Here is a 262,237-nt window from a genome sequence, read left to right as displayed (position 1 = left end):
TTAATGACCGTTCACTGTTTACCACTTGCACAGCACTCCAGCTCTAAGAGCTGTGTCGTTTCAACAAAACGGCTGCATGAAAAACCCTCATAACTCAGAGCCTCTCTGCCTCTGTCTTTTAACCCAAGCTTTAATCAACCTTTATGACATCCTTTTGTCTCTTTATGGTCTATATATTTCTCAACCAATCCAAACATTATGTTCCCAATGGAGCAGACTATTAAGGCTGCAAGAGCCAGAACAGTTTGGGTCACTGACCTGCACTAAAACAGATTTGAGATATTATACTAAACCTTTTATTATTATGCCTTTGTGCAATGGCTTTGAGAAAGATCACCTTGAGATTAGCATGCAGATCTTTGTTCAAACTGGAATGAGTTTGTTCTATGAAAGATGTTATAAGACTTTATTACATTTACTAAATGTCTTTTGAGCTAATAATTGCTCCATTTTGGCTATTACAAATGACCATGAATTGAAGCTAATATTTCAAATATTTCAAAAGTCTCATAAAAAAAATCTACAGGTATACTGTGTTATACATTTCGTAAGGTTCAATTTAGTCAGTCTACTCTCATAGACCAGAGAGTGAAAAATTCTATGCCATAGACCGTGAAAGATTGAACTCACTTATAGGTATCCGTTCTGCAACAGCTCACTCAATAAGCTGATATTGCGTTTATCAGCTGTAGACAAACCTGACCAACAGTGACATCTTGTGGACGAGAGTTTACGTTTCTTCAGAGACACTATCAAAATAAAATGTAAAAGAACACATTTAAATTTAAACCGCCTCGTGTATGGTATGCAAATAATGTCACAGCGTATACGTGCATAACAACCAAAGTGCAAATTCTACATTGTTGTTTTTGATTGACAACCAGCCGGAATGTTAGGTTTTAAGAATGAAAATGAGGCAACAACAACAACAACAACCATGAAAAACCCGCTGTATAAATATGAGCGCCTACTTCCGGTGCACTGATGCGTTGCAGCTGCGGCACAGCACCGCCCCTGTCCAGTGAGGCTCCAGCTGTTCGCACCGCTGTCCTGGCTGTGTGTCCCCCGCTGTTCTTTTTAATGTCGCAGACACAATGACAGGCATCGCCGCCGCTTCATTCTTTTCCAACAATTGCAGATTTGGGGCCTGCGGGCTTAACTTCGACTCTTTGACAGAGCTCATCGTGCACATCGAAGACAACCACATCGGTGAGTGCTCTTACATCGCAGCCGTAGTTTGAAGCTAGCTAATGTGGCTAACATGGCAAGCTCTTACTTCCTGCGTCCTGACAACTGCCCTGTTGCTAGGCGTGGTGATCAAGTTGATGTTAAGGTTATGACAAGTGTTCTGCTTTGCTCTGTAGACTATGCATTACTTTACGAGCGGAGATGCGCAAAAAATCTCGATAACCTGTGTGTTTTTGTTTTTTTTTGTTTTTTTGGAGCGCCTTAAATTTGGCAAATGCTTCGCGGGCGCCACCAGAGTGTGCATGAGACCCACACGTGCCAGTCCAACCTGCTATCACAACTTATTATTAGCCTCCCAAAATACAAATAAATCCCTATTGTAACAGGAAAACAAATAATCATGCTACATAGGCCTATATGCCTTATAAACCACCTCATGAATAATTTTCAATTAGGCCACTTGGACTAGTCTAACATGTATTATTTAGACCTATCCAAATTAAATAGTGTTCAAACTGGGTGCCAGGACAAACCTAAAATTCAAAGCATGCAGAAGTCTGCCTTTTAAAAAAATCACAGGCTACAGCAGCCCATATGTTTTGTTCATTTGAGCCTCTAATAATTATGTAGGCTGCCAATCCGCGGCCCCACCGCTCTGTCTTTCTGTGTGGATTTCGCATGTTGGCCGTTTCCCCCGGTGTCCCCTAAAAACATGTACAGGAGGCCAGGATGAATGATGTGTGTGAGTGAATGGTCAGAAAGGCCGTTGGCGCAGATGTGCAGCAGGGGTTGTAACCAAAACAGTGGTATGCGCCGATGACTCCCAGTGCATGAGCGATGAAGTCGCGCTTCTGTCAGTCTATCCCATGGGAAACTACGTAGCTTATCACTACCATATGTGGAGTGAATGAAGTACAAATCCCCTAACCTGTGTGAAGCGCTTTGGGTGACTTGTGTCATGTCAAAAGCGCTATACAAATATTCCATTCAATTCTTGATTGACTTCTGGACTACAGCCTACAAGAATGTAAACTCATTGCTCCCGCCTTTTGCTGTCTTTTCCCACTCAAAAAGTGTGAAATCTGTTCTGTGCCATGCTGCTTGTTAAGCACATTCTCCTTATAATTAGACGCCAGAAAACACAGTCACGGATTTGTTTTGTTCTTCCTTCTGCAGAGTACAACTGTGATCAACAGGTGGCACTGCTGTGCAGGATATTTGGTATAGGCCTTGCTGTTTAAAACTCTTCTGATGGCACATTACTGTAACCTTGCGCTGAGATCTGAATTGTCAGTCCCACGCAAATTCAATTTCATTTGCATTGTAATATTAATGTCTTTTACCGGAATCATTCAACAACCCCCTAAAGAAGCTTTTTGAGAGGGTTTTAATAATTGTTAGCTAATATCAACAATATATTGTACTCACACAATTGTACTTTACAAATCATGTACAGTTTTTGAATTACATAAAATTTTAATTTATTAATTAGTATACAAATATAGAGTAACTAAACTGAATGAGTACTTTAGTTGAGCGTAGCAGTGTTTAACTAACTAACTCTCACACACTGTCTCCTGAGCTACTGCAGAGGCAAACAGTGACTGTGTTGTTCAGGTTCTTTGTGTGTGCACAGCACTACTGGACCTGGCGTTATGATGGCTGAGTGTCCTGGTTTAGTAACAAGGAGCTTCTTGTGGCCTGTTCTCAGAGGAGACTCATTTAGAAAGTAACCCCCCAAATCTTCCGGAAGTAATAAATTTAAGAAGCAGTTACTACTTCCCTAATCTGTGCACCTGGTGGGCCTAATTACGTTTCACCATCCAGACACCATGTTCCTTTGGGGACACTGGTGGACTTCACAATTAAGATGAGAATAAGAGGATAAGGATTTCACTGCAAAAATTACAAAGTGTATTGATCTCCAAGTTGAAGTAAAATAAATGGCAGGTGTTCTATTGTGCCCCATTCCACCTGGTGGTATGTTCCTTAACCAAGCATATTTCTAGTGGACACTTTTGAACCCCTCTGTAACGTCTCAGTAACCGGTGAAGGCAGCTTACACACGGCGCCTAACTCCATTTCATTTCCTCCTCAGAGGTCAGATCATTATGAATTACCTGTGCCACCACTCCTGGTAATGGCCCCTGCTGCTCACAGCCGCCATAAACATGTCACCATAATGCTCTGCTCTAGCCTCTGCACATGGAGGAGTGGCTGAACACAGAGCCAGACAGCCGAACATAAGGCGATGCTGTGAGGGTCGTGGAGGGCTTTAGCAGAGGGCAGCAGCAGGCGTTACTTCCCCTCTGTCCCAGGAAGGCCTGTTGTGCTTCTCTCCTGCAGGTTGTCACTGGGGCCCTGGCCGCCCCAACCATAACATGTTGTTGCATCACCTTTTTCAAAACACATACTGAATGATTTTGGAAACGCATTTATTTGTGATTTCTCTGACAAATGTGCGATATTTGTTCAATTCGAGATCAGGTTAAATCTTTACTCTTGTCCAGGAGCAATAGCAGAGATAAGACTGAAATATGTTGGTCTAAGACTCACTTTGCATTTAACACACAAACGTGATGGTTTAAAGCAGTGGTTTTGTGGCACGTGTACTACTTGTGGTCCTTGGGCTTCTTCAGGTGGTAATTAGATTAAAAAATGTCTTCACTATTAAATTTGCTGAGGTCGTCTCACAGTTGGGACCAGTTTCTCTGTTTGTTTTACGGTTTTAGTTGGCCACCGAGGGGGACCACCTGTGAAGCCTGATTAGAAAGGTTCCATGTCTGCTCCCAGTCCCGGCTGAGGTGTGTGTGATTTACTGTGTGTTTGAACAGATTGATCCACTGCTGTTTGAATGCTCCGTGAACAGGCCACCATTCCCCCGCTGCAGCCTCATTAGATCTGGACGCATTTCTTCATACAAACACATACCAAAGCACTCCGCTCTGAGTAGACTCCTACCACCTCTGGCTTTTGGATGCAGGGACTGGCCATCATGTTTTTTCCACTTAGTTTCAGTCGTTTTTGGCTGAAGAGTAGAGAATGGTGTGCTCTGTTTGGTGTGGATAAATCTACTGTTAATGAAACACTTGCCTTGAAAGAAACCATGTGAGTCAAAAGCGTCACAGCTTGACGTGTGCCTGAAGCCTACCTGCAGTGCCATAAAACACACAGGCACAGGGCTGCTCAGGCTTAAGCTGTGAGCCTTTTTCACACTGGGGCTAAAAGCAGTCCTGTTGTGTCAGAATAATCTACATATGATGACTCAGGTTGCACACTTAATCATCAAAATGTACGTGATATTGTGTTATTTAGCTAATGCAATGACTCTAACTCTTGTCTAAAGTGGCTCCTAGTCTGAGACTGGCACTGTCAACTAAATATGTATATTAAAACATAATACAAATTTAATTGGAGTCAGAACTCTTTTTCTTGGTAAATTTCTGTAATTTGTGCATTCTGTATTGCAAAGTAGATGGATTTCATGTCAGCATTACAGTGAAAGGTTCATAATAATTACTCCGAAAATTAGCATTGCTGTAATAGCTTGCAGAACAGCCTGGAGATTACTGTGGAGCAGCATCTCTTTTGTAAGTCGACATCAAATCCACTCGCTAATGGCTCCAAGTGTAAGTACATGCCCTTTATAATGAATAAAAGTGGATGGAAACTTGCTTTTACCACACGGGGGTCGCAGTTTCACAGCCGTGCAGGGGCAGACAGTTAGCCTCAGCCGGTAGTCTCTGCTTTTATGAGGCATCTCTGCTTCCTCCCACATGAACCAGGCTGAGTGCAGTGTTTGAAGGCAGGCCCACCTCTCCTCGGGCTCTGGATGTTGGCTATTGTTGCACATTTCGCACCGCTGAGTGAGATAAACGTCTGTGTCTCAGTAGGAGGCTGCACAGTGTGTGTCTAATGTGGTCACATGTGCAGCGGTCCATTAACGAATGCCTGTGTAGAAATGACAGCGTTTGTGCAATATCAGAACAAGCATAAAATACGTGTGGAATTCCCTTAGGCTAGTGGTATAATTGCACAGTCCATATAATAGACAGAGACAAATGTTTTTGTTGACTCTTTACAGTGGTGTTTGGTATAGTAGTCACTTTATTTAGAGTTCTTCATAGACACCATCACGGACCTGGCCCTGTTCAAGGCCCATTTATTCTTTAACCTCTTAATTTTCTCTAGTTACCCAAATTTAAAAGCTTACAGCCTCTAAGCCAGTGCAACGCCTCATTTGAAAGCTAAGACCTACAAAACTCATCTCAATGGATCATTTTCCTTGCATTGTTGCTGCGTTTTCGTCACTTTTTTGTTACGTTTTCATCAAACATTTTTCATCACTTTTCTGTTGCTCTTGTGGTCTTTTTGTTGCATTTTCGTCACATTTGTGCAAAATTTTAACAACTTTTTTGTAACATTTTTGTCACTTTTCTGTTGCTCTTTTGTGGCTTTTTTCCTGCTGCTGTTTTTTTGTGGCTTTTTTCCTGCTGCTGTTTTTTTGTGGCTTTTTTCTTGCATTTTCGTCACATCTTTTTGTCACATTTTCACCACTTTTTTGTCATGTTTTTAGTCGCTCTTTGTTGCATTTTCATCCTTGTTTTCATCTCATTTTTGTTGCTATTTTGACACTTTTTTTTTCAAGAGGCTTTTAGATTAAGTTAAAAGGTTAAGTGTATTCTATTTTGTGCCCCTACATGGGCCTCATCTTGATTTTCGAAATAAATATGATTTTGTTGACTTGGTTCGTGAAGATAGATCTTTTTAATTTAGTCTTTTTCTGTCTCTGCTTTCTTCACAGACACAGACCCTCGCCTTTTGGAAAAGCAGGAGCAGCAACAGCCAACATATGTGGCTCTCAGTTATATTAACAAGTAGGTTAACGACGCAGACCCTTGCACACTTGATCACCCCTGCTGATAACAAATGAATACTTTTGTAAATCTTTTGTCACTGGGAGTGTGCTTTGACTTTAGTTTTCGTTAGTTGATAAATTTCATGGCCATTGGTTCAGCCCAGCGCACTTTATATGGTGCTTGAATACAGTGGCTTCAGAAGCTGTCAGTGCACACGGCGCTACTGTCTCTTTGCCTTCTCCTACACTTCCTTGATGTGGCTCTTCTGTAATTTGTTAATTCCACTTTGTTTTTATTTTATGACGCACATTTACTTTACTGTCCTCCATAAACCAGGCGTCTGAAATGAGCTGAGCCTCTCTATTCCTTTTCAGATTCACGACAGAAGCGGCGCGGCGAGAGCACGACGCCCTGAAGAAGAAGGTGCAGCCAAAGTTGTCCCTGAGCAACAACATGTCCCGAAGCACTCCACCGCGGCACACCAGCGGGAACCTCACGCCCCCGGTCACCCCTCCCATCACCCCCTCCTCATCCTTCCGCAGCAGTACACCCACAGGTGCGATCAAAGAAACTGGAATTAAACAAATTGTTAACATTACATGACATTTTTAATTTAATCTTCAATGATATGTGTAAAAAATCAGAACAGTCAAAATATATACTTTACATTTTAGTCTTTGATAAACCAATAAATTGAATGACATACCCATTTGCAGTAACACTTTGACACTCCTCTGTCAGTGTTTTTTTGTGTGTTTTTGTTTTATTTGTCAGTACATAATAACAATGTAAAGACTGATCAATTCCCAACCTATTTACTGTATTTACTTTAACCTGACTGTAATGTAATGAGAACGTATTGTCTAAATTTACAGGCAGTGAATGTGAAGAAGAGGAGGCGGAGTTCGAGGAGTCAGACAGCGACGAGTCTTGGACCACAGAGAGCGCCATCAGCTCAGAATCCATCCTCAGCTCCATGTGCATGAACGGAGGGGACGAAAAGCCCTTCGCCTGTCCTGTCCCGGGCTGCAAAAAGAGATACAAGGTATTTCTAATACATACAAGGATTACATTTCATCTTACTGTTTTAGTTATGGAGATATTCTACATGGCTCATTCAACAATAGTTCTCAAAAATGATATTCATAAGGTGGTACTGTTATTGCCTTTCGCCTGTCCTGTTCCGAGCTGCAAAATTATTTTCACAGTACTGTAGTTCTAATAAACATTTAGACACATCACAGGTGCACTCTAATGTTTTGCTACAAATATTTAACTTATTCAAATATATGCTATTTGGTAATGTCATACAAAAAGCCATATCCTTGTCCAGGACTAGCCTGGCCTCCTTTGTTTATTCTAAACTGTGTTTATTCTAAACTGGAATATATATATAGATCAAATATAAAGGTTTGGCCGGCCAGGCTAGTCCTGTCCTGGGCTGTGATTTAAAGACACATGGTTGCCTCAGTAGCTTTTAAGATACACTCATGTACACATTGTGATGTATTGCTACATGTAGATTTGTTGTAGTAGAATCTTTCAGATCGCTTCAACTGGATTGAGTTGAGTGAGTTGAGGATGTTACACCTCTAATCTCAGGGCTTCATCTACTGCACTGAACATAATGGTTCAGTTTCTTGTTTTATATCTAAATACATAATCCACATATCTGAACAATAAGTGGGAGTGTTAGCAGGGAAAGAGGCCAGGAGGAGGACTCTTCCTCCATGTACAAACTATGGGGAGAGACCAGGGCACCCATGGCCGGGTTGTGAATTTTCCTCTGAAAAAGTGGTATTGAGATAAATCTCATGTAGTTGGCAAGACATTAGTATAGTTCTTCAAATATAGTTCCCACGAAAGATACTTAACATAGATGTGATAAGCAACAGAAAAAAACCTTTTGTATTACATGTCAACATAAATGCAAACCGTGCACTTGAGTCAAGCCGTGTTTTACAGGATTTTCCATCCACATCTTTCACATCTGGACTGTCTGGTCGGGATAAATTATGTGCAGCCAGAGAAAATTACATTGCTGACGTGAATGACAGAGTTATGGGCGACAACTTAGTCAAAGTGTAAGGAAGTGGCAAAAAGCGTCTGTCAAGGCCCAAGTATATAAAAGACCTAATGTGTTTTTTCAAAGTCAAAATAAAAATTCCCTCATAATTTACTGTGAGTGAGCTTGTCTCTCCTCAGACCTGACTTGGAATTTTTGCTTAAAGTCGATTATCGCCAGCTTGTCTCAATGGAGTTGTTGCTTGCTTTCCTTTTTTACAACAGGCAGCTACACGAGTTTTACATACTTTAGCTCCCCTTACAAATACTTTATTTTTTGTATAACCCACTGTAAACATGATATTGTTGATGTCTAGTGTCGAGTATTTTTTATTTGGTTTTGCTGGCTTGTTTTGAGTTTTACAAAAGTTGTGTGCATGTTTTTTTCTTTTAGAATGTTAACGGGATCAAGTATCATGCCAAGAACGGCCACCGGGCCCAGATAAGGGTGCGTAAACCCTTTAAGTGTCGGTGTGGGAAGAGCTACAAAACGTCTCAGGGTCTGCGCCACCACACCATCAACTTCCACCCCCCGGTCTCCACGGACCTCATCCGCAAAGTCTCCCAGTAATAAACCTTAAGCACTTTTCAAAACAATCACCACCAGCACCTGCGCTTTGTTACTGTTCCACTTGATTATTTTTTGTATTATGACACTATTTTTGACTGCATGTCATCAAAGTTTTGTATTTTAATTTTTATTATTGTTCAAAGCTTGGAGTGTTAATGGTTTTGTATGTTGCACATTTTTAAGTGTATTAGTGACAAATTAGGTATTATGGAAATGATTTGAAATATCGGTTACTGAACATTGTTCTATGGGTTTGTGCGTTGCCCGGTTCAAGTAGATGCTTCAGGTAATCACAGCGACGCTCTTGTAGAGGGCGGAGCACATAGAGATCAACTCGTGAATCAAAATCGCACTCCTCTGTTTTACTTACAAGTGTTTTATTAACAGCAAAAAAGCAAAATCTCAGGTTATATTGGCGAGTATTTCAGCACTATGGTCCTGACCAGGTTTTCTACTACCTGAGTTTTTGTATTTAACTCTGTTTTGAGAACCGTTTCTGTTCATTGTTCTTACTGTTTACCTCTGTATGCCTTTCCCTTGGCATTTTTACTGCATTTAAGCACTTTTTAAAGGACTATTAAACATGCACAGTGTCCTACTGTGCCAGGTTAAAAACTATTTTCAGAAACAAAACGCCTCAGTACTGTTGTACATGCAGTAGCCTTGACATGTGGGTCATACCTTTTTCATGGCATCATTCTGATGGTAACTAGAGTGTTTTGGATGTGCCCTTATTTTTTATGCAAAGGTCTGTTTCTGTTACTTAATTCAATAGCAGTGTGAGAATCACACCTTCTTTGTGCCATATAAAATCATAGGAAACCTCATCTTTTCTACAGTGTTATAAACGTTGAAACAAAATGGTAGTTGCAATGGCCAATGAAAAGCATTAAATTGTTAGCGTTTCATCTTGTGACGGTATTGTGCTGCCAGTATAAAGTTAAACATTAACTTTTTTTTTATAGTGAATGTAATGTTAAGTGCATTCTGTTTCTGAAACTGTTTGTGAAAGTTGTACATGTGTATTTCCAAAAAGCTGCTTTATGAAAACTTGTCACATTGAAAATACATGTTTTTTCTGACACACACGAAGCCTGAAACTTGTCTCAACAGATCCAAAGACTTTATTGTAGATTATATTAGATACATGAACTCACTTAGCAAAGAAATTAAATAAGTTAAGAAGATAAAATGAACAAGGGCAGAAATAACTGAAGCGTTGTTTGCATGCACTGTACGCAGATGTTCTGATGGTCAGAGGTTTGACACAAAAACCCACTTACATCAAAATCAAAACAAGGAAACCTAACATACTGAACACATACAATCGAGGCTTTCACAATATCATTGGCTTAAATCTTTTCTAAAATAGATGATCTAATGATACACTGTATATTAATGCAAGTTAAAATGATCAGAATCACCTTATTATATCTCCCTGACTGCAGACTGTGTACCAAGGCTTTTTCTCAGAAGGATGAACAAATTACAGTGATGTTACAAGAGAAGCTTTGATTGGAAATGTCTGGTAAACACATCTCTCTTTCCCTGATATGTTCCCTTAGTCCTAATTGTGAGCACTGAGTCAACCAAGTCAGTAATCTATACGTACAACAGTCGTTCACCCCCGTAACCTTTTAAAATGTCCTTAGTAACCCTGCTGATGCACACTAGATTATAATATTTTAGTCTCTCAAAATTATTACCATGTGAAAGTTAGCTTAATTCTCAACCGCTGATCCTCACACCCTGTCATGCAGACAATTGTGTAGAATGAGTTATTTATCTGGTAAAGCGACAGGACAGCACTGGTTTTTTGTTTCTAATCAAAGTTAAGAGGATGGCTATCGAAGTGGGTGAGCACGTGGTTCTCGAAAACCTTCTGATCACAGTCCAGCGGGAACTGCTCGCTGCACATGGGGCAGATTTTCCAGTGGCTCTCGACGTGCTCCTCAAACTTGCTCTGGTCGTAGTTGGGCGGGAAGATCACCTCACAGAGTGGACATCTTTTCATGTCCATGCTGCAAAGACGACACAGAAGAGAACAAGTGTTACCGTATTTTCCGGACTATACGCCTTTTTTTCATAGTGTGGCTGGGGGTGTGACTTATACTCATGTGCGACTTGTATATCAAAATATATAATTTCACATGTTATTTTCACACTGACAGCTGCTAGAGGGCGCTCTAGCCTTGTGTACCAGTATCTGCTACTCCTGTACCAACGAAGATCTAAAGAACGGTAATCTAGCAGCAGAAAGAAAGTTTGGAGTGAGCGAGGAACTTGTGAGGGACTGGCGAAAAGCGGAGGTTACTCTTACCGCAAAAAAGAAAACAAAAAAAGCTAATCGCCGGTTAAAAGCTCGATGGCCACACCTAGGAACGAGTTCGCAAATGAGAGCTTGAACAACATGCTGCCGGGAGAGGCTTGTCAACTGTGCAGTTATGCCTCCATGCCCAGGTAGTTGCCATGGCTGGTGCGACTTATTTATGTTTTTCTTCTTCATTATGCATTTTTTCGCTGGTGCGACTTAAAGTAGAAAATATACGTAGGGATCAAGCAAATTACTGTGGACATGATTCACTCCATTTCTAATAGTGTGACGTTTGGTGTTTTTTTTTAACTATGGAACTCGTACAACCGACCCCCCGTACTCCATATCATCTGTATTACAATATATACTGCGCCATAGGTTTTGGATGCTGTTATACCCCCTACTATAAGTGCTGAAGTGACAATGTAGGCAAAGCAGGAGCACGGCACACAAAAAAAAAAATAGCATCTGTCTTCGCGATGTGGGTGGTCGGCTCCCTGAGTAGAGCTGAACCAGAACAAACACTTTACACATGTTACAATGCGCAGGTTTAGGCACTGTGGGGTGCTGCAAAACTAGATGGCATTTATGAGGGCTTTGGGTGTGCAGGGGCGTTACCTGGAATCAAAGCAGAAGGCAGTTTGTCCGTCGATTGTAAACGGGCTGGGTGTTTCTGTTGCTGCGGGCGGTTCATTGGTATTACCCTAAAAATAAAGAGTCATTTTGATAAACAGCCAGATTTTGAGAGAGAAAAAAAAACACTTGAGGTTTACATTGTTGTTGTTGTTTTGCTTTTCTGCTGAATCGTCAGGTCCCTCCGGGCGGCTATGGTTGCGTGTTGGCTGGATACACACCACGTTGCTGTCCCAGGAGGGTGGTCCCACTGGGGGCAGTCTGAGAAGCTGGTCATCTGAGAACTCCTCATCCGCTTCATCTGCAGTGAGAGATTACAGGAAGAAGGTCATGCGAAGTCGGGCAAAATAAAGCATGCTTCTGAGAAAAGACGCGTGCCTTTAGTGTCGGGGATTGAATAAGGGTTCCCAAAGTGCAGCTTACTGGGGCTCTGAGAAACCAGTAGGGGCGTGGGGGCATCTTGGGTGTAGGGAACGGGGTACTGCATGAATAAAGGCACACCGGACTGGATGTTTTCCACATTGGCTTTTTCACCAGCCGCCTGATCCCCTTTCTTGCCGCTGCTGCTTTTCTCCTAGAAAAGTCAATAAGATACACATACTGACACTTATATCCAAACACACAGCAATCCCTATATCTACAACCTATTATTTGCTATACATAAATAATAGGTTGTAGAAAATGAGCAGCAGTGCAACTATTTTCACCCACACAACCTAGAAGTCCCGATACTGCTTTTGCACACAGTTTAATTAACGCCAAAAGGGCTCATTTTCAAAGAGAGTGGGGTGTTTTAGTGATGTTAACTGCAGACGCCAATTTAATTTGCAGTCTGAACCTCAAATTGGGTCATTCTGCTGCTCTTAGCTGTACCAGCATTGCCTCCAAGCAACATTTTCGGTCACAAAAAAAACCTTAATGTGGTTCGAAGTAATGTAATGGAAAATAAGAACTCATTTACTTTGCCTCTTCAGTTAAAGGGGTATTAAACAAGCTGGAGTGGTGGATGCATAATGGCACTGGATTGCAGTGGATTTTTTTTTTTGTGTGTGTGGATGAAGTCTATAAAATCAGAAAATGAAAGCTGTCACTAACCCCTTCCAGCTTATCCTTTCCTCTCACAACAAGCGCCAGGGTATCTTTCAGTTCCTTCAGCTCACGTCCCTTTTCTGCGACCTGGCTCTGGAAGAGATAAGATCGTGAAGTTTCATCTCATCCTGAAAAAGCATTTTGGCTGAACAATTGTGATTTTCTTTTTTTTGATCAAGGTGTGTTTATTGAGGTTTTATGTTTACACCCTACCCCCCACCCACAGCCAGCCAGACCCAATACAAAATGTGCAATAATAAACAATGCAGTAATAGATCATGCACATTACACAGTGATATCCCCTGCATCCAAATCCCCAAACCGAGCAAGGAAAGGTCTCCAGATGTCATAAAATTTTTGGACAGAACCCTTTGTTGTGTATCTAATCTTTTCTAGTTGTATATAGAACATGACATCCCTAACCCAGTGTCCATATACAGGTGGATGTGCATCCTTCCAATTCAATAAAATTCTTCTACGCGCCAACAGTGCACCAAAGGCTATCAAGCCGAGTTGTGCCTTTGTCACACGGGCATCCATAGTCACTCCAAATAGTGCAACAAATGGACAGGGTTTCAGGGTAAAACCACACGTTTTGGAAAAAATATCAAATATGTGTTCCCAAAAGCTATGTAATTGAACAATTGTGATTTATTTAACCTCTTAACCCCCCACCTGATCCGAGCACATTTTCTCCAGCTTGGCTTTACCCAAATGTAAGAGATTCTTGGAAAAAGTGTTAAAATAACTATGAAAACGCAACAAAAAAGCGTCAAAAGACATGCCGGCACAGCGACACAAATGTGACAAAAAAGTGGTGAAAACTTGACAAAAAAAGTGACAAAAATTAGACAAAAACCCTGACAAAAAAGTGAAAGGAAAGGAAAAAAAAAAGATGAAAAAGCAACAAAAAGTGGCGAAAATTCTACAAAAAAGTGACAAAAATTAAACTAAAGTTTGGCAAAAACTCGACAAAAACGCAAAGTTATGATCCGTTTTGTAGGTCTTAGCTTTCAAATGAGGCATTACACTGTTGCTCTCCAGTCGAGAAGCTTTATGATTTCAGCAAAACCAAACTGGAGCCAAGATGGGGGTAAGAGGTGAAAAAAAAATATCCCAAATCAAAGTTATAGATTATTGTGTGCATTTTTAGAGCACTGGTATTTGAGAAAAGACTGCAACGTAAACTTGTAGGGGCTGACTACAGGATTAGCAGGTTTATAAATAAGAAACCCTCATGGTGACTGGATATTTTACTGTCTCCTGCAACCCTAGCTGCATGCAAACATTGGTTGGTTGGTTTTGGGTAAATGCACTACAATACGTTCTTCAAGCAGTTTTAATTTCTACCAGACACAAAGCAAATATACTCCTGACCCGAGCCAAGCACAGCATTAGCCAAGCAACTGGAGACAATGCCTGAGAGCCAAGCCATACTTATGTCCGGAGTCTGACATAAACAGCAGTAAAATGTCATCCCCAGATAGTCCTGCCTATAAACAACAGAGGGACTGTGCTCCGGGGGAAGAGATAGCATCAAAATGCAGGATCTCAGGGCTCGACAGTCTAAAGGCCTGCTCTGCTTTACCCCGACAGAAGAGCTTTGCTGGAAATGCTCACCTTGTAGCGGTCCTCCTCTGACGCCAACTGCAACTTCATGTTTTCATTGATCTTCACTTGCTCCTTGAATTTCACTTCCATCTTAGAAAGCTCGTCGGCAAACATGCAGCTTCTCTCCTTCTCCTCCTGCAAAAATAAAATGATAAGTCGGGGAAATATAGGCCGTTCAATCACTTTCAATCCAAAATCAAATGTGCAGAACAGTTACCATCAACATTTGTTTGCATTTCCTGTACTTGTCGTTCCTATCAGACGCCTCTCTGCTTATGCCCTTGAGTTTCTCTTGGATAATGGCTTCCAGCATCGGATCAGCTGAACCTGGGCTTCCTGTGAACACAAAAGGGATAACAAATAAATAAATAAATAAATATCAAAATAAACCTGCAACTCTAAAAAAAAAAAGTGTATAACAATACTGGCCAGTACCTGGAACAGATGTGTCCGGGCTCACAGTAGGTGGGATTGTAGACGCTTCTTGTGCTGAGCTTTTCCTCGGCTCCTATGAATTCAACAAGGGCAACAAGAGTGACATAATGTTCCGAATAGATACATGAATCTGTGTTGTTTTATTTGCAAGTACACACCCCTTGCTGCTCTGAAAGCCGGAGCACTTGTTTTTGCAGTCGCTGGCACTCCTTGTACTTCTCCTTGTAGTGTTCGGCGGCCATGTGCAAACGCAGCTTCAGGTCCTCCACCTCTCTCTGCAGCTCCGCCACAACAGCTGGATCTGCTGTGTCATCTTCAGCTTTGGCTTGCTGCAACAAAACAAAACATCCAGGTTGTGAAATTGCACGTCTTAATATCATTTTAGTTTTCTCTTTGTCGTATTGTATATTTATTTCCATTTCCCACATCAGGACACGCAGCTTAACGGTTATTCTTACTACCTCCAGCTTCATCTCCGCTTTGAGTTGCTCCACCAGACGCTCCAGGCAGACACATTTAGCCAGTGCCTCAGTCTTGGCCTGACGGAGAGTGTCCACCTCCACCTTCAAGTGGTACACTTCAGACATGGTGCGGTCCCGGGCACTCGACGCATCTCTTAACTCAGCGGCCAGCAACGTGGACTGCTGCTGATTGGCCAAAAGCTGGTCTTCTTTCTGCCGCAGTTGCTCCTTTAAGGCTTTCATGTCACTCTATAAGAAGAAGAAAAAACTCAGAGCTCGAAGATGACGCCAAAAGATTTAAGAAAAACATCAGTAGATTGAGATTCAGAAAACTCTCTATATTATTTCTACTTAGCAATATGATGCCAAAACCTAAAAAAAATGTGTGCCAATTATTTTTTAAATACATAAAAAAAATTACACTGTTATTCAGCAATTTGGCTTCAATTATAATAGTCCAGTTCACGATGTAATTTCGACAGATTTTTGTGGACAAACTGAACATTTTTTTAAAACACAGATATGTAATAATCATTAAAAAAGGTGCGAAAATAACATTTATATGGGGAGTAAAAAACATAGTTCGGCGGAAGTTTAAAAAATTTGGTTCCAATCAAAAAAAGTCAATGAAACCCTTGTCATATGTTTCATGGAGTTACCATAGGGATGACCAGAACTCCCCATTTACTCTAACGGAAAAACTGTATAATTGCACAATTTTACCAAATGACAAAGGGCAAATGGAAACATTGTTTTTTCTAATTGCTTTGACCACAGGGTTTCCAGAAATATATAGTTTTCATACTCTCCACAAAACTCCCACAACAGTGGAAATTTAAACATAGTGAACCGGACTATAAAGATTTGCAGCCCATAAAACAGTAAGGTAAACCTCTTTATATGCTGAGTATCGATAATTGTTAGGAATCAAACGTTAACATCATGTGGAAATAAATAGAGGGGAAAGAAAACTTCCTCATCCTTCATCATACCAGAGGTGGAACTTTGGCCAAAATCTCTCTGTACTGTTTCTCCTTGTCAGCCAGGACCGCCTGAAGCCGCCCCACTTCCTCTTTGAACTGGGCAATGGTGTTTTCCTTGTTCACATCCACCGACTTCAACATCTGTAGTTCTGCACTCAGTTTAGTGTTCTCCAGCTCCCGATTTTTTAAGTGAATCTATTTCACACAAACACTTACTCAAAGATCCAGAAAAAGGATACACATGATATCAAGGAAGAAAAAGCTAATTCTATACACAATAAATAAATGTGCTGTACCTTGTAGAGCTCCTTCTCGTCCTTTTCATTCTTGAGATGAGACTCCAGCCCATCCTTCTCTGTTGTAAGTTTCTTAACTCTGTCCCTAAGACTAATAGCACATGGTGGTTGGTGATAATCACAGAGGGCAATAATATTTAGGCAACTTTTGTTCTTCTCATATAAACACACCTGTCCAGCTCAGTTTCCTTTTGTAAGCCCTTTTGTGTGACACCGATCAGATCCTCCTCCAGCTGGATTACTCTGGATGTGGCTTCCTCGAGTCGTCTTTTCACTTCCTCCTTCTCTTCCTGCAAGGCCTGCGAAGAATTCTGGATGTCCTTCGGGGTAAAAAATAACACAAATCAAAAAAAGCATTTGAGACACATTTAAATGTGTTTTTTAATGCTGGCTGAATTAGATTTGTTACAAAGTAAAGATAATTATGGCTTTAATTGTGCAATAACAATGTAAATTATAGCTGGTATAAATATGGTTTGATTTTAATTATTGCAACAGGAATAAATTCCCGTTTATAGTCACCAGGGGGTGCTAAAATACTATTATCATTAATATGCATCATCTTGAAGCAAAATATATATATTTTGTGTGAACATGGCTGAACCAATGCAAGTACCTGGCTCTCTCGTTTGAGCTGGGCAAAGCTCTGTTTCTCCTGCTCACACTCTTTCAGCAAAGCATCTTTTTCAGCCTCCAGCTGCTCCTTCTGTGTCTGCAGGAGAGTCATGTTTTTGACCAGCTCGTCTTTTTCTCTCTGCACTTCCTCCATCTTTTGCTGCAAATACAAATGTATAGACTTAAGCATTTAACTGTTAAATGCAATGCTGTTATAGTACACAAAAAGAGAACTCACAACAAATATGAAACAAAACATATTAATAAAAAATAATAACAGTTACTTATGAACAACTGTTTAATAATCAATATGACTAATGTTTACCTCCAGGAATCCAGCTTTAGTGGTGACCACCAGGATGTCGGAGTTGCACTCATCCTCCACCGTGAGCAGCTCTTCTTCTGTGGGGCTGCTGGCGCGGAACTGGAAGGGTGTGCTGGCCCCTCGGATCTCCCCTTTGTGCGTCACGTAACAAAACTGGTAAAACTCACCGTCGTCGTTGGGCACATAATATCCTGGATGGTCAAATAAGCAACACTTTAGTTCGATTTGAAAAAAAAAAGGTAAGAGGAGATCATTCTGAAATTGCATAAGAACGTTTAGAAATGGTTTAATGCAGCAAAAACAGAAAACTACTACTTTTATTACGGTACAAATTACAAATAGTTAATAGAAAATCTAAGATGTTATTAACTTGTTTGGTCATTTCAGTGTATGAGAATATATAAAAAATATATTATACAAGCTCAAAATGCTATTAACACCAACATAAAAACGACTGGGAAAGATTCTCGTTTGAATTCATCCCCAGTGCAGTATAAAAACTTTAACAAGCCTCGGAGTGATCCTCTGACATGCGGTTATTAAAAGGTGTCAAAGTTATATAAAACTACGGTATGATTTTACCCTGAAAGACCACTGTTCTGTTAACTGCGGTGCCTTCCACATAGCTCTCCGGCAGAGGAGACCACAAGAATGTGTAATAGTCCCTCGCTGTGCTCCAGCCGACCTGTGAGACAGATTTAACCACATCAGTGTACGATATATAACAATGGAGGATGAATAAGACCTTCATATGACAATACTTCCAGAACTCATTACTATAAATAGACACATGTTTGATTTACCAAGCCTTCATTTTACTGAACATAAGTGACTTTTGCCAATAATTTATGATCTTCAGTTCCTGTGGTTCTTGAACACGTCTCATTGAGGAAATGGAGCTACAACTCATGTTTTACAGGAAGAGTAGAATAGGTGAAAATTTTACACATAGGCAAAAACCAAAATATAATTATATGTATTTTATGTGTTGTTAACTGACGGTCGATGAAGGGGGAGCACAGAAAATACATCTATAACTTGGGCCTGGCGCCATAAAACTGTCAAACTAAATCAAAGTCAAGTAGTGCAGCCTGGCTTTCAGTGCGCACACACAGGCATACACATGTATCCACAACACACCCCTTCAAAGCAGCCTGTTCACAGACATCTGCTGCTAAAACTATCCGGTTTGGATGCGATTTGCACTGCTAAAATCACAGACAAAATCAGATTATGAACTTAAGATCTTCAACTAATTGAGGAGTAGCAAACAATAACCTGTAAATATTTTAAATAAAGTTTTAACAGGAAGCTAAATGTCACGCCTGCTACTGAGTCACATTGTTACTCAAGTATCCACAAAGCACAATTACTTCTGACATTTTTATTTAGGAATTACATCTTAGAGGAGATATAAGGTAAAGAAATCAGTATCAAAGTGTAGAGACAACCAATTGCTACCTTTGAAATCTCCGCTCCAAAGTCATTAAGAACAGGAAGCCGTTAAAGCGAGCACCTAGTTAGGAAGTGTCATTAGAGAGCGCTCGCCTTCACCAGTTCACTCGTTAAAGGCACCGAGTGTGTGAGGAGCGGCAGGAAAAGGAGAGGAGTTCCTTCACTTTAAAAAAAAAACTCTCTGAGGCCTGTGTGTTTGACAGAGTGGAATCTGTTGTCTTGTTGCGAACTGACCACAACAAGTTCCCCTAAATGCACCCACTCAGTCTGCCAAAAAACAGAGCAGTCAACTTTATCAACTGAATAACGGAAAACAAGATAAACTTATTCCACAGTGACGGAAAGAAAATTTGTGAATAACACAATTGAGTATTTGTGTCAGACTTGAAGAGATGAAGAATACAGTAAAATCACAATTAATTTAAGACTCATAATGATAGACATATAGACATAAAGGCCTTCATATCTGAACTGAATGTAATCTATAATCCAAAAACATGGAAACCTGGGTATAAATTGTTTATTTGGCCATTGCCCAAAAGAACACACTTTTTTTTTTTTTAATTCAATGCACTTTTCCCCCTTTTCAAAAAAATTAAACTCATGCAACATTTTACTGTTATTACTTGATGATGTGACCTTTGATTTGAATAAACAAATCACTGGAAACTAAAAGAGCCATTTGTTGTACTTCATAGTATCTATAACGAAGTAACAAAGAGGGCCTTGTAATCAAATCCAACCTCTCGGCTCATGTAACTTTTCGATAACTGCACCAGTGTTTTTACTTGGTTTTGAACATACGACACATTGAATAAATACACTAAACATGAATGAGCAACATAATTTTAACAGCATTGCCTTTGCCTTCTTTTACTAACATTTGTTCAGCTTGGCACTACAGCATCGATCTGTCAGCGGTGGGAGGCGTGTTTACATAAATCATGATTCAGCAGTCAGACAGCGCTTATCTACGCTCAAGACACTTAAATTGAAAGAAATATGTCTGTGGTGCCAACTCATGCTAACCTTAAGGCTAAAACAGAGAGTTGTGTCGTTGCAACAATGAGCTGTGTCTCCTCTACAGTTCCAACAGCCTCGGGACAATATCAGATCCACACTCAGCTGCCTGACATGACCTCCAAGATGCTACGTGCATAGTCTAAAATGATGCATTGCTTAGTTAGGCCTGAGGTATGTTTTTAATAAATAAATCTCTGATTAATTTATTAAAAATTTTGATTTTACTGTTACAACGAGGGAAACGGCAACTACAGCTGTAGATTATATTTGCATTTTGATTAAATAATAGTAATTTAATATTTGCTTTGGTCAATAATTCAAACAATAGCAGGGCACATCTCTAAAACTTGGCCTTGCGACATGGTATGGCATGGTTTGTTTTTTATTTAGACGGGGACAGTGCACAATTTAACGGTGACCAAAAAGGACGATGCATCACAAGACTGATTCTAAATGTAGACGAGTATGTGAGTGACCATGGATCTATACATTTTGACGTCATCATTGACATACATTTATTTAAATAAGATTGAACCATGATCATTATCATTCAAAATCAAACACTAACATTTTCCACATATGCTTTTTCCCGGTGAAGGGACGCTCCCTCATCGAGCCGCTACTGACCAAGTATTTTTAGTTAAATGTGCAACTGTTTTAAATATAGTACATGCAATAATCTGTTGGCAGTGTGCTCCACTGACCCATTGAAGGCTTTACTGATAAAGTCAGTAAAGCTCCCAGCAAACAATCAATAGTTTTGAGTGTCAGGGATTCAGGAACCTCAAATGGAAAGAAAAAGCTGAGTAACTACTGACCCACACCAGGACATTTCTTTTTTCAGTCTGACCTCAGTTTTTTTTATCCTGAGGAATTATAACTTGAAAGTCATTTCTACTGTCTAGTCACCTTATTCCGGTAGTTCGTGTGGGAGCTGCCATGAATTGAGCTTCTCTCCTAGTTTAGTTTACTAGAGGGACTGAAGAAGTCAAGATAGGCCGTGTTTAGGCCGTGCAGAGAAACAGTGAAGTGTTGACTTGTTGGTGCAAATGAACATTAAACATTTTACACAAATCAATCTGCTAAACATCAGATTTTAGTGGCGAACATTTCCCCTCATTCTGCTGAGTGAACAGGCTTTGCGCACTATGGGACGAGTCAATACAATAGAGGCGCCGATCGGTGGCAAAAAGAGGCGAAAGTGGACGGGGCGGAATAAGGTGAATAGAGTTTGGAACGGAATGTTATGAATTCACTGTAAGCACAGCCATGTTTGTGGATACTAACAAACATTTTCCATAGACTAACATTTACTAAAAACAATATAAAACTGGAGAAAAAAGCCGTGGAGTCACTACTGGTAATACATCTACACTGTAGTGTCTGTTTAATGTGAACAATACCTACAGTATTTAAGCTTTTAAAATCTCTATAAATTTGAAGTCTATTGAGGGCAAGATTTTACCTAATTTCATAGCCCGAGGCCATAGCATCTATCCATGCCACAGTGTGCAATAATATCCTTTCAATTCCTTATTGAGATGCCACAGATACAAAACATCCTACACTTCCCATTAATGTGGATTAGATGGACTAAAAATGTTCTTCTTTTATCATAATGAAAATGAGACATTTACCTTGAAAATGCCAACCCAGTCCTTTGGGTGTGGCTTGATGAACTGTGTGAGGGTATAGTGACACTCCAGTGCTGCGTGGGGCAGATAACTCTTCCCCACATTCTGGAAGATCACATGGGCGAAGTTTGAGGTGTCCATATTGGTGCCAATTAAAGGTCTGTCCGAGAACAGTGCCATGAATCAGTCACCAGCAACTACAACAGGACAGAATCAGAAATAATTCAGGATATTTAATTTATGAACAGGGGACATGTAAAGTGATCATTCTCTGACTGAACTACAACAAAACAATGTCTGCTCATAACACATTTAAAACATAGAAAACAATTCAGCTGTATGCATGCACTGACATTTAAAGAAAGAATTAGAGCTAAACTTAAGCTGTCAGTGAGTACCCTCAAGGGGCGGCGGTCATCGACTAAAGTTAAGCAGCTGATGTCATTGTTTAGTGACTACAGCGAGGTGAGGCCTAAAGTGATAAGTGTTGTAGCTACACTAGCACGCTGCTAACAATGCCCACCTTCTTTACAACACTGTAACCTGCAAGGTCATCAGAGAGATACCTGACTGATCTAAACAAAGATCACACACATACACATACAATAATGTAGCTTGACCTCTTGTCTTTAATAAGGCAGAGAAGTCCGAACAACCAAAGCTAATCTAATCTAATGGCAAGGTTAGCCACCAGCGTAGTTAGCCAAGCATTGTGTCTCCAAAATATACGTCAAAGCAGCAAAATGTCCTAAACTAAAGAGGTAAGTAATAAACAGACATAAAAACAAGTTTAAACATACCAAGATATCATGTTAAGGTGCCGTCGTTATCCAAATGTGTGATAGAACAATTGTTGACGCAGTTCAGTGCTTTCCCCGTATCCTCTTCCTGTAATAATAACAACAATGCGTCACTTCCGGCCAGGGGGGGAAGGTCTCGGGAATCCCACTCGGTTACTTTTGATTTTGATCTTCATTCCGCAGATCTGATGCAATGTAGCCACAAGTCCTCCCCAAAAGCTTTGTGAAAATATACGTGTGTTAAAAATGTGATCGAAATCCATAACAGGTATCGATAAAAACCTCGTGCGCACCAGTTTCAGTTCAAGGGCACATTTTAATGCGTTGATGTTCTGCTTTAACCTCTTAACCCCCACCTTAACCGAGTGCATCTTCTCTAGTTCAGCTTTACTCACAGCATATAGGCTTGAGTAACGTCTCATTTGAAAGCTAAGACCTACAAAACTAGTCTATATAGATCTTTTTCCTCGCCTTGTTACCGTGTTGTAGTCACATTTTTGGGTCACTTTTATGATGTTCTTTTTTGTGTTTTTTGTTGCGTTTCGTCACACGTTTTGGCACATTTTTGTTGTATTTTCAACCTTATATTGTCTCATTTTCGCCACTATTTTGACCTTTTTGTCCAATAAGCTTCTAGATTTGGGTAAAGCCAAACTGTAGAAAATGTGCTCGGTTCAGGTCAGGGTTAAGAGGTTAATAGGTGTTTAGGACGTGTTTTTTATGTTTCAATTTATACATTGTTATTACACACAGAAGTCACAGGTTTAATTCGTCTACTAGCCAACTCGATGATTGTATCTATACTATAGCTATATACTGACATTAAAAAAAATGTTGGAAGACAGACTTTTCTACAGTCTATGAGACAGACCCATGGCTCCTGTACTGTATCTGTCTTTGTTCCAGAATATTTCTCATGATATTTCTGTACAGTACCACGGCAGCACCACCCCTCACTCTCATTTGCGGGACTGGAAGGCAGTGCGCCGTGAGCTTGAGCGCCTGATTGGATGAAACGACTGTCAGTTACGCACGTGGTTGTACAGCGTCACGCGTAAGGTCAAGAGAAAAGAAGCATGGCCGCTGTGCTGAGAGGGTCTCGGTATTTGGTCGGAGGCTGCTGCAAACATGCAACATTTGCACTTGGTAAGAAGATAAAAGTAGCACTGTATCACGAAGAGTAGCCTTATGTGTATTGTGAGAGGGCTATGTGAGTCATGGTTCACTGAGAGAAACTTGAGTTGCTGGTGTACGGTTTGAAGAGAAGAAGTTAGGGTTGATATTTATATATTAACTCTAATACAGTTTATTTGCTCCAGTTGAATAGTGTGCAAATTGTCTTATAATAGAATAGAATAGTCATAAATATTCATAAGCTACAGTAGCTGGTTATGTTATGGTTACACTTAGAAAATACATAAGGATCCATTGGGGACGTTCTTTGTTTAATTATAGAGGAATCTACCATTGTTATCTCCTAAAATGATATTGCAAATGAGAGTTACTCCCAAAATTGTCATATGTTTAATGTTTTCATAGTCGTTTGTTAGTTGTGGTACCAGTATTGTAAAGGGTGTGTAATGTTTCTTTGTTTTCTGTTGTGCTTTGTTTGTTCAGTATCTACCAGGTCTATGGCCTCCAAGACACAAGTAGGCTTTATTGGTCTGGGAAATATGGGAAATCCCATGGCTAAGAATTTGTTGAAGCATGGGTTCCCAATCATTGCCACAGATGTGTTTCCAGAGTCTTGCAAAGAAGTGCAAGAGCTGGGTGCACAGGTTATATACAATTTAATTAACATCATTCTTCACGCTGAATGTCATAATTCTCCCTTAATTAATCGGATTTGTTTTTCTCAGATTGTGGATAATCCTGCTGAAGTAGCGGACAAGGCTGACCGTATTATCACAATGCTCCCTTCAAGTCCAAACGTTATAGATGTGTACACTGGCCCCAATGGCATTCTTAAGTACATATATATATTCTTGTCCTTTTCAATTCTTAAGTTATAATCTGTAATGAAATATATTATGTAATAACCCTGCTGTATTTTATGCAGAAAGGTGAAAAAGGGCTCGTTACTCATAGACTCCAGCACCATTGATCCATCTGTTTCAAAAGAAATGGCTGCAGCAGCAGAAAAGATGGGGGCTGTCTTTATGGATGCACCGGTCTCAGGAGGTACTTTTGAACTGCCTTTACACTGCAATTGGTGATAGATAAATTAGTGTATTTTAGTCAAGCACATAACATAAAGGATCGTTTTGCAGGTTGAGCTCAAATGCAAGAGCTGTGTTTTGTCTTTGCACAGACCTTGTTCTATCCATTGATTTATTTATTTATTTATTTTTCCCTTCATGTTGAATAACCCCCTCTGCACTTCACCTGACACATATTTGCTACATGACTAAGTCACTTTAAATCTTGGCATGGACAGTTTAACAGAATGTTGTGCATTATCAGTTTACTGTTTAATCCTGGGAAGTTAATGCTGAACTTAGTATATACCAGACTTCAGAAACAGGGGAAAATAAAATCATTGTAACATCTTATTGTTTTCCTTCAAAATAAATGTTAACGTATAATTTATATCAATAGTGTACTTCAGGTTACTGCTGGCATGTTTTTATTTTCTTCTACCACTTTCCATGTAGGGGGAAAGCACTTTTACAATCTGAATAACAAATGCCAATGTGAATAGAATTTACCCATAATACATAATACGTAGGACAATATAATAAAACACAATAAGATGACTAAACTAGATAACAAGTCACTGGACAAATTGTAACAATAATAACAATAATAAATAACAATAACAACAATGATAATAACAAATCAGTTTTATTCATTATTCATTCACTCCATACTTGATGGTGGTAAGCTACTATTGTAGCCACGACTGCCCTGGGGTAGACTGTCGGAAATGAGGTTGCCAGTCTGTGCCACCAGCCTTCCAACCACCACCAACCACTCACTCACTACATTTGTTTTCGTTTCCTTGTGTTCCCAAACGGTCTCCCATCCAAGTACCGACCAGGCCCTTCCCTGCTTAGCTTCCAAGGTCTGACGGATTTATCCTGAACAATCCCAATTTTTGAAGTGCTGTTCTGTACATTCCAACAAATCATTTATCAGTGCAAAGATTGCTCCGCTGATGGCTGAGCATCAATCACCACATTTCTAATCACTCTAATCCAATCCTTGTTTGAAAGGACAGTACATTGTCAAATAATAACAATGTTCTAAACTAAATATTACACTTTTCATAAAAGCTATAATTATCTGATTTGCGCAATGCAGTTGATGCAGGGATAGTGGTTTAGTGGTTTAGGCCAATGGTTTCAACCTTTTTTATCTTGTGGACCCCCTGAACTCTTCATTGGTACGCTGCGTACCCGCACCTCAAGGGTGTTGCCAATTATTTAGAACGGTTCTGTTAGAGGGTGACATTAAATCGCTATTTATCATATTGGGTCAAGCTGTAAAGTTGTACTATCTCTGTCATAGCCTTGACTGTGGTGCTCAGGCGCCCACTCGCCTGCGTATCAGTATGACGCTCTGAGAGGGTATTTATCCCTCTTCTGTGGAAGCATAGACAGATTTGAATGGTAGGACTAGTGCAACGTCTTGAGTTCATGTCCGGGTCCCATACTGATGGTAAATAAACTTCTCCTGTATAAGACATCCAGACTGCTGGCTATTCATCTAACCTCTCGAACACCATTGTTAATTCTCTAACAGGTTCAATTAAAATGACTCTTTATTAGTAAAAAAAAGAGCTGAAATTCAAACTCCTATACTGTATTAGTTTAGGACTGGAGAGGTCAAGATAAAATCAGTTACTACATGAATACAAAGCTGTTTTTAGGCCACACACACAAACAGTGCAGTGTTGACTTGTTGATCTACTAAACATCACATTTTCCCTTGTTCTCCGCTTATTGAATGGACTTGGTGCACTATTGGTAGAGTTAATGCAATGAAGTGCCAATCCTGGCAAAAGTGGCAGAATAAGGTGAATAGTGCTGGAATTTGTTTTTTTGTCAGTAGGTGGAGTAGAGAACCCTGCTCTTCTCTGCCTCCCCTCACCTGGCTTTCCCATCTCACCCACGCCCCTCACTCCTCGGAACTCACTGCCCTTGTGATGCGTTCATAGAGGGAAGGGAATTATCATTAATCTTGTGTGCACCAAACATTATCAGCAGAATAAAAAAGATATGTTGCAAAGGTAACATTTTGAAACTTCTATTTATTTGCTAATCTGCAACTTTCATGTAAGTCTGTGTGTTTTGGCATTGAGAACATTAATGTTCCATTTAGAGCTACATTTACAGTGTAGAGCTTTTATTTCCCGCAACCCTTGAATGGTTCATCCTTTTAAAAAAAAGACCTGACCAGTATCCCTATCGATTTTGGATTGTTAAACAAACAAAATGGACACTTCTCAAGGGTTTCGGCTGCATCAGAGCAGGTCTGTCAGATGTTTGTAAGTTCACAATCTTTTGTAAACTTCTGTCATAATGCTAAAGCTGTGTTAGCTGCTAACTGTTGCTGCAAACATTTGCGATCCCTGCACATGTATGCGTTGACATGGGGCAGGGGCAGGTGAGGGGTGTGTTATGGGGTGCACTGTGAAGCGGGGGAGCTCGTCTTTGCTTCAGCGGGACAGCATTAACTTGCTGTTTCGAAGGTGGTGCATCTTGCAATGCAATGTGAGAATGCAACCATTCCAGGTCGGCAAATGGAATAGCTGAGGGCAGCTTTAAATAGCCTTTCCATTCAAAATATGTTCTAATAATACTACCTAATAATAATATATTATAATATATATTAATCCTCCTTTTTAATCTGAGATAATTCCAAGTACCCCTGGTTGGGAAACACTGGTTTAGGCTGCAGAATATGCCAGACACTTTGTTGTCCTCAGCAATGTGAGGTGGACTCCTGCCTCCACTTACCGTCCTCCCTGCTGTTCACCCATTTTCCCTGTTGCTAGTTTGTTTGTTTGTTTGTTTGTTTGTCAATGCCATTGGCTTAAAACATACAGATTTGAGCAAACCAACCTTTACTCTTCCCCCAAAAACAGGTAAACTTTATTGTTTAAAGTATGCACTGTTTCATCTCTGGTGTGTCACTTCATTTCATTGTAACACATTGGGTCTTGTGGATATGGAAATTTCCTAATTACAGTTCTTTTCTTTTTTTAATCACTCCCAATCCTGGTGCTTAGTCATAACTCACACGATTCCAGGAAATGCTACACTGATTTGGCAGTACTCGAGACTACATGGCAATTATTATTTTCTTTTATGCTACAGCTTAATCTAAGGCACATTTAAATCTTAAATTCAACATGCATACTTTTGTACATCATTTAAAATCTTAGGTATTTTGTCGTACTTTGTTTTTGAGCTTGCGGACCTTTTTGTGTAATTATCAATGGTCTAAATAACTTTGACAGTATACAGAGTTTTACTCATTCTGATTTCCTACTTGTTTTCTGTGTGGGATTATAATTAACATACATTTCCAGGTGTGGGAGCTGCCAGTTCAGGGAAGTTGACTTTTATGGTAGGAGGAGCTGAAGAAGAATTTACTGCCGCCAAGGAGTTACTCAGCTGCATGGGAGCTAATGTGGTGTACTGTGGTCAGGTTGGAACTGGACAGGTATGAGCGAATGATTGAGATTGACATATGCAGATCATATGCCTGCTCATGCAGAATTAGTAGGCGACTAATCCTTATTAGTTTAATGACTACAACTAAATTTAATTTTTTTTATGCACCCTCCAAGTTAAATTTCCAGATTTTTTCTGATCAACCTGATATTTAAATTTAAAAGCTATTTTTCATACATTCATACATTGTCCTTGAGCCATTTTGATTAAATAATGGCACTCTTTGTAATAAAACCTGTGTTAGAATCTTTCGATAGACCAGCATTACTCAAATAGTTCTTATTTTTTCAACCCTATATTAATGCACAAATGATTACACTTCATAGGCAGCCAAAATCTGTAACAACATGCTCTTGGCCATTGGAATGATTGGAACATCAGAAACCATGAATCTGGGCATCAGGTAATAAAAATGAAACGATAATGATAAACTAATGTTTTTTCATCAATTTTAATTTTCATTTGTCTCCACTTTTCTTCAGACTTGGTCTTGAGCCCAAACTTTTGGCAAAGATTCTCAACATGAGTTCAGGCCGCTGCTGGTCGAGTGACACATACAACCCTGTTCCAGGAGTCATGGAGGGCGTCCCATCTGGAAACAACTACCAGGGCGGTTTTGGAACTCAGCTCATGGCTAAGGTCTGGAGGAGCAAATGTGTACAATACATAAATTATGATAACATTTTCTGCAACAATGTCAACTTTTGTTTCAACTTCATTTTTGTAGAAGGGTCATAACAAATTCTCATTAACAACATTAGAAAGTCCCTTTTTTTTATGCACATCCCAATTTGACTCAAGTTTATTGTTATAATTTTTAAAGTAATGTTTTTACTGACTTCAAATTAGACTAAAGCTAAATTAAAGCTAGTTCATGATCGCACAGTGGTTTTCTGAGGAATAGCTGTGCAGTAGCAGAGCTCCAATGATTGTGTCGACACAACAGTGGATCTAAATGACTAAAGCCTCCTGTTCAAGTGTGGCTGCAAAAAAGGGTCTGAAGACTGTGCAATCTCTTCTCAAAGTATCGCCACAGCAGAAGCTGCTACAAGCCCATTTATTAAACTAACGCTAACTCTAACCCAGGCAAGAAACAAAGAATGGATATGGAAGGCTGTTTTTTTTCAGAGATGGCTCGGAGAAGCTGTAAGATCAACGGACTGTTTACAATGAGAACTAAAATGGCTAAATTGGGAGCTGCTCTGTGTCAGGCGATGTAGCACTGAGTGCTAAGCAATCGAGACTGACCTAAGCAGAAAGCCGTGTCTCAGGCGTGGGGGATAAGCTAATTTGCATGGAGACATTTTCAAAAGACAAGTTTGAGTTTGAACGTTGTCTCTAGCGCCTGAAGCCTTGCCCCGGACCAGACCAGCCCCCCCACATTGCTTCTGCCTACCAGAGTAATGTAGAAATCTCTCAGACGGTTTTGCTGGCTGCTTAAACGAGCAAGGGCATTAAACTGGAAGGTTTTTTGTTTCTCTTTGAAGGGATGACGGCACGAAGTAAAGCATACCCTGGCACATCCCGCGCTCTCCGGTTTACATGGATGGGGCAACAGAAGAGCTTTGACTCTTCCAAATTTTAGACTATTGCTTGGCTGCCCAATTTTGTGCATCACAGCTATAGTTTTACTCAAAAGCAGATGCAGTAAGAAAGGCCTCAATAAAACGGCAACATTTACAAAATAAACCATTACGGTAATGGTAATTAAAAGAAGCTTAATTATTAGTAAATTCACCACTTGATGACAATCCCAGCATCCCATAAGACATAGCAGATGGTTTTCTACAAAACTGAGTGAGAAAGCGCATAAAGGGCTATTTTCACACTAATAATAAATGTTCATATACAAATGCAACATTTTCAAATATTTGCAAATCAGAAGTTATATTAACAAATGCTTAAAGAGTTTGTCCACATAAACCTAATGAATGTTTACTTATTCACTCTAGATATAACAATGCAAAGTTTGAATTTCTTTTACCATTTTTTTACCATTTACCATTTTATAGCAAATGTTCAATCAAAACAAAGTGGGAATCAAGTATGTCTAACATTCACACAGACGAAGTTTGTATCTACCAAGCAATAATTCAGTATTTTCCACTGAACATACTTCTTACAGATTAAGCAGATTTGTCAATATGATATATTTTAGATGAGTTTGTAATCCCACTGGACCCATGTCGTCGTCGTAACCTTTTGGTCATGGATTCTGATTTGGCTACTTTAAAACGAACATCACAAAAAACTGCTGGCGGCAATGGTAGCCAGGAAGTGCATCCTCATAAACTGAAAGAGTGCAACAGCCCAGTTAAAAGCCATTTACTAATGAACTTATCTCATCTTACTGCACACCTGAAAAGTTACACCCAATTAGACGTAAACGGTGAACTCTGTATTTGAACATTTTGATTTAAGCGGACTTGACCCCTGACTAAAATTCTCATTTAATTTATTATATATCTGTTGTGGTTTTAACCTTGTTTCTTATGGAGAGGGGCTTTCTTTCCTTTTGTTCATAGTTTTGTTTTCACAATATGATAAAATGATTTTAAAAAAAATAATAATAATTTAAAGCACTAAAAACCTCTAAACGTCCGATGAAAGTATGAAGGACCCCCGTGTCCTTTAAACTAAAGGCCAAAGGAACACGTCAAGTGTTTTGTTCATGTGGAAAAGTCCAAGAAGCGGTTTGAGTCCATATGTTGTACTGAAATGTAAAATTGATTTAATTAATTTTAGGTTTAGTGGAGTAAATTTATAAGGAATTGTATTCACTACTTTAATTGAAGCTATAAACAATGATTTGACTAAATCTTCACTGAGACTAAACAACATTTTTGTCAGAAGACCAGACTTAACCAAAACTGTCAACATTTGCTCTGATCCCAATCCAGTAAAGTGGCTTCAGAACATTTCCACACTTGCTTTAATTGCTTTTATTCTGATTCTATGATCACATAAGGATGGAACTTTTAAATACAACTTTAAAACATTTTGGAAACGTATGAAAAATAACATTTTATAATAAGGTTACATCAAATCTTGTTTAAACCTTAGTCTTGAGTTGATTTTAAGTGAAGTTATACAAAGGAATAAAAAAAAAGTCTTGAATGTGTCATGATCAGTTACTTATCGAGTTCATTGCCTTAATGTTCAATTAGGAACTCACGATAATTCATCATGAAGTGATGATGAATTAATGCACACATTTTTCAGGAATTATGCAGTTATTCTTGTACCCTTAAAGTCCTACCAATAGTTTTAATATTAAACATAATTTTAAAAATGTACATCATATATGCACAGATAAGTTATTTGAACTTCTTCCTATTTCTTTTAAGCATAATAGTTGTTTTGTTTTCTTTCTTCTGTAAGAAAGTTTGAAAAACTTTTCTGCTCAAATGACATGAATGAATGAAAATAAATAACATGAAATAGAGAAACACAGATGTGTAAATGTATGCTCATACCTACACACGCATACATTTTATTGTGACATTCACATTGTGTACAGCCATTGCAGACCGGTCTGTGGTAAATTACATTAATTACAATGACAGGCACCGCCTCGTCACAAGTGAGTGTAAATTCTTTTAAGATAAAAAAAAAAGTATCAAGTATCATACTTCAAAATGATAACATAGGAATAATAGAGGGTCTGAAAGTAACACTTTTGTGCAGCTGATGTATTTTTCCACAAAGCTCATTATTACAGCTTACACTACATGTGGTGTGTGGTTTTGTAATATTTTCTGGGGTTTTCTCCTTCAGGATCTTGGGCTAGCTCAGAACACAGCCACCAACACACGGACTCCCGTGCCCCTCGGCTCGCTGGCTCATCAGATCTACCGTATGATGTGCGCTCGTGGCTACGCCAGTAAAGACTTCTCCTCAGTGTTTCAGTTCCTGCGAGAGGAAGAGGGCCAGTAAAGGGATCTGCACCGTCCAAACCCGACCAGGCCTGGGGCACGTGTGGGCTGGCTGCCTTTGGCCCAAGAACTTTAGTTTCAAACTTGAACGTGAAAAGATAAAGCAGTGCTGTTCATCTGTACATGAGAGCGCTCTGCTTTTGAAAGTCATGTGGTGGAAAAACCTTATAAATGCTACACTCCTATGTAGAAAATGCAAGACATCTGTACGGTATTTGGAGATTCACAACAAAAAATGCAAATGAGTGTGCTCTGAGAGGGTTTTTTGTTTGTTTTTTGTATGAAGTGGGTTATGTTTGGTTCAAAACTGTCTCATATTTATCAGGTCTTTTTTCTTTTGGGATTATTTCTGATTAAACTTCATCTTTTTCCCGGAATGTTACTTTGAGATAAAAGTGCATATTCATATGTTTGGAAATAAATACAAACAAATAGTGTCTTAAGATGACATAGTCTGGTTATTTGCTTTGTCCATCTGGCGACTGATATGATGCGCCTGAATGTCCATTATTTACCCACTTTTTAATCTAGCACTCCTGAATCTGTACACATGTGCTTATGAAGTTTCTTCAGACGTATTTGATTTTGTTCAGTCTCTCACTGCCTCAGATTAGACGAAGCAGCATGTTTCTGATCAAGTTTGCCAAGAGGCACTGAGGGGCCAAGGTGCCACAGGTCATGCGATCACAAGACAAAGTCATAAAAAGTCCATTAAGCACTGTAGTCTGAGAGTTCCGCTGTCATCTGTCTGATGCTTCTGCATACACAGTCGCGCTTTGGTGTCCGGCCTCCAGAGGACTGCCGAGAGACGCAGCGCAACAATTGTTTACTGCAAATTGTAACGGTATAAATTGTAATGGTACTTTTAAATTGAGCATAGACCTCAGGAAGAAGAGTGTTTACTTTGGTGAAGACTAATGGGGATCCATAAATAAACAGACCTAATCGGCCCTTATGCCATTATAAAATTATTTATTGCGAAATGTCCATTTGTAGAGCTATGGGCTCTTTTTTTTTTATTAGTTTATCCAAAATATACCAAGTGATCAATTACAACGCCAAGGATCCGTGCGTCCTTCATGTCTGAGTGCGTAGCGTTAAAACTTTGACAAATTGAGAGAGCGACAAACAACTGAGAAGAATGGCAGACCTCGCTGTTATTATGATTACGAACTATTTGATCTCGTGACGGAAAAGGGGAAAAACTTGCCACGCTTGGTGCTGATTGTGTGAGCAACGCGTTCTGCTGCAAGCCACGAATTTGGGCAATAAAGATTTACTGCCCCAAAAGGTGGGAAAACTCCATTAAAATAAGGAGCTGTTCAAATATAGAGTGTTTCCACCTCACGATGAATACAAATGGAATCTCGGGTTAGCGGTGTCTTGCCAGGCTTTTTTTTTCCCCTTTTCGTTTTATTTTACGTTTGTGCAGTGAATAGTTTTAACATGAATTCTTAAAAATGCGCACATTTCAAATATGAGCCACATTTGCCCCACTCACACAACTTTTACAAGATTATAAATGGCCAGATGATTTACATGATTGATTCTGGAACATGTCTGAACGAGCAAAGCAACATGATGACATCTTCCGTGTAGCTATGTTCACCAGCTCTTTTCCGTGATTCTCTCCCTGCGGTGACGAGCTTCTCTGTCCAGATAACTGCTACTGCCCTTGACCTTGGCCTTCAGCCCTGGCTGCTGTATGGGACACACGGTTGTCGAGCCGATGTGCACAAAGATTGTCTGAATTTGTTCGAAGCAAATTGTATGGATGCCTTGGTCTCGGGTGTGGGCTATTTTTTTAATTCCTTACAGACTACAATGTAGGGCCTACTATTTAAAAAATACATGTTTGTGAACACCTCTATTGTCTCCGTAAATACATATATATTTAGGGGAAAGCACATTTACAATACAAGAAAACAGTATTAACGTCTGTTTCCAAATGCGCAATTACGCATGAGTAGACTATAGTATACTGTACTGGTACAAGACGCCTAGCACATTTTCAGCCGGTCTATATGTCACAAAAAAGCACAAAAAATACTGTACATTTAAATATATGCCTATACAGCCAGGCCATGAATAAATAAATCCGTAGGCCTATTAGCCTACTTTGAAAACACATGTTGGCATGTAATGAAACAGGAAGCAGAATAATAGTCAAAATAATAGAACATGTCATAACAAAAAAGGCTACTCTTTTTTTTTTTTTTTCATATCTAAAAGATATGACCTACAGGGCATTTTATCATGGATGTACACTAGGCCTATTTTCTGTCTAGACCTTTATCGTCTCTTTTGCATATCACGTGCCTGGCCTTGGCCAATAACCTCGCGATCTCTCCACTCTCAGGCGTGCTGCTATCGACACTCTGTCCGAGCCCCTGTCTGCGCTCATTCGGGAGATTTTGAAAAAGAGTTGCTTAGGGCATGCTATGACCGCATCTGTGCTGCTGCATTCACACTGGATTGACCCGGTGATGTTCCTCTACGACAGTGCTCTGGATGACAGAAGCAAAAATATGGAAAGTTTCGCCGGGGGCAACTTTGCTGCAAGTCAATGCAGGAATCTATTAGCGCATCCAACCTCCTTGGCTCCGAGCACCACTTACACGAGTGATGTGCCAGTGTCTGGCATGGGTGAGCCCGGAAAGCAGTGCAGTCCCTGCTCAGCTACCCAGAGTTCGACCAACGCCTCTTTGCCATATGGATACTTTGGCAGCAGTTACTATCCGTGTCGAATGTCCCACGGTAGCGTCAAGACGCAGACCGCAACATATACTGACAAATATGTGGACTCGCCGTTATCTGGAGATGACTTCTCAACTCGGGCAAAAGAGTTCTTCTATCAGGGCTACTCCTCGACCCCTTACCAACCCAGCTACCTGGATGTGCCGGTGGTGCCTGCGCTCAGTGCGCCCTCAGAGTCCAGACACGAGCCTCTGCTGCCAATGGAGCCTTACCAGCCTTGGGCCATCACCAACAGTTGGAGTGGTCAGGTTTACAGCGCCAAGGAGCAGCCTCAGGCGAACACATTGTGGAAGCCCACCCTACAAGGTAAGCATTTTTAGGTTTGTATTGAACTTGAAATATTCAAAAATGTAGTGTGTAGTGTAGTAATATGACATATCCTAGGTAGCATAATGCCTTTATAATAATAATAATAATAATAATAATAATAATAATAATAATAATAATAATAATAATAATAATAATAATAATAATAATAATAATAATAATAATAATAACTTAAATGACTTCAATCATAAATCATAAATCATAAATCACTCATCATGAATAAAAATGTCCAAACCTTTGACAGTTTTGTTCATTCGCAGACAGTGTTTCTGGAGGGGACAGTTCTCTGCGTCGCGGGAGGAAGAAACGTGTGCCATACACCAAGGTGCAACTCAAAGAACTTGAAAGGGAATATGCCACCAATAAATTCATCACCAAGGATAAACGAAGACGGATATCTGCCCAGACAAACCTGACAGAGAGACAGGTGACGATATGGTTTCAAAACAGGCGTGTAAAGGAGAAGAAAGTCGTCAATAAGTTCAAGACCCCTGGTTAGCAAATGCTTGGATCTTTTATATTAAAAAAAAATACTTGACTTATTTATTCAAAGGATAGGCCTACTTAACGCCGTTGCGGTTCCGTTTGACCCGTTTCCTTCCTGCTTTAATTGGAACCAGTCTGTGCGGCCTGTTGACACGGGACGGAAATGGGCTGCAACAGTTTGACCAAAGGCCATTCTGCGAGGGATGCTTGTTCTCATTATATAGGACTGAGCAAACTATTAGAGTGAAACCTGGACGCCCAAGACCCCCAAAGCGGAGCCGGTTTACAACCCTTCTTCCCGTGCCCTAAAAGAGGCACTACATGGCGTTGGGCATCTGTGCATAAACATTTCGGACGTTTTTTATTTGGCGATGCACAGACAGCACAGGCGCAATTCAGAACGGACTACTATTTATTCTGCGTCATATTCCCCAAACATTGAAACATAAGATGCCAGTTGCATAGACTATAATGGATATTATAGTTGGCCTTTTATTATGTGTAATCTTAATAACATCTTTGATATGAACTTGTTATTCACTGCCACCATGTGTTCCTGTTGGGGGGAGAACGTGTGAAAATGGTTAAACATGTAACTACATGGCATTTTATCTTGACCTACATTTTTTCTGGATCTGAAATAACATTTTTGTTGTGTTTCTTTTGTTTTAATAAATGCTTTGAGACACTACTGTTTTGTTTCTTAATATGTATCACGTTTTCATGGATAAACGATGTCACTAATTTGTGTTTTGTAGAGCGTTTATTGCTTTTAGGCCTTGGGCCTTTGGACGTTACGCACAGCAGTGTTTCTGTGAAGATATATGTCGCCATCTGGTGGGAGTTCTGTATCAGTACAAGTTCAGATACGGAGTGTAGCCTGTTTTTATGCAGGTCTTAAGAATTCAGCCCAAGAGACCCTTTGTTCAATTTAAAGTAAAAATATAAACATCTCCGTATCTCCACTATGCATGAAAGGTGATAGTTTTCATTGTTGCAATTGATTTTAATTGTGCAGTTCATTGTGGCTTAGTGAATATAGTGCGCCCCCAAACAATATATGTTTCTGCACCCTTTGAAACCAGCCCAATGGCAACATGCTCCACTTAGACACTAGGCCAAACTAAATGTTGAGTAGGTCTAAGGATGTTTGATTCCAAAGGGACAATAAACTCGATAACCAAAGGCCCTGCACTGACGCAAGTTGCGTATATAGCCTACTGCACAGGCCTACTGCGCGCCAAACCTGCGCAGGCGTTTCTGCTGAAACAGAATACTTCCAAAGACCCCCCATGTGGAGCCAGACTCCACCTCTGAACCCTCCTCCAATTTCTTAACCTTGACGTTTAATGCATTCAGTGCTATTTGACTGTTTTTTCTTTGTTCGTTGAAAACCAGAAACTACAAAAATAGTATACGAGACAGAAATTAGGGCAATGTAAGACTGGACTGAACACAGAATAAGGAAGGATTGTAAATATGCGCGTCGGCTTTTTAGGCCAGAAAAAACACTTACCTTTCTCAAAACATTGAATCATTCATAAAACTTTTATTGACTAGGCTTAAATGTCGTTCACTTTTTAATATTTCTGCCGCAGTTTACATTAATATTATGAACCTGTGTTACGTTGTGTTTTAGGTCATGTAATTTAATCATGAAGACACGGGTAAAGCAAGAAACAAACAAACAAACAAGGCTAAATCAAATATATTTAATCATGATTTATTTCTTTATTATGATGGCAGAACGATGTGTGTTTGCGATTTATTTATTAAATTATTTTAATTGTTTTGTTTTACTCTGGCACACAAATTATACTTTTTAGAGACTTAAATAAATTGCATGCGTTGCTGACTGTTTTGGAAACATTAAGGCTAGTTACCAATAGAAAAGTTTAGATTTATTTCCCGTTTTATTTTATTTTTACTAAATGCCACACGCTGACGCACGAGCGCAACGTGATAAACAATTTAAGAAAAGAGAAACAAATATATAATTTTTAACTGGAATTATTTTAGGTTTTTGTTTTTTTATTATTCATTTTATTACCATTATTTTATATGAATCGTAATGGCTAACTTTAAACACATTGATTAGATTCGTGCCTCCATCGGCTGCCATGAAGAAACAGAAAAGCGTTGGATCCAAAGATGTTAGTGCCGGTTCTCGCATGAAGCCGAGGAAACATTTATCATTATAAACTGCAGCTGCCTGTTAACACTATACGTATATGTGTCGTTACTGCAAAGTTATGTCATTACGCACGTCTCATTCCCGAATTAGGCCTAAGCCACCATCCTCACACAGCAAGAAGATCTAGAGATAGAGACAGCCTATATAACACAGATTTGAACTTTGCTGTATGGCGGGTATATTGTGCTCACACATTGATGCTAAACCTTTATTATAAATATAGTCCTAATGTAAGAGAGAGAGCACGGCCCCTTAATGCACGGCCGATGATAAATAAAGGCCACGGGTGAAGTACAACCCACATTACAGCACATACGCCTTCGATCAGCCTATTTGAAGCCAGAGAGCTGCGATTAAGCGGCACAGACCGTTGCCCCCAAAAGAAATCAGAGTAAACGATGGCGCAACCTTGCTTATGTTGGCCTATGTTTGTGCTAATTGACACATTTTCAACAATCGCAGACATAGATATAGGCCTCTAGGTAAAACTTTGACCCTTTGGCCATGACTTTCTAACAACGCTCTTCCAAAGTTGCACTGAGTAGCCTAAATGATCGCCATCGGTAAGAAATAGCAACTGAGTTTTCTTCTTTTGGGTACATGTCTCAGTTGTGAGGTGGTTTTAACGGCGAAAAAGTCGATGAAGCCGTTTTTTGCTTAGTGAAAAACTGTACGCAGTAATTGATGAGGAGTGTGCTGAAAGTCCTCCTCGGTGTTTTCCCTCTCGTGCAGCCAGAGCACTACTAAACTCATTGACTCATGTGTACACATTGAGGCGTATATGCTTGCTGTCACTTGTGCCAGTGGTCACATGGCTCTGGCCCTCAGGACTGGATAGAGATGGATTCCCACGTCAGCTATGTCTAAGGACTTGACTTCAGCGCTCTGCCTCAAAGTGACTGGGGCGCAGTGCAACGCAGAGGAGGAACTATGAGAGGATTATTATTGTTATTGTTATTATTATTATTATGATCATCGAGACGCCCCACTATGGATTTTGACGAGCGTATTTCTGGCTCAAACATGTATCTTCCAAGTTGCACTTACTACGAGTTTTCGGGGCTTCCTCACTACTTGAGCCAGGGTCAGTCATCCTGTCCAGTCTCTTATTCGTACCCGTCCACTCCGCTGCCACAGGTCCCGTCTGTGCGAGATGTTGCGTTCAGGGACTATGGAATTGACGCGTCCAGCAAGTGGCACCACAGCAGGGGAGGTCTGTCCCACTGTTTCGCAGAGGACACAGTGCACAGGGACGGCTGGACAAACTCTATGCCACGCGCAGCTGAGATCTTGGTTAAAAACGGCTCCGCTGTCAACTCCAACCCCACGCCCGGATTTTACGCAAGTGTGGGGAGGAACGGGGTCTTGCCACAGGCTTTCGACCAGTTCTTTGAGACGGCGTACGGGCAGGACAACACAAACACACCGCACAGCACACCGGGCGCCACAGCATCAGCACATGGAAACACAGACAGAGACGAGCAGCGAGCAAAAGCCACGAGCCCCGTTGTTGCCCCGGGGTCGGAGACTTCAGCGGACAGTCCGCGCTCTGTATCCGGTCTCAGCGACGACAAACAAAGCAAAAGTAGCGGTCAGTATTATCCACTCACTCAAACAGGCAAAGAAATGTGCGCTTTCGCTCTTAAAGCTTTTATATGCTGTTTTATAAGCGCGGGGTTTATGGAGGCCGCGCACATTTTCCCTGCTACAAAAACTAGGCTAAACGGCAAGATCACGTGCTTGGGAATGAAATTGGCCGTGAAGACTTAAACATTCACATTTTTCCTACATAGTTCTCATCTCTCCCTCTAGCTTGTTATTTGTTTACAAGCTGTATGAACGCCATTGTGCTCAGTAGTTGATTATATTTTAATCAAACAAATGTTAATGTGTGTGTCTCGATTTGGAATCACTATATCAATGTAGCTTTGTTTTACACTAATACCAGTTGTTTTTATATAGCCTGTGTGTTTTGACTAAAGCCAGTGGGGGGCTCTGAGCTCAGATGCAAAAGTCTGCCTCGAACATAAGACAAATATTTACAGATTGTATTGGCAGGGATTTGGTACAACAACAAATTCGCGTGAAGGACTTTCTCTCACACAAGAACAGCGACTCCTTATGCCAGAATGAAATCCAAAACGCACAAGCAGACACACAATACTCCAGCCTTTACCACGTCCAAATCACCCCCTAAAATCCCTTTTATGGGGATTTATACAATTTCACAACTTCCGACATATAACGCTTTAAAGCAACATGCCCCAACGTCCACATGTTTACAAACAGCCATATGCGCAGGCCTCCGAACCAGGGGGAGGACTTGAACTCCAGAGTCAACACAGCGGAAATAAAAGCTTGTATCTGCGAGTCATTTTTGAGCAATTACATTTAAAATATATTTATATATCATAATAACGATGACAGTGCTGTGTGTTGTTTAGGTGGCCACAAGACGCGCAAAAAGAGATGCCCTTATTCCAAGTATCAGATCAGGGAACTGGAGAGGGAGTTTTTCTTCAGTGTTTACATCAACAAGGAAAAGCGCATGCAGCTTTCGAGAATGCTCAACCTGACGGACCGCCAGGTGAAGATCTGGTTCCAGAACCGGAGGATGAAAGAGAAGAAGCTCAACAGAGACCGGTTACAGTATTACACCACGAACCCGCTGCTTTGAGAACGACTATGGGACGCGGGCTGACAGTAAATGTTATTATTATTATTATTATTATTATTATTATTATTATTATTATTATTATTATTATTATTATTATTATTATTGTTATTATTATTATTATTATTATTATTATTATTATTATTATTATTATTATTATTATTATTATTATTATTATTATTATTATTATTATTATTATTATTATCGTTGTTGCCCGCAATATTTGCAGGACTTTTTTCCAGTATAAACTTGTTGTTGGTGTTCTTTCCCCGTGTGATTCTTTTTCCTCTTGCAATGTCATTAAAATTATTATATTGTTGATTCATTGAACTGGTGTGTTTTCCTTTTTTAACTTGTGTTTTTTGCCAGTGGATCCCGACAGAAACGCAAGTTCGTAAGCTTGGCTAAATTACGCGCGTCTCAGCGGAATTACTACAATAGTTTCATGATTGTTAAAAAATAAAATAACTTATGGACACCGTAAATTAAGCTTTATGCTTTTGTCACAAAGCGTATCAAATTCACTATATGCAGAGTAATGATACTTTCTATAGCATACACGTGGAAATGTGAGGAGAGTATCATTTGACAACAAAAGCGTTCAGTTTTATTATGATTAAGGGTGGCCTAAAATAGCCGTGTGACTCATGCACTGATGGAACATTGTTTAATTGCCACTTTACACTTAAATAACCTTACTCCATTCTGGCTGGAACGGGTCAGTTTTTAGCAAGATTCGATACGTCAAGCTGCAAGTGGAAGTCCAGCAAACAATGCCATCATTAGCTGCTATCTGGTCCCCAAAACACAACTTGAATGGGTCTATTTTGTCCCTTGTCCTGTGCATCCTGTCCAGTGTGAAAACCCAAAGAATTCCGCTTTGATTGCCGCACATCCTCCCAGTTGCTCCAGTAACCTGGCCATAAAACGCGAATTCGTCTGGAGCATTTGGAGAGCGGTGCAATAAAGCGTCTGGGACCAAGGTTATTAACTGTGACCAAGAGGCTACAAAACAACGACTGCGAAGGATTCAAAACCTATACTTTTTCGGCCTCATCTACTACAGCAGCCTGCACCACCATCCGATTGGAATATATGCGTCGAGTTATCAGTGAAAGGCCGTGGGGATGTGTCCACTTGATGGCGCCAATCGGATCAATGTCATTACCGTGAATTGAAAAATAAAAGGAGGTTTACGTCTCAAAGTCTGTCGACGCTCAGGATTCCGCTGCTTTCAAGGTACGGATAAACTCACGTGGGATTTTTTAACAACATTGTGTTTTTACAATGTGCCCCTAACTCCACATCAACATATTAAATGCCAGAGTTTAATGGCTTGACATAAATGAGTTCGTGACAAACATGAAGTAAAAATGTGCAAGTGGGATGTACTTCAATGATAAAAACATGAATCATGCACCCTGGGAATATATTCCGAATTTTCATGTGTAGCTTTGTGGTTATTATTATTATTATTATTATTATTATTATTATTATTATTATTATTATTATTATTATTATTATTATTATTATTATTATTATTATTATTATTATTATTATTATTAATTAGCTGTTTTGTTTGTGCCTGGGACATTTGGGCCTGATTTGAAAAAGATGGAACAATAACGCACGAAAATGTTAGACGTATTTACGCACGTGAAAAGACATAGTTTTACAATTTTTGCTTCGACTAAATATTTATTTGAAAATGGTCTAAATGTGCAAGACATTAGAAATATGTTTATGATACATCATGGCAAAATATTTCAATAATAATGGTGTAGAAGGTAACTAAATATGCTGGTTGATAATTGGAATTCGATCTCTGATTCTGCTGTGCACAAAGGTGTATATTACGCCTTATTTCTTTGAGCCCTATGTGTGCACTATTCAGAAGTGAGTGACAAGTAAAAACACCCAGGGGTTGGTTTATTTCTCCCTGACAAATTTCGCTTTTGTGGGGAAGTGGTTTCTGGAGATGACAAATGTAAATAGATATACAACACATTTTCATTAAACACTTCAGATACAATTTACATAAACACACAAGTTCTTTATGTTTCAATGGGTCACGCGGCCCAAATGATTGACCTGATTCAGGCTAGCGTGTGTACAAATTCACTGCTGTCTGTGAGAGATTATACTACTATCAGGATGGAGTAAAGGATGGAGAAACTAGTCACAAAAGCGCAAGAATTTACGCACAAACGTCGGGGCGCATGTATAACAATAGTTCTATATTTTAGTTTGTGCTTAGGACTAAGTTACAAAAAACAAATGTCCAGAAACGGACCGACTGCAGAATCCTGCTCGGATAGTGTAGTGCCCAAAGTACAACAGCGTTTATTTTCAGAGTATATTTAAAATAAAATAAAAATATTAAGAGCTGTTGCAGAACCCTTTGGGTATTTGATGCACCTATTCGCTACTCAGAGGCACCTCAAGAACCCTCTGTTTTAACAGTGCCGTAAAAGTGCTCATAAAACTATGCATTGGACATAATTGCTGGGGACAGCTTTCAACAACTGACTTGTCAAACATGGCTTGTTTTTAAACTTACAGTGGCAGTGCTGGCTCACGCGTCCACATTCTATGAAAGATTTTACTATTTTACCATTTTACACAATCTCTCTCTTACACTCCCCCAGCACACAGGCACAGTTTGGGCTTCCTTTACTTAGCCTAAAACGTAGACTAATCTATGACAAAGAGGAGTGGGTGGAGCCACCAGTCGCCTAGTGTTTTAATTGGCTGCACGCTACAGTGAGAAGCGTGAGTATCAGTAATTATTCAGCAATGTTTTGCACAAGAAATGTCAGCCAGGAAGGGTTTTCTTCACCCGTCGTCAAATTATCCCACTACGACGATGACATGCCCCAACAACCAGACTGCAAACCCCTTTTTTGTAGATTCTTTAATCAACGCGAGAAGCGAGTCTGGCACCTATTACCAAAGTAACGGTGTGTATCTACCCCCGGCGGCGGAGTACTCGTATGGACTGTCCGGAGCTGGCTCCTGTTTCCCGGGGATTACAAAGCGCAACGACCCGAGCGCACACATCCCCGCGTCTGCGCCATACGTTCAGGGGATGGAAACGTGGCTGGAGCAATCTCGGTCGTGCCGAGTGGAGCAGCAGCAGCCCCACAGCGTGCCGCACATGACCCCGTGTTCATTCTCAGCGAGCATTAAAGAAGAGAGCGCGTACTGCCTTTATGAGCCTGATAAATGTCCCAAAGCAGCGACGGTAGATGACATCTCCTATTCAGGAGGCAGTACCGTGCCAGTGCCCGGCTACTTCCGCCTGTCTCAGACACCGTACACGTCCTCCAGAATATACCACGATGCACAGTCTGAACTCAACCACTGCAGCCCGGAAAGAGTCGCCCGTTTGGAGGCGCAGAGCGTCTCACAGCACGCTGCGCCCGCAGAGCGCGCGGGAGAAGGGAGCCACGAGGAGGCGACTTGCGTTCCGGAGAGAGATGAGGACAGCCGCCCGTCATCAGATGTATCATCCTCCCCAGAGCCCACTGAGAACACCACCGAGAGCCCAAGAAAACCCTCGAAAGGTGAACAGAAATTGGCGTGCAAGGACTAATGTGAAACTCTAAATGCTGAGACAGGCTTTGTGCCTTTAAGACGACATAGTACTATATATATATATCTGCAATGGCAGAAATTTCTCAAATTATAGACCCTTTGATAAAGTTAATATTATGGTAGGTTTTTTTGTTTTGCATTTTTATGGACTAGTTCCACGAACCTAATTCTACAAAGTTATGTTAAGTTTTTTTTTTTTTATTGTTTTAATGGATTTTCAATCCACGTTTGAATTCAGATTTTGTAAATTCTGTTTTATTTGAGTGGCCCGTTTGTCTTTTGTTTGACAGCAGTTGTTTCTATTGAAAGACAGGCCTTATTATTGTTTCAACACGCCGCGCAGTGGTTATGTCTTAATACTGACAAAGCAGTTGGCTGCAGCCGCATGCGTAACGGACAAAAGTCTGTATTTAATTTAGCTTGAAGTTGTTGAGTGTTTGGAAAGTGAAGGAAACAATTTGAAGGTTGCGCAGAGGTCAATAGGCTATTTTGTTCTATTTTATTTGATTTTATTATTGCTCATGTTTACTTAAGTTAAAATTAGACTGTAAATATGATATTAAATAAGTTATATTAAATAGACTGCATTATTATATTATCTGGGTCAATGCGATGTCCGGTTTAGACAAGGTCTCTTCTGAACTCCTGAACTAATACATATTATTGTTTGCACCTGTTGTCTTAAATATCGCCTGACATATAATGTTTTATTACAGAAGATGGTAAAACTGAGAGCACAGCGAACTGGCTCACAGCAAAGAGTGGCCGCAAGAAGCGCTGCCCCTACACTAAGCATCAGACCCTGGAGCTGGAGAAGGAGTTCCTCTTCAACATGTACTTGACTAGAGAGCGTCGTTTGGAGATCAGCCGCAGCGTGCACCTCACTGACAGGCAAGTCAAAATCTGGTTCCAAAACAGAAGAATGAAACTGAAAAAAATGAGCCGCGAGAACAGAATCCGAGAGCTGTCCAATAACTTCAGCTTCTCGTGAGACGTGTGTACGTCCCGACAAATGTGAATATGGACCGTAATGCTAACTTATTGATTGTTGCTCTTTTGAAACTGTTCATTTCGTTTCTCTAGTGGTGTATTTATAAAAGACGTAAATGTGTTTTTAAGAATGTGACCACAGCTGCTTAGACTTGTTGTACATATGTATATTCTATAAACTGCATGTTGAACTTCGAGTTACTGTTACATTTAAGTACATGTTGGCCTTCTTCATGTGACAGCTTTTATGCAGCCTATTTTGGAGAGCCAGAGATATTTGTTGATCATTTGCACAATTCTGATTGTTGAACAAATAATAATAAAAATAAAATCACTGCTATTGCACGCGTCATAATTCTTTTTTCAGCAGGTTATTTCTTCTTCAGCGGTTCATCAAAAAGTGGACACACACGTTTTATTTAGTTTACAAAAGTGTCTAATGCGCTTGTCTCAATACACTGTGTGTTATTCATTTAATCCATTCATACTTTCAGTATACCTGGCAAATATATATTTTTCTTAAACGCACATGTGAATAGAATTTGCATTTTTTTTAAAAAACCTCTTACACGTGCATGACCGATCATCCGCCGGTGGAATTGGCATATCCATAAAATCCTTTTATTTCGTTCAGTGGCCACAGGAGCGTTGCAAGGAAGAAGAGCGGGCTGTTGAGTGGTTTAGGTAGTCTCATGTTGTTGGGCTAAATAATCTCACCCACAACATGAAACTGCCTTGATTGCCTCAGTTAAACTCGACGCAAAGCTAAAGATGGTCCCCGTTCAATTAAGTAATAAAGTAATAAAATGGCCCTAAGACGTGAGTAAGACGTCCGTGCGTAAAACGGGCTATTAATTAACATTAGCAGAGCATGAATTGAATTTTAGCTTTGGATGATTTAGACTGAATTCCAAAAGATTCAAGCCGTTTCTGTGCCAGTGTAATGTGCGTGGACAGAAGTGCTGAAATGCGGCAAAAGCGCAGACAAGGCCTCGGTTATGATCATTGCAGCTTGCCAGTTGTGTCGCTGCAGGAAATGCCGGATGTGTCTGTCTTGCGCCAAAAGAAAGGACACAATGGCTTAGCTTTATTGCAGATATTTAGCTTTGGACAGCCAGGTTGTAACCCGAAGAAAAACAACCCAATTGCCCGTGATAAAACGCATGGTTATATTGCACCCAAATAACTTGAGTCCACTTTCCGTTTTCTACGCGCCCTCAAAAGCATGACCGCCTGTCCACAGATGCACTTAGAACTGACTCATGGACAAATGTTTGATAACTCTGTGTAACTTTTGCAATTTCGAAATAGTTGCCTTACCCCCAGAGCGTATTGCGCATGTAATAAGAAGAGGAAAACTTGTTTTTATGTGCTTATAAAATGTGTTTATTAAGTCAGCTAAATAAAGAACAATAGTTATAGACTCATATATTATTGCCTGTCTAATACTTGAGCAAACAAATCAAATTTTATTTAACATAAACATAAGACATTTCTGACAGAAAATCATAACGTTTATAGCTTATAAAAAGAAACATTCCAGTGCAAATGCGCGGGGATTTGCTATTAAAATACGGTGGTGAAAATGGTGGCCATTTAGCTGAGCACCAGGCTGATTTATTATTTATTGTTCTGTCCCACGGTCACGTGTTTGGGGCGCCCTATCCAATGTTGGGCAAGGTTCAACTTATTGGACGCATTGAGCTGCAGCTGGCGCAGCAAAGCAGCATGCATTCTGTGTGATTCCTTCTTAGAAATTTTATGCTTTTGCGGATTTTTTTCCCCCCCTTGCCTGCTTGGTTTGGAAATGGCGACTCTGGGAACTGGATTTTATGTGGACACACAGGAAGACATGGCACCAAGGTATCCGTCAACCGCATCAGGGGTGGAGCAGCCACTGATGAGCGGAGAATATGGCGGATCCGAGTCTTGTCTTCTACCAAACAAAACGTCTCTTTTTACCGGCACTTGGAATCCGAGTGCGCCCACGTATATCCACCATGCGTACAGCACCAGCGGCGACAGCGGGGCAATAGATAGCGATGGAATGTACCCTCGTTCCTGGACTCTTGAGCCTCTGCCTTCGTCCCTGTGTTTAACGGGATTACCGCCGACTGCCGCGCATTACGAGATCAAGCCTGAGCCGCTCATTGCCAGTGCCGAGTGTACTCCACTGGAAACTCATGCACCGCTGTTGTCTGACATTGAGAGAGCGGCGACACTCACAGAGATACCGTCGTGTGAGAGTGAGAGCCCCCCAGCAGAGGAGAATAAGAACGTAGACCCCAGTAAGTGTTAATGATAGGGATATGTGGGATATTATGGAAAGGGAGCGCAGGAAGGAGGGGCAGGAGTGCATGGTTGATTGTGGGTATTTTACAGTTTTACGCAGAGGATGAAGGGTAGATGTTTGTGATTCAAAACCAAGCAGTTGATCCTAAACATCTGCGCACACAGACAATTACGCATGCTAGTTTGGATGCAGAATAAGGCCTGTTTTATAAACCAATCTTATTGCTGTTCACACACGAAAGATGGTGTATAGGTTATTTCATGGCATCACCTTTGCCATTTAGATTCAATTATTTCCAACTAAGCAAGAAGTAGGTTTTACACAGGGCAGGGTCTGTTAATACTGTCTCACTTGTGCTTTTGACGTCCCTTTGTTTCTATAGATAACCCATCGTCCAACTGGCTCCACGCAAAGCCCACAAGGAAAAAACGTTGCCCTTACACTAAACACCAAATCCTCGAACTTGAAAAGGAATTTCTGTTTAATATGTACCTGCCTCGGGACCGTAGATATGAAGTGGCCAGGGTGCTGAATTTGACCGAAAGGCAGGTGAAAATCTGGTTTCAGAACCGCCGGATGAAGATGAAGAAGGACAACAAAGAGCGGCGGAGAGACAGTTAATGTTGCAGGATTACTGTAAAGGGAACATGTGGTAAAGGGGGTTAAATACTTGCAGTGTTAGATATTGTTGTTCAGTTTAAATTGGAGCCACACTGGATGGCCTGTTATGTACTCAGTGTTTGTGAGAGGCAGTGTCTCGTCTGAATGTACACGTCTACTTGTCATTTTTTGTCGTTTGCATGAACTCAAGACTACCTGAAATCTTGAATGTCACCCAGCTACCTATTGACTTTATTAATTTATTATTATTGTTGTTGTTGTTATTGTTGTTGACGACGATATTGTACAAATTGTATATTTCAAAATGGGTTCATAATGCACACTTCAATACCTCGAAAAAATAAATAAAAGTAGGTTCTTTAGAAATATGACAAAGGTCAAAATGATCTCACCATTCAATATTTCGTTGGTAACACAAACATGAATGATCCATTTCATATGATTGAGCATAGGGCTTCCATCATCATGCGTAAAGAGTGCGTAAAGGATGCGTAATGTCGGTCGCACTCCTGGCTTTTCTAGCAATTCTATTTCAATCCACAAATTTAAAATATGTCTTTAAAAGAAATCAGGCAAAAGAAAGTTGGACATAGTGGGTATGAGTTCAGGGTTGAACTATTTACTTTTATGACACAGATAACGAATAGGAAATCAAATCTCTTTGTTTTTTGTTTGTTTTGCTTTTTTTAATTCTGTCCAAAGAGAGGATACAATTTTTGATATTGTGAACATAGTCACACCATTTATTCAGAGCATATATTAATGGAGACTCTTTATTTTTACTTTAACGTGCGTGTGATATCTTCTAAAGGGAGTGGCCCAGTGTTGAAAAGCACTGCACCTCTGAAACAAAGACCGGCCTAAATATTAATGTGACAATATGCTACGTTTGTGTAATTATGGTCTTTCGCAGAGATGATTTAGACTTTAACAGACCGACAGACTAGTAGCTGTGGGCTTGCAGTAGTTTTAATTGGCCTTTCTTTTCTTTTTTTTTTTAAATTAACGACCAACAAAACAAACATTTCCATTATTCCATATACAATACGGAAGGATTAAGGCTGAAGATAATACGCAAGTGTCTGCTGCTCTCTGCAACTGTAGGAGCCGGGCAAAGGCTCAACAAGCTTACGGAATATGAGTTCATTACAACGCTTCAACAGAGAAGCCAAAGCGCATTATAGGCCACAGCATTCAACCTACACCACACAGTCGTGAACACAAAAATAGTGAGACACGGTGTGGGTTGGGGGTGGTGTGGGAGAACTGCCAATGCGGCTGTTTTACAAACGTCTAATTACTTTACAACCGTCTAGACCAAGAAACATCCATTTTCTTTGTTGTAGCCAGAGGAGCTCGCGGGCACTTCCTTCAAAAGAAACCTTTTTAATGGAAAAGTAAATGGATATAGGCGATATTTCAAAAAAGGCAAACTTCTTAATGTATATAGCCTAAGGTAGTGCTGACATTGAGTGCATAGCTTGCCTGCAGGATGTCACGAAAGTAGCAATATACTTTGGGATCCGTATTGCGCTAATAAGCAAAGACGGTCAGCAGGGGGCACCAGTGTTTCATCTTAAGGTCTACTGGATATTGGCGCATTCACGGCCATTACGAACCCTCCCCCCATTTAAGACACTGCACAAATCCAGTTTATGTTATAAAATGAAACAATCAGGAGTTCAACTGTTTTCTGTTCAACAGTTTTCACAGTTACCGAGCGTTTTACGCACACATGTGTTCCCACAGTGCCAAAAACATGGGGCAGCGTCTGAATTATATATTTGTCGGAGCTCACTCTTAACAATTAATGATTAAACTTCAAATAGCATGTGACTGTCTGAGTTGTTTTAGTGCTTGAAGTGATAGTGACTCTGATTTTGTTCTCATCATCGTCTTAATAGTCTATTGTCAGTGGCTCAGGTAAAACCGTCGTTAAGTGGTCAAAGTACTTTATTTCATTACTCGAGCTAAAGTACAGAGACTTGTCAAACATTAATCTAATGAAAGTAGCCAAAAAGTTTCTCTGTCAACTTATTACTTGAGTGAAAGTACTGATAAGCATTTGCAGCGGAAAAGACGTAGCTATTCAAAGTAATAGTCTAATTAAGGATAATAACTTTGCGCTTTCTTCACCGTTTCTCTCGTTGTGGCATTTGATAGCCGAGTATATTTGCCCAGCGCCACCTACTGATCATATTATTAGGCGTTTAAATGAATAAATTACATAGACAAATCTACAGTTTACTTTGGAGCCTTTTTTTTTCTTAGAAATTTAGAGAAGAGTTGTATAAAGTAGCCAACAATCCGTCTTTCAAATGTAGTGATGTAAAAGTATCAAGTTCTCATAATACTCAAGTAAAGTGTATCCTCAGAAACTCTCACTTAAGTACAGCCCTAAGTAAATTTACTTTGTTGCTGACCACCTCAGCTTATAAGGGGTTGACAGTTCGCTCCAAGTCCCACTGTTATATAGTGTCCTTGTGCAAGACACTTCAATAGAACTATAGGCCTATATGAATGTGGTGTGGGAATGGTGCTCAGACACATGTTGCCAGGAATGTTTCCATCATTCAGTCCCTGGGTAGCTTCGATTAATACTTATTTCTGCTTACTTACTTACTTACTTACTTACTTACTTATTTACTTACTTACTTACTTACTTACTTACTTATTTACTTACTTACTTACTTATTTACTTACTTACTTACTTACTTATTTACTTACTTACTTACTTACTTACTTACTTACTTACTTACTTACTCACTTACTTACTTGCTTACTTACTTACTTACTTACTTACTTACTTACTTACTTACTTACTTACTTACTTACTTACTCACTTACTTACTTACTTACTTACTTACTTACTTACTTACTTACTTAGGCCATGCCACTTTGCTCTATTTGGTGCATGGGCCTCAAACAAGTTCCTTCCTTCTCTTTCTTCTCCATGAGACCAAGTTTGGAACAATGTACAAAGCTGTGATTAACGGCTTCCTGTATTGCTTTCAGAAGCTTGTCATGCTTGTAAAGTGCAATATAGGGGAAACCGGGGCTGTTTGTCACACGGGTTGGTTGTCACGTTGCCACGTTGCTTTTTATGGCCACTCTAGGGGGCGCTGTGACTTGAAATGGTGTTGTTGTTGTTGTTGTTGTTGATGTTGTTTACCATCCTGATTCTCTGGCTGAAATATGCTTCCAATCACTTGAAAAAAACAATGAGATGAGGTGATGATTTGTCTTTTTAAAGGTATCTGACCATTATTTAAATGATGTTTACATATACATATATATAGCCTATAGCCTATTTCATAGCATGCAGGTGATTAGTGTATGGAAAAATCTAATATCTAGCATAAAGCTACAGACAATAGCTTTGAATTTCATTTATTATTATTGATCTTTAAAGCAAAAGCCTTGTTAGAGCAGTTCAACCTTCTTGTCTGGTGGTTATTTGGGGCTGGTTGTCTCAGGTGGGTTAAAGTTTGGTTGTCACATAAATGGAGGACAAAATGTATTGCTGTGTCTTTGTTTTTATGATAATAACAGCGTTTGTTCAGCACACATCACTCATATGTTTCATTGTAGGGTATTATACAAAAAGAATGAGTTCAAATTAATGCATTTTAAATCTCATTTTGTCTTTTTAGTTCGCAAGAACTTTTAATGCTGTCGCCAGATCAAATGCACTCTGTTTAAGATGGAGATTCACAGAAGAATCACAGGTGATTAAGTGATGATACATATTCATTAAAGGCACACTGCGTAACATTTTGTATTATACTGTTGCCATCAGTACAAAACATGCTTCATGCTACAACTGCAATGGGTAATCAAAGAATAGATCTGGATGAGGACCTAACCTGTTTAAATCTAAAATCCTACTGACTTTAGTCACATCTCCATGGAGACGAGCAGGAGACGTACCCACTCCCTGTAAAGTTACTGTCATGTCTTATGAGAGCTGAGCCGCTCACAGGCATATGTTTGTATTTTTATGAGGTATTTTTCAATGATGAAAATATCTGTCATAAAATAAAGGCTAATTTTTCAGTTTTATTTATTGGGCAAAATTCTACGTGGTGTAGCTTTAAGCTACTAAGAGTGGCTTTATCCACCCTTTCTCAATACTGTGGTCAATACCATCAATAATGTAAGAGTTTTTTTTTCCGATTCTTTGTAATAAGAAGATTTGGCCCTTTTTTTTTTTTATTACATTAGAAAAAGAAAAAGCTTTTTAAACCTCACTGTTTGTAACTCTAGTCCTCTGACTGTCTGAACTTGAGATATCATTTCAGCCAGACCTACTTTCTGGCTTGTTCCGGTCCCCTCCCGCCTCTCAGCTGCCCACATGCATCCAATTATCTGAGCTTTTCCAAAACTACACTGTAGCTGCTCAATCCATAAACGACACAATTGATGCGCACGCTATTCCTCTGTGTTGACACAAACGTATCCTCAACCTCTCTGCGCGCGCATGGGAAAACAGAAAGTTGGTAGAACATTGTTTGTCAAGACCTTTGGTGCCCTTCATCATTCAAGCTTCATGACAGTGAGAGGTCACAGCTGAACTTTAGGCAGGAAAGTCACGAGCACATGTGGTCCATAACCTCCTAAACGACCAATTTCATCACGAAGCTCTTCCTCTTTGTGGCTTTAATGTGCTCAAATATTCAGGCCATTACAGCCTTGTGTAGTGTGCCTGGACAGTGTCCGCGTGGTCAATTATAATCCCATTGGTTTGTTTATCACTCAGTCGAGGCGCATTCATCGGGGCCAAATCAGGTGAGTGTTCAGGGCATTATTTACGCACAATACGCACAAATCAACGCTTACACGACGCGTTGATTTGTGACTCCTGTAGTATATGTCACATCCTGTCATGGATCCTGGAGGCTCATAAATAAAACTGTAATGTGCAATTCTATTCCAACACGTGCTCACACAAAAGCTTCCACGAGAGGAGCGTTTTAAAAGCAGCGTTATACTGTTTTTTTTTTCTTTCTCTGTTTTTTTTTTTTGCCTAGGCGATGCAAAAGAGGTCAAATTATGTAAAAAGTAAATAAAATAAAATTAATAATAATAATAATAATAATAGCAAGTTTAAAAAATATATTTGTGACAAGAAAATGTGTTACATTGTCAGTGTACAAAGCCATAACATTTTCCAAAACAAAGATAGGCCTGTATAGTTTAATCGAGGATTTTTCTGGATCCACCCTCTTAAATCACACGTATAGAAGACCGTCACCCGAGAGCCTTGGCCTGCGGTGTATTCCAGTCTTCCAGATGTCTCTCCTGGTCCCACAACAGACGGGAAACGTGCAGCTCTTGTTCCCAGTTCATCCACTGGTCCTGCCTTCGATGAAACTCCCTCCAGACAAAATCACAGACAAAAACACAAAACCAAGCAAACAAAAAAGCAACAACGACAACAACATAAATAACTGTAACACTGTCCATAAAGATACGGTTTCCTTTGATGTTGTAAAATACTGTTTTATGGGCCTAATTTGAACTAACATTTTCATTTTCCGTGGTCACTCGGTCAATGAGCTACACTTAGATACACTTTGATGAATATGGTTGATGATCTGACAATTAATGATGGAGAAAGGCGCATATATTATAAAAGCCTGCCATGTTATTGAAAAATACACTGCATAATGTTCAATAAAACATCAGCCATTAGTGCAGGGTATTTTTTCTCTCCAGACAAAGACGATCCTTTGCAGCGCTGTGGGAAAAGGAGAGCGAAGGTAGCGGAGAATAGCTCCGCGCTGAATGCCAACACCCACTCACCTCAGCAAACAATTGATCCAATTTAAGAGCTACTTTCCACTAAAAGCAAGTAGACTTTTCTCTTCTTTCTGTTTCACTCTTTCGTGATAATCCTCTCTTAGAACGAATATTTTCCTTTTGGACACATTTAAGCAGCAAAACTGGTGCGTAAAAGCATTCCCCCCATTTTATATATTATTATTATGCTAAATCTTAATCTACAATCTAAAGGCACGATCTAAAAAAGCACAAAAAGAGCAGTGCTGCCGCTTCCAGCCACATGGATCTAAAGGAAGAGGTAAACGCTTCAAATGTGTTCTTAGGGCAGAGAGCTGTCAGAGCGCTGGGCGAGAAAGATTGATCACGCGCACAGGCGACTGAGGCGGCTCTTTGTTTAGAGCAGGGGCAATAAACAGCATCACTTCAGCATCTCGAGGCAAATCCTACGGGCTCACTACATTAAAGGACAGCATGGATGCGCAATAGACACTTAAATGATGCTTGAACTCCAATACTCTTGTTATTTGTCACTTCTGTCGCTATATCCCTTTTTGAATCAAAATATGATCAACCTATCTCATTATTAATCTTTATCGACGGAAGTAAGTTGGTTATCGACGTAATTAGTCTGTGGAGAGCATCAGCTAAAGGTATGAGGGAAATAATGTATGTATTTAGCATATTTCTGCAAGTAAACAAAACAACAACAAGTTATCTTCTAAAGCCACCCTTTCAACAATTATCCCTTTCCACGTCCGATGTCTGTGGTGTTTTGGATATTAATGAGTGTGTGTTGGCCAAGCAATGGTGAGCAAACCGGCCCGAAATGTAAATAAAGCGAACCCCTGCCTACGGAATGAGGCGTTACCTCTCCGAGTTTCTCGATCAATCACAGGGGACAGTGGCTTCTTTTGATAAAAAGGCCAAATTGTCATTGGGCAGGCGCAATCATGTGACAAGCAGCAAGATCTAATTCCAAGCATGGCCTTGTGTATGCTCTGCGTAATGGCACAGAGCTCTCCTTATTCGACTATATCCACATTAGCAGTTTATAGCCTGTCTGCTGCTATCTGCTTTTGTGTAACTTAAAACGACATCAGGAAGGCGATGAATTACGAATTTGGGCGCGAGAGTGGTTTTATCAACAGTCAGCCATCACTCGCTGAATGCCTGACATGTCTCACTAACCCTGTCTGTGATGCATTTCAAAATTCAACAGTCAAGAGCGCGCCGCTTTCACACTCAGCACTGGTTCCTTTTGAGCACAGCATCCCAAGTCTGAACGCAGCGGAGCGTCCACGCCACGGCACCCGCTCCAAACAAAACGGGAAAGGCTACGTGAGTGCCCGTCAGGCTGCGTATCCGCCACAGGAATACCCGTGGATGAAAGAGAAGAAAAGCACCAAGAAGAAGCAGGCGTCTGCGGAGTCGTCACCACTCTATTTCTCACCCCAAGGCAAGCCATGATTAATAACCTTTGAAATAAAGCCTGCTCTTTGTCTCACACGGGCCTGTCCCTCACTACGCGCGGCCTGAATCATTACACTATTTATATTTTCCATTTAGCCTTCATATTACAGAAAGTCTTAATCTCATCAAGCAGCACCTTGTTGAGATGCAGCATAAAAGTGGTAATGGCTGACAGTAATGGAGAGTGATAGATTAGTACACGGGCCAGCAGCTGCATGTTCATTAATCTTCCGCCTGCGTCCTGTCCACGCAGACCCATCATATTCTGCCGCGAGACCATAAATCTGCGTCTGAGCCTGGCTGCACAGGTTTCACCCCCAGCCGGATGGTGTTTCTCACTTTCCTCTGAGGTTTGTTTGTGGCAATCTAATGGTTTATTAAGTGTTGTGTTTTGTACTTGTAGGTTCGCCAGAGGCGGAGGATGTGGGAGTTGAAGCGGCATCTCGGAGGCTGAGGACCGCATACACCAACACACAGCTGCTGGAACTGGAGAAGGAGTTCCACTTTAATAGATATCTTTGTAGACCGCGGCGCGTGGAGATAGCGGCATCACTGGATTTAACCGAGAAACAAGTGAAGGTTTGGTTTCAAAACAGGCGCATGAAGCACAAGAAACAGACGCACAGCAAAGAGAACTGCGACAGCGACGGGAAATACACGGGCGAGGACGACGAGGAGGACGACGACTTGGAGCTGACTGAAGATGGCGACGCTCAGTACTTTCAGACTCCCGCAAACACACCAGACCAGGGCGCACACAGCGGTGAGAGCCTTTGTCAGACTGTAGCGCTGCAGAACAGCAATGACAAACATGCGAAACATTTTCCAAACGCGGCGCCCGCTGTTCCCGTGCGCGCAGCCACAATAGGCCCGAACAATGCGCATTCCCCGGCGGAGCCTTCTGTGCAGGATTTCGCCGTTTTCTCACCGAGTTTGTCAGATTCTTTACAAAGTCCAATGACTTTTTCAAGCGACATGTTTGACATCTTCTCTGAAACTCTTACAACTATTGACTTTTGACAGTTCGCATGCATTAAAAATGGGATATTAGGCTATTAGAGAACTCAGACATGAGGTAAGTTTATACTGAGAGTGTATGAACTGTCAAAATTATATTTCTATGTATTTTAAATATTATTACTATATTTTATAATTAAACTTTATTTTGTTGAACTTAAGTGTCTCACAGTCATTTCAGACCATTTTATAAATTGAGATTTTTTCTTCTCTTAAGTCTTGTATTAATATTGATTTTCAGTGTTGTTTTGTTTCTTGTTTCTTGGTTTCGCTGGAGCAATAGAAAATAGTTCAGTTAAAATGTTTGCCATGAGCAGCTTGGTAAAGTCAGGCCAAAGCTATATGACTTTTCTTTGCTCTCTAATTAAATTTTATTGCCTATAAAACTCACAGCACTGAGGCTTCTTGTTTATAGCCTGATGCGCGCGACGTAATGCAATCTTAGGGGATAAACTATCCCCGCGCCACAGTTACTTTCCGATATTATTCAAATTGGGTCGTTGAAAGGCAATGCTTTAAATTTGTTCAACATATTACATTATTATTTTTGCAATTTTACTCAAATTAGTGAAAGTTTTTGCAACGTTCGCTTTGTCTTCACTGGTCAACACAATAGGAGACAAGCGCCGCGGTCCCAAAAGGCGCGCGCCCTTACGTAGGCCTATAGATTTGTTTAGGCGTCAATAGATTAAGGAACGTGATCTTTGAAATATCCTCGACATCAATTAATAGCGAACTCACCGCACAGCGTGCTTTCAGGATTTAGTGCCATCCTCGGAGTTATGCGCTTGAGCCAGAGCAATATCAATCACAGTGGGAGAGCGAGAGGAATATTAGAACGTAGAAAATGAAGATAAAATACAATAACGTACAGATTGAAAGGGGAGTCTTGGACGTTATTAAACTTGTGACACATAGGCTGAGTCTTTTTGTCAATATGCCCACATGCTTTAAAAGTGATTAAAATAAACATATAGGGAATTATAAGTGTAGGAGTGATGCGGCTCCAGTTCAGTCCTTGTGAGTATAGAGGCACTCGCGCGCTTAGGCTCCCAGAGGTCAAAGATCGCGCTGGCTCTCCCCTGTTCTCCAAAACGGGGAGGAACCAGCGCTGGGTCAGAAGAGGGTCAGGTTTTGAATAACCAGAGAGAGTCATAAAGAATTTGGATGGAGTTTTATGGCTCATCATTTGAAAAAAAGTAAAAATTATTGTTCTTTTAATAATAAGGGCAAACTCTTTTATTAACAATCGTGGTATTTATAGTATGCGCGTGGTTGTAGCTTTAGTCAGTTGAAGGATCTATAGGATACTTTCACATTTTTATGTGTGTGTGGGGGTTTTTGGGGGTTAGATGGGAAGACAGATTGAACCCTAATGTCCGAGAATACAAAACACCAGGATGCAAAAAATAATGATAAAAAGATAAATGAGCATATGCGCGGAGCTGAAGAATCAGTCTGATGGAGCTATAATGTCTGGATATATTAGCAGGTGGGGAACAAATGTGTTGCGCCTCTGAGAAACAGACACACTGAATTCGCACGACCCAAAACATGCACGAATGAACCATAAAAAGACTGACTGATAAAAAATGAGCCCTTAAACCAACAGCCTCATCCTGAGATTGTGTGGAGTTTCTGCCTGCAGAGCTGAGCCACTTCTGACACATCCCTGCAAAACAATAGGCTCTAGTTCAAAGGATCCGCTCCTTTAGCCCAGGCCATGGTGGCTGTCCACGAGATGACTGATGAAAATGACTGACGCCTTTGTCAACAATATGTCAGCAGGGAGATTTGTTTGAGCTTAGGTTACCTCAGAGCACTGTACACTCCATGATGTATTGTGCAAAGGTTTTAGCCAGTGCTTTAAGCGTAATAATAACTCCAACTGCTATGGATAATAATAATAATAATAATATGAAATAAGCAGTGCCTTTGCAGAGTATGTGTTCCGTGTTTGTTGAGGTTTATTTTCTTTTAATTCAATGCTTCCTTTCCTTACTGAAACATTTTAAGAGTTCATCTGCAAAAAAACAACATATGCTTGTAAATTTCGCAGTGTTTTTCATTACCAGTGCCATAACAATATAAAGTCACTTGTTTTTAATCAAATCCACACACTTCAGTTTCACAAGCCTACCAAATATTCAAAAACAATTAAAACAAATCTCTAAAAGTTTTGAACATTTTGCGCATTTCAGGGAACTAAACTAAAGTAAAAAAAAAAAAAAAAAAAAGGATTTAAGAGCTTATCCAAATGCTCAGTAATTATACCCGTGACGTTCCTTACAAAACATTTCAGCCTCTTATTTACGCGCGGCCATAAACTGTAACTTCTAATGTTATTGTAAGCACTTCAGCTTTGTCCATTAAGTCGGTCAAAGTCAACCAAGGAAATATGATCAAAGAATCAATCTTAAATATGATCCCGACATTATGCGCGAAATTTATTGGACCCGCCGCTCTATTAAAACATCACGAAGTTGCCCTGCCCCCGTTATGAATAGTACATCAAAACACTGGCCAATAAACGTCAACATTTACAGTTGTTTCCACAGCGGCGCGCGGGGTCATTTGATAAATAATTAGCCGCTTAACTTCCTACTTCCGTGTCGTGTTGAAGTTCCCCCTTTCTCAGTGTGCGCCACTGAACTGATTCACTTTGGTCGGGCATCTTCTGCGACAATGAGGGCGATCCCAGAGGAGATATCTGCGCTTTTATCAGGTAACGAGCGAGGATAAAGTTTACGCAAAGCGAGGGCGAGCTGGAGATGCTTTTGAAGGCGCTTTGAGACGGTTTCACCAAAGAGGAAGTGTGGACTTGGTTGATGCGACTCTCTCTGGACTGGTAGCCAATGATTAACAGAGACTTGATCGTGTGTCTTTTGTCTTTATATTAGACAAGAATTGCAATGTAAGAGCACGTGTGTGTTTTATTATGTGGTTTTAGATCTCGACGCTTTCCTGTGTGATGGATTGAAAGGGGAGAGTCTGAGCAAGAAGGTGAAAGAAAAACGAGAAGTGTTTATAAAAAGGATAAAGGAAGTCAAACTGTGGTATGGACATATTTTTAACCAGTGTGAACACAAGTTAAAGCACATCTTACATTTATTTTTTTTCCTTTTAGCTATTCGCATGATTTCAAAGACAGAAGTAAGTCATTTAAAAACCTACTTCATAAGAATATTCTGCCTGTACATGGTCATTTCACACAGTGTCTGTTGCAGCTGAGGAGGAGCAGGAAGAAGAGGATGATGTGGACAGCAACAATGATGGCGGGTCCCTGCAGTCCGAGCGCACAGACAAGGATGAGGAGACAAGTGAAGGTACACACACCCAAATGAGCATCTCAGTCATTTATCTCACTTTAACCTCTTACCAAGCGCTTTTTCTCCGGTTCAGCTTTACCCAAATCCATAAAGTTACAGCCTGTAGGCCAGTATAACACCTAATTTGAAAGCCAAGACCAACTAAACTCATCTAAATGGATCTTTTTCCTCGGTTTTGTTGCCGCATTGTCACTTTTTTCCCATCGCTTTTTTTTTTTTGTAAATTTTTTTGCCACATTTTCATTAGAGTTGAAACAAGTAAAAATAGTCGATTTTTAGTAAACACAGACTCATATAGAGCAAAAATGACATGAATATTGTGTAGTTTTTCTGAAAACCTACTTTGTTATTAAAGTTCTGTAGTCTTTTGTGCTTTGAAAACTAAATATCTGTCTGTGTCTCGTCCAATCAGAAGCAGAATTATCGCCAAGAGCAACAAACAAATATTCACTTTAAGTTCACTCCATCATGTCCTCAAGCGATGCCACTTTAGCGTCATTTGAGAATTTTATTTTTTTAAGTACAATTTTCATACACCATTTACAGACAAGCGATTAATCAATTAGTCGTGAAAATAATCAGTAGATTAATAGATTACAAAATTATCGTTTTGCCCTAATGTTCATTGCTTTTTGTCACTTTTCAGTTGCTCTTGTTTGGCTTTTTTGTAGCGTTTCTTTCACACATTTTGGTCACGATTTCGTCTCCTTTTTGTTGCTGTTTTGACGCATGTTCAGGTTCACCCATCAATGACAAAGTTATTACTAAAGTGAATGTGCGCAGCAGTTGCATAACAAATGTTCTCAAAACCACATAATCCCTGAAGACACGCTGGTTGAAAATCCCTCATAGGACATGTGCATGTTTCATCCTTCAGGCTTGACATGGATTTACTGCTCTATTGGCAAAAGCATAAAAGAAAAGTACAGAATTCTCAGCCTTTTTGTCACAAATGAAGACACAATGTGCAGAATTCACTACAAATATGTCTTTAAATCAACTATGTACATTATACACCTCCTAAATTACAAGCAGTCTAATATTGACTTGTTAACTGAAAATAAAAGTGACATGTCATACACGCACATCTCGCTCCCTGCAGAAAGTGACTTTGAGTGGCACAATGAGGGAGACATTCCAGTTGTATCTTGGCAACATACTTTGGAAGCAATTTAAGGGCGCAGCCGCGGTTTGCACCTCCTCTTTTTAGGGCAGCCTTTTGACAGCACGAACATGCTTTATTGCTCTGGGCCCTGTTTGTGGACCCCAAATGACTGCCAAGGCTGCAGTCCTGAGAAAACACACACATTTCTAACTGTACAGTAGCACTAATCCTGTACAATGTCCCCCCGCCGTGAAAGCTGTCATATTTTGTGTTTGGCTTTAATAAATGGGGTTTCAGAAATCCTTATGTTGTTTAGGATTTAAGATGTGGGGTTTATGGCCGGTAAGCAGCTGTCACTTTTATGGCCGTGCTTTCACACAAACAACTTTGACACAGCAGTTGGACATTTGCATTGAAGTTGCACGGTGCGAGGGGTAAAACACAAGGATCCGATTGCACAGCGTTTTAGGACTGCCGTTTTATCGATTACCCTTCAAACACCTTACATGTTATTGTTTCTACAGCCCCATCAGCAGGTGTGTGGTGTATTGGGCGATACAAATGCAGTTATTTATATAATGTGGCTGTATTTTGACACGAATGAACATTAACTAAAGTAATTTGGTGCCAAGAAACCCCTCCAGTCTTTGAGGTTTGTATTATTCACATATTTAATCCAACTTAATCCAACCTTAGTCCAGGGAATTGTGTCTTGATTAGGTCTTAAACATGCTCTGGCCAAAAAAAGGCCAAAAAAAAAGGGGTGAATACTGTAATATTTTGCTGCCTTTGGCTTTGGTTATGGCACGCACTTTCTGTAGCGTTGTTTTGATTAGCTTCTGCAATATCATAGCATTTATTTCCATCCAGCTTTGCTTTGTATTGATGATGGGAGAGTAGGACCACAGCACAAGTCTTTCTCCTGCACTGAGAGATTCTCAGTGGGGTAAAGGTGTCCAATCCTCCCTGAACCACTTCCACAATTTGAGCATGATGAACCTTGGCATTGTCATCTCATGCCTGTGCCATCAGGGAAGTAAGCGTAATGCTGCTCTCATGCGTTGGCCACATACTGTGTTTCGTGCTTTTGTGATGATCCGATGCTGTAAGCCCTTTGGAATTTGGAACTACTGTCTCCTATAGTAAATCAAATGTTTGTCTAAACAGGATAAGCGTGACAGCTGTTATGTTTTCCAGGTGTGCAGCAGGCTCCCCCTGTGGCAGCTCAAGACCTGACATCAGTCTTCAAGTCTGGATATCTTGAGAAACGTAGAAAAGGTCCGTCTTCCTATTGTTTCTTTAAGGAAAGTGTCTTAAGCCATTACTTTACTATTTGTCTTCATAGATCACAGTTTCTTTGGGACAGAGTGGCAGAAAAGATGGTGTGCTCTGAACCAGAACACGTTATACTATTATGGCAGTGATAAAGGTAACTTCACTATATTTTTCTACAAGAACATGAGAAAAGTTTGACACTTGAGCGACAATGACATTGCAAATGTTTATGTTTCGATTAAACAGACAAGCAGCAGAAGGGTGAATTCAACATCGATGGGTACACTGTCAAGATGAACAGCACTTTACGCAAAGACTCAAAGAAAGATTGTTGTTTTGAAATTTCGGCACCAGACAAGCGAGACTATCAGGCATGTGTCTGAAATATTGCTCTTACAAACTTAAACTCTACAAACCGTCTGTGTAGTCATTAATATATGCATGTCAATGGTTGTACTTGACATATATTAATGTCTACTTAAGGAGTCCACTGCTCCCATGTGGAACATTTTACTGTGCATAAATCTAGTATTATTTGTTTATGTTAATTGATACATGTATAACAGAAATGAACTGACTACTTTTCTTTACACCATCACAGTTCTGTGCGTCATCAGTGAAAGAGGCCGGGGACTGGGTCAAATGGATTAACTTTGTTTTGAAAGGTTTGGCCTGTACCTGTTTAATTCCTACAGTTTTAATTATGTCATTCAAGATATTTAAATGTTCTGATTGTGTATTGGTTTTAGACATGACTGGAATCATCCCAGAGGATGAGGATGATGAGGATGAACAGGATGACCTGGATGGCTTTTACGATGATGTTGGGCAGACAGCAGACAATGATGCTCCAGAACCCATTGACGATGACATCTATGAAGAGCTGCCAGGTTTGACTCATTTATGAATGTTGAAGTTAATTTAACTTTTATTTATGTATTTATGTGAATAACTGATTTATCAGGGACGATACAGTAAACAGATTCCAGCTAATGCAATGCATTAAGAGCTTTTCCTGGTTGGACCTTTCTACACAAGTCACAATAGTAAAATATAGTAATACATTTATATAAAACATTTTCAATCATACACATATAGTACAACACAGTAAACCACTTTATTGTCAATTTTAACCCCTTTAAAGCACAGAAAGAGAATCAAAATGAACAGTGCAATTTGAAATACTATAGGCTCCTGTATGAACACAATAGATGGAAGTCGAGGGGTTGGACTCTTTCATCGAAACTCTGCGGATTCTGCCCCAAACGTCTTCAGCATCACAAATGACATGTATTTATTATATTTTTTGTTTTGTCTTTTCAGAAGAGGATGAACCGAGTCCAGTAAAACCCCCTCCTGTAAAGCCTCCTCCTGTAAAGACTCCATCAGTAAAGACTCCTTCAGTAAAGCCTTTTTCAGTAAAGCCTCCTCCAAAGGTTGAGCCAGTCACCAAGCCCTCTCCTCCAGCTCCAGGTAATAACCAAAGTCATCTTAAGATATTATTAAACTCAGTTTGTGTCACAAAAGGTAAACTTACTTCCATCACAGTGGTCTCTACAACGCTCCAGGATCAATTGTTTCTAAGCTTTTCTCTGCTGACGGACTAATGGGCAAAGCTAACTAGCGCCACTTTAACAGTATTTACAGCCAAGTTTGAGTGAAAAAAATGTATCTCCATTGTGTAATTGGATGAACAATATCCCTCTCTCCCTTTGTCTTTTCTGTCAGCGTAGTATTTACTCTCACGGACAATTAATGAGCAAAAAAAAACGCAACATGCTGCGACACCTGCAGTGGCGCTTATGGCCTCTAGGGGCATGAGTTTCTTAGTTCTGCTTTATATAGTTCTATCTTGTCTTTGTTCATGAACCATATCATTACTAGCTATGCATTTGTTAAAATAAAAAAGATAGCTGTGCATCCATACCGTACATAAGGACCATTATCAAGTACCAGTTCTAGTCCTGAAATATGGAACTCTCCCTCTTCCAATGGCTTGTGTTTTACAAAGTACATTTCAATGATCTTTTTTCATGATATTCCACTGATGATGACATCTTATTATTGATACTCACCACAGGCATTGTTTTATCAAACTGTAGTAATTAGAAAAACTGTGTGTTCTTCATGTTTAAGTTTCCTTGGCTGGTCCTTGTAATGAGCATATTTTGAAATTGTTTTTTTTTTTTTAATCAACAACTTTCGCTATTCCGTATTAGTTTTGAAATCGTTGTATGTTTAACCAGATTCTTTTTTAATGAAAGCAACATGCATCACTGTATTGGCAAAATCAACTATTGCTGTTTATTGCAGTGAAATAAAACAGATCTTTTTTCTCTCTTTATAGCAGTCGATAAGAGCACAGACTACAAGAGTTTCTACCAGGCCTTATGGGACTGCATTGGAGACCACCCAGATGAGCTGTCCTTCAAACGTGGAGAGGCCGTCTACATCCTCAGCAAGGTATACACGAGTTCTGGCTTCTACGCCTAATAGGGGCATTGTTCCTTTATTAAAAGTGGGTTGTTGCTGAACGCTGTGCCTGAAACCGCTCTGTTGCCTCAGCACATTGCCTGAGTCAGACATGTTGTTCTATAGAGACCACCTAAAGAGAGTTCATTCTAGAGCTGCGAGGACCTGCCTGTGTGTGCAGCTTTACCGGCAGTGTGTGGCCCGGTGCCAGGAGCCCAGGGCTGGTCTCCGGCTCAGACCGGACTAGGTTTCTTCTGTCTGGACCTGCGGTGATGGGGATTAGTTGTGTCACGACGGAAACAGTTTTAATGTTGTTGGCGGAGGCTGTTCACTGGCACCAGCGCCCCCCCAGCCTTTCCATCTGGGCTCTCTCTGCTCAGTGCTGCTGCTGCCATATCAGCAGCAGCACTGAGCACTGACTGGGTAGAGCAGTCAAAGAAGGGTAGCGTTACTTTAAAATAATTGTCGTCCTTTTAGGTAGTTGAAGTGTAGAAGTGAAGTAATTACTAAACAAAGGGCAAAAAATGACTGATGCAAATACGACATGAGCATCGAGTAACTTGGTGTAAAAGCCCAAAGCTTTAGTTACAAATCCAACTGGCAAAACAATCAAACAACTGTTTTTATACTGAAATGACAATAATGATAATGAATGATATGTAGGGCAGGGCGATATGGCCTTAAATCTATATCACAATTATTAAAAAAAGAAATATCACAATATTATTTGATGATATAATTGAGAATGATTTTAATGAATTTGCAAATATGATCTACTCAAGCAGTTTACATCCTTTTTTTGCTTTTATTTTTTAAGCATCTGTCCCCGAGTTGTACAGTCAGTGTTTATGCTGCTCTGATGGACCTGAGCCTAACATAAATTATATCGTGTCCACAACGATATAAATAATTACAACGATATCAAAAAATTATATTGCAATAACGATATGCGATACGATATGTGTACAATTCATCTACTAGTTACTTCAATATCTCTCTCCTGCATCAGTGGTTCTAACTGGACAAAAAGTGACTATTGGTGGATTGGTAGCCTTTGACAGAGGTGGTCAATAACACATTTAGTTCACTTAAAGGTGCATTATGTAAGTTTTTTTTTCTGGGAAAAAAGTTGATATTTGTGTGTATTTGACCTTGTTGTGACCCAGAGGCTGTATGAGTGGTTAGTATGGCAGGTTTACTTTTGATCACAGTGGTCTCTACAACGCTCCAGGATCAATTGTTTTGTAGGTTTTCTGGTGAAAAGGTCCGTCAGCAGCGAAAACCTTCCAAACAATTGATCCTGGAGCGTTGTAGAGACCACTGTGATGGAACGTAAAGGCGCCATACGAACCACTCATACAGCCTCTGGGTCACTACAAGGTCAAATGCACACAAATATCAACTTTTTTTGTACACATAAAAAGTTGCATAATGCGCCTTTTAAGTATAGTACTTAAGTAGAGTTTTTGAAGATCTGTACTTTTTAATGTAATTAATTTGTGTTGTGAACTTTTACTTCACTACATTTGAAAAATAAATTCAGCATAATACTTTCTACTCCACTACAGTAGGTGGCGCTGTGCAGATGCCCCTGTCCCTATCTAGTTCATTCAGGTGCTACTTTTGTGTTTTTGAAGCTGCAAAGTTATTTGTCACACCACTTCTTTAAACTAATTTGTACTTCCTACTTTGAATACTTAACCTCTTAACCCCCGCCTGAAACACATTTTCTCCAGTTCAGCTTTTCCCATTTGAAAGACCTCCAAAACTCATCGAAGCTTCTTCCTCATTATGACTGTCAAGTTCTTGTCCTTTTTGGTTGTGTTTTCATCACGTTTTTGTTGCTCTTTTGACATGGCTTGATCACAGTTATATTACACACACAAAAATAAACGTAATTCGGCCAAAATGTGCCCAAAAAAAAACAAAAAAACCTGGAAGAAGCTTCGATGAGTTTTGTAGGCCTTAGCTTTCAAATGAGATGTTACTCTGACCTATAGTCTGTAAGCTCTCAGGTTGAGAAGCTTTTAGATTTGGATGAAACTGGAGAAGATGTGCTCGGTTAATGTGGGGGTTTATTGTTTATGTAATTTTTTTTTTTTTTAAAGAGGAAGCCACTAAATGAAAATGTGAGTCTTGGTCCAAATTCATTCATAACTTTATCTTAACTATTATTTGCAGCATCCCAGTTCTTCACAGGAATGAGGCACATTTCACAATTTCACAAGAAAAAGCTACAACACTAGCCTGCAAGGTCATTAAATTGATACAAATGTACGCAATGTTTTTCCCACTAATGTCAGAGTTTACAATATATTATAGGACAAAACAATTTACAGGTATAATGCCTTTAATAGTCTTACTGAGCAACTTAGATTTTTTTGCAGAAATATCGACCATTATCTGTATTTTTTTACTCATGTATAGAAATAAGTATTTGACCACAGGCCTTTGCCAAAAATGAGAATTGATAGTGTTTTATTATCAGTCGTATAATTAATGAACCGACAGAACTGTGTGAGTATCATGACATACTTTATAAGTTTATAAGTCTATACAAGTCATCAAGAGTAGCAGTTTGTCATGACTGTGTGGTGGGCTGGGGAAAGTCTTGTATGTCTCCTCCTCTTAGACAGTGAGCTCTTCCAAGAAAACCCAAGCTTAGTCCAGCACCTTGTCCAGAAACCAGGAGCAGGTATCGAGCTTCTGCCTGTTTCCAAAAGGTCGGACAATACAGACCAATACTTATATTAATTGCTCTCGCATACTTTGTGACTGTTGCATTGTGTAACATTATTTCCTAATTCAAGATTTATGGACGACTTTTTCTTTTTTTCATTCAAGTCTGCCATCTAGTGGCGCTTTTTGATACATTACAAACAAGCAGTTGGGTTGAGGGCCTTAAAAACTTGACACTTATATTTAGTATTTTTATATAAATTGACTCTTGGAATATTACTATGGAGGAATGAAAATGTTTGGATTGGATCTAAATTAACAGATAACGTGGCACGATGAGAGATTTTATTAGTAATTTGAGAAAAGCAAGAAAACACAGCTTTATTATTTTTATTGTTTCTTTGTTTCTTTGTTAATTCAAATGGATATATTTAGTTCTTTCTTTTTTGTATTTAATTTAATTTTTCCTTTTTATTCCTATGTTTTCAGGTTATGTATCGCTTACAAATTCCGACTCTAAATGCAGTATAATATATGAATATCTTTGTTTCCTTTCACAGTTTTGAGGTAAACCAAGGCAATTTGATCAGTTGATTTTATAGCAGTGATGGGGGAGCTGCGTGTACGGAGTAGTGTTTCTGTGCTCGTTTCCCAAATGCCTGTTTATTGCTCCCTGTCTTTGTGAAGAGCACCAAGACTCAAGTTGCCTTTTCACTCAGACGTGGAGTGCCATTAGATGAAACCTTGGTGTTGGGGGTTGTGGCCCGCTGCAAGGGCAATGACCATAAAACCTGTCTGGACTGTAGCGGCCAGCTGCAGCTAAAGGCACAGACAACTTCCTCCCCCATCCTCTTTCTCTCTCCTCAGGCCCTCCCCCATTCCTCAGCCCAGAAATAGCAGTGTCGCAGCCCAGAGACCCCCCAGACAGGCCCGGAGTGTGACAGGAGGCAGTGCAGCAGCAGCAGCACCCTCTCTGCTCAAGTCGCAGCACATAAAACAAATTGAAGGATGTATGATCATTAACCCATTACCTTAGCCAAATGGGCTGGACATAAACACTGTCCAAATATGATCCAGTGGAGCTCTCGGGGCCAAAGTCTTTATCACATTAAAGCGTCAAACTCAGGCTAATGTAACCATGTCTAAGCTCAGCGTGTTTATGTTTATGAGTTGCTTGGTCTGTCACTTGTCTATTTGAGATTCACTAAACACTACCCACAGTTTTTAAATACCACCTGCACAAAGGCATCTTCAGCCCTTGTTAGAGTCTGAAATATTATGTGATATTCAGTCTAGTCTCTCTCTGGTGTCAGTGAAACATGGTCTTTGTTATGATGTTATTGTAATCTGGCTGTGCCCTGTATAACCGTGTGATGGCTCAGAGCCACATGTCTCTCCTGGGAGCCACAGATGTGATGTCTCTGTACGTGAGTTTGGACATGAGCGTGGAGGAGCGGTTCCTCTTCTTCTGCGGCTGCAGAATGTGATCTCTGTCGTGATTCACGTCTGAAAGGACTTTGATGTGAAAGAGGGGACTCTCTGATTTCAGGTTTCTGGTCACCCTCAGCTCCTCTTATCTCTGCACGCTGACAGCCATTTGGAGCTATAACTTGTCAGGCTGTGACAGATTTATGTGAGATGTGCTCTTTGCACACAGGGTTTTGTCTCGAGTGGTGAGTGTGCATTTTAGAAAGGGACACTAAGCAAGTAGACATCTCTGAAAAGGAAATTACAAAGTGAAACACGTGTGCTTCATCTTTATCACTATAAGTTGTGAAATAAGGAGTGGTAGTGTTATTTTAATCTTAAATGTAACAGTTTGACTGTTTATGTTACAGGAATACCACAGCTTTGGTTGGTGGGTTGGAGAGAAGAATGGAGCCATTGGCATTGTCCCCAAGGAATACCTGATGGAGTTATATGCACTTTAAGCACATGTCTTGTAAGTCCTTGTGTGGCAAAAAAGGTACAAACAACAAAGTATATACTCTTATTATAGTACAGAAAAAATCTGTTTAACACGCTGGTAGAATTGCACATCAGAAGGATATTTGTTTAATGTATATGCACTGAGGTATTACTGTAATTGCTAACCTATTGAGCATTCGACAAACTGCAATTTATATTTTATTTATTTGCTTCACATGCCACAAGGTGGCAATAGAGTTACTTCTGTGGACAAAGCTGATTCCATGAATTTGTGAAATAATGCCACTGTTTTGTAAAAGATGTAGTAAAATAAATAAAAATATGTTAATGTCTGATGTCTGTAATATGGTTTCCTGTCTGGTCTTTTGTTGGCTTGAAGGCATCACAGAAGACTGTGCTGTTATGGCACCTGTGAGGTTTGTGGGCAGGAGATGGGAGAGTGGCAGATGGTTGGGCTGCGCCTGGAGCCTCAGTGAAGAGCAGAGGTGCACTAATAAGACAGGAGCACACACACAACTGAGCATGAGCTTATGGTCCTCAGAGGAGCTGTTTGACAGCAGCCAAGGTACAGTTCTCTGTCAGGCGGCATATACTGTAGACATAACTGTACAGGCCCCATAGGGTCGGCTATGTTGTTTCTGCTAAACTTAAAAATCTGTAACAGAAGACAATGGTTTGTTTTCAAGGTTTTTTCAAGGTTGTAAGAAAATGAGACTAAAACTGCCTTCATTAAGTAATAACTCATCATACCTTTGTCTCTCAATTTTTGCTCACTCCTGTCTTTCTGTTTTGTTCCTCTTGAGTGATGAGCAAGTCCTCCGTCCTTTGGGTGACATTCAAACCCCACATAAATCTTGTTTTTTACGGTGCTCTGCAGATATAAAGCCTGTCTCTTAATTGAAGATGTAATGAATTACCATAATTAGTTATTGAATATAGTACATTGGTACAGAGAAGTAAATCTTTTTCTTATTTTTTTTTTACCACAGTGAAACTAAGCAATTCTAAGTTGAACAAATGACATTATTGTGAAAGTTGACTCTTATCACACTTGATTATTCAACACGAACATGAGTTCACCCAAAATGACACGGGTGCAGAGTGAAACCCCGGTAAAATGGTTGTATATTGTTGCAGGCCCAGGAGCATGGCTAAATATTGCAGCTAATTTTTTATGTGCCAATAAAGGATTTCCTTAATGGATGTCAACTACGGCCCCATCCCCATTAGATTTGGACAGCCGTATCCCCTGAATATACAAGTCCTTTTACTGCAATTTAACATCAAGATATAATGTTTCATAGATAAATGTCAACGTGCTATTAATCCTCAAAGCACTAAATTACACTAATGATACCAGAATATCACTAATTAACACTTGCAATCATCAGGACACATTTTGCCGCCAAAATGTATAGATTGAGCTGCGGTGAATGAATAAATAAAGGGGTGATCGATGGAGAATTCCTATCTTTAAACATTTTAGTCCCAGATAGTGCTGTACAATTAATTACAGTTGGATAAAAACATTTCTGAGTGGTTGCAATTTGCAAATCGCAGGACGCTCATTATTTTCTATATCCTGTATCTATCGAGTCTGATGTGTAAAACCTCTTGTGTTAGTTTTGCAGTTGATTTTTCAGTCTTCTCTTGGATGTGTTTAAAACTGACTTGAAATTAGATTTTTTCCCTAGTCACAGATTTATACACATATGTATTATTTGTCTGCATGAGATAATACTATATACTATTTGATAAAGCTTGATCAAACCATGATATATGAAATCCTTCCTATACTACACATAGAGTGCTGCAGCAGCATAGAGACGCCCTGTCAAGAATAACATCCTCTTATTTATGTGAGATCTTCTGGCATTTTGCAGGAAATGTATTGCCTTGCCACTGGCCCCTGTCAGCGTTCCATTAAAGCCTTTCTTCTGCTCAAAATCTTTAAATCTGAAATGGACATTTTTCAAATGCAAGTCACTCTTAATTGAGGTCAGTCTCCGCTCACATAACTCACAGCGGCTGACAAATTAAGCTTTCCTCACTTGGCTTGGTGACATTGCCGAGATGTGGCCGATTTAAAGTTAAAGCTAACAGAGATCCTGACACGGTGCACCGCAAATTCATATTTAAGATGTGACGCCGAGCAGCTTTCAATTTGTTCAGTGGTTTTTCAATATGTAATTTGTATTAGTATGAGCTGCAGACTAGGGTTAGCGACAGGACAGTAAATATAGGTTCAGACAGGGCATTTACAACGTGCCACACCCACCACTCCCATGCTGCGATGTTGCCGTGGATACACTACTGCCTTATTATGCAGGACAATGTTTGTGATTGTGTAGCATTCATCTTACCAAAATGTAACTGTAATGACAGGTCCAACAATGTTCCCTGATGACAAACACACATGGAATTATGTTTTATTACATTCATACATGTTTGAGTAATCTACTCATTTCACCTCTGAAATTGCCTCTACCTGCTGTTTTTCTCAGCAGCTTCTTTTTTCTGTGTCAGCTCCAGGATTTGTGAGAGCTCAGAAATCAGAGCTTCATTACCTTTAACAACTAAGCCTAGATCTTAAAAAATGTTTTTAAAAGCTCGAATAAAGAAACAGACACCTATTTGTCAGGCATAGCGTTATGGCCTCCTGCCAATACTGTAGCCCAAAGTGTTATAAACATTACACGTCTGTTGGATTGGAACACATGGCAGCCGCTGCTCTCCGCACACATCACCTGTTGCCTGTAACTCACTTTTCCTTTCATGGACTACACGCCCACGGACACTGACTGAGGTGCAAACTAACACCTCAGTTGAAATAATGCTCTTGTCATCACAATTTTCCCCCAAGCTTAACATGCACAAATTCTCCAACTGTCCTATTTTTCTCCTAACAGCGAGACTTTAAAGACAAAATGGTCACCCTTCTACACACCCCCACACACCACAGGTGCATGATGTAGTGAACAGATAATCCGTCACCCAAATCACCCGTCAGTAGTCATTATCATGTTTCTGCTTACGTATTTCAACATGCATGTTTGTTAGTCGACTTTCAGCCCTGCCTAAGCCTCTCATACTCTCACTTTGATTGAGCCATTCCCACTGCAGATCCAGCTTGTCATCTCTGTTGCTCACTATTCGCTCCGCCGCTCCACACGCCGCTCCTCTTGCGCTGTCCTGCACTGGCTGTCATGTTCACCAGAGCTATGTGCTGACATGCCACTCGGGATAAATCAGGCTTATCAAAGTGACAGGTGTTTGTCCACCTGCTATAAACATCTCCCACACCTTCCCTTGGCACAGGCCCTCTCTCAGATTATTTACAAGTGTTCGGCCTCCATACTTCGACTCTGTTTACTCTCCAGCACTGGCTCTAATATCAGCTCAATTGCTTGATTTATTCATCTAGTTAGTGGTGTAAATAATGATCACAAGATTGTATATTTGTCAAAGAGTCTATGAGCCTGACCAGTGCTTTAACAACCTCAGCTGCCATTGCCATGCTAACCTTTCTATTCCTCTTTCTCTTTGGCCCCTCATAATGTTGTAGATTCCAGTTATGCTGACCCTAAATGCTACATGGAGGCCTTCTCAATGTCAGCTCTTTTTATAGCATCTTATTTCTGTAAAATAAGCCCTGGCGGAGGAAGTAAAAGTATGTGGCTTGAATTACCAAGACTTGCAAAGCTGTGAATATGGACAGCAGCTTGCTGCCATCGCTGCCATTTAGTGTCAGCTTTGATATGTCCAAGCAGAGGTCTTGTCAAGCTAATCTGAGCTTATTTAATGGCCAGTGAACAGGCGGAGGGCTCATCAATACAGACTGAACGGTCACACGGTCAACAGAATAACATGACCAAATCATCGCTGCAATAATGTCTTAATAAGTCCAGTGCAGCTATGTCATCTACCCAGGAAGAGTTTGTAGTTATAATTTCTCATGTGTTATTGCTTTCTGAGTTGGCAGAGATTGAGTTGTTTTCAAACCCTCATAAAATATTTATTTCAAATGAGTTGGCAGACATGCCCCATAATGAGAACTGGAGGCAAACTATAAAATCAAAATCAATTCACTAATACTTTAATAATCCCTGTATGGATTTGTTCTCTGCATTTGACCCATCGTCATTGCTGCTGCTGGGGCAGCCTGTAAGCAGCAGTGGGTGCCCGGGGACCCATGCCAGGCTAATGGTGAGAAACACTTGACTGGAGGATTAACCTATTGTACATGTTTTTAGTAGTCGGGGAAACCGGAGTACCCGGAAAGAAACCTACGCAGACACAGGGAGAACATCCACACAGAAAGGCCCCGTCCAGGGACCCTCTAGCTGTAAAGCACGAGTGCTAACTGCTGTGCCACCGGGCGGCTGCAGTTATCATTACAGTGTATCAACTGGACACCACGTCAGTGTTCACGTGTGTACATTTTGCCAGAGCCTTTACAACCACACTTACTGACATGGGCTGCCATAAATGATAATGATATGAATTTAAGGTATTCATTACAGAAACAGTAGGTGGAATCTTTTGAGTAATTTGTAGCTCTATCCAGATTTTGAAGATGGATGGCATCTACAGAAGACAATGAAAGCAGACCACGGGATCTACTGCAGACTAAGGAGAATTTAGGCTCATCATAAAAGATTTCTTCTCGCCCCTTATTTCACTTAGACATTTTTATGTTTTTTTTATTTTCTACCTCATTGCGTCTGTGAGCTTCCAGCTGATTTACACACGCTGGCAGCCAAGCACACAGGCCTCAGGAGACGCTGCCCTCTACCCCTCTCCATTTCCTCATGGTCCCTTGGCTGGGCCGTCTTCTCTCCGCCACCTCTGGGTGTCTCTGGGTGTCTCTGCACCCATCTACCTCTGACCACAGCACCCCCTTTGTTCCCATTCCTCATCTCTAACAAGACATTACTCTGAGTGTTCACACATGATCTGGTAACACTCTCAGGGGTTGCTCTCTTGTGCTAAAGCATGAATCCACACAATACATTTGAGAATTTTATGTTACAATTTCAGATGGAGGGCAGGGGCCTATAAAACTTTATAGAGCAGAGGTTCTCAAACTGTGGTACGTGTACCACTGGTGGTACTTCGGCTTCTTCAGATGAAATAGGGTCATTTTAGACTTCATTTTAAATAGAAATCTTTTCATTTATGCTCTAGTGATTCATTTAGCTTTAATTGTATTCATGAGTTATGTATTTTTGCCCCATTAGCCTCCACGAAGTCTTCCTGAGGCCAATAGAACTGTTTAAAACATATATGCAATTGATCAAATCATCATATTAACACATTAATTATATCAACACATATAACAGTCACAAATGCAGCCTTAAAGTACAGGATTAATTAGTTTTCAGTTAAGTATACTTCTTCACCGTAATATACAACTGACCGAAAAGGTATAGGCTGAAGTTTATGCTTATATTGCCTTCTCTATAATAAATTCCTTCACACCTGTTTTACATTTTTTGTTAGTTCATCTGTCTGTTGAACATTTGCTTTGCGCTTAGGTCCAGTTTTTATTATTTCAGATGAAAATCTAAATAAAACCCCTCATACAATTAAATTAACAACTGCATCACCTGAGCTGACCTGACGTGTGGCATATTGGTGACAAGATTCACTGAAAACCAATCCAGCCACAAATGATTTGAAATCAAATAGCGCATGAACAGAGAATGCTCATTTTCAAAATGTCCTTCACCTTCACTGGTATGAAAAGAGTAACGGAGGACTGACAGCTCTATTCTGGGTGATTTGTAATTTTTTCAGATGTTTCTGTACGGCACTGGACCGAATACTCCTGGACTGGACAACCTTTGTCATGACAGAAGGTGCAGGGGTCAATTTGATCAGCCCTAGAGCTGACTATCCAAGTTTAGTTTGAGCTAGCTGCTCTACCTGGGATGTGTCAATAAATAAATGAGGTTACAAAACTTAAGTTTAAGTCAAAACAAATAGCAATAAATGAATGTTACTCAAACTTCACCATCATTTCATTTGGCTTCTCTTGTCATCCTGGTTCCATGCAGTGACATAATCTGCATACACTATTTCATGTATTATGATTGATTGATTCATTATAATTCACAAACCCCACACATATTAAACAGCATCGTTTTTATCAGGGATTGGGTCCACAAACCAAGCATTTGACTATTGTGCCTTAAAGTGGTATTATGCTAAACTGACATTTAACCATGTTACAATGTTGTTCTCTAATAAAAAAAACATGGCCAGAGCTGTGTTTCAACCCACTTCTTGCTAAACTTAATCCTCTCATCGTAAAGTGAAAACACTTAAAGCTTCACTATAGCCACTCGCACGGAGCAGTGCATGTGTTTTTTCTCAATTGAAACAGCTGCGCAGCAAAGGGAAGCAAGGGCTTATTTGTACATCGCATGAATGAAACAACATTTTGTTTCTGCTTTTTTAGATCAATATTGCAGTTTCAAAGTGCCAGATGGTGATAAAGACATCTTTGACATATTTTGAAATACAGGATAAACATAATACCCTCCAATCAACTGAAACTGTAGGATTTTTTAAATTATTTTTTTGTCTCACTATGAAGACATTGAACTTTGTGTCAGTTTTATTTGATGTGGATAGATATTTTCATAAACTTTGTTCAAACAATTTGATTGTTTAGAGGCAAATTCTACCATAGAATTCTGCATGTTCTTCTACTCCAAGATAAAGGCTGTTTGTTAGTCCTTTAATAAAACAGGTCTCAATTTGCCACTACTTCTGAACATTAGAAGTCTGTGATTCTCCTCTGGTTTCCTTCCCTCCGGCTGCATGTTCTAGCTGCTCTGAGATGAGCACATTTATGATTCCTCGAGATGGGGAAGCTGTTTCTTGCTTTGGTACAATGATCATGCCTGTTCGGCGATAATTGCTACACCCATTCGCCAAGAGGTGACAGCTTGCAGGTATCTCCAAGCAGAACCACGAAAGGAGAAGCTACCGAGGGCTGCTGAATTTGGTGAATGATTGATGGCTCTGGACGCATCTCATTTCCATGTCCTGTTAAAAAAGAAAAATGCTACAGCCTTGACTGGATGGCTTGAAAAGTGTTTCCTCCGTGCACTTTGACAGGTTGCAAAGTGGTGAAAGACCAGGCGCACAAGGACAGATGCGGCTCTTGGAATCCCGTTCTGGCTCATGGGTTGAGGAATTTTTGTGGCGTCTGTAAATCACTGCCACAGAATGAAAGAGACCTTGAAAACCTGAAGATCTAAGGCCTGTGTCATGAGTATTTCAATTATCACTGGGTTTTCACTTTTCATTGGCCTGTGAACACTTAAAGGGCCCATATTATGAACTCACTTTTTTTTTTCTAGCTTTCACCCATGTTTTATTGTCATTTCTTCCTTTATACTAATGCATGTTTGAGACAGTCAGCTCAAAACACATTCCCCTATATGCGGGCAGGAATTGTTTTTAGCTTGATTTAACCTGCATCTGTTCCCTCTGTGTCCGAAATTAGAGCTGATTAATTTTCCCATGTACTTTATTTTAACTTTGAAACCATAAAGTATCAAATAAGCGAGTGTTCAAATCGAGGACCTCCTTCATGACAACATGTGGTGTGTTTTTACATAATGTTATTAATATGTTCAGTATCAAAGATGCTGTGACAAAAATTTAATATCTAAAGTACCACTAGATGCTCTTAATGGATTCAGCATAATGAGCCACTGAAGCAAGCTGTGATTTATTTATTAAATGTAGTGCTATTCGATGCAAATCAGTGATATGTCCAGACTGTGAATAGAAGAGAACACTTTGGTGGGATTACATGAAAAAAGGAAAAGTAACATTTTAGAGTGACACGTTGAACCCATGATGACGATACAGACAGAAGGTGCAGCCTATGTCTGAGCGTAAAGAGGAAGAGGAGCAATTATTTTAATATTTACCATTGAAATAATAGCAAATACACGGCAACAATTAGTATCTCAAAATCTGTCCGTGGGGTAAGATTTTTTTGCACTTAAATTAAGATATAAGATCTCATCGCGCTCAAAATTAGATTTTTAAAAATGGAGGAATTCTTGTTCATTTAACCTCTTATCCCCCACCTGAACCGAGCACATTTTCTCCAGTTTGGCTTTACTCAAATCTAAAAGCTTCAAACAAAAAAATTAGCGACAAAAGGAGGATAAAAAATCGAAAACAAAACAAAAGCGCAACTAAAAAGTAACACGAGTGTCAAAAAACTACAAAAAGCAACAAAAACATGACAAAAAAACCCAACAAAAAAGCAACAAAAAAGCCAATGAAAAAGCAAAAAAAAAATCACAAAATGCCAAAAGGTGACAAAAACTTGACGAAAAAGCAATGAAGAAAATCAATGAAAAAGCTAGAAAAACGTCACAAAAATGCAATGCTCTGATCAGTTTTATAGGTCTTAGCTTTCAAATGAGACGTTACACTGTTGTTTTCCAGTCAAGAAGTTTTTACATTTGGGTAAAGCTGAAAATGCAGTCAGTTAAAAGGTTAAGTGAAAAGAAAGGGAACCATGAATAGACTCCTTGATATTAGTTACTGAAATCAAGGCCAAAGTGACTGTGACTATTGAACCGTGAAATGTGAAATCCCAGATATGAACTAAGGTTTTGTTTCAGGCATCTTACAAAAGGGAAACTTTCAATGCCTCTGTTCTTTGCATGTGTAAAGTCAAAGTTTCGTTCCTGCTAAGTTCAAAATGGTCTGTGAAATGAATCCATGATTAGGGTCACCATTCCTTCAACACTGACAAACGATGGATTCAAAAGTGTCGATGTTGTCACGGCAGCGGAGCTTGTCAGCCGAGGTTAGGGCGACTCAAGGTTAACCACCACTGGACCACAGACACAGGCTGTTAAAACATGTCAGTATTTGGTGGGCAAAAGCTAAATGATACATCAAGGCCTGAAAAAGCAAAGCAATCCATTTTAAAGTGTGGCAAAACATGCAGGAGCCCAGGCACTTTCGGAAGGCCTGAAGAAAAGTGAGAGTGAAGTCAGGCAAAGCAGCGGATGTTATATATCATGAACATCGCAGACTAAATGCTAAAGAGACTTTCATCTCTGGAGGCATTAACAGCTGTATAAAATATGGTTGTCTTCAAAAGCAAACATGTGCAGCAGTGCCAGTGCATACATGTGTGAAGGAGAGAGTCATTTGCCTCAGACAGTTAAGCGCCAACAAAGAACTCTGATTCATTTGCATACTTAGATGTGCTTAAAAGCCCATATACACCCACTCATCCATTTCTCTGGGCTCTCCCTTCTGTCCAGAGTGCTCTGAGCGAGTCTGAGGTGACGTCACCTGTCTGTTCTGTGCTATTGTCTGCACCGTGTGAATCTGTAATGAGGATCTCGGGCACTCCACGGCAGGAATAATCTCATTAACTGCACGGATATGTCAGGTGGCTGTCACTATGTTTAGTGGCCATTACCTTTGCATAAGCGTGCTGCTGCTCACTGTGGGAGCACCAGTATTCTGCATACCCACAGAACAATGGACAAAATCTTGAAGAAGTCCACAGCCGGAGACAGTTTGAAAAGGTGTGCTGTCAGTGCAGCCGGCATTTAGCACAGAGGGGAGCAGTGTAGCCTGTCTACCTGCATGACCCCTATGACAGGAGCGGGTCCATAGAGGATCCCACAGGACGTCCCAGCACACAACTGACAGAGGGTGTCTGCAGAGAGCCTATTATGTCACCCTGCTAAGCACTGCAGCAGCCAGTGGATGACAAGCTCCGAACATTCACCCGGATAGAAAAATCACAGAGAACGACATGAACCATCACATACAGTCATCCTTTAGTATCTTGTGAGTTTGCCTTCCATGTAGGTCTTTATTCTATTTGTTTATATGCAAGCAATATACATGAACGAATAGACAAAGGATGCAACAACACTGCCATCTTTAGGCAACACAGCGCTACAACGCTGCTGCTACTGAACAGGTTTCTTTACCCTTTGTTTATCAGCTTAAAAAGGAACATATTATAAAAATGACATCACTTCAGCAACTGATTAGTATACAAAATGTGTTGGTGCAGACACTGGAAAATAGACTGCATACAATTAACACTGATGCCACAATAAAATAAAAGCTTCAAAGCAAATGTTTATAATACATTTTAATTGAGACACTGAATAAACTAACAAATGGTACAAAGAATTAGAAAATCAATCACAGTCATTATACATCAATTATACGTCAATATATCATTATACAATTACTTGTGCATTAACACTGAAGAAGCTGGACAGGATTTGGTCAAAAGTGCAGAAATGAGTAACAGCCCTAATTCTCAGTTTATTTGGGGAGTCTTCATGCAGTTTGACTTAGTTCACAGTATCCTCTTTCTCCAGACCAGGATATTGAAGTAATACTGTTGAGCGGGACGTATTTAGCAGCAATGGTTCACTCTCCACACTCTCCGAGCTGGAGGATTAGACAAAGACAGTTCTAACACAGATAATGCAGGTGAAGACAATGTACTTTTTTAAGTAGTTTTGTGACATCCTGTTTTTTGTTTTTGTACTTGAGTAATATTTTGAAAGTGGCAACATTTTATTTGTGTGAAATGTGAGTAAATGTCCTTATTTGGTCACATTCTATAGTGTTTGTAGTTGTTACCTGTCTGAATCACAGTCACAGGATGAGCTCATGTCTTTGTGCAGGTCTTCGTTGGAGTGGAAGCGTCTGAGGCCACAGCCCTGCACGGCCTGAGCCACAGAGTACCGGGTCCTCCCTGCAGCGCAGGCCTCCATTTTGGCCACACTCAGCTGGGACTGGAGAAAGAGATGCAGGCAGCTGTCCGACAGTATTAACGGGCTCTGAAGGATCCTGCAAATCAGACACAACAACCAAAAGGAATCAGTTATGATAAGTTTCTTACATTTAGTATCAGTATTTCTCAGAGAAATTTCTGCCTTCCCTATTTTCATTTATACTTGATAATGTCTTTTCTATTTACTTTAATATCAACCCGTTTTCATGGTCTCACAGAAGCCCAACTTCAATACTAAATTGGAAATCAGACAGCTTTGGAAAAAATAGGACACCTTAAAAAGGTCTTTCAGAATTCAGTTTTCATCTCTAAATGTTTGGGTTATGAGATAAAGGTTTTTCTTTGCTTTCATTCACTGGTTTTCTCAGTGTCTGTGCACTAATGGACCATCATATCGACCCTGCTTCTGACATCTATTTGAGAAGAAAAATGCAGGAGAAAACATTTTTCTCAGCGACGCGTTGGGCAAAACAAGTCAAAGTGCAGCATTGATTCTTGAGCTCATACTCACAGCTCCAAAAACCTCTGTAGCCCCTTCATTCGCTCAGTGATCTGTCGTGCATTGTTTAGGCTGAAGAATGGATTCTTTGGAGGCAACGCTGGAAGATTTATCCTGCAAAACATATATTTAATTTTAGTGAAATATTCAAAACAAAGGTGAAAGCTTTATAAAAAGTAACATGACTCACATGAGCAGAGAATTTGCCTCCAGCTTTTGCCTAAGCCATACAAACTCGCTGTATCTCCGCCTGACACTGGAGATCTTCTTTGTAAAGCAGACACTGTCAGTCTGAGAGAAGGGAAACGTTTAATGTATAAACACAGAACATAACACAAGGATTTGTAATGTTGAATACTCACATGGAGAGAGATTTCATAGTCGATGTAGGCATGCCAAAAGTCATTTTTCTGTATTCGTGGGTCGCGCACCCAGACACTGATTGTTTGCTGCATGGAGAAGACAGACACACAGACACAAACTATTATTCCACAAAAATGTCAAAAAGGAAGCTTTAGTGGGTGGAAAGAGGAAGCGCTTCAGCTAGGCAGGCAAAAAATCAGGAACAGAAACTCCCACTAAAAATCCATTCTTACAAGTTTTACACAGTTTAGTGACGCAGTGGTTCTAAACATTATAATAAGCCACTAATAAAAAATGTCCAAATGGTCTCACTTGTTTAGTGGTAGAGTCTTCTGTCATATTCCAAAAATGTCAGATTATGGTGATGGCAGCAGTTCATTTTTTATGTTTTTATGCTTTATGTCCAGGAACAAAGGTTTCAGAATCACACGTCTGGCGCTCCTCCCCTCACAGGCTGCAGTGAAAAACTTCCAACTCATAAACAACAAACATGGCACGTGAGCTTGAGCCAACTAGTTCCCATTAACATCTACCATGACATTTACGGTTGTTTAAATTATGTTAAAACCAGCAATAAGTGTCAGCTTAGCAATATATTACAACAAACCGGGGCTGCACGATATGACAAAAACTTGGGATATTAGAGAACTGTCTTGAATACTACAATAACAAACCTGCAATATTTTACTAGAGATTTTCAGCATAGAACATACAATTGTAATGAGCTGAAAAATGTAAAAATGAATAAATAGGAAAAATGCATAGTAAATTTTTTTTAAATGACTAGATCAGAACCAAAATGAGACTACAATGGTAAAACATAAATTAACAAAAACATGACCAAAATGTAATCGTTTGGCTCCTAATGGCTTCTAATGGCTTCTTGCGATATGTTTAGTCTATCATTAGGATCCCCATTAGCTGTGCTTTACAGCCAGCTAGTCTTCCTGGGGTCCTTGTTAAAAGCATACATGTACAAAATATTGCCAATATGACAGATAACAGACATATAAATACAATACAAGTACAATGCAAACTTGACATCATTCTGCATCCTCAAAGATAATCAACACCAATGAACTTCTTCAGTTGTTCTTTAAAAACAGATTTGTGGTCGATTTGAACCAGGTTTAGTGGCAAGACGTTCCATCCCTTCATAGACAAAAGTGCTTTTGAGATATTTGCTTTGGGAATTAAAAACCGCCCTTCACACATGTATGTCTAGTGGTATAGCCATGTGACTCTCTTTTCTTATTGACTACATAAAAACATAGGATTATTGAGTTTTAATATTTTCCAATTAGAGAATAACAGTGAAGCTAAGGCTTGATCTTTCACTTTCAGCCAGCCCAGATCGGAGTGCATAGTTTTTACACTGGTTCTATCGGAGCAGTTCAGCGCCATACGGGCAGCTTTTTTCTGCATCAGTTGCAGTCTTTCTAGATCTTTACTTTTAGTGTTGGCCCATAAAATCTCACAACAGTCCGGTTGAGAAATGATTAAAGTTCTTGCAACAAGCCATATGCACTGGCAGAAATTGACGGCATCTTCTTACTGCTGCTAAAAAAAATTACTTTCCCCTAACAATCATTTGGAGGTACATTGAGCGATCCAACAATAAACCAAATTGTATTAAAAAAATAAACACAAAGCAGTAGATGCACAAAGGATTTTATTCACAAACATTCACAGATCGTTGGTCAACAGTAGTAGGTTACAGTGAAATCAGTAGCAGGTTTAATTCCTGGTGAAATCCGAGGTGAGGGTCCCATAACATGACGGGAGAGGCTAAAACAGGTATTCACGTTTACCTGAAGCTACAGGAAGACAATGCCCTGTAAATCCAACAGGCGTTCGGTAAAGTGCTTTAATTTACAATCCGTTAACCTTCATGTGACTCATCAAATTTATGTTTAATGCCGAAGGGGCATCCACACAGCCAATTATCTTTTACAATCTTGCCGTTAATTGTACAATATTTGGTAAATAGCTGCAGATTGAAAGTAGGGATTTTCTGCTGAGTAACGCTTTTAAAAATTACACATTAACCACAAAGGTCACACGGTAACATTGACTGAGAGACAGTAAAAACTAAGGTTGTTAATGGGCACAAGTTTAAACAACAGTGAAAAGATTACAGTGACTGGAGGCACAGCAGTTTGATCAGTCGGACTACTCACTACACAACAAACACAACAACTCCTCACTGCAGCATTCTCCCCACTAAACACTACTCGAGGGTAAATGCTTCTGAACAAAACAACACAGACCACAGTGATTGTGTCTCAAAAAGTAACGACACAAACCCTAAGCTGCTACAGGTTAATCTGCCGCGAATACGCCACTCTACGCAAAGGTTAGTTTTGGTCTCCATCACAGTCCCTTCAAAGGTACAAAACGACCTCTAGCACCATGGGATACATAGCACCATCTACTTTATTTAATATCTATGACCCGGGAGAGTCTCTCACGCGCCTATGATCTCAGCTGAAGGGGGGGTGGGGGGGTCGTCTGATGAAGGGGAAACTAAGATTTGGGTTTGCCCCACAATGGCCGCTTTACTGTTCGTCCTCGCTGCTGTGCCACGTCAACTTCTGCTCGTAGAAGTCGATGACCACCTGGGGGCAGCGGACGCTCACCTCGCGCGCTGGGAGCAGGGCCACATCCTCAGAGTTTTTCCTGCAGAAAAAAAGGATAGAAACTCTTACTACTACAGTTATAATGACTAATACCTTGTACTGTTAGTCAACTTTACAAAAAATAATCTTCTCAAAGCACTACACTGACTCACTCCATACTTGGTGGTAAATTACAGATGTATACCCACAGCTGCCCTGCTAGAAGAGAGGCCGCTAATCTGCATAATCGGCAAATTCAGCCGCCATCATTAAAGGCACACTGCATAACATTTTGCCCTATACTGTACAAAACATGCTCCTAATGACCAGCTCAACACAGAAAATGCTATTTCTGCAGTGGGTGATCAAAGAATGGTCTGGATGAGGGGATGAGGACCTAAGCTGAATCTCAAATTCTAGTTCCCTTAATCAACATCTCCATGGCAACGAGCTGGAGACGTACCCACTCCCTGTAAATTTACCGTCATGTCTTAGGAGAGCTGAGCCGCTCACTGCAGAGGCTCATGTTTGTTTGTACTTTTATGAGATTGAAAAAAACTTTCAATGATGAAAATGTCCTAAACCAACCACACACTCACACACCTTATTTACACAGGAACAAGGGTGTGAGGTGTATTACTATTATTTTAACTGCTCGAAGAATATTAAAAACCTAAATTTAGGATTTTTATCCTCTTAACCCCACCTGAACCGAGCACATTTTCTCCAGTTTGGCTTTACCTAAATCTAAAAGCTTCTTGAGAAAAAAGTGTCAAAATAGCAACAAAAATGAGACGATAACAAGGATGAAAATGCAAGTAAAGGGCGTAAAAAACATGACGAAAAAGTGAACAAATATGTTACGAAAATGCAACAAAAAACCCGGAAAAGAGCAACTGAAAAGTGATTTTAAAAAAAGTGACAAAAAGCCATGAATATAGGCAAAAATGTGACTACAACCCAACAAAAAAGCGATGGGGAAATCTTTTTAAAAACTGAAGACAACACAAGGAAAAAGATGCATTTAGATGAGTTTTGTAGGTCTTCGCTTTCAAATGAGGCTGGTCTATAAGCTGTGACCTTATGGATTTGAATTGGAGAAAATGCACTCGTTTTAAGGGATTTAAGGATATCAAGGGTTTGCACAATAATGTATTACAGACTTAAGATAACATTATTCATTCATGGTGGATATGCTATTAGTGTTACTATATTGTATCCTCCTTTGTTCTTTTGTCTGTTTTCCTATTGTGTATTAATTTAGCAAGAAAACCCATAGTCTAGTAAGTGACGTGTTATTTGAATTGCATTTTAATCAGGTCCAATGAGGCGCATGGACACGAGTAAAGTAACACTAAAGGTCATGGCTCCTCGATATAACATCAGCAGTTATTTATGCTCACAGAAATAAGGAAGCTGTGTAGTTACCATTTGACTAAAAACATGAGTTCTCCTCTTCGGTCTGTAGAGCCGATGATGCATTCGGGCTCCTGATACAAGACGAGGGGAGACTTTGTGTCTGACAGCTCAGCATCCGGCTGGAGGACACTGCTGTCAGTCTGCAGCGGCGACTGTAGAGCGTCCTGCAACAGTGGCAAGGACGAAAGGACACACATTTCAGAACAGCAATTCAGCAGACAGATGCCACCGCTTGGCCAGATCACAATAGGATTTTGATTTCTGACAACAGAAAATGGTCTGTCTTAATGTAATGGAGGGCTTGTTTTAACAGTTTGTTCTTTCAGCCAGCTCCAGCCTCAACAAATTAGCACAAAGGCTGACTTGCCACACCATACTCCGTTTTATTATTGTTTAGTTGTCTGCTGTGTATCTTTTGGTGACTGTTTATTATGTTATTACATATTTTCTTTCATGGTGCAGAATGGCAACTGTGTTTATGGCAGCCTGTGGGGGGAGATTCCCTTTTTGGGGACAATAAAGATCTAGCTAAGTGCCACCAACATTTAAGATTCAAATAACATGTCGGCTTGTAAAACGGGAAATACTCGACATTTGAAGTAATTTACAATGAATTATGGGGAGTTTCATAATAAACCACACATGGATTTTCCAACTTCATGAAATGTAGTTACAATTTCCGTCTCTTGCTCCATCATTTCTTCTTTGGGCATGATTTCACACTGCTCCGCTTCTATGTCCTCACACATATGGGCGTTTTTGATGTTGAAATCTTCAATAAGTTCAGCGCAGTCCAGGTTGTCCTCAGGCTCCCACGTGTTGTCCGCACTGTGAGAGCAAATACATAGTTAGTTTTGTATTAATGTGTTTCTTCCAACACTGACTTACTCTGTGAAGCCTTTCCACTTCAGAAAGTACTCTACTCTTCCGTTGGAGATCCGGCGGCGTATTATTTTCTCTACGGCAAACTCCTGGACAACAGACGAGTCCTCAGTCTTCCTCTGTTTGGCAGTCTGCTTTTTTCGCATCTGAAAAAGGTAAACATAATAATAAAAATAATAATTGGCAACACTTTATTTTACACTACCGTTGATACATTGCATCTGCCAAATTGAGTGCACTTGTACCTAAGGGTTACATACATGCTGGATATTTTGTATTTGTAGTTTGGAGGTACATAAAGCAATAAAACGTAAGACCCTAACTAACCCCTACATTACACACACGTCTTATTACATGATATACCTCCAAACTACAAATCCATCGTGTATGTAACCCTTAAAAGTTATCACACATTGTTACATTGCACATTGTACTCAATTAAGTTAAGGTAAAATGCATCAAAACTATTCCAAAAGCAGAAAACTAATTTGTGGCGGCAATATCATCGGACATGTGTTTTATCTCGTTGCAATAAATCTATTTAGTATCAACATTGTCTTTCAGGTCCCGTGGTATTGTCAACACGAAGACTGTTGTCCTTCAGTACAGTGACTTCGCTCCACCTGCTGTTCCTCAAAACGCACGAAACTGCACCGGTATCAAACGCAACACGTTATATAGACATCCCCATACGTGAATATAGCGCGTACTTGCCCAAGGAATGGGCACAGAGAGGTAGCAAAAACGCGGATGGATGACTGCTGGCTGACTGAACACGCCACAACAACACAAGCACGTACGCTTTTTATTCTCGGTGGACAGCGGCTGCTCGGCTCGTCTCGATCTGTTCTTTTTTGTGGAAGCTGCCGGTCGCAGGAAAACTACACACAAACAATGCGCCCGTGTCCGTCTGCTGCTTTGGCGAGAGAGACCGCGCTACTGCGTTGTGTTTACATGAGCCAGACAACTTTTCATGAATGAGTTAAAATTAAAGATGGCCGTGTTGGATGCTCGGAGGAAGTGGTTGCCAAGGGAAAAGGTCATGCCAGGAAAACCGAGCAGAGACGACGCGGGGACGAGTCAAGGCGCCGGGGCGACCAATGGGCGCGCAGTCCGCGTGGCTGTCCTGTGAAGTGGTCTGGAGCTGCTCTGCCACCCATGGGCGTCAGGTGGACATGACAGGGACTAGGGAGCTCTGGCTATTAAAATGACATTGTAGGTAGACTTACTATATATTCTGCATTCACGTAAACATTGACAACACATTTGGCTTTATATCTGTTATGTGAATAGGCTACATGTTTAAGAAACATATGTATCTAATCTAAGTGTAGCTATTTAGTTACTTCACACTTCATACAGTAGGGCTTTTGCCTATAGCAGTTCTATTCCTTAAGGTTTAATTAAGGGAAATAAATGCTACAGCCTTGTGACGGTGACCTCGGCAAGTACCATGATTTTATTAACTGATAGACTAAAGATATGCCAATAAACTTCAACTAAATATAAATCTCTAAAGTAGAAAATATTATTTATCGTGGTCATATTTAGGAGCACAGACAGAGCATGTTTGTGTAATAGTATTGACGTTCATTGATGGTTGTGCCTGTGCGCGCTCGGGATTTCATGTGGGGGCATTAGAGCGAGTGGATGTGTTCACGTTCGTGTCCTGAACAACACTGAGCACAGCAGAATAAACGTGCCTCCGGGACTTTGATTGACATCTTGTTTCTATCCAATGAGAGCAGCCCTGGCCTTGTTTAACCAAAAGAGGCAGGGCTAATGCCCCCCTTCGCTTTACAGGATTCACCCACTCTCTGCAACTACATTATTACGTTCATCCACTAGATGGCGATGTCCCTCCATAGTATGGTTGAGTCAGGTGAGTATGGTTCAGCAGGTGAGGCCTTTTGAAAGTCTAAAATATATACGGTTTATATTCGTTTGATTCAGATTATGTATATCTCATCATGTTGTGGATAGTTTTAACAATGACTTGGATTTATTTTGTGCTTCACAAATTTGTAAGCTTCGCATGACAGTGGGGCATTATTCATTCACTCCTTCCTAAACTATAGCCACAACTGCCCTAGGGCTGAACGTGGCTCCCAATCTGCACCAAGGGCCCCTCCCAAGACTATTCTGTCACGCACTCATTCACGCTATTCATACAGGCAAGGTGGGTGTTTGGGAGTCTTCAGGGACACAGTGACAGTGAGGACTGGTCAGAACTATAGGATCAAGTCAAATAATTGTTCTTTTTACATTTACAAACTAGTATAGACTGAAACATGTAGCTACATGATAACCTGGACCTATTTACTAAACAAACCTGGTCAAAACTACTGAAAACATGATAAACATTGTGCATTCTAGTGCATTCTGTCGTTTTCCCTTTTGTGCTGTGTCTACAATAGTGTCTGGTGCCTATTATATGTAATTCTGTTTCATCTTCAAGGCCGTCGGAGTTACATAACACTGACTGGGCTTGAACTCTGTGTTAATTTCTTCTAACAGAAAACAACAGAGGCTTCTCTGGAGACCTGATTAAAAGCTTTATAAATAAAAGTGTGTACGATATCAGAGTGAGAGTGGTTGCTATTTCTCTCATCTCTTGTAGAGGTGCCTAATGATCTTTAAGACTTGCATGTGCAGATTGCAGTTTTTGTAGCCTATTTAGAGCTCACCAGAGGAAGAAATGTGCACACGCTGAAGCAGTTTTCTTTGCAGGCCATGACAACAATGGGGTGCGTTTGTACATGGTTAATTATTCATGCTATTTTGAAGCAGTAAGCAAACTGCTAAACCACAGTTCCCATTGGTTACACTTTTTGTACTCATAAAAAGATGCCTCTATAGATACAGTTAAGGAATTTTGCCCCTGTAGGGAAATTTGTCATTTGCATTTAACCCATGCCCGGCCACTGCCTCAGGGCAACTTGTCAGAAGCAGTGGGCAAACGCATCGCAGCGTCCAGTGATGCTAGGTCTTGAGTCAGGATCTTGCTGGAAGATAAACCTACTGTATGTTTTAAGGGAATGGGGGAAACATAAGAGGATATTGAATTTTGATCAAATTGTGATTACATTTATGGTCAATCTTAATGATCAGCAGGTTTTTTTTCAGCCGACCTGTGGCAGCTGTTTGGAGTTTATGGAATAAAGAGTCATCTAGGTGTTTATGGCAATGAATGGAAAGCAAAGCATCTTTTGTTTAAGAAGTACCTTGAAAAATATGTTTTTCATGAACAATGTTAGTAAAAGTCTAATTCCTTCAGTTCTACATATTTGAAAATCAAGGTTTATCAGTCTAGGGGGATGCCATATCGCAGAAAGGTTTCATAATCAAACTCGTGCTTTTCTTGGAATAGTGCTGTAGCCAGACATTAGACATTAAAGCCTGCTCTCAGTCACTACTCTTACCAGAGTTTGAGCTGAACATGTGTTAGTTATCTGCCATCTACAACCTGCCCATGACCCTTGACTCCTTTCTGTCAGACCTCTTGGGGCTTTAGGGCCGGTTGCCATAGAAACCATGCACCTAATAGAGTTGAGCTGTCGCTGCTGGCGCAGCAACGACATTAATGCACGAAGCAGGGACCTGTCTGAATTTACTGCTCGGCTGAACACATCATTTTGGCTTGTTAACAAAACCTCTATAAGCTTCACCAATGAAGTGCAAGACTTCGCATGATGAATATTAAGAAACAGTTAATGAATGACTTCTATTTAGTAAACCTATCTGCCTCACAGCCTGCAGTGGTGTGGTTTTATTTGGATGTTATTTACATCTGATGCACTTCCTGATGCTAGTCCATTTACAAACCTGTACATGTAGTGCACAGCTTTAGACTCAATGTGATTGCATTAAAAATGCACATAAGGTTTCATGTTTGTTTTGTTTGATGGGATAATGCATAGTTTTACACCAGTGAATTGGCAAGTTTCTGAAACCTGGAGTGTTTGCCTCTGCTTGTGTCACTTTAGTAAAGAAGTTAAATAATAAACATTACAGAAAAATAAACAAGATGTTTATCAAAATCTTCAATCTAAAATGTTTTGGTGTCGTTTTCACCTTTGCATTAACACTGATAGTGAGGCATAAATATCATGTTGTATACGACAATTACACTTCAACTTTTTTATGCTCTTGATCCTGACGTTCAACTAGACATCATAAAGTCCATCGTACTGTCGTCATGCTGCCATTTTTAACGGCCTTTCTGTCTCCCTCTCTCTCTCTCTTTCCACCTGAAAAGGTCCCTCTTATACAAATGGGGGCTGTGTCGGAGCAGGAACAGGTCCAGATGGAGGCAGCCTGCTGTGAGGAGCAGTGGATAGGGTGACTAGTGTTTTTTGTGTGGCTTAAACCAACCCTGACCAGACTCCTTTTCACACCTGGGGGCCCCTCGGCACTTGGCGTCAAGTCTCCAGTTACACCATGTTGTTTTTCTTATCCAGTAATAATCTGTCAAAGGAAGGCTTAATAAAGGCTGATATTGATGACTGTGGTGGAAATTTCATTACACGTTTACAACAGTTTGATTAAGTGCATATGGATAACAAGTACAAATCCAGCGGTGCAGTTTTTGAGTTATGGCCGGAGGAGCTTGTCACCGGCTCAGTCACCTCTGCAGCAGCCCACAGCAACTTAATCCAATACATACTTGGGTTTCATTTTCATCATTTTACACTTTACACTAACGACATAAATAAATCTCCTAAAGCACCTTTCTGTAGCATTACAACCTGGACAGATGTGTAGAATCTGGAGCCACGGCCTCCTTTAGGACAGTGAACACTGTGTGTGTCGTTGATATAATTTGAGCTCATAAGAACAACACAAAGCAATATTCTTCATTAAGTGTTATCAGCAAGAAACTGACTAAAATAATAACAAGGTAGTAATGGTACGCTAGCATGGTTAATTCTTTCAACTATCATACATTTAATATTTGGAGTTGTTGTGTTGCAGCATTTGGAGGAAAGGAAAACAGGAACAACCTCGAAGGCACTAACCTTGTATCATTATTATTATTGTGAGTCTTAAAATCCACTGGTGGTTCGGAAAAATCATGTACTGCCTTGAGTGGGCTGGTTAGTTATAATAAAAATAAAAATATACATTTATAATTTATAATTAACAACACAGCAACAATTAAATAAACACACAAGATATACATTCATTAAAAACATATATTCAATGAACCATTTAAACAGGAGCTTTACCAGACTGATATGCTAATGCTATTTGCACTGTAATATTAATCTGCGTTTGCATTTTGCCATGTCACTGGATTATTACACAAAGTTTTAGTTAGAGACTTCATTAGGCCTGATATTAGTTTCAATCAGGCTGAACTCAAACTGAACTCTTCCTTTCCCTAAACATAATGTCCTCTTCTGTGCTCAGACATATATTTTAATTAGTGTTAAAGCAGTACTAAGTAACTCATACCCCTTGAGGCCATTAGCGCCACTGCAGGTGTCATAGCATGCTACGTTTTTTATTCATTAATTGTCCGTGAGAGTAAATACTACGCTCACAGAAAAGACAAAGGGAGAGAGGGATACATCCAAATACACTTGGCTGTAAAACTTGGCTGTAAAAACTGTTTAAGTGGCGCTAGCCCACAGCTTTGCCCGTTAGCCTTTTAGCTTCTTCTTTGTGATTCTATAAGTGTGTATTGCGCCTCTGACCCGTAGGCAGCGAAGTTGCAATTGTGGTTTTCTGGCTAGAGACACCAGGGGGAGATGAAAGACCCCCCAATCATCGAATTAACATTTGTATTGCCCCCAGAGGGACTACGGAAAGGATTTATTAAGGTAAACAAGTTACTTAGTACCACTTTAACTATTGCTTTTTCTCCAAGTGTTTGAGAGTGACACCATTTTAATAAACACGGAAATTTACCAAGCGTTTGCTGATGTGAAAAATGGGTAGTACGTACAAAAGTAGATCAGCAGCAGATAATTGTTTATTTTTTACTCACGCAGCATTCTCTCATTTATATAGCAGATGTGGGCCCTTATACTGTGATACAGACCATTTCAATTGGCATATAAGAGCATATTTTATTTTTCAGTCTGCACTTGCTATTCTCCTGTTGATGACCCCATATATATGTGCTCTGCATGTGGTAGATTTCTTCAGTTTAGTTTTTTCGAGCAACATCAAGAAATGCAATGCAAGTGTAAGCATACAAATCAACAACAACAGATCAAAAGACCAAACAAAGAACTTCTTTCTCCTCCTTATTCTTTTGGGGCCCTATACTTCTATTGACAATTAAGTTAGGTGAACTGATATTCAAAAATCAGGCAGCCGCCGTAGTTCAAAGATAAATGATTACTTTCCAAGTACAAAGACATGGACAAGGACTCTATAACTGGACTAACAGGACGTGACTAACAGTGTAAATGGAAACCTAACTAACCCAAATAAGAAAAATAAGAAAAAATCATCCTGAGAACATCTACTACAGACAGAGAACCATTGAAATACACTATATTACATTGTCAGTAACCTCAAACGTGTCTTGTTGTTTTCCAAACTCTGAGACTCTTCTGCTGTGGATATCCGTTTGGCTGGATCTGGTAACAACATGAGTGGCAGCTGAATGGCACCAGTGACAAGCAGCTCACATTCCCACAGGGTCAAATGTGGCTTTAAGTGAAATGGATTAAAGATTGTGTTTGAACCTTAAAGACCCAACATTCCCTTTTCATTCTTTTAGAGTGTGAATGTTTGGTTTCGGGAGAGGGCCTTTTGACGATTCAAATTCTTTGACATTGATTTGGCATGTGGACCATTGAGCCCATGGTTGTCGCTTAAGACTTTGAGTTAAACATGGTGAAACGTGTCGCATCGGCTGGCGTTTTTGATGGACCGCTCTTTCCGGAAGCAAGCACAAAATGACAGCGAGGAGGTCGTGTTATCTTGTGGTCCAAACACTTGTCTCGCACTCCCTTTTCAGTGTCCTTCTTTAGAAAGGGGTTCCCTTTCACTGCTGTTAACGTCACTCAATCAACGCCTTGTTAGACGTTTGAATTAGGAAGTTCTCTTTAATTCTGCAACCCTATGGTGAATGTTTGGATTTTAGGACTATTTAGGATCCCATTTATGAAGATACCACATGCATATTTTCTTACGCAGGAAAAAAAAAATCCCACATCTGTCGTGACTGTGCAGCTGCTGACTGTCTGCTCGTATCATATATGGCTCTCTCGACCTCGAAATCCAGTCTGTTGACCTTTCACTCCTGCTCTGTCTCACAGCTGCACGCGCTTTGAACTCTCGATGCTCTCCCCCAGCCAATCAGCACACAGCCCTCAATCCCCACCACTGCACTCTGGGCTCCTCCAAGTGCTCCATCAAAATCTATACACGCTGCATGTTCTCTGTATGTCCTGGAAACCTCTCCCGTCCAAAGCTCCTCTGATCTTGACCCATTTGAAGGCGCGTGAGCCAGGCGGGGCAGGCTCTGAGCATATTGAGGCACTAAGCAGTTCTCGAGTTGCATCTGGAAAAGAGCAGCGATAAACAGGTTCTGACAGTGGCTCGCCTGCAACCACAAAGCAAAAGAACAAAGCTTGTATTTTATTTTAACGGGCAGGCTGACTCACTTTCAGTCAAGTTCTGATATAAACAAATAACATAAAATGCAGTTTATTTGGACAATGTGTACCATTATAGTTAAGATCCACTTACAAGCACCAAAGGCCTAGTATTATGCAAGAAAGATAGATGTTAATGATCCAAAAGTCATTGGTTCCATTCCAGCACATCATTGTGTCAAGGGCTTGACGATATGGACGTTTGGGGTCCGATGCCGATATGAAGGGTACCCTTCATGGCTGATAGTGCTTAATTTGTAAATAAGTATTTTCAGGAACACTTTTGGTCTGATGTGATGGATTGGGGGAACAGGCCAAAACATTTGCCGGAACACTCTCATAAAACACCCTTATATCAGATACATTTTTTGCTGGATCCTCCTAAATATTTCCCGGATCCTTTACCCTGAAAACTGAAAATTGGGGGAATGCGTTGTTTGAAAGCCAAGGAAGTTTTCACTTTCGGTTACAGAGAAATTGGCCGATAAAAGGCAGATAAAAGGCAGATAAAAGGCAGATATCGGATATATCGAGATATCAAAAATACCCAAATATCAGCCCAATACATCGGCCGGCCGATATCGATCACAATTTGTCAATTTCATCAGGGTTTTTACAAGCAGAATCAAGTCAAATTTATTCTATTACCAATTTTAATGCCCTACCTCAATGCCACGTGGAAGAAAATTATCACATATCTAAATTCTTGAGATTTGCAAGCATCTCCTCAAACGGAGGAAAAAGAATCTGGGGGACTTATCCATCTTGCCTCCATTGTCTATGTACGTACACTAGTATTTGTGTTAATGAGTAAGTTGTTCGCACCACATGTCTGACCTTCAAAGCATCACCAAGACTTCAGTCAAGATCAAATCAGGACGAAACAGGGTCTAAACTAGACCTGACGAAGTTCCGGGACTTTTAATTTTATCTTCAGAGTGCCTCGGCTCTTTGCCCACTCTACACACTTTTTGTCAGGGCCTGTTGCTTTTTTGTCAATTATGTTTAAACTGGTGGCAGTGACAGTGAAGTGAGTTGTCTAGAAATTCAGTATCAACGTGGAAAGAAACTCTGCTGCTTTCCAACACCAATGCAATGTTTTACCTGAACCAGAAAGGACCATTTTGTCTGCACTATTTAAGGTACTGGAGGCTCTTAAATGTGTCTATCTTTGACAGACAGTTACTTGTGTGGGAAATGTAGAGGGAAACGCAGAGGTAATTTCCACCATGACTTGTTTTGTGTTAATACTCATTGAAACCTGACAAAATGTAACAGCCTAGTTACACTCTCCAGGCTCCAAAATGTCACTCCGGTTTGACTCTGACCAGGAGCCGATCTGGAAACCGTTACTCTGTCAGCAGAGATTGTTTGCAGCTGAGGAGGGAGATGGGACCAGGGTGAAAGGCAAGGGGAGGGCACAGGCACAGGGGTGGGGGAAACCGCTCGGAGAAATCCCCAAGTTTGGGCTGATGCACAGGAAGCAGCCTCTCACCACCACAGGAAATGAAGAGCAAAGCTTGAGTTTCCCCTGCGCGGCTCAGATGGGCCTTGTTAGAGCCGAGACACGAGGGCTCCAGCTTTTGTTAACACACACCGCGACGAGAAGCTCTTCTGAAGGCCCTTAAGTGGAGAGCCTAAAGAGTCTAAAGAGGGACTGTAAAATGGAGACAAAAATATCCACACTTTGATTATACCTTTCTTGAATACACTTACCCAAAAACTCCAGCTGAATGGAGAGATTTATTTATGTTTTTTTTGTGTGAATATCTTTGACTGAATGGATCTCCATAGCTTTTATTTGATGAAGTAAATCACTCAAATTTGCCTAAAGTGTCAGCCACCCCTGTCAGACTCCCAGCATGCATTGAGAGGTCTTGAGTTTCTCAGACCTCCGCGCGCCCCTCCCCCCTGCGCGCTCTGGTGGGGAGCTGAGTCACTGGTCAAGATTTGAAAGAAGCCTAATTTATGTGCCAGACCGGAAGACATGTTTTATTGATGTAATTTACGGCTTTGTTTGAAAAGATAAAGAATGCGTGAGCTGGGTGTTTCCTGAGTGAACCTTTAGCATGTGATTATTTATATTTTACCTACATAGCGTTTGCACAAGCAGGTCTCATATTATTAAAATGTGGCGCTGGCATTACAGGGATGTTGTCAGTGAAATTTATAGCAGGGGCCCGTTTCGAACGTGAGAATAGTGTTGGATTGATATATGTTCATGGGAGACAGATGCTGGACTCGGGCGCATACATCATGCTGTTGTCAAGGAACAAAAGAGAGAGCATTTTAAATCAGTTTTGGTGAAGGATTCCTCTGCAATGGCATTGAACTGATTTGAGCCATATAGAAATTACATTCCTGCTATCGCCCTTTTTGTCTGTCTCTCTCATTGGTGGTCCATAGTTTGAATAAAATGTTACATGATTTTTCATATGGTCCTTTGGATGACACAAAGATAGTACCTACAGAAGGCAGCATCAGCATTACATCAGCAATTTACTTTATTTGCAAATAGAACAAATCAGGCTGCTCAGACGATTGTGTCAGTGCTAGGCCTGTCACGATATTAAATGTGAAGTTCGATATACTGAGGCATGAACATATAGACCCTTTCGGTGCCAGAACAACATGACATTTGAGATGATAAAATAAGGTTTATCTGATATTTCCAACAATAGTTAGACATTTGTTTATTGTTACTATGACAACAGCTACAATGGAAATAGCTTCCCGCCTCCAAGCTAAGCTCGGAGTGTTTACAATGTTTAACAACTCCACCCAAGAAGTGACTTCCTGTTTCGATCCAGCACACCAAAATAAAAGCACCATCTTATTCATTAGTTGAGTAGTTCATTTGTTCGACTTTCTTTCTGCCTAACTAGAAACAAAACATCTAAAATGTGTGCATTTAATTCTATTCATGTGATGTTGCTAGTACCTGCTGAACTACTCAATGAGACGAGCTGTGTGCTTTTATTTTGGCGTGCTGGATCAAAACAGGAAGTCCCTTGTTGGGTGGCGTTATGATTTGAAGTTATGCACAAGTCAATTAAAGGGTCTATAATGATAAAAAGAAATATTTTTGACTCTAAAGAAACATGAAAATGACAGTAAACCTTAATTCTAGAAGTGCATAATAATATCCTAAAATACCTCACAGGCTGCAATAAACATGAAACATAATGTAACCCAATTTGCTTCAGTTAAAAAAGTTTTATAAAGGTATAGACAATAAATATTGAGCCCAATAATGTATTGTTTATTTGTTAAGTCGATATAGTAATTATTGTGACAGCCCTTAGTACATGTAAAAAAATATATATAATTCAGAATTGCAAAACGAGAGCACTAACCGGCAGACTAAATAAATTATTTGTTCTCTACAGCCAAATACAAAACAATTCACAATTATCGCCCACTGGCTGCTCCTCACGAGATGCTCTAACACGTTATGAATTATTCTGCAAATACTTTTAGACTTGCTTTCTAAATGTCCATAGCACTCAATGTTCTACATATTCATTCTTACCTTTCCCTTCAAACACATCATTTAGTGAGGTATTTATGAAAATGAATTGAGCCTTTTTATAAATGTATAAATGCTAGGGATAAATTGAAAACGGTGTCTTTCAATGGGAGCAGTGGGATCAAGGCTACAAGTTTGAATGGGTCTCATTCACCTTGGCTCGAATAAATTGCCGCAGCTGCCCACATTGAACGAGCAAAACAACTTCTGTCAAAAAAATGAAAAAGTTGACGTCAAATGGCCCTCAAAATCAAGATGTAGAGTTTGAACAGTGCAACAGTGTGTGTCACTAGCTACATGCTCTCTGGACTTGATGTGTGAATGTCCATTGCATGAACCATTTGTCCTTTTGGGCATTTTGGCACATTATCTAAATGTATTGCTTCTGAAAAATATTATCATTGCAGTTTGCAATTTGTATTGTACAAATCACACAATTTCGCTGTGCACATTTTAAGCATGTCCAGCATTATAACATTACTGAAATATGAACCACTAAATGTATACATTTATCAAATCCATTAAAGGGCATAGTCTATAACATTGTTCTCAAATAGCAGAAAACGTACACTTTAATTAACATTTCACATTTTTGATTTATGAAAAATACCCCTAAAACATGCATCTTTACTGTGAGTGGGTTCACTTCTCCTCAGACTTGACTCATGAGGAGATTTTGTTCCTTCGGCTTGACTGCAGGTAACCAAACATTACATTAAAACACTGTGGGCCCAATCTTCCGCCTGGCGCAAGGATGGCATTGGTCGAGGTGAGGCTGCGATCTTGCTTTATTTAACCAGGAAAGTCCCATTAAGATTAGGAATGTCATTTCCAGGGGAGTCCTGGCCCCAGATAGGAACCTATTGTACATGTTTTAGTGGTAGGGGAAACTGCAGGACCAGGAGGAAACCTACTAGACACACACAAAGGCCCCGTCCAGGTGGGAATTGAAGCCGGGACCTTCCTGCTGTGAAGCACGAGCGCTAACCACTATATTGCCTAGAATGTTCCACAGTGTGGCTTTAAGAAAATGTTTGTCGAGGTCTGACTGAGAGCTGCCTTATATTCAAGGAGAGAAGAGACAGAATCAAATGCTGAGGACATGTTTTTGCATGTGTTTCATTTCAGTTGCATTTTTGATTCGATAATGATTCGTTTCGTGGTTTGACTGTGGATGTTACAGAAGAGAGAAAGTGACAGGTGAGTGAGAGCTGCACCAGCACACATTTCCTGTTTGTGTTGAAGCTGGAAGGCCAGAGCTGGCTGGACGCCCACAAAAACCCTATGGTATTTCTTCAGCAGTTTAAAAGACCACCTCTGTGTAGGTAAATCTTACTGGTTTAGTGATTCATGGATCCAACAACCAAGCTCAGGGCTAAACTCAAGCTCATGTGAACGAATGGAGGTATTTGGACAGTTGGACATGATTATCCAGCATTTTTTTTTTATTGGACAATGCATATGGACATTTTTCTCATGCAAACTGGAATCTTCCAGTGCAGCAATTTGTTGCATCGCTATACATTACATTTCTTTAATTGTCTCATTTAGGCCGAGATCTTTATCCAATTATATTTTTAGATATACATTATATACAAGAAGGCATGTATTATGTTTTATATAAGCTAACTGAAAGAAATGTAAACACAGTATTAACCTTTTCCGCATCAGAATGTAGGTGCTGCAGTTCAGATGGATCTGCCTCTAAATGTTCCTTTTAAACTTCACACATCTGCAGCCATTTTCACTCAGTTCGATGCAAGAAACAGCTCTCCGTGTTTCAAATGCCTGGAGCATATAATGCTCCCTCTATATTCACTCGTCTCTCTGCTGCTTGGATTTGTCTAAACAGCTTACTGCTCTGCTGTGTTGGGAACCTCAAAAAACAAAGACATCAATGAGACTTTTTACAAAGTTGCTTCATTCAATTATGCAGCATGAACAACAAAATGTTGCACAGTCATTTTTAGAGGACTAAAGAGGAAGTAGCTTTGGCCATGGCTAAACCAAAGAGTGGAAAACTCCTGTGGGCAGTTTTAATATCATTAGGCCAGAGTGTGTGCAGGCTGAAACACTTTCATTTGGGAAAGAAAGTTGTTGTGTGGCAAATCCGCAAACCTCAGTATATCTTCACCTGCTGAAATATGCTTCCGTTTTCACATACAGTACACAGTTTTACAAATTCATACACACTTTTTTTGTGTACAAGGCCAACTAAAACTAAGCACAGAGCGCTCAGCATTGTCCAAGAAACACCCTTGCACTTCACCAGGTACTGAGAAGACCTGATAGCGCCCCCTACAGTAAGAATTACCTTGTGCAACAGTAATAATATTGCATTCCAAAGCTAAGACTCCTGAAAATGTAATACCGTAATCAAAGTAATCAAAGGTTTCAATGGTTTCAAATAGAGATTCCATTTTATTTGCTGTGTTTCCAGTATATTTTCGAAACTTGACTTTCTTTTTTTGGCACATGTGAAAGACAACTGAACATATGAATGATATTTATCCAGTTACCGTCATTACCATATTTGGCTACAGCTTTGGACTCGTGAACTTTCGAACACAAGTTTTAACGTCTACTGTAGGTGCCATGACTGAACCTGTTGTGGATTCTGTGTGTTTATTATGAACACATTTGGCCAGGTCTCGATCTGCCCCAGAGTTTGTGCTTGAGGGGTGAGGGGGTGGAGCAGCAGCCCGTCCATCACTCTGACAGCGCTGACAACCATTCAGTCGATCAGGACAAAAAAGAAAGCCCCTTTCACTGAGGGAGGACAGGGCAGGAGTGAGACGGGGAGGCCTGTTCCCAACTGCCCATGAGGGGGACACACTCTGATGGAGTTACTAGTGCATGCACGTAATCCTGCTCATATAAAAAGCATAATTCATCACCAATGTCTGCCTCATCTTTTAACAAGTCTTCATGTCTTCCTCACTCGACTGATTGATTGAAACTACAAACAAACCAAACGGTATAATTTATATTTTTTATCAAGAGTTGAGAGTTTTGTCTTCTTTTAAAATCTTCACTTACTTCACAGAAGAAGACAGCTGAGGGTGAAAGGACCGAAACACATCTGCTGATATAAACATCATGAAACATTATTTTTCTTATGAGAGGGAAGAGAAGGCTGTTTGTTAGCTGCAATGTGTGGGATAAAGAAAGATTTAACATTAATTATCGTCTGTTCTCACAATGATAGCAACTCTCCCGTGACATAGCACATGTGGCATTTTTTGGATGTTGAGTTTTTCATCTCGTCCCAAGAAGTGTATACTAGATGAAATATCAAGTCTATCTGTCGTAACACTTCCATCTCCACTTCTGAGTCCAGAGGAGCTCCACTGACTTCTCTGTTACACAACCACAGCGGCGCCCGCATCACTCAATTATTCATCCCATCTCACAATACCAGAAAGTTAGCTTTGATTATGACAGGCAGCCTGACAGAGCAGCACAGCAGTAAACGGCACAGAGAAATCACGCAGCCATCCTGTGTGTCTTTGGAGGCTTTTGTGGTGGTGAGAGAGCGACGGTTCACTGTGAAGTGATTTCTAAAACAGCCCCAAGCAATTCAGAAGTCCAGGATAAGCATATGCAGTGTTAGTGCATGAAGATCCTCTCCTCTGATAAACAGATATATATATATATTCAAGCATGAGTTAAAGCAGTTTGTCAAAATAGTAATTTAGCATCCCACCTATATATGTGCCCCTCCTGGAACCGCCACCTTAACGTGGTGGAGGGGTTTGAGCACCTGAATGATCCCGGGAGCTCTGTTGTCGGGGGCTTCATGCCCCTGGTAGGGTCTCCCATGGCAAACAGGTCCTAGGTGACGGGTCAGACAAAGAGCGGTTCAGACCCTTACGAGAGACCAACAGGCCCAGTTAGAATCATGAGGCCGTCTTCCCGTGGACCCACCACCTGCAGGAGGAGCCATAAGGGGCTGGTGCAATGTGATTTGGGCAGCTCCAACAGCTGCCCCCACAACCCGGAAACGGAAAAGTGGAAGAAATGGATGGATGGATGGATGGATGGATGGATGGATGGATGGATGGATGGATGGATGGATGGATGGATGGATGGATGGATGGATGATGGACCTATATATGTGCTATTCACCCATGCAGCAAAGGTGCAGGAAGCTAACAAAAAAAAAACAGTCATCTGGTCTTTGTTATTCCAAAAACACAATTCTCAAGTCTAACAACAGAGCGATTTATACACCCTCTAGTCAGGATGATACTGACCTCACACTAAGTCGCTGAATAATTCAGTTCAAATTAGGGCTGTCAAGTTAATGCTTTAACTCCTGATTAATCAAAAGGTTATTAAATAATGAAGCACAGATTCATCTCAAATCGATCTCATCACATGTATCACACACTCCTGTATCTCGAGCACAGCATTAAAATCACTGTGAGCATTTAGGCTTTTCACGTAGATTCATGAAAGAATCATTAGTTTGTTTATGAAATGTGAGAAAATGCTTTAAATTACACTATTTTATCTTGGTAGAGTTTATAATGAATATGCCCAGTGGCTCACAGCAGGAAGGTTCTGGGTTCGATTCCCGCACTGGGTATTATTGGAGTTTGCATGTTCTCCCCGTGTCTGCGTAGGTTTCTCCCATCACTACATGTACAATAGTCCGGGAGGAATGATGTGTGAGTGAATGAATGGTGGTGATCGCAGGGTCCGTTGGCGCAGAAATGTGCAGCCATGCACTCCTGAGCCAGTCGGTCCCAAAGGGCAGCTGTGGCTGCATACGTAGCTCACCACCATCGTGTGCAGAGTGAATGTAAATTGTCCATTGTAAAACGCTGTGAGCCTGTCTGTGAAAAATGCAATACAAATAAAGACCTTCTTCCCTAATAAATACATTATAATGAACTGTGTTTAATAAAATGTAAAAAGTGTGATTAATCTGATTTTTTTTTTTTTTTATGTTTGACAGCACTAGCTGAAAAAATATTATTTAAAAACTGCAACCTTGAGGTAATGTTTTTTTTTGTAATTTGTATTTACATTTGCCTTTTGTGTCCTCATTTTGCGTGTGACGCATGATCATTTTTTAAAATGCAAATCACTCTTGATTTAGTGACAGGACGGTTTAACTAATTAGAGCAAAGCATCACATCTCCTCATATTAAGAAAACATAGCTTAACAAAGCTTAACACACAGGGCTTTTCTAAATTAAATGAGCTCTACCAAGAAGTATGTGTTTAATTATGCCTCATAATAAAATAATGAGATTGCTGTATAACAATATGCTCATAATAAAAGAAATAACCAGGAGAGCAAAGCTATTTCCCGGTGCATTACATTACCATTGAGAGCACGCATTAATATTAATGGGCTCACACCATTACATCTGCGGCTTTTACATCATCGTGAAAAATACATATGAGACACGTCCTCTGGATTCAGCTGTGATTGTGTTGCACACGGCGCCTTCAGCAGCTGGGCCGAGTAATGAGCAACATGTCTTACTTTTATATTTAGCAACATACATTATTTACTTGTATATCGTAAAGGATTTTCAAATGATTGATTGAGGAGCAATGTTTTTGTTATCTTCAAAAAGATAAGGGATTATTGAAAAGCTTGTTTTTCTTCTATTTTCTTTTCCCCAAAGTAGAGATTTTAAGTTTCGTCGGCAGAATTGTATTTCATGTTGAAGAAACAATTGTCAAATTCACAGATTCATGGCATGAAAGATTCTTCTTGGACTCATGTCACAAATGTCAAAATATGTTTTATTTATGTATTCATTTTTAACTATTTTTAACTAAAGCCTCTTATTCTCCTAGATAGAAGATATTAATCTATCTGTCCTTGTACCTTCCAGTATGTGCTGTCAAAGTGAATGGCAGATAGCATTATGTGCATGAGAGAGAGGGAGGGGGAGGCACAGATGAGAGGAGCAGCCAGATGAAAGCCACATAGCCACATAGTCCTTCTTCCCAACATCCGCCCGAGGACAGCCCACTGTGTCCAAATCCCTGCTAAATTATAGATTAAGGTCTGGCTCGGCTCAGGCTGGGCCCGGCAGCTGGTAGAGGCAGCCGTGTGAGGCTGCTACTGTTGCCTCACCTCTCTGCTATTCTTTATTATATCAACATCAAACGCCCATCATGCATAACAAGATTTCAAAGAGTTGTTATGAATATGTAGAGTCATGGTTTTGTGGAGGCCATTCTTTTACATTGTATCATTGACGTATCCATTAATTTATTCATTGAGTAAGGTGTCGATACAAACAGGGGGGAGGGGTCCATGCCAAAAGTTTTTTTATTCACGAAACATAAGAGCATGGCTTTACTTTTTTGGTCAATGGAGCTTATAAACAGCGATAAAATTCTAGTTGTGCTTCTTTCATAAATCTGAAAAATTATACATTTAGGCTTTCAGTAAATATCTATCTTCAAAATAGACTTTTCTTATACACATATGCAGCAGCAATGAAATCCTAAAACACAAGACGCTTTCATGCAAAGCAAATCTCATTTGGCATTCAAGGCATTGAGTCTGTGACAAAACACATGCATTATAACTGTAACAGAGCGTGCTGGGGAGCAACGTGGGAATATGGCTAACCATTGTGTACATGTAACACCTAAAGGATCGACCACTGTGTTGAGATTCATTTTATGAAAGTACTTAACAAAATTTGTGCTATAGTTCTCCTGAGAACACATTGTGCATTGTGTTGAAAGAAGACTTAAACCAGCAAACAGTCGAATGTGACATTCAGTGACCTTTTGAAACACATGTAATTTTGCATACTGAACTTATTCCTGAGGAGGGCTTACTGTAATACTCATGTTCAATAACAGAATATAACTTTCACAGCTATAACTAAAGTTATAATGACAATTTGTAACAGGGATATGGCATTGTAACAAGCAAAACAAACATTTTCATGTTTCACACGTCGACATGTGCCAACAAATCACAAAATAATAAAGTACACTCAGGTTTTAGTCACAATAACATTACAGTAAAGCTGTACATGCAGTAAGTCTCAGTGATAATCACTAGTCAACGTAAGATCAGTAAACAGCATTAAAAATGATCATGCCACAGGTTAGAAACAAAACTTTGAGGAACAACATACATTCAGGATGGCTGCCGATCACAGTGACTCCTGCAGTTTGTAAAGGCATTGAATATATTTGTTTTGAAACAGCTCTCAATACAAAACTTGGCTGTCTTTGGTTTGAAGAGTGCGCATGAATTTGCTATTTCCAATGGGGATGGAAAAGGCATGCCCCACTCCTGAGTAGAATACAGTGAGTCATGGAAGAAGCCGAACTCCGTGCAAAGCCTTCAGAGATGGTAAAAGCTTGTTCCCATGTCTTATTTGGGAGGATGAGCTGCTGGATGATCTCTGGAGATTTGAAATCAGCAGTTCCTGGACCAATGCTGGCATATGACTCAGGATGTGACTGGATCCTTGACCGCAGCAGATCTGGCCTCTTCCCCGGTTCTGTGAGCCTCACTTTGCTCTGTGCTCTGATTGGACAATGAAGCTCGACGCGTTTGGCGATAGGATGAACAAAGCTCCTCCCACTTCATCCTGTTGGAGTCGATCTCATCAACCATTGGCTGTACTTTCCTGTTTAGTTTTAGTAGCACCTGTATACAGAGAGATTTGTTTTTCAACTGTTGGTTACTTGAATCAGGTTATATTGCTGTGTAGCTACCGTGTATAGGGGTTTACAGATCCCATCTATCCATTCCAGCTGCAGCACAGGGAGTTCATCCTTCCGATTGCGGTCAAATATGGCCTGTGGAAAAAGGAAAAGTAATTTTGTCAATAGTGTAGTTTGCGCAGTGTCAAATATCTACATTACAAATGATCTGAAGACACATTGTCTGTCTTACCGCTGGGGTCAACTTCAGCTCTGATCGCTCTCTGTCCCCTTGCTCAAAAAATTCACTTGTTACCAGTTCTGCAACCTTAAAGAAATAGTTACAACAACAAAAGACACAACGTTAGTATTACGGTTCATGAGCGTATACGCATCATACTATTTATGATAACAGAACAAAACTTCTCAGGGATTATTGGAATCACGATTTCTCCCATGAACTAGAAACATACTGACCATCCCCCTGCTTTCACCAATACTTATGTAAATTAACCCCTAATAAATGAGGGTTTCATTGATTCAGGAAACTGCACAACAGATTAAGAAGACAGTCTTCACTCAAGGACAAAACACACGTCACTTCAACAGAAACATAGCTGAGTGAAAGTCCGACCTGTTTGGACACCTTCCAGGGTCGAGTGACAGCGCCCAGGTCACACGCTGTCATCAACATAGACCTGTGCAGGACAATCAAATTAAGTCCACATTTGGATCCGCTGCATATTCAGCTTTTAAATAGTCTTCTTTTCTTTGTAAATAGTTGTTACTTTATTTATCATTGAGAAGTGAGTACCTCAGGACCTCTCTGTGGTCGTCATCAGTCCAGATGAAGTCACCAGAAAGAACATGTTCAAAAAACTTCGTCCTGCGTCTGCAAATCAGAGAAACTAGGATGATCTTGTCATTTGATGCCAATGTCACAAAAACATATGCGTATTCAGTGTTCATGCCTCTGTACACAAAATGATCATCACTGTTGACATACTGTAAGCATAGACATATTAACGGTATGTGCAACAGTGAAGAGGATTTTCACTATTTCTTACCCACTTCATCCAACTATGGTCAGATTGTTTTTAAGGAAAAAAAGACCTACTCAAAGTGTAGCGTCAGGTCCGTCGAGAGAATCGCCTGCTTCAATAGTTGCATCATGTTGCTGTATTCTTTAGAGCAGAGGTTTGCAAAGATATTGTGACCCTGTGACAATACAATGCAACACAATGAAACACAATGAATTCACTGTTTAAACAGTGGCCCAAAAAACAAGCGAACAAATAAACTACTTTACAAAGTCATGTATTGATGAAGCCATTCATCAGAGTCTAGCGCAGGGCCTATTAGCATGTTAATTAGCTTTCATCTCTGTCCTTTGGTAATAGAAATCAATGTAGTGGACAAGTCCCAATGATCAAAGTAGTCTGGGGTTAAAGTGGACAGAATGGTCAAATGTGGTCAATGATTGCATTGACTGAAGCACTGCCCACTCTAAGCATTGAGTGTATGCAAAACCGGGGCAGCAGTGGCTCAGTGGGCGGTGCTGGTGGTTTACTCCCAGCCCCAACCTTTGCTGTTGCATGTTTCTGGTCATAAGAATGAGGGGGCCGAGCCTTTTCATCACCATACATATGTATACAGTGCACATTATACAGAGACGATACACAACTCAGGTATCTCTGCACTACACACTTGTACACATAGTCCTGCTCGATGCATTCAGGGACAGTCTTTACTTAATGTTGTTATGACGCATAAACTGATTACCTCCTTGGACAATACGCTACCTTGCCTAGGCATATGAATAATTGAATAAATGAATAATTGTAATTGCCAGCAAGTCAGAGAGGCCAACATTTGTAGAAAAGCTCTACACAAGACCAATGCAGTATTATTATCAAATGTGTTATTAAGTATGTAGCTTGTACCTCACTCTGTAGGATCATGACAGCATGGTTGAAGTGATGATGTTCTAATGTGGCAGAGGTCCCATAGAGTAGAGCCAGGGCAGAGCCGGTCCTTCAGAACAAATCACATCATTGCATTAATATGCATATTTTACCATTGTTTGGTATATCTGTGAACCATTACTTGGCTTGAAAGGCATTGTTGGTGCCTCTGTGGTCCAAATCATGGCACAAACATCCCACCATCAGAGCCAGGATTTCTGCCTCAGTCATGACGTCCTGGAAATTGGCCGTCTGTGTGGGGAAATGTACGGAAGTCATTTATCTAATTTAATTTATATTGTTTAGCCCAACAAAACAACAGTCGATTCATTAATGATTTCAAATGTAATGTAGACTTTAATTAACGGAAGCTTAAAGGTGGGATAATATGAAGGTATTTAGTATCATCATTATTATTATTTTATAAACATGACTTATCAGTGTCCCCAGATATGAAGAAAACAAACTAGATATACATTATTGTTTTCTTCGTGTAGTGTAAGGCTGGTTTATGCACAATTACAAGTGTACTTTTTTTTGTTTTGCTTTTAAAACCCAGCCACTTGTGTCCAAATCCTTTGACTAAAACCAAATAGTTATGGAAACCAAGATTGCGTTGTGTACAACTATGTACAGTGGAAACCAGATGTTTACATACACTTTATAAAAAGACACATGTGCATGTTTTTTCTCACTTTCTGACATAAAACCAGAATTAACGTTTACTTTTTTAGGTCAATTAGAATTTCAAAACATATTTCTATTTGCTATGCCAGAAGAATGAGAGATAGAATTTTCTACACATTGCCTTTAAACTGTATAACTTGGGTCAAATGTTTTGAATTTCCTTCCACAAGCTTCTCACAATAATTGGAAGGAATTTTGGTATATTCCTCCAAAACAGAACTGGTGTAACTGAGACACATTTGTAGGCCACCTTACGTGCACATGCCTTTTCAGCTCTGCCCAAACATCTTCAACTGGATTCAAATCAGGACCTTGTGATGACCACTTCAAAACATTGACTTTGTTATCCTTAAGTCACTTTGTAACCAGTATTGGCCATATGCTTTGGGTCATTGTCCATTTGGAAGACCCATCTGTGCCCAAGCTTTAACTTCCTGGCTGATGTCTTGGGATGTTGCTCCAATATTTCCATATAGTGTTTTTTTTCTTCATGATGTCATCTATTTTGTGAAGTGCACCAGTCCCTCCTGCAGCAAAACAACCCCACAGCCTGATGCTGCCACCCCCGTATTTCACAGTTAGGATAGTGTTCTCAGGCTTTTCCTCCAAAAGTGACGATGGTCATTTTGGCCAAACAATTCCTTCTTTTTTTTTGTCAGACCACAGGATATGTCTCCAAAAATGAAAGTCTTTATCCTTGTGTGTATTTGCAAACTCCAAACTGTCTTTTTCATGTTTCTTTTGGAGTAAGAGCTTCTTTCTGGCAGAGAACCAATGAACCTGACTTGTGCTTCCAAGGTCATGACATCGTCATCTGGGCTTTCCCAAATAGTTTAAAGGTATAGTAATCTTAATGTATATAAACTTTTGACTTTGTAGAATTAATTTTAATTGACCTACAAAAGAAAAAGTTAATTCTAGTTTCATGTCAGACACTGAGAAAAAAAATGCATTTGTGTGTTTTTATACAGGGTATGTAAACATCTGGTTCCCACTGTACATTTACAAACATGAGATGGAGATAGAAATTGCACTGGCAGCTGTTGAGAGACACCCAGGACATCTGTAATAGATCTGGGGCACTTTCATGTTGCCAGATAGTGGCCATGTAAGTTATTCTTTTACATTTTTCCCCCAGACTTACCGTGATCATAAGAAACATGCATTGGGACACGTTGAAGGCGTGCCTCCAGTTGTGATAGGCCACAGTGCGGTAGTTCTTTCTCACAGTCAAAAGCCAGCGACATAAAACCTTTAAGACACAGAATTATCAATAAATAGTAAGAACATAATCTACTGTCTATAGAGGAATATGTTTTTTTACACTTGGGAAAAACAACACAGGGAACCTTGCATAAAACCATGTCTATGTCATAACGTGCCATGGTTTTAGATTCAAAACACCACTCATGAGCTTTCCCATGACATGACATGACATCTGCTGCACTTTCGTCAAAGCCCTTGTCTCACCTCATAGTCTATTTTGAACTTCTGAACGACGCCAAGTTCCAAAAACATCCGAAGCGAAGCCGTAATCATGGCGTCGCTGTCCAAAGAAAAATCGTTGAAGTGAAACTCGTCAATGCCCAGCTCACAGCTCAGAGGGATCTTAGCCGCCTTCAGGGAGAGAGAGGACACGGCTGTCACTCACACACACACAGCAAAGAGTCCCAACATCATACAACCGTCAGATTTATGTCCATAAAGCCAAATATGGCCTAACAAGTAACAAGCATTAAGTTACCGTAATATGACTGTGGATTTAAAAAGTAATCAAGTGTTGTTTAACTTTTTTTTTTTAATCTCTGAACTCACACCACCAAAGCTCAGTTGTGTAAGTTTTCTTCACCTTAAGTCTGTCCACTTCTACCTTGGAGCATGTTGCATGATAGGACAACATCTGAAAAAGAATAAATCACAGAGTGGTAAATGTTTTGCCGTGTTTGGGGATCATATAAAGCAACACCTTTTACGGCAGGTCACTGCAGCTGCCACAAGGTAAGAATACTGTCTCTGTAGAATGCCAGGTAAAAAGAGTAAACAACAAAGTAAACAACTGAGTTCGTTATGAAGTTATTGTTCAATACAGCGCTGGTTGCCCCGGGTAACGTAAATTGGCATAAACACATGCCTCTCCCAAAAAAATCCAAGCCAACCATTATTGTTCGATAAATACACCACAAGATCAAAGTATGTTTTAAACCAATTTGTACAAACATTTTTGGTTTCGCCCCAACAGCAGCTTGAGCGGCTGCAGAGACAGAGAAATGAGTGCGTTGTCTTTGATGTGCTCCGAGCAGGCTGACACTCATCGTCATTATGAATTATTTAAAATGCCTGAAATATTTATATACTAGAGAAGCAGAAACATGTTTACTGGGGATAAAGTGTTCCAGTTAGATAGTGGGCAGCGGAGTGGCAACACTAATTAACGTTTCTTACGGCAGCCGTAACAACATCCTCAATATATGGAGAAATTCAAAGTATGGTCATTAAAAGAAGTCATTAAATTGGCATTAAAAGCTTTTGTGCTTACATCAAGTGCTACCGACTGTTTGGCCCATGTTTTCTTCACTTGGTTGTACATCATCGTGTTATTGATTCCGAGCCCACAAAATATAACAAATGCCTGCAAAGACAGATACAAGTAAGAATGTTTGAAGGTGAATGAAAGCAAAAAAGTGGACAAAGATAATCTGACCTCGAAAAGCCGCTGGTCTGCGTCGTTGAAAGTCTTCCGGTCGAGGCGATTGAGGATCTGTGCAACTCCTTCAGTCGCAAAGAGAAAGTTGAGACGGTTACAAAAAGGAAGCAGGGTAAATTCATATTTGTTTTTATTATCGTTGAATAAAATTAGAAAACAGAATGAATGAAAACTGGGACTGGGTGAAAGAGCAAAAATTATCGTCCTCAATTTTCATATAGATTTATTTCATTCATAAAACATAATCCTCTGCTCAAACGCGAGACATAATGCTTTAAACTCTGAACTGTCTGTCGCCCTGACTATTAAAATCTATCATGCAGATAATTGAGATTGGCCAGTAGAGATGAGATCACGATTTGAGTAAAATTCTATCAGTGTTTAAGCAGATGTGGGCCGAATCTGATAGGCCTTGTATTGTGTGCCCCTTGAGTCTTTATTTATGCCACAAATACCCCTTTAACTCAAGGATACTGCCAGTCATTTATACAGAAAGTAAAACCCCCATTTATAAGTAAAAGATTTGTGATGAGTCCAAAGCAATACACTCAAACTCAGACCGTTCACTGCACCTCAGTATAATCAGGTTTCCTTTGACAATAAAATACTTATAACTTGTCCTACTTTTATAATCTGAAACTTGCAGAGGTCCCCGTGCCCCTGGTTGTAAAACATCAGGCCACTCAGAGGGGCTGAGGCAGTATGTTGAGAGATCCATCTATTATTGTTTATTATACTGTATCTGACCGTTCATTAACAACTATTGGGAAATCAGCAATAGTTTATCACAACTCTGAAATTGAAAAGTGTCAAAACTCAAAAAATAAGCTTGAACTATATAGTGCCACCCATGGCCAGCCCAGTGAAGGAGCCAGATGAGTTTAATAAGTTACACAGCCCTGATAAAATACTACAGAATTTCATTCCAAAAATAATTTCCAGCTGCTGTAGACAAGTTGAGTTATATGTTTGATAATTAACTTACCAATGATCTGATGAGTGCGATTCCAGATGGGAACACACAACACTGAGCGGATGTGAAAACCAGAGGCCTGGTCTGCCTGAGCGGAGAGCAGAGGTTTCAGTAATTATTCACTCATCTTCACAACTACTATGGCTCACTACTAAATGATTCATTTATCATTTTATTGGGCGATTATGAAATTAGAGGTGAAAGAAAAATTTACCTAAAAAGAAATTATAAAAACTGAAAGAAGGCAGTAAAAGTACAAACACATGGATGCCAATGAGTATAAAAATACATCTCTTGACATGAGAAGTTATAACGGATTAACATGCAGACAAGAACTTCCTGAGACTTGAGCAGTAATAGTTGTACCTCAGCATCGAAGCGTGGGTCCTGACACACATCACTGATGTTCACTGGAAGTCCTGTGGACGCCACCAGCTCAGCAATGCTGTTATTGATCAGCCAATCAGAGCAAGAGAGTTTCTCCATGCTGATAAGGGCAGTGACACAGAGAGTACAAAATCAATCTGTCAAATAGACTTCTCACCAAAGATGATGGGGGATTTTACCTTATATCTCGATCAATTTTGCACAATGGAGACATGAGTTCAAAGGTTTTTGAAAACTTCACAACCTGCAAGTTCAAATGTCAAGTCTGTATTTTATCTGTTTATTTGACCTTCAGATGAGACAACTATGGAAAGTTAAATGAGGTAAATGTCTCACTGGTGAGTCTATGTCCTCCAGGAGCAGCACAGAGCAGCGTTCACACTGCAGAAGAGTCAGCGCTCTCTGCATGATCTTCCGCACAATTTTCTCCAGATCGGTTTGCTCCTCAAACAGGTCATTGACCACCTCCAGCAGAGCCTGTGGCATCGAGGGACAGGATCACTGGGCATTCACTCCAGTCAAACGAAATGATGTGACATAATAACCAAGGCATTCACTTACACGGCTGCGCTCATACTCTTTGCGAGACTCAGAAAACAATTGAGCATTTGAAATGGAAATACCACAAAAAGGCAAATACATCTGCAACACCTATTAAGCAGAGAGGGTTAAAGAGGGTAAATGAATACAGTTTGGAATTGAAATTATGAATGTGCAAGACTACATCCATCAAAGCAGTGAATAAGTGACAGAACAACATCACTTTGGGCATCAGCTGACAAACAGTTGTTTAAAAAGAGCAAATGTTATTATGCAGTGATTTAGTGTCCTGCTGCTTTACTTCAACTTCTTTATTTTACCCTGCACTTTTCCATTATATCAAACTTAAGTTCAATCTTAATAATATGTAATGTGTCCAAGCACACCATAAAAGTTCTCATTACTTTAGAAACAGGATATAGCACTCATTCATCATAACAATAAAATATACATATTTTAGTGAGTGCAATCCAAAGCAAACATAAAACTCTCCAGGAATATAGAGTCTAGTGGTCATATTGCACAAATGGACATTTTTAATATTGAATGCTTCGGTTAGTGCTTGCTCTCCTCTTATATCATTGCAGTGCTGTTTTCTGGGGACCGTTTTGCACCCATTACATTGATTCAAACAGCAAACTGCAATGTTGGCTGCTTTGCTCAGAAGCTTCAGTGGTATTAGTTTGGCTGTGTTTGTGCATAGGGGAAAACCAAATCTCAGCTCAACCCTGGGCTATGAAAGTACCCAACGGTCAAAGCTGCAACAATAACACTAAACACAAGCAATAAAGTGCACCCGGTATCTGCTATTAGGATACTGAAACTCACCTTCTCATCATCCTCTGTGAAGGGAGTTCCAATTGGATTTTTGTTTATGGCCTGTACAACTCCTATGACTTCTCCATCACTGTTACAAATGGCCATGCAGAGAATGGACTGGGTCTTGTAGCCTGTCAGCTTATCAATCTCATCACTGAAGCGATGGTCCTGCAACAGATCATGCATCATCAGTGAGATATTGGTCTTATATAGAACTTTTCTACACTCGATGACGACGTTTTACCATTTCAGATTCAAATTGAGGTTCGTCATTGTTGAAATTGCATTAAGAAGAATTATCATCTCCAACAGGCATACAATTACAAATAGAGCAGGTATCAGTGCAAATCATAAAGAAATAAAGAGAGAGAGTTAAAGATCATTATATGGGAGTGTGGGGACGATTAGGAGTGAGTGGCGAAGGCATCCAACCTTCCCTCATCATCTCACTGCACGGACAATGTGAGTGAAGTGTCCTGCCCATGGACACAACAACAATGCATTGAAATCCCAACCTTAAAACTGGGGTATCTGGGGGAATTTTTAGTTTTATCTCAGAGCAACAAGCTCTGTTTTTTGCTATGTGTGTGCAACATACTTTGTGGTGTCAAAAATAATAATTAATTAATTAAAATTCAGGTACCCCAGCTTTAAGATAATCACTCTTTTTGTTATTATTTCATTTGACACGCAACCTGACATTTCATTGTTGTTGTTGTTGTTGCCTGTGTTTTTCACAACAATAGCAAACTGCCCTTTGCTGACACACATCCTAGTGCTGGAACAAACCTCAGGGGGATCAGCATCAACACCGTTTTCTCCACAGCAGCCCACAGCCACGGGATAATGATGCTCATGCTCAGTGCAACCATAACAGAAGAAGACACCAGTATGAAGGGATTGTGATGCTTTCTTCTCTGCTCTGTATGTAAATGGGCATTTCCAGTGAATGCTAGGCAATTTTTTTTCTGAAGTTATTCAATAAATAGTTTGTTACTATTCAACGGATGAACCTTTATGACTATTCTAATATGTATTCACTAATACACAATGTAGCTGATGTAAACAATACATGAAAGGACTTTTTGGGGGAAGTCACAAAGAAGTCTCATAAAGTCTGCAAACCAAACCAAGTTGTCCTGCACAAATAATAGATTACAGGTGCCTTCTGTTTTAAAGCCAATATTACTACAAACCACTGATGTGATTTACCTCATATGCGTTTGGGATGTTGACAGTTTCCCCATGTTCTGCCACATATCCAATAATTCCTTTGCCCCACGCCACCTGTACCTCGCTGGAGTCTAAAGTGCTAGAGGAGGGACGGACGGTGGTCCCCGAATGAACGTCAAAAAACTTGGACACCAGTGTCCTCTTTTGTGGGGGGCCTTCGACCAGAAAGAGCGAGCACCTGTCTGCATCCACGAGGATGCACACGTTGATGAGGATTTTGTAGCTGAGGTTGGTCAGGTCCAAGTCGTTGGAGATGTCTTTCACAAGCTCCAGGAAGAACTCCCGCTCGTTCGTTTCCTTCAGTCTGTATTTGTAGTCTATGGCACTGGACGCGTACTGTGGGACGCTGACCCTGGACTCCAGCAAAGCACTGAGGATGTGAGCTGTGGTCGGAGGCAGGGAACTGGCTTTGCGAAGAAGCGCGCGGCGCCTCATGCTTGACTGTGACTCGTGCTCACTCAGGCTCACGTGCTCGTCATAGGTCCGGTGTGCGGTTGTGGCTTTGGAGCGAGCGAAGTTTCTCCGCAGCTCCATATGGGACGATCTGCGCCGTAGTCCGTCCGGGTTTGTGGACCACAGCGGGTCCCTGAGTTGACCGCGTTTCTCATCGGCCTGAGACACTTTGGAGGACTGTGGGTGCTCCTTCAGCCAGCGGCTCACCTGTTCGCATTTGGCTTTACGCACCAGATACTCCTCAAACAAATCTGGATGCAAGTCCAAAAACGCCTCGATGTCGGAGAAGTCAAACGTTGTCATGGCGAAAGTTGCCAAGTGACAGAAACAACCACAGTTTAATCTGCTTTCAGTATCCTTAAAACGTACGTCTGTCCATCCTTTACTTCAGCTTTTCCTCTCGGCCTTTGCCTGTGCGCGTTTGCAAACACGGGCTTTATTGAGAGCGCAGTGATGACGCTACAGCTGTCAGTCAAGGCGAGATTGAGCTGCGTCTCCAGGGCTTTCACCGAGTACTATAGCGAGGTGTAGAAAATACAGCGCCTATATCATCGAGAAAGAAAACGGGAGAGAACTGCAGGGCAGGCTGTGCACTTTCTCTCTTTATTCTGAACCACAAGAGACTCTCGGCGCAAGGCTGCAATGAAAGGCAAATACATTAGTGAACCTCACATTTACATCGAGCAGCTTCCACAGTATAGATTTATGAATGCACCTTCTGCTATAGCTAATAAATGGCATCCCATTGTTATTTTAGCACATAAATCAAATAAAATTCAACTGCAGCAAAATGAAACAGTATTGTACAAATAATAAATAATATTTTTTTCTGTTAACACCCCGGAACATGTTATATATTACTGTACAACATCACCTCGAATAGGATTTATCCACTTCGTGGCTTTGTTTTTTGTCTCAGAGACAATAAGGCAAACCTTCTTTGTGAATTGTCATTGAATATAAATGGCCTTGAGGTTACAAAGCAATGCTTCTCCCACCTCCTTCACTCACACACTCCCACACACTGACTTCGCAAGGCTGAATAGTGAAATAAATGAAATATTTTCGGTGGTGCTTTGAGGTGCTGGTTCAAAGGTTTATCTTTTACCTTCATTCAACATTCACTCATAAAGGAAAGGAAATGTCTGTAAAATCGTCATGACAACCGTTTTGTGTTTTTGTTACGCACATGCTTTTTAGCAGTTCAGAAGAAAACTTTTTATCTCATCCTTTGAGATTTGATGTACAGAGAAGTTCTCCTTTTAAACAAATAGGTTAATGATAAACTCAAACATCTAAAAGTAGTGTCATTTCTACAGAGCGCTGTCAGGTAATCTCAGCATATGGAGCAATGTGCAATATGAATCTTAAAAAGGACATTTACTGAATACGGTTTCTATTATACCACCACTAAATTAGTTTCCCAATGTCTTTCACCATGTATTTATAGAGAAGCGCTGTTTAAAATCCTCTTGGGGTTAGGAATCAACGTGTATCTGCACAATAACTTAATATTAGGGAAATCACTGCAGGCTATAGCCCATTTATAATGCAGTAGCTGGAAATGTAATCCCGACTGCAGCAGCTCCACTGGGGCATGCCTCGGTAATTGGTTACTGGACTTAGCTTAGGCTGCCTGATAGAAGTTCTGTGTTTTGCTGAGACTATGGACAGAGTCTCCTAGGGATCCCAATTAAAGAGCAGAATGCACAATATCAGCCTTGTGAGTGCCAACAACAAGGGACGGCCAGCGGTGGAAGAAGTCTATGTCAGGTCTGAAGAGAAACAGCTGCAGTCGATGCCTTTTAAGCATAGTGGATAACCTTTCGTCCAATAAATATAATACTGTACAGTGAATATGTGTTTTGTTATTTATGCAAAAGTGAAAATATGTGTCTTTACAGTGAGCAGGCTCAGACTCTGGAAGTGGGACACCACCGGCTCGTCTCCTCAGGAATGTTGCAGCTCATTTTGACCACAGGTAGCCAATAGGTTTAAAATGAGTCAGTTCCTCTTGTTGCGTTCCACCACATTTAATATTCTGTAGTGTGGCTTTAAGGGTTCATACGAGTCAGCTCATCACCAACACTTGTATCAAGATAGTTTTTTAGTTCAAACAGTCACTATAAACTCCACAAATACCTCACAAGTTCTTTGAAAACGTATGAAAAGCTTTGACCCACATTTCAGCACCACGGACAGTTCCTGGTCACCCTGCTTTGCAACACTGATCATGGTTTGAGGCCTACACTTATTTCTATTATTAGATACTAGAATAAAATTATAGTCCTTCAGTATATTGCAAAAGCAGATGTTTGTGGAAAATATACTTTCATGATTGTGCACCCAATTATAAAGCCTTTTCATTTGGTCACTGAGAAAACTGAAAATTACAGTTACTGCAAATTACATTAATTGAAAATGCTATGTCAACTTTTTACACATAACCTTGTTCACCTTTGTTTTACTTTACACATAATTAATTGGGTTATGTGTAAGGGACATACCATTTTGAATTAATTCTAACATGAGTTCTTGATAGAGATGGACAATTTGCCAACATATTCATTTCACAAATTTGAGTGTCGTGAACTAGCAGCCAAGTTACTATTGTTTACATTATACCTTGACATTGCTTCCAGAAAGTTAGGAATTAGAATGTTAGAAATGCATGAGGTAAATTAAGAATGGGTTTGGACCACAGATAACAGTATAAAATGTATGCAGTCATTTTAAGCATGTTCAGCTCATTGTCCTATCTTGAACCTCTCAAGAAAAGCCCCAGACCAAACATATAAAATCAAGACACAGTGGTCACATGATGCAGAAAAAATAAAATTATTTAAACCATTTATCAAGAGAATGTATGATAAGAGCCCACAATGGTCACGCAACCAACTTTTGGGTCCCACTGGTATACAGAATGGCTGCACTGTGTATTTGTACCATACGTACACTCTTGAAGCCTCAGTCGTCCAAATCATTAGTCAGGACTAGATTTAAACAAAAACTAGATCAAACGAAAGAAACCAGGACCAAAATGAGGCCTGACTCAGCCCCTATTCAGAAACTATTTGAGTTCCAGTAACCTGTTGCTGGATCTGGGCCAGTCTTTTGTCTCTGGCTTTCATCTCAGCAGACCAGAAACACCACACGTGAGTTCAGATTTTGGAAATGTTCTGATCCGGTTTGTCTGGAAATGTTCAGCTCAGCCTTTGACAAACTTAAATTCCTGCCAAGCGGCATTTTGTTCTAACACATCCTTTGTATAATAATTGGTTGAACAGAGTAGGTCAAACAGAAAATAATAAGGTGACAAAACAAAAACTGACTCGAAATTCATAGACTGTTTATAGAGTGCGGTGACTGTTTCTATGCTCCTCTGAAATAGAAACCATGAAACCTGCCTCTTGTAACTGAATACAACTCACTCACCTCAGGTCTGATGTCGGAGGCGGCTTGATTTCCAAACCATCAAACTGAGAACATGTATTATTATCACATCGGCACTTAATTATGGATTATAAACGGTTGTGATTGCCCACTCAGTATGAACACAGCAACATTACATCCTTACATGCCACAACAGAATGACACTGAATACTTAAAGGTAACTTGAAGTGCTTCAATTTCCTAGTACACTTCAGATGGGAGGGACTTAGTTTCGTGCATCGGTGGAACTTTTCAGCTTTGAAGCTTCAGTTTTCAAGCATGAGGGACGTGGATGTAGCTGAGCAGTGAGTAACACACTTCATACTATTTGTTTATCCAGGATAATGAAAAATAACTTGTTTAACCATACAATGTTTAATAAATGCTGGCTGAATACTGTGATGCTATGTGTCAGGGGATCTTTGTTATGCAACTGTATACGCTGACACACGGACGCAACTTGTTTTGATCCACTTAATTCTAGATAAACCTCAAGCTTTTTATTAAAGCTATTGTGATTGACAAATATGAAAACAAGGAGAAAGACGCTCCATCTGGCCCTGGAACATAAATTGGCAAACTCCAAGAGGACATTACAGAGCCTAAGGTTTAAAATTGAGGTGGAGAGCAGGTAAGAATTGTAAGATAGTAACTATGGTAACTGTCAAAATGCTGATTTTCTTTGGGGGAGGGGTGTCTTGATTTTTGGCTAATATCGCCGTCATTACTGGAACGATCCACATAAAATAAAAATAGTCACAATGTCCAGTGTCTTCTCTGTCCGCACATATAAACCCGGGTCCAAAGGTGGTGTCAATATTCACAAAACATTTGCCTGGTGCTGATCAGTACAAAGGACTTTCAGCCATAAGATGAACATGGCAGGATTGTGAATCAGTATTTTGGGAAGTGATTAGGTTCACAAACCTGTCACAGCCTCATCTTATGATTGAAAGTCCTTTCTCTTGACTAACATCACACACATTTTTAAATATGTTGTTTGGACTTTTGGACACCTGTATGAGAAAATATTTGACTGTGGGTGGTGCAGTGGTTAGTCCTCATGCCTCACAGCCTCCCATGTTCATTTCCCACCTGGGCCTTTCTGTGTAGAGTTTGCATGTTCTCCCCGTGTCTGCGTAGGTTTCCTCCAGGCACTCCGGTTTCCCCTGCCACTCATTAACATGTACAATAGGTCAGGATGAATGAGAGTGGGTTTGAGAGTGCGAGTGGGAGACAACAGATGCAAATTAGCCCATTACTACAATCCGGTGTGGTGTGTTCATTAACATATCCCTACCAAATAAACCAATAAATAAATAATAATAAAAGCGTGAACAAAGACGTTTTATGTGGATTGTCCTGGTAATAACAAAGATGTTTGCGATAAACCAAGTAAAAACGCACCCAATTTTGATGGTTACTACTGCCTACTGCCTCAATTTTACAATACAGAATCTTAAGAATGTTGTGTTGTCACGTGAACCAATAGGCAATTATTACTATGATCACACTAAAATATCCCCCTCAAGTAAATTTTCTTTTGATTGAATTTTCTTTTCTTTCTTGAAATGTAGCAATTGAATATCTTGTGTTTATGCAGCAAAAATACTCCTTTCATGATATATCAGTATTATATAAGGTTTATTTCTTCATTTATTGGAGCAGGGACAACGTACAATATGCTTTAACCTCAGAAAAGGATACATTGTACCAGGTTGTACTTGGGCTAATTTCCAGCTGTTGTCCCTGGGCAGGCTAATGTTAACAAACAAATGTGTAAACCAGTGATAAAAACATCACTAATACACTTCCCCCAACTGTAATCAATCATTATGCGCAAGCTAATTCATCCATCCTTTGCACCATTTTATTTTGCCACTGTTTTATGGCATAGTCGTGCAAGTCTATCGTTCCTCTTGCAATTGTAAATAAGCAGCAAGAAAATGCTCTTCTGAGTTGTCTGAACTCATATTCTTTCATTTCAAAGGCTGTAACACTTTGTTCAGATGGGCTTGTCAATAAACCTTGCTGCCATGAACAGCCAGTGAGTGGACACATAATTACAAAGTGTTCTCAGTTTGATTGGCGATATTGAATGCGATTATTGACTGATATGTCCGTTTTGCAGGCAGTGGGCAGATCATCACTACAGCAACGCATTACCTGGACGGAAGAGTAACCTCCGGCTCAATGACCAAATGTGTGTATTTAAACATCATTGTGGCTTGAACAAAATAGTTTATATAGTTTTAATGTACATCGATCGCACTTCAATTTGTAGTTCAGTAATTTTGCGATAATGGAAATGGCAAAGTGTTGATAAGAAAATACCAATCATGTTCCCAGGGAAAGTAGTGTTGTTTTACTACTGTTAGGGTTAGTGTATGAATAAGGCCATTATTTTAAAAATCTATTATTTGTAGGGGCCATAATTGCTATGTTATTACACTTGTAGTTACCAGGTCATCATCTACTCATCCTGTTACCATGTTTTCCGGACTATAAGTTACTCCAGAGTATAAGTCGCACCAGCCTTGGCATGGAGGCATAACTGCACTTCTGACAAGCCTCTCCCGGCAACACGTTGTCCAAGCCCATTTGCAAACTCGTTCCACACGCTGCTTCGATCCAGCTTTAAGCACACGATCAGCTTTTTTGGATTTCTTCATTGATGCTTTTCGCCAGTGCCTCACAAGTTTCTCGGTCACTCCACACTTTCTTTCTGCTGCTTGATCACCGTTTTTTGGATATTCAGTGGTACAGATACTGGTATGCAAGCCTAGAGTGCCCTCTAGCGGCTGTCAGTGTAAAAATTAAAAAAAATAACAAACATTGTGGCATTATATATTTTGATATATAACTCGCACCTGAGCATTATTCGTACTCCAAGCCAAACTATGAAAAAAGTGTGACTTATAGTCCAGAAAATACGGTGCTATGCCAAGACTCTGTTGTAAAGTAGAGAACATCTCATGCATCCTATCCAATGTTATATTCCAGTATCCCCAAGCCAACAGACATCAACATGGGGTGAGTGAGCGTTTGTATTAAAATGATAATCTTGTTTTATTAAACTTCATTATGTTGTTATTTGCTTTTGAAAAGAGAGAAAACCATAAAGGCCCCAACTCCCAAAGAACACCCTTATGCATCGCACATCCCGCGGTTTTCTCTGTTCCCATCCTACGCCTCGGATGGTCCTGCTGAAGGAAAGCAACATAATGTTAACTCCAATGTCCCGAACAGTGCACCAGACATGACATTACTGAGCAAGACTAAAGGTGCAAAACACAAAATAATTTTAAAAATATAGAGATATTTTCAAGTATAATATGAAAGATAAGATACATATTTTAAAGGAAGAAGCAACAAGTAGTTACTGATGAAAACCTTTGAACAGGTAGTGCATACAGGCATGAGCTTCTGAAGCCTCCCTCAAGAACCAAAAAGGCTGTGACGTGGGCTGGAGAACATGGCTACCTAGAGGTACAGTAATCAGTCATTTTGTGAGCTTCACGTTAATTCATATTCATTGCTAAACTAAGCTGTACATTTTATTGCAGTATCCAAAGCCGCTCAAAGGTGAGAGCCAAGTTTTTTACCCCACACCAAAAACACTCGTGCTGCCTATGTCAAAAGTGGATCTGCCGTCATCTGCGGAGACAAACAACATGCTGCAGAGTCTGGAGCTGAACCACTGGCTCACCTCCTACCAGATGCACTACTCCGGTAATTACTGCATTCAACTCAATGCCCTACGACTATGGCGTCAAAAACTCTCTGAGTGCATCTCTTGAGACACTGAAGAAATGGATCAGTGGGTTTTAAACACTATACAAACCCATGTATTATCACATGGATCAATGATGACAATAATCTGCAGAGAAGAGGACATTTGCAGGAGGGAAGTGATCAAAGAAATAAACCTAATACACCATTTTTCAAGATCCTCAATCCTCACTATTCTATGTTACCTAAATCATAAATCCCTCTTGTTAGCGTTGGTGGCCTATGCAACCCCGTGTATCTAAAGCAGACTTTCTGTGAGAATGTCTGTGTCCACTCAGAGTCGTCCAAGAGTTTTCCATTGTAGTAAGAGATTTCAACGAGTAAAGACATCTTATAATGTTTAGAATTGATGTTGCATCCAAATTGAAGACCCCACAGCTGGAGAAGCCTGGATGAAGAAATGTCTTATAATAATGTCTGCTGGTCGATGGTTGATGATTCTACTCTACATATACCGTGCTAATATTTTTATGCTTTTCAGGTTATAATAAAGGAAATCTAAAGACGGACTACATGAGAAAACTCGCCAAGCCAACTGGAAGAAATTCACACACTGCACCACAGGTAACATTTACTTTATAAGCCTCCACTACAATAGGCTGCATTCACAATATCAAGTAGATTAAGTTCAAGAGTGCACATGCTGATGTTTAGCTGTTTTTTGGTCAATATCCCTATAATTATTGGGCCTATGAAACAAATGAAACAAAACTGGGAGCATTACTCAATAACTCAGGCATAATGTTGAAAGTGGAACGGATTTTTAAGCCATTATAGAATAACATGGTAGGTTCAAAATATGGGGATTGTCTGTTTCAGTGTGTTGTTTTTAGTTCTTTACAGCTCTGTAGTTGCATGGTAGTAGCATGTACACCTAAATTATAAAATGGTAATATGAATACTCAATTATTACATATCCCAGTTTGAAGACTGTAAATTACAGGGAAATATGATTATATTATGTTTATTCAATATGAAAACAAAACTGCAATGCATTATCTGTCATTAACCCTATAGTCACAATGCTATTTCCATCCAATTACCATGCTATTACTGTACTGTAAAGTCCTAAAATTACAGATTCTTCTTCTTTTTCCTTTTCAGAGAGACAAACCAGCAAATGCCTTTGGGTCCTCTGGCTGCAGAAGACCAAATGATATCAGTGTAGAAATGATAGGTCCCCCTGATCCTCACCCTGCCACATTTGCTGCTTCACTCCAGAGAACTGCCACGTCTGCTGCCCTGCCACTGAGGCCACAGGAGAGCTCAGTGCACTTTAATGAGGAGCGCGGGCCAAACCAAAGGGGTCACAGTAAGCCGGGACACAGCGGTGGATTGGCACAAGCACAAAGAGGTGACCTGTCCCGTGGAGAATCACACAAACGGAGGGACAGAGGGATGGAGAGTGAAGAAAATATCACCAAAACAAAAGAGTGCATACAAGAGGCTGGTCCGTGCATAGAAAGAGCTGTGCAGGATGAGGGGAAAAGTGGAAAGGATGTAAAGAATCAATTAGGCAACACAGGGAGACTAAACCCTGGTACTATATTGCCACAACATCCCATTTTGCCTGGAATTCGGCCGGTGTCTGAAAGTCTGAGCCTCAAAGAGCTCCAGGATTCCTACAGTAGGACACAGGCTCATCGCAGGTTTAACAGCGCTGTCTCACAGACCCCAGTGAACCCAAGGCACAGCGTCAGCGCAGGGAGGAGGCATGACTTCTATGGGGTTAATGCTTTCTACCTACATGGATGAATGTGTGGTTATGTATTTGATGTGTGACTGGGGGGAAAAGCATCTCAGTCAGTTTTTAACCTCTTAACCCCCACCTTCACCAAGTGCATTTTCTCCAGTTCAGAGGTTCAGTAAAAGGTTGCAGCCTCTATGCCAGTGTAACACCTCATGTGAAGGCTAAGACCTACAAAACTGATCTGAACTGATCTTTTTCCTCACACTTTTTTCTCACTTTTCCATCACTTTTTAAGTATTTTTTCTTTTACTCTTTTGCAGCGTTTTTGTTGCACGTTTTTGACACTTTATTATGGCATTTTCGTCACTCTTTTGTCGCATTTTCATCCTCGTTTTCGTCTCATTTTTTTGCTATTTCGACACTTTTTTCCAAGAAGCTTTTAGATAGATAGATTTTTAACTGGAGAAAATGTGCTCGGTTCAGGTGGGGGTTAAAAAGGTTAATCTAGAATTTTGATTTTGGCACAATCAGCGCTTTTTTAAAAATTATTATTATTAATAAGTGTGGTGATTATCATAGAATATTATTGCTCATTTGTAGCACTCCCTGCAGAGAAAAATGCTCTGCCGTCACATAACACACATCTGGATCCTTGTCTAAATGTAGTTGTGTTGTTTGTTCAAAATGTGCAACTCTTCTCAATGTTAAAATTAAATCACACAAGCAAATTGACTTTTAAATGTCTGAACAATTGTGTGTCACCTCTGTTCTCTGGCCTCATGGTAAGGTGTCAGGGCTCTCTCAGACCTTCCACCAGAGCCTCAGTTAACGGAGATTGTGTGCTCCCAAAATGTAGAAAATCTTTTGGACAGTCGAGTTTCTCCTTCAGAGGGGCTACACTGTGGAACTCTCTCCCTACGGCTCTGAAACTGCAGACAAACATTACCATCTTTACCAGAGAGCTTAAACAGTGGCTCAAATTGGCCCAAAGGTGTTCACATGTGTAAAATGTGCCTTATCTAGTTTAATAATCTGTTTTATTGTAACTGTGTTTAATAATGTGTTTTATTTTTAAATCCTAAAAAACCCCTTTGGACAGGTGTTGAAAATTAGCACATGTGCTATAACACTTTAAACAATGCATCTGGTTCGTCCACTGTAATTGCTATGTCCATATTAAATAAATAAATAAATGAAATGAAATGGAGAAAAAAAAAACACAGTTGACAATCGCTGCGCCCTCTAGTGGGTGAATGGCACTTTTCAGTATCATATATATATATTTATTTATGATTATGATTGTTATTGTTATTGTTATTGTTATTATTATTATTATTATTATTATTATTATTATTATTATTATTATTAATATTATTATTATTATTATTATTATCATTATTATTATTATTATTATTATTACTTTTCTCAACTGTCCATGTGATTTTATAAAGACAAATAACTCAGACAGGGCAAATTAAATAGAATGCATCTATGCATCGTTCCAGACTATCCACCCTGGACAATATGCTACACGAGCCGTCACTTTCTGCAGCGTGAAAGCGCATGCCTTTGCACGTAAGCAGCATCTGTCTGAAAGGCTTTTTGTCGGAGGCAGCAGCGAGACCTTGAGCAGCCGAGCTTTATCCTTGAGTGATATAACGTCTCCGCATTTATCTGGTCTATGAAAAACACTCCGAGGCTATCAAAGCATATTTGAACTTCACGAGCTTTTGTTTTTAAACTCCATCTGAAATAAAGAAACATTTGCAGAGCGCAGCTTTTTCCCATGTTCAAATTGTGATACCACGTTTTCTCCAGCAGAGGGCGGCATAATCACAGTAAACTTCCCACTGCACCCTTATCCATAGATTGCAACGATTTATTCCCGCGGGACTGTTTTGTGCTTGTTTAAATTGGATGTCACAGACAACGAGGCAAACATCCTTGGATCAATGAAATCCGATATAGAAAAATGGACTTCGCAGACTGAGGCAAAATCTCACAAATTGGACAATAGCCTAAATTTTCAGAAGTGGTGTAGGCCTGTTATCGCTCGATGTCCTTGCTTGGGGGTCCTGTCCTGAACGTCACGGAAAAAAATATGCAGTCGATGATCGTAGCCCGCCCCCACCCAAAAAAAAAATGACGTGCAGGCGCAACTAGAGCCCCATTGGTCTGCATCTGTTGCCAGTCACGAAGACTCGCCCCTCACTTTACAGCGGAGAGGAAAGTAGGGATGCGCTTGAGACCTGCTCGGAGCGGGCTGCTGCGTGTGCGTGCATGTCATAGTATGAAGAAACAAGAGGCTGGGAAGACTTCAAAACTGTAATTTCCATACAGCCTAGAGACGCGTTGTGTCGAGACCACAGCTGCACTGGGCTGCCCGAAAATCGCATCAACTCAGTCAAGGTGAGTGCGTTTCCTGTTACCAGAAGGGTACTTTTATTAGAGACCAGACGTAGAGAAAGTGCACACATTCATGCAGCGTCTTTTCCATTGTATAAAAGTCCAATTGCTTTGTTTTATCTGTGCCAAAAAAGTCAGATTAGCTTATAGGCAACAGAAAAAGTTAAAACAGAACTAGCATTGAATCAGTCAGTAAACCAGCGCCATAGTTACTTTCTCCACGTCTCCATGGTAACCCTTGAGTTGCTTCTTCCTTTCTCTCTCCACTTTTTTCCATCCATGCTTCTCCTCCACGTTGATCGTCCTTTCTGGAAATGATGGTGGGTCTGAATGACTGTATTTTTTTTATTATTATGACTGAGTGGCTTATTCTCTCTCCTCCACAGTGAGTGCATGGAGTTGAGGGGACAGTAAGAAAGAGCGCGCCTATCAATTTTCATCCCACTGACAGCACCCAGAGCGATGCCTTTAAGCACTTTGACTGGACATTAGACTAAGTGGTGTTTATAATTGTGTTGTTGACCATCTGTAAAAAGGGAGTCACGCTCATCATTGGAGCAATTTGAATAATCTCTCTAATAAAAGTAGCCCTGTCATTTTCATAATGTAGTCTGTTGCCAGGGTTGGTGGGGGTTTCTTTTTCTCCTCTAGAGCGTTGTGTGCTTGAACTGTTTGTTTGTGCAAGCTTTCAGTGGCTGTTTGGCTGGGCGTGTTCAAAGTGCGGGGTGTTTGGTGAGAGATTTGGGGGAAAAGGGGAAAATCAGTTTGATGGTGTATGCCCTGTTGCGTGTACAGCACTGTGGTAAAGTGAGAAAAGGTTATGAGAAATGGCATGAAAAGAAGTAAAATCTGAAGTGTTCTGACTGAGTGCACAGGGTTTGTGCTGTTTGCCTGGCCAGCCACCCACTCCTGCTTTTACACGGCTTTGTAAAGAATAGGAAAAGCGTGTATCCTGGAACAGAGTCAGGCTGTGGACAGCTTTGTTGATTTTATATCGACAATTACCAGCGTATATAAGCTTGGGTGTTATTTCTATAGATTTTACACCATTGACTTGCAGCAGTTGGGGCAGTTCAGATGTGCACGGAGTGAAGCATGCGTGGAATGCCTTGGCAGCGGATATAACATCTTTGTCCATTCACAACATGTTTAAAGGCAGTCCTCAGTGCAGCCACAGAGTCATTTTCATACTTCCACTGGTGTGCAAATATTTGAATGATAAGCCCTATAATCTGTCCAAGAGCACTGCACTGCACTGCTGAATAGATGCTGCAGTATAGGTCTGGTATTGCAGTTTTTCCAGGTCAACAGTTCCTTTGTAGTTCTGGGACCATATGATTTCACATTGGTCCGAATCATTCTGCTCTAACGGCAAAGTCAGTACAGTGGTGTTTGCTCTGATTATGGCACGCAATTATATTATTATTACAAATGCATAACACTTTATCCACCGTAAAACAAGGCTACAATTGGCTGTGCAAGGTCCAAACCAAGGAGGGCTGAACTGAAGTTAAACCAGACTGGAACCAGACTAAATGACTAAAAAAGCAGAACAAGACCATGACCAAATAAGGATCTACACCTGCAGCTAACACTAACTTGTCAAGGCTCAACCTTGTCTGATCTTGAAAGCTGAGCAAGGTCAGACCTGGATGCAGTAGTACCTTCTTATACTGTGTGGGCTTTAGAGCCTTTGCCCACAGATCTAAAAGGTTGACGGTTTGAATCCAGCTTCAACCAGTACATAGTGCCCCCGTTGTGTTGACTCCTGGATGAAGAGCTACCAACGAGTGTGGTGAGAGTGACTGAATAATGGTCCTGTGAAGCGATTTGTCACTTATGTCTGTGAAAAGCACCATATCATAAGTATATCAAGTCTAAAGACAAATTCATTCATTATGTTATGGCAGGAAAGGCTAGTTGTCCGGTGTCTGCATGGGAACTAGTGAGCCACACAAGTCATTTACAAGACTTCGTATGTAAATATTGTGTACATGCGATGAGGCAGTGAAATTTCAGTGCGCTCCGTCTGACCTCATATGGTTTGCGTAAACCCATTTGCATTGTGGCGAATGCTCAATCTCTGCCTGTAATGTCATTCTGATAGTACTGTAATTGCTCCTCGTCGAAGTGGCTTGATGGTGTCTTTGGCATCTCACTGCGCTGGGCATTAGTGAGATTTTATCTGTAATTAAAGCTGTATAACTCAGCCCAGACATCCCGACAAAAGATGAAGATCCAGATAGTCTCACTGGGAAGATAAAACACCAAGTCTCTGGACCCAGCTTGTAGAATTAAAAATAATTTTGGGTTATCTTGTATCAGTTCAGTTCTCTTTGCTTTATTCAATTCTACCCAGTGGTCTTTCAGGGAAAGGTTTAAAGTTTAATCTGGAACAAGGCAAAACTGGCATTGCTGAATACATGCAGTCTGGGACTAAACCAAAGCTAAACTAGGACTAAACAAAGAAACCAGATTCACATTTGGGCTAATTCTTGCTTGGGTACAGTGTCACATTCTGACCACAAGAGCTAAGAAGAAGCTTCTCTGAATAGAAGCGAAACGTCCTCAACTTAACCAAACCCAGTGTAATGGAAATATTTTAAGTTGCAGTACTTTCTGTATGATTAGATCTAGATTAGATTAAGAACCAGTATATCCAAACGTGGGTCAGGCTTCCAGACGAGCTGGAGGCAACATTGTGACTCACAGCGGTTCCTCACACTTTTGCCTTTTTGTTCATTAAACAACATTCATGGCCCTGACTGAAATGTTTTGTGTATTGAAGACCTCTGCCACAGACATCCTGAGTGAATTAGCACATGGTTACAAGAAACTTGTTATCACACCCTGTTGCTTTCAAATAGAGTAGAAAAGCCTCTGTTTCTGTGACTCGACGCGGTCATTTTGTAAGAGGCAGTCACTTCCAAACTGATGCCTCAAACCTTTTCCTTGTACTTTCAATAAACCGGACCTTTATTTTAAAAAGCCTCTATCAAACAATTCTCTTTTCCACTACTCCAGTCCGGTCAACAATTTAAGCTTCTCTACGATGAATACTTCCTGGATTAATGAGAGCCTACACAAACAGCTGTTGTGCTTGTGTCATGATGTAGCTTGTATGCAGCTAATAGCAGCAGAAAGCAAGAGGAGCTAACGCCAGAAAACATTTTTTACTCACCACAAAAGTACATTCTTTTAAAACCTCCATAAAACATGTCGTCCATCCCTGTCATGATGAGCATCTGGCAGCTCAGAAAACACTGAAACACTTGATTAATAACAGACGTTTTCACAAAATTGAACGTACCCTCAAGTTTAATTATCATATCATTTAATACCTATCTGCTAAATAAAATTATTTATTTGTCATTTTTGGGGGAAGTTCAGCTTCTCTTGTAGTAAATGAGGAGAATGTACTCCTCTTGGTGCTAGAAACAAGAGTTAACACTAGGGCTGGGACGATCCACTTTTGTCATGATCCGATATGTACCACGATATTCAGGGGCCGATTCAATACGTATCACGATACAGTAGTAATTATGATAAGCAATATGTTTACCTTAAAATGTGTAAAAATCATGTGTCCAAAGCCGTTTATAAACCAAATACCTTTTGTCATTTATTGTGTGTGTTAAGATTGAAAAAACAAGGCCATTAATTAACACAAATTGTTACAAAGTGCTGTGTAACTGTTAGTGGAAAACAAAGGATAAAAAACACCTCCAAACACAAGTATTGAATGTATTGCGATACTTGATAAAGTATCGATACTTGGTATTGCAGCAAAAACTCTTGCGATCCAAGTCTGATCCGATATTTTGTCCCAGCGCTAGTTAATGTGCAGAACAATATCAAGTACACAATAGGAGGCTGCAGAGGGAGAGAAGGAGAGAGTTCAGCTTTCTGACAATCTCTTGGAAGAAACAATCAGTCTGTTGGACCTGGCATGGGACTAAAAGGCTGTGAGAAGGGTGTGGTATCTCCCTCTGAGATGACCCTGTCCACTCTGCCGCAGAAAAGCCAGTCAAACAGGCCCTGTCCAGAAGATTGTTGAGCTGAGCCAAACACAATAGTCTTACAGTCTTAATTAAAGAAGCCTCGGAAAAATTAATGCAACACCATGTCTCCCTGTTTCCAAGGAAACATTCAAAGCAGTTTGTCCAATATACTGTATAATCATTCAGTTTTTAGCTCATTTACATATTGAACACTTCGCCCGCGGCATATTTCTGTGGGTTCACCATAATTTATAGTCTAATTATGTTTGATAAGAATAAAAAATCCACATACTTTTCTTTATTGGCCAAGGAGGCTGAACGTGATAAGCAAAGTTTGACGTTTTAAATGAGTCAGTGTAAATCAGCCCAGATTCTGTCCAGAACTGTTTGGCTGGGAAATACTTTGAAACCCTGTTGAACTTATTATCATATAATTACAAGTCGGGCAGTGATTATTTGCTGGTACACACTGATACACTGTCTCGGCCAATGTTTTACTGCTGAGTCAATGTGCTCTGAATGAATTAAATAGAAAACATGACTTGTCGCCAGGAAGGATGATTAATTACAATTGAACTGAAATTGCAATTTGAGTAGTTGCAGATAGCAAATTCTAATGCCGAGTCATGTAGAGAATAAAATCATCCATGTCCATAAATGGTTAACGGTCTCAATATGTGTTATAGAAACCTGCTTGTAGTTTAGACCCAATACATGTGCTCAAATGCTTGTGATTCTTTGTTTTACCTGCTTTCTATATTTCAGTCAAATGTTAATGCTCCGGGACATGCTTAAAATGTGCACTGCAAACTAACATCAATCTTGAATTTAAATCTAATGCCCTATTTAGTGTGAGGAAAAAATGCATTTAGACAGAAGATATTTGTCTAAAATAGCTCTTGAGTCTCCATGTTAAGATTCTACTACACTTAATAGTTGCATGGAAGCAGCTTGGCTTTTTCGCTATTCAGAGGGGCCATTTTTCAGGTTAGGGTTGGCCTTTTGGAAGAGACCATTTGATTACGTTAGTGGTAATGACAAAACAAGCCCCCATCAGTCATGTCCTAGTTAGACCCTCAGCTTCAAAAAGAACAATCTATTTTGTTTTTTTATGAAGATTTTTCATATTTTGATTCTATTAAAGGGATATTTCAGGATTTTTGACATAGGGCCTCATTTCCTAGTTATCCAGAGCGTTGCTAATTTCTGGAGATATTTGTTTTGTAATTCATGCAGTTCTTATGTTTGAAGAGTTTCGTGGCGCTAGGCTAGTGCAAGGCTAGTGCATTTCTACGGTATCAGCTAGCATGCATTAAAAACAGTCTGATCCACTCCACAGAGCACCTGAGGCAAATCACTTATAACGCCAGACTTACGACATAAATGTCTGTGTCGATAGAATAATTTTAACCATTTAGCATTTATAATAACATATATTTGAGCAGCATCAGCTTTGTGGTTTTATAAGCTACGCGGCGGCGGAGTGATCTGCGTGAAAATAGTCCCTGAAAATGTGATCATTCATATGATGCAAGGTCAGTTATATTCCAAAAAAAATCCATTTATGTGGTTAGTCTGGCGTTATAAGTGATTTGCCTCAGGTGCACTGTGGAGTGTGTCAGACTGTTTTTAATGCAGGCTAGCTGATACCATAGAAATGTGCTAGCCTTGCACTAGCCTAGCACCATGAAACTCTTCAAATATAAGAACTGCATGAGTTACAAAAAAAATATCTCCAGAAATCAGCAACACTCTGGAAAACTAGGAAATGAGGCCCTTTGTCAAAATCCTGAAACATCCCTCTAAGGCTTGAGGATTGCAGGGGCAAAAGTCATAGAAAGTATGTTAGTAAAAAGTCTATATTTTAGTTGCAAAATGGATGAGACAAGACCAGAAGTTGAGGATAAGGTTCAGCAGAACGTGCAAACTCCTCCCAGAAAGGCTCACACATGGTCTGGATGGAATCAAGAAGTGCTAATAGTGAAACTTACACACTCACAGTAAGTTTACTCAGTTTAATACATAAAAAGACAGAAAATGTACATGAATATGCCATCAACTTGCATAATCTAATTGAATCAGGGATGCTGTTTAGCCTGATATTTTACAGCACGAGATAATCCGAGTTGAGTGCCTGTAATACAACTTACAGCATTCACACATCAAGTAAATCTGCCAACACTTTTAAGTCTCACTATTTACCAGTCTCTCAAATAAACACTGAAGTCTAAATTTAGTGGCGGTAGAAGCTTGTGGCCTAGCAGACTTCCTGTGAGCGTTTTTGTTTTTATTTGCAGATATTTTTAGACAATTTTGTGAGACAGCGGAATAAGCCATGACATGACATAGCCTGGGCAGGAAGTGAACTCAGTGGGTCTCAGAATTAATATCCTCGAGGCACTTGCATCATCGGGACAGCGGTTTTAAACAGTTGGGATTGTAAGATAGGGATATGAGGTGAACTTACTAGGAAGGGCAATCATCTTCTATCTAACACACTTCTGTCACTTTTTTGTTGCTTTTCCTGTATGTTTTTTGTCGCTTTTTGCTGCATTTTCTTCACGTTTTTATGTCACTTTTTTGTCACATTTTTGTCACTTTCTTGTATGTTCATTCTTGTTCTTCTCGTTTTTGTTGCTATTTTGATGCATTTTTTTTTTTAAAGCTTTTACATTTGGATTAAGCCAAACTGGAGAAAATGTGCTTGGTTCAGGCAGGGTAAGATGATAATACAATACCCTGTACACAATAGCAGGCAGCAGAGAGAGTGGAAGGGGAGAGTTCAGCTTCCGGGGTGGATGAAGCTGTCCTTCAAGTCAGTTGGACCTGTCACTGATCGAGACTCTGCGGTCTTCTTCTTGATGCAGGGCTGAAGAAGTGTTGAGATAGGTGCGTGGTATCTTCCTCTGGGATAACCTGGTCTATGGGCCGTGTCCCGATCAGAGCCAAACACACAACAGTCCTGCAAACTCAGTCCACTGAGAAGAGCATCGCCCAGGTTCACATCCTAAAAGCGAATTATGGACTCTACAACGTGTGTGGATTAGCATCTGGTCTGGCTCTCCTTTCTTTATTCTCCTGCTTTTGTCTTTTACCACTTAGTTGTTGAGATCTGGAGCAAGATGACATCTCCAGAACCTTTCATGGTGCCGTCTGTGCACTTAAAAAAATATGTTGTTAACTCTGGGGTTAGAACCAAGGTGGAGGATTAATCTACTGTGCATATTTTGGGTTTGCATTTATCAAAGTAACTGTTGGATAATTTTTAGTTTAACAGAAACAGATCTCCATTTGAGTAATGTGATATTACAAATACTATGGGGAACACAATACAGACACAGCCAAGTTCTGACTACATTGTGCTGCTGTCACAATGATGTCAGCAGACCATTCTCTCTATCAAGGAGAGATAAAGATCACACAATGATGATCTCTGATTGGACAAAGTGGCTCAACGACTAGCACAGCACTTTTAACTGAATCTAATCATTTTACCACAAAACACAGAACAAAGGTACAACCATAAAATGGGCATACAGTGTCTCACTCAACCCCAGCTATAAACATGAAGCAAGTACATTCTTAAAACTTTACCATCAGTAACAAACCATTTCAAAATATTTTCTGACTTACTTATGAAGAGATGCCAGGCTTCTCCGCATGCTAATAAAAATAGACATTTGTCTACCACTGGTGAGAGCGTGAAGAAAACAAAGATGCAGATTTGACAGCAGCTGTGGGGGAGACAGGAGTGTGTGGTTTGTGGGAGTGCAGAGGATGTGGCTGATTAACAGGATGCTCCGTGTAGTTTCAGCAACTGATACTCTGCTGGTCATGTATCAAAGCAACAGCATGAATGAAGTGGCTTGGTGAGCAGTATTTAATCTTTTATTACATTGTTTGCCGTGAAATTACTAATTATTGTTCTTCCAAATTGTAGAAAATGTCATGTTGAATAATTTCTCTCTAAACTCCTGATGCAAGAAGGCATTTGGGGAGATCGGGGCTATTTGTCACGTGGAGTTATTGGTCACATTTCCTTTTATAGCCACACTAGAGGGCGCTGTACGCTGGAACTTATTGGTTTTCCTCTTCTCTTCCAATAATCATTTTCTCATTTGGACTGAAGACACAGGACAGGACACATTTGAATTGTTTTTATGCCTTCTCCCAAACGTTAATGTTTGGGTTATTTCTGTACTGAGAGCTTTCCTTTTGTAAGTGCCTTAAACAAAAGACACTGATCTGAAAGATGGTGGCTTGGTCAAGAGTACACTCGGGGTTATTTGTCACAAAAACTTTTTTTTGTCACATTGGGTATAACATGGTGGGACTTTTTTTGTGTGTGTGCCTAATATGTGTTTCTGATCACTTTATTTTAACATTAGCTTTTATAGAGGCCGTATGTTTGGGTCATTTTAGTGAATTTGTACATTTTACACCTCATAGAGCATTTTCCAATGAGTTCAAATGAGTGTCATGAACACATCTGGCATTGCGACTGTTTTAAAACATATTTTGTCCTTTTATCTCAAAAGTAAAAAAGTTAAAGGGTTATCAAATTTCAACTTAACATCAAAAACAATGGTGACAACCAACCCCACGCCTTGGGACAACTTGCCCCGCATATTATGCACATTGTCACAGTCAATTTTGTTGTGTTTGATGGTTAATAACTATTTATTGCAATATGACCGAGAAAAGAGAGCGAGGTCTAATTCAAGTCTCTAGAAAAAAAAGTGTGACAAATAGCCCTGGTCTCCCCTAGTGAGGTATACCTTCTCTTCTACACTTGACTCATCCTTCAAAGCCACTGAGTTAGTCTGCAGAGCACCACTTTACACTGCATGTAAAGTCAGACCTGTTTGGGCGAGGTTTGGTCACCAACACTTGATTTTTGTAAGTAATGGGGTAAACCAAAGCAGCCTGAAGAAACCCACCCAGAAACACTGGTTCACGATCTTGGAATTAAAGCCACTTTCTGTTAGGCGGGAACATTAACCACTCTGCCTCTGTGTCACCAAACTTTCTTTACTTGGACACTTTTGTTTTGTGCAGCATTGGAAATTCAACATAACTCCTGGCGGACAGGGCCTTTCACCACCGCGTATTAAAACTCACCATCTGTGGCTGCTGTGATGCGCCCTGACCACACACTGATAAAGATGTGGGCTGGCAGACATTGTGCTTGGTCAAGAGGTGCACTACTGAATAATACATCTGATTGGGCAGAAGCCAGCTCGTGTCTGTCTGCTGAGAGCTTAGTGGCTACATAATGTACTATCATGGGCATTTGTGTTTTGAATATTTGCCCAAAACAAAATGAAGGATCTGGCATCTTCAAACACGAGCAGATTGATGATTTAATTAGTGTCGTCTACGTTTGATTCTCCCCAATCAAACGTACATTTGGCCACATGCGGAGAAGGGATGATGAGCGCTGATTGGAGCCTGTTTTGAATATGAAGCATAAAACCACAATAAGTAGGGCATTATTCAGGTTAAATTAGTTCTTTGCAATCAATACTTTGCAAATGCATAATGATGATGTGTGATACTTTAATAGATAAAGAAAGGGGAAAGTTTGGAAGTACTGTGTGTGTACTCAAAGTTCAGTTCAGCCGGATTCTGGATATTCAGGGCAGTTATTGAATATTGCAATTTCTCTTATATACTGCTGCCCTAAAACAACTGACATTTGCAAAACAATTACTTTATTCATAGACATAAATAGTCTCCACATCATCAGACATGCCTTTCACTTCTTTCCGCTGTGAAATCAGAATGAATCAACTTAGTGGTTCCGACCTTTTTGGGCAAAGTTTGATGCAATGTTATTGAATCACTGTTATTAAAGCCAACCTCTTGCTGCCGCTGCCTTTGCCGTGAAGATGCTCATGGCAATTGCCATAAATGACTTGAATGCTTTGCAAACAAGCAGGCTAATGCATAGTGAGAAATTAGCTCACCCAAGAGAGAAGGAGAGGGGCTGCAAGCAGAGTAAGGTGTTTATTCAGATAGATAGCCCTAAGACCTGAGGTAATGTCTGCAGAGCCTCTGGAGAATTTAATTTACAGATTATAAAATGACTTTCCTTTATTTGGATGTAAGAGAGTAACTCATGGTGTTTCTAGGAGGAATAGAGGCCACAATGGAATTGATTAAGTAGAAAGATCTCTTTTGAAATCAAATTAGCGCTGTGTCTCCATGTGTTTTTTTTCATGTTCAAACCCTATGAACCCAGTTGTTTAGGCTTCAACAAACATGTTCTGTATTGCAAGGGATCAGTGCAATAGTTTTATATAGCATATTATATTCATCTCTAAAAGGTTTTTGACGCTCCTTCACGCGTTTAAAATGTGCACAGTGAACAACCTCTTTATTCAAAACTTTAATTACCTAATAGTTTAAAAGTGTAATAAAAGATGGCTGAAGACTTTTTGCTTTATCCTAATTTCAAATACTTTTTTGTCACATCAACCAATTCCATCTAAATGTAGGTCAGTTTGCTCTCTTAGTTGAACATTTTTATTATTTTGCAGCTCTTCCCTAAAGCTGGAAGTAACCCTTCAGTCCATGGGTGAAGTTTATTATACAAGTAAACAGCTTTTTTCCCCCAGCAGCGTTGGCTATCTGCAGTTACTCCATTCTGTCCTTCATCTCTGGAGGAGCCTCCCTCTGCACATCTTGGCGATTGGGTCTCGCAGATTGAACACGAGGTGGAGGGGGAAAAAAGCACTGACTCAGTTCCCACACACTTCATTTGAATTGCTGTAATTCTGCAGCTGCCTGTAACTGCACATCATTTTTGAAAACAGCATTTCCTCGACTCGTTTAATGGACTTTGAAGAAATTTACTCTGATGACTCATGTGGTGAAGCTGAGTGTGATGGATCTATTTGCCAATGGAGACACTGCATTGTTAGTTCGTGAGCCCTACTGTTTAAGTGCATCATAGACATGTAAAAACGATGGACTTTATCTGAGGAACATTGTGCACTATCAGGAAAAGAAAGAAGTACCAGGATCCTCTTGAAGCAACCAAATTAAATATTGACATTTAGTGTGGGAGGATGCTGAAGTTACTGCCCAGAAAATGAATGCTGAACAGTAACCCAGAAGAAAGAAACACATTTAAATAGACCATTTTGCACCGATGCGTCCTCTATCCATCTGATTTTTTTTGCTCACATCTACAGATATGGATATATATAATTTTGACAATAAACAGCGCTTGAATTACACACAAGCAGACATTGCAAGCTGAACAGAAATGGGTGAACGCTAACAGAAATGCAAGGTAATACGTCTGTTCCTAGAGTGAAGGTCATTCATTGCCTATACTTTGAAAAGCTTTTCTTCTAAACCCCTCACATTCTACTTTCCTTATGACTGATGACAGAAAACACACGCCAGGGAAAACAGAACCTAACTGATGGTGTTAAATACTGTATTACATTCTGTCTGTCTTCAAGTATTTGTTCTTGTTCTACAATAGACCTGGTTAATTATTCAGTGACTTCACTTTCAAACTGTTGTCATATTGTCGTTGTTTTCATTTACTGCGTGTCCAGATTATGTTCCCTGTTTGCTTTTCTTTCCTCGTTCATCCACACTGAAGCGTCATGGAGAACTTTCGGTTTTGCTAACACGGGGCTTTTGTCTGCATTCAAGCCCGTCCAGTGCCTTTGTCCCACTCCCTGCAGCAAATACACTCATCACCGGCATATTCTGTTTCTGAAGCAGAAAAAAACACAGTCCCCATCTATAGAATATAGCGCATAACAATATATTAGAAATGCATTGGTTTTTCAGCCACTGTTGATAATATTATGCAAGCCCAGTGACAACAAACCACTAAAGTCTAGTGAAAGAGTTTTATGCAATCACTTGTAAGGTTACACAGCTCTTCAGAGGGGAGAGGGGTAATTACAAGGGTGACGTGTGATGCGGCTGTCATCTCGGTGAAAGCCCGGGAAATAGACCCCAGCCGTGTGACATGAAAGGATGGCATTGTGGTAGAGGTGAATGAATAAAACATAGAATATGTTGCATAAGTCCCGTAAAATGGCAAGAGAGAGGCATCTCATTTTGGGGATAGTAAAGTGTAGAGGTTTCAGATGACCTGCCCGTTGTTTGATACAACATGAGCTGCTGGGGCCATTGCACCAAAAAGTCACAGGAGGTAATGTGATTAACCTTGTGCTGCTGTTGTAGTAGTGGACGACACGTCATTCGTTTTTCGAGAGTCAGGGGACACTCCTCCTCACGCGGGCTCTCCTGCAAAATGAATGAGGACTAAAGTGGCTTGTAAAGCACAGGTAAATTGCTGATTAGCTTCCTGTGACGTGACGTAAGGAGGAAACATTCATCACTGGTTCGGTTTACCGTGGTCAGTGAGGGCAGTGTGCCAAACCTAATAACACACATATAAGGGAGGCAAGATTTTGGGTAGATACACGACAAAATACATGAATTTATTCAGCATGTTTGGAAGAAACCCAAAGACCGGATGCTCCATATCGTCTGCTTGCGGCATAAATGAAAACCTCAATCTTTGTCAGGTTGGCTAGTGCGTTCTTGTCATGTTGCCCTAAATGATTAATGAAATAACTCACCATCTGTTACTTACTGCTTTAGTGTGTTTTTGTGCTCATATTGTTGATTTGGAGAATTGTCAACGCTGTTGGTGTGGTTGACCACTTTTTTCTTATGTATTTGTTGGACTAAAACATTTTCTTTCTATTCTGATACTTTAAACGATACTTGGTTTACAATACCGATACCTGAACGATACTCTTTTCGAAAGCTATGCTAAAATATTTGTCATCTAGATACAGAGCAATAAGGTTAATTTTCTCCATGAAAGACTATTTCTTTTAAATGCATATACTGTAATTTATTTAAGCTGTAACCACTAACCACCAAGTAACTTTCTTTAATGCTGTCCTGGGACCAACACCATCAAACCTTGGTCTCCAGATATATTGTTTTATTTCAAAAAGAGAAAGAGAGAAGTGCTTCCTGGACATCCACAGAGTGTAATTAAAAAAACAGACAGACATTTGTGGATCTTAGGCAACATGCAAGGATGCCATTCTAGGATTCTCATTTAATTCTCTCCAGAGCTTCAGTAAGTATCTCTTTTAATTCAACTTTCAGGTCATCAGTAGGGTTATACGTAAGGCGTATGGATGGATGGATGGATGGATGGATGGATGGATGGATGGATGGATGAATGGATGGATCGATGGATGCATGGATGCATGGATGCATGGATGCATGGATGCATGGATGCATGGATGCATGGATGCATGGATGGATGGATGGATGGATGGATGGATAGTAGTACCTCATCTTTTTTTCCGATATTCTGCTGGTCTCGTTTAACAGTGCCCAGCCCTGTATGCTCCAATTCCAAAGAGACTTGCTGCTAATGTAAGACCCTATTTAGTTTATTGCATCAAACATGATTCTGATTCTGAAGAAATGTTTTGTCAGCAGTGATTTACACATGAGCGGCTGTCACTCTGCGCGGATGCATTACGTGAATGGGCTGACATTGTAGGCGCCGTACTTATAGTTGATTACTCACACTGAAGTGCCGTGGTTGACTGAGGCCTGTTATTTCCTAAAGAGGCCCAATTATGTTCCTGCCCCCGAGAAGTGATAATGGTGTGTTTGGCTGATGATCTCATACTCTATCTCGCAATGGATCTAAATGTGCAGTCATCGGTGAGAAATTCCTCCATGAAAACGCTAAAAGCTTCCCCACAACAATGAAGAAATGAGCGTACATGCAGCCTTTTAAATCTGCTACATTGACTCATTCTGCAGTCACGGTTTTTATGTGTATGTTTCAGCATAAAAACGTAATTTCAATGATCATTTGGGGGGCCCCTGTGGGAGCTTCAGATCATTATGGGGGCCACAACGCTTCCGGCTCTGGGAATGGCGATATAAATAAAGTCATAAATTGTCAAAGTTATCCATCTTTTTTTTTTACACATAAAAATGAAGAGATCACAGTAAGCAGTGAGAGATTGGGTTGGTTAAGCAGCAGAGGAAATGAAAACAAGCTTTCACTTTTAACATTGGGCATGTTCGCAAATTGATGGAGCTGTGATGAAGTGCAGAATGAGTCCGGTGATGGTCTATGGGCTTTATAAATGTGGAGGACATGTTATGAAAATAGCAGCAGTTGAAGAAGAAACAAAGTGAACTGGACTGTGACTCAATCAAAATAGTGTAAATTAAGCAAAATACTACTCCAGTATGTTTTTGACAAGAGACAATTGTTTCACTTCTTATATGTCACTTCCTGTCGGTGTTCAGTAAGGAAGTGAAAATATAAACCTCACAAAAATGGCCAAAGTAAAGAAAGCTGAGTACAATCTTTAGCAAAATCTTAAATATAATTGTGTTGTGTCTAATGTATATATACACTTTAAAGGCGCAAATATGTCTGTTATAAGGGAGTACAAAATAGTTTGAGATCATTTACAATCTAAATTTACAATGTATATACAAGTGAAACTTGGAAAATAATCGTTAAAAATGCATTGGTTTCTGTGGTTCGGCTTGAACTGTGAAACTGATATGATAGATTCATTACATGCAAAATGAGATATGTGTGGCCTTTATTTGTTCAACAAACTTAACAAACCATTACAAATAAATTGTATTTTCAATTTGATGGTTACAACATGTGAATAACTGCATAAGGTAAATTTTGCCAATAGTTAGTTTGAAACTTTTGCCACATTTAGAGGGGAACCAATCTTCAAAATAGACATCGGTGTCTCTATTATGAATATTAGATTTTTTTTTTTTCCTCAGACTTCCAGCAACATTGCATTAAAAATAAATATCATTGATCAGCAGCAAAAGTCATTTTTATTACAGATTTCCAATAAGTGACTTATGTTTTTTTAATATATTTTTTGCAATTGGATTTGCTTCAGTCTGTGCTTCTGAGCCACAATGAATTTGCAGTTAGTAAATGCCACAGCCTGAACCTTGTACATAAAGTTTTCACAAAAGTTATTCTCCCAGAAATAATGATTCTACAAGCTTTGATCTGCTTTCCCCAACCATCCAAACTTTGTCTCAGCCGCAGCAGACATGGGCAAGGAGGAGCATATGCAAGTCTGATCGAGCTGACAGCAACATCATCTTACCATCTCGGCAGTTTCCAATTATCTGAAGTCTCAAAACAAACCTAGATGGATATGGTATTATGTCAATTATTATATTGGTATTAGCAGTTATGCATAGGCTGTGGAGATGTAGGCTAGTGTGACGACGCTAAATGATACAGTGAATTATTCAGAGGCAGCTTCTTTTCCATCAGGATGATTTATTTCTCCCATCCCCGTCTATCAGTTTTGGGGAATTTTGTCTGTGCAGCTTTTCTTGTTGGATGCAATATTACTGAAACTTGATGACGGAAAATGCCTAAATGTTCTTCATGGGCTAATGCATTTTTCAGTGAGAGAAGCTGAAAGGCTTTTAGAGGGCTTCCCCATTAAAAGGCTGCTCCCTCTCGCCCCTCCTGACCCCGTCTGTGTTTCTCTCTCTGCTGCAGAATGGTCCGGGGTTTCCAGCTCTAGTTTCTGAGCGATGATGGGCTCTGAGGAGCACACTAACAACATGTCACAGAAGATCTCATCTCTGTCACGCAGCAACAGCAGCTCCTCCTCCAAACAGGACAGCAGACAGGTAACTTATGTAACTTACACCTTAACAAGCATGCGCTGACGCCAGCGAGCGTGTCCAGCCACTGTGGGAATAAAGTTCCATGGCAGTACCTCTGGAGTATACTGTGATTGCTTTAATTATTGATTCAGCTGGACACATTGATTAAACTTTCCACTGACTTTGTAATGTAAACTGGCAAATAAGGAAACAAATGAACTGGAGTCAATCAAGGTGAAAGTTGAGTGCATCAGTGGGTCCAGAGTTGTAGAAAATGTTCAGGTGCTCTTCGAGGACAAAAACCTTGGAAACATGGACTTGGAGGAAAAAAAGTGTCCGAGGCAGATAAAGGATAAAAGTCCTTTATTAAGCAGGGGACACCAACGCGTTTTGATCTGGCACGGTCTTCATCAGGGCATGTCATTTCAAACAGGTGTGTTAAGAAAAAGGGTGAGCACAGGGTGACCCCGAAATAGACATGATAATAAAACACACATATTAAAATGACACCAGGAGAGGATATCTAGAAGAAGAGCATGTAGTAGAAAGAGATATCCATGTGAAAACAACATGCACACATTACAATGTTGATTTCCACAAAACATGGATCAGTCTACAGCATACAGAAAAGCAGATAATACACAATAAATAGCACCAATAAGTACCAGGGACCTTATGAAACAAAATAAGTAGTTTGTATATTATGGAACAAGGTGAGTGGTTTGTTAACTTTTTAGGTAGGTTAGATATTTTTCAAAATACTTTTGTCCTGGCTTCTAATTTTGTTCAAGAATGGCCTGTATGTGCTAAGTGCTGAGTGTTTTATGTACCTGTACTCTGTGATATTTAATTGATTTTTAACCATTAGATTTGCTCAAACAATATGTTTTATGACCTGACCCTCTGACCAGACAAAGCTCTGGGGCCCTCCTGCAATCCCAGGCCCGCCCCCCAGGTTGGGAACCACTGATGTAAACATTATCCATTGTACCACAGAGTTATTGTACAGGCGAGGCGACATTAATGTACATTTTTTTCTTAAAGCAATACTAAGTAACTTGTTTACCTTAATTAATACTTTTAGTAGTCCCTCTGGGGGTAATACAAGTATTAATGGGATGATTGGGGGGTCTTTCATCTCCCCCTGGTGTCTCTGGCCAGAAAACCGCAATTGCAACACTGCCAATGGGTAGGAGTCACCAATAATGGAATCACGAAGAAGAAGCTAACGGGCAAAGCTAACTGCGGGCTAGCACCACTAAAACAGTATTTACTGCCAAGTCTGAGTGAAAAAAATTATCTCCATTGTGTAATTAGATGAACAATATCCCTCTTTCCCTTCGTCTTTTCTGTCAGCGTAGTATTTACTCTCACGGACAATTAATGAGTAAAATAACCCAACATGCTATGTCACCTGCAGTGGCCCTTATGGCCTCTAGGGGCATGAGTTAGTTACTTAGTACTGCTTTAAATTCTTTTATATAAACCCGCCACTCCTATGTGGGGACGGAGCAATGTAGTTTTAAAATGGTGGTGTTTTTGTTTTTAAGTACTGAGGGCATTAAGTAGGATATATTTCTATTGCTCCTACTTTACAAACTCTAAACTGTCTCACTATAACCACATCATTTCAAGTGTCCTCTATATGCCTTCCTCAAGATCATACCCCCCGGAAGGGCATCCAACCCTAATCTATACCAACTCAACACACACTGTCACTGTGACTATGGGACAGATGCTTCACTGTTGTAAAAGCCACAAGGAAAAGCCCCGAAATAGAGAAGTTGAAAGCACTTGCCTCCAGCTCATGCCGTGTCCACAGAGACTGACTGATCTAGTGTAGTGTCTGTCACATGACACTGATCAACCAATGAGGTGCAGAGAACCAACACAGATGTTCTTGCCGGATGTTCCATGAAGCACCTCAGAAAAATGGGGCTATTAGTTATGTTATTGGGCAGTTAGCGGGTCACTTTCACAATCTCTCATTGGATTAATCAGAGGCAAGAAGCACAGCGCCTTCAGTATCAGTACATTTAACTCCTGTTTAAACTGCGTTGATAAGGACTCTTTGTCCCCGCATAATCTTGGAGTATTGTGACCTTGAAGAGACAGCGCTAGGCAACGTCTGGTAATGACTCAGTGCACAACCCATTGAATGCGCAACGGGCTGCCCAGGAGCCACAGCCCCTCCCTCCACACTGCCCCGTCAGGAGAGCTGCATTTGTTTAAACTCAGTCTGGCAAAAAGGGATCTGGACTGGATAATGAACGCACCAAGAAAAGCACTAACTCACCTCCGAGCTCTGCCCCAAAATCCCACCAAGAACTGGGGACAGTTGTGACAGTTATTATGCACATTAGTCTGGTGTTTCTAGTTTATTGTAAGCAGGAGTCGGTAACTCTTGGTTATGTTACTTTCTAAAGAAATTGTACTTTTAAGCGTTGTCTATTACACTATTACTTCTCAGTGCTTTCCTGAGTAGCAGAAACACTGTTGTGTAAGCTCTCAGTCGTACAGGAGTTTTCCATCGTAGACAAAAGGTTCTTAAGGCGCCATCTGTACTCTGTTGTTTAAGAGTTCATTTCAGCAGTACTCGTGTGATCTTGATAATCATCTTCTTTTCTAATCTCTCTGTTGGATCATTACTAAAACATAATGGCACAAATTGTGACTATATTACTCAGGTAGACATTTGTTTTGTTTTGTACTATTAGTAATTATTTGAATGAGTACATTTATTTGTACTCGAGTAAAAAACATTTCTGTATTTTGGCTAATCTACTCATCGCTGATTATAATCCTGCTGCACATCAGGTTATAGAAAGTATAGGCTTCAATATGTGCTTCCTTTGTCCAAAAAGTGAAAGTCAAATCCATTCTTATGACATTGCAACAATGGATTAAGATTAGTCATGGACCTTTATTGCAGAGCTCCACAAATGACAGAAAATTATAGCTGTTGCAATAATAACAAAACTGGCATTCATCTACACTTTAAACAAGTGTGCAACACTCTCAGTGATGTGTCTGTAATCCTGGTCTTTCCTGGAACTCTCACTGCAGGAGCGCACACTCAGGATTAGTCTCTGATGAAATATCATCTTAATCTCTGTATTTTGCAGGGATTTGGTTCGGCGCGTTTTGAATCTTAAACAGGAAATCATTATGGTAAAAAGTGAGATTAGGCAGGTAAGCTAATTTTGGAAATGATGCAAAACATAAACTGAATTAAACATGGTGCATTTAGATTAAAAACATAAAACCTCCAAAGCCTTTTTAATTTGCTTCACATCATTGTTTTTGTCGAACATTGGCTTTGTTGTTTGCATAGCTCATGGGGATTAGCCGCCACTAGCATAGTCATTATGACTATCGTCTCAGCTCAGTGTGTTGTACCCACAGGACAGCTGGGAGATCGTGGAGGGCCTGAGAGGAGGCTACAACATTGTCCAGGAGCCTCACAAACAGGAGGGCTACATGCTCAAGAGGAGGAAGTGGCCCATGAAAGGCTGGCACAAGGTACATTCAAGTCTGATTTTTTAAGGTAATAAAAGATAAATAAATAATAAGTAATAAATAGAGTTTTCATCATTCTTTATGAGCAGTTTCTTTAGAAATTACTGCAGCGGATCATTTCATGACTGACTCGTTTTATTACATTTCTATGTTAGTCTCCACAGGTTTACTGGCATCATGTGGTCAGGCTTTTTTCTTGTTGTTGTTCCAAGATCCATTAGCCAATGTTGCTATTAGAACTCTATACATTTAGTATTGACTAACACTCATCTTTTGCACATCTTTGTGCTTTCAACAGGATTTTGGTGATGTACATTAGCTGATATAAATCATTTAGGGGCAATAGCACAGTAATAATGCCAGACTGGAGTCTGAGGTTACAAGCATCCCTCTGGTGTTTTAGAATAACAGAAAGTACACTTTGCTCTTATCTGTGATCTGATGACTTGGCTCTCTCCCTTTGTCTTTGCAGAGGTACTTTTTGTTGGACAAAGGAATCCTGAAATATGGCAAGTGCAGCGCTGATGTGAGTACTGAAGCACCATGTGCATGATGTGCACCTGTCACTCATCACAGATTACAAGGAACAGTTTGTCTCTTTTTACTCTCTCCTGGAAACCTCTGTCTGCAGATCAGCAATTAAATCACCACAACACAATATGGTTATCAGTGGGATGACTCACACACTGCATCTCACTTACTAATTATACCTCATTATGTATTAGTAATGCAGCTCTTCTTGTAACGGATGCTATATTGGGAAACCCTTCTTGAGATTGCTGATTGTCAGACTTTAAATGAGTGGATTTGAAAGCTGGGCAGACTTGTGGTGCATGTGTATAGAGCTTAATCTAATTTATTCATAAGCGCGTGCACTGACTTTCCCTTGTCTTGCAGATTGAGAAGGGAAAACTGCATGGCTGTATTGATGTGGGTCTGTCGGTCATGGCTATTAAGAAGAAAGCCAAGTGCATCGATCTTGATGCTGAGGAAAACATCTATCACCTTAAGGTAAACCACAAGGATGCTACAGACTGGGCTAACCCAAGAGACTACACAGAAGCAAACAGAAAAGTTACTGGTCTTTTATTCTTACTCTTTGTTTTTAAATGCCTTACATTGCCTTTATCAAATCATTCTCTAACTTGCCAACAGTGTTAGTTATTTGACCTCCATCTCGTCTCCACTTACCCTTTTGTTGTTTTTTTATTATGGTATTTGCCCTACAGATGAAGTCTCAAGAGCTCTTTGATGAATGGGTCTCCAAGCTGCGTCACCATCGAGTCTATCGGCAAAATGAGATTGCCCTGTACCCCAACGAGAAGACGTTCTTCCCCCCTCTCTTCCCCTCCCCCACGTCCACCAACACAACTGAGAGTGCCTCTCTCAGAAAGGTATACCATACAATACCTGCCTAAACAACTCCCCTGAGGAAGTCATTAAGTGGGACATTGGTTTGACCTCTGCTCGTCTTGGCAGTGCATGTCTTTGCGCAGACAGTCCACGGTGCATTCTCCGGGAGCCTTCTCCGTTGGATGCAACAGTCAGGCCAAAGTAGCCGCCTGGCTCCAGTCTTCTGACGACATGGACAAGTGCTCAAAAGGTGAGATGAAGCACTCTGCCAGACAGCAGCACCTGGCGCCTTTTTCACTCAATTACAGCTGAATTAAAGCCTTTGGCTCGACCACATCCCAAAAATGTAAACTGAGAAAGTGAAGAAGTCGAATTTACACACTTGGAATTGAATAAGAAAATGGGGTAAATGAATAAGACAAAACACTAATTTAAATGCTATTATGGCAGATTTCATTGAATTTGTCTCTAGTGAAAGGAGATCAGTATGAAAGAAAAACTGGTCAGCTGTAATGTTTTCAATATGTTCACAATTTCCATTAATTTCTATTAATATAAAAAAAAAAAAAAAAACACAGCTTTGACTAGCATTTTTGATTGATCGAAATAGAAGTTTCAAAGTAAACCTCAGCTTCAACGACAGATGAATGCTTCCCTCTTCAATGCCATTTAACACATTATATTCCTCAAAGCTCATACTCCAAACAAGCCATTACTGCCGCTAGAGGTTGTAGGATTTCATTAATATTTCATGTACTGTATAGCCCTAACCATTGCTACGAATACAATTAATTCAATAAACAGAAATAGTTTTAGATTTGTCTGTGTTGTTCACTTGTACACGATATATAGTAGGTCAAGTGGTGAGAATGAAACAACAATTTTCTTATAATGTGTTGGTTGGGTTAGTGAAAATAATTGCAAAAAGCAATTCTTTTCCCCCACTCAGATCAAAATGGCTTTATGCAATCATGCCAGGAAATTGCTTTGCCTGATGTGGCTGTTGACTGGACCAAGAAATGAAACTTGTTTTTTGTTTTTGTTATCGAAGAGTCTTTGTAATCTTCCTTTGGTCTTGCATCACCGTTATTTCTCCTCTGCCAGACTTATCGGTGTGTGAGGCCTACCTGCTGGAGCTGTCCCACCTGCTGCAGAGCATGGAGGTCCTTCATCGCACATACTCCGCTCCGTCCATCCAAGCTCTGCAGGTCACCAATCATCACAAAAACTGAACTCAAATATATTTATTGTTTTGAAGTTTCATTGTTATGTCGTTTAGGCGTGCACATTTGAAAGCCCCAAAAAGGAAAAAAGACTACCAAGAAAATGGCGCACCAAAAACTACAACAAAGAAGTCAAAACCACTTTACAGGTGAAAAATGTTCTCAAATGAAGCTGGACTATTCGTAAGTGTTGAGAAATATAAGTGTGTATTTGGCTAATGCAGGTTCCCAGCTGCATCTCCTCCGGCTCAATCAGACTTCACGCTTCCAACCCTAATCTCTCGACAGCGGCGCTGACCAACGAGAAAAGCGACCCAGAGTCGGAGTGTCCGATTGATGTCGCCAAGCTGCAAGAGGACTTCTGCCGCGTCGCCACTAACTGTGAGGGGAAAAATGTTGAATTTGATACTTGATACTTTGATACTTAATGTTTAATGTTTACTTAATATTTTTAACATTCTCACCACACGGCCCGACATGAAAAAAACCTCCCCACAAATAAAAGGGTGACATGCTCTAATATTTGGTTGCACTGCCTTTAGCTTTGAGAACAGCACATTTGCTGTGGCATTGTTTCGATAAGCTTCTGCAACATCAAAAGATATATGTTTTTTTTTAATTCATGCAGTCCATCATGAAGAGGTTAGTTAGTTACAAATCCCCAATGATGAATCTACCTGATGATTTTGAAGAGGATTTTAATGCAGGCCACTAGTTACCATAGACATGCACTAGCCTAGCACTAGCCTAATCAACAACACCCCGGATAACTAGGAAATGAGGTCCTATGTCAAAAATCCTGAAATATCCCTTTAAGTGGGTGGGTTTTGTGTGGGTTTGCTTCTGCTCGTGCCACATGTTATCAGTATATTCCACCAACCCAAAATATCCACAGGTCTATCCTCCAACTACTTCTGACAAAAGACAAAATCTAGCTCTGGATCTGGGGTACAATAACCTAAACCTTAAAAGGATATTCTTATTTAACCAATATTAGTAACTATTTCCAAAATTATTCATTTGTTCAGTTCTCTTCTGTAATACCACAGCACAGTGTTTAATACCAGAATAGATTGACTAACCCTTTGCACAAATAGAGATATTCTCTCTCAATCTTTTGTTTCGAAACATTGTTGATATTTTCTCTTCCAGTGCACACTACGATGAAATCTGCACTAACGTCACTCACATCCGAAAGAGAGCGATTAAGACAGTGTGCGGAGTTCGAGACGTGCCCACCCACGTCGCCGCAGGTGGTTGGACTGAAGAACGCCTTATCAACTGTAAGTTCAGCTTCATAACAAAAAAATGTATATGTCTTAGGTACATACATTAACCCCCACCTTAACCTAGCGCATTTTCTCCAGTTCGGCTTTACCCAAATCTAAAAGCTACTCGAGTTTGTTTGTCCATTTTTTTGTCACATTCTTTGTGTTTTTTGTCCAAGAAGCTTTGAGATGTAAGTAGTGCCGAACTGAAGAAAATGTGGTCGGTTCAGGTGGTGGTAAAGGGTTTTAACAAGACAAATAATACTAGTAGATAATTCAATTTGGCTACACTGGCCTATACATTTGTCCCACTTAACCATGAACATGACACAACAAAACATTCAGACGACGTGTTGATTGTTCTGTCGGCTTTTTTCTTCCCATTGGAACAGTCTTAGCTCTACACCTACACATTTCATTAACTCTAAAGCACCTCTGGGGTGCGTGTTCATCCTGATGATCCCCCACTGCTCACTGCTGTTGGTAAAAGATTATTAGGATGACATTATGCTCCTTTAAGTTACGTTGAATCTCTAAAAGGGGGAAGTTTTCAGCAACTGCTTTCAGTTTTAGGCTGTTTGATCCAAAATAAATCAATTCAATCAAAATGGTTCCATAAGCCGCTTGAGTCCTGTTTGTCCCTTTGGTAATTTTTTTGGTATTTTAGTGTTTGATCAAATACATCTCAGTAAATCAGTGTTGATGATTGTTGTGTTTCCAGGCTTTAGCCCAGAACAGTGAGCTGAAGGAGCGCTTGTCCAAGATCCACTCTGAGTCCCACATCGCAGAGCCCACAATTATAAACATCACAGCCCCTGCACAGGTGGGCGCAGACTGTCTCCACAATCATTACCAGTATCACCATCTCCAATCTCTGATGCAAATCACATTTTCAGCTCATCTCCATTCAACAATACAAAATACTACCTCAGTTTTGAGTCCAACTTGAAGTCCAAATGATTTACTCGTGTCCTTATTTATTTAGACAGTGCAATAACCTTTTCATACAAAAGAATATCCAACAGCACTCGTTGAATTTATTACCTGTATTTATTACCTGAAATTATTACCTAAAATGCATGTGATTCTTGTATTAGTTTAGCAGTTCACATTGCAGTCTTCTGTCAAATCAAAAATATAATCATAATATACTTGCCAGACAAAAGAATTACACTAAGGTTGTTTCCAAAATTGTGTAAATGTTTTTTGTTTGTTTCTTCTGTCATAACCGTCTGAGTTACTGAGCAGAAAATGCAAAGTGATCCACTTAATCTTGTCCCTGAGACTTTGTTCATGACACGGCGCGGAGCTAGAGTACATCTTATGATATTCTCCGCTGACTAATTATTGTGCTCTACAGTGCATACAAATCTGTGAGCCGGCTTGTGTCTTGTTTTCATTTCAGATAAATGAGTTTTGCAGACTAATTATGGTAATCAAATGAAATGCAATTAAAGCATATAATTCTATAGGGACATGTGTGCCATTGTCTGAATGCAGTGACCCTGTGGTTCAAGCTGGAGTTCTTAGCTGTGGTCATGTTGTCTCCTAGAAACAGGAGTCTGTGGATGAGTCCCATCATCTCGTGCACCAGGTTTCAAACGAGAGCCGCGCCTCGATTGCCGAATCTTTGTCTGAGTTCTTTGATGCACATGAAGTTCTGGTGTCAGCAAGTTCTTCTGAAAATGAGGTGAGTGCATTGTTGCTACATGGAAGTACAGGAACAGCAGTAAGTATTAGAGCATAGTGAGCGAAGCAAATAGCAGAAATATCTAAAGTAGATATGAAAAGTATGGATTGGACAACACAGCGGTTGGCACTTGTGCTTCACAGCTAGAAGGGTTCAGTTCCCGGCCGGACAGGGCCTTTTCTATGTCCCACGTTTTATCCGTGTCTGCCTAGATTTCCTCATGTTCTGTGTGTGTTCATTAACTCTGTCCCGACCAAAATAAATAAACCCAAAAATGTTTTAAAATATGTCCAAATCTAAATCAAAACCGCGGTTCCAACTTTTCGTCCTTGAAAGGCCAAAACAGCTCAGTTTGAAAACATTTTTCATATAAATAGGGCATTTCCATAGGGAGCCTGGCCTGGGAACGCCTCGAGGTCCTCCAGAAGAGCTGGAGCAAGTATGTGTGGAGAGGGAGTCTGGGCTGGGACTGCTGACTTCTTGACCCAGCCCTGGATAAAGTGGAAGAAGATAGACAGATAATTTGCAAGTTCAATATTAATATCCCTTTCATTTTGCTATTTTGCTGGAAATACTGGGTTGGTCTTCCTGCCAACTTTTGGCACAAATGAGCTATAATCCATACCTTCATAAATACATCATCACCACTTTCTTCCAGGCCATATCAAGCCCTTTAAAAGACAAGTTTGGCCCACAGGAAACAAAATGGAAGTTAATTATTTGGTTCTAAAAATACATCAAACGGAAAAGGAGATTTGCCACAGACACCAAGGGGAACATCTATCTCTGGCATGTTAGATCTTCTGCTGACAGGAAAACAAAATCGCTATCTGCCATGGAGGTTTGTACTGTCAGTGTGATCAAAATTTCATGTGTTTTAGGTGTCAGAGGATGACTCATACATCAGTGACATCAGTGACAATATTTCCATGGACAACTTCAGCAACGAGACCGAATGTGAAAGATCAAGTTCAGGTGAGTGTTTATTTACATAAAAAGCGCTGTTTTACTCGCATTGTTTTAAGAAAATCTACATCTTATTTGCATGTGTTTTTATTTGTGGGTTTTGATATTCATTTCTTCCGTGGTATTGCTACTTTGAATTATACAGGAAGGATGCAGCTCACTGAGTTGCCATGTTAAATGTATTATTCCACCTGCAGCTATTGCTTGTACATGAGCAAAATTTCTTGAGAATTGAGCCATTCCCAACCCTCATCATAACCCTTAATTACCCCTGACCCTAAACCTAACCCTAACTTTAACTCCATGCCATGTTTAGCTGAAGACGGCACTGTCCGGTATCAGCGCAGGGCCTGTCTCCCCTCTCCCAGTCCCAACAACAGCACCATCAGCCTGTGGAACATCCTGCGGAACAACATCGGCAAAGACCTGTCGAAAGTGGCCATGCCTGTGCACCTGAACGAGCCGCTTAACACCCTCCAGCGTCTGTGTGAGGAGCTGGAGTACAGCGAGCTGCTGGACCGGGCCGCTAGCACCCAGGACCCCTTCCAACGCATGGTACTGACGGACATGATAACACCTGTCATAACACAACCCGCTTTAACTGTACACTGTAATCTAACTCACACTACTTTGTTATTGCATTAGTATATTTCTGCTCTGATTACATACAGTAGCACAACCACTGTTTGTCTGTCTCACTGTGCATGTCTCAGTCTAAAGTACAGAAAAAAATCTCAAGTAAATAAATCCAATGCAAACTATTTTCTAATAGCATTTTTTTTAATGTATTTATTTGCGTAGGTCTACATTGCCACGTTTGTTGTATCAGGTTACGCCTCCAGCTACTACCGCACTGGGGGAAAGCCTTTTAACCCTGTCCTTGGGGAGACGTATGAATGTGACAGGCCAGATAGAGGCTTCCGCTTCCTCGCTGAACAAGTATGACTGTAACACACCGTGCATGTATTATATGGTTTGGGCATTGAGTTTTTTCTTTATTTTCCCTCAGGTTAGTCACCATCCGCCAATCTCAGCCTGTCATGCAGAGTCTAAAAACTTCATCTTCTGGCAAGGTGAAGGTGCAAACAGCATTACAAAATAAAATTTAGACATGTGTCTTAATGCCATGGTTGTTGTAGATCTAAGGTGCAAGAATAAGTTTTGGGGGAAGTCCATGGAGATAGTTCCCATTGGTACAACTCATGTTACTTTGCCGGGGTAGGTTCCTCCCTTCCCAATTTTGTCTATATTTACTTAGTTTATTATTTATATTATTTATATCATATAATAAATAATATTATATCATATTATTTATCTAATATGGGTAACAATAAATGTATTTCTCCAGATTTGGAGATCACTACGAGTGGAACAAAGTGACATCCTGTGTTCACAACATCCTCAGTGGCCAGCGCTGGATCGAGCACTATGGAGAGATCAGCATCAGAAACACCAGCAGCGATGTTTGTCAGTGCAAGATCACCTTTGTGAAGGTCAGTCAATATACTGTACATTCTGTACATGCCATTAAGGCCCCGCTGTCTTTGGTCCCAGAAGACACAACCTGATTAAACATGTCCCAAAAAAGAGGCCAGTTGCCTGCCTGAACAAAATGAATGAGCGGGCTGCATCACTCTATTTTCTTCTTCTTCTTCTATAGCTGCATCAGGCTCTAGATGACAGTGTCTGGACTGGTCTCAGATTGTGGAAAAAAACAATTAAGGGCACTGCTTTGACAAAAAACAAAACAACGCATGTACTATTGTTTTTTTTATGCTTTGTACTTACAAAAATGCTTGTTTGTACCAAACCATAAGTCTAGTTTTATGTTCGTGATCATGTTGTTTTACCCCAAATGCATCAAGTCGCCCAGGACGTCACTTTATCAATCTGCAAACACAGATGCAGCCTGCTTGCCCACACAAAACTGTCTGAGTTTGTTGTGTTTGGTCAGATTGATGCCTTCACCGAAAAGAGAAGGTTAATTGCTTTGGCTTTTGCCTTTGGAAACGCCTCCTGAAGCTGCACTGGACGGCAAGCCAAGACATGTCAGATTTCATTATGCACCCCCATGGCTCATTATACTCCAGCACTGACAGACAGAGGGCCGAGGAGGTCTTTCACAGCATAAGGAAGTTTCTGCCTGGCCTTACAATGCTGCTATAAGCCTTTGTAGAAGACAATGTTCTTACAGTGGGTTCAGAATATTTTCAAGCCTTTGTGAATTCCTTCTGTTCAGTTGTGTAGCGGTCTGATACTATAACCATACACTGCTTTCCATTTGTAAAACTGTACAAAAATAGATTACAATTTTAAATTGACTTTTGAATCAATATGAAAAAAGAAATAACAAAAGTGTATATGTGGCAAAAAGATTCAAGATTCCTTGAACAAAAACTGCAGACCCATTTCATCACTCGCATTAGCTCAATGTTCATCAATTTTTAATATAGTGGGTTATAAATACTTCCTGAACCATCATTAATTTGATTTTGCTTTTTGCAGGCTAAATACTGGAACTCAAGTGTTAATGAAGTGGAAGGAACTGTCACTGATCAAAAAGGAAAAGTTGTCCATAGACTTTTTGGGAAATGGCATGAGGCGGTCTATTGTGGAGATCCTCCGTCAGCCACATGTGTTTGGAGAGCAAGTAAGACCTTCACTATAGTTCATGCTTACAGTTTTAGAAGTGAATTTTTGCTGAATTTCAGTGGCTCATTAATAGTTCCGTTTTTCGCAGCTAAATTATGCAAAGGATAATACCTAATGAGGTGTCCATTTACAGAAATAAATGGACGTTTAGTTCTCAGAATTGACACCTTGTGCCTCGGTCCCACAAACTGAAACTGTTCACTGGGGCCTGTTTGCTTCTTTTTAAGTCCTGGGGTCTCATTTATCAAAATGTGTGTGAGACTCTGATTTTGTGCGTAGGAAAGTAATGCAAAATTCTGTATGCAAAGTTTTTTTCCGATTTATAAATCCCTGCGTACACACTGATCATAAAAAAAAGCTGCAGACATCACGACACGCCCTCTGCCAAAGTGAATTATGAATGAAATTTCCCTAAACATGAGGCAGTAATGAGTGAGGGACATAGAGGGAGAGGCAGACGCTGCAGCAGTTTGGGCAGAGGCATCACAGGCTTGGGATCTTTATTGAAGAGTGAACTCTGGTTCTCTGATCACACCTATTGGCATCTTTCTGCACATCCCATCAATCAAACAAACTCATGTTGCCTATTACAACCCGCTAAACTGCGGGGCATTTCATTCCTTCATTGTGCACGCTGTACGTGAGCTCGGGTTTTGTGAAGGATGAAGCAGCAGTTCGGTCCAGGTTGTGAGTGAAGAGAGGCCAGTGTCCGGGTGTTGTGAGTGAGAAGAGGCCAGTGTCCGGGTGGTGCGAGTGAGGAGAGGCCAGTGTCCGGGTGTTGTGAGCTAGGAGAGGTCAGTGTCCAGGTGGTGTGAGTGAGGAGAGGTCAGTGTCTGGGTGTTGTGAGTCAGGAGAGGTCAGTGTGCGGGTGTTGTGAGTGAGGAGAGGTCAGTGTCTGGGTGTTGTGAGTCAGAAGAGGTCAGTGTCCGGGTGTTGTGAGTCAGGAGAGGCCAGTGTCCGGGTGTTGTGAGTGAGAAGAGGCCAGTGTCCGGGTGTTGTGAGTCAGGAGAGGCCAGTATCCGGGTGTTGTGAGTGAGGAGAGGTCAGTGTCTGGGTGTTGTGAGTCAGGAGAGGTCAGTGTCCGGGTGTTGTGAGTCAGGAGAGGCCAGTGTCCGGGTGTTGTGAGTGAGGAGAGGTCAGTGTCTGGGTGTTGTGAGTCAGGAGAGGTCAGTGTCCGGGTGTTGTGAGTCAGGAGAGGCCAGTGTCCGGGTGTTGTGAGTGAGAAGAGGCCAGTGTCCGGGTGTTGTGAGTCAGGAGAGGCCAGTGTCCGGGTGTTGTGAGTGAGGAGAGGTCAGTGTCTGGGTGTTGTGAGTCAGGAGAGGTCAGTGTCCGGGTGTTGTGAGTCAGGAGAGGCCAGTGTCCGGGTGTTGTGAGTGAGAAGAGGCCAGTGTCCGGGTGTTGTGAGTCAGGAGAGGCCAGTGTCCGGGTGTTGTGAGTCAGGAGAGGTCAGTGTGCAGGTGTTGTGAGTGAGGAGAGGTCAGTGTCTGGGTGTTGTGAGTCAGGAGAGGTCAGTGTGCAGGTGTTGTGAGTGAGGAGAGGTCAGTGTCTGGGTGTTGTGAGTCAGGAGAGGTCAGTGTCCTGGTGTTGTGAGTCAGGAGAGGTCAGTGTCTGGGTGTTGTGAGTGAGGAGAGGTCAGTGTGCGGGTGGTGTGAGTGAGGTCAGTGTCCGGGTGTTGTGAGTGAGGAGAGGTCAGTGTGCGGGTGGTGTGAGTGAGGAGAGGTCAGTGTCCGGGTGTTGTGAGTGAGGAGAGGTCAGTGTCTGGGTGTTGTGAGTCAGGAGAGGTCAGTGAGTGAGTGAGTGAGTGAGTGAGTGAGTGAGTGAGTGAGTGAGTGAGGGAGGGAGGGAGGGAGGGAGGGAGGGAGGGAGGAGAGGCCAGTGCCATTTGGTAAATGGTAAATGAACTCTAACCTATATAGCGCTTTACCTTTAGCAGGCCCAAAGCGCTTTACAGTAAGGAACCAGTCACCCATTTGCACTATCATTCATACATCAATGTACGCAGACACTGAAGAAAGAAAAAAAAGAAAGTTCAAATGAACTAGTGACTAACAGGACTTCCTCAAACTGGCTTCCCCTCGCTGCTTTACTCCGCTCACCTCTTCTCTCTTAGCAGTGTTTCTGAAAAGTGCGTACCTCATACAGCAGCTATAGTTTGCGTGAAGGAGCTCAATGTTTCACGTTCAGTTTGTTTTTTATAAATACCATCTTTGGCGCAGACGAGCGGCTAGTTTTGGCCTCATTTTGTGCATAGCAATCTTTATAAATGAGACCCCTGGGCAGGAGTTACTTCACTTTTTATGCTGTTTTACCTGAAGCTAGATCCAGCTCAATTGTTTAGCGTTATTATGTAAACAGCTGCAGTGGAGTGATATAGAACGATTTAACTGTTACCGGACTATAGGTGCAGATTAACACTTTTTAACTTACACCCTCCAGAATGGAATATTCACCCAGACCATTGTATAAAGCTGAATTAAATTCTGTCTGACTGGCAGCACAGCTTGTCGGATGGTGCGATGCTCTGAAATGTTGTTGCTATTGTGTAAAAGTCTCGGAGCGTTCTCATCTCTGGTTTTAGGCAGCAATGTGTGCTTTGCGTGTTTATTTCTATGAATGTTGATGATACCTTTTAACTGCACTTCAGGTTCAATTCCTGTAGATTATCAGAAGTACTACGGCTTCACCAAGTTTGCCATTGAGCTGAATGAGCTGCATCCTTCACTGAAACTGCTGCTACCGCCGACAGACACCAGACTGCGGGTGGACCAAAAGTAAGAACAAATGCTTAATATAGAAATCTAAAGCTACAGATGTTTGTTTTTTTTAGATCAGGTGCAAAAATAGATATCTAAAATTAACTTCAGTCAGAGTCAGATCTGAGATGAACATTTGATCAAGCGTTGACATTTGTAAGCTTAAATAAACTTGACCAAGAGATGAACATTCTGTTTTTATCACTTTGTGTTGAAATAGCTGCAGCATTGTCAGGTTGGTATATTTTAAAACTCTCTGAACAGAACAGGCTCCATCCTTTTATGTAGCATTTCTAGATTGACAGATTGTGCTCACAGGTCTGTCACCTTTTGGTTTCACAATGAAGCAAAAAATGAAAAGCTAAACATGGTGAGAAATTGAAAGTTGGCCTGAATATTTGTTCTGAACATTTGCTTTTGCAGACTGCTGGAGGAAGGGAAGTTGGAGGAGGCTGAGGAGCAGAAGCAGCGAATTGAAGAAATGCAAAGAGAGCAACGTAAAATACTCGAGGAGAACCATGTTGCACATCAACCCAGATTCTTTGGGTATGAGCACAGTGGCTTTGTAAAGTTTTCAGACTTAAGATTATTATTCGATTTGAATTTTTTTACAATCATATATATTCATTTCCATTCATTGTCCATAATACAGAAATGTGCAGCCTTTATATAAGCCGTGTTTAAACAATTAAGAAGAATCCGAAAATGTTTAGCCTTCATGATAACATATTCATAAATAACAGAAGTATGGACACTTTCTGAACGCACTGTATAGGATTTATTTCATTCATACTGTATCTTGAGACTTTTCATTATTGATTTGTATCATATTTTACTCATAGGAAATCTAAGGACGACACTTGGGTCAGTAACAACACATACTGGGAGCTGAGAGCGGACCCAGGCTTTTCTCACATAGACTTCCCCGCTCTGTGGTGACTGTGGCCCGCCTGGACAAGCTCTTTCTGCTGTGATCCAGATCAACTTCAGTATTTGGTTTCTTTGTTGCAATTCATCATGTATGGCCTTAAATACAAGTGCTTTTACGTTATACACATTTTATGCAAGTATACTGTATATTGACAAAGTTACCATAGTGAATGTAATCAACAAAATGTACTAAATAATAGATAGATAGACATTTTTTTTAATGGACTGTTGTGAGCTTAAAGTAGTTAAATTTTTCTGGCTGTTTGTTCTTTTCTTCATGGACTACCTCTGAAATGAACTGATATCGGTCTGCCATTACATATACACAAACTATTCTGCATCTGCCTTATGCCTTAATGGTTATCATGTTTCATTAGTTGCGTTTCTGTCATTTTGCAAAGATGTTCAACCAATTCTTTCCGTTCTGAGCGAAAAGCATCTGTAGCGCCGTGTCATTATTCATTTCATTCAATGCAACCGTATCGATAACATGAACTGTCAAACTGACGTGTCTTAAACTTTGCTCCATGAGCTGTTTTATGAAGTCATTTTAACTCAATAAATGACTCCACCATACATTTTATTGCTGTTGCTGACTCCTCATTTTAGATTTTAACTACTGCAGAACCACAGACTTTAGCAAATAAATCAACAAGTAAACTAAGGTGTTTTATTTACCATTATACAAAATTCGTACTCTGCATTTGGCCCATTAAGCCGCTGGGGAAACCTCTAAGGAGCAATGGGCAGCTGAGTGTAACGCTAAGGAACCCACCTCCAAATGTCACACCAGTTCAACAAATCCTATCTTTTTGTCTGGATTTCACCCATGCAGCCACAGCCTGCAGTTGCAACCAGTGCCAACCTGTCAAAGGGTGGCCAATAATGCACCCAGGGACCCATTTCCAGATCTTGACCCCGGATTTTTTTTGTTTTGTCAGAACAGTTTTACCTGGAGGATCATCCTACTGTGCATGTTTTGGATTGAACCGGACTAGACAATGGGGATAATGGTAAACGGTATCAATTCATACAGTTTTCCACCTGAGTTAGTCACTCAAAACGCTTTACATCAAGGAACCACTCACCCATTCTCACTCATATCACACTAATGCACAAAGACACTGGAGGCAAGTTGGGTCAAGTAATCTTAATTGCCCAGGAACTGTCACCCTACTGGTTATAGGATGACCCACCCAACTCTTGCGCCACTGTCGTCCTAAACAAGCAAACAAAAAGGTCCAAACTATTTTTTTCCCTACACCTTACCCAGCATGTGACAATAGAATTTAATGATGAATCTAATGCTACATATTTTCTGCTTCTAATTTGCACTGCACCAAGGCTACCACTAGAGGGCCTCCGGTTGTTATAGCAACTATTATAAATGTACATGTGCACGTTTTTTTGTACGGTAGTAACGTTGTAGTTCAAGACAGTTGTTTTATGATATATCGTTATTATAATTATAATTTTGTTTTTGTAATTTGTTTGGGTAGACAGACCATGCTTCCTGTTGTAAGAAAGGCGTCACTGAAAAGGGGCGAGTCTCACTCTTTGTTCAAAACACTCGGCTGAAATCGCAGGTTACTTCTTGTTATGGTGAAGGTCTCTTACTAAGCTTGGGTTGACTCCGTCCTGCTGCAAAGTGCAAACTACAAGCGGTAAGATCTGCATTGATCATTTCGATTATAGATTAACTTTCGATTTATTGGCTCCATGTGCTCAATAAAAACACATAGCATAAGATTAGCAAATTCACAGCGAAGTACTGGGATTTTGTCCACAACAAGCCGGTTATTACATGGTTAATACGCCTCTACTGACGCTCTCTTGTCAACTAACTATATATTGATGTTGTAATTGTCTGCACTTTGCTCGGTGTTGTTTTCACTTGACCTGTTTGTATCTGCAGTTCTAAGATGTTTGCCACAGCTACAAGGAACTTTGTAGAGGAGGTGGATCCCGGTGGTTCACTCATCCCGGTCTCCAGCCCAAATGACTCGATTGCTATTTTGACCGTGGTTATAAAGAAGAAAAGACATTTCTGGCAGAAATCAAAGTATCTTCCCACTGACTTTACCCTCAATGACATTTTAGAGGGGGACACACCCATACAACCAGGTAATCTCCATGCGTATCTTTATTATAATCTCTGATATATAAATTAAGATTGAACATGAGGGCAGGTGAGAATTATGTAGTACAGTATATGATTCACATGTCAAAATGCAGTAGTTTTTGTGTTCTGAAGCAATTCTGTCTTTAGGCTTCCCTAAGCCTAAACATATCCCATTAAAGTGCTATCTGTTAGTTTATAACATGGGATTTTAAAGACCCTATTACTGATTTATTTTACAAACAATTAAAGGGAGCAAGTGAAAAAAAAAAAAAAAAACAGTTGTGGTCCAAAGTTAAACTCTTTCCTAACACATTTCTAACATCCCTGTTTTTCCACAAACATTAGTTTATGTTTGTGATTTACAACAGAGAGCAATATGTAAACAACAACTAGCCTGCTTGTTTACAACCAATAATATATATATGTATTTTTTTTTATTAGATTCACAACCCTCAAAGGTCTTTTTCACAAATGTCTGCTTTTACAAAACTTCTCAAAAAAGTAAAAATCACAAGGTCTTTAAAATAAAGGTTATGGAGCAAAGGATCAGGTTCAACATTTGTGGAAAATTATTTAAAACATAGAGTTATCTTGACCCACGTTCTTGTGTGTGAATTTAAATAATGAAAGCAGCCTATTTGTTACGCCTTGTCTGTTGGTTTAATTTAACTTTTTTATTCACAGTCATCACAGAGGTAGAATTCATCAAGTACAATGGCACATATGGAGACCACATCCAAGCTAAAGTCGACGCAAGCTTTATCCAAAACAAGGTCAGTGTGGAGGGGAAAGACACATCCAAGCTTCAGTCATCGTTTGGGAGCCTTAAGAAAGAAGAGCTGGATGTGCAAAACCTCCTGAAAACTTCGAAGGAAAGGTTAGTCTGCGAGATCAAGTGTAAACATGATCTTTGTCCATCCATAAAATTGCCTCAAAACAAGACAGTTTGGTTGAATATTAACACCAAGATAGTGACTATAATCATTTTTAATTAGGCCCGAGCACCATCAGAGCTGGTGAAGGGGCCCTTATTATTGTATATATAGAGCCCCTTACTTTGGGTGGGGGGCAGCAGGGGTCGATAATCCCTGTATTTGTCGATTGTTATTGTAAATTCTGTATTTTCCCTCTTCAGGCGCTTGGATATGTCCCATTGTTTGGTTGATCAGACAATGGTGAACCGCAAGCAGGTTTTTGGGATTGTGAAGGAGCGCATCGTGACGACTCAGCCATGTTCTGTCATCGAAGAAGTGCAGAAAGATGGGCAGTGTGGAGGCATTTTAACTTTATGCGGACCGGCCGTCAAAAAGGCATGTTCATCTGAAAGAAGGTCACAGCAGACACATGTGGTGATCTGTCCTATTATTGTGAAGTTGTGAGATAACATGTTGGTGCCAGGTGTACAGGAAGTGCTGACGATCAGATTTGGGTCATTCATTTTTGTCACAGCGTTGGGTCAAATAGGTTAGAATGACCTAAATTAGAGTGGATCATTTTGAGGAAGGTTTTGACTCAAAACCTTCCTCAAAATGATCCACGTTGACAAAATAATGCTTAATATTGTATTTTGAGATGCCATTAATCAGTTACAAGTTATGAATAGTGATTATCTTTTCATTGATCTTTACATTTTGAACTGTTATTACAAAATGTGGTTTACCAGGGGGAAATACTGTTAACTGATGTTAGTTTACTTACCACAGAAATGGGAAGTAGTAAATGCTGCCCACGAAGAGTGTAAGTTCTCATGTAAGGCCCAGTGGTGACAGTGTTCTATTATTCAATGCCTGTTCTGCATTTAGTGAAATAGAGGGGGGTCGGGGGATTGAAATACTATATTTACCACATGGTAGTTCATGGTAGTTCCCAAAATGATACACAGAAGAAGTAACTGGTTGATTTGAGCTTTATACATAATATTCAGAAATGCATTGTTCCCAATTTCTTTAGGTTTCTTTAAAGGAAAACACCAGCCTGAGCAAAGACAGCAACGTTACAATGGAGATCCCCCCGCACACCACCCTTGCCTACGCCCTCATGGAACTAGAAGTGAAACATGATGGACACTTTAGTAAGAGAAATAAAATTATAAAGTGGAAATCAGAATTGAGAATTTGGTTGGCTAAATCTATAATACTTTTAGTCAATTAATAAATGTTGATAAAGTATTTTAAAAATGTATAAAGGACTAGACGTTCTGGAGTGTTACGTCAGAAGCTTGGATCTCGTTCACTTCTGTTTATTGGAATGAACCGTTTTTATTTAAATTGTGATTTTAAATGAATGTTATGAATGTTTTTGCTGTTTCCATAGAGCTGTGTTTGATGTCAGGCACCAATGGAGGGTTTGAGGAAGTCGATAGTCATGATCCGTTGGCTGTTCCTGCTGCCTCAGCTCAGTTTACTGAAAAAATCCACTTCAGAAAAGGTAAATAGTTTTCTTCTCACAGCGTAACATATAATTGACATACCATGCAGCACTATATAACGAGCTTGTTGTGCACCAGGAAACGGCCTTTGTCTTTACTGAGCAACATAGAGCGATACATGTTTTAACTTACAATTTAGCCTCCTCTAACACACATTCAATATCAACAAAGGCCAAAAAGAGACACCGACCACATTCTTGGGGCACATACCAGTGTTTAAAAATGCAGTAATGAATTGTCTTAGCTCTTATTTACAGTATTTGGTTAGTTAAATCTAGGTTGTGTCCTGAAGTATTTATTTTATTTTGTTGTTGAGTGTGTGTATAACAAACTATAAAGGTATAAATGTGTGATATGTGCCTGGCAGCTCTGGAGGACTTGAATCAGCAATTTGAGGCACATGCAGCCCTCCCACCTCAACTCAAGTCTTCACTGCTCCAGAAAATCTCAGATGTTATCAATGATCGTGCTGCTGTAACTTCACTTGAAAACACAGTAAGAACAACACAACATAGAGTCGTTATATATCACAAAATGTGTACCTTGAATTACATTTTGCCTTATTCTTAGCTGGACCACATGTGCTGCAATGATGGCGCTGCATCAGACGGGGCCAATGAACCGCAAATCCAGGCCATTTTGGATTTAGCTGCACAGAGTGGTGAATCCCAGGACGCCATCATCAAAGCTCTTAATCTCACTCTGAGCGCCATAGAGGGTCAGTTCAGCTTTTATGCAGCTTTCGCGATCGTTATTCGGTTGTATTTGGTTCTAATGAACGGTTTCCCATTTCAGCGATGCCTGACGAGTCTCTGGCTCTACTGAAGACGTGCTGCAGTCCGATATTGCTTCCAGACTTGAAGCTCATGGTTAGTTGCTTTTTCACCTTACACTGAGTGGCTCGATTGATAGTTCTTTTGCTTATTATCCTGGGCCATTTAGGACTCGGTCACCATGTGATTGTTGTGCAGTACATGGGATGCATAGATTATTCAGCACTTCATTACAACTGATCAACTGGACGTTTTCAGTGGTTTTAAAGGAATAGGCCACCGTTTTTACATACTAAAATATGTTCTTACCTCACTTTAGTCGAGTTAATATATCCCCGTCTGGTCTTTGTCCGTGCGCTCTGTCACGCAAACGGAGCACATACGCAGCCTCTCCCACATGTCACATAGCTCCGAAAAAGCTCACGATAGAAGCTACCAAGCTCTTCCACGTGTTCCCTATTTAAATAAAGTTACGTGAAGTATTTTCATGCGAAGTTTATTTACACAGAAATGTAACATGTCGATTTTATAAGCAAATAAAGAGGGGGACTATATTGTGAGGCGTAATGATACGAGGAGCAAAACGTCCGCGCAGTAACTCCTAAAGGTTATTGACGGAAGTGAGCGGGGGGAAGTCTTTAGGAGTTACTGCGCGGACGCTGTGCTCCTCGTATCATTACGCCTCACAATATAGTCCCCCTTTTTATTTGCTTATAAAATCGACACGTTACATTTCTGTGTAAATATACTTCGCATGAAAACACTTCACGTAACTTTATTTAAATAGGGAACACGTGGAAGAGCTTGGTAACTTCTATCGTGAGCTTTTTCGGAGCTATTTGACTTGTGGGAGAGGCTGCGTATGTGCTCCGTTTGCCTGGCAGAGCGCACGGACAAAGACCAGACGGGGATATATTAACACGTCTAAAGTGAGGTAAGAACATATCTTAGTATGTAAAAACGGTGGCCTATTCCTTTAACAATTTGTACATAATAATAGAACTCTATAAAGTTAACTAAGGAAGAAGAGAAAACCCTTTTTGGCCTGCATGCCTTATTAGACAGAACAGCAAGTAGGAACAGTCCAAGGGAAAAGCTGGGAGAGACATTCAGAAAATTGTTGAAGCTATATTAAATCTATTTTACAAATCAGAGCATACCTTTAGGCCATCTATTGATGCGATACTTTAATTTCACTTAATATGCTGCATATTCATAACTTTAACAAAACAGAAAGTAGTCAAACACAGGTAAAAGTTGCATAAGTGTATTTCCAATGTGAGGCTATTTGAGGTCACCCAACTTTGTTTTTTTGTAGGGGCAATGTGCTCTCGGGAGTGGAGAGTTACCACTCAGCGCCATGAACACACTGACAGAAGAGGACTATGAAAGAGTTCAACATCTGTTCAGTTCCTGTAAAGTGTTGTTGACAAAGGATGGGGACACCTTAAGGACAAAGATACCACAGGGGGCAGGCAACCTTCCCTTGATCCTTTGCATCGCTGTGAGGGGTTTGGCCGCTTTCGTACAGTAACACTTAATATATTCTACATCACTGCCAATTTTTCATGTCTGGCTTAATCTTCATTATTAGTATTATATGTATATGTATACACATTTTCTGCTCATGCCATCATGTTTAATAAACACATGTCCTGGCGTGGTTTAACTTTTGAATATTAATATTTTGCTGTCATGCCTGCAGATTATGCATTTTTAATAACTTCCCGTTTTCCAACAACAGACATTCTCCATAGTACAGTAGTACATACCGGCAGAAGTCTTCCATGGTCTGAGCTCCAGCTAGGCAATGAATTGTTAAAACTAGAGATAAAAAGAGAAAATAACTCTTATAATATACACTGCCTGGATCCTGAATGACCAGGTTTAGGTTTTTGTCTTTTTAGCCAATAATAGAGTAAAGATAATGGTAGTTCCTGCACACTGCTAACTTTGCAAAAAATAGTTTATTAGGATTTGGTCAACGTTTCGGTCCTTTGCCGCAATTTGCCTGATGAAGGTCTCAGGACCTGGAACCCAGGAACGTTGACCAAATCCTAATAGACTATTTTTGCAAGGTTGGCAGAGTGCGGGAATTATTATTATTTTTACTCATGTGTGCTGGGATTTATCCTCATCTCCTACACACCTGCCTCTGGTAATTGATGTGCGAAGTTTCTCTTCTAATTTGTATTCAGTAATAGAAAAAAATGAATCTATGATTTGTTTTGTTCACTTGAAATGTATATTATTTCATTCAAACATTCAAGCAAATGTCACTGCTTCATGGAGCAGCAAAGGACTTGGTTTTGTTTAATTTAATCTATTTGAATGAAAGCATCTTGAATTTTTTTCCCCCCTAAAGTTTCTAGTCCCCCTTTCGAGTTTTATTTTGTATATTCAGATCGGTTTCATCATCTCTCACTGCTTTTTATTCTTTTTTTTTTTGGGGGGGGGGGGGGGGGGGATATTACTTGCACTCCCCAGCGCTTCATCCCCCTCCTCTGCAGACCCCTCCCTCTTCCAGCATGAAACACAACTTCCTTTTTTATTTTGTGATGCAACTTCCTTTACCTCTGAAGTGTGTTCCATTAGCAGGTCTCAAAAAAAAAATCCATTAGCAGGTCTCTGTGGACCAAGGCAGGACATTTGCCTTTGACTGGAAAGTGAGTTTGGATGCACTGCCTTCAACCCCAAGGCTTTAGGAAACCGCCATGGATTAGCATCTAGAGTCCAGATCTTAACCTCATTGAGAACCTTTGGGATGTGCTGGAAAAGGCTTTGTGCAGTGGTCACACTCTCCCATCATCAATACAAGATCTTGGTAAAAAATTAATGCAACACTTTGACATTGCTGAAACACTACAGTGGATGTGCTGTACTCAAAGCTGAAGGTGGTCCAACAAAATATTACTTATTTGTTGGGAGTTTTTTTGGGTCAGGCAGTGCCGTTCACTGAGTATCCAAGTATGAAATGTCATGAATAAGGATCACCAATGGTACCATCGTTTGAGAAGAAATCTGTGATGATTTGCATTGCTAAATGGTTACTTACAGAAACAAAAAAGTTGTTTAGAAAAACATTTATTGGTGTGAAAAATACATAATCTTTGCAATCTGTGAAATATCAGATTTGTTTAAAACAGTTACTTTTTAGTAAGATCACATCAAAGGGGGTAGTTAACTGAGATGTACCCTGTTAAATTCTATGGGAAAGTCTTTCACATAAACCTTATGGTGATTTGACTAAACAGATCTAATAAATGCAAAATGGCATATAGTTAAAAAGAGTTTAACACATCAATATTGCATTAAATCTTGCACAACAATGTATACAAACACTGACATGACATTAGATTTTCTTAATCGCTTACCTTAACCAAAATTATATGCAACACAAGTCTGATCTACTAAGACGCAATGCTAATGTTTGAGTCAAGTTATAAAGATTGGCTTAAAGTTCAAACTCAGTATGCATCTACAAGTAACGATTCTCGAAGAACAGCGCAGTGGACTTTTGCAGAAATTGTGTGTAGGTTACAAAGAGTAACAGGCAGGATAGCACTGAATAGAACAAACAATTTGTGCAAAATCAGAATCATCAATCCTTAGTAAAATGTATAAAAATTCAATCATGACTTTTTTTTTTTTACAGTACTGAAATATGTCTATTATTTTTTTTTTTTTCTTCCACTTCTTTAAATCATAGATATTTTCTTTATTTTGTTTTATTTTTATTTATTTTTTACTACAGTAAAATATACAAAAGACCCATCCCAGCACTGGGAAGAAAACGTCCTATGAGTGAAAGTAAGAAACCATTACACGTTTACGATTTACTATCATGTATGTTTGGAATAAATAAATGCTGAGAAATTTAGAGAAACTCGTGTTGCCACTTATAACTAAAATTGAGGAAAATTCAAAAGAGCACTGACATTACTATTAAAGTAAATTAGTGAACATAATACCATTTAATGGAAACTATTTGTAGTGATGTGTAAACCGTGAACATTGAGGTATATCTTCACTGAGCCCTTGTTAATTTCCTGGATAAATAGTTTTCAAATTTCAAATGCAAAATAACAAAACCCCGCAATCATCTTTAAAATATACTGCCTCAGTGTAAGATGACTGCCATCAGAGTCTAAAAATACTGCACAAATAAATAAGTACACTTACATGGGTTGTGAGTTGCATAGTGTGATCACCAACAGTTTGAGGAGACTTGTGCTAACACAAACACCAAGCTGCAAAAGATCTTCCGTGATGAACTCTTCAGGTCCCAGGCCCTGGCAGCGTGGACTGTCCATTGGGAGCACATTAGTAAACCCAGCTGACAGGAACCCACTGCGGCTCTTCAAACAAACGCTCCACCACGTCCTGCAGCTTGTCAAAAGCTTTGTCTAAATTGTCATTGACAATAGTCAGATCAAAATAGTGGCTGTATGCACGGCGAATTCTGGCACTTTCATCTACTGTCTTCTTCAGATCATTTTCCTGTCAACGGAAATGAAGGTAATTACCATATTATTCTCAAACAAAACGTACTTAAATGCAAGTGAACCCACTGTGAGCAACTTGGTGGTAAGTCCAGCATCGACCACTGCTTTGTGCATAGCTCTGAGTGTGTCCAGTTCAGGAGCAGCAATGAAGACTACAAAGGGCATGAACTCTGCAGTTTTCAATACTTTCAAAGCCTAGGAAAAACTAAGACTGTCAGATTTACAAACTCTCCAAAAATCAGATTGAATGGGTACTTGAACAAACCTGAGGATTAATGTCCAAGATGCAGGTCCGACCTGCCTTCACCACTTCATGGATAGAGTCAATCTTAGTGCCGTAGAGATTTCCATCGTATTCTCCGTGCTCCAGGTACCTGCTGTCTTTGATGTCTTGCTCCATCTTCTCCCGAGTCACAAAACAATAGTTCTCTCCATCTCTCTCCTCCTCCCTCGCCGGCCGTGATGTAACTGAAGAGGAGCCAAGGTTAGTGTCCTTCTGAACTCAAGGTAACTATCCAGCATCACTGAGACACCTACAGGGAACAGTGGTCCCATATCGCAGGGGGTTCATCACAATTAGCCTGTTCTTCAGGCTCCGTCTGCCAACTCCCTGAGCTCCTATTAGAACCAATGTTTTTCTCTGAAAAGGTGGCATTTTGGTCACCTCTTCATAGATTTGCAGTTCATAACGGTCAAATTCTGTCGAAGGAAAAATGAAAATACACACACAGATATGCATTAACACTAGCAATAAATCTGGAATTTATTTTAAAACAGAATATCTTCACACCTGCATTTTTTGAAGTGAGGTACATAATCTTTTTCTTCTTCTTCTTTGACATTTGTATTCCACAAAGCAAACCTAAGAAAGCATTGAAACTGTTGGTGTCCACTTGGGGGCGACATGTAGCAGAAGAGGTAACGTTGTATGACATTAGGGAACTGACCCTTACCAGATGTGTCCATGTCTCTTCTCACAAAAGCTTTTCTCTTTTCCTCCAGGAACTGGCTCGGAATGAGACCCGTGCCGTCACCAACAACCTTACGAGCCTTGACAAATATGAGGAGATGTTAAAACGCTGGACAAATATATCACTTTAGGAAACACTGCTTACAGCGTACATGTCACTCAGTATTTCCACAACTCACCTGCCACCAGTTGGGATCCTCTCTATTAACTACATGAAGAATTTCTCCTTTGGTAAAAGCAAGTCCAGCCTCTTTACAAGGAATCAGGTTGTCTGTGGCTGGATTGTAGTTGAAGTGTGGTTTCAGAAAGACCTATAGTTTAAAATTTAACAAATGTTATGCATTTGCAGAGACTGTGGATAATGCAATGAAGTCCAGGAAATGTTTTTAAATTGTGTGTATTAACAATTATATGATGTGTTGTCATTTTTATATTGCCTATTGTTGAGTGAAAACCCTTCTATTTTATCACTTGAACCAAGAGGGTGACATAATAGTCCTACAAGCAATGTGTGCGCATGGCAGCTGCTGTCAGTGCCTGTTACTGTAAGGAGTGGGGGGTGCCGCAGGAAATAGTGGTGTATGTCCCAGATAGTACGTGGAGTGATAATTATAGATGGTCTAGTCTCAATTTTCAAAAGCTTAGCATTTTTTGGTCACACAGGTCAGCGACCATTCAATGACCCTCAGGTATTGTACACCCACTCATAAACTAATGTGTTCATTTCACACCGTCAATGAATGTCATGTTATAAATATACTCTAAACAGTCTTGCCTGTGGTGGGGCCGGTGTGTCCCTGTAACTTGGGACGACTTTCAGTGTGATGCTTCCGTTGCTCGCCTTTAGCACCTCCTGAAGCTCCTGTGGGTTACAGCTGACCTCGCGGCCGTTCACCTCGCGGATTATGTCTCCGGTGTGAAGCATTCCCTGCCTGTCAATGGAGCTACCGTGCAAGATACGTGCAATCACCATCTCTCCATTCTCAACACGGAAAGTAACTCCCTAAAGAAAACAATGCAATTAAAATGTAGCTGTTTGGTTTTTCATTATGTGCAAATGTGGCAGACGGCTGATCAAAGCAAAGTATGCAAATCCTGCACTAATTGTGGTCTGTAACTTACCAATGGTTCCCCCGCTTTCTTCTGAATGCCAATAATCCTGAAAGCATCAGCCGGCATGAAGGAAGTGGTCGTAAGATCATGGTTGACTGTAGAGGCAGGCATTTCGTAGGACTTTGCAGCGACTTTGTCATGAGCCTCTATCAGAGACTAAAGCAGAAAGCAACAGAGCATAGAAGCTTAGGATTTCCATGCAAAAAGACAGCTAACATTTTGGGATTCTCACTAAAGAGATACAAACATATCGCATCAGTAGTGCTAGACAGAGACAACATTTCGGAGGCAAAACAGAGCGAATCATTCTCACCCCAGTTGTGACCACTCAAAGCTTGCATTGGTCTAAGTGCGAAAGGTGCAAAAGCGCGAGTGATGATTTACTAAAAATGCTTATCAGTCTCCTACATTTGCCCGTCTAAACCCAGCGTACTATTGGCCCAAGAACACACACCCCTCCTTCCAGTGTCACAGCTTGTAATGGGAGGGGCCTGTGGAGCCAGCACATGCACTTCATGGTGAATTAAAAAGTGTGGGTGACAAGCTGTAACAAATCCTCTAAGATTTAAAGCTGTCTCTCAAAAATTCAGGAGCAAAGACGGGGACAAAAAATAAAGAGATACCTGAAAGTGTGGCTCCTGGAGGATTCTAGCCAGCTCAGCAGCAGCAGCGTTTTTCTCAGAAAGATCACCAATAGAAGAGATAATATCTGTCACTAACTGTATGTTGTCATCTCGCACTGCTTCTAGTTTCTTCTCCTCAAGACGCTCGTGAGCCTTTGCATGTACATCAAACAAAAAAAAGACATTGATAATAAATGCTTAGGACTTCTCAGTTTTCTTAAATAAATACATGGATTTTGCTGATCTCTGTATCAAAACCCTACATGTGTCTTGTGTCAGATTGTGACTTGAATGGATTTGATTTTCCGCTTACCTTTGCAAGAGAACGGACAATAGGGCTTTCTATGACACCCCGCAAAAATATTAGGTCAATATCTTTGGCTGCTGTCCCTGCTGGAAGGTCTTTTAAGTTGTCCAATATCTGTTGCATGGCTAAAATGAAGCACCAAAACAAGATGTCAACCAGCTGTGTCTTTTCAACAAGATTTGGAACATGACACACTGTAGATATACTATTATTTGTATTGGGAAATGTACTCTGCAGGGCTAGAATATGTAGAGTGACAATGAAAGAACCAATTCACAAAAAAAGATGACTCATTACATCAGCAACAGGCACATCTTGTCACACAGAAGCTATAAACGCTCGATCCAAAATACTCGGAGGAATAAACCAATAACACTTTCAAATGTTCAAAGAAGTAAAAAAAGATTTTGTTTGTCTCACCAGTGCCTGACTTTGCATTGGCCACAGTCATATTTATCTTCTCAGCTCAAGACAGCAAACTCATCTTTAGAAACCAGATAAATTGGACAGCTAAAAACACATAAAAACAGTTTACCTTTAACTTGAAACTTAGAGAAAACCACAACATTGAAAAGGGCATGGATGACTGCGAATAACATACCAAGACAAAACAATGCTTCAAATCATTAATGCAAATCAGAGCCATTAGGTTTTTGTTCCCCTCTGAATATAAATACAAGGAACAACAAATATGAGCAATCCATATTCATTTTAAAGACTTTAAATGAAACAGCACCGATGAATCCATAACACAAAGTAAAGCAATTAACATGTAAATACAGGTTTAAGAGTCCATTTCCTGGGTCAGAGGGTTAGGAGGGCAACTGGCTACAATGGTTTATTACGTAGTATGAAAGCTATGTCGATGAGATAGATGTGGCGGACTGGCATTTTCTGACAGAAATGTTGAATTATGACTGAAATGAATCTATGGACAGTAAGAGTCGCCGAGCTAACTCAAAGGGCGCACAAGACACGTGTAACCAATGTGAGGCAACACAGGCAGGCAGACCAGATATAGGAAGCCACTGGCAGCTAATTAACACATCTTAAGGCCACAGAAATAGCGTCTAATAAAACCATCTTAATCTGATAAAAATCAAACTAAAGATAAAGTGATTGTTGTCACTCAAGCTTTACATGTTTTCCGAAAGCTTGTTGTGAATGCTAGAGGTGTAGGTTAGCTAGCTTTTGGACCGTCCGAGCCGCGGTTAACGATAAACGGCATCGTTTTAACATCAACTAGCTTGTTAAATATATTATCAGTTATATGTACTGCCACGACACAACAGTCAAGATCAAGACGCTGCGATCGCGACTAAAAGCAACGCGAAATTAGCTGTGAAAAGCACATCATTAGCTATAGCTTGTGCGTGTAGCTCGAGTGCTAACTACTACAGCGCGAGCCAAAGTGGCCGCGCGCTGGGCTTTTATGAATGATACCAATTATTATGGTCTTACCGGTTCTCGCGTCTTGCCACGCTACAAGATTTTCCTTCTTTTCATGACTCCGTGTTATTGTCTAATCCGCAGTGGCGTCTCCTGGTAGTTGTCCGCATTTAAAAGCAATGCTCTTCCAATGACACACACCAACGCCGCCAACGGACACTGTGTGTGCGGTTCAGCCGGTTCAGCCCACGAGCGTTACAGAGCAACACCAACCCCAATCCAAAACAATCATTAAGACAGAAATAATAATCAAGAGCTGTAGTTTTGTCATTACATAACCCCGAGGTACCACACCATAAAATATCTGGCTTTCAAAAGCATCCTTATTAAGCCTGCAATAATAAATCTAAGTTTGTGTACTTAAAGGGACACTGCGCAACATTTTGACTATACTGTTACCAATACAAAACATGCTCCTAATGACCATCTGGACACAGAAAATGCTATTGCTGCAATGGATAATCAAAGAATAGATCTGGGTGAGAACCTAACCTGTTTAAATATAAAATTCTACTGCCTTTAATCGACGAGCTGGAGACTCCCAGTAAAGTTACAGTCTTGACTTAGGAGAGCTGAGCCACTCAAGGCAAATGTTTGTTTGTACATTTATGAGGTGTTTTTCAACTATGAAAATATCTGTCGTAAAATAAATGCTTTTATTTTAATTTTATTTATTGGGTAAAATTCTATGCGGTGTGGCTTTAACAACATTAGGGAAAGAACATGGTGTAAATTATATTGGCTGAAAAACACCACTGCAAAAGATCAGAAATTATCCCACTGCATGATATGGCAGGTTGCTTTACTTATCATATATATTTTTTTCTTTATTAATTATTATTATTTGACATACTTTATTATAACCCTCTATCCCTTGTATGGCTGTAAAACACTGCGCACATTTATTACACTGAATAGTCATCAAGTACCAACTTCTTTTTTCACCAGTAGAGGTCACAATGACTCCACTGAACAACACACTAGTGAAGACAGGGACTTAATGAAACGTTGCAAAACCAGGAAAATAGGATCACTTAATATTTATTGCATGCAAGTTGCAACATAAATGATCTTAGGTGTGACACAGCAGTGTTTGTGGTAAAGGTAATGCGGGCTTCACAGACTTCAGAAGAATTACCATAAGCCAACAGGCAAACCATCAAACCTAGAACATTGGGAATAATATTAGATTTTGTTCTAGTCTTAAAATGTTAAATAGGACTCACAGTTTTTGAGGCAAATGCTTTGGCCAAGTCATTTCAACATTGTAATTAGGGCTGGGCGATGTTGACAGAAATTAATATCTCAATATTTTGGGGCTTTTTTTGATGAACTATGATGAAGTGATATTTTTGCAAACGATCAGAAAAAGATGATTGTCCTGAACAGACTACAAAAGTCTCCAAAAAAAATTCCCAAACTTTAACAAATTTCCCCTTTTATCCCTGTCTTTTACCTATTTCTACCCCTTTTTTCCAATCTTTTACCAATTTCTACCCCTTTTTTTCCTCCCATTTTCCCCCCAAACACTTTTTCTCCATTTCCACCACATTTGTCCAACATTTTAATCCCATTTCTTCTCCCACACGTTTTTCCACATTCCTTGACATTGGACCTAGACTCGATATTGTGAATTTGCATATTTTCCAAACAGCAATTTTGATATTATCTTTTTGCCGATATATTGCCCACCTCTAATTGTAATGAAGTTTTCTATAACTTAACACCAAATAGACCTGCATATATGTGTGTTTACTAACCCATAGTTGTCTCCTGGAATGTTCTCCTTCACAAACACATCTGAAAATCCATCGTCTGTGAAATCTCTTTTGCCATACCTGAACAAAGAAAAAAACCAAATTGCTCAATTATAATGACAGTTTAATTTCCATATTAGAACGCTTAAACACTTACCTTTGTCTTGTAATAAGGTTGATGTAGTGTCTTATTGCAGAATAGTATTTGGCAAGCTCTTCGGGAGGAGCCCCTTCTCTGGGACTGGCAGGCTTGACTGGATATGCCTCTGTTCCAAAATAGAGACACACCAGAAAACAGAAGGCCATAATATTCCGCGACATTACTACTCCAGATTGGTTCCTGGATCACACACAAAAAATAAAACAAAATTAATATAAAGGACACCCAAGAGCGTTTCTTGTATAAATATCCACTTACATGGGGTTGTGAATTTGACAACTGCCACTTTAGTCCACTTTCTGTCTCTTCCGCAAATCTTGTCAACCCAAGATTTTCCTGGACTTTTATAGCTTGTATTTGGTGGGAGGGCGGGTGAAATCTCTCACTTTAAGTGTGCCTCTGAGAAACTGAATCTTCAGCGATAGATCGCATTTCTTAAAGGGGGGTATTATGCAAAATCTACTTTTTCAAGCTTTACATCATGTTATGTCATTCCCTCATTAAAAACATGCCTGAAGTGTTGTCTTGGCACATTCACCTATTTTTGAGTAATCTGTAAAAACTCTGATGGCAGCCATTTTAGGGATAGCTTTGCCTGAGTCCTCCTAGGAACGCCCCCACCTCCAGGAGACGCCTCCGAGCTTTCGTCACCAGCCGAGTAACCAACCACCGCTCCTCAGCAGAACCCCCTCCCCACTGATGCCACAGACAGCGTGTGGAGGGGCGTGTCGGAAAGGGTCAGAGGTTCTTAAAGAAATTAAAGACATTCACTACAGCCATTTTGAGAGAGCAATTTTATACAAGGCAGTTATTCTAATTTACTGCATTTACAGACCAACAGAAGATTTCGTCATCATTGTAGTGCGATATAGACTGGTGCTATGTGATTGAAAAAAGCATAATACCCCCTCTTTAAGGCTAAGTTGCTTTTGGGGAAAATGTTATATCTGTAGAATATCTATTAAAGTTGAGCCATGAAAGTAGAGCCAAAGCCAAAAGATTTATAGTAGTATAATAAAGTGAGCCTTAATTACTTTTAAACCTGTGACATTTTAAAGCCATTCTTTTACCGTGTTTCATTGCCGTTAATAAATCATCAAATGTGAGTGTATGCCATTTTATTGTTTCAACGGTTTCAATACAATTAACTGAAGTAAGGGCTCTTGTAAGTTTAAACAACCTTTCATACCACTGTGTAAAAAGGACATCAAATTGCTCAAATCCAACTTTCAATTTTTTTCAGAAAACAGGGCACAAAAGCTTTTGCCCCTTTCGCCCAAGACTACTTTAATCACCACTATTTTCTTGGACAAGCACTCAGCAGAATTGCCACCAGATTGGTGTGGTTGTTTCCTTTGACTTGCACTTAAATTTCCCACCAGACAGCGTTGTCTATCTCTCACAAGTAGGCCACATTATATAGTGTAAAAAAACGGGTTCTTTTGGCATAATCGTTAGGCCACTGGCAAAATAATGTTATCAAATACAGTACATTAAAATACAGTTAAGAAATCTTACAACGTTTACAATTTTACCATAGATTTTATTAAATTAACTAGTTTAACTGTTTTATATACTATAGTTATTTTCGAGTCACTTGGAGACCTCAAGATCAAGAACAAAATCCTCTGGAAATTTCTCCACAGGCATGTTTCTGAGCTGTTCGTCAAAACTGCGGAGCGTCCACAACTTCTCCAGCTCATAAACCTCCCGGGACTCTGGGAGCATGAAATGAATTACCATATTGCCTAAAACAATACAAAATACAAAATAAAAGATTACCGTCAGAAGGAAGTGCAAATATGTGAAAACAGAGTGAAGTATTAATAAAATGACATACCGAAATCTATACAGATCCAGTCTTCTGCATTTTTGCCTTCAATTTTGATATCTGAATCATTATCTTTCTTCAAATATTTATACTGAGAAGAAACAAAAGCAAATTATACACAGAGCCTCACAGAAGGTATAAGGCAATATTGTTAAAAAATGAAACATTGCATTACCACTTTGATGGCATAAAGTGCCATAGCCTTTAGGTGTCGAGCTGATAGGCCACTGACAATAATAAAGTACTCTGCATATTTGATCTGCTCCGGTACTTTCACCACGCAGATGTCCAGTGCATTTTCCTGCCTCAGTAGGGCCACCAGCACGTCCAAATTGAAAACCTGAGGGGAGGCTGAAGGAAAACAATTAACACCGTTAAATATAAGCAACACACAAAATGAATGTCACGCCAGCAGCACACCATCTGACGCGCTTCAGAATGAAGCAGGTGGGGTGACCGACCGTATGTGCTGAAAAATTCAGGACATTCATAAAATGAGAGCTTTTGTAACAGACCCCAAATCTAGGCCAAACTGTCACAAAAAATATTCTAGTCCTGGATCAGCAGTAGTAACAGCCTGATTAAAGACCAACACAAACCTAACACCTCTGTTAAGACTGGACCGCGAGAGCACATGCAGGTGCACGGTGACGCCCCACCCGGGTCTGCAACCTGTCCTAAAGGGTACAGACACAGCGCGGGTCATTTCTGCAGATAATACGGACAGTTGGGTCTGGGACTGACACGGGGATCGCAGTAAACTTTGTGGACAGAGACAAGAGCTGCAGTAAAAAGGCAAGGAAGAACTCAAAACATCAGTCTTTAGACCTATATCTGGTCTTTTGTTTGCTTATAAAACAGCAAATCTGCCTGTTTTTCACTGTGGACTCACTCATCCCACCCTAAATTGTATTGGTGATCTGATCATTCAAAACACTCTTGTGTTATAGCCATTAAAAGAGCAACTATGCCTCATACATTTTATTTGATTCTTTGTATTTTGTTTTCTTCATTTAAGAATAATATTGTGGAGCCCTTGAGGGGGGACCTTTCAAGGAAAATACACAAGATAATTGAGAAAACATCTTTCTTTTTGTGCTGCTGTGCTGAATGTACAGACACAACAAGGCAACGTTTCACAATGGGAAAGGAAAGAAAGGACAGACAGGTAAGGGTTTGATTTGTATTTGTTTGTATCTATAAACTGTAGCCAAACAACTAACACCGTAATTTAAACAGCATGCTTTCCAAGATGATAGTAGGCTATTGCTTGATGAGTTTAACAAAAAAACTTTTTCATACCTTCAGCTCTGCAGCAAAAAATGTAATTATAAAAACCTCTACCCCAAAAGGAAATAATTGGATTCTTTAAGACAAAAAACAAGTTGTTTATTGTTGTGGTTCTTTCCCCAAGATAGGAATAAAAACAAAGCCTGTACATTAGGGGCGTCAGTGGCGCAGAGTTGACCAGGTCGTCTGACCGGAGGGTTAAGTGTCCTTGGGCAACACACTTCGCCCATCCTGCACCCAGTGTCCGCGTACATTGGCGTATGAATGAGATTGTGTGTGGGTGAGTGGTTCCTTGATGTAAAGTGCTTTGAGAGCCTAAAGCAGGTAGAAAAGTGCTATATAAATGTGACCATTTACATTATAATCACGGTATTCTACGGCCTTTAAGGGCTTCTGTACTATTGAGAGCAAACCAAAAAAAGGTGTTTACCTTAAATTGTCCTTACAGCATCTTAACAATAACCTTGTAAGTTAATTCTAAATTACTTTTAGAATATTTTAGTGCTATTCATGAGAATATTAAGTGTTTTGATTCATTCATGTAAGTTTGCCCTTCAATGACGTCATGAGGTGGTGTTTCTCTGTTCTTTTAATGCCCAAACAGCTTTACCGGACTTGTATATTAACTTGTATATTAATTAGTATTATCTACAACAAACTGCTATTTGCAAATTGCTGGGAAAGACATAGAAATTAAAATAAATTGTATTTCTATTGTTTTGTATTGTTTTAAAGCAAAAACTGCTTAAGCCAACTGCATTTTGAACAAAAACTATAGAGTTGAATTACTTTATTCTCAGAAAAATAGGACGTTATTCTGGGTTAAGTGAAATATAAATGCTAATGTGTAAAAATATACAAACCAATGAACGTAGTGCAAGTATAATAGTGGACAATAACAATGTTGCAGTGACCGGTACTCACCTTGACCCACGGTAGAGCTGTCACCTGTCGGATCATCTTTAGACAAATGGTTTAAGTCACTATTACTGTCTGAAAAACCTCTAAAGGAGAACACATTGTGCCTCTGATGTGCCGATACAAACACCGGGGAATGCCACGGCACGTTTTGGCAGAGATTACAAGTCCTTGGGACGGTAGAGTCATTTCGAAATCTCATCTTTGGCAAAGCGTAAACTGAAAAATATGACCTAGAGAGTCGGGACAGAGGTTTAACGTTATTGAAAATACTCATCTTGCCAAAACAGTAAAAAGACGATCGCGACTAAAAACAGGAAGTTAAAAAGTGATGTTAATTTCGATTGGTTGCTTAGCTTCTTCTCGGGTTCGGTTGTTGCGTTACAGCGCCCCCTGCTGTTCACAAGACAACAACAAAAAAACACGTTTTATGCAAAGGAAAAAATAAACAGGCGCCACATTAAAATCAGCTCAATTTATTTCCGTATAAAATGTGAATAAAAAGGACAAACATACCATCTTAGAAACAGGAGTGCACCTAAATAGGCCTTTGTGATTTAAATTTTAGGAAAATATATATAATCAACTATGATCGCTATAGGGAGGATCGCTGTTATTGTTTATTTCTGCAATTTTGGGGCAGATTTTTTCCGAATTTGAAGGTCTGTTTATTTAAATCACAGATCTTTTACAGCGGTGATCTTTTCACAGAAGCAATGCTCTGTGTGTGAGCAATGTTTTGACCCACCATAGAACTATTATTTTCTATTTAATACATTTGCGTAGCCCACCAGTGCCTCGGACGCGATGACACAATTCCTTTACATCATTCTTGGGTAAACAATACAGTTCCTTGATACCAAATTTAATTTTCATTCGTCAACATTTTCTGAGTCTCTTTTTACACAGAGTTTTATACTGACTGGGATATGGTCTGTAAGTCCAGCCAAGTGACTTATAAAGTGCACCGTGTCAATTTCCTGGAAAAGGGGAAGAAATTGTTTATTTATGTTCTGTTTAGAGGTTATAATAACAAATATACATACATAATAGAAAATAACTCACAGTTTTGTAGTGTTTTGAAATGGAGTTTTCATTGTACAAGATGTAGTCAATCCGACGCCCAATCCACGGCTGGCCATTTTCAGGGTATTCTATGGGACATCCGGCTTTTGGAACTGGAGGAGAGACATAGTGCTTTCTCACCTGCTCATCTCCCAGAGTTCTGCAATTAAAAACAATAGGTCACATTTGGAATCAACTATAGATGGGCGTTCGCTTAAAATATATCATACCTTTGTAAACTTTCTGGGGACTTAACATCCTCCTTGTATAATGTGGGCTGCTCCAAAAGTGTTCCTGTAACATGGAAAGCGTTACCCCACAAAGTACACAGGATACTATGTCTTTGCTGTATACTGATAATACTGACCAATGACCCAGGGCTTCTCTTTGCCTGGCCCAGCCCTGCACGGGTCTCTGTACTCCTCAAATATCTTATGATTTTGTTCCAAAATGTCATCTAAACATACAAAAAAGTATAAGAAAAAATATAAATATAAAGTTATGAAAATAATAATAATCACAGACCCACCAGGTGAACAGTTGTCAAAATTAAAATCTCCACAGAGAACATCAAAAACCACATCATCTTCAGGGAGCCTGTGTGTTGCTTGAAATTCTGCAATCCATTTGGTCACCATATTCAACTGTTCACAGCGAACCTCTCCTTCCCCTGCCAATACAAATAATTAAATGAATTAAAATGAAAAATGTAATAAACTGTAGTCTTATTATACTTACCTTCAGGGGCATGCAGGTGTGTGCAATTAAAAAATCCAACCACATTGTGTTGGTTTTCATTCTTCCCAATAAGTAACTACACAAGAAACAAACTATAAATAACACTGAACACTTGTGCAAAACATATTCAAACTGCATGTGTCACCTTTGTTGCCAGCAGCCCTTTAGCAGCCAGTGCATCTTCTCCGAGGCTGTTGGGAAAGAAGTGATACTGGGCCTGCAGCACCGGGAAGCGACTTGCAACAAACAAGCCACTGTTGAAGAACTTGAAAGTGGAGCATGTGCATGGAGGCTGGCAGGCATACACACCAACATCATAAAGAATATGTCCAAACACAGGCTTAAGCACATCTGTGAGTTTTTTTGCAGCTCTCTTATCAAACACTTCTTCGAGACAAATTACATCCACATTGGCTGGAAATAATGACGACACTTCCCAGTGTATACCATCTTCTGGACAGTGGCCCTGAGTGAGTAAAGCTGGAGGAGTTTGGTCATTTGTGCCTTGGTGGTTGGAGTTTTGATTTGAATTCAGCGGGATAGTTGGCGAGTCCATCAAAGGTTCTTCTGTGTCGTTACATTTTGCAGACCCCTCTTGATCTGTAGACTTGGTAGTAGTGTCTGCTGGTGATGGTTTTGTCTCATGGAATGATGAGCTAACATCAGTAAGCATGCTAACAGAGGGACTTAGTGTGCCACAGCTGCTGGGAGACTCAACAATGATGCGGATGTCGGGTCGATGCACACCATCGACTATGCGTCGACCAATGGCTGCTGCTCTGCGCTGGGTGTGTCCAAGGTTATTGAAACGGGCCACGCCATCCGGTAAAAGACACAAATTAGCAGTAGCAAATACAAATGACGTCTTCTCTGTTGACTTGAAACTAGTCTCCTCCTCGGATGCCTTAGACTCTGTATGGTAGGAAAATGGTCTTCGACAGCATTGAACAGGTGCCCACAGCAAGAACCCGAAGAAGGCAATGGGACATGTTACTAAAAAAAGGATGAAAAAGAAGATTGAGCCAAAAAAAAACTTCAGAGGATGAAGGTAGCATTCCTGTTCTCTCCGTGCAGTTCTCTCTAAGGTTGTAGATTTCCATGTGGCAAGAAAACGATCCAGCGACCAGAAACAAGGCAGAATTAAGGCCCAGCCAATAGCGTGGATAGCTGCCACGAAACAGTTTGGAAAAGCTGACTTTCGCAGAGACATGGCATTGCACTTCCTTCACACAGCAATCTGGAGAAAAAAAAATCCCACTTCCTTTATTTCCAGCAATGTAGAGGAAGCTAGAGTAAAGCAAAAACAAGGGTTACAAAACATTTTAATTTGTTTACTAGAAAAATACACGTCTATACAAGCAGATGTGGAAACAACTGTAGCTGAGGCATGCACTGACATGACTGAAGTGAAATACAAGACTATGCAATGCTCAAAACTGCAAGACTGCTGGGAAAATCGTGAGATCTGTACTCTGTCCGAACCTAGGAATTAATCATTAATTAAAAGTCTTTTACCATTATATGCACATGTTTAACATTAGTTTCCAGGAGTGTAATGTCATTAAACTGTATCAGTAGAGCTTTACTAAATGTATATATCCAAATTGTCCCACTGCAAAGCATGTTTAAGACGGATTAGGCCATTTCGTCCATTATGATGGTCACACTATGCTATTGCTATTACAGTATAGTTAACGTGACGCTCCACACGGGACAACATAAAACAGGAGCCACCACCCTTCTTCCTTACACTCACTGCTTGAATGCACAGGTAAAAAAAAAAAGTACGAGGTTAGCTGTTTAAATGTGTGCTATGCGGATTGATTGAAACTCAACATTTGATGCTACAAAACTGTAAAATTCACTACAATGTTGCAAGTAAGCACATTACAGTCTTGGGTATTTAAAGCAGCGTTGGCTAAAGGTGTCACCTGTTTTTATGCTAGCAGCTTCTTCAACACCTAAGTCAACGTGGCATCCTCCTCTGATCTTACCTTTTTATCCTTTGACACGACACCGATAGGAGATGTTCAAGGGTATGCACAGCTTAATTCAAATCAAAATGTAGCATATTGTAGATCAGTTTTGAAAGCAGACTGCGGTAAGCGGATGTTTAGTGGTTTGAACGGCGTAACATGCGCGAGGACCTCCTCTAAGCCCCGCCCACCGTTGCTATCAATGGGCTTCAGGAAGTGAAAAAAAAAAAGGTCCACACAACCCTTACCTGTATGTCAATATGCCAAAATGTTGAAGCCTGATACTTAGATGCTGCACCTGTGTCTGTATCATGGGCAGTCAATGGAATTAACCATAGACACCGTTTATGAATACCTAACAGTTTGAAATGTATTTAATTAATGGTAAACCATTCATTCATTCAGTTTTTTATTTGTATTTTGTTGTATTGTATTGTTGGTAGTATTAAAAATAAATGGATAGAAATTATAGGCTATACTCTATGGGGTCTACAAACATAATGAACCCAATGGGACTTTACAATTGGAATTTTGTGGGTAAATTTGATTAGGTATTTCTTAAGTTTGCAGATGATGCAATGCTCAAAGAGTTCACCACTAGTTCTAATTTGCAACTCCTGGTTTGGTTGGGCTTTTTTACATCAACCATATTTATATTGTATATACACTCATTAATTCACCATCACACATTCCTCAAACCCTCAGACTCACACCTACAGTATACAATATATATTTAGTTGACATTATAGTGACCTGCAATGTTCATATCATAACCATGCTACTGCACAATATATTATAAAGTATACAAGCTTTTTTATTCACACTTTTTGGGAGGGGTGAATCCTGTCTGTAGCCATGACTACCACAGGAAGATGGGCTTTTCATCCTCCTGAGCCAGAGTGCATAAGCAGTCCAACAACATAATCAGTTCTTTATGGAGTTTTGACGGTGTCATGGTCTTAATCACATTCATCAGAAATGACGGGTTGTAGAAATCAGTCGCCTGCGAGCTCCCTGGTTTAGGCCTCATTTGCAGTATCCCATACATGTTGACAACAAACTCGGAAAATTGAGGATGCAGCTCGATGTTGTACCCAAGATCCCTCAGTGTGTCCCTTATGTTTTCATATCTATGGCTCAGGTGACGTCTGTAGTCTTCATCCACTTGTCCTGTTAGTAGATGGGTGCTGACCTAAAGAAAGTGTACACTTATTATATAAATAGAGACAGAGAGCACATGAAAATAAAATTGTTGTGTCCCTAAATTTAGTGGGCGATATTTGATCATATCTAGTATTTATTTATTCACTGCATCACTCCCTACAAAGCACGAGTATATACAGGAGAACAATGTCTTACATCAATTATTTTGCTGGGAATGTTGGACACGCTGTAACCGTAGAATCTCTTGTGACGTTGGAATACAAATGTGAGAATCCTCCTATCCAGCTGGTAGGCAATCTCTCCAATGAGTCGTTCACATAGTTCTACAGAAAACAGAAGAGAACATGTACAAATCAGGAAACAAGAGACTTAAGTCGTTTCACATCACACTATAAAACCACTAACCGGTTCCAGTCGCTATGAAAGTGGATATGAAAGACACACAAACAGGTATTGTAGTATTGTAGTTTTCAAAGTCATTCATTATGTTTTTCTTTTTTTGACAACGACCCAATACTACATAAAGCAGCCTAATGATAGACTAATACATTTAAGTGTTGTTCCAGATCAAAACTCCGCTATTTAACAGTTCAGTTTCAGAAACATCTTGGATTAATGCCCTAAAACCTTTTCAACACAGGGATAATAATGATAACTTCGCCTTATGATAATACCTCTTCCCAAGTTTGCCATAATCATTATTAAAAAAAACATAATTACATGACTTTTAATACAAATTAGCTCTCAGGGTCTTCATCAGTCATTCACCCAGTCCACTTGATGGTTGTAAGCAATGTAACCACAGCCGTCCTGGGACAGAAATGTGGCTGCCAATCTGCGCCAACCACCAGTCTCACACCACACACCCACTCACGTTCCCCAAAAACATATTGTTGTTTAACTGAATAACATGACTTCACAGACATGTGGAAAAGGGGGAAAGGAATGGCTTGTATTCACTCTTAAAGGCAATTAAAATTTGAACACACCTTTATCAACCAGGGATTCTTGGCTGTCAAATCCAGTGTCTTTGCTGATGACATATCCTGAGCTCTCCGCTGAGGGGTTCATATTAACCGGAGATGATGTGCGGCGCTCTTTGGACTCCAAACCTGCTCTGAATTGCTCCTCATCAATCGTGTTTTTGTGTGTTGACGTCTGTGAGGATGTCCCAACTACAAGACAAAACAATAACAGACAAGACAATCAAAATACATTATAACAACTGCCGCTGCCACACTTTACCTGGTAGAGTCCATTCCTCCAGAGTATTGGTGAGGCTTCTCTGGTTAGACATCAGCTTATTCTTTTCACTGGTTAAATTTTGAATTATTATTCTCAGTTGCTCGTTTTCACGAACAACTTGTTCGAGCCTTGACATAATCTGCTCCATTCTTGCACAGCATTATTCAAATCAAATCAACACAGCAACATCACTACGGACAACATTATGACACACATGCAGAAACCTATGTTTTAAAGGGAATGGCCCATTTTTGTTGCAGTTTTACTACTTTATTCAAATTCAAATCATTATCACAAGAACGAATGAGCAGAGGCTACCAGTTGATGTGTCTTATATCAAAGTCTATCAACATCCCTCACACTCCCCACAGCCCACACACATCCTTAGTAGTATTGGTCTATTAGAGCCTATAGTAGCTATTTGTATGAAGACTTAATATAAACAGTAGGCTATAATAGACCTTTTACACACCTAGAATATGAATCTAGACAAGAGGCCTCGCTTAGCATGCTTGCATAGACCCACTGGCCAAGACCATTTGAATAAACTTGGAGGAGCCACCCATACATTCATTGTTGATAGGGCGGGCTTCCTCAGTTGTGTGTGCGGATGGAGGCCGCTAGGGGGAGCTACCTACACAAGTCAAACACATGCACTATCTTGTTAATAATGCATATTAATGACAGCTGTTTAGTACGTCGATGATAGTTTATGTGCATATGACTTATAGAATAGAGAGAATATGACTTATTTAGATGGATGTTATTTATTTCGGTGAAGCAGCAATTTTAATAAAAAGAAATAAAAAAATGGTTGGGCAGAAAAGCTATTTTTATTAATTTTTTCAAGCTAATGACATAGAAGTAAAGTTCCGTAACAGTTTTACTCATTTCCCATTGACGTAACGTAGTCGCACAGCAACAGTTTTAAATAGTTTGCCTCTATGCCTCCATCTATGTCACTTCCTAAAATCACAGAAATGGTCAATTTAAAGAAAGCTGGATTTTATTTTATTTTATTTTACTTTCTTTCTTTTTTTTTTAGCTAAATCTGAAAAATATAATTGTGGTAACTATGTTTTAACAAAAAATCATGTCTATGTGTCATAGACATGATTGCACTTTAATGCATGAATACAAACTCAGAGCCTATTCACAAGTTACTATCACTGAATTAAAATATGTGTTTATAAGGCTGAGAGACCATTAGTGTTGACAGGAATCTTCTGAAAAAATGTTTAGGGTTAACCCTAAATGTGGTAGACCTACCTAGGTTTTCTACCACCTGCCCACCTACAAAGGAAATGGGCTGAGCTCAATCAGTGGAAGGGGGATAATCTTGCATAATATTGCATATTGGTTATGAAATAAGACCAATATGCAGCTACTACAGTTTTGAAACTCTGAACATTGCATTTTAGACCACAGCTCATTGGATAAAAATGACCATTAACCGTTGAGAAATGTTTCTTTTATTTAACAAAATGTCTATTTTTCTGTGTCATGCATTACAAACCACAAGGTGTCCCTGCTTTTAAAACATCACACACCAAAAGGCTTTCACAACGGGTACACACATACAGTATAAAAAGAAATGTAAGAGGATTAAGAAGCGAAGAAAAAGTAAGCTACAGAAAGAAAAAATGGCTACATTTTGTTCTTTTATACACAGTAGATCTTTGACCTGCTTAACAGTACTTCAACACAAGGCTTTGTTTCCAAAAGGCTCATAATAAATACATAAATAGTTTAATTTAAAAGTAACAGTCTCAAACGCTTTGTCAATATGAAAACTGAAGATATAGCAATAGGCTTTTTGTCTAGACAAATTAAACTCAAATTAAAGGGAGAGCAAATGATTGCTTTAATTGCTAAATATTGTCGCCTTGTCCTGAAATATTATATATTAAAATATGTTTTTGTGACATCGGCAATTCTTTCTTATTATCAATGAAAAAAACATAGAAAACACTGATGTTTCATCTGCATAGCCTTGATGAATAAAGTCATCAAAAAATCTGCAGTTCTGAAACCTGTAATGAGAAATATTAAATGCTTACGTTTAGTGCCTGATTCTTAAGACATTCAGGCATCCGGAATTTATTTTAAATTCCACAACTTAGTTCAGCAGTTTGAGTCAACAGGACTCGTAATCAAATAATTTACTATCAGTAAATAAATATTAAATATTTTACACATGCGCTAGAGATGCAATACTGCTCCCAACCAAGTAAAACGTTCAGTGACTCCATTGTCTTCATGTCCTTTAACATTTTGGTTGAAAGAGGGACATAACCTGTCCCATTTTTCTCCCACTTAGTTTCCTTACTCTATGTTCCATTGAGGCAGAATTGTTCTTTTACTGTATGCGGTCGGACTGAAGTTGCTGGGGCTGGTACTGGCTGAATGCTGCTGTAGCCCCAGGTGTGGCTGCGGTGGCCAGTGGCTGCTGCACAGCGTATCCGTAGCCGGCTGTCGTCATGTAGCTGGTCGGAGCGGGGGACGCTGCATATGGATACTCATAAGCTGCAGCAGCTGCAGCCGCGGCAGTGGCAGCCGCAGAGTACTGGGCATACGCTCCAGTGTAGTCCAGATATGGAGAAGTGGCAGCAGCAGCTGAGGCTGTGGCAGCGCTGGACTGGACATGAGGGATGACCACACTTGGTTGGACAAAGGCCTGAGGGTAGACATAGTGCGCAGGAATCCTGTGGGACACATCAGCACTTAGTGTCAAAGCAATGTCAGAGGTGGTTTTTAATCCCTCCCTGAAACTAAACCGGTGAAAACTGAAAAATCAGGCGCCACAATACGTCAATCCAGTCCCCAGTTTGACACAGCAAAACCATTCATTAAGAGTGAAAACCCCTACCTAGAAAATGAAAAAGTTAGGGAAGCGGCAAAACAACAAAGAAACAGCAGCTTTTTAAAACAGAAGCACCTTAAATCTGTGACATAGTAGGCCATTAAGAGGAGCACAGGCAAAACCTGATCCCCACAGTATCACGCCAACTGTCTTTGACAAAATGCCGACTGCACGACAACCACAACAGATCAAACATTAAAAGGAAAAATAAAGTGGATCTTTCATTGTCCACACGCTGTCAAACCAACTGCAAACATACAGACATGCCCACACATGTTAAAATTCCCATCTAAAAAACAAAACAACAAAAAACACTTTAAAAAGAAAAGTCCTGTCTGAGAGGGCCAATAGAGGGCAGTTATAGCCAGTTCCTTGCAATGCAGTCAGTGGCGCAGACGCTTTCTATCTTAGTGCAACAAGTTCCTGCTTGGTTGGATTGGAAATAAAGAACACCACAGTGCCATATAGTTAGAAACACAAAAGCAGAGGGCTTACATTAAAGTATGTATTATTTATAATAGCAAACAGTCCGAGAATAAACTGGTATTTCATGGACAAACTACCAATAAAAGTATGGGTGTGCGATTTGCCAAAAAGTAAAACCACACCTCACTTGGATATATTCATGTGAAAATGGTCATCTTAACGGTAGTTCTTTGGCTTCTGGCAGATATGCACCCCCTCACAAACAGACACATGCCAACTTGACTGACAAGGGAGGCTGCAAGCATGCTATTTTCACTCCCCTTGTCATCCAAAGGACAAGTTGATCTCCTTCAGTAACACATGACACAACACTCCTCATCTGTAATGGCCTGCTATATCACTAACAGTATACCTTTGTGGTATTTTCTTCATAATCAGGTTAGAGGAGGCTTCGCTAAAGAAAGAGCTGTGGCTATAGACGCAGTGCTCTTGTTTCAAAGTGTGTAACAGGAGCTCATTTGCATCATGTATTATGCAAAGTGTGATACAAAGTTTCAAGGCTTTATAAGAACAAAAGACATGTATAATTTAGATGGGAGCGCTTAATCCGAATACTTTTTATTTTCAAATCTGCGCTAGATGAAAGTCAGGGGTGTGAACATTTTGTAAGAGCTAAATAAAAGTGCTCTGTAAATCACCGGGACACATGGGTGATCCCTTCAGCGCGACCAGCCGATTTGACCGGCGCATGGCTCGGCCCACCTGTTGTCCACAGCCCAGTGGCTGTCTGTGCCATACATTATTAACAGCACTGAGTGACTCCTATTTTCCATCTGAATTTGAGAGGCCTTAGAGATCACTGGAGCCAACAGCTGCTGCATGGCCGCCTTAGATCTCTGCAGATCTCTCCAGTGAACTTTTGCGTCTGCCTATATTTAAACAATGATTAAATGATTATAGGACTTCTGTTTATTGCACGAATAAATAACACATTCATGCTCATGTCTAAAATTATCCAACTTGGCTTTACACCTAAATTAACCTATCACGCACCATTGTAGTATTAAGTGATTGTTTTTTTTCATTGTACTTTTATATTTCTCTATTTCTCTCTTATGTTTTCAATCTACTAACTCGAAATTGTAATGGTGTTAATAATCTACGTGTCGCTCAAATATAAAGCATCAAGTAAAAGCAATGGGTTAATTCTAAGAAACACACCATCATTGGTAAGAAACAAAAGGAACTCCCACATGCAAGCCACTTTTGTTTTGTTGCAGGGGACAGCTTCTTCAGAAAAGAAAATATACAGGGTGAGATTAGAGGCTGAGGCCCCACTTTTACAACAAAACACAATCGATGTAATTTTAACTGAACGCATTTGGGGGGGTGGGGAGAAAAGAATGAATTCCAAGCTAAAGCTCAAATCAATTATTTAAAAGGGAAAGAGAAACAACATCTCAAAGCAGCTACATCTGCCTTGAAAACACAGTAAATATGGCCCAGTGACCCAGCCTCCCCACTGCAAATAGAAATAAGCACACAAGTTAAACTGAACACCACTTCATACCGAAAACAATGCACACACCAATCTATGAACTATAGGAAAACTGAAAAAGACTCCCATGCAACTAGTCACCATTTCAGTGCGTTTGTATGTATACAGGTAAGACTTTAGCGCTCAATGTGGCTCAGCTATTCCTCAAATCACCAAGTCCCTTCATCAGCTATTTTAACCGCTACCGAGCCTGCCAGATCAGAGAGAGACAGACAGTCATGAAGAAAATCGGGTTGTACACTGAGGGCAGAAACAATCTTTGACAATGACAATTATCGCCGAGCACATGTGAGGCGCATGTCAACATTCAAATTCTGGTGTTTGGCTAAATGAGAAAGATTCAATGGTTATTATTGAAGTTTGAACTTTTAAAAAAAACATTGTATTTAATGTATTATTCTGTGACTTACCCGTAAGGTCTTTGGATAAATGCGGGGTGGATTTGAGGGACGCCAAATGCAAAACCTAAAACAAAACCACATTGATATTAGGCAAACCGCTATGTTACTGTGAATAGGTAATGGTCATTGCACTGAGACTATATTGTAATATTATAGTACTGAGAATGATGATCCACACCAACCTGGCTGTATGACCCTGGGTTTAGCCCCCAAATAGGCCAAATTCACATTGGCTTTTCTTCCATCTATAATGGGGTTGGGGTCTTTGCATGCTCGGTCAGCAGAGGCCCTGTCTGCCATTGTTACCTGCAAAGAAAATTAAGATCTGGGTCATAAAGACATAATCAACACCTGCACAGAGAAGAACAGTGAAGAACACACAAAAAAAGCATTGAAATACCATTTGAACTTGACACTAAACAAGACAGTGGGAATGGCTTCATCAGGTGACACTCAGACTCTGCAACTCTGGTCTGATTTAGGGACCATTTTATTTAGTTCTCTTATGGGTCAGAGCTACTTTATTCATAGTTAAGTCCTTGGCATAGCTGAGTTAGTCAAGGCCTGATTCAAACCACATTTATCGACTCATACAACAAGATGTTTCAAAGGTTGCCTGATGTGAAGAGTCTGAGAACCACAGTGTTCAGGCTCAAATATCAGGCTCACATAGCGTTCCTATACTTCAAACAACAATATAATGGGAACTTACAAATCCATAACCTCTAGATTTCCCCGTCTGTCGATCCGTGATCACTACCGCTTCCTCGATGTCCCCAAACACCTCAAAATATTTTCTGAGACTTGAGTCGGTGGTGTGATAAGGGAGGCCGCCTACGAAGATCTTGGTGAAGGTGGTGTCTTTCTGTGCCGAGTGCATGATGCCAAGGGAATAATTGACAAAAAGTTGTGAAAAGTATAAAAAAGTAAAGGAAAAAGTATTAGAGGGTGAAAAAAAAAAAAGACAGTGATGATTTAAAGGGCGAGTGTGGAGGTCAGTCCCCGCGGCCGCAGAGTGGGTTGTGACTGGGCAGAGGAGAGGAGCGCGCGGACACCTGTTGCTGTTTGACGCCGCTGGAGGTTTCCCAGTTGTCTGTCACTGATCGTAGCTCCACCCAAATCCAGGACAGGACCACCGGGTTGGGCTCGGCCTGCCAACTGTCCCACAGCTGCTAAAACAGCGCCAGGACATCGTGTTCACCCCTGGGGGCCTCCAACATCATTCACCTCAAAATAAATTCAAATTTTAAGAATTTAAAATCAACATTATGTATCATCAAACAGGATGGTAGAAGAAACTTTTTATTGTATTTGTTTATTTTACAAGCCACTATAGCATTGTTTATAAAAGTGCATTAAATTTAATTCAATGGCTCTAAATATTAAACCAACCCGGGTTGTTTCCCTGGCCGTACTGAACACACAGAGCCAGGATGGTAGAAGAAACTTATTTTGAAATAACCTCTCACGATTATATTAATTCACATGCCTGTGCTGTTTGTTTGTTTGTTGAGTCAACTGATCTTGTTTTCAAGGGGCCATAAAATCTGATCCTAGACAGACTATATTCTTGTCCAAGGACATTTTCACCCGCCTTGTGGCAATGGTCTCTGTTGATAATGTATGCTGAGTGCTGATATCTTCTTAAGAGATCACTCTAATACAAAAAAACAAACACCGAAATTTTAAATGTTCTATTCAGAAACATGTGATACAATATAAATACAATACTGTACAATATAATAGTGTAAATATTATCTTCAAATACATTAATGTACAACCCATTTCAGGGTGAGCAGCTTTCTTCATTAAAGTCTCATGTTGCTTTCATTTAATGGAAATACAGTTTTTCCACGGTTCATAACTTCCATAAAAATATATTCTTTTAATATCCTTTTCAATTCTCACAATAATACTTGATGTAAGAGTACCATTTACACATGTAACCACATACATGAGTCTGTTACAGATAAACGAAAACACAATCACAGAAATGATTTTTGTCAATTTTCAGAAAAATGGATAAGTAAAACCTTTGGGCGTCAGGAGATCCACAGGACTTTAGTGTGAAGAGAAGCTCAGTTAAGTGCTTGTGACATATGCTGTCACTAAGACACAAGTGTCAGTTTTACAAAACCATGACCCAGTAAGGCATCAGTATATCCAGGCTTATTGTTCATCAAATAAGATGCCGTACAAAAGTTCTGGCACCTACAGTCTTCTACACAGTCCATTATGAAAGACAGTGAGCTTTCTGCAATTCTTTCCAGTGCAAGCATCAAAAAGGACGGGGATTTAATCCACCACAGTATAATACAGTACTTCCATAGGATTGTTACCCAACTGCAGTCAAAGTTAACACTTTTCAGATACATGGTATGTGGCAATACCCCTGCAGATATGGCACAAAGCTTTACACAGAGTTATTATAAGCTTCTATGTTAGTACACTATCAAAATAACAGCAGATAGAACTATAGTTCTTTGGTAGCCCCTGATAACTTATGTTGATGTAGTATATATAGCAATGTTTAAAAGCAGTAGTACATTCTTTTATTTTTTGCAAATGTTTGTTTTAAGTGTGATATAAAAATAGTTTTTAAATGTTCCAAAGTTGCAGTTAGTCCATAAGCACCCACAGGTTAAAATTATATTTGCTATAAAAAATATAGCTGTATAAACTTATAAGGCATGTGCATAGCATTTGTTGTGAACAAAATCTTGAATATAACTTCAATAAAAGCACAAGCACTCTGCTTTTGAAAAGCAAATATCACCAGAGTGAAAGAGGAGAGGGAGTCTTACTCAAGTCAGTCTGATATTTGATCTAAAAGCCAACTCTCTTCCGTTCCTTTTGGGAGAGTCGTTTGGTCCTATCTGATTATAGTCTGGAGCTCGGCTTCTGAGGATGGCTGCCCTCTGCTGAGACGCGATGGCTTCACAAAGACACCGTGGCCCGGGGGACACCGGAAGTAAACTCTGCCCTGGACAGTCCCATTGTGCTTACCTGTAAAAGAATTTTAACAACATAAATATGTGCAAGCATCTAATCATGATCATGAACATATTGTTTTATACAGACTCACCAACTGCTAAGTCCAGCTTGACACCGATCCAGATCCCCTTGGCAAATTCCACACCCCCGACATAGTGGACTGTACCTCTCCTCTTCCCCACCCACACTTGTTCTCCGGGGGCCATCCAGTCCGGCAGTTGGACTGGACTGCTCTCGTCTCCACTGGAGTCTCCTGAAGGCTCAGCGCTGCTGGGGTTTGGACTAGGACATGGACTTCCATGAGGCAAGTCTCCCTGTGCAGGCTCACAGATTGGAGGTTGTCCTCCTCCTCCAAGTGGAGAGGGACCATAAGGCGGTGGAATAGATGATTTTAGCAGCTGAGATGGTGGCACCGTTGCAGAGGACAGTATTACACTCTGGACAGGGCCTTTGTCCGACAAGGATACCACACTGTCGTCTGATGTATCAGTCATGTTTGAGCAGGACACTTCTGTGTGCTGAGGCTTAGCACTTAAAATCTTTTCCATCTCTTTAGAGACAGTACTTGTTGTCTTACTGACACACGCTTTTACGTTTGCATTTATAATAGTTTTATTCACCGTGTCACACTTCTCTGTATATGGGATTAAATCCTCTCCGGGGCCATCATCAGCACCTTTAAAGTCAGTGAACTCCAGGCTGGCATTGTACAGTGTACAGTTTTGAGGCATTACTAGCTCCTTGTCTGTGCAATTAGTGACACTGATGGGCGAGGAGACAGCCAGCACTTCAGGATTACAATTTACTGTTTCAGTGGAAAGAAGCTGGTGCTCTGTGTCTCCTGTTATACATACACTTTTGCTGCAGATTTTTCCAGAGGAGGCCAGAGTGTCACAGACATCTCTGGAGGAGCTGTTGATATGGTCAGAGCTCTCACTGGTACTGAAAGGCATGTCTGACAGTGTGGCATTAGAGGCACTGTGAGAGAAGTAGCCACTTGTGCAGCTGCTGGTCGTAGGGCTTCTTGATGCTTGTCTTTCTCCACTTCCACCTTCACACCGGGTTTCTCTCATGTCTAAATGAGCAGATAATTGCCCTTCTTCTTGGCAATGTAGAGTGGCATTATAAATATCAAAGTTTGCAAAGTCTTCTGGGATGTAGCTCTGGCAGAGTTCCTGAGGTGGTTCCTGGTCCAACTTTTTTACATCAACAACAGTATCTTCATCCTCCGAGTCCTGCTGTTGAAATCAAGAGCAGCAGCAAAAGTCAAAGTACTATTTTAATATGCAGTTAAAGTAAAAGACAGAACGTGAACAATGCAAGAAGTTATGTTTGATCATTGACACGTTATATCCTGACATATTGTATATGACTTTGTCCTTTTAAAAAGCTAAATAAATGGAGAAAGTTAATTAGTGATACAACATGCATGTCGTAGATGTTTACTTACACATCTAAGAGCATTTTTTTGGTAAAATATTCCTTCCAATGTCTCACTTATGAACATCGGTAGGATTTTTGACGTTAGAGCTGAGCATGTGATGTCTGCAGACTTACAGTGGTGTTGTATGGCTTGCTGCTGCAAGTGGAGGGAGGGATGGAGGAGGTGGCAGACGTGCAGTGGCTTTCACTGCCTGCCCGCGGCCGGGGCCCGGGGCAGGGAGAGTGGAGCTGTGCAGTGCTGTCCACATATGAGCGCATGCTCTGCAGATGGGTCAGAATAACAGCACACTCTTCACACATACAGCATGCAATGAGACTAGGCAGGCCAGTTAGTAAGAGTCATGCAAGTTAAATGCAACACATTTAAACAATGTAACCTCAAGTATTACAGTGTCACTGTTGTGTTTTTAGGTTCATGCCACCACAATAACGCTTCACATTTCACTTGAACTTAAAGCATGGTAATCCAATAATTTTCTTATACTAGAGTAAAATTAATTTGGCACCATAGATCTGCATTGTCAACAATGACATTTGCAACAGAAAAACAGATCATGTGTGCTGTTGTGTGTAAAAATATAGCACATTTTCCTCCAGCGAGGCAAAATTTCCAGTGTTAGCGTTGGTGGGACGACTCTACTCTGCCTGGCTATGAACTCCAGCTGAGCCGAGATAATTTACTCACATGAGCAATCGGGATGTTCGTGAGAGAAAAAAAAGTATTACGGTAACAGCTGAGAGATTTTCCTGAACAACTATGACGTTCACGGTTTGTTTCAGGTAGTACAGCATTAAGTATATGCAAGATTAGCTTGGACATTTAAATATCAATGGGTTTAAATGTCTATCAAGCTTATACAGTGGCCTTAACAACAGGTGTAGTAGTAGAAGTTTATCAGAAAGCCATGCCAGTCACTCAATAGTTACTGGGACAGTAGTCTTTTTTGACATTTTGGTTTCATAATTTAATACATGGAAATGTAAGTTAAGGGTGGAGATAAATGATGAAAACTGTTTGTGAAGCGCAATAACCTTACTGCACTTCACTTACCTCTTGTCCCAACAATGGACGATATTCCAGAGATTTCTTCACCTTCGTCTCCTCTTTGACGGGCAGCAAAGACTTGAGGAACTTACTGGACTGAGGGGTCAAAGCTTTAAATGGACTAGAAGTAAAAAAGCTGGGACTTTCTGCAACTGCCCCTGTGTTAAAACAATATCACAATAAAAACATGAAGTTTGACTTGCACAGCGGCACATGTTTAAATTCTGGTACTTTACCTTGATTATCCTTCTCTTTTATAGGTGTTGTGAATATGAGGCCATCCTGAGTATTGCAGTCTGAGCTGTCAGCACAGTCAGAGTGTCCCTGAGTCAACAGAAAGATTCAATCATTGTTGGAAGAGTGATCAACATGATACACATTGGACACACTTCCTGTATCAAATTTACCCAGCGTCTTGGTGCTATTTAGTGTGTTAGGGGAATTAGGGGAAACCCTGCGGCTTCCTTATGCTACAAAAGTACTGATACATACAAATATCATACAAATCAAGAAAGTAGAAAGGTGTATCCTTACCTTAAACTCCTCATCGTCAGCACAAACAGTGAGGTCAGATTTGCTACACGATGTCTGCAAACCAAAATTGTATTATTTATTTTAAAAAAATGTCTGATTTGCATAAAACAAACAATAATTGCGTAAACAATTATTGTGTAGGTGTAAATATATTACATGCTGTACGTTTGGTGTGCTGATGCTCCTTCGTAAGTGTCTACTCTTTGCGGCAAGAGCTTCCTTCACTGTCACAGCCTGAAAAGCAGTCAAAATATATACAATTATTTTCTTTACAGCGTGGTGTGTGTGTGGCGTGGGAAAGTGTTACCTGTCGAAGTCTCTCGAGACTCAAAATGTTCTCCACCTCCAGAATCCCCCTGGTGTATTTCTCTATGTAGGTTTCACCATCTTGACTTTCCTCATTGTCTCCACGGGCTGCCATAAGGGCCAGTGTTTCCCTCTCCTCTGGCTCCTCTGAGGCCTGAAGACAAGATTAAATGTAAGTGGCTCAAGTTCAATTGCTTCAAATCAAACAAATTATCAAAAGCACTTGAAAACCTTCGGTATGTTTGAGACAATCTCATAAGTTACGCCACAGGAGTAAAGCGTGTTCCTCAAAGACATTCTGCGCTTCAGGCTTTGTGTAAAACTCTGAAAGAAAACACTAAAATTAAAAATGTAAAACTGTGTGGTGGCCTGTGTTTCATGACTGTATTTTCACCTGTTTGTTGTAAATGTTGACCGCAATTCTCTTGCGGACGACCAGCTCCATTGAGGCAGGGTGGCTGAGCTGCACAGTGGCTTTGATGATCAGGTAGATGCGCTCATTTTGACACGTGACCCGGTTCAGATGTACTGAATCATGGATGGATGAGTCCCAGGAGCACACAGCTAAAATCTGGCAAGAGAGAATTACACATTTGCTCTAATAGATATCTGTCGCCACCAGTAGAGGGCGGTAAAGTCAAATGTTTTACCTCCTCGTCACTGTGCCTGATGATGGGGAGGTAGTAGAACTGGCTTCCATGCTCTTTAGGAAGAATGGAGTTAACACCAGCAGCATGTGGACCAGCAAGCTGTTCATTTACTGTCAAATTATCAGCTGCACAGAAGATATATCAACAAACAAGGTAGAGAAAACTGTCAGATACTACACATTGGTCTTTAAGTATTGACTCACCATTTAGGTCCAAAAAGAGAACAGGAATATGAGCTTCCATTCCTGCAGGTGGGAACCTTCAAGCACAAGATGTTAAGATAAACATTTTAGATTGTTGTGATCAGGAAGTGATGAACAATTAATATGTAGTTATCTGTACTATATCCAGTGTTAGTCAAAGGTCTTACCAGTCAGCAGGGGCTCCAGGAATACCACTACCAGGCGCAGGCACCAAAACAGCATTTCTCTCCTCAGTCAGGCCAACCCACTGCTCGACCAACCGAGCTTCACGCTCAATGTCCTCCTCTGATTTTTCTAAACAGAAATGTAAAAACTAAGTCTAAGAGAAAAAAGTAAGCCTTGAACTTCAGCCCATCCACAGGCTGATGACATACCATGCTTGTTCATGATTTTCTTGATTTGATCATCGAGATATTCTCTCCTCTTGATCAGGGCCTCGGACCATCGCTCTCGAACACAGTTAAGATCTTCTTCCTGCAATGATATATAGTACCCTCAATCAGTGTCAGCTGAATTTACAGGCAGACCAATTTCAACTGGGGACAGCCAAGTTTAAGAAAAGAGCCATGAAAACTCAAACAAGATGTCAAGTTAAAAAATAACCCAAGTTTCCAAAGCTATCTTTGAACCAACCACTGAATATTATCAATTAAAAGTGGAGAAACAAATAGAAGGCAAATCATTTTAGCCCTTAGGCCCCATTTATCCTGGTCTTCTTGACACCAAACTATAATTATCAATCTAAATCAGTTGCGTCACACTGTGTAAAAGCTTGCTGACTTTTGCACATATGCATTTCCACCATGCAAAATGTGAGAATTCATGCAGCCATGCAGGGTCCTTGTGATTCATTGTTGAGTGGCAGATAGCATTAGTGAAACAAGGGAGTAAGCAGCACACAACAGTTCAGTACTTGGTTTATATTTTGTGAGGAATGGCTGGTGTTTCAGATACAGTAAGTACGCAGTTAGGAAACATCTACATGTGCAGATGGAATTAAATAAGGCACTCTATAAGTTGGCAGAGGCACTGCCAACAGCCTTTTGCTCAGCAACCAAACAAGCCTCAAACACGATTGGTTTATTTCTCTCATGCTGTAGCGTAGCCTAAGGAAGGAGTAGCAACTAGTACCTGATAACTATCCATATCGTCTTCAGCCTCTCTCTGGTAAGAGAACACACTTGTTTAAGAAAGTGGATAAGATGAGCCAAAAGATTTTTTTTTAAAGTTCCCAGATCAAATATACGATTAAAACCTCCTTTGTTACCCAATAGGAAAATTGCATTGTTGCAAAAGCGAAGTACAGGAACTGCAGAAAAAATCTAAAAAAATAATACCCATAACTCAACATTCAATCACCTGGTAGCTGTCGAGGGGTCTCTGTAGCTTTGTGGACCGGGCAGACACACAGCCGATGGAGACAGACAGCACAGCTTCTACGAGCAGAGGAAGAGTGCCAGAGTTCTGAACGGGCTTCACACACACCTGAAGCCTCCTGGAGTGTCCCTATGGAAACAAGCCAGTCAACTTTAATATCCATACCAGCAGTAGTGAACATTTTCAGAATATTGCTACCTGTCGCAGCTGGAACACTCCTCCAGTGCTGATGTCTTTAGCAGGAATCAGCTCCACAGATGAGTACTCTCCCTGCTCGTTCAACTCCTGAATGGACGTCCACAGCTCAATTCTGCGTGACACTTCTCTCCACCTTAGAGATGCCACGTTATGTCAACAAACTTTTAATAGGGACAGGTTTGAGTGCAAAACAAAACATGTACCTGTCTCTAAGTGTCTGAGTTTTGGCTTCAAGTCCATCGAGCTCCCAGGGGGAATGCCCACTCCCAGCACAGCGATGGCCCCACACTTCTATGGTTAATGCCCCATCTGATATAAACTCGAGGAACTCGTCTGTCACATGCACCAAGTAGTCCTGGACAAAAATATGAGCCATGTAGGAACAAAGAATTCAGTGACAAATGTAACATTTAATGAATTTCAAAACTATTTTGAATGCATCATTGTTGGGTAGTCAAGATTGGAGTTTTAACTCATGAACTCATGTTAACACATGATGAAGTCATAATGAATGCATTAATTCATGTACCCTTATTATAAAACGTCACCAGGAAATTCATATGCTTTAATTATCAGTCTCTTACACCCGATGTAAGTTTACCTTTGAGTGATCAAAGTGCACGGTGAATTGTGCATCTGGGCTTCGGGGCAAGTGTCTGTCTGGGCTGACCATGGGAGGGGCCACAGTGGGCTCTCCTTGTTCCCAAAATGTGTACTGACAGAACACAAAATTTGACAAGTTGAAAGGCAAACCAGTGGCCTCTCTGACACGAACCTGTGGAAAACAAACAAGACAGAATGTACTCACTGTCTCTAACAATTAATGTCCTAAAATGCACAGTGGGTTATAATGAAAAACACTCACCCTGCAGGTCAGTCTCTTTGCCATGTGAACAATCTCTCCATTTGTATCCATGACCTCAAAGCAGGTACTTTCACTAGAGTTTTCTGACCAGTCGTCTCCCCCAGCGAGGCGCTCTGGTAAAGCTCCACTGACCCTCATTATTTCTATGTGCAGCCTCCCAGCTACCTGTGGCATTTAGCACAAAGGAGCATGTGACGGACAAGTGAATGTACTGTATGTTCAGTTTGTTTTCTTTTCTTATGAGACAAATAACCTTACCTCTCCTTGTTGGCTTATGATGGGCACAGCATACTGAAGTTTAACGTCATGAAAAAGGCACTCGAGGAAGATGTTGGCGACTCCTATCAAGTTGTGATTCTCTTGTGCCTCATAAAATGGATCAGAGTATTTTCCGTTTGGCTTTGTACACTGTAAATTATAACAACAAAACAATGTATTCATCAATTTGTTATTTCGCCTTAATATTTACATTGTTTACCTTCTCAACTGTGCCGTCCTTCCAGTCCCTGTAGTGGTCCCTCATGTCCACCAGTTTATTCTCAAGCTTTTCAATAGTCCACACTTGGGTTCCTTTCCCTTTCCTCCGCACCTGAATGGCTGGTTCGCTTACTATGGCTCCATGCTATATGAAAATTATAACCAACAATTGATGAAAACAAGGCGACAATCAATAACATGTCCGTTGTGATTAATAAAATAACAAGTCTTATAATGAGCCAAGTCACTGACGATACAATAAAGCATTTCTGACATACAGTATCTTACCTTGCGATTAGCACTAAGGTTAGTTGCAGGAATTTGAAGGGTGACTTGGTAGTCCGTCAGTTTCTTCATATCCTCAGCTAAAAAGTTGGCTTCTTGCACTAAAGCGTTGGCTTTCACAACTTGTTCTTGAAGCCGAGAAAGACTTTGACGAAAGAGCTCATCCCTGTAATTAGCACAAAATAACAGGAGTAAAGTGGTCATTTCTTTCTATCTATCTTTCTAAAAATCATTATTCTTTTTAGATCCACCAGTCCTCATTTAATATTAAAACCACTACGACTAAAGAGAGCAGAGAATGTGTTATTAAGTCCATTGGTCATTCACCTCTCCTCTGTCCACAGCCGGAGCTTGCTGTGCTGCGCAGGCGTTGGGAACATCAGGCGGTCGCTGCTGCTGCGATGGTGCTGCAGTGTTTTTTCAGGGGACAGCTGTTGCCGTAGCGACTCAAGCTCTCGTTCATACATCATCTTCTGTTCCTCCAGAGCCGTCCTCTTCTCCTCCAGGTACTGCTTCTCCAGCACCTGCACCACATTCTGCGTCGGGTCTGAACACACACAGAGCCGTTATAACTCTCAGAACAACTTTAGCAGAAAATCACTTTTCTGTTGGACTTGGTGTTTGTTTTGTCAGCACCAGTATAATCTATACCTAGTTTCCAGCATAAAACAGATTAGACCAAAAAGAAAGTCGCCACAAAAAAAGGTCTGACGCACTAACGCCTTTAGCTTTGATAACAGCACGTATTTGCTGTGGCATTGTTTAAATAAGCCAGTGTTGCATTAAGGTCTTGTATTGATGATGAGAGAGTGTAACCTCTGCTTTCTCCAGTAAATCCCAAAGATTCTAAATGGGGTTAAGACTCGTTGTTGGCCAATCCATGTGTGAAAATGATGCCTCATGCTCCCTGAAACACTCTGTCACAATGTGAGCCCAATCAATCTTGGCTTTGTCATCTTTGAAGGCAAGAAGAAATCCATTGATGAAATAACCTGTGGTCATTAAGGATGTTCGGGAAGTCAGCTGATCTCATTCTTTGAGCACAAAGTGTTGCTGAACTTAGACCTTACCCACTGCAGCAACCCCAATTCATAACAGTTAAATCAGTTAAATCCAGACATTTGAAAGAAATGCACAGAAAGAATATTTTTTTTCGGTACCAGTAGCATTGTCTTTCCCTCAATTTTTTTCCCCCAAATTCAACCATACATGGCTTGAATTTCTAGGACACACAACAAAAGATGAAAGGTAGTACCGTTGTTCCCCAGGGTCTTCATGATGACCTCCATCTGCGCAAACTCATAGCTGTAGTCCTGCTCTGACGACGCCTCACTGGCAGTTTCCACGTCCATTTCAATAAAACTCTCTCTTGGAGACGCTCTCTCCAGGTCTTTCAAACGGTCGCGCCTTTTTCGTTTTGGGAGATTTATCCTATGATTCAATACTGTATTAATATCACATTGTACATACTACATACATATAAGTACTTGGAAGGCCATGTGCAGTACCTGAAAAAATGGTTGTTGCCCCATAATATCCGATCTCCATGCCACAGGTGCACCAAGCAGTCAATAGTCGTCCCGTTTACACAGGTTCTTAAAATGTTGAAAAGATGAAAAGGGAAGCAAAAAATCCAAAGAAGGTTATTGAATTTGTGAGAGGTGCTTGTCTCTTTATGTGAAATACTTCTAGTTGGTCAGTAGATGGAGTTGTGGCTGCTCACCTGGCGTTCTCAATGGGCATGAGAGTGACATCACAGTCTGGGCTCAGCTCCAAAACACAGTGCTCAGGCTGGATCCCGATGCCGAAGAGCTGAATGTCCTGAGAGGTGTCTGCTCCTACACGTGTGCGGTCCTATAAGCAAGATGAGAGGTAAATATTAGTATTATAGCCGTACTGCGCAACGTTTTACCCAATGCAAAGAATATATTAAGAAGCATTCATTTAGTTACTAGTTCTTTTAATTGTAACTGTTTGGCTGACCATTGAGAGTATGTTTGGCATCGCTGACAAGGTTTGTACAGCAGCATTTTGCAACAGTTCTACTTCAAACGTTGCACCATGTGGCTTTAATGTTCACCTCCAAATTTTGGCTGGAATCCAAAACTGTACCCATTTGCAAAAAGCATTGTGTGTCTGAGGGAATGAGCATTTCGGATGTTGTGTAAATCGATTAAACTGATGCATTAGAAATTTTGAGAGTGCTCTGAAAAAAAAAAGCCATAAAATGAAATCTCAAATTAAGTAAGAAACCACATTACAAGAAAGGAGAATACATGAAAAACCCCTGTGTCTGACATTGCGTTGTTAAATAAGAGGGCGTTGTTAAACAAACATCCCGACTTCTGGAGGATGTCCGACCCTGCAGAGAAATAACGCTCTTCACAGTCGGCCACAGTCATTCCGCACTGAGATGCAAAAGCAGGACAAAGGCCTGTTGTTCTGCAGACTGTACAGCCTCGTTTCTCACATAGCTCGGCACAAACTATCTTTATTTCTGCAATTTTAAAGAATTGGTCTTCCCCGTTTACTTTTTCTCTGATTGAAAAGGCCTCAAGGAAGAGTGTGATTCTGTTTTCTGGTTCAAGATAACAATTAAGTTCCCTCACCAAACAAATCAGTGGACCCTTAGCCTTTTAAAAACTTTCAATATTTCATCATTTCAATGTTCTTGCATGCTATGAAAACAATAACTCTTTGCAAGACCGAAAAGTCAATAGTTGTTGATAATTAAACATCATTTTCACATACCTTCAGATAGTAGACCAGGAGTTCGTTCAGGGCCGGGTCCGCGTTAAGATTGACCAGGAACGACTTGTCTTCACCCACTTTAATCCCAGACGTTTCAAGTGAGATGCCCATGCTCTCCAGCTGCTTTTGACGCTCCTGTTGGAACAAAAATCCACCATATAAAATAAATGCAGACGCAAAACTCATATTTATAATATATAATCACTGCATACAGTTGCAATCTCTTCTGTCTTTCGTAATTTTTCTTCCCAGGTCACCGTCATCTCCTGAATGAGTTTCTCAGACTCTTGCAGTTTCTCCTTTAGTTCCGGAGCCTTCAGGGACTGCAAGAAAGAAGTCAGGAAAGTGCAATAATTTTTTTTTTGAAAGCTATTACAGTTTATTACAGGACTGTCATTTTCGAACACATCCAGGAGCATGAATACTGAGAAAAAACTGAGAAAACTGTGAAATATAAGCTGCTAAACTAACATAAGCATTACATGCATGTCAGGGCATGTTTGTAGAGGTCTATTCAACAGGTTAGTAGGTTTTACACATGATTAGGGATGGGTACTACCAGAAACCATCAAAAGTAGGTACCGAAAAAAAATGCTGTTGGTCCAGGGACAGCATTAAAGGAAGTGACAGTTGTTTCAGCTCAAATAAATTATTTTTTCCTAATTTTTCCCCCTATTTTCTCCCAATTTTTCCCATTTTAATATTTTCCCTATTTCCCCCATTTAAAAAAAAAAAATTCCTTCCCAATTTATTCCCATTGTTTTCCTTATTTTTTTGCCCCATTTTTTTTTTACACTATTGGAGATTAACCCAATATTGTAAATTGGCAGATCTTCCAAACATCATAGTTCTGTTTTCTGGTTCTAGATGGCAAATATTTTAGCATAGGTGTCCAAGTATCGTTAAAAGTATCGAAAATACACATGATGAGACCCCATGGAGACAGGATATTTTGGTCTCTGCAGAAGACATTTGGCCACATATAGTATTGAAGTTTTTGTTATTTCCTGACAAAAACAAATAGCTAGTTTGATTTGATAACTCTACAGAAAAATTAATGAATATGGATGAAGCGATAAAATGCACTCACCTCAGCTTGAGTGAGCTGATCTTTGAGTTTTTCCACCTCCTCCCTGAGTTCCCTGATAATGCGAGCATTGGGGTCTTCGTTTACCACAGCATGGTTGACGATTCTCTTGGCACGGTCAGCGTAACGCAAAGTTGACAGAGTCTCCTCATAGTTATCGGCTGCTGGACTCACAGTGGCTATCATGGCTGTCTTACTGTTGCCCCCGAGATTGTCCTGAAAGAAGGGATTGAAATGTGTGTCAAGTCCAGACAACAATTTTCAGAAATTGTGGAAAAATATTAACCTTGAGGAGCCAGGTAAGCACTGAATCTCTGTAAGGCACAAACTTAGCCTTCCCCTTTCCGGTGGACTGATCGGCCAGGGCAGAAATGACACATCCTAAAGTAGTAAGCGACCTGGCAACGCACAACATCATTAGCTTTCAAGTAGTATGATTTTTGAATTAATTATTCTTAGACTTACTTGTTGATATTGCTGCCCTCTTTAAGTCTCTCCCCGGCAGCTCCAGTCTTGGACACCCTCTCACTTCCCGCAAGGTCGACCAAACTCATCTTGCTCACCTTCTCCCCTGAGTTCTGTTCAGGATAAATTGAGCAGTGTCACCGAAACAAAATGGTGCAAAGACATACACCTCATTTATCCAACAATATTTTTTATAAAGTAAAAATCATAAAGAGAGGAACTGTAGTGAGAAGCTCAGGTGCAGATTTTTAATTACTTGACATTGATTATTTTGCAGGTCTTTGCTCAGTGTCACCGATACATTCACGCATTCACTCACCCCAGACTGAAGGTCGTACAGCGTCTGTGTGACAATAATACTGAAGACACCGTGGGATCGACTGCTCTCCTCGTTCATGTTGGTGGCTGCTACGGTCCGAGACTTGTTCCCCTCCGACATCAAAATCTCAATGTCCTGAACAAACGGTGCGTAATTAGAGAACACAAAGTGCTATTGTTCCCAGTTACCGGTTATTGTTTTACATCTAATCGAACAAAAAATGTTCAGCAATTTAAGAACTGCTTTTTGTGTAGATAAAGACAAAGTGCATTTTCTAACTCAATTATAAATGTGCACCCAGAGGAAATGAGTTGAACCGAGCACATGATGAAAACACAACAGTGACAAAAAAGTGACAAAACCGGGCAGGAAAAGCAACAATAACACAATAAAAAGCGGCAAAAAAACGCTACAAATTAATGACAAAAAACTGACAATAAATGACAAAAACATATAATAATGAAAACACAAGAAAGCGACAAAAAGAAACGAAAAAATGACAAAAAAGCAACAAAAATGAAAAAGAAAGTGGCGACCACACACCAAAAAAAAATCTTAGCTAATTTTTGTAGGTCTTAGCTTTCAAATGAGACATTACTCTAGCCTATAGGCTATAAGGGGGGTGGGAGGAGCCTATTTTGTGTGAATACCAGGAAGTGAAACTACTGGAAATTTTGCTTTTGTATTTGATCAATATTGCATTTTCTCACCAACAAAGTGTAGATATTGATAAAGATGTGTATGAGATTCATAGTAAGTATTTGCATAAAGCATAACACCACCTCTTCAACAAAAGAAAAGGTAAAAAAGACAACACATACTAACACTAGTATCTAATAATATGTACTGTATTTAGTCAGATGTGAAAATCGTACCTCAAAACTGGTCACAGCCAGCTGCGACAAGCCGTCCACATATGGTCCTAGAACTTTGTGCTCCCGTACTTTCAATGACTGCCTGCTCCTGGGAATACAAAGCATAGAAGATATATTGACTACACATTCAATAAAGCAATGTTTTATCTATGTTTAAGCCAGTCACAGTAACAGTAATGTGCTTGTTGCCACTGCCTCTTCACTGTAGTCTTTGTCCTGAACTTAAGATTCTCTGATTGTTCTTCTGTCACAGCTTCACTCAAACATGGCCCTGAGCGCTCTCTTCATCTCACCCTCCTGACCATAAAACAAAGAATGCAGCAGTGACACAAGATGATGCTCACAGGAAATGAACAGGCAGCAGCACTTTCTGTTACTATTGCAATTTGCCTCCATCCTGTTTTAAATAACACGACAAAACAAAACACAAAGATAACTTGTTAAGAATAACCAGGAAAGTCCATTTCTCCTTTTCCTAAATATAAGTCAATGAACATTATTTATTTTGACAGCTTGGGCAGTAATAGTAGTGGTAGACATTGAAATAAATAAGAAATTTGTTATACTGTTTATATATGGATTAAAAAAGAAATGCCACCAAAAACAAATCAACTACCGGCAAAGGCTTTTTTTAATAATTCACCCCAACAGTCTAGAAAACCCTTACCCTTTGGGATCCAACAGATCGCGGACTTTTTCATTGTAGATCTCCATGTAGGAAACCTCCACCTTAAAGTTATGGGCTTCGTTCTCCTCTTTGTGCACCCTCTCAAAGAGCGAACAACAAAGTCTTGGGATGAGACCTGGCTGCTCGCTGTTCCCCATCATGGAAAAGGATTTGCCTGATCCTGTGTGCAGAAAACATAATCCTGAGTTCACATAAAACGTAGTACTATGTTGACAACGATACGATAAAACTATGAGACAGAGGAATTTTGTTGAAGGCTAAATGAGATTTATAATAAAACCCTTTTTCTTCCACAACAGGATGAAAGGTCAAGTAGTTAACTTCAACTGATGTGAAAAACAAAAGTGTAAAGATTTTAAAGAGGCAACAAAAATGCCAGACTGCTTGTTCTTTGTGATCGGACTTCACCGGGTGTTCAAAACGTACAGTGCCGGTCAAAAGTTTGGAAACGCTTTTTTATGTATTGTTTTTTTTATTTATACATTGTAGAGGCATTATGAATGAACACATATAGGACTGGGTACCGTTGGTTTTCAATACCGATACCTTAGCGATACTTATGTTAAATTATTTGTCATATAGAACCATAAAACAGATTAATATTATTAATAAAGGAATAAATGAACATTATTAAATAATGTCAATTTATTTCTTTTCCTTCCATTTAATTTCTTTTGCATTTGTATCATTTGTATCAAGAAACTTCCTTCCAATTTTCCACCATTTTTAACCAATTTTTTAAATGTTTGTTTCCTTAAATTTCTCTTTTTTCTTCTTATTTTTAAATGTATTTTTCCCCAAATTTCACATTGTTCCCTTTTTTTCCCCCAACTTTTTCTTTCTATTTTCCCCCCCAATTTTATTCAAAATGTACCCCAATTCTTTAACTTGTTTCTCCCAATTTTTCCCTTTTTTTTTTTTACATGTTTTTCAAAATTTATTAGCAATTTATTCCAAATTTTGCCCCAAATTTTCCCTGTTTAAAAACAAAAAACAAAAACTTGTATTTGACTTTTTTTTCTTTTAAACTTTGATGAGCAACAGCATCAAAGCTTGAATATAAAGATTTTATATATTTATTTTTGGCATCTACTTTCGATTTTCTTTTCTATTTTTTCAATACCAGTAGAAAAAAAAGAGAGAAAGAAAAGTCAGTACATTAAGAGTGTTTCCAAACTTTTGACCGGTGCTGTACGTCCTTACATCAAAAAAAGAAATATTGATTAAAACCAGCTGTTTCACCTGTTTGTCCATAGGCAAAAATACAGGCGTTGTATCCCTGGAATGCATTTTCAAGTATCCCCTCTCCCAGGCACTTGAACACCACCTCTTGACCTTTGAGAACAAGAAAAGGAACATCACCATGGTGACTATCATAAACAATCCGCTCGTCGTTTCATTCAGATGACACAGCAGTGATCACAACGCAGAGTCTGACCATTTGGTATCGGGGAGTGTATAGAAGACGATATGAGTGAGGACAGACTGTTATACTTGCTCAGGACATCTGTTAAATGAGATAAATACAACCTCGGCCCTGGTTCTTTGAGGCTTCACTGAGGGGCAGGAGTAACATTTACATCACAAATTGTTCCAATGTTTCAGAAAAGCTGCTCCGCATTACGAATAATAGCCTGCTCGGTGTGTACCTGTTTTAGCATGTTATACAACGTATTGAAATGCAAATCAGGGTTCAAATATGTGACAGTTAGATATTCATGTATGCACATAAAGATGAAGACTTATTATAAGGCTTTTTTTCTTTCTTTTTTATTGAATATACTTAAAATGTCGCTACTTGTGTGGGGTCAATTGAGTATCTGTTTTAGAATTATGTAAAACAAGGGCTCGGGTCAGTACGGGTCTGCAGTACAAAGCTCTGAATGTTCTTAAAATGGGACATGATCTGAGTTGAGCAGCAGTGACTCACCGGCATATTTAGGAACATTGGACTCATCCATCGACCAGAAACAATGGTCAAAAGCAAACACCTGCAAATATACAGAAAACGTCTTAACACACACATGTAAATGGTTGCAATTAACAGACTATACAAGCTTCAATGATGTCATAAAATAATCATCATTTTCATGGGCTTATTGAGTTTGAATCCCAAATCTAATCACTATCACAGAGAAATCTTCTGTTCTTTTCCCCTCTTTTTAAATTTTAAGAAAACGACATACCCCTTAGGGTGGAACCAGGTTAATCTGCCAAACTGGAAGGGTGCGTTCTTTCAAAGTGCTGCTTGTAAGGGCTATGTGTAATGTTCTGCCCAAATGCACAGCTAACTCGGCCATGTGCTGTCATAGTGGCTGGAGCTAAATGAATTCATAAATCAGGGTCAGTGCTCTGCAGAAGAAATTCCAACACCCAGTGACCCCCGTCTCCAAGGAAACCAGACTGAAGCCGGTCACAGTGGTGCAAGCTGGCTCTGAGCCTTCTGCACTGGTGTACGCATACACACACACACGCACACACACACACAGGACACAGGCAGAGAGACTCCCATTGTCTGAGGGACACCTGCATGAGCTGCCACCAACACAAGGAGGTTCTCTAACCACTGACTTCATAACTAGCAGGTACCAGAGATGCTAAATCCCATCCTTGCACTATAAAAACATGTCATCAAACCGCAACAAGCTTTGGGAATTCAGTCAGTATGGTTTTGGAAAACTATCAAATAAATGCAATTCTGCTGTTCTGTGGTTACAATTAGAATAGCGATGTCCAGGAGCATTAACAATTGATAGCTATTTAATATGAACAACTAAACTAATATAAAACACTTTTCAGAGGTCCTTTTGGGACATGTCTGTAGAGGTCTAAATAACAGAGTTAAGCAGGTTCTATGCATAAAACCATATGCAGACATGGTAGTGAGGATATTGCCAAAATAACTACAGTCTTAGCGATTTTCCCATTGCAACCATACAGATTGCGATTTGAAGACTGATTATTACTAATCCAGATGAACACATAACACTGTGACGCAGTGATGCAGTATATCTGACATCTATCTATGTCCTCTTATGCCACCGCATGATTGTGTTTTTATATTGTGTTTTTTGTGCTGCACTTTGGTCAATGTTGTTTTTAAGTGCTGTTTTTTAGTGTGTTAAAAATAAAGTGGATTGGATCGGTTCTATTTTCTGCAAATCTGCAATCTAATGTAATTCTATGGACTTAGCTGCTGCTTGCAGCTGTGAACATGACAAATTGTTTCTCATAACTTAGTTTAATGATATAGGTTTTGGGCTGCATTGCATTTACTACACACTATTATCCACATACCAAGAGTCTCGTAAGGTAACTCGAGTGAAGAAGTCCCCTAAAAACCTCAAGGCTGATGTCTGTGTGAAATATAGCGATCGTCAGTGCGTTGTCGGGACAGGAAGCAGGGGGTCCAGGCCAACAATGCAGCTTTACTGTGCACAAACACGGCCCCAGTGTCAGCCTCATCCCTCTCTCTTTTGTGGAGGTCCTACTGCACTGACACATTCACACGGACGTCCAGCTCCCGCTGACTGAGCAAACTACTCACACTCCTTCAATCATGTTCTTACACAGCAGCCCAGGAGCACGGAGTAACTTCACCACTTCAAAAGACTTGGGGAGAATGTGTACTTCCTTTGTTCTAAGCTGCTAAATGTCATAAATTAAACTTGTTTGATAGACCCATCCTGATCTGAGAGAGACTGGACTAAGAGCACCAGTGCGCAGAAGAAACCCATCCGTTCTGGGAATTGAACCAGAGACCTCATTTGTGTGAGCCATGAGTGCTAATCACCATGCACCCTGAAAGAAAAAACGTCACGTAAAATGTAAAGTAATGTGCATACCTTCGGCTGTTTCCTGGGAGCAGTCATCCGTCGTAAACAGAAGAAAACCATAAGGGAAGAGAAAGGAAAACATGAAGCAAATAGTCTATTATAACAGTTTATTTTACACTTTTACATTTGTATCTGCTCTGGGCTTATCCCCCACACCACCCGCTTCTGTATTCATTCATTCACCCGCCGCAGTGGCACTTCCTGGCGGTATGTATTGGTGTATGGCTGTGATTATGTTGATAATTGGAGCAGTGGAGCATGAAGAAGAGAGTAGATTTAGGATTCAATGTCCCACTGACTTTGTTGAGTAAATAGCTCTTGTCAGTGGACTTAACAGAGAGGCCGGGCTGGGGAAACTGCACTCAGCGACACCAGCCGCCGCAAGTGGACACGAATAACTGATAGATGAAAACTTATAAACTTATTATCAATATATAATGAAGCATTCACACTATCAAAATCATCATACACATTTTTTTTCCGAACTATCTGTCCCATCAAACAGCAAGGACTTCCTTCAAAGATAAAACACAATCTTCACGACTGAGATCTGGCATGTACAGACTATTGACTGTGCTTTAGTTCAGTGCTTTGAGAGTGAAGAGTGAATCAACAGATCATTGGTGCTGGCCCTGTGACTGTGACTCAGGGTTAATCAGAGAAACTCGAACTGGTGCGGTCGCATGAATGTGTGACATAAACGGTATGGCGCGTCACATAAAGACACTACAGAGGGGCAGCAGACAGTGAGGCTCATATCTGCGACTTCCCCAAAGGCCTTCCAAGCTATTTTCAGACAGTACAGTTACATGTTCACCATAGTGACTTAGTAAACAACACATGCCAATGAGGCTCTGAAGAGAAACACAGATCAGATCACTCATGTTGCCACCTGGGAAAGAACTGTTTTTTTTTTTCACTTTCAATCCTTTCTCAGGCCTGCTCTGCTCACATGTTTAAATTATCCTCTTTAAAATGTATTAGGCCTGAGTTCTCCCACTGCTTTGACATAATCTTTCTAATCTGCCAACAAATATGTGTTCAGTTAAACACTACGCTGTTCATCTACAGACGCTCACATTTGTACGGTATTAGTTCAGTGTTCACATTACTGCATTGGTCTCTACAAACAGTCCTCCTGTTGTTTCATATGCGCCGGTTACACTTGTGTGTGAATCACATGTGGCACAGAAATGCCAGCACACATCATATGCTTTCTCTAACAGGAGCAAGAAGGCATTAGGCTGTGGGCGACTAATAACTGTGCCATCAAGCGCACTGTCACAGCCCTGTGCCTTCAGCGACTTGGGTTTGTGCCTCCCAGTTGGTGCATGTGCCACATAACTGCAGTGTTTCAGACTGAACACCCCCACCCCACATCCTCTTACTGACCTACTGCACATTAAACATGTCTGTCCATTTGAAATCGGTCATCACTGATAATTACGTATAATTGATATTCACAATATCATTTCACACATATCTCCATGTTGTGAGAAATGTTTTTCAGTTGGAAAATATGTTAAACAAACATACTGTAGACCTGCTAAAATATGGGGGTTGGTCTCTACTGTATTAGACTTGTGTTATCTGAAGCTGCTGAGCCACAGGGAGTGGGAGAGCAGTGGAATCCCCCTTGTGGTTTTGCAGCAGGATTAAGGCCAGGGGGTTATTATGCCACTGAAATCAGCACTCTACCCGCGCAGAGAGCAACCCTCCAGATTACACTGTCGGTCATCTCCCCAATGATTCACCAAGTGACAAATCCACATAACTTACTTTTTAGATAAGAAAGTAGTATTCGTAAATTCTATCCCAAAACAATGCTCTTTCTGAATGAGTATCATATAAAAGAATAGACAGGCCCCGCAGTGAGCGGTGCTGTCAGGGTGACCAGGTGTTGGGTTGCAGCGCACTGCGCTCAAAGCGAACATCTCAAATGCTCTGTTAGCAGAGGGCATGCTCTTCTACACCCACTCACAGCAGAGGTCACAGGCACAGGACTGAGCCCGAGTTCATGGTCGAGGTCAGTGCCACTAACCATGTCAGGTTACAGCAAAACATTACAACGTTTCCAAATACTTGAGTAATGAGTACTGTGTTTGTGACACATCCCTGGACAAAGGTCACATGACCAAAAATCATAACTCTAGTAACTAATGGTTTTGTCAATCTGTGTATGCTGAAAGTATTACATTTATCATCTATTATAAGCCTTTTGAAATTCTTCTTTAGGCAGTCACCATAACCTTTTTGTTTCTTAGCCTCAGCTGTGGTTGAGACTTGGTTTATGAGTCAAATGTAAAAAGTCAGGGGCACCTCTGCCATCTTAAAACAGCTTTTAGCAGAACACAGAGGCTCAGACTTCTCTGCGAAGTTTCCATAACAAAATGTATGATGTACCCAATTATATCATTTAATCCTGGCTGGTATTTCTGCCACCACAGTGCTAAGTTTTGAGACTCTGCTCACAGCTCCAGGTTAATTCTGTTTTCAGTGTCAAGCCACAACAACGTGCATGTCCTTTTGTCAGTTAGGTGAAAGCCCTCGCAAACCAAATGAAATGTCACCTTCACATGCCCACATGCCCTCTGATCTGACCCTGATTATCTCTGCAACAGAAAGTAAAAATACTAACTAAAAGGCACCACATTTTTTGAGAATGTGTTTTGGGGAGTGCAACAAAAACCATACAGTAACAGTACACCCAGAGGAGCACTCAGGGGCTCATCATACTCATCGCTCACTGACTGTCAAGCTGCAGAAACAACAACCACACGACCACTTGGTCAACACTTGCTGTGGAAGACAAGGGGGTTGAGTAAAGGGACTTACTGTTAATCTTTAAAAGGTTTTTACCTAATTTCTCATTATTATTATTTTATAACAAAGACAAATTAATATGTTTTTTAAGAATATGGTTCATGTTTCAAAAACATAATCAAATTAAACAACGCTTTCCAAACTGGAACAATTCACTTCCAAATTCACTCTGAACATTGAGCAGTTCCTGCAGACATGTCCACGAGTACAAAGCACCATGGTCATCTTTGAGATTGACCGTATTTAATCACTAATTGATTAAAATTCTATCTGTCCCCAGCACACAGTTCTCCGTTAACAAACACGATACACTATGGAGCTATTGTGCTTTATTACAGGGGGGGAAAGAGTTAAGTATGTCAGGACTCCTGAAGCTGTGCAGCGATGATGAGACTGAAAATCTGAGTTGACAAGACCCTTCTTCTGAAATATGAGACATCTAACAGTAATTAAACTCAGCATTGACCGCACAACACCACAAAAACACATTACAGCAACCCAGCTCAAAACGCTTTCCCCACAAAGCCTTTGCAGAAGGAAAACCAGCATCATCATGAAATATTTGAGTGACTTTTTTTTCTTTTCTCAGAGGAACAGACGACACAGCTGAGGTTAATGAGAGGCAGGCGAACAAAGAGGAAAAAAATAGGCCTGTTCCGGCACTGGATGTAAACAACGTCCCACCCCCAAAACAAAACACAGACCTATCGTCACACAGTGCTTTCTCTGAATATTACAGTGCAGCAAATGAGAGGAGGATGGAGTTGAGAATGAAAACAGCAAGAGGAGCATTCGTCAGGGTGCCTATTGAACGAGACACCGCTGTCTTCGGGCAAAGCTGTGGATAGACACTGACCGAGTCACTGAAACAGGACACAATCTCATCCGCTTCTTAAAATAGGCAAAACATAGCAGCAGGATTAAGGTCTGCCCATAAAATTCATAACACAGATGTGAAACAAACTTGGAGAATGCAGCGTCTCTCCCGGGGGGACAGACGTCAGTGGCGATTCTCTCTTAACTTTTCAAGATGACAATAGCGAAAACAAGATATCACAGCTGAGTGGGAGATAAGCATGAACTTCTTGTGACCATTAGCGATACGGAAGAGATAGGAGCGGAAATTACAGGGTTTGTTCCAGGCGCAATCAGATAAAGGAACACTTGCACGAGACTGCAGCGGGATTGAGAAGTAAGAGGTTTCTGTGACTTGTATCTTAAATGAAGGAGCACAAAGTTAAAGTTGAATTCTATACGTGTAAATTGAGATAGCAGTGCATTAGTGAGACTACACATTCACAGCTAACCTAATCGCCTCACTCTATTGTGTGCTGCTGCCGTCGTGGACGTGCCGGGGCATGATAAAGGTAATACGGCCCGACCGCTTGAGTCCAGGGGTATTTTCTGTCACGATGCCTCACCACTCTGAGCAGCAGACAGCCTCAGGTATGTCTCTGCCCCTCCGCCCCCGTCGCCATTGTCTCTAAACCTCAGCGCCGCTGGCTGACATATGAAAGCCAAACTGGAATCCCAAAGTTTAGTTGCAGTTTAGACCTGATTTAGTCCTATCTTTGTAGTGGTGGATTCAGTGCTGGGGTAGGTCTAGTCTTAGTCTTAGACGTGGCTGAGTCCTTTGTCTCCATTGTCTCTAAACCCCTAAATTGCAGCATGACACTTGAAAGCAAAGCTGCCGTCAATAATCCTCGCTGTGTCTGTCAAATATGAGATTCACTTCAACTGACAGATGAAAGATAACACGTATAGGGAACATGGTCCGGGAAGATTAGGAAACTTAACCAGTCGCCCTCAAGTCACAATCCGCATTAATGCAGACAGAGTATAGTCCATTTCTCAGAGCTGGGGGTTGCTCTGTTGAAAGTGGCAGTCACGAGTTTTGCTTTAATACTTGCTAAGACGAGGCTTAGCAATCAAAAGAAAATCCCTTACATTTCTTGGCATTTGTAACTGAACTGGCTGTGTGGTCCGCTGGAAATGTGTAGTGACATGCTTACTGTACAAAAAAAAAAGAGTTCAAGTTCAAAGTTTCATCAATCAATCATGTGTTACAAAACCTCGAGGCAAGAGTTGAAACCGTTTAAGATCCAACGACAAAAATATCTATTACCGCAGCTCTTTTTTTTTTGCAAACATTCCCACGAGGCGGCTTCCCATGATGGCGGGCGGCCCTCGGAGACATCTTTGGCAGACTAATACTCACTAAATCTGAGGCACTGCCAGCACACAGGAACAGGTGTCAAGGCCCGGTCTAAATGATCAGGGTATTCCCTTCAGCACATCCACCAGCAGCAGAGGAGAAAATTATATGGTTTTAGTAAAACCATGGCAGCCTAAACACAGAGGACTAAATCACCCAGCACCAGCACTGCATCTCAACACATGCAAATATATGTGTATTTCAGAGAGAATAAGCAAAATCTGCAGCTAAAGCAAAAATCTGCAGCTAATGTGCGTTTTCACCCCGAGCACTACTGTATAATTCTCATTCTCTAATATTAAATCACTAAAACCAGCCAAAATCTAAACAAGCTAAAATCTAGAGGAAGCAGCCACTATTTCAAGAGCTGCATGCTGACTCTGTAAGGCATATGGTTCAGCTCTTTTGTAAAGTTTATTCAGATGAGCATGCGATACACTTTCAAAGATTTCTCATTACATTTGTGCCCTTAATTTAAGGCTGTGCAGTGGAGTTTAATCAAAGAGTGAGGGAGTTTTTAATCGACAGGTCTGCAGCCAATCATGTGCCGCAACAGCTCATTGTTTGGAGTTGACTTTGCACTAGTTTGAGGAGTCAAATGGAAACTATTTTGTGAGTGGAGAGCATTCATTGGGTCTTCAAGCTTTTTGAAACCTCTGTGCTGTAATCATAAAGCCTAGCCCTACATTAATTAATACTAAAAAACTTATTATCTACAGATGTGCTTACTATTCTACTGCCTAACTTGAGTTGATAATACAAAACTTAAGGGCTGTGTTTCAAGCAGCTGAATCTCTGAGCTTCACACTATAAGGTCAACATCTAAGTGAAGTTCAGTGCCAGGGCATTGTTAAAATTCCTGTTAAAACTCATGATTCACTGACCTTCACAATGACAGAAACAACATCCTCTGGGTTACCCCACAGTTACAGTCTGACAATCCCTGGTCTCGGTCATGTGGTATGGAAATGTGTTAATTAAGTAAGCTACATTTTTCACTCAAAAGCCTGGAAATAGGTAGCAATGGAAAGGGGAACAAATGGGAACAAAGCCAAGCACCTGGAAGAGACAGCCAAGCAGATGTAGCCAATCTCCAACAGTGGAACCATCACTCACCGCTGTATGTTGCTCCATCATATGGGCATAAAATTAAAGCCATACTGTGCGACATTTTACCCAAGAGATTATTTAAGAAAAAACAAAAGTGTTTATTTCATTACGGGCGGTTTATTGGTAGAAAATACCCCCAAAATCATGTGTCTTAAAGGAACAGGCCACCATTTTTCCATACTGAGAGATGTTCTTACCTGAGCTTAGACGAGTTGATGCGTACCTGTCTGTGAAAGATTAGCATTTAGCCTCTCTTCCTCTCCTCTATGGGGCCAAACGGGGTGAAGTTAGAAGCGGCCAAGCTCTCAATAACACACGAGGAGCGACATGTTTAATTTTGTATAACTATACTTGGATCGTGTAACTACTCACGTAACCGTATTTAAAAAGGGGAAACGTGGAAGGGCTTGGTCGCTTCTAACTTCACCCCTGTTGGCCCCATAGAGGAGAGGAGAGGAGAGGAGAGGAGGAGAGCCTAAATGCTGACAACATCTTTGGTCTTTTTGCGTGCGCTCAGTCAGGAAAAAAGACAGCTCGTCTAAGCTAAGGCAAGAACATATCTCAGTATGGAAAAACGGTGGCCTGTTCCTTTGAGACGGTTCTGCTGCGCTTGTAACATAGCGAAATGTAACTAGAATGCTCTGCTTTAAGGCTGGATTTCACCTTTAGGAAAACTATGTAACTACCTTGAATACACATTAATTCCTACTGTTACATGCATTAGAGCGCGTGTTAAAAGTTTCAACTACACGCCATGGGAAACGCTCGTCCCTGCCACCCATTTGGTTCCTATTAAGCATCTTGCCAGCAACTCAAAACATCTATTACGGCAGATTAGGATGACATAACAACCAACGACTTTCCTTAACAACTCCTTCATTTTGATTTGCGTGCACCCGTGGGTAATCAGGTCAGCTGTCAAACTGTGTGAATCAGAAAACGAGCTGCCAGACTGTGTGCAAAAGTGTAGTAATAAGTGTGCAATAAGTCGAATGGGTGTGGAGATATTCGCAGCCCAGCTATTTCCATGAGTTCACACATTAAAACCATTATTAGACCACATTTTGGCACCACAACACCACCAACTTTTTGTTTGTCTATCTACACAAAGCATGTATTGTAATTGGCGTACTGTCTTTCAGCACTGCAATGGTAGCCACATGCCCTAAAGGTGTCATTACAGGCTCTGCTGCTTATTTATACCTTTCTTTTGCCCGAGGCCCCCACACACCAACCTGTCAAAGTCTCAACCACCTCAACAAGCTTTAAAAACTAAACTACAGGTAGAGGATGTTGAACACTATTATTAGACAGGCTACAAACCTTTGCAAACCTCACCAATATTACATAACAATAGCTCATGTTGCAAGCAGGTGGGTGACTGTCTGGAAGTCTAGGGACCAGCAGTGGATTTGCAACAACACAGGACTTTCTCACAAGTTAATTGATTTGTGATCTTGAGTTTTAACATTGTAATAAATGTTAATAAAAGTTAGAAGCGTTTTTTTCTTCTTCTTATGTTTACATAAACACAGTTCTTCTTCAACTCCTTTGCTCAATTACTTCCACATAATACATTTTCAACATAGTATGGTTTGCTAATCTCAGCCACACACGAATTATTCCACATTGTATGCGTTTTGCAAACTGTTTACCTGTTTTCTCCCTTTCCATTTGATGGTGGCGGGCGTAAAACTGTCTGGTTGTCCTCCATGTCGACGACACATTTCGTATTGAGCTCGATTTCTGCAGGGAGAGGTTTGTTTTGAGTCCAGAAAGGCACAGTGTGTGGGTGTACAACAACAACAAAAAGTTAGACGGGCTAATCTGACCGCGCGTACACTCTTCTGCAATAATACGCAAGTCTACACAGGCGATAACTTCATGAAACTTCAACAAAAGAGCACCAGGGCTTGACTCTGGGTGAGGATTTTTGCAAACAGTGAATGCACTTACCCCTGCGGTTCATGGGCCGGACTCTCACCGCAACTTTTACCTTTGTATCCGACATTTTTGTCCACTTCTTCTCACTCCCACCCTGTCTGTCTATGCGCCCGAGCTATCCAACGTACACTGCCCAAACTGGAGAAGCCGCCGATATCAGACACAAAAAGACCCAGGCGAGCCGAGTCAAACCGATCCGAACGGGGCCCCCAGCTCGACGCTATCGCACGGTGAGTAGTCCATGTTTAGTTTTATATCCATTCCGTGTCGTTTCTTGCGCAGATCCCGTTCTCAAATCCAGCCCCGCACAGCATCCCCACCGCCATCTTCCGCTGGGAGCGTGACTGCTCTCCTCTGGCGGACTGGAGAGAGAGAGAGAGGCGGCCCTGGAGCAGAGGAGCAGAGGGGAGAGAGGGGAGAGAGAGAGGGGAGAGAGGGGCCGGTGCAGGAACAGTCAAGATGACAAGTGGACTCTATTTTCTTTCTCACATTTTTGCCTGACACAACACTTCTCACATTGCGACAGAATAATAGCATCCAGCTAGATTATAAAGAGTAGAATGTATCATGTTGCCCATCAGACTGGCATAAATAAGAGCTAAGAGTTAATTCAGGTGTAGCCATTGTATAAACTTTATTATTATTATCAAACAATAGAAAGCAAAGATTAGGCTTGTTAAACATTTTAGCAGTAGGCATATATGGCCTATAGCCTGTTCATACAGAAGGCTATAGTGAGGGCTTCAATGTGGCCAAAAATAAGGTCTACTCTTAAAAGTAGCTCTTAATTTTCACTTATATTGGGCTTAAATATAAGTCCAGTATAAGTCTAGTAATACAATAATTCTAGAGCGCAAAAATTACTTCCCTTGTACATCCGAAATAATGTCACAATCAGAATGATTTTTATTGCCCTTGTCACTCACTGAAAGGGATCACAAACTTTGGTGAGTGGTGCAATATGAAACACAGATGAACAATACTTAAAAATGGGCATGCAAATATAGAATAAAGGTAGTTGCTTCTGAAATAAACCTTTTATACTGTTATTGACACTTTAACACCATCTACAACGAAACTACACTTGTAGCCTACATTTCCCCTGCAGGTTTCTACATTATATGAAGCCTGCAGCTGACCCTCCAGGTTCTTACATTTCATTATAGATCTTGACCGTATGGTCTCCACTGTCAAGGATGAAGAGTTTGTTGTTTGTAGATGCCAATCCCACTGGGCGGATGAGGCTGACACTAAGTGGAACAGGAACAGTGTTGTGCCAAGGTTTGCCAAGTTTCCAAATCATCCCTTGACTGTTATCAATCACAATCACGTCTCCATTTGTGCCAAATGTCACTGCAGACACATTGATGCATACATTAAACTGCAGATACATGTTAGAGCTGTCATTCTGATACACTATGTGGAAGTCTTTTGTAAAAACTTTCAGTCTTGTATGTTGGTTGCTCCTTCCTGTGAGGTGCTCAACAGTGGCAATGTTTGAAGTCAGTGGGCAGCAGGCCACTGCTTTTGGATTCTCAAGGTCAGAAACAGCCGTGTGACACTGAAAACTGACACTGTTACAATAGTCCACAGTTAAATGGAAAAGTGAGCCAGCCAGGACATCAGACACAAGGATGTTTCCATTGCTGTCTGTGTCCACACCCCAGGGAAGCTGAAACGAAGCCCTTATGGTAACGATATGAGTGCCTCTGGATGTATAAATCTTCACCGCCCTATCTCCTCCATCTGTTACAACCACATGACCCAGAGGGCACACAGCTACATCCAGTGGGTAACAGATTTCTCCAGTGGCATGTCCTTTATTCCCAAAGCTGTTCAGCATTTTTCCCTTTGAGCTTACCACTACAACCCTATGGTCTTCATCATGCACAATTACTATTGTTCCCGAAGACCCCAAAACTGCCAAGCCCACAGGGTTAACCAGAGTGCCCCAGCCTCCCAACGAGGCAGAGAGATGTGGGTGTGTTGATCCTCTGTCCAGGCTGAGGCTCTGGTCTACACTAGGTGATGGTACAGCACACCTGGACTCATGAGACATCAGCAGGTCCTGAAGGTCAGTGAGAGCCAGGCAGTTGGAGGTGTGGTCAACACTGCACAGCTGTCTACAAAAGGGGCACTCCAGTTTCCTGAGGAGAGGGTGGGACAGGGCTGTAACACATTCCTGACATAGGACGTGGCCACACAGAAGGTTCTGGGGTCTGCAGTCTTCTGTGAACTCTTTAAAGCAGACTTTACACTCCAAGAGGTTCATCTGGATGTCCTTGATAAAATCAAGTCTCCAGCCTTGACTCGTGAAATCGTGATTCTCAGCCATGATTCAGGTATCCGATGATCTGTCAAAAGAGGCGCAAGCTTCAAAAGAGAAAGAGAAAAACATTAGAATGCAGTCGGTGGCTAACATAGGCAAACACAAGTATGGAGCACATCCACTCTGCTGCTCTGCTGAAGGCCCGAGCTGTCACATGACACCAACACTCTCTGCTGCCCTCATCTGGTCTTTTATTTTAGTGACAGGTCACAATAATGTGCAATACAAAATTTTGACAAAGTAATATAGAACTTTAATTGCTGTGTAAATTAGAGCCTGACCTTTGAACATGTTGCAACTTCTTCATATTGATTTCTGATGATGAGACCGCTGGCAAGAGATCAAGAGTACATGAAGTTTTAAACTCATCAAAAAATAATTGATCTTAGGGCCCATGAAGAGGCAGTTATCTTGGTCTATTCAGTCCCGTGATGTGCACACAGAGTGAAATGTGAGCTCAGAGGGGCAGTGCTCAAAACAGCCAAGCTGCAGTCCATGTGCTCTTGAGGGGCAAGCAAGGTGATTCGTGGTCTCATGTGTTTGGCAACGATCTGCTATAGACTGATATTTCCTATGACAGACGAATACAAGGGATTCAAGTGAACTGGCCTATGAAATCAGTTAAATAAATCAAGAGATGATAGAAAACATTTAAATGTTTTAATATTTCACAGTAAACGGGTAAGTCAAATGAACAGATTTGTTATGGCAAATGACACTTGAAATCTACTGACAATAATGTACCATTGCAGCTTTGCCATAAACCGACGGCAGACTCAGGATTGTCTAGGTCATGGATAAAGATGTAAGTAAACCAAATAAAAAGACAAACATTTGATGAAAACGCTTTAGTTATGATGTATTACAAAGACTGCAGTTCGGGGTACAAAAGGTTCTCAGGTAAGGCAGTAAGTGTGAAATGGCAGGACACTGGAGAGCAATACTGTGATAAATGAATGAATAATATCAGATCCTCTAAAGGTGTATGTATCGTTCATCACTAAATACTTCGACAGACATGCAAATGAATCAATACTCAACGAGCACTGAATATACAGTAGAGAAACAATGTCTTCTTTAAGCAAAAGGGTTATTATGTGTCCAGTTAAATTATAGCAGCAACAGACAGGACAGGGCGGGTAAAATCAAAGGAAACAATGAAGTAGAAAATACTTAAAACATACAAATGTACAGTATTTTCACAGAAAGATATTAAAAGTGCTTCAACTGTGTGTTCTTTGTGTTTGGTTTCAGTAAAAAACAACTTAGTCATCCTTAGTTCAGTCAATAATTTGTACGGCACTCTTATAAGCACCAAACACGTTTAAATATGTACATGTAACTTGACATGTTAACAATAGAAAATAGTAGCGACAAGCATAATAAATTACATGGACACTCTGATGGTAAACTTTAACTTTTCATTCTCTATAATGTTATGTTTGTTTGAGTGTCTAAATTACAGTATTTATTTAATAACCTACAATATTCATGCGCTTACTGTAAAACTAACCAATTCCAACCTCATTCTTGATCAATATACAGTTCAAATTGGTTAGCGTGCAATTCAAGTCCCTCAAAAACACAGAAATTAAATGTGCAGGTACAACACTCTTTCAGACAGACACGCACACAAAGTGAAAGATGGTATAGGAGGATTCCTGACAACCTAGACCTTGTTCCTCCATGTGGTCCATGCCTCTGTGCTTTGCAATAAACACAGCATGGACCTTTTTGACCACTTGTGTCGCCACCATCAGGACTTTTTAAAATGTGTGGCTCTGTGGACTTCATGTACACCTGGATTAGTAGGTAGGTTCAACATTTTACTTCTAGGTCTTTACTGCGTGCTTCTCAGGGCAGGTTCAGGTGTAAACTCTAACATTTTGGTACCAACTGCGCACTTCTATGGGCTGTCAAGGCCGTTGGTCTCTCCTTTGTCGAACTTCCTCTGTCTGGTTGTGCAATCGCCCTGCTCATATGGTTCTCCTGCAGAAGATATTTTCATGAATATTTTAATATAGGTTAAATGCTTTACATAAATGCGTGCGCCATTGTAAGGACAAACTAAGTACAATAATACTGTACCTTTGAACTCTACTGATTCATTTTCTGGAGAATCTGGGAAGCAACTGTCATCAAAGTCTGAGAGACTCTGGAAAAAAGGGACAAATGCAGCAAATTAGCTTTGGCTATAAGCATTATGAGGCACACATCAGACTTCTGTTACAGTTTGTTTATGTTTTATGTTCTGTCCCTATCAAATTGACCAAATATATACGTATAAAACAGGTCACACATCTACAGTAGAAAGTGCATGTATGATTTCATTTTCATCATGACCAATTTAAACAGGCAATCAAGTGACATGGCACCAAAAGGTTTCTATAATTTGTTATTTGTTAATATATTTCTATTACTATAATAATAATAATACCACAGACCTTTCCTTTTGGCCCATAGTTTTCAGCATACCAGACCATCCCATAGAGACATAAGAATGTAATGAATGCCTGAAATTAGATACAAATTGTCACGTTACTTTGCACATCTTCCTCTTCATAAACCGATTAAAAGTGTGTAGAGTTAATTTATAAACTTGTGTTATACTTATTACTAAATGTTATCTTACCAAACACAACAGCCACAAGATTACGTAGAGGATTTGCGTCTTGGAGAACAGGTCTTGTCCAAATTTAATACATGCTAGAGCCTCCAGAAAAGCTATTGCCCTGAATAGAAAAAAACAAAACAAGGAAGATTACATACATCTCTATGTTCAATCAGCAGAGCACTGAATGTAAGACTACTGTAAAGTCCTGAGGTGGATTTTTACTGCCTGATAAATAAAGTTTAATATAGTTACATTGTCATTTTTCTGACAGCTTAATCTCTCGTTTCCAGGTTAATCTCTTTTAGACACAAGAGACACGAGCCTGACCTACACAGTAAATATTTTCAAATGTCAAATGGCAGAGGTTACTTACCCAAACACCCAGCACTGTGTTCCAACTCTCTTGCACTGCGTGTCCGTAAGGTATGCATAATACTGCCTGAGACAAGTTTAGAAACATGAATTAATCAAAGTGAAACAGTGTAGGTTCTCAGTCACCCAGGCAGCTAATCCAATCTTTTAACTCAAAACTAAAAAACTGGACTTAAATTTAGATGAGAAGCAGGTTTTTCACATTCCTTCTAAGTGGCTAAAATAAAGAAACTCTCTAGACGGGGAGTGAAACGCTCATTTCAATGTAAGTCCAGTTGTTTTATACTAAGTTAGAAGATGGAATTAATTACGAGGAAGCTTGTTCAGGATATTCATAAAGATTTGTTCTTTACCTTACTGTTGGAGCTGTGATGATGCCAACAAACAGAATTCGGCACCAGCTGAGAGCGTGGCTTGCAGGAAAGACAAAAATGTGCTTCAAGAAGAACGTGTTCAACTCTGTTAGCTATGGAGAAAAAAAAAAAAAAAACATTAACAAAGTGCTTCTTTTTTCCATATTTAATAATTTTTTTACTGTGATAAAAATGTTGCCACTGTTCTATGTTTGAAACTATCTTGTCACAGGCTTTTATGATTATTATTATATTATATAATATTTTAGATTAAAGAGCGGAATAGGCTTAGATGCTCATCCATAAAGTTATTACTTAGTATAAAAACACTAAAATTGCTCTTCTGTGTATTGGCTAAAAAGCTGCTTTGAAGCACTCTTGTATACTAGTCAGTTACGATTATGACAAGCTCAATTACATTTAAAAAATAATAAAAATGTATTTTGATCCACCTTTGCATGTGTAATTTGGGGTTTTGTGGCACAGACACTAAGGCAATGTCTCATTCTACAAGTCTGTCCGCGGTTTTAGATTTTAACATCAGGCAATTAGATTAGCCCGAACTTAGCACACGTAATACAGAGGATGATCTTCTGCTTAAGTCACCCAGAGAAGGTTTCAGAGGATTTAGACTAATCTCAGACCCACCTGCCAGATAATCATGAAGAGATAGACACCCATCATACGTTGGACGGAAGACTTGGGGTCAAGCCAGCGCACATATGTCCAGCTGGCAGGGGTGAACTGCAACGCTGCTCTTTTAATTTTTCCTGTGGTGGTGTGAATATCCCTGAATGAGAAAAAAACAAGTAGACAATGTCATGTAGTACGTAGATATACTGGCGCAGTGGCCAGTCGGTTAAGGCTCGTGCTTCACAGCTAGAAGGTCCTGGGTTTGATCCCCGGCCGGACAGTCTGTGTAAGCCCTACCATTAATAACGTGCACAACAGGCCAGGGTGAATGAGAGTGTGTTTGAGAGGGCGTGTGTGGAACAATGGATGCAAATTAGAGTGGTGTGGCATGTCCATTAACAAGCACTATCCCAAGCCAGTAAACCAATAAGGATACTGTATTAGAATACTTCTTAAATACTGCTTTTATATATATATTTTTAAAGTTATTTGTTTTATGTGACATACTTGATACTAGCCCAGTGGTAGGTCCTCATCTCTAAAAAGCGGCACACAGTCATCCCGAGCCAAATGCCACCTCCATTACAAAGCAGAATGTCCAGAATGACCTGGTCCCACCAGCACTCGGCAAAATTAGGCAGAAGATGCATGAAAAAAAGCTGTGGGGAAAAGACCTCATGAGTCTTGTGAAAATTGAATAAAGCAAAAAAATTAAAAAAAATACCTCAGTGAGTTCCCAGGTAATGCTAATGGTCCAACAGAGTCCATAGCTTCGAATGAGGAGGGCCTTCATGCCCCAGCCCCAGAAATGGCTGAATGCAAAGATGTCAAAATGACTTAGGATCCTCTCCCAAGTAATAACATGGCAATTCACAGCATAATCCTGCAGAAGAAAACATTTTCAATCTTTAATTTATGAGACAAAAGAACAGAAATGAAACTCAAAGCATTTACAAACCATTATGTCGGCTTCTCTCTTTGCATAGCGCAAGTTTGGATCCAGCCAGTACATGAGCTGCTTCACCTGCTGCCAGTTGAGGAAAATGATAAAAACCAGGAACAAGAAGTAGAGGACACTCAGACCTAGATTATCAGGAAGGAAACACCAGAGGATAAAGACCAATACATTAAAAAAAATCATGTTTTTGTTTTAAAATAGTGTGCCATACTCACCAAACACTATTCGCCATATCGCAGGATGTGGTCTAGTAAATGGACCTGGAATTACACACATATAATTATGGCACACATGTGTTATGACAAACATATGCTCAGTATTCATCCTCATATTTACCATTAGGAAAAGCCAAAACACTGATGACTAGGAAAAATGAGATGACCAGGATGAGCCCCACCCAGACATTATTGTCAGGATTCCCATCATCTCTGCAAATACACAGGAAAACAATGCCATTGAAAGCTGAGCCAAACAGTATGTTATAGGACACCAGTCAAACAACACCTTCAACTGTACTATTTGCACAGCGTCATGTAGGTGTCAGCCATAGTTCTCAAATGACATGCAAAGGTATGCATATGTCACATGAAACTGTATACTATTTTCCATTAAACTTCAGCCACAGAACAAAACTAAATTTCACAACAGGCGACCACTTGCTGTGAAAGATTAACCTAGTCTTCTTAAGTGAGGCTAATCCTATTACAGCCGGGCGGGTTTGAGTGAGTAAAAGTCATGAGGAGCTACAGCTAGCTAACCTTCCTGTGTACATTTGGTGTCAGAGCATCACTAACAGTTAGCCGAGGCTGAGCTAACGAGGCTAACGCTAGCTGCGAAACACTCACCGCGTGAAGGCGAAATACATTAAACTGAGCACGGTGCATGTCAGCAGCGTTATCGTGTGGGGTTTGTAGAAAAAGTCGAGGGTGATATCTTCCACCTGCTGCTCGTTTATCATGCGAAAATGCATTCTGTAATTCACATCATCTTTGCTGAGGGTATGGGAGCCCCTGTACGCAGTCGCCATCGGGACACGGGCAGGGAGCGGAGACGGAGAGAAATCCTCATCAGCGACCCAGTCATACGTAATCTGAATTTGCACAGTCTTCAATCACATCACAAAGGAAAAGACTGCACAGCGGGGCAGTGTGAGCAGTACAGGGTTAAAAGAGAGCGCCGACAGTTTTAATAGAAAGTTACATATCCTGGTTGTGATTGGTGTGAAGCGATTTTAGGGAGTGTCCCAAAGCGGAAGACTTGTCCCACTAAAGATGATCATGTGCCGCTTGTTGTGAGGCATGACCTCCGCAAGGACTTTTAACCCAGCTCAAAAGGAGGCGTGGGGGGCTTTTAATCGGCCTGATAAAGCACATCTCATAGCGGCTACAACAGTGGTCACGCTGGACTGTGAAGTTTGTGTCCAGTCCACCTCATTCAGTCCATTACTACAGCCTGTACTGTCATTTCGTCTCCCTCTTGTGGCCATGTATTTTCAGTGTTTTCTTTTTCTTTTGTAAAATAACATAATCACCATTCAGGCCATAGTATAGGCGTATAGGGTTAATTTGCTATTTTTTCACACACACATTACACGTTATGTCAAGATAATTAAATGTTAAAGGTGCATTATGCAACTTTTTATGCAAAAAAGAGGTTAGTATAGTGACCCAGTGGCTGGGTAATATTTGATATGTTGATATTTGCGTGTACATGTATGTTCAAATAACAACCTTTATTCACATAAAAAGGGGCATAATGCACCTTTAAAGGCACACTGCGTAACATTTTAGATTATACACAAAACACGCTCCAACTGACCAGCTAGAGACAGATAATGCTGTTTTTGCAGTGTGTAATTAAACAATGGATTTGGATGAGGACCTAACCCATTTAAATGTCACATTTGGTTGTCTTTAGTCAACATCTCCATGGAGACGAGCTGGAGACGTCCCCCCTCCCAGAAAAGTTACAGTCAAGTCTTAGGAGAGGTGAGCCGTTAACAACAAAAACAAATGTTTGTTTGGTCAATTTTAGGCATTTTTCACCCGTGAAAATAACTGCACAAAATAAAAGGCTTGTATGTTTTTTTTTAAATATTTATTGGGTAAAATGTTACATGGTGTGGCTTTAAGATATGGATCACATTATTTCATGACACAAAATGATGATGAGTAATTCATGATACCAATCTTGTTTCCATATCACATTATTTCATAATAACTTGAATGTAATAACGTGATAATTTCATATCATGAAATAACAATTGATAACTTGTACGAACATGAAATTATCTTGAAATAACGTGATGCCAACAAAAAAATGACATATGCCTGGTGTTCATATCCTGTGACTCTTCAACATTTCACACCAAGTTTTATCTGATTGTCTAAGTGTGAACTACGTTTAAAACTGCCCATGCATGTTTTTTAATCTTTATTTTACATTCATCAGAGGCATATGGAGAAGGGAAAATTACAAGTAAATGCAAGAAAACAAGCCCTGTAATAATAATAATACACTTCGGGGGTCATTTACTAAGCGTTTGCTCACGTGCAAAATGGGCAGCCCATGCAAAAGTGAAGCAGCAGCAGAGTTATTTGTGTATTGTTTCATCACAAAGCATTTTCTTATTTACACATAAGATTCGTGGCCCCATTTTTGTGTTTCAAATGTTAAATGAGGTGCAGCATGCCCATAAAATAGCATATATTTTTCAGCTTGCACTTGCTTTTTAGCTCCTCTCTTCTTTTTTTTCCATTTTTTTTCCTTTTTTTTATTATTCTTATTCATTCAACATAAAAGCACAAGATGCACTTACAGGTACACTTACAGCTCCTCTCTTTATAAATGACCCCCTTACATTTGCAAAAGTTTGTTTACTTTTTGTGCAAAGTTTTAAATTGTCAAGACAATGAAGAAACATCTTTTAGACATTGGTTCAGTAAGATTGGGCTATATTTTCTTCAGTCTTTTTGCTTGAGTAGTATGGCCGGCTGCAGGAGGGAAGAGTGAATATATTAAAATGATTTCTCTTTAAACAGAAGCTGCTCAGGCACAAAGAGAAGGTCATACCAGGCTGTTGAAGCTTTCTCGGCACACGGCTTTGCTCAACCAATACATCAGGAAAATGGCTGCTCCGTCTTCCACAGTGAGAAGACCCAAGATCAGACCATTCACTCCTTTGAGTAGCTTTGCAAGGACATTGAGGAAGAGTAAGTCAGTCTTTCAAGTTATTACTATATATGAGATAAAGAATTATATCTTTTAATGTCAGTGCAACCATACTGTACATAAGGGCCCTGAGTCCCTTGGAAAATGTACCTCGCTGTTAAACCTTTTGTGACTTTTTTCATAAAATTGCTACTTTGCTGGTCTGAAATTATGATTAATACTTACCACCAAACTACGCAATAATGAGAAAACGTTGAAAACCTTTACCAGTAACTTTACGTATGTGTATGACAATATGAGCTGCAAAGGGTTAAAAAAAATAAAAAATGACACATTATTTCACACTGGAAACATGCTTCAGGGAATAATGGCTTTATGTTTTCTTCAGTATTTATTGCTCAATGCAAAATTCTTTGCAAAAATATCCTCATTGTGACAAACCTACAGTATATCACTGGTTACTACAAATTTGGTGTTGCAGTTTTGTGAACCGATTTAGGACAGTTTTGATCACATTTGTTTTGCTCAATCGGGTCAATTTTTTACCCCTCAGGTAAAACATTTTTTGCCAAAGGGTATTCGGGTTGGTTGTATCATAATTAGCATTTTTGAATATATTTTGGTACAAAGCAGCACTTTTATTATTTGATCACAAAAAATGTAGTTGAAAGCGGCCCCTTGGCTGGGACTGGTTGTGACATCCAATACGATTGGTTTTAACAGTATAACATAATTAAGAGTGGTGCGCACTGAATGGGTGCTGCTGCCGGATGCTCTCTCATCGAATGCAATTTCTCCATCTGTGAGATCAATAAAGTACCATCTTATCTTATCTTATCTTAATGTAAAATTAATGTGCCTCATGGAATACAGAGAAATCCACTAAGCACAAAAACCTGCCATGATACAGAAAAATAGTGTTTCATTGATCATTAATATTTGAATGTTACCTTTGTTGCCTCTGCATGGGATTGGAGAAACCAAATGATGCACATAGAACAAGCCGCAATCGACCAGAGGAAGCTCACAATGTTCAGAAAGAAGGACAGCTTTGTCTAAAATAGAAAAACACAAAAACATTAAAATCATAAGGATAAGTTAATTTGTGTTAAATACTTAATATACAAATAAGGCAGGATTTTTCTCAATAGTCAACGTACCACCAACATGTTTGGAAACTGTCCAGCAGTGAATGAGAGCATGCCACAGACCACAAACTACAATATAAAACATAAGACAAGCTGTTATGTGCAAAAAGCTATAACATTAGCTAAATACATAACATCGGTTAGCACATAACCCTACAACAAATTAAAAGTTATATTGATTTTACTTTACCACAACACTTGGAATGGTGGCTGCAAAGATGAGCGTGTCTCTATTGAAGACTAAACCCAAAGTCAGAAGGAACACTCCAGTGATGGCTTGAGCCGCCTAAAATAAAACTTACATTATTTTCTTTTGAATAGATTCATAGATCAAAATAAAATGAACATACCCCAAGAGGTTTAGCCTTTCCCTTCTGGGCAAAAACCTTGTAGGCATCTTTGAACACGCAATAGAACTTCTCAGGCATAAGCTGCCCATCTCTGGCATCTTTTAAGCTTCCAATGGGAATAGTAATGACCATTGAATCGTCGCATACAAACGTTTTTTTCTTCATGGTTGGAAAATGTTGTTTAGCGCGTGTCGAATTTGACGCAGGTGTAAAATAATGTTTCTGACAAATGAGGCCATGAAGGAAGTGACCAGCCACAACAGCTTTGCCTTTTCACTTTGGTCTCTCTCTCTCTTTCACGCAGATGCAGAAACATAACATTTTATGTGCACATTAACATGATATTTAACAAAAAAAAATATTTATGCATTAAATTTAAATATGTATCGTGAGAAATGTGCTTTGGAAATACCAAATACACAATTATACGTTGTAAGAAAAATGGCAATAAAGAATGAATATTGTTAAAACCACTGTCAAAGAGGAAGTTGAGGTGTGACATCTTTCAGATTAGCAGCGGTGAAGAGCTGCTTTTTAAACTCAGGTCTATCCAAAAAATACACAGATAGACAAACTGCTCAGGTAAGACTTTGCTTCTATATTTGAAACAATTTTGCTGTAAAATAGTGTTTTAGATTTTGTGTTTGTTTTTTTGATTAGTAGATATAAGCGAATAAAAGTAATATTTGAACAAATAAAAGTGGTGTCAAATTTAAAGAGAATTACAATCAAATCAGTTATGGCAATATAAGCTGTAAACATCCCAATGTACTGTGAAAACCCTGTAATATGAACATTAAAAACGTGTTTATTTATCATCTACTTTTCACGGCTGGAGGCGTGAAAGTAGATGATACTTTCTTCCGTCTAGATGATAGACGGAAGAAATGTCCGTCTACTTTGAGCTGTAACTTAGCAATTTTGCAGTGTAATCAGGTTTCTTCATCGTCATTCAGCTTGTCAGAGATGAAAACTGAATTACAGTGCCTCTCGTAAGTATTCATACACCTTGAACCTTTGCACATTTGTTCATGTTTACAACCCTAAACATAAAGATTTTATTTAGATTTTTTTACTGAACGTTCACACACAAGTAACAGACAACTGTGAAGTGAAAGCAAAATGATACATGATTCCGTTATTTTTCAAAAAATAAAAAAGTGAAAAGTGGGGCGTGCATAAGTATTCATACAGCATTTTCTGAGTGCATTAAATTGCCTTTATAACATTCCTAATGACTCCAGAATGTTCACTCCTTGGCCTAACCATTAAATAGAGGCCATCTGTGTGTAATCTACTCTCGGTATAATTTCAGCTGTTCTTTTAGGCCCTCAGAGCTATGGTCAGAGTGTATTGGTCACTGAACAACATCATGAAGGTCAAGGAGCACCAGAGAGGTCAGGGATAAAGCTGTGGAGAAGTTTAAAGCAGCGTTAAGTTATACAAAGATTTCCCAAGATTTAAACATCTCCACTGTTCAATCCATCATTCAGAAATGGAAAGAGTAAAGCACCACTGCAGACTTACCAAGACACGGCTGTTCACGTAAACTAACAAACTGAACAAGGAGAGCACTGGTAAGAAATACAACCAAGTGCCCCAAGATAACTCTGGAGGAGCTGTGAAGTCCTGCCGCTGAGCTGGGGGAATCTGTATATGGGACAACTATAAGTCATACTCTACACAAATCTGGCCTTCTTGGACGAGTGGAAGAAGAAAGCCATTATTGAAAGGAGGCCATAAGAAATCCCGTTTGAAGTTTGCTAGAATTCATAGTATTCATAGAATTCCACAGCTCCATGTGGAAGAAGGAGCTTTGGTCAGATGAGACAAAAATGTATCTTTTTGGCCCAAATGCAAAACGTTAAGTATGGAGCAAACCTGACACTGCTCATCGTCCTGAGTGCACCATCCCCAGTGTCAAATATGGGGGGTGAGCATCATGCTGTGGGGCTGCTTTTCCTCAGTGGGGACTGGGGAGGTTGTAAGAATAGTTTTGAAGATGGATGGAGCCAAATACATAGACATTTTGGAGGAAAACCTGCTGGAGTCAGCAAGAGAACTGAGGCTGGGGCGGAGATTCACCTTCCAGCAGGACAATGACCCTAAACACAAAGCTAAATCTACAATGGAATGGTTCAATAAAAACATATTAATGTGTTAGAATGGCCCAGTCAAAGTCCTGACCTAAATCCTATTGAAAATCTGTGGAATAATCTGAAAACTGCTGTTCACAAACGTTCTCCTTCTAATGTGACAGAGCTTGAGTTGTATTGTAAAGATGAATGGGCTAAAATGTCAGTCTCTAAATGTGCAAATCTTGTAGAGTCATACCCCAGAAGACTTATTGCTGTTATTGCAGCAAAAGGGGGTTCCACAAAGTATTCATGCATGCTGTATGAATACTTATGCACGCTCCACTTTTCACTTTTCTACTTTTTGAAAAATAACAGAATCATGTATCAATTTGCTTTCACTTCACAGTTGTATGTTACTTGTGTGTGAATGTTCAGTAAAAAAAATCAAAATAAAATCTTTATGTTTAGGGTTGTAAACATGAAAAAATGTGCAAAAGTTCAAGGTGTATGAATACTTTCGAGAGGCACTGTATATTATGACAATGTATCAATCGCTGTCAAGAATCTTTAAAACCCATTGATTTAGCTCATAATGAACGTAATCTGTTTTTCTTCTGGTGTAACGGGAACCATGACATAAATGATCTTACTCAGATTTCCAGCATGGCCAGAGCGAACGTTGACCTGAACATTGATGTGATGGAGGAGCTGCCGCTGAATGTGGTTCGGAGGCGAGAGGCGGTGGTCCAACGGCGGTACGAGGCCTTGGAGCTTCTCCCCAACAACAAGAGACCCCTGCATGACCTGCTGCGGAAACAACCGGCTGTGCTCGGGGTAAGAACATTCCTCAACAGCAGACCCAAGTCAAAAATATGGCAAATTATCACTGTATGTAAATATTCGTACAATTTCATAACGTCACATGATAATTAAAAAGTGAAAGGGCTTATCGGAGAGTGACATATTTTTAAGAAGATTGCTACTAATTTAACATTCATATGGGATTATGTATTGAATTATGTAGCTGAGCAGTTAAAATATATTTCTTTTACTTTGAGTTGAGATTTTCACACCTCTCACATTTAAGAATATAGCTTTTTAAATTGTCCTTGTATTGTGTATTTTGGACCAGTCTCTGCAGATGGTGAGCGGTCTCCTCAGTGTAGGAGTGGGAATCGTCTTCGCTGTGTCTCTAGATATGGGCGAGACGCTCTTCACTCTGTTCAGGGTGCCGCAGATGACGGGCATGCTGGTAAAATAACTCCTCTCTGTTAATTAATGTGCTTAAAAGACTAGATGTCTCAAAGTAAGACCATCCTCTTTTTCAGTTTGTAATTGCGGGTCTCGTCTCAAACATGCTGTTCAAATATCCTGAGTTACTGTCTGTAAGTAGTGCATATACAGGTACATAACACCACTGCTGATTCATACATGTGCTGTCCTTAATCCTCTTTTTGTTTTCAGGTGTCTCTCATGCTCAACTGTGCCTGCCTTTGTGTAGCTTTTGTTTCAGCACCTTTGATTATTGTGGATTTGACAAAGTGGGATCCAAAAGATATAGACATTCTAAAGGTATGACGCTTAATTGTAAGTGGTTTTAATCAAAATCAACTACATCAAATTATTGTTTGTTTTCAGGTCGAGTTGTTTGAGCTGTGCAAACTGGCGCTCGAGTCGTGCCTCTCAGCCGTCCTCTGCTTCTGGTTTGTGAAAGAGAAGCGAAAGTATTCGATATAAATACAGTGGACTGATGAAGTGTTCAGGCCACCATGAATAACTTCTATTGTGTTACTTTGTTGTTTGATGGAGAAATTCTATACAGTTATTTTCAATACGTAAAGCTTCTGCTAGTTCTAATAATTAACCCAACAATAATACATTAAATAAAACTATATTTCAAGGCAACTTAAGTATTGAGGCTAATACAACAAGGAAAACCCATTCATTGCCCAGGAAACAAACAGGTACAGGCTCTATATAAACCTGAGTGTACATTTCTTTAGAGAACATAAAGTACGAAAACAACATCTGCATCAAACTTCAACATAATAAAATAGAAATATAAAGAGGGGCATGAGTTCTTCCTGAAACCACTGCAGGTTAAATGTTGCCATTATCGTGTGTGATCTTTTGTCTGCATTAAAAGTTAGCCTGTGGTTTCTGCCTGAGAGCTTAAGCGTGTGGTGAGAAGCGTCAGTTCCTCTAATGCGAGGGGCTAAACCACTGGGCCCCTGCCTCCACCTGAAACTGCGCGGCGTCTTTGGCGTGAGTGCGGTTTCAAGATACGGCATCTACTTGGCAGCACTATCATGTGAAGCTGATCTGTCTATTCAGCTGACACGCTTTGAATCCTTCAGCTGACATTTAATGACAAACAACATGAACATTTAGAATCAGTTTAATTATCTGTACAATGTTACAACAACCGGAACAAGAAAGGAAACGTGGACAGTCAATGTTGTCTGCTAAGTGTAAAAAACAAAAAAAAATCATCTACATTATAAACAGGAAATGTATTTAAAGTACATGTACAGATTGCTGAAGTACCGTACGCTCCATCGCCAGTGCTGTGCATCCAATTTACAAACTAGTAACAGAAATGTGTTGCCTTCAAAACACCTATCGTTGAAATCTCCGGACCACTTCCCGTCACGATGTCGACCGGTGGACATTCATCAAAGGATTTCACAGCTGCAACAAGAAAATAGAAAGAATGATTTCACTTTGCACCGTACACCTATGATTCTGCTTCTTATTACATCCAGCTAAATACAAAACAGCAATGAAATTAATGAAGTTACACACAAGTACATTAGCATTTATAAAAAGCTTCAAGCGAAACCAATTGCTTTCTCACAAATCATTATATAAAGCTTTATTATTTGCTTTTTAGTGCTGCACAATATGTTGCTAAAATATTTGATACTGTATGGCTGTATTGTACATATTGCTCCAAAGTGCATTGCATAAGCTAAAGATTTGCAATAAAGTTTTTTTCACGAATTCAGCAGTGATCTCATTATTCAAGTCCATTTTGAATTGGTTTGTTAAGACAATAACAAACAAAGACACAATTATCACCATTCATATTAGAATAATTAAGGATGGATTGGTCATTTATTATGCAGCTCTACCTCTTTCAATGTAGGATCAAGCAAACAATTGCATTTCAAACAACAAATTCCCATTGTATATTAAAACAACATGCAAAAAATTTAGGCAACCCAGCATGCTCTCAACATTGGCAAAATAAACACCTTCAAATGGATGCACAGCAAATAATGTAGAAAAAAAATCCCCCACCCAGAAGCCGACAAACCACCAGCAAACACAGCTGTAAGGGCTGAAAGATTCTTGAAATATCTTTTTTAAATAAAGTTCAGCACTTACAGCACTTGTGACAGTATTGAAATATAAAGTAAAAGTAATACAATGATGCATTTCAAGCATGTTGGTAAAGGGTCTAAAGAGTAAACATGTTTTACAAATAATACAGCGATGGTTAAAAAGAAACTATTGTAACCATTCACATTTCAACTCCACAGCAAAAATCTTTCAGCCCTGATAGTCATGCAGCCCCAGTACAGGCACAAGAGAGCATTGGCACACACATTAGTATCCAGGCCAGCAGTACATGTCCAGTTCCCGGGAACAATAGTTACTTACTGAGCTAAAAGAGTCAGACCATTGTGGAGAGGCTCACTGCTATATGAGCCGCTTTGCTCTGGTGAAGACACAACAGCAAACAGGCAGTGAGCGCGGGGACGGTGTTTAACTCTAATGTTTGTCTTTATGAATTTGACTGTGGTAAACTGAGAAGTAAATACAAGAGTTATACAGTTCAGTCATAAGAATGAAGACAAATTCATGGAGGAAAATAGTTGTAGAAATTAAAAATATACATGCATTTTGTGGTTTTGTTGGTAGTACATTTTAGTTTGACTATTTCAAAGCTTTATTTTGTGTAAACTCTACATTAAAAGTAGAAATATAATGGATATACTGCGACTACATGGATTCAAAATAAAGTACACTTTCATAATAGTTATTAACGTAGATGATGATAAGAATATGCTACAGGCCTTTGAATATTTCATTGCATTTTGCAGATTTTTTCATGATTTTGGTCAGTGGTTCTCAACTGGAAAACTGTCAGGACCCACCATAATCCTAGGATGGCAAGTCCCAACCCAAATAAGAACTTATTTTATATCATCAAACTAGGGATGAAAAATATATCGTTATCGTATTGACATCAAGATATGAACATTCAAAACATTAAAATAGAATAAAGATATAAGAGAGCTGCACTCTTTATGGTTATGTTTTTATTTTTCTGAAAAAAGCTTGATTTTCACCTAACCCATAGTTATATCGTATCGATATCGAGATATCTGGCATGAATATCAAGATATGAAATTTTGTCCATATTGCTCAGCCCTACATCAAACCTACAAATCTGAAATTATGACCAAAACAACAAGTATTTTTACAGTTTCAGATGTTTCCATACTTAAGAAATGCTCCCTGACCCACTGAAAATGGTTCAACGACCCAATCGGTTGAGAACCACTCTTTTAGATCATATATTTTAAATGATCATATTAGCCATTTAAAATACTGCACAATATGATCAATACATTTAAAAATTACCCCTTACCTCCCTTGATACTTATATGTTAGCAATAGTAATTTTGTATATTTTACCCAATGGTGCCAGCAGGTTTTTGTGTTATCATCTAAAATCCAGTTCATTTTAAGACAATGTGACACTTACTGCTGTGATGAAGTTAGTGCCGGGGGGTTGGAGGTCCTCATCCTTCTCGAATATGGAGGGCGAGCTGACCGAGGAGGGGGGTGTGGAGGGGCAGAGGAAGGACGAATCTTCACTATTGTTGTTGTTGTTGTAAGAGTCCAGGGCCAGGCTGTTTGGTCCGGGCAGAGTCAGTGTGCTCAGACCAGACGCGCTGTCACTAGACGTGCACTGGGAGGACGTCTCGGAGCTCTCTATAACTGGATGAACAAAGAGAAAAAATGATGAGGATGAGCTAAAAAATAGAGATATGATTGTCTGCTTTAAAATGACACTGGTGCACTGGTTACTTATGCTGCCAAATCATTACTAAATAATGATGAAAATTGTTGCATAATAAACCAAAATGATCCAAATGCTCAGCCAGACACCAAGATGCTACTTCTGCAGCGTTATGCAACCTCATGTTTGGCTCCCTGCTCCCAGAAAAGAGTCAGATCGGAGGAGAGGCCGTAACCATTCATGAATAAAACACAGCAATTAAATGCATGTATTTTATTTGGTGGCTTAACTCTTTCAGAACTAGTGAAGTGGATAACTGAGTTGTTTTAACCAGGTGGCGCTGAAGCTAAACAATTACATCTACTCTGAAGTGTTCTTAAGTGTAAAGACACCCTCTAGTGGTAGTTAGAAAGCAGTGCAATAACAGCATATTGTAAAGCAGTGGCTATTGATTTGTGTTATGGGGCTCACCTTCAACTTATCACGACTAGCCAAAGTAAAAATGTTTTTACAGTTTAATTGACCTTCTTGTTGTCAAATTAAGCATTTCCTCACGCAGTTGTGGCCTTTCACTTTCCGGTCTATAAACATCTACCTGCCCTGGGGCTAAAGCTGAAAATGAGACAGTGGGGCAACTCTGGCATATTTAAGTGGAAGCATGTTAATTAATATGCACTGTCCCATCTAATATACACTACTGCTCAAAAGTTTAGGGTCACTTAACTTCTTAACCCCGACTTAAACGGCGTGCATGCCATTTTCTCCAGTTCAGCTTTACCCAAATCTAAAAGCTTCTTACAGACTACAGGCCAGAGTAATGCCAGAGTAATCTAAGACCGACAAAACCGATCTTAGATTTTTCCTTGCTGTGCTTCCATGTGTTGCACTTTTTTGTCACATTTTTGTTGAGTTTTTGTACATTTGTGGTCGCCTTTTTTATGCTTTTTTATGTCATAACTTTTTTTGTTGCATTTTCATCTTTGTTTTTTTACATCACTTTTCGGCGCTATTTTGCCGCTCTTTCCAAGAAGCTTTTAGATTTGGGTAATGCCTGGATACCTGGATAATAACTAGAGAAAATGTGCGTGGTAAGGCGGGGGTTAAGAGATTAAAATATCCTTATTGTTGAAAGAAAACTGCTTTTTTCAATGAGGATATTAAATCAATCAGAAATACAGTCTAGACAATGTTGTATATAGATATATATACAGTAAATGCCTATTCTAGCTGGAAACAGATGATTTTTAATGGAATACAATGATTAGAAAAACCTCGCGCAATTTTACTAGCAGTGCTGTAAACTGTTATGCTGATTAGAGCTGTTATAGAACTGGCTTGGGTGACCCCAAACTTTTCAGCGGCAGTGTATTTAAAAAAAAAAATCAAAAACTATCAACATTATAACCAAAATATTTTGCAAAGGCCCACAAAACGGTCCAGTGATCCATATTTGGGTCCGATCAGCCAGTTGAGAACCCTGATGTGTACAATGTCCTATTGGCAACAAATACATCAAAGACATGAGAGACACAAAACACTTGCCGAATGCCTATAATAGTTGGAAAACACAATGCACACACTCTTTTTACCATGAACTTAATGTCAATTTCATTTTGTGACGACACAGCACTTACTCATGGAGGGCTGGCTGCCAGTTTCCTGCTCGAGTTCATCTTCTTCTATGCAGTCGTAAGGCCACTGTCCGAATGGGGCAACGCTGGAGACAGGGTGAGGGTGCAAGTGGGAGGGCGACGTGTACATGTGCAGATTTAGAGAGCCCAAAAGTGAGGAAGAGGACTGGCTGCTGGAGGAAGACGTGCTGCTGTTGGAGATGGTTGAATGAGGTCGCTTCACTGAAGATGAGTATTCAAACAACGGCACTGCTATGGAGGCCCGCGTCCTGGGCTCTGCTTGAGACATTAAAACACCCACAAATTAATAATCTATATATTAAAAAGAAGAAGAAGAGAAAAAAAAGGCATATACAATGAGATAAAACATGAACATTTAAACAAAAAGATAAACAAGCTGAAAGCCGGTCAATAAAGATGATGCTAACATGAAAAATACAATCGTAAAAATATTAAAGTATGGATAAAAGTATGAATTGAGGTCAACTCACCTGACCCCTTCATGATGTAGTCGATTGCTCTGTCACTAATGGCTGCGTCGCTCGGCTTGATGTCCATGAAAGGTTTGCTTCCAATTCCCATAGACACCATCTCCTGCATACGCAACTCTGATACAAAGAGGGATGTTGTTTAGAGTTTTCAACATACTGTGCCAAACCATAATTTCACAATGACGTGTGTACTGTTAAATCCTAGAAGCCCATACCTCTGTTTCTCAAAGCTTGCCTCCACAGGATCTTGCCAATAATAGCGGTCCATACTGCCTTGACCTCAGCAGAACTGGCCTGGAGGATAAAAGTGTCCTGTGACTTCCTCCGCCTAAACCAAATCTCAAAACGAAGCCCGCTGTCGCCAACGTTCTCAGTCATTCCTATTTCCGCGGTCTGAAAATAACAACATGTTACTTTTAACTTAAAATAGAACAAAGTCATTAGGATGAACATCCCAAAACAATGATTTCACCTTGTAGGACTGTTTGTAGATGTAGATGTCATATCCTCCCTCGATCTTTTTGGTCTTGCTGAAGAGGATGAGGTCTTCAAACAGAAAGACGTGGCGGAGGTATTTCCTGCGGCCGCACCAGACCATGAACTCATCCTGACAGCGGAGTTGACCCTGCTCCTTGAGGTTGACCTAAGAAGGAAATCCATGAAAAATTATGTAGTACGACTGCTATATTGAATAAACAAAATGGGGTTGCAATTTGGTGTAACAAGTGTAAAGGGTTAGTTTATTATTTTGGGAAATTTTCTTTTAGATATTGCTCCTGAAAATAGTGTTATCAATTAGGACAAAAGCCTCAAACAACCAACACAAAAAGTTCACACTACAAAGTCTTTATCATTCAAGTGCACTTACATCGCAGCCTCTGATGGCGTCCATAGCCAGGAGGTCGTTGCCGTGGCGAAGCTGAAACTTGACCATCTCCTCTGCAGTTCGGAGGTCGGTCAGTTCCTGCTCCTGGGTCTGGCCACACTCCTTTATCAGGTCTTTCAGCAGGAGTGCATATTTACTCATTCTCTGAATTGGCTTCAGTAAATATGACGCGAGGTCCATCTTATCCTCAAGCTCCATCTGCTTATTCTGTACAGAACAAAGGAGGATTATAGAGAATGTTTTGACAAGCTCTTGGTTTTTATTCAGAAACTTGATAGAGTATCTTACATGTTCTATGGTGTCATTTATGAATGTGTAATGCAAACAACTACTTCACATGTTTGCTATCGTTCAGCTCTCTTTCTAAACATGAGCCACGGATGCCCCAGACACGTTGCACAAGAGGAATGTAACCAGACGCACCTTAAAGAACTCGTTGCCATGGCTGCAGAGCAGGGCGTCCGACTGGGGCTTATTCTTGCTGTACAGTGCATACATACCAAACTGATCCTCCTGCACACAAGATTAACAAGTTACAACACTACTGTAAAAATAGACCTGCTGACAGTGCAGAACCTTCACAAACACTTGGTGTTTACCTCAACAGACTGGCTGTGTCTTCTAATAAAGCTGACAAAACATTTTAAAGCAGCAGTGTCTAAAGTGCAGTGCTGGTAAGTCAATAGATTACAATGCTGTGAGCCTCAGAGGACAAATAGTAAACATCATCACTCACGTGTCTGAGGAAACAGCTGCTAATGGACAGGGGCGAGTGTGCGCAGGACTCCAGCTCCTTCAGGAAGTATTGACTGTGGAAGTCCCAAAGTTTCTCCACATTTCCAAAAATGATGGAGCGTTTCCCGCGCAGATCCTGAGGTAGATCCAGGCGCTCCATCTCCGGAAAGTAGTGCTCAATAATGTAACTGAGGGAGCGCACATACTCTCGCTCTGTGGAGATCATCTCATCCATAATGTGCTGCACTTTACTGTAAAAAACACTCCAGGTTAATGTTTATACTGTCGCATCCGATAGGCCTTAAATTATGTATCTAACCCGCTCGGTTTCTTGGAGTCCCCCTCACTGTTCCTGTGGTGGAGTCTGGAGGGGGTGGACATGCTGCGGCTGCGTCCTAACACGGGGCTGGTCACGTCGGGCCGCTGCAGCTTCTTCTCAGCCGACACATTGTTGGCCACCTCCAGTCCCTTAATGTACACACCAGTGTAGCCATTATTGTGTCTCACGTCTGAGTGGCCATTGTCCCTTGGAGCCAGCTCATAACTCATGGTTTTCTTCATGATTTTCTTCATTGGTTGCTTGTGTGGGCGGGTTTTCCCCGAGTAAACAGGCTCTGAGTGGCAGGAGATGGAGTCAATGGTGCAGTCACTGTCAGTGTCATCAAACATGGAGGGGCTCAGGGTGGTGTCACTCTCAGGGAAAGTGAAGTGTGAAACAGAGCTGGAGGGGCTGGAGAAGGGTCCCGCTGAGTGAGATTTGTCCTCAAACGATAAAGGAGGTGGTAACAGTAAAAGTCCTTTAGCTGAGTGCTGCTCAGATGTGATAAAGTCAGGAGTGTCCAGACCTGAGTCCAGGTCTGAGGACTCTGAGGAGACTGTGACTCGTGACAATGTCTCCTCCAGCTGCTGCTTGGTCAGCTGACACTTCTGCCAAACTGTGCTCCACTTCTGAAGCTGCTGTGGACTCTCCAAAGAAAGGACCATGTGGTTGAGAGTGCTAAAGTTCTCGGAAGAAAATTTGGAGGCTTCAGTGCAGTAATCCTGCAGAATCTGATGAACAGAGGGTGAAACTGAAATATTTCCACTGTCCAGGCTCAGCTGACAGAAGTAATCTTGACAATGATCCATCCACTGGTTTGCCTAAAATACACATAAATGGAACAACGTTTATGTATTATAAAAAGCAAAGTTTCCTCAGTGTCTTAAAGGTACTTACCGAGTCATAGAACTCATACAAGTTGGTGAGTATGTCCAAGTGGTTTTTCCTTCTCTCCACTCGGCTTAAGATGGAGCCCAAGTGCTGCTTAAAGTCAATGAGAACTGAACCAGGGAGCAACTCAGGAGACTCTTTCACAAGCTGCAGGCCAAGCCGCTGCTGGTGCTGTGAACAAAGAAATGTATAACCCTCGTGTATAGTTAATAAGTTTACCGGTAGGTTTATTTGACCATGAAAAATGCATTCATAACTTTCACTTATCAATGTCAGGACTGCACTTACCACTGACTCCTCGAGAAAGCGCTCTAGACTTTCTTTCATCGTTTTGATCTTCACGGAAGTCAATGTGTTTGCGTCTAAAGATGTGAGGTTTTTCTCCCCTTCGACACTGAACCACAGCTTAATCTAAAAACACAGATGGTCAGAACAACGTACTTGAAAAAAGTTGAATAAAAGTTATAACATGACACCTGGTCTGTTTGCTCCTCGAACTTGCACACCTCCAGCAGACTCTCCAGTTGCTTCTGAGCCTTGTTTGACAGGATCACCAGTTTATGGACCTCTTCATCCACTTGGTTGTAAAGCGAGTTCAACATCTCAATTGTGTCCCTAGGACAAAATATGACACAACAGTTATACATGAATTACGCTGCCCTCGCATGTACCGATGCTTTGCCATACCTGTAGTTTTCATTCTCACATGCTTCTTCCTTTTTGATGCGTGCAAGGACAGTGCCTCCTTCGAGACGAAGCCTGTTCAAACTAGCGTCGTCCAAAACACACTTCATCAGTTGTTTCTGCCGTTCCATCACTTCGGACACCTCCTACAATCGAAAAAATGTAATGTAATAATGTATAAAATGTACTGTTCTTCTATAAAGGACAAGACATCTTTTACGAAATAAACCTGATTGTGAGACACAAACAAGGAGGCCTGACTGCTGCAGAGGTTGAGAGTATATACCTTCGAGGTCTTGAGGTTGCCGTTGTTGCCGAGCATGCTGATAGACTCGTGCAGTGAAGAGACGGCCGTGTTGCAACTGCTGACAAACGGTTCAATTTTCTGTCAAAAACATAGAAGGTTAAAAAAAATAAAAGAGAAGTTTATGGACAGGTTTGTATTAATACCTATCAATTTATTCCTATGCTTTTAAATAGCAATGTTTGAATCTGGCTTTCGATGTACTATTGAAGGTAATTAGTGTATCAATTTCACGATTAGAAAATTAGAAAAGACATGTATAGGCTTTTTGCATCAGATTGCTACATAATAAAAGAGAAATATCTAAAAGTGGCCTGTAAACTCCCTGTCCCCACTGTACAGACATTATGCAACATCAGCAGGCACGTATGGCACAATTTCACAGTATGAGAAGCACATTCCAGTCTCCAATGGGCTTAACGTGAGGTTTCCAGTCCTGCCCACCTGTCTGAAGTTGAGCCAGTGGTTGTGGTCGTACGAGAAGCTGCCATCCAGGTCTCGTGTCAGCTGAGTTTGGTCTATATACTTTTGCAAGGCCTTCAAGGATGAAAGCACCTCAGTCTGAAAGAGAAAAAAGACAGTGACTTTTATGTTTACGTTGTCCATTTGATTGTAACAGAATCATGGCTGTTTATTTAATGTTGGCACTGAACTCATGTTTACCTGAACAGCCAAGTCTCTCTCTGGTTTGGCTGCCGTCTCCTTGTCCACCAGGAATAGGACAATATAAAGTGCATTTGGTAGTAACATCTGCAACAGAAAACAAAAGATGATTAATGGACACTAACTAACTAAGTGAATGAAAACTGGTATTCGTATTTACAATAATTACACACTGTTGAAACATTTAATAATAATACCTCCGGTAAAACAAATCTCAAAGTTCTACAGTGGACAACAGAATTAAAAACAATACAATATAACACAACCTATATTAAAAGACAGGACTAAAGAACAAGTTAAAATAAGCTTGTGTAAAAAGGTGGGTTTTAAGTCCTTTTTTAAAGGCGTCCACCGTCTGCGGGGCCCTGAGGTGGTCTGGGAGGGCGTTCCACAGACGGGGAGCAGCGGCTTCAAAAGCCCTGTCGCCCATTGTTTTGAGCCGTGTCCTGGGCATGACCAGACGGTGCTGTTCAACAGGTACAGGTATCGATGACATCACGACATACTAAAGAGCTCATTTGAAATCAAGGTGGTGGGCAGCGATAATTTCTATGGTGTCAACAAAATGAACACTTAATTCATAATGAACAATTCATTAGTTAACTGTGACCAACACTTAATAACTACTTAACTCTTCACATACTTCACTTATTCATTGTTGTTATTACTAGTCATAACTAATGAATTGTTCATGATGAATTTATTAAGGCTAAATAAGGTGTAGTTATTATAAAGTGTTACCATGTCTTTCGTCAGTCAGGTTTGTGACTAATATCTGTAATTATTGAGCCTATCCTCATGAAACAAAGACTGGTAAGTTCAACATAGTGTCAGCACATATGAACAAAGGTCTGATTTTCTTCTCATAAAGGTCTCAAATATGTGCTTTATGTTGCCTAACTGAAGGGCTGAAGGTTTGTGGATTCAGTCATTCATAAAAAATTATCAGGTTCAAAAGTTTCTCCCCAAAACTGTTTCTCTCCAACAGAGTTGCTTTGGCGCCTTCTGAGATTTGACATTACAATAGTGATTGACGTTATTGCCTGATCTGATCATGAGTTGCTGAGACATGAACACCAAGCCCAAACCCTTTCCCTAACCTCAATCATTCCTGACTTGGGCCTTTCCTTTCCCAAACGCACGAACAACACCGCAGCAACACATACAGCACCTAAGGAAATTACTAACACATTATTAGGTTGTTTTGCAAAGGCTTTATAAAAGAAAGTGTTTTTTTAAATGCATAATTAATGTTTTTACAAGCCACAATCTAATTCTAACACTGTAGGCCTAGAAAATAGTATACACCATATTTAATTTCATTATGACACTGGAGTGAAAGTAAAATTATTACAATCAGCTAAATAGTTGGCTGGTGTTAAATGTCAAGCCCTGGTAGTTATCCTTAAAAAGTCTTAACAACTCCTCAAATGACAAATATAAACTGTAGACTTTGATATGACGAACTAAACCAAAGCCAAACTAATTTAGAGGCACTTTTATAGCATGTTTTGTGGTCTGCAGGATAATCCTCTTTACATCAGCGAGCAACTCATCACAGCAACATGATGATACGTCTCGTGCAAGTCAACTGCAGCCAACACGCCCTCGGAGTGAGGTTAAAAACAGGCAAGTAAGCACAGGCTTGTCCGCAAGAGCCCTGAAGCTAGACCTTTTCACAAAAATGCCTCAGAGCCGCAGCTACTACAAATGTAAGGTGTGTCTCTTCAAACGTGTCTTCAAAGAGTGTCAGCAAAGAACAAGACGATTATGAAATATGTAAATAATGCATTAAATTAACAATAATGGGCCCAAATCAATTCAGTTCCCACATGAAAAACATACCCAGAGTAAGTTTATTGAGTGCTGGTGCTTTGTGTGGGATAATGCCTATTAATTATTACACCTGTGGAAAAAGTATGTGAAATAATAAATAAAACACTTGTCTATAGTGGCCATGAATATATATAAAAAACGGAATGAAAAAGCTCCAGAGTACTGCAAGCACAGTCTGTAAAAGTCTGTGGGCGTGATGAGGAGTAATTACATATTTTCCACTGGAGGCTTACCTGTAATTCAGACAGAGATGACAACAGAGCCGCACTGGGCTGCTGCCTCCTGCCGTCGATTACAACAGTCAAGCCCAGGTCCCGCCTCTCTTTTCTTAAAACAGAGGAGGTTGAAGTGAGAACGGGGTTAGGGTTAGGCAGGTTCAATGACACGTTGTGAAGCAAAGTGAAGTTACAGGGCAGTCGTAGTTGACACTGGGACAGAGGTCTGTAAAAGTGGCACCTCTGTTGTGGTCTCGGCAATGACAGGCATTTGACAGGTGTAATGTGGTGATAACAGGCTGAGGCTCAATTCTTCTTAAATTCTGCTCTGACTGAAATCGTTTGTAATTCTCAAGTGTTTATTTCAGATCTTTCTTTAAATCAAACTGGACCGATATAAAATGTGTATGTGTGGACAGAGAGTGGACAGCAGCAGTAAAGCAATGTGCAGTTTGTTATCAATTACAGTTGCTTTTTATTGTTAACTGAGCTTTAGCCCAAACAACATGCACACAATAAGAAACAAAACATTTACATGGATAAATCTGTTTTTTTTTGTGGACATATCCTTTTTTTTTCTTTTCTTTTTTTTTACAGTACTCTACAAGTCATACAAGTACAACTTGAGTTGAGTTGTGAACTTTATCAATTAATCTGGAGATAATTATCTTTTTTTTTTTAAAACAGTTTTATTTTTTATTATCACATAACGCTTAAGTGACACTGCTTGCAGAAATGTCAATGGCATAAATTCCTCAGTTGAAAGCTAAGAACCTCAATGTTCGGCTACTGAATGATTGATGTAACTGATTGAGACTGGATCAGGGAAAGAAGCTGTGATTTCCAAAAGGTTTATACTATAGAATCTGGCAACAATAAAGTGGAGCTAATTCAGCTTTCCTGTCCTGTCCCTTATCAAGTATACACAATTTTCATGTCATTTTTGCTCTTTTTGAGTCTACCTATACCAGAAAATGATGAATCAATTACTAAAATAGAATTCAATAATCAATTAGTAGTCAATTATTCGATTAGCAGTATTAACGGTATACAGGAGGATTTTCACGAATTTTAGGAATGAACCGCCCTCTCCACTTTTAAAAAAAAATGCGCATGCGCAACGTTCTACCTGCCTCCGAGGAGGAAGAATCTCCCAAAATCACTCTGGTCTTGTTTGTCTCTTCTGAAGCCTTTCTCTTCTTCTCACACACTTCGAAGACACTTTTTCGACCCTCTGCCATTTTCAAAAGACTCGGTGCGTTCTGCGAGCAGCAATGAATGGCTAACAGCGTAACTCACATAGGCCTGAAAGTGCGCATGCGCAGAAATTAACAAGGGGCGAGCACACACGACGGCCTTACGTAGGCATATCACCAGAATGATTGACAATTAGGAGGACCAATCGTCTTGATGATCCACCCGGAAATAGAACATCCTCCGCTATACCTTTAATTGGCTTTTTTATAGCTAAAAAAAAAAGATGTGGCTGTTGAAAACACTTTAAAGCCTTTGTTCCTGCTTGCCACCAATTACCACCCACTGAGTGCATTTCCTCCAGTTCGGCTTTAACCCACATCTAAAAGCTTCTGGACTGGAGCTTACAGTCTATAAGCCAGTGTAACGCCTCATTTGAAAGCTAAGACCTACAAAACTGATCTAAATGGATCTTTTTCCTTGTGTTGTTGCCGTGTTGTCACTTTTTTCACTTTCTTTTTCATCTCATTTTGAGTTTTTAACACTTTTTTTTGCTAATTTTTGTTACTTTTTGTTGCACTTTTGTTGAGTTTCTGTTGCGTTTCTATCACATTTTTGTTGCTCTTTTGTGGCTTTTTTTGGTCACTTTTTGATTCAAGAAGGTTTTAGATTTGGGCAATGTCAAACTAGAGATAATGTGCTCGGTTCAGGTGGGGGTTAAGAGGTTAAAAACATATATTTCCGGACTGTCCCGCACTCGAAATAAGCCCACATTACTGCAGTACCTCAGAGTGGAGTGGTAGTAGCCCAGTAAACAGGTGACGTCTGAGGCTCTACAGCTCTCAGCGCTCCACACCTGAGCCCTGGAGCACACCTGCAGCACGGCACGCCCCCCACGGTCCTGGCTCCCTGCAACAGAGGGGCATTCATGAACACAAAACTACATGCAAGTCACTGGCAACGGTGGGTAGACTAGACTTTATTGTTCCCTTTATGAAATGCACTCTCTGTGTTTACCACTTCTCCCATTGCAACAGGAGCAGGGGACTCATTTCCAGATATGAATGCTCCCTAGGTTTCTAAAACGTACATGCTTGTCATGGTGGTTTACCTGGAAGGATGGCAGCCCCGGACATGAGCAGCTCCTGGTTGACCTCTGCAGCGGATGTGGGCAGAGTTATGGGTTCGACTGGGGCGGCGCTGGAGTTCGAGGCCCGTCTGGCTGCCGACCCGTTGGCTGGCGATCTGGGACCGAGCGCCTCATCCACACTGAGCCGGCTCCTTCTGCTTTCACTGCTGACGTTACCTTCATGTTGTGCTGTTGAGGTAGCACACAATAGTTTGAACCGCCATTACGAAGCTATTGATAGAAATCCGAGGCCGTCGTAAGTACAAGGCATCAAAACAAGTGATCATTAGTGGTGGCCTGGGTGTAGTTAGCATTGAGTCACTGCTGAGACCAGGTGGAGTCTGGATGAGTCACACAACAACCCTTAGGCTCTTCTTTTAAAACTTCCTCAAATGTGTTCAATGTGTGCATTTTTTGTTGGATATTAAAGGGGTGGTATTATGCGAAATCGACATTTTTCTCAGTGGTAATCCATAGAACTGTGTCTCCTCCTGAGGTCCTGCATATCCAGCGAATATATTCCTCACCTCTCCATCTCTTGCTAAGCTTAATCGTTTCATTTCATTGACGTTTGTTTCCCTCTTGATTGAAACAGCGAAGGAGAGCAAGAGGAGTGGAGTGGGAGGGTCTCACGGGAGATAGCATGAAAGACCAGGAAGTGAAATATTGCATTTTCTAACCATCAAAGTAAGATGGTTAAAGATGTGACATTATATGGAAATTGGAGACTTAACACCCTGTATACCTACAGGAAGCATAATACTCCCCTCTTTAAATGTTTTTTCCCCCCATAAAGATCAATCTAGAAAAAGTTTGAATTATCTAAATTAACAACAAACAGAGCTTAATCTCTTGAAGCAGATAATTGGGGGGGTCATCTCCCCCTGGTGTCTCTGGTCAGAAAACCACAATTGCAGCTTTCCCTGCACCAAGCCGGAGGCGCAATACACACTAATAGAATCACGAAAGAAGAAGCTAATAGGCTCATGGGCAAAGCTAACTGTGGGCTAACGCCACTTTTCTGTCAGCGTAGTATTTACTCTCACAAACAATAATGAGTAAAAAAGTAAACGCAACATACTACGACGCCTGCACAAGCACATTTTCTCCAGTTTGGCATTATCCAAATAGAAAAACTTCTTGGAAAAAAAAAGGTCAAAGTGTCGAAAATGTGGCAAAAAAGCTTTCAAAAAGTGACAAAAATGTGATGAAAACTCAATAAAAAGGCCACAAAAGAGCAACAAAAAAGTGACCAAAAAGCAAACTCAAAAGTGACAACAACAACAATGTAAAGAAAAAGTTTCAATTAATTTTGTAGGTCTTGGCTTTCAAATGAGGTGCGCCTATAGTCTGTAAGCTCCAGTCGAGAAACTTTTAGATTTGGGTAAAGCCGAACTTGAGAAAAGGTGGGGGTTAAGAGGTTAAATTATTGCTTTCTACTGTAGTACGTGACACTAAAAGGTTTTCATATCCAAACTCACAGCACAGTAGGAAGTAGACCAGTCCAACAAAAAGCACCAGTGCTGACAATTGCAATCAATAGATTTATCATGATTTCTCACAGTATAAAAATGTTTTATTGTATGCCTCATTTTCCTCACATCCAGCAGCCCTTCTATAATAGCTGAGTTGATGTGAAGGAAGTCAATGGCTGATTCTATCTTCTTTGCTCCTTACAAACCAAAACAGTTTACAATACACTCTTCAAGTGCCCCTTTCCTTTATTGCTTAAAGCCGTTCATTTTCATTATAAACGTTTTTTGTATCTGATTCCACTGTTGCAGTCATGAGGCTGACAGTCCACCCATTTTGCTCAGCCCATTGTCTTCTCTCAGTCGGTTGTTTCCTGTGTGACTGTGACGCCTGGCCGGGGTTTGAGCGCGTTTCCTAAATTGCTTTGTTTGAGAGGAAGTGACACAGGTAGAGAGCAGCCTCCAGTCCATTGTACTGTGTGAAAGTGTGTTTTTGTCTACTCCACAGGACACCTCCAGCTTTCACATAGATTACCCCATCTGCCGAGCAAAACAGGCCCAGTTATTGTTGTTTATTCTCATTTAGAGCTAGTTAAAGTAACATTGCGGCTTATATGTTGCTATGTCCCATGAGACACCATCAGTGCTATTTTTGCAGTTCAAAATAAAGCATGTTGTGTGTGTATGTGTATTTGTATACCATAATGTAATCCATTATGTTTGGCTGCCAGTCATTAACCTCTTACCCCCCCAACTGAACCAAGGGCATTTCCTCCAGTTCAGCTTTATTCATTGTTCAGCGCTATTTTGAGGCCTTTTTTTTTTAAAGCTTTTAGATTTGGGTAAAGCCAAACTGGAGAAAATGTGCTCGGTACAGGTGGGGGTTAAGAGGTAAAAGCAAGAAGAGATATCTGGTGATGTCCGGCTCCTTAGTAAGTTACAAGACTGGTGTACACACAATCAAGCGAAAATTATTTATCTGAGAAGGGTTGCGGTGGGTATAGAGGAACAAGTTTTCCCGTTGATGAAATGTACTTTTCATAAAATGTATAATAGCACTCTGTGTAAATATTATGAACTGTATTGTTTTATGCTTGTTGAACGGTGTTTGTAATTGTGTCTCAGGGACTGCAGATGGAAGTTAGCTCCAAAAGTCTGGTACAAAGCATCTTTTCATATGCTGATCAATGATCCTGTACAAATAAATATAATAAACTAAACTAAAATCAAATAAACTAAAACTGTTACTGTATTTATTGGGTGCACTGTTACGCAGTATGGCTCTAAATGCAGGTTTTTGAGATTAAAGTCTGTAAGATAGCAAAATGAGGAGAGGGGGGGAGAAATTTAAATAGTAAACAAACATGTCTGCCCACCACCACCACCCCTCTCCTGATTGGAGCTGGAAGCCCCTCCTAGATTGCAAAATGAGGAGAGAGAGAAAGACAAAAGTAAAGCTCCCTCCCCATCCCCTCCTGATTGGACCTGACAGGCCGGTTCATAGGAAAGCTCTTCTCATTGGTCAAAGTGATCGCCCTGCGAGATCAGCAAAGGGATTTAAAAAAATTATTTATACTCAGTTCAGACATAATTTAGACCGAATGACACTTTTAAGACATGGTTAAGTCCTGTTTGGAGCTTGATCCAGGCCAGGTTGTACTTGGAAGTTTAAACAATTTATGAGGCAGTATTTGGTGTGAAAAGTTTGAAAGCCATCGGTCAAAAAAATCCAGTTCCTACATGTTCTGTCGAGTGATAACCAGCCACTGTAAGTGAATGATAACATAACACTGAGGCTGTTGGGAAAAGCATTTACCCAGACTAATTTGTGGTGACAGCAAATATGTTTAAACCCCGTGGCCACAGATGTCACAAGGTCACACTGTAAATTAGGATTCTCATAGTCATTGACACTAAAAGGAATCATTCTAATACCAATCAAAATAATGTGTTGATTTAACCTCATAACCTCAGACTTAACTCATTTGAATGGACGGAAAGCGCTTTGTTTTCTAATAACAGCATCATTCCCAGGAGGTGATTTCCAATGGCTGCCTCGCTGAGCTCCAGCACAAATCAAAACAACACAACAGCAAAGACAACACTCGATTATGACTAAGAGCATGATTCAAGGGCAGCTCCGATATCTGTGTTATTTGACAGTGCCAAAACATACAGTGGGTGGGCTTTAGGCAGTGGCCTGTCACGACTGGCAGCAGTGATAGTTGAAGCTTTTTATGAGATTTTATGTGCAGCTGGTGGTACCTCACACTATTATTAGATACAATATTTATAAGAGTGAAACATTTAACTGTACAGGTTAACACTTGGTAAGCATTTTTATTATACTTTTTTTTCTATAGTTCACAAAGCAGAGGTATTTTGCTTTCTACAGTGTTAACAGAAGCAGGTCTTTTACATAAAATACTTCATAGTCATTTGGTGTTATTATAAATTTGCTTCTCAGATATAACTTTTTGGTTTTAAATCAGGAAAACCAATAAAGCCAAGGGTTAAGTCAAGCCATAATAATCAACTAACCTGGATCTTCTTTGCTGCCTCTTCTATCAGAGCGAAGAAACACTGCCTCCACGTCCACTTTCCCGAAGCGAAGTGCGTATCCATTCATGAGTTTTTTGGGTGAGACGCTGCCTGACCCCCCGGACGAGGACCTCTCTCGATGGCCTTTCACTTGACCCGTCTTGTTATTCCTCTCGAGAGATTTGGAGCGCCTGTCTGAGCGCCTCTCTCCACCCCTGAGTCCTCTCTGGAGGTACAGCAGAGGTGTACTGGGTCGGTCGTCCCCACTCAGCCACCCCCTGCTCCCTGGTCTCCTGGATAAGTGTTCTCTGGGGCTGTGAGGGCTCGGGCTGCTGCTGGGCATTAGCCTTCTGTCCCGGAGGCTCGGACTCGTGCTCTGCTCCGGACCCTCCTCTAGGATGGACTCAGAGCTGGAGCCCAGAGCCATAGGGTTTTGCAAGGCCTCCATGTAAGACTTCCTGAACAGTCTCTTGCTTTCAAAGGCCACTGAGTCCCGGGCCAGGCGTCGGGGAGGGCCTGGGTTACTGAGGTCAGTGCTAAAAGAAAGTGTTTTAGAAGGTTTTTCTCTGGGATGTCCATCCCCATGTCCACAGTTATCAGATAGTGTGTTGTTATTAATAATGGGAGAAGAGTCTCTGCTTTCACACAATTGTATGTGATTCCTGTTTGGAGAAACCGGCTCAGAGAACATAGAATCTGTGCCCTGAGAAATTAGGGATTCCCTGGAGCTGCGGTGACTGTCCAGGGTCCCAGTAGATCCACTGGTGCTGCAGGAGCTGAGGTGCCCCCTGAACCCCCCACGGCCGATGCTGCGCGCCTGCATGATGGCGTCCGCGGTGCTGTTCACAAACAGAGGGTTGACCACGTTTTTCCAGGGCGTCTTGAACACAGCCGTACCTGTGGTCAGCAGGCAGTTTTGGAGCGGATGTAAGTTTCGTTCACGTGTTACATTCTGCAGGAACTCAGCTGTGAAGATACTGCCGTACATGCTCTCTGGGATAGGGATCTCTGTGATGGCCTGCCCACTTGCACACAAACATTTTATCACAAGTTTGGCTGTCTTACGGCCTAAAGGGACGATCTGCAGGTAGAAGTCGCCTTGTCTCAGTCGAACTTTGTGCAGAGGAGAGAGCTGCAGGACCACTTTCTCTTGGATACAGAGAGGCCACCCTTCATGATAGAGGAGCAAGCCTCTAAATCGGGCCTAAAGAGAGAAAAAAGTCAATCAGTGCCTATAAAACAATATTATTATTCGACCTAAACTTCAGGCCAAGTTTTGACACAAAACTTTACAGTGATACTAAAGTAAAAAGCCAGTGCTTGAGGGGTGACCTTTTCATTTTGACTGATCGCAAAGACAGAGGATGAGAGTTTTGTCCAAAGCCTCTCATATTGCTACGATACAAAGACTCACCGTGAGCTGTTCCTTGGGGGCTCGGCTTAGACAGGACTGTGGCTCTATGGCTATCGTCACAGTGTAATTGCAGCAGGGAATAACGTTTCAGAGCTTTGGTTCAATAACACTGACCACAGCAGCTCATGGTGTGTTAAGTTTTGAACTGAAGAGACTTGAGTATATTCATGGCCTGGACAGACGGCTGGTTTTCTGCTTGTTTTGTAAACAATTGAGTTGTTGTCTGTCTCAGTCTGATGCTCCCACCCACCTCCCACTCAGCAGTTTTCAGACAAAACAAATCACTAATGCATTGTTCACCACAAATGTTTTCACACACTACAAAAATGTACAGAAACAAAACAAAAACAAGAAACAAAATAAAAGAATGTTTATAATGTAACATAATTGAACTGGCTGACTGTGTAACAAACTGTATTGCTTTTGTCAGTCAATATTGAGTTTCATTTATTGCTGTCAATCACACGAGGTCAGTCTGAGGCAAATCTCTGCTGTACCTCCACAGGAATCCTGAGACAAATCATTGTAAAAATGTATGGAATCTGAGACTCACGCTGGTTTCTTGTTGGATTATCTGTAAGATCCTTTTGGCTGGAAGCAAGAAGTCGATGAAACAGCGCAGGCCGTCACCGCGGTACTGTCTCTCCACCACGCTGAAGAGCTGCCACAGGACGGTGGAGGCAGTGGCAGCAAACGGCCGGTACAGAGCAGATAATGTGCTCTGGATGCAGTTGTCCAAAGACTCGCTGTCCTGAGAGCAAAAACAACAAAACACTGACTTTGTATCATGCAATCAAAACAGCAAAAGGTAGAACGGCAAGAACTTAATTTGCTTTCTTCTGCAGCAACATCATCTTGCAATATCTGCTCCTGTGACTTTAAACCTGACATCGTGCATCATTTCATCATAACATTTACCTCAAGTTACAAAAGAAAAACATGCATTGAGTCTAGATCTAGATCATTTTATGTCCCAATCAGGAAGTTGAAACATGAGAGGAAATGTTGGCGATGATGCTCTTTCCATCAAAACGAGGGGAAACACCTGGAGGGACTGACGTGGCTGTGAGCACACAAAAACAGAACGACTGGAAACTCGTCCATGTTGTGGGACTTTTCTCTGATAAAGAATGAGAGCTGTATCCTTAGATGTAACTTATGTCCTCAGCAATAGGGAGACACGTCAAGTCAATGCTGTTTTAGGAGGGTTCACAGGTTTTGTTTAAAAATGAGCTGGAGGGCAGGAAAATTCCTCTGCTAAAATGTAATATGCAAATGTTTTGACATGGTTTAAGTAAAGAGTTACAGGGTCTAGTATCCACATGAGAGAAGAAGAAGAAAGAAAACTGATTGTAACTTTTTTGTTGCTATTTTGTGGTGTTTTCGGCACATTTTCGTCACTGTCTTGTGGCTTTTTTTAGTTACTTTCTTGTCGTGTTTGCGTTTTCGTCTCTATTTTGACTTTTTTTGAAAGAGCTTTAAGCCAAACTAGAGAAAATGTGCTTGGTTAAGGGGGGTTAAGAGGTTTATCATATTAGATTAAATTCTACATGTTTTGCTGATAGAAAATTATGACAAAAGGCTATAGCTTTTTACAGTCTTGTATTCTTCTTTTTCTTCTTTTTCTTTTTTTTTCTTCTTCTTCTTCTTCTTCTTCTTCTTCTTTTTCTTCTTGTTGTTTATTATTATTATTTTGTAGGTCACAGCCTGAAAGGTTTGGGAACACCTTACATAACAGACTTAAAAAAGCGAGAATTACACATATTTTATGGATAGAACTCATGGCCTTCATGTACAGTGTTTATAATGAAATGAGTGGTAAAATCTGCTCTATGGATATTAACTTTATTTTTTTGGATCACAGAAGTACCTTAAAACGATACCCAGCCTTACCCTTAAATTAGTTTGGTATTCTAAAGGACGGCAGGAATCACGTCACTGCGAAGCGAGGCTTTGAAACGGCCTGTGCTTCACCTTTTGTGCGATGCGTCCTGTTGATCTAAGCACCATCAATTAGACGAGAGCGAGTACAGTTCAGCGCATTGGTACACATGCCACAGCTTCACTACAAGGCTCTCTTTGTGTACTCTGCTACTGCTAAGTGCTACTGCCGCGTACAGTCCAACAACAAAGGAGTCCACGTCCATTAGCAGTCTGCATGCTTTTGGTAAGACAACAGAAATGTCTCTGGACATTAGTCACAAGAAAAACATTGTGTTTTATTGGGGGGAAGTTCACAATGGGAGGAAAGCGCAGTTAGGACGTCCCCAGTTGGACTTGAGTTTCTTAAAGTAGAAGTGACACAGGAGGTGTTTTGAAGAGATTTGAGCCCTGTGATAGTCGTTTACCAAGGAATTTAGTGAACCGACCAAACCAATAGTGACCGCGCTAAACCGATTAAACATCTTTAAACATGGATAGGGTCGGGTACCTTTAGTACATTCGTTAACATTAACTTGTCATGGTGACTTGAAAACAGGAAGCAACCTCCCTCTCTCCTGGTACTTTTGTGGAGTTTTGGTGGATTTGTTTACTTTGAGTGTCCAAAATGGTCCTCAAACCAATTTGAGACCTACAAATGTCTACTTCTGAGACACTGAAGAGGCTTTAAGAGCCCCCCACACCTGCAGTACAGTGGAGGAGTCACAAGAGCAGCTACAGGAAACAAAAAAGGGACAAACGAGGAGATGGTGAAAGACTGTTGTGGGGCGGAGGGAGCTGCACAGTAGGAAGGAGGAGCTAGACGAACTGACCAGTGCAGGACACCACGCTCTGAGACGGGGACGGGCCCAGGAGGCGCTGCACTGTTTCAGAGGATCAGAGGAGACAGAGGGCAGCCAGGTTTCTTCCGAGTGATACGGTCTCCCCGGCCTCCAACATCATGTGGGTCAGTTTTACACACAGTCAACCTGACAATACAGCACTTACTTTGCTTTTTACTTTACTTTACTTTTAACAATACTTTTTTTTTGTCGATACCTATACTATATTATTTGTCCTATAGAACCATGAACAGATTAATAATGTTAATTTATTGCGTTTCCTTCCATTTCATTTACTTATCATTTATCATTTGTAGCATTGGTATCATTTGTTTGGAAAAAAAACACTTTCAAAGTTTTCTATTTCCCCCCAATTTTTCCACGTTTATTTCCCAAATTTTCCATATAAAAAAAAAATTCCAATTTTTTCCCCCATTTTTTTCAAATTTTTCTACCTCTTTTTTCTTAATTTTCCCAACATTTAAATTTTTTTCCGTGTTCTTTCCCCACATTTTATAATTAAATTTCCCCAATTTTCCTATTTGTTTTTCCCAAATATTGGCACTTTTTTCATTTTTTTTTTTAACTTGTGTTTCACTTTTTTCCTTTTAAATTTTAATGACCAACAGCATCAAAACTTGAATATAAAGATTGTATATTTCTTTTCGGTACCTGCTTTCGATACTTTTATTTTTTCAATACCAGACTGGTATCGTTTAACGGTGCCCAGCCCTAAACAACTTACATAAAATACATACATTGTAATACAGCACACCTCCTGTGGCCTGACTTAAGGCAAAAACAAATTGTAAACAGTTTCCCACGCACTGTGAGCTGCACAGGAATGCAGCGTGTTTGGTTGCAAATGTCTGGTCTCAAACCATGGGACGGGAGGACACTACAGACTGGGACGTCCCACCTTGTCTCCAGTAATTATTAATGCATTAAGAATCCAGGTGGGACACTCCTGCGCACACAGTTAAAAACCTGCTCTCAGGAGGAAGCCAAACAGACTGAGAAGTTCAGGAAGCGCTCAGGCAATGAAATATGTCCCCTGTAATTAAATATTCATGTTGCTAAAGGGTGTTTTATTTGAGCGATTAGGAAATGTAGGGGATATTACAGTAAGTCTCTCAATCCTATCCAAACTCAGCATTAACTTTTGACTGAAACTGCTGAACTACAAGCTTAGCAGGTTTAATAACTAATAGGACCCAATGGAGACTATGTTATTGTTTGCAGAAGATATAATAATATAAAAGGGCAAATAAATCCTGTCTGCGTTTCCCAGTCATATTATTACTGTCAGCTGTCATGGTCTACAGAACAAGCAGAAAAGGAGTTTGATCAACCATAGAGACAATGCGCATGAAAAGACATGAAATTATACCTAAGTAGTTGGAGGAATCGTTTAAAAGCCTCATTTTAACAAAAGAATCTATCAAAGGTGCCTGTGGACGCAGAGGATGGAGGGTGTACAAAAAGAGTGAGTGCGAGACAAACCAGGGGAGAGAGAAGTAGCCACTGACACATTTTGTGGTCAGGGACACAAAAGGCACTGCCTACCAGGCCTCCAGTGAAGCATGAAGCCACCAGGGTAGTGTAACAGGAGCGCCCTGAGCCCCCACAGAGCTCTCACTCACAGCCCACTCTCTCAAAGGGAGCAGCGCACAAAGGCCACTGGGTGCTCAACCTGCTCTATCTGCAAAAGTGAGACGCATTCACTACTGGAGCCAAAGTATGAAAGAGCAGAGAAATATGTTCTTTCCAAAATCTCCAAACGTCAAAAAAGAACTTTACAATCTTAACTAAAGGGCAGGGCAAAGAGACCACTGGACGCTTCAACCTGCTCTGCCAAAAGACAATATGTTTCTTTCCAAAATGCACCTGTCTAACCCTTTACCCAGATCTAAAAGCTTGAAAAAAAGCGTCAAAATAGTGACGAAAACTAGGATGAAAACGCAGCAAAAAAGTGACAAAAAGTGGCAAAACAAGCAACAAGAGCAACAAATAAACGGGCCAGAAAACACAACGAAATATAAAAAAAAATCCACAAAAAAGAGAAAAAACCACGACAAAAACGCAACAAAAAAAGTTAGTTTTGTAGGTCTTAGCTTTCAAGTGAGGCTTGAAGACTTGGGAAAAGCCGAACTGGAGAAAATGCGCTTGGTTAAGGTGGAGGGTAAGAGTTTAAAACAGCTATAAGGATATTTAATCTGTGCTCCACCGACTCTCCAAAGGGGGGCAGTGGACAAAGGTGCTCCAACCTACGCTACACAACAAACTTATTTAGCTTCACTGTATAACTTTTGGGCCAGTACAGAAAAAGAAAACATCCAAACCTAAAGAACTAGACCATTTTATCTGTGGTCAAACTGGAGAAAACTTCAAAGCACTGCCTCAAAAAGGGAAGCGCACAAAGCCTGCTCTGTCACTCATAAACAATGATCTCGACAAATGAAACGATAGAGAAATCCCTTAAATCTGGTAAACAAACACACCAGAAGCAATCAAAATCACTGTCTTCTCGCAATTGGATGATATTTTCAAGTCATTGTACATGGCCCCTCCAGCCAGTGTAACAAGTGCTGATAAACTTTAACCCCAGTGGCCCGCGGTGACTTGTGTGAAAGCGGCGTGAGTTGACAGTGAAGGCTATAATCATGTCTGTCTGCAGATAATAAGCAAGCAAGCACGCCTTCTTGTATACACATTCTATATCGTATTCAGAAATGACCCTATATTGACATGTATTTGGCAAATCATTCAATTCTTTCTACGTTACATCTTTCTAAAATGAAACCATGAGGTAAAGTACAGTCTCTTTCAAAGTGTTTTTTTTTTTGTCTTAAAAACAAACTGGTGGTGACAAAAACAATCGCAGGAAACGTGAAAGTAGGTCCTTACGTCAATCTGAGCAGTGATGCACACTGACAAGAGGACAATAGAGTAACAAAGTCTCCTGATGCCTCCAGGGTAAATATAGAACAAGAGAAAGATTACTAAAACGTCACCACACGCAGCCAAACAACTTACGAGCACTAAGAACACAGAATATCAAGTTAGCAGCATTCATAGTATCCTGCTGTCCTATATGTCACACTGTTGTCGTCCAAGAGTCACGTTTATACAATTAGCCGTCACGGTCTGCAGAACAGCAAGGAAAGCAGTTTGAGATCAACAATTTCACAGAATCAGTGGAGACAAACACTTCTCGGATCTCCCGGTAAAATGTCCTACCTTTATACTCAGGTAGTTGTCACAGCTCCGCGACTTGGCTCGAGAGTGCATTTTCCTCATCAACAGCATGTAGACGAAAGGCAGGTAATCCCAGTGTTACAAATCCAGAGTAAACAGATGTCATGAACTTTTGCGAAACCCTGCTGCGGTCTTGGAGCGCCGTGGAGTCATAGTTGCGGTGGTTTATCCAGTGTCGTCTCTCCTCCTTGTGTAGTGTGTCAATAAGCAGCTGGAGCGGACTGGAGAGGCGTGAGACAGAGGCACTGCGCTGACTTCCCAAACACTCTCTCTCCCTCTCAGTCCCTGCCCCAAACAGCGCCACTCCTCCCCCGCCTCGTCCAGACCCCATGCAGCTGAATAAATGGATAAACGCACACTGCTGCAAGCATCGGGATAGGACTCACACGATTGACTTTTGGATCAACTTCCGGATGTGAAATCAATGGGTGATTTCACATTAATATGGACGGACGGAGACAGCATTAATCAGGGTGTGGACAGGCAGAAGCAAGACGAATGTAATGCTTTCTAATGCCATTTTAATGAACGCATACTATATTGTAATGACACAAACGCAGAAAAATTGCCACATTTTCATTTTACATTTCTTAAGGTTAGCAAACATTGCAAATAGGGGAAAGAAAATTGGGCAAAACTGACATCTTAAATGCAAAAACAGTGGTCAATTTCAGCCAAAACTGAAAATAAAATAATTCGTAATTTTGATAAACTTATACAGTAAAGCAATTTGAACTCTTTTTAATGACATTTAAGGCTTTGATTTTTTTTGGCACATTTTATTTAATGACTTTAACACTTTATTTTACACCACCCTTGATACATTGTACTTACCAAATTTAGTACAGTGTAATGTGCTCTGTAACACTGTGTAATAACATATGGGTTACATACACAATATGGAATGATACGTGTTTGTATTTTAGAGATACAAAATGTAATAAGACATAATAAAAGACCCTAACTCTAACCCTAACCCAGTCCATTATATACCTCCGAACTACAAATATGCATTATTCCACTGTGTATGTATTACATAGGTACAAGTTATTACATAGCAGATTACATTGTATTAAATTTAGTATAGATATAATGTATCAAGGTAGTGTAAAATAAAGTGTGACCTGACTTTTAATGCTGTTTAATGCCCTGTGAAAACAGTGTTTATGTAATGCCTTTCCTGGTTAGCAATATTATAATTCTTGGAAAAGTTCTTGTAAATGAATGAAGTAAAAGCAACAGAATCTTCAATAACAATACAAAGTTTCTCTTCTTTTATTATTGATTGTCTAAATTTTGTAAAGCTACAACCTTCTATTGTTGAGAATGTTTTTTTTTTAGTTTACATACATCATTTGTCCTTTTCTCCGCTGCTCTAATGTAAGATCAAAATTATATATTGAGCATACGTCTTTCATCTTTTTTCTCTCTTTTTAGTAAAGTAAATAATAGTAGTTTACAACAAAAGCATCATAGTTTCCCTTCCTTATTATATTATTAATCAATATGGCGTGCAAGGTTCTTCAGATTGTTTTTATTATATGACGCTTTAATCGCCGTACACCAAAGCTCGTGTCACAAACAAGAGCAAATCTGTGTCTTCACTTAGAACCTTTGAGGTATTTCTCTATTTAAGAAGACATTTTTTCCTCATCCCTAAACGAAACAACAACACTTGTCTGACCCCCGCCACCACTGGTGCGACCACTACGGCTACCGCTGCTGCATGCGCCACTCACTCCACTCAGCAAGGGGTCTGTGTGCGCCCCCACCCCCCCCTCCCCTGACCCCGAGCACCCTCACCCATACCGCTGCACCCCCCTCCCTCCGCTCCATCCCTCCTGCCACAATGCTCTCTCTTTGTCCTGGCAGTACAAATGGACTAGGGTTTCAGCTTATTCTGCTGCTTTTCAAAGAGGTAAAAGAAAAGAAGACATCAGCATAGGATTGGCGGTTTGGGTCAGACGCCACAATAATGTCAGAGGGGGAAAACCAATCCTTTACAAACCACTGACATATGTGGGACGTCCTCAAGTGATAGAGATAGATATGTGTGGCTCCTTCAGAGGTTAGTTATCTACTATACTGACTTTTCTTGAGCGACTGAGTGTGAAATAATGTCGACACTCGTGAAAAGACCAATCTGGAGCAATCCTGCATTTTCAGTCTGGCTTCTTAGCAAGACATACAAATAAAACCTGCCTTTATTGGTAAAAAGTTGATCATATCTTGATTAACCTCTTAACCCTCACCTGAACTGAGCACATTTACTTGCGTTTGGCTTAAGTCTGAAATCTTCTTGAAAAAAGTGTTAAAATAGCAACAAAAGGGAGACAAAAAGGAGGATGAAAATGCAACAAAAGAGCAAAAAAGTGATGAAAAAGTGACACACAAAAAATTACGACAATGCAGTAACAGCACAGGGAAAAAGCTCCATTTAGATTAGTTTTGTAGGTCTTAGCTTTCAAATGACGCGTTAGTTTACCAGAAGTGGGGACGTCTCCAACTCGTCTCCATGTAGAACTAGAATCGGAGATTTTAACAGGTTAGGTCCTCATCCAGACCTTTCTTTGATCACCCTCTGCAGTGATAGCATTTTCTGTGTCTAGCTGGTCATTGGGAGCATATTATTTTGTTCTGATGGCAACAGTATTGTCCAAAATGTTGCACAGTGTGCCTTTAAGACGGGGGTTAAGAGGTTAAATCCATCCCATTATCAGCATGAACTTTTTAATCAATATGTCTGAGGACAATCCCGTGGCAGTAAACAAAGGAATGGAGCTTGGAGGAATAAAATGGAAACTTTTCGGTATTATAAAGCAGTGGTTCTCAACTGGTGGGTCGGGACTTTTTTAATGAACAACAGGGTATAAAAAAGGTATAAAATCACTACTTGTGTCTCTTAGCTTGTTATCCCAGGATGACTGTGGGTATCGACACCAAACCAGAACTACTTTGTAAAAGGTACTGCAGTGGAAAGACCTAAGTTCAGGATGAGGTTTGGTCCATCTATGTTAATCTTCTCTATGTTTACGAGCAAGATTATTGGAAAACCAACATATTTACTGAAAATAAGAAAGAATAATACAAAATCAAATGTCGAG

At 40.2% G+C, this 262,237-nt stretch overlaps 24 protein-coding genes across 30 annotated transcripts; 11 read left to right on the top strand and 13 right to left on the bottom strand.

Moving 5' to 3' along the window:
- Window positions 1-977: 977 nt before the first annotated feature.
- On the top strand, window positions 978-9,633 carry jazf1b (JAZF zinc finger 1b). The gene is made up of 5 exons (XM_079561663.1): window positions 978-1,209; window positions 5,993-6,065; window positions 6,422-6,603; window positions 6,923-7,092; window positions 8,506-9,633. The coding sequence occupies exons 1-5, from the start codon at window positions 1,095-1,097 to the stop codon at window positions 8,680-8,682; spliced, it is 717 nt and encodes a 238-aa protein (XP_079417789.1). The 5' UTR covers window positions 978-1,094; the 3' UTR covers window positions 8,683-9,633.
- A 168-nt stretch (window positions 9,634-9,801) lies between these two features.
- tax1bp1b (Tax1 (human T-cell leukemia virus type I) binding protein 1b) lies at window positions 9,802-22,515 on the bottom strand. Of its 2 annotated transcripts, XM_079561661.1 has the most exons (18): window positions 22,357-22,515; window positions 21,560-21,753; window positions 18,027-18,129; window positions 17,445-17,635; window positions 17,121-17,279; window positions 16,676-16,824; window positions 16,505-16,595; window positions 16,218-16,403; window positions 15,226-15,474; window positions 14,923-15,093; window positions 14,765-14,837; window positions 14,547-14,665; window positions 14,339-14,464; window positions 12,725-12,811; window positions 12,008-12,203; window positions 11,770-11,930; window positions 11,615-11,700; window positions 9,803-10,703 (listed from the first exon to the last, which is right to left on the bottom strand). In XM_079561661.1, exons 2-18 carry the CDS (start codon window positions 21,734-21,736, stop codon window positions 10,505-10,507), a joined length of 2,523 nt encoding a protein of 840 aa, XP_079417787.1. In that variant the 5' UTR covers window positions 21,737-21,753; window positions 22,357-22,515; the 3' UTR covers window positions 9,803-10,504. The 2 variants fall into 2 exon arrangements, with proteins under 2 accessions (XP_079417788.1, XP_079417787.1); XM_079561662.1 differs by lacking the exon at window positions 12,725-12,811 and having other exon boundaries at window positions 9,802-10,703.
- Window positions 22,516-23,351: 836 nt separating this feature from the next.
- Window positions 23,352-32,393, top strand: hibadhb (3-hydroxyisobutyrate dehydrogenase b). The gene is made up of 8 exons (XM_079562088.1): window positions 23,352-23,502; window positions 23,974-24,134; window positions 24,216-24,325; window positions 24,416-24,537; window positions 27,893-28,026; window positions 28,364-28,440; window positions 28,520-28,676; window positions 31,815-32,393. Exons 1-8 carry the CDS (start codon window positions 23,433-23,435, stop codon window positions 31,971-31,973), a joined length of 990 nt encoding a protein of 329 aa, XP_079418214.1. The 5' UTR covers window positions 23,352-23,432; the 3' UTR covers window positions 31,974-32,393.
- A 2,020-nt stretch (window positions 32,394-34,413) lies between these two features.
- On the top strand, window positions 34,414-35,555 carry hoxa13b (homeobox A13b; the record flags this gene model as incomplete). The annotated part of the gene is made up of 2 exons (XM_079561826.1): window positions 34,414-35,035; window positions 35,317-35,555. The coding sequence occupies 2 exons, from the start codon at window positions 34,414-34,416 to the stop codon at window positions 35,553-35,555; spliced, it is 861 nt and encodes a 286-aa protein (XP_079417952.1).
- A 3,171-nt stretch (window positions 35,556-38,726) lies between these two features.
- On the top strand, window positions 38,727-40,413 carry hoxa11b (homeobox A11b; the record flags this gene model as incomplete). Its single annotated transcript, XM_079560912.1, has 2 exons — window positions 38,727-39,327; window positions 40,181-40,413. 2 exons carry the CDS (start codon window positions 38,727-38,729, stop codon window positions 40,411-40,413), a joined length of 834 nt encoding a protein of 277 aa, XP_079417038.1.
- Window positions 40,414-43,222: 2,809 nt separating this feature from the next.
- Window positions 43,223-44,998, top strand: hoxa10b (homeobox A10b; the record flags this gene model as incomplete). Its single annotated transcript, XM_079561710.1, has 2 exons — window positions 43,223-43,976; window positions 44,724-44,998. 2 exons carry the CDS (start codon window positions 43,223-43,225, stop codon window positions 44,996-44,998), a joined length of 1,029 nt encoding a protein of 342 aa, XP_079417836.1.
- Window positions 44,999-46,804: 1,806 nt separating this feature from the next.
- Window positions 46,805-47,911, top strand: hoxa9b (homeobox A9b; the record flags this gene model as incomplete). The annotated part of the gene is made up of 2 exons (XM_079561833.1): window positions 46,805-47,285; window positions 47,673-47,911. The coding sequence occupies 2 exons, from the start codon at window positions 46,805-46,807 to the stop codon at window positions 47,909-47,911; spliced, it is 720 nt and encodes a 239-aa protein (XP_079417959.1).
- A 6,891-nt stretch (window positions 47,912-54,802) lies between these two features.
- Window positions 54,803-56,203, top strand: hoxa2b (homeobox A2b; the record flags this gene model as incomplete). Its single annotated transcript, XM_079561800.1, has 2 exons — window positions 54,803-55,151; window positions 55,569-56,203. The coding sequence occupies 2 exons, from the start codon at window positions 54,803-54,805 to the stop codon at window positions 56,183-56,185; spliced, it is 966 nt and encodes a 321-aa protein (XP_079417926.1). The 3' UTR covers window positions 56,186-56,203.
- A 2,556-nt stretch (window positions 56,204-58,759) lies between these two features.
- On the top strand, window positions 58,760-69,272 carry skap2 (src kinase associated phosphoprotein 2). Its single transcript, XM_079562186.1, has 12 exons — window positions 58,760-58,907; window positions 59,133-59,238; window positions 59,310-59,335; window positions 59,410-59,508; window positions 61,814-61,894; window positions 61,962-62,045; window positions 62,138-62,262; window positions 62,493-62,556; window positions 62,641-62,781; window positions 63,215-63,364; window positions 64,239-64,354; window positions 68,881-69,272. The coding sequence occupies exons 1-12, from the start codon at window positions 58,868-58,870 to the stop codon at window positions 68,971-68,973; spliced, it is 1,125 nt and encodes a 374-aa protein (XP_079418312.1). The 5' UTR covers window positions 58,760-58,867; the 3' UTR covers window positions 68,974-69,272.
- A 9,958-nt stretch (window positions 69,273-79,230) lies between these two features.
- On the bottom strand, window positions 79,231-80,784 carry snx10b (sorting nexin 10b). Its single transcript, XM_079562095.1, has 5 exons — window positions 80,655-80,784; window positions 80,483-80,583; window positions 80,305-80,406; window positions 79,640-79,849; window positions 79,231-79,444 (listed from the first exon to the last, which is right to left on the bottom strand). Exons 1-5 carry the CDS (start codon window positions 80,745-80,747, stop codon window positions 79,345-79,347), a joined length of 606 nt encoding a protein of 201 aa, XP_079418221.1. The 5' UTR covers window positions 80,748-80,784; the 3' UTR covers window positions 79,231-79,344.
- Window positions 80,785-83,128: 2,344 nt separating this feature from the next.
- On the bottom strand, window positions 83,129-86,514 carry cbx3b (chromobox homolog 3b). Its single transcript, XM_079561812.1, has 5 exons — window positions 86,375-86,514; window positions 85,581-85,720; window positions 85,367-85,520; window positions 84,702-84,856; window positions 83,129-83,334 (listed from the first exon to the last, which is right to left on the bottom strand). Exons 2-5 carry the CDS (start codon window positions 85,718-85,720, stop codon window positions 83,214-83,216), a joined length of 570 nt encoding a protein of 189 aa, XP_079417938.1. The 5' UTR covers window positions 86,375-86,514; the 3' UTR covers window positions 83,129-83,213.
- Window positions 86,515-103,451: 16,937 nt separating this feature from the next.
- Window positions 103,452-114,673, bottom strand: pde11al (phosphodiesterase 11a, like). Of its 2 annotated transcripts, XM_079561227.1 has the most exons (20): window positions 113,650-114,673; window positions 112,447-112,605; window positions 111,640-111,729; window positions 111,415-111,555; window positions 111,258-111,322; window positions 111,058-111,178; window positions 110,704-110,779; window positions 109,716-109,783; window positions 109,551-109,643; window positions 108,864-108,914; window positions 108,485-108,631; window positions 108,159-108,266; window positions 106,470-106,579; window positions 106,307-106,397; window positions 105,481-105,581; window positions 105,178-105,255; window positions 104,998-105,061; window positions 104,617-104,691; window positions 104,436-104,519; window positions 103,452-104,367 (listed from the first exon to the last, which is right to left on the bottom strand). In XM_079561227.1, the coding sequence occupies exons 1-20, from the start codon at window positions 114,424-114,426 to the stop codon at window positions 104,167-104,169; spliced, it is 2,700 nt and encodes an 899-aa protein (XP_079417353.1). In that variant the 5' UTR covers window positions 114,427-114,673; the 3' UTR covers window positions 103,452-104,166. The 2 variants fall into 2 exon arrangements, 1 of the variants encoding a protein (XP_079417353.1); XR_013793107.1 differs by lacking the exons at window positions 103,452-104,367; window positions 104,436-104,519; window positions 104,617-104,691; window positions 104,998-105,061; window positions 105,178-105,255 and adding an exon at window positions 105,257-105,357 and having other exon boundaries at window positions 105,421-105,581.
- Window positions 114,674-125,240: 10,567 nt separating this feature from the next.
- osbpl3b (oxysterol binding protein-like 3b) lies at window positions 125,241-157,984 on the top strand. 3 transcript variants are annotated; one of them, XM_079561787.1, is made up of 23 exons: window positions 125,241-125,446; window positions 141,032-141,165; window positions 144,547-144,663; window positions 145,133-145,186; window positions 145,558-145,671; window positions 145,890-146,054; window positions 146,140-146,263; window positions 147,118-147,221; window positions 147,293-147,385; window positions 147,461-147,617; window positions 148,389-148,519; window positions 149,226-149,327; window positions 150,063-150,194; window positions 151,076-151,169; window positions 151,477-151,715; window positions 151,962-152,099; window positions 152,170-152,233; window positions 152,300-152,378; window positions 152,509-152,653; window positions 153,666-153,810; window positions 156,457-156,583; window positions 156,989-157,111; window positions 157,408-157,984. In XM_079561787.1, exons 2-23 carry the CDS (start codon window positions 141,067-141,069, stop codon window positions 157,502-157,504), a joined length of 2,643 nt encoding a protein of 880 aa, XP_079417913.1. In that variant the 5' UTR covers window positions 125,241-125,446; window positions 141,032-141,066; the 3' UTR covers window positions 157,505-157,984. The 3 variants fall into 3 exon arrangements, with proteins under 3 accessions (XP_079417913.1, XP_079417914.1, XP_079417912.1); XM_079561788.1 differs by having other exon boundaries at window positions 150,057-150,194; window positions 156,472-156,583; XM_079561786.1 differs by having other exon boundaries at window positions 150,057-150,194; window positions 157,408-157,983.
- A 1,058-nt stretch (window positions 157,985-159,042) lies between these two features.
- Window positions 159,043-164,469, top strand: gsdmeb (gasdermin Eb). Its single transcript, XM_079561467.1, has 10 exons — window positions 159,043-159,159; window positions 159,411-159,619; window positions 160,302-160,494; window positions 160,753-160,927; window positions 161,568-161,688; window positions 161,931-162,044; window positions 162,413-162,540; window positions 162,616-162,763; window positions 162,841-162,914; window positions 164,137-164,469. Exons 2-10 carry the CDS (start codon window positions 159,418-159,420, stop codon window positions 164,350-164,352), a joined length of 1,371 nt encoding a protein of 456 aa, XP_079417593.1. The 5' UTR covers window positions 159,043-159,159; window positions 159,411-159,417; the 3' UTR covers window positions 164,353-164,469.
- Window positions 164,470-165,912: 1,443 nt separating this feature from the next.
- On the bottom strand, window positions 165,913-170,899 carry pals2a (protein associated with LIN7 2, MAGUK p55 family member a). The gene is made up of 12 exons (XM_079560881.1): window positions 170,757-170,899; window positions 170,343-170,461; window positions 170,030-170,182; window positions 169,416-169,562; window positions 169,069-169,296; window positions 168,473-168,604; window positions 168,277-168,373; window positions 168,114-168,185; window positions 167,861-168,022; window positions 167,589-167,791; window positions 167,390-167,518; window positions 165,913-167,318 (listed from the first exon to the last, which is right to left on the bottom strand). Exons 1-12 carry the CDS (start codon window positions 170,785-170,787, stop codon window positions 167,142-167,144), a joined length of 1,650 nt encoding a protein of 549 aa, XP_079417007.1. The 5' UTR covers window positions 170,788-170,899; the 3' UTR covers window positions 165,913-167,141.
- A 1,810-nt stretch (window positions 170,900-172,709) lies between these two features.
- Window positions 172,710-174,135, bottom strand: LOC306966486 (peptide YY-like). Its single transcript, XM_079561254.1, has 4 exons — window positions 173,961-174,135; window positions 173,700-173,882; window positions 173,546-173,623; window positions 172,710-172,950 (listed from the first exon to the last, which is right to left on the bottom strand). Coding segments are annotated over exons 1-4 (294 nt in total). The 5' UTR covers window positions 173,963-174,135; the 3' UTR covers window positions 172,710-172,919.
- A 492-nt stretch (window positions 174,136-174,627) lies between these two features.
- On the bottom strand, window positions 174,628-178,053 carry malsu1 (mitochondrial assembly of ribosomal large subunit 1). The gene is made up of 4 exons (XM_079561851.1): window positions 177,748-178,053; window positions 175,709-175,884; window positions 175,543-175,624; window positions 174,628-175,450 (listed from the first exon to the last, which is right to left on the bottom strand). The coding sequence occupies exons 1-4, from the start codon at window positions 178,016-178,018 to the stop codon at window positions 175,296-175,298; spliced, it is 684 nt and encodes a 227-aa protein (XP_079417977.1). The 5' UTR covers window positions 178,019-178,053; the 3' UTR covers window positions 174,628-175,295.
- Window positions 178,054-178,599: 546 nt separating this feature from the next.
- Window positions 178,600-181,639, bottom strand: smpd5 (sphingomyelin phosphodiesterase 5). 2 transcript variants are annotated; one of them, XM_079561169.1, is made up of 8 exons: window positions 181,539-181,639; window positions 179,690-180,831; window positions 179,545-179,620; window positions 179,336-179,476; window positions 179,174-179,263; window positions 179,037-179,100; window positions 178,807-178,966; window positions 178,600-178,721 (listed from the first exon to the last, which is right to left on the bottom strand). In XM_079561169.1, the coding sequence occupies exons 2-8, from the start codon at window positions 180,752-180,754 to the stop codon at window positions 178,614-178,616; spliced, it is 1,704 nt and encodes a 567-aa protein (XP_079417295.1). In that variant the 5' UTR covers window positions 180,755-180,831; window positions 181,539-181,639; the 3' UTR covers window positions 178,600-178,613. The 2 variants fall into 2 exon arrangements, with proteins under 2 accessions (XP_079417295.1, XP_079417296.1); XM_079561170.1 differs by having other exon boundaries at window positions 179,690-180,781.
- A 4,618-nt stretch (window positions 181,640-186,257) lies between these two features.
- Window positions 186,258-217,874, bottom strand: kif13a (kinesin family member 13A). Its single transcript, XM_079560659.1, has 45 exons — window positions 217,680-217,874; window positions 217,379-217,469; window positions 209,585-209,597; window positions 207,670-207,730; window positions 206,982-207,074; window positions 205,719-205,899; window positions 205,052-205,139; window positions 204,177-204,311; window positions 203,858-203,970; window positions 203,679-203,790; window positions 203,396-203,608; window positions 202,518-202,628; window positions 202,306-202,440; window positions 201,278-201,408; window positions 201,063-201,149; window positions 200,810-200,985; window positions 199,882-200,101; window positions 199,558-199,720; window positions 199,271-199,414; window positions 199,051-199,200; window positions 198,793-198,957; window positions 198,529-198,702; window positions 198,131-198,282; window positions 197,928-198,060; window positions 197,712-197,858; window positions 197,484-197,516; window positions 196,727-196,826; window positions 196,520-196,646; window positions 196,353-196,408; window positions 196,150-196,274; window positions 195,894-196,070; window positions 195,731-195,823; window positions 195,501-195,653; window positions 195,350-195,427; window positions 195,194-195,247; window positions 194,896-194,983; window positions 194,666-194,817; window positions 193,729-193,875; window positions 192,263-193,409; window positions 192,053-192,183; window positions 190,205-190,349; window positions 189,890-190,071; window positions 189,360-189,483; window positions 189,187-189,241; window positions 186,258-186,694 (listed from the first exon to the last, which is right to left on the bottom strand). Exons 1-45 carry the CDS (start codon window positions 217,732-217,734, stop codon window positions 186,289-186,291), a joined length of 6,816 nt encoding a protein of 2,271 aa, XP_079416785.1. The 5' UTR covers window positions 217,735-217,874; the 3' UTR covers window positions 186,258-186,288.
- Window positions 217,735-220,178, bottom strand: LOC306966170 (E3 ubiquitin-protein ligase NHLRC1-like). Its single transcript, XM_079560825.1, has 2 exons — window positions 218,822-220,178; window positions 217,735-218,053 (listed from the first exon to the last, which is right to left on the bottom strand). Exons 1-2 carry the CDS (start codon window positions 220,000-220,002, stop codon window positions 217,888-217,890), a joined length of 1,347 nt encoding a protein of 448 aa, XP_079416951.1. The 5' UTR covers window positions 220,003-220,178; the 3' UTR covers window positions 217,735-217,887.
- A 466-nt stretch (window positions 220,179-220,644) lies between these two features.
- ptdss1a (phosphatidylserine synthase 1a) lies at window positions 220,645-226,152 on the bottom strand. Its single transcript, XM_079560824.1, has 13 exons — window positions 225,772-226,152; window positions 225,263-225,354; window positions 225,142-225,186; window positions 224,927-225,051; window positions 224,693-224,851; window positions 224,476-224,627; window positions 223,984-224,125; window positions 223,336-223,448; window positions 222,984-223,049; window positions 222,629-222,728; window positions 222,441-222,509; window positions 222,085-222,151; window positions 220,645-221,985 (listed from the first exon to the last, which is right to left on the bottom strand). The coding sequence occupies exons 1-13, from the start codon at window positions 225,951-225,953 to the stop codon at window positions 221,903-221,905; spliced, it is 1,395 nt and encodes a 464-aa protein (XP_079416950.1). The 5' UTR covers window positions 225,954-226,152; the 3' UTR covers window positions 220,645-221,902.
- A 2,805-nt stretch (window positions 226,153-228,957) lies between these two features.
- Window positions 228,958-229,823, bottom strand: LOC306966024 (uncharacterized protein; the record flags this gene model as incomplete). The annotated part of the gene is made up of 5 exons (XM_079560658.1): window positions 229,596-229,823; window positions 229,436-229,531; window positions 229,258-229,314; window positions 229,048-229,152; window positions 228,958-228,993 (listed from the first exon to the last, which is right to left on the bottom strand). Exons 1-5 carry the CDS (start codon window positions 229,758-229,760, stop codon window positions 228,958-228,960), a joined length of 459 nt encoding a protein of 152 aa, XP_079416784.1. The 5' UTR covers window positions 229,761-229,823.
- Window positions 229,824-232,329: 2,506 nt separating this feature from the next.
- Window positions 232,330-233,410, top strand: LOC306966844 (uncharacterized protein; the record flags this gene model as incomplete). The annotated part of the gene is made up of 5 exons (XM_079561660.1): window positions 232,330-232,507; window positions 232,806-232,925; window positions 233,002-233,058; window positions 233,138-233,245; window positions 233,312-233,410. Exons 1-5 carry the CDS (start codon window positions 232,337-232,339, stop codon window positions 233,408-233,410), a joined length of 555 nt encoding a protein of 184 aa, XP_079417786.1. The 5' UTR covers window positions 232,330-232,336.
- A 294-nt stretch (window positions 233,411-233,704) lies between these two features.
- plekhg4b (pleckstrin homology domain containing, family G (with RhoGef domain) member 4B) lies at window positions 233,705-259,361 on the bottom strand. 2 transcript variants are annotated; one of them, XM_079561443.1, is made up of 24 exons: window positions 259,116-259,361; window positions 253,667-253,864; window positions 251,700-252,903; window positions 247,669-247,875; window positions 247,343-247,466; window positions 245,382-245,475; window positions 243,313-243,399; window positions 243,094-243,210; window positions 242,632-242,730; window positions 242,349-242,491; window positions 242,138-242,276; window positions 241,950-242,072; window positions 241,668-241,832; window positions 240,771-241,591; window positions 240,453-240,702; window positions 240,140-240,229; window positions 239,699-239,923; window positions 239,303-239,473; window positions 239,046-239,223; window positions 238,831-238,947; window positions 238,343-238,615; window positions 236,451-236,686; window positions 235,340-235,397; window positions 233,705-234,364 (listed from the first exon to the last, which is right to left on the bottom strand). In XM_079561443.1, the coding sequence occupies exons 1-23, from the start codon at window positions 259,182-259,184 to the stop codon at window positions 235,353-235,355; spliced, it is 5,175 nt and encodes a 1,724-aa protein (XP_079417569.1). In that variant the 5' UTR covers window positions 259,185-259,361; the 3' UTR covers window positions 233,705-234,364; window positions 235,340-235,352. The 2 variants fall into 2 exon arrangements, with proteins under 2 accessions (XP_079417569.1, XP_079417570.1); XM_079561444.1 differs by lacking the exon at window positions 235,340-235,397.
- Window positions 259,362-262,237: the final 2,876 nt, after the last annotated feature.

Source organism: Gobius niger (assembly GCF_951799975.1).
Source record: "Gobius niger genome assembly, chromosome: 8".
Taxonomy (NCBI): domain Eukaryota; kingdom Metazoa; phylum Chordata; class Actinopteri; order Gobiiformes; family Gobiidae; genus Gobius; species Gobius niger.
This window is presented reverse-complemented; position numbering and strand designations above follow the sequence as displayed.

Coding starts and splice junctions, on each gene's coding strand:
- jazf1b (XM_079561663.1), top strand. CDS start 1,095: ATGACAGGCATCGCCGCCGCTTCATTCTTTTCCAACAATTGCAGATTT. Junction 1,210..5,992: donor CATCGAAGACAACCACATCG/GTGAGTGCTCTT, acceptor CTTTCTTCACAG/ACACAGACCCTCGCCTTTTG. Junction 6,604..6,922: donor CCGCAGCAGTACACCCACAG/GTGCGATCAAAG, acceptor CTAAATTTACAG/GCAGTGAATGTGAAGAAGAG.
- tax1bp1b (XM_079561661.1), bottom strand. CDS start 21,736: ATGGCACTGTTCTCGGACAGACCTTTAATTGGCACCAATATGGACACC. Junction 17,280..17,444: donor CTAAAGCTGGATTCCTGGAG/GTAAACATTAGT, acceptor TTGTATTTGCAG/CAAAAGATGGAGGAAGTGCA. Junction 16,404..16,504: donor ACGAGAAGGAGCTCTACAAG/GTACAGCACATT, acceptor TGTGTGAAATAG/ATTCACTTAAAAAATCGGGA.
- hibadhb (XM_079562088.1), top strand. CDS start 23,433: ATGGCCGCTGTGCTGAGAGGGTCTCGGTATTTGGTCGGAGGCTGCTGC. Junction 24,326..24,415: donor GGCCCCAATGGCATTCTTAA/GTACATATATAT, acceptor TATTTTATGCAG/AAAGGTGAAAAAGGGCTCGT. Junction 24,538..27,892: donor GGATGCACCGGTCTCAGGAG/GTACTTTTGAAC, acceptor ATACATTTCCAG/GTGTGGGAGCTGCCAGTTCA.
- skap2 (XM_079562186.1), top strand. CDS start 58,868: ATGAGGGCGATCCCAGAGGAGATATCTGCGCTTTTATCAG. Junction 61,895..61,961: donor TCTTGAGAAACGTAGAAAAG/GTCCGTCTTCCT, acceptor TTGTCTTCATAG/ATCACAGTTTCTTTGGGACA. Junction 62,046..62,137: donor CTATTATGGCAGTGATAAAG/GTAACTTCACTA, acceptor TCGATTAAACAG/ACAAGCAGCAGAAGGGTGAA.
- snx10b (XM_079562095.1), bottom strand. CDS start 80,747: ATGCAGCAAACAATCAGTGTCTGGGTGCGCGACCCACGAATACAGAAA. Junction 79,850..80,304: donor CTACAGAGGTTTTTGGAGCT/GTGAGTATGAGC, acceptor TCTGATTTGCAG/GATCCTTCAGAGCCCGTTAA. Junction 79,445..79,639: donor TGTGACTGTGATTCAGACAG/GTAACAACTACA, acceptor CTAATCCTCCAG/CTCGGAGAGTGTGGAGAGTG.
- cbx3b (XM_079561812.1), bottom strand. CDS start 85,720: ATGCGAAAAAAGCAGACTGCCAAACAGAGGAAGACTGAGGACTCGTCT. Junction 84,857..85,366: donor TGGAGCAAGAGACGGAAATT/GTAACTACATTT, acceptor CCACTGTTGCAG/GACGCTCTACAGTCGCCGCT. Junction 83,335..84,701: donor CTCATGTTTTTAGTCAAATG/GTAACTACACAG, acceptor TTTTTTCTGCAG/GAAAAACTCTGAGGATGTGG.
- pde11al (XM_079561227.1), bottom strand. CDS start 114,426: ATGACAACGTTTGACTTCTCCGACATCGAGGCGTTTTTGGACTTGCAT. Junction 111,179..111,257: donor AAAATTGATCGAGATATAAG/GTAAAATCCCCC, acceptor TGCCCTTATCAG/CATGGAGAAACTCTCTTGCT. Junction 104,692..104,997: donor CCTGGAAGGTGTCCAAACAG/GTCGGACTTTCA, acceptor TATTTCTTTAAG/GTTGCAGAACTGGTAACAAG.
- osbpl3b (XM_079561786.1), top strand. CDS start 141,067: ATGATGGGCTCTGAGGAGCACACTAACAACATGTCACAGAAGATCTCA. Junction 147,618..148,388: donor CTGCCGCGTCGCCACTAACT/GTGAGGGGAAAA, acceptor TTTCTCTTCCAG/TGCACACTACGATGAAATCT. Junction 152,379..152,508: donor ACTCATGTTACTTTGCCGGG/GTAGGTTCCTCC, acceptor GTATTTCTCCAG/ATTTGGAGATCACTACGAGT.
- gsdmeb (XM_079561467.1), top strand. CDS start 159,418: ATGTTTGCCACAGCTACAAGGAACTTTGTAGAGGAGGTGGATCCCGGT. Junction 159,620..160,301: donor GGACACACCCATACAACCAG/GTAATCTCCATG, acceptor TTTTATTCACAG/TCATCACAGAGGTAGAATTC. Junction 162,045..162,412: donor AAAAATCCACTTCAGAAAAG/GTAAATAGTTTT, acceptor TGTGCCTGGCAG/CTCTGGAGGACTTGAATCAG.
- pals2a (XM_079560881.1), bottom strand. CDS start 170,787: ATGACTGTGGCCAATGCAAAGTCAGGCACTG. Junction 168,186..168,276: donor AAGAGACATGGACACATCTG/GTAAGGGTCAGT, acceptor ATGCTTTCTTAG/GTTTGCTTTGTGGAATACAA. Junction 167,519..167,588: donor TCTTGGACATTAATCCTCAG/GTTTGTTCAAGT, acceptor AGTTTTTCCTAG/GCTTTGAAAGTATTGAAAAC.
- LOC306966486 (XM_079561254.1), bottom strand. Junction 173,624..173,699: donor AACCTTATTACAAGACAAAG/GTAAGTGTTTAA, acceptor TTCTTTGTTCAG/GTATGGCAAAAGAGATTTCA. Junction 172,951..173,545: donor ATTCCAGGAGACAACTATGG/GTTAGTAAACAC, acceptor CCAATGTTCTAG/GTTTGATGGTTTGCCTGTTG.
- malsu1 (XM_079561851.1), bottom strand. CDS start 178,018: ATGAGTATTTTCAATAACGTTAAACCTCTGTCCCGACTCTCTAGGTCA. Junction 175,885..177,747: donor CAGCTCTACCGTGGGTCAAG/GTGAGTACCGGT, acceptor GTTTTCCTTCAG/CCTCCCCTCAGGTTTTCAAT. Junction 175,625..175,708: donor CACTTTATGCCATCAAAGTG/GTAATGCAATGT, acceptor GTTTCTTCTCAG/TATAAATATTTGAAGAAAGA.
- smpd5 (XM_079561169.1), bottom strand. CDS start 180,754: ATGTCTCTGCGAAAGTCAGCTTTTCCAAACTGTTTCGTGGCAGCTATC. Junction 179,477..179,544: donor ACACCTGCATGCCCCTGAAG/GTAAGTATAATA, acceptor TTGTATTGGCAG/GGGAAGGAGAGGTTCGCTGT. Junction 179,264..179,335: donor TTTTGACAACTGTTCACCTG/GTGGGTCTGTGA, acceptor TTGTATGTTTAG/ATGACATTTTGGAACAAAAT.
- kif13a (XM_079560659.1), bottom strand. CDS start 217,734: ATGTCGGATACAAAGGTAAAAGTTGCGGTGAGAGTCCGGCCCATGAAC. Junction 197,517..197,711: donor GACCCCTCGACAGCTACCAG/GTGATTGAATGT, acceptor TTCTCTTACCAG/AGAGAGGCTGAAGACGATAT. Junction 194,984..195,193: donor CTGACGATGAGGAGTTTAAG/GTAAGGATACAC, acceptor CTGTTGACTCAG/GGACACTCTGACTGTGCTGA.
- LOC306966170 (XM_079560825.1), bottom strand. CDS start 220,002: ATGGCTGAGAATCACGATTTCACGAGTCAAGGCTGGAGACTTGATTTT. Junction 218,054..218,821: donor GTCAAGATCTATAATGAAAT/GTAAGAACCTGG, acceptor CCTCTGCTCCAG/GGCCGCCTCTCTCTCTCTCT.
- ptdss1a (XM_079560824.1), bottom strand. CDS start 225,953: ATGGCGACTGCGTACAGGGGCTCCCATACCCTCAGCAAAGATGATGTG. Junction 225,355..225,771: donor ATGTATTTCGCCTTCACGCG/GTGAGTGTTTCG, acceptor GTGTATTTGCAG/AGATGATGGGAATCCTGACA. Junction 223,449..223,983: donor TCTTCATGATTATCTGGCAG/GTGGGTCTGAGA, acceptor TTTTCTCCATAG/CTAACAGAGTTGAACACGTT.
- plekhg4b (XM_079561443.1), bottom strand. CDS start 259,184: ATGCTGTTGATGAGGAAAATGCACTCTCGAGCCAAGTCGCGGAGCTGT. Junction 238,948..239,045: donor GCAAGCTTTGAGAAACAGAG/GTATGGGCTTCT, acceptor TCTTTGTATCAG/AGTTGCGTATGCAGGAGATG. Junction 238,616..238,830: donor CTACATCATGAAGGGGTCAG/GTGAGTTGACCT, acceptor TGTCTCAAGCAG/AGCCCAGGACGCGGGCCTCC.